Here is a 287146-nt window from a genome sequence, read left to right as displayed (position 1 = left end):
CCTAAGAGACTTGCCTTGATTAGAATTAAGCCGTTTAAATTAACTTGGGAGTTTATCTAAAGACCACTTAGGCTAAACTCAGCTTTTAAAAGAGAGTTCATGTTACAGTCCTTGACGCTGTCATCGCCTCTAACCTTGGAGAGGTTAGTCAGCATGTCGGGGACATGTCCAGGTTCCTGCAAGACCACACGTGCAGTTTGTGAACTTGAGATTTGCACAGTGCTCAGATAATCTGTGAACGTTGTTGGAACAGGTTTAGAAACACTCCCAAGTGTTCACCTTGGTTAGTTAACAAGTATACTAAGGCCTATGGGGCTAGGTCAACCCTATACCCATACATTAATCATATTCATTCCCATGTAGAGGTTGATTAGGTTGGGGAAGTAAACAGAAGGCCTTTGGGAGCTAGACTCCCCTCTGGACACAGTCAGCTCGAAGTGGGTGCAGGAAGGGAGCGTCAGCAGAGATGCCTGGACTGGGCTGTGGAGGGAATGGGACCGAGTACCTGCAAGCCCCTTCCCACGCCGGCTGGCTGGGTGGTGCCTCTTTAAAAAATAAACGCACCTTTCCTATTTATTTTTTTAATAAAATTCCAATCATGAAGACTCTCTAGTTTGCAAAACTCCCTCTTTCTAATTTTTTAAACTTTTGCTAAATGTTAAAGAAGAAATAGTATCTGTCCCATAGAAGCCTAAGCAACCGGAACGACCGGTCACTATGATGCACCCTGACCACCAGGGGGCAGCTCCTGTATGGTTAGCTCCTGTGTGGTCAGTGCGCTACCTCAGCCAACCTCCCCCAGCCGGCCAACCTCCCGTGGTTGCCGGGAGCTGGTCCATCCTTGCTGTTTCAAGGGACCTGGTGTATATGGCATACTGTTCTTGATATGTTTGCTCACCTTCTTGGCGCTGTGTGTTTTGACCAGGGTCACCTCTCTGAGAAAGGTTGTTTCCCCAGGTAGGGATTTTCCCCTGAAGTTAGGGAGGGAATAAAACCTGTTAACTAAGTGCCAGTCGGGTAATTAATCACTTTAACTATGAACAATCATGCTTAAGCTACATAATCCCTGGATTGGAGATAAGAAACGCCCTAACCTTTGGAATAGAGATTGATAGGATTGAATCAACTGGTATAAATACAGATGTAACAAGACAACAGGAGACAGAACTTAGAAGACAGAACCTACACAGAACCTAGAGACAGAAGAACTTCGCTGGAGAGAACATGGCAAAAGATCCTGGACAGAAACTGGCAACAGAACCTAGAGACAGAATTTAGTGAGAGAACATGGCAAAAGATCCTGGACAGAAACTGGCAACAGAAGTAAGAGACAGAACCTAGAGAGAACCTAACTGAAGAACCTAGAGACAGAACCTGGCTACAGAACCTGGATAGAACATGGCAAGAGAACCTGACTAGAACATGGCTACAGAACCTGGAGAACCTGGCTGGAGAACCTAGCAAGAGAACATGGACACAGAACCTGGCTGGAGATCCTAACCAGAACTTTGCTGGAGATCCTGACCACAACTTCGCTGGAGATCCTGGCTAGAGATCCTGGCTAGGCTGCTGATCAACTGAACGCTGTCTCCGTGTCATTCCTTCTTCACTGACTCCGTCCACACCTTTGGGGACCCCTGGACCTCCTGGGGTTGGACCCCAGCACGTGGTCCCTCTCCCCGCCTTCCCATTCCTCTCCCTGGCAGGCAGGCCCCGATCAGCCCTGATTGCCCGCCAGGCCTAGGGACCCCACCCTTGCATGATTTTTGTGCCCTGGGCCTCTAGTTGTATAGATAAAATAGAGTCTCAAAATATGCAGATTCTATTTCTAGTCTTGTTTCTATTTTAAAAACAATACAATGAATGCATATGATAGAAAAAAGTATAAGAGGTTTAATGTATGAAAAAAGTAAAATAGCCTATAACCCTAAATCTAAGCATTTTTTTATTTCAAAAAATATAGAAGAATTATTCTGTTTTCCATATAGAATGAAACATTGCAAAGAGAAAACTTTTTCATTTGAAACTAATACAATGTTATGTCATATGTATATGGGTCAAAATTAAAAATGTAGCTAGAAAAAAATGAGTAATATGTGTAAATGCTGGAAAGAAGTAGTAAAATTGTTCTCTTCAAAAAGAGAAAGAAACAGTAGAACTTTCTAAAGAGTGTCAGACAGTGCAGGGTGAGGGGGGCCTCGGGGTTCTGGAGTCACTCAGAGCTGGGCTTTCCTGGTTTTGCCCCTTCCTCACTGTGTTGCCTCGGGGCGCAGGCCTCTCTGATCTCTGCACAAATGGGGGAAAGGATGACTGTTTGTCCAGATTCGTATGGGGATCCATGGCAGAGACACAGAGTGAAGTAAGCGGTAGCTGTTACTGCGGACCTGGTGGTGCGGGCCTGGATCGCATTTGGCCAACCTGCTGTTCGTGCTGCAACATGTTTGGAAGACAGATTTCACAGGGTTCAGAGAGAAAGTCAGTGGACGGAGTTTCAGAAACGGAAGCTCCCGCAGAGAGGAGCTAAGGAACTCCACATGTCATCCTGCTAATGCGCGTAAAGTGAAAAACTGCGAGGCAGGGAGAGGCCCACTGCTTGGGCCTGTGGCGTTCTGCCCAACAGAGGGAGGGGAGCCTAGGAAAGTGAGGAGACGGTGAGAGGGCCGTGTTGTCCTCAGGGGGCCCTGGCCTTGAAAACTTACACCCCTGGGCACTGGAGGAACTTGCAGACACCTCAGAATCCAGGGCTGTGGGAGGAGGACAGATTCCTGTGCCTGATTTGCAAGCAAAGAAAAAAAGTCCACGGGACATGTAGACGGGCAGGAGACACCCATCAAGAAAGTGGCCCCTGAGTGCGCAGGAGGGCTGGGTCCTGGGACTTTTGTGTGGGGTCCAGGGCCTGTATTGTGGTGGCCCCTCATTTGACCTGATTCATCGGGAGTGCGTGACATCACTTTAGAACAAGCTTTCCAGACAAAAGTTGTGTAAGATCAGTGGCTTTCCAAATGTATCTCTGAGACGGTGGGGCGGGAGGGGGCGGGATCTCAGGCGGGACTGGGCAGACGGCCTCTGTCCCGAGCCTGGCAGCTTGGAGATGGGAAACGAATGGTCCTGGCTCTCACATCTGTGGCCCCAGCTCTTCCCAGCCGCCTCCAGCGTGTAATAGCCCGTCCTCAGCTGAGGCACGGAGGGGAATAGCAAGGCACGTGGGTGGCAGAGGGTCACCGGGCGGGCGAGTCACCCAGTGACGCTGTCCTCCACATCTCCACTGGGCCCATTGGTGCTGACCTGTTTTTAGGGGGAATTCCATGCTGTGATGGGGTTTGTCATTGGGGGTGGGGGGGTTGCTCACATCCGAGGTCTTCTGGGAAAGGGCCTGGGCCTCCCCACAGCTGACGGAATGCAGGTGTCAGGGCCCGGCGTCCTAAGGCAGGTCCGGGGTGTCCCAGGCCACCCCAGCTCCTGAGCACGTGAGGAAGCCGTGGGGGCACGGGTGTGCTGCACCCCCGCTCTCACACACTGCCAGCCAGGTTTCTTACCCCAGACCCTGGCCAACCGTGGCTGCCGAGGAATGCGATTGTAGAAAGCAGCCCATTGCAAGCAGTCACGCCCATTCTGTTCCGCCCGAGACACACGTTCCCCAGACGGCGCCGTGTTTGCAGAGGAGTGTCTATTGGTGCATTAACGTGGAGTTCTCCGTGACCTTGCTAAATAAGGCACCGGGCTTCCTGAAGACTGTCATTCTGTGAAAAGAGGAAAAAACACACAAAAGGCCTGCAGCTCGAGGACAGTGCTTGTCCAGACGCCAGGTTATCCCTCCGGGGACGCGGGGAAAGCACAGGCTGTGACAGGGCTGACTCAGCGGCAGGGCTCTCGCTGCTCTGGCTGTCAGTGTGAACGTGACCCTGGCTGCTGCATTCGCTAGTCCTGCACTGCGCCCGCCCTGGACGTGGGGCCAGCTCCCGTCCCGTCATTCAAGAGCACACGAGAGACAGCGCAGGCGGCTCCGATTGCGCATCAGAGCAGGCACTCCCACCAGACACATGAGGAGTAATAGTCTCTCTTTTCTTCTTGTAATTTCGCTCACTTACCTTCCTGGGGTTCTTTTAAGCGGGCAGTTCCCGATTTTAGATACTTCTAGGTAAGGAGAGGACGCAGATGTCTACGAAGTACAGACCCGATGGAGGCCTGAGTGCACCCTGAGGCCAGGCTGGGCCTGGAACCCTGTTCCGCTCTCTGTCCCCTCCGACTGGGGGCTCGCTGTCCCACAGGGGGTGTCTCCTGCCCCAGAGCTCTGCAGGTCAGCTTCCCTGGCTCTGTTTCCTGGCTTCCCAGGAAAGCAAGGGGCTTGTCCTCTCCTGACGCAGTCATGTCGGTCCTCTGCCACTGGGTCCCTTTACAGATGTGTTTCTGCTGCCAGTACTGAAGCATCTGCTCCCCGAGTGGCCTGTCGTCTCCTATTCAGTTGAGAAGACAGCTGAGGACACCAGACTGAATTAGCTCTGAGCAAGCTGGATGTATGACACTCGAAATTTTAAAAAACGGATGATTGATTGTTCAGTTTTCAAAAGGGTTTCTTTAAACACTGACTTCTTCCAATACTCTAAAAATAGCACATAATTAACATCCTGTGCTAGAGTATAATGCTTCATGCATAAGGTGCATGCCTATACAAATATTGGGAGTCTTTTAACGTGGATGTTTAAAATGATTAAAAATGCACTAGCCGATGATTTCTGTTTTACTAAACACAAGTTAAATGTCATAGTGTCTTTACTTGGAAACCTAGAATAGAACCTGTTAACCCAGCGGTTCTCAGCCTGTGGGTCGAGACCCCTTTGGGGGTTGAACGACCCTTTCACAGGGGTCGCCTAAGACCATCGGAGAACACATATATAATTACATACTGTTTTTGTGATTAATCACTATGCTTTAATTATGTTCAATTTGTAACAATGAAAATACATCCTGCATATCAGATATTTACATTACAATTCATAACAGTAGCAAAATTACAGTGATGAAGTAGCAACGAAAATAATTTTATGGCTGGGGGTCACCACACCGTGAGGAACTGAGTTAAAGGGTCGCGGCGTGAGGAAGGTTGAGAACCGCTGTGTTAACCTTTAAGCTGGGAGGGGAGGCTCTTGGGTAAAACTCATAGCATTAGCTCAGCCCCGGCTGGCTCCAGGCTCCCCGGCCGGCGAGGGGATCCCACGGCCCGAACCCCACTGCCCGACGATGAATGTCTCGGGGCTATTTTCATACAGATGGTCTGCAGTGATGAAGGTGTAGCAAGTGGACAGTTACACATCCAGGATGACTCTTGACTGTTGTTCCACTTTCATTCCTTCAGTGCCATGGAGCAGCCCCATGCCCAGGGGCGGGGATCTTATAACGACACAGACAGGCCCGGCGTTGCTCTCATGGAGCCTGTGGTCTGTTCTTCCATCCGTTAACATGGTCCGCCTGCTCTCTCCCTTTCTCTTTCTGCTTCTCGTCTCCCTCCCACCACCCATCCCAAGGTGCAGGTGTCAGCGTGCAGTCTTGTCAGGGCGTATGTGAGTTGTTAACAACAATTCTTTTTTTTTCTTCTTTCTTTTTCTAGTACCTCTCTTAAGCTTTCACTTATAAAAATACATAGATGCGTATATATATTTATAAACTACATAGATTCCTAGTTGCTTGTGAGGATTCTCTCCTGCGAATAGGAATGGCCTAGAGCAGCCGTGGGCAAACTACGGCCCGCGGGCCGGATCCGGCCCGTTTGAAATGAATAAAACTAAAAAAAAAAAAGACCGCACCCTTTTATGTAATGATGTTTACTTTGAATTTATATTAGTTCACACAAACACTCCATCCATGCTTTTGTTCCGGCCCTCCGGTCCAGTTTAAGAACCCATTGTGGCCCTCGAGTCAAAAAGTTTGCCCACCCCTGGCCTAGAGAGAGGAGGAGGAGGGAGGACAGGGTAGTTTGGTTGGGGGTGGGGTGCATGCCGAGAAGGGAGGGATCCTGACTCTGGGGTGGCCGGAGTGGAGTGCAGTGTGTGGTCAGCAGAATCACTGACCCCCTGATCCAGGAGGAGGTGAGGGCCATGCCCCTCGGTCACTCAGTCACTCAGTCATCTCAGGGGTCACAGGAAAGGGAGGAGGTGCCGGGACAGGCTGTGCCCGGGTGTGGGCTAAGGCAGGCTGGTGACTGGGCCTTCGCCACTTAGAAGGCAGCCATTGAGCAGAGGGTGTTCAGTGGCTGAGTAAGCAAGCGCGCTCAAGGTAGAGAGGAGAGGGAACAGCACGCGGGCAGAGGGAATGGCAAACTTCCGCCTTGTTCCTGTCCCCTAAGCATCGATGAGCATGCCCGCTTCCTCTGTGGTGGACGCTGCCCCCACTGCCCCTCCCTGAATGCCCACAGCTGGCCTCAGTGGTGGGTATGAATCGCCATTTTACAGTTGAGGAAACTCACAGTAAGCTTTCCCATGGACTGCACACCTAACAAAGAGCAAAACCAGAGGCGCCAGGCTCGGGGGCCTGACTGCGGGTTGCACGCTCTCACCGGGGTGCTGAACTGCCTCTCCACGGATGTGCTCGCTGGAGGGGTTCCCCAGACCTGGGCCTGCGCCTTCCTCCACCTGCTCGCATGGGATTCAGCGCCTTTGGAGCAGCTCAGTCCAGCGTGGTCCCGGGTCTGTTCTATTGGGACCATTCGTACCAAGTGGCACAATTTTCCAGGATTTAATATGTGAAATGTTTGAATTAAATGAAGGAGGGACATTAGAGGGCAAAGAGTATGTTGTAGGACAAGAGAGCAGATCGTCTAGATTTGTGACGAGTGTGAAACTGGGCGAGTGTGAAACTTCGGAGCTTTGATTTTCTAGTGTTTAAAATGAGACTTCTGTGCCCTCTACTTCCTAAGGTCTGTTTTAGCACTAATTCCTTCTTTCGATCCTGTTGGAATTAACTAGCTTTTCTAGGGAATCTCAAAGATTATCTGCACAACCCACGTGTGGTCCCGGAAGCAAAGCATGGTCTCCATCTCACAGAGGAAGCTGGGTCTCCCCGTCATAGAAGTAAACTTCCCCAATAGGAAGCAGTTGCCTCCATTTAATCATCCTCACGCTTGGTGCTTGGCGAGGCCTGGCTTCGCCGCGTTCTGATCCAGCGCGTTCTGATCCAGCGGGACGTCGCTAGCGCGCACCGGTCCACGCCGGTCTGCACAGCCTTCCTGCTCCCATCGCCGGCCGCGAGGGCCAGCGGGAGGCGCAGATGGGGCCTGGCACCGGGAGTCATCGGCTCCCCTCTGGCCTGGCAGGCAGGGGCCGAGGCTCGGCGCCGGGAGCGCGGGAGGCCCAGTGTTCCTGGTACAGCCGCCACCTCCTCCTGGGGCCACTGGTGACTAACCCCGTGGCTCTAGTGCTGGAACACACCACCCCGGGAGGTTTCCTCCCCGTCCTCCTCTTGCCACGAATCCCAGCCAGCAGCCTTGCTGATCGCCGGCAGCTCCGAGGAGAGGTTCACGGGGAAGGAAGGAAGGAAGGAGGTTAATCAATGACGAAGGGGCCCGAGCCTCCTAATTCCGCCCCTCCAGGTGTTCTCCGCGCTTTCTCCCTCCCCTGTGGTGTAGAGGTGGTTCTTGGGGCCGTGGGCAGCTGGTAGGTCATTTGGAGGTCAGAACACAGTCACTTAAGGAGGACAGTGTGCACCAGGCCACAGACGCCTTCAAGCTGTTAGCCTCGTTTCTGTTTCTCCCTGCAGCCGGCCGGGCTGTGGTCCTTCTCCCCCTCCTGTGACCGCACAGTTAATGTAGAAGCTGGGCCGCTACCTCCAGACCGGGGTTAGTGTGAGCAAGAAAGGCTGTGGCTCTTTGGAAGCAGTGCGCCTCCCCATGGTCCGGGTCAGCACCAGGGTCACCGCCAGGGTGGCCACGCACAGGGCTGGCAGTGCAGGAAGCTGGGGGGATCCCCGTGGCAGGGAAGGCAGAGAATTCGGGGGGTCAGGCACGCTTAGCTGGAAATCCAGTCGTGGCCACTCTCTGGCTGTGTCACCGTGGCCAGGCCATTGACTCTCCTGAACCCCCTTTTCTCCTTTGCAGTGTGGGACTCCCACTCTCTACCTGGCAGGGCTGTTTGTGTGGATGGGTGAGATGTGTGTGGAGCCCCCAGTGAGTTACAGCTGTGAGGAGTGCCTGCCTCGTGTTCCCTTAACTGTGCCCATTTTCTAAGAGGAACTACCCCCCCCCCCCCCCCCCCCCGCAGTGCCCAGTTAAAGACAGCTGCAGCGAATACGCCATCATGGCAATGGGAGCTGCAGAAACTGGTTCTGGGACTTTCATACTTTCCTCCAAGTGTTCCTTCCCCTTCCAGGCACTGCCAGGTCTCCGGTTTTTGTGTTTTTTAAGTCTTATTCTTTGTGCCACGTTCTCATTGGAAAGTGGGGCTGGGCCTCCTGCTTTTCCCTCGCAGGAAGTTAGAGCAGCGTTGCGGGCCCGGGAGGCACGCTGGTACCTGGTACCAAAGGCCGGCCCTCGGTGAGCCAGGAGCCGCTCTTTGCCACAGCGGCCGGCTGCTTCGGGAGCTCGGGCCGGCCGGTGTCTGGGGTGTCGCGGTGGCCGCGCTCTCTGGAGCGGTGGCGCTTCCTCTGTGGCGCCTCGGGGTGGGGGTGGGTCTCGCAGCATGTGGGACACTCCCGCAGGCTGTCGGTGGGAGGAGCAGGGTGCGAGTCCCCGCGCTGGCATTTGCCGTGGGCACTGGGCAGGGCACTCCTCCGAACCTCAGCTGCTTCGTGGAGCCCGTCCGTCTGTCTTGCAGGGTGTTCCTCAGAAGGCAATTACAGTAACCAAACGAGGCAGAAGAGACGAACCATAATAATAAATCATGAGTTCGTCCTTATCAGGGTCACTAGCCAGAGACAGCGTGTCGAGAAGCAAGAATCAGAGGCCAGGTCTCCCGCCCGCCTCCTGCCTCGGCAACTCAGTGCCATGTAACACGAGGCAGGCAGTGTAGCATGATGGTGAGAGCACCAGTTCCAGGGTCAGACTTCCTGGTCTAGACCCCACCTGTGCTTACCAGATGCATGTCTTGGTAAAGGTACTTGACATAATTGCTTAAGCTTGTTGAACTTCGTGGCTGTGTAGCATGCTCTTACATACGGCTTCCAGGTCATTGTACGGATATGTTTTTTAGGTATTCTAGAATTACTTCATAATTTACAAAACGAGCAAGTAGCAAAAAAATGACACACGTACGTCTTAAAACAGTAAAAGGTGTAGAAATGTGTATCTTCAGAATTGTGTGTCCATGTAACTCCATCACGGCATCGTTCGAGAAGATTTTAGTTGACTTCAGATGCTAACAGGTATTTTGAGACTTTCCTGGGAGTTCAGCTGGCTCTCCGCTCGAGGCTGAGCTGGGACCCTAGGGGCCCACGTGCGGGTTTTGTAAGCGGGACCATGGCTGGTCCTGCTCGCGAGGAGCTGTGAGGCCGGGACTGCAGGGGTCCGTTACTGTGGTCGGATTGGCCTCCCCTTTAAGACCTCGTCCATGGACGTCCTCTTAGCCTCTGTGTGAAGGAGCCCAGCGAGGCGACCTTAGTTACTGGTGGAATCGCATCTGGAGCCTGGGCGTCCTGGCGTCCGAAACAGGCATCTCTCCAAGCCATTCCAGCTGAGGGGACTCCCCTGGAAGAAGACGAGGCATTGCAGAGCGCAGCCCTCCATCAGACATGGAAACGTTTGCTGCTGTAGTGACACCATCTCTTCTGTAGGATTTATCTCGGGGAGGAAAAAACACACAACAACGCTAGGAAAAGTGATTCCATTGACCAGTGATGACCAGTTATTGTTCCTTTTGTCAACAGGCAAGATGAATGAAGTGCTGGCAGCTTCCCGTGCCCCAGGCCTTGTAGGAATAAGTGAGCCGCGCACCAGAGGGCTCATGTGCGCCACACCGGACCTGGTGCAAGGACCCTGTGCAAGGAAGCCTTAAGGAACCGCCGTTACCCACTGAGAAGGCTCTGTGCCCTCGGGCCTTGCTTCTGCTTGAATCCAGAGGTTGCGAGCATGCCTCCCTATATCACCTGTTGGAGCAGGTTTAATTTTATAAATTTGAAACACAAACTCTATGAGTTTCTAGTCCATCATTGTTCTTGTTGAGGATCCACGCAGATGAACAGGGCGGCGTCCGCAGGCGATGTGCACGTCCGCTGGACCAGAGTTGACTGCAGCATAAATGGCAGCAGGCTCCATCTGCATCTCCATCCAGGGCCACAACAGAAGGACAGTTAGCAAGGAAACCCCTCCAGGAGAGAAGGTCCCATTGTGTTGGAACCACAGATTCCTAGAGCGGCAGCTTCAGTGACCAAGACTGTTCTCTTGAACACAGCGTGCGTAGACTGCAGCTCTTGATGGTGGCTTTCATCCATTATCATTGGTCATCGTCTTGGACAGTCTCCAGCATTGGGCGTCTTAAGCATTCACTGAAAAAAAATGCAGCTCTGAGAGAACCCAGGGCTCGACACAGTGTTCTGGGTACTGCACCCAGCCTTCGTGTCGCAGTATTACTAATGGCAGGTGCCCAGGTGGTTGATGCCAAACCTAGTGGGAGAGGAAGCAAAGTGGCAACGATGGGCATATTACATTGTGTTGTAAACATACTTTATAAGTACATTTCTTATTAGCTTCTTATTCGGGCAGAGACGATAACATTTCTCTCTTGAGTTTCCAGACCAGGATTTGTGTTTTGGAAATTATCAGTGTTCACAATACCTGCAGGGGGGGAAATACAAAAACTCAAGTACGAGCACTCTTTATACCTGAAAGAATGTTTTTTATCATTCTTCTAATTGTTTTGGCTCTGTCACGGATTAAAGTGCTTGGAATGCCAGAGTCTGTGGTCTCTTGAAACCTAATCAGTGAGAACCTACCACCCTCACAGTATGCTGTCACTTTGGACATTCATGATAAAAACCGAAACTAATTTTGATTATTAGTCATTTGCTTTGCTTTGTAGCTTATTGTGTCTTTTGTGGTTCATCTTTGCTTAGCAACCAAGAAATTTGTATTGTCACATATATGGACACAGAGATGCATACATAGTTCAGGCCTTTCACAGTCTCCTGCATTGAATCACGGCAGATTTCTATGTTTAAACAAACACTCTGTTATCTGTTGAAAGGCTGAGATATTTTTGAATGCCATGGTGTTTTTCATTATGCATTCTACAACCTGGATAAAAGATAACCTATGAAGAGTTCACCTTAGCTATCTTTTTTTAAATCCTCACCCAAGAATATGTTTATTGATTTAGAGAGAGAGAGAGAGAGAGAGAGAGAGAGAGAGAGGTGGGTTACTTCCCATATGCACCCTGACTGGAGATCAAACCCAAAACCTAGGTATGTGCCCTGATTGGGAATCGAACCACAACCTTTTTTGTGTATGGGACGCAGGACAACACTCCAACTAAGCCACCTGGCCAGGGAGCAAGCTATCTTCAGTTTCTGAGTATACTGTATTTTCTGTTAAATTGATTACAATATAATTCTAATTCATTTTGATTATAATGTTTTCTATTAAATAAGTAGAAAATTGGAGAAGGTTGTGGGTGATATAGCCAGAGCTATAGGCTTTTCAGCGGCATCTTCTGCGTTTGACTCTGCCCAGTGAAACAGAGTGTGTTTTTATTGTAGTGAGAAATGAAAATTTAAAAAACTGCAAAGAAACCCAAGCACACACACCTATGGAGACCTGGCTTGGCACTTTTACCACATTCGATGTGGAAATAAGAAAAGATCCCCTTCTTTCTATTCTTTTGTAACTGAACTGAGTTGCCGCTCTAGCTCCCCCCTCCTCCCCCTGCTCCCATCCCACCTGCCACCCCCACCCTGAAAAGGACCTGCACGGACAGCCTGGTGCACATATGAGTAAATGGTTTTGGAACTCTTAAATTTGGAAAAACATGAACAGGAGGGGCGGGTTCTTCTCGGTGGGTGGGGCGGGAGGAGAGAGAGTAGGACAGCGAACACTTAGCAGGAGGGTCCCTCCTTCAGAACTGAGGCACGTGCAGGCTTCACATTCAGTGGGCGGAGCGTGTCTGACCACAGAGGACAGCAGGGCCCATCTGCCCGGAGAGTAACCCGTCTAGAAATCCCAGGGCGCCGCCTCTGTTCCCGGGTAATTCCCTTTTCCGAAGCCTCCACACCCCTCTGCCCAGCATCTGGACCGGTTCGGAGGCAGGGTGAGCATCTAACACCCACGCTCCTCGCTCCTGGCTCCTGGCCAAGGCAGAGGGAAGCTTGCAAAGTCCTCGGTCTGGGGGTGGGGGGGAGGCTTACCTCGAGCAGAGCTGGTGTTAGGCACAGTGTCAGGGACTGAAACACCGAAGCTTTGGGCACTCACACGAGTATAAAGGGTGCCGGCTGTGGGTGGTGTGGTTTGTAGTAAACGCTGGCCGCGCTCTCACTTTCTGATACCGAGATCTCATTCAAATGAGATGGGTGGTGGTAAGCAGTTTCTTTGTGGTTAATAAATTCTTTAGAGAGTTTAAAAAAAACAAACACACAAAAAAACCTGAAGCAACTGTTTCAGAATGGCCTCCCCATAGGAGTTGCACATAGGGGACGGCTTTCATCCGAGCAGTTAGGGAAGTGGTCCAGTTTGGTGCCTTGGGTGCAAGCCTCTTTCCCTCCTTACTAGTAATTCCTCTGAGTGCACCGTGTCTGGTCCCTTTCTGGAACGGGGGGACACCCCACCACCTGTGGCTGGCAGCGAAGCACCTCGTTTCTGTGGCTGGGCTTCCTCTGGGACTGCCCACCAGGAGCGGGGCCCGCACAGTGGGCAGACGGGGCTGTTTATTGTTTATGGGCATTCACTGCTCCTTAGGTCTGAGAAATGCTGTGCTTGCTTCTCTTGTGTCTCCTCAGGTGCACATCTCTTCCAAAACATTTCTTCAAGTAGCATAGAAAAAAGACTCTACCCGTGGGCTGCGAGGAAATAAAATGACGCTCGTTTTCACACGTTCTTGTGTTGTTGCAGAAAGAAATGCCTAACTTCAAAATAGACAAACAGATCAAGTGGCTATTAGTACAGACAGTTTAAGAAATATAGCCCAGCTGGTGTGGCTCAGTGGTTGAGCATCGACCCACGAACCAGGAGGTCACTGTTCAGTTCCTGGTCAGGGCACATGCCTGGGTTGCGGCCTCGATCCCCAGTCGGGGGCATGCAGAGGCAGCCCATCAATGATTCTCACTCATTGATGTCTCTATCTCTCCCTCTCTGAAATCAACAAAAAAAAATATATTTTTTTTAAAAGGAAAGATTATAAACTAGAAAACTATATGCACATTTAATTATCTAAATGTTTTATATACAAGTTCAAGTACTGTACTCAAATATATTTTCTAAAAAAAGATACCATTCATATGATTAACACAGATTTAAAAATCCGCCAGAGAATCCGTAGTACAGAAGTAAGCGTGGCCTTCAGTAACTGGACAAGAACCTGAACACACCTTTTATAATTTCGCCTGGATCGTCATGGGTTGGGAAGAGACTATTATATTTGAGTAGCAGCAGTTGCTATTAAAAAAAAATTTTTTTTTTAATTTTACTATATCATCTTCAAGGACCCTTCACGAAGAGTTGCACTGATTTAAAAATTCCCTCACCCGGTGTCAACAGGCTAAGTAAGGAGACACAGCAGAGAGACCTCCACGGGGCACCTCCCTCCCCCACGCATCGATCTCACCCTCATTACGACAGGAGAGGAGAAGTTTGCTGGAAGTGTCCACGCTATCTAGAGCTTATCCTGCCCGTGTAGACGTCAGCACCAGACATGCACACACTTGATGGGACTGGAGGTCATGGCAGGGAGCTTCCCAGGTCACAGAGCAGCAGGACCCCCGGAGGCAAGGCCTGGTGGAGACCCTGTCAGGGCGAGGCCCGCCCTGGCTCTGCAGTCAGTGCTGGGAGCTGCCTCCTCCCCGCGTGTTTCCCAGCCCCGCAGGTCCAGGCCCTCGCCTGCATGCTGTAGGCCTGGCCGCACTCACAGCCCCGTCTCCTTCACAGCATCGGACTCCAGTCCCGAGTCTGGCTGTTGAGAAGAACGTTGCACATTTGTCTCCAAATTCCAACACTCCTCCCTCCAACACCTGTTCATTGGCCTGAAAGATGCCTGTGCCCATCCCGGGATCTGCATCGGAAAGGAATTCAGGTGCGCGTTGCAGAATGAAAGAGGCTCACACCCAGGCAGTCATAAAGCAATCGTTTTCCTAAAAACAACTAGTGCTTTATCAGCTCAGCTTGCCACTGAGAGCAAAGGAAACTGTTCTTGCATAGTTTACCTTTCACTTTGTTCCATCCAGTGACAAGCTGATTGTGTATTTGGTTTTGAGAATCGGGGGGTTATATTTGCCTACATTAGTGAGCCATTCCTAATTCAGAAGTGCCCTACTTCTAAGACTTAGCCGGAGTTCAGTGGCCTCACAGCAAAGTTCACTGGAGCAAGGTCTCACACAGACCTCCTCCAGCGGGGCCTCTCCTACACAGGCCCCTCCGTCCCTAAGCCTCTGACCTTCAGCCAGGGGACAGGCGCCACCAGCCAGGACGCTGCGTTACGTTCTGCCTGAGCTGCCACAGGCTCAGCTGGATGTGGGTGGAAGGAGCAGCTCGCATGCTGCCCAGCCCAGCGGCTGTGGTCTCACCGCCGTTAGGAAACTAGAAATGGAACACGAGGAGCTATTTCTGCTATTAAACCACCAGGACTCAAAGTCTCTTGGGAGATCTCGTCTTTAGAAAGTATATTTAATGGGACAAGAATAGCTTACAACTTGAGAGCAGAGGGAATACAAAGAAAGTTCTCCTTCGCCCACATTTTTCTGAAGCAAGTTATTTAACCCCGTGGAGCCTGGGGTCCTGTCTGCTGGTGCCGGCGTTTGCTCATCCGTGGGGGGAAGACGCCGTTTACCCTACACGATCGGTGACAGCGGGTGGGATGCGCTCGGCACAGGGGGTGGTGGCCGCCGTTACTCATCTCTAGGTAGAACAAAGCCAGATCCGCCCCAAACACGGAAACTCACCTCAGATGACGGTGATGTCAGCTTCGTGAGCGTGAACGCAAGTCTGGCCACAGCCAGCTCCCGGCCACCTGGGACGCTTTTTATCTTCTCTCCGGCAGTTGCATTGTTCCTCTCCTGCTGGCCGGGGGAAGGTCTGAGACACCCTTCCACTCCCAGATAAGGCTATTGTGTCATCTGTTTTCCCAGGATGGGCTGGGTGGCCCGGCCTTTGTGGACGGGGTCTGCTTGGCACATCAATCTGAGAATATCTGGGAAGTGGACACTCGTGAAAGGCCTGCCTGACTCGGTGGTCTGCTGGGCACCTGGGCTGTGGGCACTGTCCCACCCCGGGCAGCTCCCAAAGGACGCCATCAGGGAAGGGCTGATGAGCTCCGGGTGCTCGCACATTAGACTGACAGCTGATTGTAGTTTTCATCTAATAAGTCTCTCCTCTGTTCCTCCCATCTTTTAAAATTTATCTGTTGTTTTGCATTCATCTCAAATAAACAAAAACTAACTTCATCAAGAAAAGAAAGCCCGGCCCCCGTGGCCCAGTGGTTGAGCGTCGACCTATGAACCAGGAGGCCATGGTTCAATTCCCAGTCAGGGCACATGCCCTGGTTGTGGGCTTGACCCCCAGTAGGGGGCGTGCAGGAGGCAGCCGATCAATGAGTCTCTCTGGTCATTGATGTTTCTCTCTCCCCCTCTCCTGTCCTTTCTGAAATAAAGATAGATAGATGATAGATAGATGAAAGGAAAGAACCAGAAGCACAGTGCCAATAGAGATGAAGGTGATTCCTGCAGGCCGACTTGGGCGAGAACAGGAAGTCTGTCTTGTTTTGTCCCCTGTAGCCCTGGGGCAGCGGCCTTTTGTGGAGGGGCAGTGGTGTGATGTCCTCCTGCTAGAATCCCAGAGGGCAGAGTGTCGGAGCTGAAGGGAGCCTGAAGGGTCACCTGACCCCAGGGCCCCCCTCGGCTGTGAGCTGCTGGAATTATAGGCCTCCTCCTAGCACTGGCAGTAGCTTTCCCTCAGATTTGCAAAGAGCTTGGTAACCCTCCAGCACTTAAGGACCCGCCTTATTCATGAGGAAACGACAACAAAGGGACCGTACAAAGCCGCGCAGGCAGCAGGAGCACCGCTCTGCGCTGACCACTGGGCCAGTCCACCCAGACACACCGTCATGAGAGCACAGCATTGGGGCGCAAGAAGCAAATGAGAACTGGGGGCCAATGTTTTGTTTCCTTTTTCTGTACCAAATTTTCTGTACCAAATTATACACCCAGTTTTTAAAAATTTGCTTTTTAAAACTTTTGACCTGGAACTCTTGAATTCACCCTTGAATTCAGTTTGCACCGACTTTAAGCAGGTGCCTGACCTGGGGAAGCTACACAGCGTCAGAGCTCACCGGGGAGAGCGATAATGTCAGTCGCCGGCAGTGCTGTCTGCTTATCAGAAGACGGGGGTCATTACATTGACCCACTTGGTGGGATGTGAGCTGTAATGACTGAAAGTCCATGTCGTTAAAACACAGGACCTGCGATCACCTGGTGTGTGTGTGTTGCTGGGGGGGGGGGGGGGGCCGGAACTGCCGAGCACACACACACTGTGGTCCCTTCTCCTGACACCACAGATGTCTCCACCGGCTTCGATGGTGGTCCCCCGGCTCACGGCGGCCCTGCTGTCACAGAGACAAAGGCCGGTGTTGCCAGCTTGCGTCCTGTGGGTTTCTGATTTAAAAGCTTCCCGCTTATCACCTTCCCTTTTAAGCTTCCCACCCAGGGCCTATCAAGATTGGAAAAGATGACGAGGTGTGGCCGCTGGGAGATGCGATGTGTGGCTTCTGTGTTCACCTTCGGGCCCTTCCCAGGCCTTCCTGGGTCCCCTGAGGAAGGTGGGAAAGTGCAGGCTGTCCCTGTCACAGCCCATCCTCCCAGGAAGCGAGGCCCAGCCTGTCCCTGGGTGCCCTCTTCACCCACTGCTTCCCCGACACACCGCACAGTCTCACCTCCAAAGGCTGGGAGCCAGGCTCTGCAGTAGTGGCTCCCCCACCGGGGCAACATCTAGATTCTAGACCCTTCCAGAAGGTTCTGCAGATCCTCCATGCGCACTGTGATTCCCAAGGAAGCTTGGGTGTCAGAGGCACTTTGAATGGTCAACAGGGTGAGCCTGAAGAGGTTCACAAAGCCATCCTGGGCGAAGGGGCATTTTCCTGACGTTCTCATGGCCGCACGTCACACCTTTCCATCCACACGTCCTTCATGGCAAAGGAGGGCACGGCCCGGGTCAGTCACGAGCACTGAAATGTCTTGTTTGATCACAAAACTCCTGATCGGTCATAAAAACTAGGGACTCTATTCCAACGTCTAGGCTTGATTAAATGCACAAGTCATGGTTTGTAGATCAGACTACCTAACTCTGTGACAACACCTCCTCCGTCTTCAAATAAATGAGGCTGCAGGGGATGCTCAGTGTTTGCCCTAAGGCTGTGGTCGGCAAACTGCGGCTCAGGAGCCACATGCGGCTCTTTGGCCCCTTGAGAGTGGCTCTTCCACAAAATACCACGTGCGGGCGCGCGTACAGTGCGATTGGAACCTCGTGGCCCATGCGCAGAAGTCGGTTTTCGGCCTGGGCGAGTCTCTTTTGAAGAAGTGCTGTTGGTATTTGGCTCTGTTGACTAATGAGTTTGCCGACCACTGCCCTAAGGCTCTGTGTGCCTGCTGTCCCCACCGTGGGCTTGTCGAGCCTGGCGCTGAGCCCTCTCAGGGGCTGGCGGGTCCTGTGGAAGCGCCAGGCTGCTTGCAAAGTGGTCCCCGCGCCGTACTGCCTGGCCTTCCAGGCCCCCCCCCCCCCCCCCCCCCGTGCCCCCGTGTCAGTCCTCCACCTCATCCTCTGGGAGGTCCCTGTGGGAGCTTCTGTGTTGGGTGTTTTCCCAGCACCCGCTGTTTAATCTCTTAGAAACGGGGAGATCATTATCTTCCTGCCCCTTTTTCCTTCCCATTTTCCAAAGCTCTTCAAATCTTCCCGCCTCTCCTGCCCGTCTCCCAGCGTGTGGGCAGAGATGGAGCGTGACACACAGTGGACACCCTGAAACGTGGGAGACGCCGAGCCACAGGGCGGCCCCAGCCGTGTCCCATCGCCCCTCCTGGTGCCAGGCAGGTTCAAGGGAGCGCAGTGCCATCACAGGCCGAGCCGGAAGTGCTCCCTCCACACCTGTAGCCTGGCGCGGGAAGGGGCCCGTGGGAATGGGGAGCGGGTAACTGACCGTGGCCCGCTGTGCTGCTCCAGGCGCCGCAGGCTCACCCCTCACAGAAGTTCGCGGTGGCTACTGTTTTCATTTAGCCGTCGATGCCTCAAACGGGAGTGGAAACCGGAGAAAAAGATACTTTTTTCTTAGCTAATGTGCAATGACGAGGACGCAAGAGGCATCCTGGTGATTTTTTTAAGCGACGTTTCACCCTTCGCTAAGGTCTTACAAATATCAATAGGAGGGGCCCTCACCTGCACGTCCTGTGGGCTGGGCCCTGCTGCCTCCCCTCTTAGTTCTCTTCACACCTCCCCAGGCGAACTCTCACATCCCCCTTTTGCAGGCGGCTTCGGGGGTCACTCAGCTGCGAAGGGGCAGAGCCAGCACCCAGGCCCTGTCCCTCTGACCCCTGACTCCGGCGTCTCCGTCCTGACCATGCCACACCCGCACCCGCACCCGCACCCACTCCCGCACCCGCACCCGCACCCGCAACCCCGCACCCGCACCCGCACCCGCACCCGCTCCCGACCCACACCCACTCCCGCACCCGCAACCCCGCACCCGCACCCGCACCCGCTCCTGCACCCGCACCCACTCCCGCACCCGCTCCCGCACCCGCACCCACTCCCGTACCCGCAACCCCGCACCCGCACCCGCTCCTGCACCCGCACCCGGCTCCCGCTCCTGCACCCGCACCCACTCCCGCACCCGCACCCGCACCCACTCCCGCACCCACACCCACACCCGCACCCGCTCCTGCACCCGCACCCGGCTCCCGCACCCGCACCCGCACCCACTCCCGCACCCGCACCCGCTCCTGCACCCGCACCCACTCCCGCACCCGCACCCACACCCGCACCCACACCTCTCCGTGGAGGAAGCGTGCCTTCCTTCCAGATAAGGAGCAGTATCTAAAACTAACAGCTCAAAGCAGAACTCTGGGCCCGCGTTTATGGCTCCGGGTGCTAGTGAATTTCCAGCCTTTGTCGGTCTGTATTTGGGGAACGTGCTTAGTGAGGCGCTGTGTTTCCTTCTCTGCTGGACGTCATCTTGTCTCTGAGGAGCTGGAGCTGTTCCTGAGGAGAAGATCTATTTCCATCCGTAATTTAGCCAGCAGGTCTTCTGGATTCGTTGTTTTTCTCTTAGCTCCTGAAGCTGGAGCTGCCGTACTAGTAACCAACTCATACAAACGCAGTTTCCAACGTCTTAATAGTAAAGGCTTCCCCCAGAGGGCGCTCCTTGCAAGCCTTAGATGCATTCAGTTCTCTCGGGCCTGAAATTTGGTTTTAAAACATAGTTTCGGAGAATGGATAGCAGTCCTGTATGAGTAGAGAGGAAATTCTTGGAGAAGGCATCAGGAAGCAAAATACAGTTCAGAAATGTGAATTCTTAGGATGGAGATGATGACAATTCAGGGATTTCGATTCTGTAAAAATTACTATAAAAAGAACTTAAAGAAAAACTTGCCTAATTCTTGTAGTATATAGAATCATAGTATTAGAAGCCTCTTAATACAGGGAGAATTGTCTTTTCCTGTTGGGAAGGACTTTAGGGGGGATTGTGTAACCTCCTCAGTAACTGATTCTGTAGTTTTATGTACTGGTACAGTGTCCTGAAATAGGGGATGTTAGGACTTTTGTTTCTGTTCTTTATAAAGTCATATTAGCTCTTCTGAAGAAAATGAAGAGAGACACAGTGAAAAGGGCAGAAGAGAAATGAGACTAGAATTCTAAAAAAAATATTTAATTATTCCAGAAAAAAGGAAAGAGAGAAGCAGAGAAATTAAAAAAAAAAAAAAGATTCAGATGGGACAAATAGAAACAAATCAGAGTTGCAGACTCATATCTAACCGCACCAATAATTAACATTAAATATAAATGGACTAAATACTTCAATTTAAAGGCAGAGATTGTTGGACCAGAGAAAAAGAAAGACCCCAATCATAGGCTGATTTTAAATATACATACAGGTAGGTCAGAGGTAAAAAGATGGAGTAAAGATGTCATGGGCACAGTATGCTTCAGGAAGCTGGAGTGGCCGTATTAACAGGAGATGAAATAGACTCAGGAGGATGAATATAACCAGGGATAAAGGGGCAGTTCTCCAGGAACACCTTCATAGCAATCGTAAATCCGTAGTATATGCTTAGTAATAGAGCGTAAAAGACATGAAGCAAATAGCAACAGAATTTAAGGGAGTGGTAGGCAAATCTACAGTCACAGTTGGAGATTTTAACATCCCTCTGTCAGCAATTGATAAAGCTAAACATACCCGGGTTGTGGGCTCCGTCCCCAGTAGGAGGCAGGAGGCAGTCAGTCAGTGATTCTCTCTCATCGTTGATGTTTCTATCCCTTTCTCTCTCTCCCTTCCTCTCTCTGAAATCAGTAAAAAATATATTTTAAAAAAAGGCATTTCCATTCATCCAGATTGGCCATCCACCAGGGACTGAGATGGTGTCAGCCAGCATGTACTCTGCTCACGACAGGTTTCTATTGGATTTTCTTGGCCAATGAGGAAGCCGCCGTCTCAGCATCCTTTGTCCCTGAGGACGCCCTGAGATGGACTATAATTGCTGTGCGAGGGAACCTGAGGTCTGTACCTTGGCACGGGAGCCACGGCGAAGTCCCTCTTCACCCACACACTTGAGATCGACCCTGCAGTCTAGACAGGATGAGTTCCTGGTGAGCAGACTAAATTGCTTCTACCAGATGAGGCGAGGCCCCTTTCCCCAAGGAGCCTTTTGTGAGGACTGGAACACCAGGCTGTCGGGGAACTGGGCTCCTTCAAGGGCCCTTGTGCTCAGAGTTTGATTATGCTGATGAGCCCTTGAGCTGGAGATGGGAGTCTTGCCTACCCAGCTAAGTGCCACTTAAAATCAAAGGCCCCTTTTTATCTTACAGCCACTCACTTCAAGACCAGATTGTGTTGTGCTAAGAGCTGCGTAATGGGATTATCATGTCTCCAGGGGCGGCCTTCCTCGCTGGGCCCCTCTCGCCCTGTCACTTACCAGTTCTCAGCCTGGCCGTCGTCTCCCGAGGAGGGAATTTTTCCACTTCAGTTTGTCCAGCCTGCAGAAATAATGGATTAGAAGACTGTGGCTGCTCTGTCCTGAGTAGTTGTTTTGGTTAAAGCATCTTAGGTTTCTGTATCAGCTGAGATGCCTGTGGTTGTGGAGACTGGGCCCTCTGGCTGGTCTGAAAGCCATTCTTATTTCTAAGGTAAGAGCGTGAAAGAGGAGCTTTGCAGTAAGAAGACTCTTGGGTCCACTTAAGCCTCCTTCCCTTATTTTCTAAACGAAGAGGAGCTGGAATGTAGAGCTATCATCCATCTCCCCGAAACAGGCGGCACAGGGCGTACAAGCTCAGCTAGAGCCGCAGAGTCAGTTTAAAGACGGGCACCTGGGCAGTGATGGGGAGGAAAGCTCCCAGGTGGACTGCCCATCTGTTGTTGGGCCAGGGGAAGACCTTCTACAACGTACAGCAGAAACTGGCAGCTGGTTTCCAATGAGCGGTTATCTGTAGACGGTGACACCCCAACCCCACCCGGAGCAGGGGAAAGTCAGGAAAACAGGAGGGGCTGCTCCGTGGAAAAGAGATAAGACTGACCCCTCAGCTGGCCTGTGAGTCACTCCGCCCCGAGGCGCTCCGCTCCCAAGTCAGGGCTTTTATTTTTAGAATCACGATTGTGAGAACGACCGTTTTTTGTTTCTTTTGTACAGTGCATTTTGCGTCTGTTGCTCTTTCCATCTGGCTTCCTCTGATAGGTTAGGGACTCTCCCTGATACCAAAGAAGGCCCCGGAGTGCCCCTCACCTCCTCGCTGGCAGGGCCCCTGGTGGAGTACGGCATTTTCCGTTTTCTTAGAACATGAAAGAAGGACTTATCCCTCCAGGCCCCTGGAAGGCCTGACCACTTCCCCCTGACTTTCATCACTGCTCAGACCAGGGGTCCTCAAACTACGGCCCTCGGGCCACATGCAAATACAAATATTGTATTTGTTCCCGTTTTGTTTTTTTACTTCAAAATAAGATATGTGCCGTGTGCATAGGAATTTGTTCATAGTTTTTTTTTTAAACTATAGTCCGGCCCTCCAACGGTCTGAGGGACAGTGAACTGGCCCCCTGTTTAAAAAGTTTGAGGACCCCTGGCTTAGACCATCTATGCAGGCAAGGGGGGAGTTATGGTATCGCTTCACAAATCATCCAATAAACCCTCCACATTAGATACTTCTCTTCTAATGATTGAATTATGTCCTTGGAGACCATTTATTTACATACAGGGGTGGGCAAAAGTAGGTTTACAGTTGTAGTACAAATAAATAATAATTAATAATAATCCAAGAATAAACTCTTTCGCTGGGGTAGCTCGGTTGGTTAGAGCGTTGTCCCCATATGCCAAGGTTGTGGGTTCGATCCCCGGTCAGGGCACTTACAAGAATCAACCAATGACTGCATAAATAAGTGGAACAACAAATCAATGTTTCTCTCTCTCTCTCTCTCTCTCTCTCTCAAAAAAAAAAATCATCTGTCAATAAAATTGGAAAAAATAAACTTTCGTGTACTCACAACTGTAAATCTACTTTTGCCCACCCCTATAGAATAGATGTAAGAAAGAGGGAAAAGGTGGACAACTTTTTTCTCCTCTTTCCCTCCAGTTGTCCAACAAGTCGGTAATCGTGGCGTTTAGTGGAAAGAGAGACGAGGACTTGAGTCCAGGAGGCCACTAGTTATTAATTCCGTGGCCTTGGCCTACGAGCGTCGTCTGAGACTGTCTCCTCGCCTGTGGCCCTGCTGAGGCTGTGTGAGGGGGACACTCGGGCAGGTGAGAGGCTGAGAAAGGGAAGGCTCCGCAGATGGCAGCATCCTGGCTCCCTCTTCTTAGCTACAACCCGGAGCTGTTCTTCCCACTCCGGGAGGCCTTCTCATCCCCTGCTTTTCTTCCCCCGATGGCAGGCGGTTGTTCCTACCTTCGCCTCTCCCTTCTTTTTTCACTGGACTGGCTAGCGATTATGGTTTCCATTATTTACCAGGCACACAAGCTTTAAATACGAAACTCTTTGTCTTCAAAACTGTCTGTAAACATTTCACAGTGCCTGCTTTCCAGGAGGAGTTCCTGGGCCCCCCCTGGCCGTTTTCTAACCTTCATGTTTCGGCTTCGCATTCGATATTGAGAACCAGGCGTTTTGCGTTTTCTGGGAACCGGATCTGATGGAGAGACTGAAGGTACCTCCTCCTCCGACTCCCTTTGCTGGGCGCTGGGGGCCTCCCCTTCCCCGCCCTCAGCCCCGCCTGCCGCCGCCTCCTGACACAAACTAATGCCCTGTGGATTTCAAAGCTCCTCTTTTTTTTCTTTTTTTTTTTTTTAGCTCCCAATGAAAGTCCCTTTGAATAGACTTTAGGAACTGACTTTAAGACACCAGGCTGGAGGGCAGGAGTGCCCCACAGCGCTCTCTACCCCGCGTCTGAGGCTGGGTGGCCCGATTCGCCTTTTGAGGATATGTCTCATTGATGTAATTCTAAAACAATTTGAAACCCACAGATTAAGAACATGTGTTTCTCCATGTCACATGTTGGGAGAGACTTCAGCTCATTCTGAAATCTATATTGAAGAATGTCTTAAAGCAAAATTGCAACTTCCCGGCTCTATCAACCACAGGTTATATGCGTCTGAGCACAGTGACCGGAGTCAGAGCAGAGGCCGGTCCCGCAGAATCCTCCCCTGACAAGGCCTCGGGGTCTCTGTGGTTGTGCAGGAAGGTGGGTTGTGGTGGCGGCGGAGGTGAGATAAGGTGGAGACATATGGCTCCTCTCAGACTCAGAATGTCTGCAGTGCTCCTCAGGGTGAGGCTGCCAGCATGCCCTCTGCTAGCTCCTTCCTTCCTTTACGCTTTATTATGCTTTATCTGCTACCTCTTGGGACATGCTTCGTATCTTCATTATCTACGGTAGCGCAGTACTTCCTCTTTTTGTCCTAAGATCGCCTCTTGCAAGCTTCAAGGAGTGCCCTCTGCCTTCGGGACTCGGACGCGAGGATTCCATTGGCATTTTCTCCTCTCGGTTCCACTTGATCCCGGGGCCTCGATGGTATCTGCTCAGCCTTTGTCTGTCAGGACTGAGAAAGCTCATTTGGGATCAGAAAAATGGAACTTGTTTACTTTTTTTTTTAGAAAATGGAAATTTCTCTAAGGCGCTTCCTCTGTGAGCCACATCCTGAGCCAGGGCGTGTTCACGGTGGAAATGCAGGGCCACGTTGTGGGCCTGTGGACAAAGGGTTAAGCGTCCAGACAGCGTGAGCAGAAGTGAAAAACAGAACCGATCCAAAACACATAACGTATCCTCCAAAGCAAGCCAGGCTCGCCCCTCGTAATGGGTCGCTGCAGACGCGCCAGATCCTGCAGCCAGTCAATGGTGTCCATATGGTAAAGCTTATCAGACCGCGCAGCGGCTGCGGCAATATGATTTTAATTACGTGCAGATCGGGTGCTGGCCGAACGCGCTGGGATTGAATAAAGTTAAACACAAGCCCTTTTATAACTGGGCCGGGCGGCGGTTGGCATGCATGCAGATGACTGCCTGGGCCGCGGGGGGAGTGTGTGGTGTGGGGGGTCTCTGGGGGCGGCCGGACCCATCTTCCCCAGGGGCGGGGGGGCGGCAGTTGTTTATCTGGAAGGGGAGAGTTTACAGAAACGGTGATTACGCTACTTTTGAAGCTGACACTCACGCTGATGCTCGCACCTTGCTCCTCGCATCCTCCCTGGCGCTGAGCAGGCTTGTCCCTGAAAGAGGAAATTGCTGCCCTCGCTGGTTTGGCTCAGTGGTTAGAGCGTCGTTTGCCGTTGTGTGCGGGAGGCAACCAATCGATGAGCCTCTCTCACATTGATATTTCTCCCTCTCCCTTCCACTCTCTCTAAAATGGAAAATTATCCTCAGGTGAGGATTAACAAAAAAAAAAAAAAAAAAAGAGGAGATTGCTCTTGGGGGACAAGGCCGCATTCGGTTTAGAAGGCTGGGGGTTGGTTGCCAGGGCGGACTGGTCGTTTTGAAACTTTTCTTCCTAACCAGACTGCGTTTGTCTATGCTCCTCGTTTCCCTGAAGCTTATTTGACAGAATGACTTCAAATGTGTGCTGCCTGCTTCACCCCAGAAAAGACACGGGCGCGCGTTTCTCCCGGGGCCCCGGCCTCATGGCTCCGGGGCATGCTCGTCTCAGTGTCAGCAGCACGGCTTTGGTTTTCTTCATAACTTCCAGACGCTTTCCTCACCGAGTGTCTTTCGGGGAAGCCACCCGGAATTCAGCTTCCTCTTCTGTGAAGTGAAGGTGGGCTCCCCAGAGCCCACTGGACGGAAGGTTGCCCGCAGGCGTCAGGACGGACGCCCTGGCCAGGTCGCAGGCCCTGCAAGCAGGCTGCTGTGACCTCCCAGGGCTCCTGTCCTACGGAGCTGCAAGGGCACCCGGTTGTCTGGAGCCTGTGCCGAGGTGGCGTCAGATCATTTCAGGGACCAGGCAAGCCCTAATCGGTGCCTTGGCCGGGGAGGGAGTGCCTGGGATTGAACTAAAGGGCAGGCTGCGGATGGATAGGCTGGATAGGCGTGGAAGGTTCTCCCCCCCGCCCCGGGGGAGTGACTGGGGTCCCCCAGGGTCGTGGGGGTGAGGGGTGAGCTGCAGGACCCCAGTGGGTGAGGAAGAAACACACTCCTGCCTCTGCTGCCTGTGGCTGCCTGAGCAGCAGCGATTTCCACCCGCCCCTCAGCCCCTGGGCTGACTGGGTGGCGGCCTCAGCCGTGGGAAGTGTCTGTCCACGCCAGTCCGTCCCTTTGTGACGGTTTGTGAAGATTCCCCGCACAGACACGAATCTGCAGAGATGCGTACACACTTTGGGCTTTTTGGCTCCATGATTTTCTGGGGAAAGTCGCCAATTTTAACCTAGAGGGAGTTCTGGGCTAGTTCATTAACTTGGTTAACTTTGTTACCTCCCTCTGGGGGCCTGGCTCTCCCTGGCTTTAGTTTCCAGCTGTGCGCCATGGCTCCTTACAATACAGGCTGCCCTCGCTCGATGGAGCAGAAAGCACAGACATTTACAGACACGATCGCTGTGCAATGTAAGAATGTGATTTGGCAGAGGCGCGCACCGAGAATATATTGGCAGCCCTAAGCCAGGGCAGATAACCATGCCAGGAGAAGAGGGAAGGCCTGTGGAAGGCAGACACTAGGCAAGGCTCTGAAGGATGAACAGGGGTTCGCTGGGCAGACACAAGGAGGGCGTCCCAAACGCCGGGGATGAAGACATGCAGGCATCAAATCCTGGCAGCGTCTTGGGTAGCACACATTCAGCGTGGTGGGAACACAGGAAATATGGGCGAGTGGGAATGCCCTGGCTATGAGACTGCTGCACCAGGTTGGGGCCACGTTGCAGTCCCCACGGTCCGTTATGGATTGACATGTCCGTATCGCCCGCCAAAGTGTCTGCACACCGAGATCCGGGAGTGGGTTTTACTTTCCTTCGAGTCCACCGTGGTTTTAAGAGGCCCAAACGGGTTTGCGCTGAACGTGGCCTGCGTGGGTGCAGGTTGGCAGGGGAAGTCGTTTGAGGCCACTGATGCGCCGAGTGGGCTGTGAACTGTCATGTGCCACAGAGATTTGCGTGGCCTTTCTCTCTCTCTGTGAGTACAGAGCCACGAACGGTGCTGAAACAGAGGCGGGGTCGGAGCTTACCTGTGTCTGAGGAAGTAGTTCTGGCTGCAGTGGGATAGACTGGCTGACGTGGAGGTTTGAAGGCTAGTTAGTAAGCGACTGTACTATCCAGAGAAGACACTGGAGGCCTGAGAGGGTGGAAGCTTGAGAGCTATCTATAAGGGAGAATAAGAATCCTGCCCCAATTCTTGGTGACCAATGGAAGGGTGCGGGTGGGGATCAAAGATTACTGTTGACTCGAGTGAAACTAAATCTGACTTTCGAGTAGGGTCATACTCAAAAGATTAAGAGGGAAAGAGATCCTAAGACGGGCACTGAATATAACTAGCTAATGGAGGCTGGCCTAGATTCTTAGTGTGTGTAGGAGTGAACTAGCCAGTGAGATTCACATGGGTATATGATAAAAGGAGCTGATTTATACAGAATATGCAACATACGCATTGCTCGTATAGCATCCGGAATATGCACCGACAAGAGGATATTCTGACGTTACAGATATAATCGGGGCTGCCGCTGTGGCTTCATAGGGGCAGCGTTACCCCCTACAACTCCTGCGTGTCCCTCTCACCCTTCAGCTCAATGTAGAAGGGACTGTTGCTTGTAACACCGATGAAGGTAGTTAGGGTGGGAATTCGATGGACTTGCGAGGTGAAGTCACATGACGGGAGTCTTTCTACGGCCAGGCCCTTAGTGTTGGGTGTGTGCCGGGTAGAAGGTGCCTTTCCGTGTTGAAAAGTGCTTCTTCCTCCTTTCGAAGGCCTTGAGAGCTGATGCTCTGATACGCGCCGGCAGCGGTGGGAGGATCCGGCTCTGGCAGTGGTGGTTTCAAGGCTTCCCCTGCCCTGGAAAGTGGCTCCTGCCGGGTGCTCCATGTGTTTCTCTTGCATTGATGTCTCTCTCTCTCTCTCTCTCTCTCTCTCTCTCTCTCTCTCTCTCCCCCTCTCCCTCTCCCTCCCTCCCTTTTCCTCTCCCTCCCCCTCGGTCTTGTTCAAAGTGAGTGGTATGTGGATTCAGCCATTAGAGGAAATGGACTCGGAGGAGCAGAGGAGAAATACAGTCCCTTATATTCTTTCACAACAATCGTGTTGCTTTAAAATTTGAGAATTTTGCTTCCATGCTTCAGGGGAAATAGCAGAATGCAGGCTTGGCTTGCTTCCAGCTGCGGCCCCATGTGGCTGGGGTTTCTCTGTGGCCTGAGACTCAGCTCGGAGGATGCGGATGCGGGGGAGGGGGCTCTCCAAAAAGCGACAGAGAAGAGCATCCCCTAGCGTGTCCCACCGCCCGGGGCCCACGGGAGGGAAAGGAGCCTGGTTGGTTCGAGCAGCTCAGACCACGGCTTCGCAGACAACCTCCAGCTCCCCGGGCCCTGGGGACCCAGTTGCTAACCTGCGGTCTGGAAGGGGCCCGGGCAGAGGGCGGGCCGTGCACCCAGCCAGGGCTTCTCCACACCATCCAGCCGGTGGAATCAGGTCCGGCCGCCTCCTCCGGGCCCCGCATTTATTTTAAAGAATGTCAGAAAGGAAATGTATCGCTTCCCACCTTCCTCCCTCTTTGGGTGTGTTTGTTGTGATTGGAAATCCTTCTCGTCCACGTGGCTGCGGCTTTCCCTTCCCTCTTTGTGCTGCTCGGCCGCACAGCCCTCTGTGCAAATAAACAGAGGCGGCCAGCACATGACTCCGCTGCGGGAGCAGGAGCGGCTGGGAGCTGGAGCACTGGGATCCTGTAACCAGGCTCCTGTCCTCTGGGGCCATTTCCCCTCGCCCGCCCGCCCGCCCGCCTGCCCGAGGCCAGGAGGGGCATGGAGGCCTTTAGTGCCTGCAAGCCCACCCCAGGGAGCCTGCAGTAAATGGTACCTCTGGCCCTGCTTCCTTTGGAGAAATCACCTGGGGTCTATCTTGACTATTCCTGTTTGGGGAGGAAATTTTGAGCTGCTCTGAACTTAATTAAAAGCTAAAAGCAAGAAATAAAGCTGGAGAATGTGTGCATCTTGGATAATCATACATTTAAAGATCTAGTTCCAAAGCTAATGAAACCTCCATCTGTTGGCACAACAGATGCATTTGCCTCCGGAACCGTTCACACTCACTCTCAGGCAGCAGGAGCCAGTGGCTGCGGAGACCACTGGGTGCCCGACGCCCACACAACCTCAGGTGCAGCCCCCCCGGGGGCCAGGGGAAGGGAAGGTGGCCTTTAGCTTTCATTCTTCCCGTCCTGCTAGACCTGGAAATAACAATTGGCCTTTGTACTGTCAGTTCTCTTTCAAAGAAATGATTTTGTAGAATGTAAATCCCTTTAGTTGAAAGGGAAAAAGAACTCTACAGCTACAGAAAGACACAAAAATCAAGTGTAAGGCTTAGTGAATGACTGTAAGCAGAACATCTCCACGTGGCCATCTGAGCCCACCCCCTCGATGGGCCCCCTCCAATCACAGACCCCCTCCCCCTTAAGTACCCCTCCTCTGCACTTCCACGGAATTCTCTCATGTTTAATTACTAACAGTTTTATCACCTAATTGTGTCTCTAGATTCAAAACTTTAATTTTGCTTATTTAAAAATATGTAATCTCTCTTTTAATGACTTTAACAGCTGTAGATACCTCCTCTGCCCTTTTATAATTTATCTATTGAACAACCTTTAGGTAGAACTGAAAGTATTTAAATTCTACCAGCAACACACTCACTATGCTTAATTTTTTTGCTAGCTATAGTTTTGAGACTTTCCCCCCCCCTAAAAACAAAACGATAACGCCGAATTTTAATTGAAGCCTGGCAAAACCTAAAAATAGACAGCATTTAAAAGGCTAAGAAAAAGGAACGTCTTTTGAATCTAGCCTGGCAATAGAAAAGAGCGTCGTTTTGCTGATATTCAGGGGTAGCTTTCATTCTGTGATACCACTGATTTTGTGATGTATGTGCTGGTAATATATATATATATATATATATATATATATATGTATGTGTATATATATATATATAATCATTATATTAATCATTATATTACATTTGATTATCTATGTTCTGGACAAAGAATAGAAAACAGCTTTATGGCTCTTTAAGAAAAAGCAAATTGCCGACCAGTGTTGCTCAATGTTCGCTTCCTGGTCAGGACACATGCCTGGGTTGCAGGCTCAATCCCCAGTAGGGGGCGTGCAGGAGGCAGCCAATCAATCTTTCTCTCGCATTGATGTTTCTCTCTCTCTCTCTCTCTCTCTCTCTCTCTGTGTCTCTGAAATCGATAAAAACAAAAGAAAAAGCAAACCCACAGCCAACTGCACAAGCCAGTTTGGAAGTAAAAATGCAGAGGTTCTGCTGTCCCAGGGCCTGTTTTCGGTTCTGGTTCCACCACTGCGTGATGCTGAGCACGTCATCAGCTTCTCTCCTGCTTCTTCATCTGGACCATGAATAGGACCTACTTGAATCCTGACTGAGAACCCGGAGAAAATGTCTCCACGCACAGTCTGGTGGATTGCCACAAGTCTAACCTGTGAGCGTGGCATCTCGGGTCTGTCTGAAGGAAGTTTTAGGAAAAGAACAGAACATTTCATCACAATTTCATCTTGGTCAGGGACATCGCAGTGGCCTGCCATCCCAAAGGAGGGCTGCTCTCAAGGTAAAGATCACTTACCGGGCTCCAGGCCTGGCTCCCTGCGGCCTGTCTTCCAGACCCCACAGGCTCTCCTGCAGTCTCACCAGTGGGATGGTGGGGATTCGTTCCAGACCTACCTGGTCTTTGTAGACCTAGATGGCGCTTGTAGACCTAACTAGCCAGCACTTGTAGACCTAGCCAGTGCTTGCAGGTCTGCCAGCACCTCCCACAATTCTAGCCAGTAGGGCTTGACTTGGGTCCCATCTTCTGGAGGTTTAATGCCCTCTTCTGGAATCTGGCTCCATTGTGCAGACACAGGACTGGTGTCATTGTGCCTCTCATGCTCCGTGGGTGCCCACTCTCTTTCCTAGGCTACAGGAGAAGGGACCCCCACTGCTTCCTTCTCTAGTCCCTGAAATTTCATACCCGTCCTTCTCAGGCTCTTCTTAGCTTTGAGCATTGGATGTAGGCATCTCATCGTTAAGAGACCTCTTGGTGGTGAGAAAACAGGATGGTTTCACTCTGGAGCTCAGTGCTAATGATGGGCGGACACTCACTCCTCTTTGCTCTCACCATCCCGTATCCACTTCTAATAGAGCACTTGTCACTTTGTTCCGTAACTCGAGAGCTTTCACACTCTTTCAGCCATGACCTATAAAAGAAAATATCCTTTACATTGCAAACCAGTACACCAGACATGTTTAGGATTGATACAGGCCTGCTGTTCTTTCCGTGGGAATTTCCTGGACTTTACTGCATGCACCCTGATGTTTTCCATCCCATGCCATTCTCTTCTACTTTCTGGGTTCATTCACTTACTTTTTAATGCTGATTAAGACCCAGGAAATTTAATGCCGTGACCTTCTATGGAGTCGCAAGCTGCTGTTTGAACAACACAGCACTAATGAATGTGCCTGACTCCCCCTCCCCCACCCCTAGCTGGACTGTGGTCTCACTGCGGGCAGGAAGCCAAGCGTGTCCACGTCTCCTTTGTATGCTCAGCGCTCTGAGTTGAACTGAGGAACTCAGCCAGGTCTCGTGCCCATGCTCGCCCTGTGAGCAGGTGAGAGAACACAATGAGGTCATGTGTTTGAAGCAGAGAACACGGGCCTCACACCAGCACATGCTCAGTGAACACATGTTTCTTGGGTTTTCCTGGGCCTGGCCCTCCCTCTAATTGACCATCCGCCTGCTCTGCAGTTTTTTTAAGCGTAATGAGTGGTTTGAACTCCATTAGCTTAAGGCCTCGCCCAGGCCGGCACCTTCTGACTTTCTAAGATGCCAGGCGCCAGGACACTGCCCCGCAGGGACAGGCTGAGCAGGGGCGGGACCTGGGGAGAGTCCTTTTGTCCTTTCCTGGTGGGACTCACCTCCAGGATGAGTAGAGACGTGAGCTGATTATTAGGGTTTCTTTGCAAAAATGAAAATTGCTTCCACGTTTGAAAAGATTATAGGATGCGTTTGAGGTCAACAGGAAACTTAAGCGTTCGGCAATCACAGGCCTTGTTGAAAGCTCTTATTTCAGAAAGAGCCCTGGTTAGAGGGCTTGCGGTTCCCCAGCGCCTGGCCGCTGGACGGTGGGCGGGTGCGCTCTCCGGGCACCTTCAGCATTTCCTCCGCGTAACCATTGTAACCATCGTTGGCCACTGGCGCGCAGTTGCTTGCGCTCCTGGCAGCCAAGGCGCACAGTCAGGTTATGGGGGAAAATAGGCTTCCACAGGCAGCTTTGGCGTCAGGCAGGCAGGAGTTTGTTTGATTTGTGCTCCTCTCCTCGGTGAAATGCGAGCTTTGGGTTTAACGAGGTGTGATCTGGCGAGTCCCATGGGAGTAATGTAACGAGCCCGTGTTTTCTTCTTCTAGGACCGAGTGACGTGGAAAAAGGGAGCCCCCAGGCCCAGCGGCTCCGGAAGCCTTTGCTCGCCAGCCGCCTGGGTTGGCTTTCAGGTCAGTAGCTCCGCTTGGTGCCCGCACGTTCTACCAGCGCTTCTCGCCAGGCAGCCGTCCTGGTTAGCAGGCGGGGAGGGAGCGGTGCCTGCAGCTGTCTGGGCGTCGGCCTCCGGTGTTTCCAGACCCGGGGAGGGGGAGCCCGTGGTGTGGAGGTGATTAGCTCAGCTTGCTGCCCCCGGCCCGGACAGGGAAGCTTCCATCTGCTCCTGGGCCCTGCCCCTGCCCAGAGTCTGATGGACAAGGAAACCAGGTAATGCGTGTTCTGCTCCAAAGGCTAAGCTCCCTCCACAAAATGAGAAAAAGGACTCCCCCACCGTTTTGTTTTCAAAGTGAACACATATTCAGCTGCCCTACCAGGCAGGCTGTCACAGGGGCTGCACATAGGGAAAAAGAAGTTAGTGTACTAACCGGTCTTTTTCTCACTCCCCTCTTCTCCGTGGCTCATCGTACTCATCGCATTAACCCCCTGGCCTGGTGTCACACCCTGCCGTGGTTCTACGTTTCCACATAAAAGAGGAGGAATGTCCAACCGTGTCACGCCCCTGGGAATAACCCCCCCGACCCCCCCCCCCTGCCCCCCCGCAAGGCTCCCATCTCCCTCGGGATTAAATCCAGCCTTCCACCCAACTTTCAAGGGCTCTGTGGCCCTTCCCACCCCTCTCATCAGCCTCACTGCTTGCCTCTCCCTCACCCGGGGCCCCATTATCTCTTAGGTCCCGCTCAGTCTTGGCTCTTGCTGATCTTTGTCTGGCATGATCTCTCAGCCCCTTCCTCCCTCTCTACGCTCCCACCATGTTTCAGCCCCACCAGGCAGCCTTTCGGGACCCGCTGCTCCGGGCTGCAGGCCTCCCCCATGTGCCCGTGGTCCCTGCAGAGACCTCTGCCCCTCACTCACCACATCCTGCCCGGATCACATTCTCACTTTCGCCTCCCTCCCTCCCTCCTGCAGGCCTGGCGCTGTGCGAGGTCAGGTCTTCCTTGTTCTCGGGGCCATCGGCACCGCAGGCAGGGCACAGACCTGGGAGCCTTACTCTCTGGTTCACGTCCCGGCTCTGTCACTTACCGACTGTGTGACCTTGGGCCCCGCCCCTCTTATCTTTGCTCTTCTGTAAAGTGGAGGGGACAAAACTACGCACATTGCAGGGCTTCGTGCATGTGGAGTTACAATGTGTGAAACGCTACGGATCGTGCCAGGCCCGTGGTAAGAGCTAAGTGTTGCCTGCTGTCAGTGCTCATCTCACTAACGGTGAAGTTCAAGGAGATGGTGCCTTTGCCCCTTGAAGATCAGAGGTATGCAAATTGCAACCCTGATTGTAAATAATAGATATTTTCTGTAAATTTTAGAACATTTGCTAAAGGAAGCTGAGTGTAAGCATAGGATGTCATGAGACCTCTGGGTTTCTGCAGCCGCCCTCGATTGAACAGAACCGGCAGGCCAGCGGGCATCACCGCTGTTTTGATCCCAGATGCGTCCAAACTCGTAGGCCTGCCAGAGACTTCCAAGGCTTTGGCCACATCGTTGGGTTCTCTGAGGCCTGCCCTAGTCCGTTCTGGCTGCTATAACAAAAATACCGTAAACTGAGTGGCTTATAAAGAGCAAAGGTATTTCTCACAGTCATGGAGGCTGAGAAGTCCGAGGTCATGGCACTGGCGGATTCAGTGTCCGGTGAAGCCACGTCCTCCTAGATGGCACCTTCTCGCTGGGCCCTCACCTGGTGGAAGAGGCAAGGGCGCTGGGGACTTTTTACAAGGACACTAGTCCCACTCGTGAGGGCTCCACCCTCCTCGCCCAGCACCTCCCACAGGCTTCGCCTTCGAAAGCCGTCACGTCAAGGGTTAGGTTTCAACATAGGAATTTGGGGGAGACGTGGCCATGCAGACTATGTCACCTCCCGTTCCCGCACCACCACCACCACCCCCAGCACCCCTGCCATGTGAAGACGTGGGGAGGGGCCCTGGGGCAGGTGCCCGTGGGCCTGAATGTCCTCTAGCTCAGGCCATGGCAGAGTCTGCGTCCCTTAGCCCACTCACCACTGTTCTCAACAGAAATGCTCAGATTCCACTGGACTCGGCTGTGACAGCCCAAAGGTGTGGTCCACTCGTGGGGAAGAGCGAGGACTCAGAACTGTTGCCCATCCTGGCGACGTGGTGGCTGTGTGCACTGCCCTAGGAGTCCGCAGGCCATCGGCTCTCTGCACACACCCCCACCAGAGCACACGCCTTCCCAGACCTACGACCCCTGCACGTGCCCTCCAGGCAGCAGGCACTGCCACCTTCCGCCACCTTCTCTGGGCTCAGCGGGGCTGTGGACATGGAGGAACCACGCATCCAGCAATCCGGGCCATTTCATTGAGTCATGTATGGACCTGCCCCCTGGAGAAGAGAGGTGAGTGTGTGTTTCACATCTGGAATTCGATGAACACGCTCAGGATGAAGGTCATCATAACCTTCCTTGACCCTGCTCCTTCCTGCGGCTCCAAAAGGCCTCCCCCGGTGAGGTCCACAGCCCTGCTGCGGGCCCTGCACCTTCTCTTTCTTCTTAATCCGCCTTCTGCCGCCGGCTCTGCCCCCACCGCTCTGTGACATGTTATCTCGCTGGCCACTAATGACCTCCTTTATTTATTCATTCATTGATTTTGTATTAAATCTGTTTAATATCTTTAATCATTCCACTATTTCTGCATCCTTCCACTAAAGGGCCTTACAGTTCTTCAGTTTATCGCAAGCACATCTTTGAAAAAGCCAGCCCTGGCGTTGAAGCTGTAATGCATGTTTACTTATTGGCACTCTACTGCGAAGCACCCTGGGGACCATCTGGTTGCAACGCGTGGCATCGTCTCGCTCAGGGTCCTGTTGTGCGGGGCCGTATGGCAGGTGCGCACTCGCCGAACCTCAGATGGCAGGACCCTGGGCCGCGGGTTTGCTACGGTCCCGCCAGCTGCTTCTCGTCGCCCTGGACAGCCTGGTGGCGGGTAACGTTGAGACCCCGCCTTGTCACCGCTGCTCTGCTCACAGGTGACTCCACAGTGGCAGAACACTCTGCTCCCTCGGAGGCAAGGCCCAGCGAAGGCCTCCCACACCCCCGGCCAGCACGGCGCTCTGCGGGACAAATTCTCTACCTCCTCAGTTGTGTTGATTTCAGGTGCTGCCTCATTGGCTCATTTCTTAATCTGTGCTCTTGCTTTGTTTGCACCTTTGTCATCTCTCCTCCCGTCACTCTGCGCATGGCCACTGTGACCAGCCACCAGCAGGCCCTCCACCCGTTACGGCCTGGTGGCTGCTGAGCGTTTTACACCGTGGGTCCAAAGCTGCACCCACAGCACGATGCGCTAGTGGGGTCTCCTTGCATGCACTCAGTTAAACCCAGCACCTCACAGAGTCATCGTCACTTTCCTCTTCTTGCGGGGGGGGGGGGGGGAGGTTCCGGGCCCATGAGTGGCCTCCTTACCAGTAAGAAAAGCCGCCGTGTCCTGCCTCAGCCTCCCAGGCTGTCACTGCTGCCACCCCACTACCCGGTCCCGCCACCCCCTCTGCAGGAAGCTCTCCCTCCGGCTCACCTGACAGAGCCTTGCCTCATTCCCTCGGCTCCTGGCCAGACCCTTGGCTGGACCCTCTCCCCCCAACCCCAACAAGCAGATTTGGGGGTGCCTTCAGGATCTCGATTCTGTTCTCTTAGTGATACATTGTCTCTTTTCAGAGAAGCCACTCAAGGGGGACTTCTAGATTCGATTCTCCATTCTGACTCCTCTTCTGCATAATTAATTGTCATCTAGATATTTCAGCTTGAGGATCTCTTCACAGTCAATGGAGTCATATCAAATTATTCAAAGTAATTTTTTGAGTAGAAAAAAATAAAACTACTTTCCCCCAAAACAGGTTGATTTGAGAAGGGTATGCCTCCTTTTCACTAATTTTGGAGGTGACACTTTAAGCTTCTTGTTATTGGTAAATATTCCATTGAACTTTTAAAAAATATGTTTTATTGATTTTTAGAGAGAGAGGAAGAGAGAGAGAAACACTGACGAGAGAGAAACATTGATTGGCTGCCTCCTGCAGCCAGGATTGAGCCCGTAACCCAGGCATGTACCCTGACCAGGAATCAAACCGGTGACCTCCTGGTTCATGGGTCAAAACTCAACCACTGAGCCACTCCGGCCAGACTCCATTTAATTTTTATATGAACATTAAAATTGAATACCTGGTTAATATGGAAATGGCCTTGGAGAGTTGGTTGCCTGGTTTCAGGCGAGGTGAGATGCAGTCAGTTCTGCACTTGGTGCGACGTGCCCCCATGTCAAGAGCTCCCCTCAGCTGGCTCCCGTGTGGCCCCCACAGATAACCTGAGGCAGAACCCTCTGTGCCCTGAGGCCCCCGTAGCAAGATCTCACATGGAGAGAATTCTGTTTCTGTGGAATTTCACAGCCTCGCCCCTGGCCTGGCCTCCCGGAGACTCTGTTGTGCTTGGACAAGAAGAAAAATTCTCTGTGAACTTGAAACTTTCATTTTGGTTGGTTTCTCCTCTTTCACTTCCTCCTGGTATTAATGGCTGCCCATGGATCCAAGGTAAACCATTTTCCCAAACATTTGATGTTTTACTGCCAGGTTATGAGGCCCAGCCTCCTAATTTGCCCCGTAAAGTTCTAGAAGGTAAACATCTGAGCATACAGTTTCATAGGTGTCAAACTCACCCTGTGGGCACATGCCCCTTTTGTTACCTCTTTGAACTCCGAAGGAGGTTTCAGGGGTGTGCGCCAACGGACACCGCCATTGCATTGGGTACATGCCTTACGCCTTACCTAAATGCCTGGGCCCAGGGAGAGGGAGCAAGCACCAGCCTCAGCCTACCTGACGGACAGCCCCACATGCACACACATGTGCACACAGACATGCACACAACCTGCCTGCCGGCTCCCCCGAGCCCAGCACACACGTAGTCTTTGTAAAAAATATATATTTTATTGATTTCAAAGAGGAAGAGAGGGGGAGAGAGAGAATCATTGATCAGCTGCCTCCTGCACGCCCCCTACTGGGGATTGAGCCCACAACCCGGGCATGTGCCCTTGACCGGAATTGACCCCGGGACCCTTCAGTTCGCAGGCCAACGCTCTATCCACTGAGCCAGACTGGCTAGGACCACACATATATTCTTCACGGTTTGCAAAAGACTTCCTCAAACACACACTGGATGTCACGTGGAGAGTCCAGTGTGGGTAGAGACTGGACACCTTGAACAATTTCCAAAAGTTCCTCTCCTTTCTCTTTACCCGTCAACCTCCCTCCCCTCCCTTAGCCAAGACAGGTTTCCACGGGGCCCTGTTTCTCCTGGCTCTTATGTTTCCCCTGTCATGGTCTTTCTCCCAGCAGGGCTCCAGCCTCAGGGGTCCCTCCTGGAGGAGCGACTGTGACCTGTGTATCCAGGACCCTGTGCAGTGGCTGTTCTGAGCCGTCCTCCCCGCCCTGGCCCTTCCTCTTGTGCCCAGTGGCCTTGGCAAGTCCATCGGACCCTGGGCAGGAGAGAGCTGAGGCCTGGGTGGGGGGCCAGCCCCGAGCCCTGTCATCACTCTGTTCTAACCAGCTGTGCTCACTGGCACGAGGAGTTCATTATGAGCCGAGTCAGGGACCGATATTGTGACCTCAGAGTCCATCGCCCTAACTCCCGGTGGCCACTGAGCTACGCTGAGAGGATGTGCGCCAGACGACCCTGCAGGCAGGTCAGGTTTGGTTTTCCATCATAAGCAAGTCCCTGTGCACACCAACCACCAGGTGAGTGGGCACCCACGTGCATACGTTGTAAGTTATTACTGCAGAAAATCTGGGGCCTTGCCAGTGGGATCCGATTTATAAAGGCTGCGCAAAAATACAGAATGAGAAGAACGAGGAACCAAGGGTGACTATGCCCGAGACTGGGCAGCAGAAGCCGGAGATGAGCCTTGGCTTGCAAAGAGGCAGAGACGGAGAAGAGGACTTGGGGCATTATCTTTAGACAGAAGATTCCTTTGGCGTCTCGTCTCCGTGATGCCGAGTGTCCGACGGCTGGGGGTGAGGCTGACACCGATGCCCAGGTGAATCCCAACCCCTCCTACCGTGGCTTTCTACTCGGACCTGCTTCTGACCTTAGACCAGCCATTACAGTGTGAAGTTTGGGAGAGATGTCTGGACTTCTAATCAGCGCAGGGATTTGAGAATTGTGTATCTTCCGGCTCTGCAGACCTAGACTGTCCTATATCCTGTCACACACAGAACGGGAGCTGTGGGGAAAATCCAGGTCAGGATGGAACACCTCATTACCTCGCCACCTCGCCCTGTCCCACCTCCCCGGCCCGTCAGCACCTGTCACTGCGGAACTGTTCGTAGGGAATCCCTCTGGGGTCACGATGAAGGGAAAGGCCTACACATCACACTTCCAGTCCAGACTTGGACACTGGCATTTGAACAGCCGGAATCGAAACGTAACCCGCTGCCTTCATTTCCTCTCCATCCCTCCCTTCTTAGCCTCCTACCATCCATGTCCCCCCCTCTTCCCTCCACTGTTTAAAAATCTCCCATGGGCTCCCCAGGGAATTCCAAGAGGCACTTCTCAGGGTCATAACACTTGACCTCCCTGATGGTGGCCCACCCCACCTTCCTCCAAAGTCTCTCTTCCCTTGACCTCTGTGGCCCTGAAACTCCCATGTCCTTTCGCTTCTCTGGCAACTTCTCTTTCTTGTTTGGAGGGCATTCCACAAGGGCTGTCCGTCCTCTGGGCCATGACGCTCTCTGACCTCCCGTGGGAGCAGCTCTTGCATCCATATCTCCCACGGAAATAGAGCTCCCTGCCCGTCTCCCAGGCTGAATGACAGAGATCAGTCCCCTCCTTCCCGCCCTTTGCCCACACCGGGGGTGCGCTGCATGTCTGCTTTTCCTCGGAAGTAGCTCTTAACACGCACAGCCATCTCACTTCCGGCCCCTCACGCCTGGAGCATTTACCCCAAAACCCGTTTGATCAAGCTCATCAACAAGGTAGGTTTGTATTATTCCTCAGTTTTTCAAAGTCTTTTTAAAAATTGAGATACAGTTCATTCTTCCAATTTTTGATTGTTTATGTATCATATACTGACTAGAGGCCCGGTGCACGACATTCATGTACTCGGGGGGTCCCTCAGGCTGGCCTGCGCCCTCTTGCATGCAGTCCAGGAGCCCTGGGGGGATATCCTTGTGGGGGGCGGGCCTAAGCCAGCAGTCAGACATCCTTAGTGCTGCCGTGGAGGCAGGAGAGGCTCCCGCCACCGCAGCTGCGCTGTGAGCCCGGCTCAGGGCTTCTGGCTGAGCGGTGCTCCCTCTGTGAGAGCCCACTGACCACCAGGGGGCAGCTCCTATGTTGAGTGTCTTCCCCCTGGTGGTCAGTGCACGTCATAGCGACTGGTTGTTCCACTGTTCAATGGGGACTTAAGGAACAGAAATGTATTTCCTTACCATTCTGGAGGCCAGGAGTGCAAGGTCAGGGTGCTGTCAGGCTTGGCTTCTGGTGGGCGCTCTCTTCCTGGCTTGTAGGTGGCCACCTTCTTGCTGTGCCCTCGCAGGGCATCTTCTCCGGGCATATGGAGGGACAGAGAGAGGTGGTGGTGGAGATATGGTTTTATAGGACAGGGAGAGGTATGTGTCTCTTCTTCTTATAAGGATAGCAGGTCTATCAAAATAAGGCCCCACCCTTCCCACCTCATTTATCCTTTGTTATGTCCGTCGGCTTCATCCTCATCCAATGCGCTCACATTAAGGGTTAGAATGTCACATATAAATTGGGCAGATGGCCACCTGCTGCTCAGAGCGTCACTTACATGTTGATGGCTGCCGTCTTATCCTTGCAACCAAATTACGATCTCCAAGAGTTCACAGCCAGCTTTCCTCTTCATTTTATCCCCGTCTCTGAGCACAGACTCCACACCTGCCCGCTCTACTGCCCGGTCCTCCCTCCTGCGCCCGTTCGGCCGTGCGGTTGGGCAGAGACCCGCGGAGGCCTGTGGACCGAATGTGAGGCAGGTGACCTGCGTGCTCGGTTCCTCAACCCACATGCCTCAGCCTCATGCACGCGGTATTTCCCCGAAGTGGGTGATCTATTCTCCCCAAGGTTTAATAGAAGGAAAGTTGGCTGCCGATTGGAAAGGACGCTTTTGGCTGCCAACTCAGGTCACCGTAAATGAAGGCGATGAATGCGACGTTTGTTAGCAAAGCATCCGTCTCCTTAGCGCGCGGTGGGGCTCAGGGTGGGCGCACGAATCACTCCGGCAACAATTTCCTGGACGCGCACTTGGCGTTGACCCTCGAGGTCAGTGCGCCCATTCACAGGCAGCAGAGCTGGCATCTGAGGAGGACTCGGGATGAGGGACACTCAGGACAGAGCGGCTTTGAGACACAGACAGGTCAGCACGCCTGCAGCTGTTTCCACAACTGGAATCCCCCTGTCCACGCACCAGCCAGTGCTGGCCTGGGAATCTGAGACCAGAGGACTGAGGAGGATGCCCACTCCCTCCCTGGGCTTGAACTAACGGCCCGTGCTGGCAGGCAGTCAGCCAGCTCTGGGTGCACCGGGGGAACCAGGCCGGATGGGCGAGCCCCTTCCAGACCCCTTCTCTGAAACACACGCTTCTGTGTGGAATACATGGTGCAGACTGAGAATTAGCTTCTTGGTCCACTTCAGGAGGGGGTTGTCCAAGAAATTGAATTGTTTAATATTTAACATGCATATTTTTCTTATTTACACAACAATGCTGGCAGACTCCGTGGATGTCATAATTGTGTTCTGAGCCCAGAAGGCAGCTCTAGCGTATATTTCAAGTAGACGGTGGCTCAGGGCCCGGACCAAGGTGACCTGCAGCCTCCTTGGTTATGCAGCGGCCAAGGACACGCCTGGCACTGGGTGACGCCCACACGACTTGCACAGGCTCTGCAGGCTGCCACCCGTGATGTTTTCCAGCTGCAGGGTCACGGCAGCTCCCTGCGAGGGTTAGTTAGTGTCGTTCTCTCTGTTTTTCACCATAACTAGGGGCTGAGCTGGAGAGAGTGACAGACTTGGGGAAAGGCCAGTGCTGTCCCCAGAAATCTCTGCTAATTGGATGTTTCTTTGAGATTTTTGATTCTTTTATTTTTACATGAGACAAAAAGGGAGGAAGGGAGGAACGAGGGAGAGGGAGAGAGGGAAGGTAAATGAGCCTGCTGTCAATCCCATCCAGTTCCATGGAGCCGCCAGGAGCAGAGTTTAGCTCAGGACACAGGTCTCCCCCCTCCGCCCGTGGCTGTTGGCAAGGCCCGAGGGACCGTTACACATGGCACAGGGCAGGGAACAGCGCTGGCCTTCATGTTCCCCTGCACTTGTGCTGGGGCCGGTGCGGGGAAGGGCCACGGGGCTGCCAAGGGAAGCATTTTCACAGCCTGAGTCACACGGACAGAGCTTTGCTTTGTGGACACGAGACAGGCGAATGCAGAACACAAATGCCCATCGTGGAGCTGGGAGCCGGTCCCTGCAGAGGCCGCCGGTGCCCACAGGGTCGCTCCTCTCACCGTCCTGCGGCTCTGCCTCGTGGGAGGGCGATGCGCGCTTCCAGTGCGTTGGTGACAGGACCCCCTCGGTGTTTCCTCTGAACCCTGCTTAGAGGCGTAATGGTACAGGCCAGGGGGGCATTTGGAAAGTCTGTTCGCCCTCGGCGTTTAATTAAAACACACGGAGCCGTGCAGAAACCCGTGGCCTGGAGTCACGGAACTGACTCCAGGGGACTCAGAAGCACCGACTGAGCCCAGGAAGAGGTCAGATTTCCTCCCAAGCGCCGGATTTCTTGTTGTTCGCACCCCCGCACCCCTGCCCCCCCCCCCCCAGACTTGTAGTTGATCATTCTTAAACCTTTGAGTTACTTTCCTAATCAAGGATTAATCAGTTTCATAGTTACAGGTATTTGGTGTTCACTTATGCAGAGGCATTATCCAATGTTCATACTATTTCATATTCCTTTGTGTTGGGTTCATTTGTAAACACGTATTACCACGCACTACTATGTGCAAAGGGAATGTGGGTGCTAGGGAGACAGCTGTGAGCAAAGCCAGACCCTCCTGGCCCCTCGGTCATGGAGCTGCTTAGCTCTTTGTGGTGCCCCTGCGTCTCCCCATCCCGTGAGGAGCAGGCCACTTAGCTTGTCTTCCAAAGTGAGCTTGACTCCCATCAAGTGTCGAATAGTTCAGGAAAACGAATGAGTGTGAGCACAGCGCTTGTCCCCGGCATGCAGTTCTGTAACTGAAGACTTATTTCCCGTAGTGATGGTCCGGCAGCACCCGCAAAGCGCCATGTGCACACCACCTCCACATGTCGAAGCTCGTTTCAGGGGCTCCGCGAACCAGTGGCGGGGGTCCCAGCTGCCCTGCCAGGAGGCGGGTCTGTGGGCTGAGCCGAGTGTTTATTTCTCGGCATAGTTTATGCATCCCAATCACCTGTTGATGTTTGTAAAAATTCGGATTCTTTTACCTCCAGATCGGGGGAGCTAGAATCTCAGGAGTTGAGGTAAAAAATATGCATTTCTTTCTCTTTTTTTTTTTTTAATTGTTTTTATTGATTTCAGAGAGGAAGGGAGAGGGAGAGAGAGAGAGAAACACCCATGATGAGAGAGACTCATCCATCGGCTGCCTCCTGCACGCCCCACAATGGGGATCAAGCCCATAACTGGGGCGTGTGCGGTGGCATAACACCATTGCCTGGGAACAAGGTCAGATGGCCGGAATGTTTTCCGTGTTTGAATTTCCTTCCGTGTTTGAATTTCCAGGGACAGAGATGCTCACGGTCACTTTATAACTCCCGCTACGCCCAGAGAGCCAGCAAGCACGGTTCATTTCCTGGTTTTGTGAGTGACTGTCAGAGGCTGGCAGGTGAAGAACCTTCCTTTCGAAAGAGTATGGAGACATCACTGATGAGGGAGAATCATCGATCGGATCGGCTGCCTCCTGCACGCCCCCCACTGGGGATGGAGCCCGCAACCCGCAACCCGGGCCTGTGCCCTGACCGGGAATCGAACGGTGATCTCCTGGCTCATAGGCCGACGCTCAACCGCTGAGCCAGGCCCGCCGGGCCCGAAGGATTGGGTGGTGAGCTGAGCCACAGCCGCGCCCGTGACTGTGAGGGGAGGCGGCTCCTGCCCACCCAGCAGCAGGGCACGTGGCCCAGCAGGTGGCAGAAATGCGAGCTAACAATTACTTCACAAGAGGAGGAAAGCCCGCCGGAACCGAAGGCAGCTTTCAGCCTCCCGGGCGCGGAGACCCTGGGCGGGGAGACCCCGGGCGGCCGCGCCAGAGCCGACTCAGGCGCCCTGGCTGGTTATCACTCAGATCCTGTTTCTGCTGCAGACCTTTCAGGGGATTCCTGTGACATGGAGACCTGACTGCTCCCTCGGGGGCCTTCTGACTACCTGGTAAATGGCTGGTTGCTTACGATGGAGGAAGCTTTGCCCAAAGACGCTAACACTGGCGGCCGGGAAAGTGTACACACGTGGGGGGACACGTGCTGCAGGTAAGGCAGAGTGGCCTGGAACGTATTTCAGTCCAGAGAGAAGAGAAGAAAAGGAACGGGGATGGGGGAGAATCCCGAATGAACAAAGTAAGTGTCCAAAAGGGACTAGAGCTGGAAACTGGAGGGAGCCGAGTGGCTTCGGTGGTGAGATTCCGTGTCCCGCTTCTGTCAGGGGTTGGACTGTGTCTTCTCAAAAGGTCGATTGAAGGCCTCATGCTGTAGCTGGGAGTACGGCCTTATTTGGAGACAGGGGCCTTGCAGGTGCAGCTGAGCTCACATGAGGTCATTAGGCAGCGCCCTCGTCCAGTGGGACTGATGTCCTTAGAAGAAGAGACACAGAGACGGCCATGTGCCCGCGGGGGCAGAGGTTGGAGTGATGCATCTACAGGCCAAGGATGCCCAGGACTGCTGGCCACTCCTGGGAGCCGAGAGAACGGATAGAACGTTCTCTCCCACAGCCTGAACGGCGATCAGGCCCCTTGACACTCTGATTTCAGACTTCCAGACCCCGCGACTGACTATGGGACAGTGAATGCCTGTTGTTGAAAGCCATCTTGCCATGTTCATTTGTCACGGCGGCCCCCCAAAAATGAACACAGCTACTGACCGGAAGGGGGCTGCCGCGCTGAGCTGAGTTCAGTTAGGAAAAAGGAAAGACAGAGTTCTGCACCGGTCCTCACGTTTCGTAGTACCCTCAGGTGCAAGCCTGTGTTTTCCTTGGATCCGGGTGCCCCTCTGTCCTCTGTGTGCGAAGGAGTCCCTGAGTTTGAATCTACACCAGCGTCACCGTGTTACCCACATCAGGTTAGCCAGTGGCAGGAGGCCTTTGCTTTGTCTGGTTCTTTCATGAAGCTAGAGTAGCAGGCTTGAGTCCGAATGTACATCCACCGAAGAATGGATGCAGTTTACAACCATGTGTACTTTGCAGTAAAAAAAGAAAAAAGAAAAAATTCACTCTGTCCAAGGCCTCATTAGGAAGGGAATTACCGAATTAGTGCAGTTAGAATATTTTCTCATATAACTGTACCACGCAGGACAATCTGCTGGGGTGATGGAAGGGCTCCGGGGCGTCCTCCTCAATTAAAGTGCCCTCATTGCTTATTCGAGTGTCTGAGACGCCATCATGTATCATTGCTCCTTTGCTTCTCCAAGGCGCCATCAGTTTTTCAATTAAAGCACAAATATCCCCTGAGAAAGTGCACGGCTGAAGCTCTGAGCAACAGCCAACAGTTGCTTATTGCAGGGCTTCTATCCTGGGACCTGGAGGAGGTACCGAGGATGTAATGGGGAAGGCCATGCTGGCTTCCCACCGTGGCCTAGAGCGTGGCCATCCTCATCGCCAGCCAATAGCTGATGAGCATCCATGGAGGAACAATAACGATTCACCTGGAAACCTGGAACTATATTTTCAAAATAGAAAGGCGTTCGTTAATAAAATGAAGAATCCCGTCTTCCCGTCCACTCCGGGCCAGCTGGTCCCTCGCTCTCAACCCGGGCAGGTGGCTTATCTTTCTAAGCCTCAGATTGCTCCTCGCCTGCGAGATGGGGCAGTGATGGTACCTCCCTCCTCAGGGCGTCACACGATACAAATGAAATGCATTGTCTCGTGCACGGACCGTGCTTGGCACAGAGTGAACACTCAGCCGTGAACGTCTCTCTGCGGTTAGCACGCAGCTGCGTTTCTGCAGGCAGGGCTGGTTTTGTGCTGAAATCATCTGTGTTGTTCAAGTGACTTCCGACATCGGTCCGTCATAGAGCGGTAAGGAGCGCCTGCACCTGGCCGAGCCCGCACGCTGCCCCCGGTTATAGTCTTCATGTTGCAGATGTGGGGAAGTGAGACAAAGCATCCGAATTCAAGAAAGCCTGCCATCATTTCTAAGCTCATGTAACATCAGATTGTGCCTGTTGCGTCCTTTGTCAATCCTAACTCACTTCGTCCCTATACAATTCCATCAGGTCAGTTGTATTGGCCCCATTTTACACATGAGGAAACTGAGGCATGAGGGCTTAAGTCACGTGGCCAGTGTACGAATTGGAGCCAGGATGTAGCCAGACATTCTGACTCCAGAGTAGGGGCTGTTAATTATTATCCTATGCTGTGAGTGCACCTCTCTCTCTCTCTTTCTCTCTCTCTCACACGCACACACGCACACGCACACGCTCACGCACACGCACACAGAGACTCACACACTATATTTACATACACTTCCCTGGAAAATGTATGATGGTCGGCGCTGTCAGACAGTTCCATGTGTAACCGCAGCTGGGATGGTGGAGCGTGGGGACCAGAACTGGGAAGGGGACTGGCTTTTGAATGAAGAGCCTCTGCCACAGGTGAGGTTTTCTGGAGGCTGAGCTGGGAAGGAAGGGCGGCCACCTGCAGAGTCCTACCAGCTCCTGCCTCAGCCTCCCAGCGGGAAGCGGCCCACAGGAGACAGCGAGAAGGGTTATCAGCGGCCAGCTCCCAGAGCAAAGAGCAACGGGAGATTTTGGAACCCAGTTCTGTTAAACCTGGTCACAGGGTTGCCTGAGGGAGAGTGGAAGGAAGGCGGACCGCCTGCCCTGGGGGCAAGGCATTCAGTTACCACATCAGGGGCGGGCTTTGCAAAGTGTGTGCTCAGCAAAGATGGAGGCAGCTGTGCCCAGGAGACAAGACCACTCGTGGCCAGCAGGTGCCTGTGCGCTCCAGGTCCTGCCCTGTGGCCCACTGACGACACGGGACAGCAGCGCAGACCCGGTTCCACCAGACAGACAGGAAGATCTTCGCAGACACTTGCCACTTCTGCCAGGTCCCGAGGGGTGAGAGGCTCCCAGGAGTTCGCCACCACTGTGGGGGCAGAACTGAGGGGAAGGTGGCGGAGATGAGAGAGGTTTGCAAACTGCAGGAGGCAGCAGGGAGAAGACTGCAGGCCAAATGGCGTGGGAGGGAAGGTCGGGAGAGGTCAGAGGAAATAGGTAAGGGCTTGGGAAATAGGCTCCTACTGACCCAGGAGGGAGCAGGAGAGAGGAGGGGAAGTCTGGGAGGCATCAGAATGGCAGGGTGCCTGTGGGGAGAGGTCAAGGTCACCCCTCCTGGGCGTGGGAGTCAGGGCGGTGGGAATCATTCTCTCTCGATTTATTTCTGGCCCTCCCCCCACTAGTAAGTATTTTCATACCGATGAGCTTGTGTTGGACTGGAAAGAAAATGGACGCAAAATGAGACTTTCACTGGGGGCAGCAGGTGGGGAAGAGGCTGTGTGTGGGGCCATGAGGCTGTGGACCAGTTGGGTGACTCTCAGACTTCTTGTTCATTCACTTATTTTTAGCAGGAGCTGGTAGATGGTTGGCCTAACAGCAGGTGTCCGCCTCCACCTGTCCATCGGGCCTCTGTCCACCAAGACTGGGGAGACACAAATACCGGAGAACTTTCTCGGAAGGCTTGTTTCTCATGACCTCACCGCAGTGCGGGAGGCTGGGTTTCTCAGCGCCTGCTCCCTGCTCCAGTTGGTGAACGGGGAGAGCCGCAGGTTTCTGTGGGAGCAGGTAGCGCCTGGAGCCGGCTGCTTGGGAATGATCACCGACGGGGCGCACGGCTTCGCTCCATCGCAGGGCCAGGGAGGACTGCACGCAGCTGAGTAACTCCCTCCTGTTACAGAAAGTAGTACTTGAACCAAAAAATGTTCTAACACATGCGACAAACTGGGTCAACCTATTTAATGAGCCCAGGTTGCTTTGTAAGTTGTTCCGCAGCACTGGGGCTGGGAGTGTGCGTGCAGACTGGGGAGGCTAGGTGGGAGCAAAGAAGTGCAGCAGCAACTGCAGGGGCTCCAGTCCTCTCCTGTCCTCCGGGCTGAGCGTCACAGGGCTGTTTTGTTAGGGAATTCCACGGGGACAGTGTGTTTGCAAGACACTCATTCCAACGAGGGAAGTTCCCGGCCCCTTCCTGGGAGACGGGGGGCGGGGGGCAAAGGCAGGAGGCTACGCTCCAGAGGCTTGAGGAGTAGCTCTCAACTCTGCTTTCTCCTTCTTTGTTTCCCTTTAAAAATGGAGAACATTTTAATGTCAAAATGATTTGAAATGTTTCTATGGAACCCTATATTACAGTGTAATGAGATAAAACTAACATCTTATAGAAAGGTGTTATATATAGTCCTGTAAGAAGCTTATCTAATTTAAAAGCCTAGAGTTCCAGTTATAAAGCCTGTGGCTGGTGTAAAGCTTATAATTAGAAAGTTTGTGTAAAAACTAACAATAACCACAAGTTCAAGGTGTTATTGCTGTAACTGGAGACAGTAAAGATCCATCAGCTCATGTATTTGTTAATTCAGGTAAGTATGTGTTAGACACAAAATTTAAAAAGCAGATTTTTTCCCTGCATGACATGATTCTACATTCTGTCAATCACTGAAGTTATAAATTCCTTTAAAAAATGTAACAGTACTTATACAGCTATTAAAAGAATCTGGTAAGTCCATGTTTTGACATTCACATATATTTATTCTATAGTAGAGGCCCCGTGCACGAAATTCTGCCTGGCGATCGGTGCAGTGATATGGGGAAGGGGGGGGCCCGCTGGCACGCACTTGGCCTGGGGCCTGCAGTCTGGGGACAGCTCCTTCATTGAGCGTCTGCCCCCTGGTGGTCAGTGTGCATTATAGCGACCGGTCGTTCCGCTGGTTGTTCCACCGTTCAGTCGATTTGCATATTAGGCTTTTATTATATAGGATGCACACATGTAAATATAGGAGGTAGACATATTTGATGAATATTTACTATAATTGTTAAAGGATACCCTACGACTTTGTTTTTCTTTCTTTTGAGATATACTGGATGAAGAAGAAATTGGCAATCATATACATCTGAGCTCAAGGTCAGGTTTTAGCTCATTTAATACCCCAGCTCTGAAATGGAAACCCCGGAGTTATATGTCTCCGAGTTACATCTTTTTGAGGATGTCCTTACAGTTCATGTGCCTCTATCTATTCAATTACGCCCAGTACACCTAAGTGAATTTCATGGCTGTCTCTGCTCAGAGAGAAAGCTGCTGGTTCTGACGGCCTGGCAGACATCCCTTCTCCACATAATTAAATTTCAAAAATCACTTCCCTTCTGCAGTCCTGTCTGTGCACCAGCTGGCTCCCTGCCAACAGCCCTCAACTTCGAACGTGGCCCGAGTTATCGTTGTCAGCAGGCAGACTTTCTCTGTTTTCTCTCCCTCTCCACCCACTGGGAACCGTGACATCCAAACCCAGACCTCACTACTTTCAATAACAATAAGCGGCAGCTCTTACAGCACAGAAAGCTCAGAGGGCCCTGCCCTTGAGGGCAGAGTGGGGTGACTGAGGGTCCTGAGTGGGGTTGGGAGGATGTGAAAGGAACTCAGGAGAAACTGTGACAAAGTCCAAGACCAGCTTAACGGGATGGGGATTGAAGAGGTGGAACTTAGGCCCATGAAGGGACTTTGTCGAGAAAGGGTGTGCTCGTATGTTGTAAACTTTGCATTTCACAGGAAGTTTATGGGCTCAGCAAGCACAGTTCCTATGCCGAGAGCTCCAGGGAAAATAAGGGCTCGCCCTCTAAGCACTGGCGAGCAAGAATTGGCTGGACATCGTGAAGGTATATTGTATTATAATCGATACTTTACTCTGATGCATAAAATACTAACTTTCCCATCTTCAGATATGTTAACCCGACCAACTTTATAAATTACGAAGAAAAAAATGAAAGGGACTTAAAACGACATGAGTTTTATCAACATAGAACAATCAATGTCACAGGTAGTTTTTTAAGGCTGTATCTTTTGAAGGTGAAGTCCAAGGTTGAAAGTGTATCCTGGAGGGTGTCTGCATAGGGTTACGTAGGAAACCGCAACCTGGGCTGCTGCACTCAAAACTCACTCTCACACTGAGGAGTGGCACTGAGGACCTGTCTCCTTCTTGGAGATGCTTCAGGATGGAGCAGTGACAGGACTGGCCCTGACCAAGGGAGGCTCTGTGGGATTGAGCAAGGTTTTTATTTTTTATTATTTTTTTTAAAAATATATTTCTTTATTGATTTCAGAGAGGAAGGGAGAGAGAGAGAAAAACATCAATGATGAGAGAGAATCATTGATCAGCTGCCTCCTGCATGCCCCCCAGTGGGGATTGAGCCCACAATTCGGTCATGTGCCCTTGGCTGGAATCGAAGCTGAGATCCTTCAGTCTGCAGGCTGACACTCTATCCACTGAGCCAAAGCAGCTAGGGCTTATTTTTATTGTTTAATATTTTTATTGATTGCAGAGAGGAAGGGAGAGGTAGAGAGAGAGAAACATCAAGGATGAGAGAGAATCATTGATTGGCTGCCTCCTGCACACTCCCCAATGGGGATTGAGCCCACCACCCCAGGCATGTGCTCTGACCGGGAATCGAACCGACTTCCTGGTTCATAGGCTCAGCCACTGAGCCATGCGAATTTTCTACCATTTAATGAGCCATGGCCATGGGGCCCCACAGGCTCTGGGGCTCAGCCTGGGGGAGAAGGAGGCTCACCCCTGGGGCTACAGCTCAGCACCAGGGGTAGTGGCTGCTCTTTTCACCCTCATATCTGTATTCCCATTTCCCTTTGAGTTCTCTTTACTTCTGACCAGTCAATCCCTCGTTGCTCCAATCCTGTTGTAGTTAATAATTCTTTATATTAAACGTCCACTGTTTAATTGCTGAGTGGTTTCTCTCTCCTGATTGGACCCTGGCAGATACACATGGGATGGGGGCTCCGGCTCTGACTACTTGGTACCAAGGGACCATGCATGCCCCAGAAGACTGGGGAGTTGGAGACATCTGGGCTATAAGTATTTTTACAAGTTTGTGCAATGAGCATATTGCCCGTATTATAATAAAAAAAATAATAAACATTTTAAAGGTGTGAGCTCTAGCCCGTTTGGCTCAGTGGATAGAGCGTTGGCTCGAGGACTGGAGGGTCCCGGGTTTGATTCCAGTCAAGGGCACATACCTCGGTTGCAGGCTCGATTCTCTGCCCTGGTTGGGGTGCATTTGGGAGGCAACCAATCTATGTGCTGCTCTCACATCTGTGTTTCTCTCTCTGTCTCTCCCTCTCCCTACCACTCTCTCCAAAACTCAATGGAAAAGTATCCTCAGGTGAGGATTAACAAAAAATAAATAAAATAAAGGTGTGAAAAAAAATGCAACACAAGAAACAGGGAAAACACATAAAAGCTCCAGTGTGGTAGGTCTGTCTGGTGCAGAAATAGGCGACATACCAAGGGGAGAGCTATGAGGAGGAGGCATTTCCCAGGCCGAGCCAGGTGTGCCCTGTGGAGGGGGACCAAGGGGAGGCCGCGGGGCAGGAAGGGCTGGGTCACCAGCTCTGTGCACAGCGCTGTGGCCCCGGCAGGTGGACAGCCGGGTCTGTCGCTCCCAGCACACCCTCGGGCCTTCATTGAAAAGCAGTGTGTGTGGGAAAGTCCATTCATGGGTCTCTTAGCAGCGGGAGGAATCTTCCTGGCGGATTCCCAGTCCTTGCAGCTCTGAGCTGCCCGGACCAGGGCCCGCGCTCTGAGATGCATCTCTGGGTGTGGCCCCCCACGCTTCCCACCAGCGGCTCCCAGCCCAGGACCGGCGGAGGCGGGATAGTGCACTTAGGGCAGGTGGTCCCCGGAGAACTGGGACCCCTGATGGGGACTGTGGGTGTGGGACTCATGATCTTCCTTGGATGAGTAGCAGGCGAGGCGGTGGCGCCCCTCCCTCCTTCCCGGGCCAGCCTTGCCCACGCCTGGCCCCGCCCCGGCCCCTCCGCTCCCGCCCCTTACTCCCCCAGCAGTTCCCGGAGAAGTCCCCGCTCCGGCCCGTCCAGGCGCCCGCTGCCGGGGCCACACTCACCGCATCCCCTTCCCTGCCCTCCGCCCCGGGGAGAGGGAGCCGGGTGAGAGCCGGGCACACGGCCCTGGTTCCCGCACGCCCCGCCCCGCTCAGGTGTCTCCACTCAGCCCGCGGTCTCCGCCGCAAGTCCGACTTCTCCGAACTCGGGCTGCACTCGAGTGTCCCCCGGCCTCCCGCCGCCTCTCCCGCCGGCGCTGCGCGGGCGGTGCGGGACCGGCTCCGGTGAGCCCGGGGGAGGGCCGGTCTGCTGCCCGCGTGGCGCCCGCGGCGGCAGCTGCGCACCCGCTCGGCCGGCGCTGGCTCGGGGCTCGCCGAGTGGAGCTGTCGCTTCTGTTGGTGGAGATGTGAGGTCCCGGGAAAACTCGGGGCGCGGCGGGAGGCGGCGGGGCCGGGAGGAGCGGGCGGGGAGGCGGCCGGGGGGCGGGGAGGGAGGCGGGCGGCGCGCCCGGAGCGAGGTGGGGCCACTCGCCGCCGGGACGCCGCGCGCAGGGAGAGGGCCCGGGTGGCCGCGGTGGCCGCAGACTGCCCGCCGGCCCGGAGGGGACTCAGTGGCCCCGGCAACTTCTCTGACGGCCCGGCGCCTCCCGCGTCCGTCGGGGCCCCGCGGGGGGGCGCGGCGGCGGGGCCGGAGCGGCCGTGTGGCCAAGGTAAGGGGCGCGGGGCTGGGGGCGCGGGGCGCGGCGCGGGTCCCAGGTCCCAGACCTGCCCGGAGCCGGGATGCTCCCTCGCGGCCTCCCCTGCGGGCGGGCCCGGCACCGTCCCGCCGTCCGCCTCCTTCGCTTTGTTCCCGATTCTCCCTTCCCCGGGGTGGGGGGTGGGGGGTGGCTGCGCGCGGCGCCGGGCCCCACGGAGGAGTCCCACGCGGTGTCCCGGCCCCACGCCCGCGAGTCACCCCTGCTCCGCCCCGGCCTCCCGTGTAGGTGGGTCCGCGCCCCAGGCCAGGCCGTCGTGGGTGCCGGGCGGGGGCGCCGCGCGCGGGGAAGGTGCTGGGGCGCCCGTCCCGGCCTGGCGGCGGCTCGGCTTCCAGAGCCCAGCCCGGGCCCTGCGGGCAGTGGGGGGAGTCCCCAAAGAGCCCTGCCGCTGGGGTGGGGTGGGGGTTGGTGGGGCGAGGTGCCAAGTTTCTGGGAAAGCCGACACGTTGTGTCCCAAATGGATCACATTTACCAAAAACAGTTGAGGAAGAAAAGAGCCCATTCTTCCCACCACTGACGCCGCCCGCCGCCGGCGAGGGGTGGGGTGAGGTTGCCCGGTACTTTATCTTCAGGAAACGGTGGAGCCTGGGATGGGTGGGCTTCCATGCCTCTTCTGAGTTTTTAAAAGAGCAAAATAGAGTGACTTGACTGAACCGGGGGAGAGGGGGAGGCGGCTTGGTTTTGAGGATAATTGCATTCGCTGGCAGTTTTTCCTGCATTTCCTCTGCGGTGGCCTGGTGACCCTTTGAAAGTTCCAGGTAGCCTTGCATCTGGTAGGACCTGTATCAGTGTTCACCACGTGGCGAGGATCTTGGGGTTCTGGTCTCCTGGTTATTCACCCTTCTCCTCCCTTCCTCAAATGCTGCTGACATAATTGTTTTAACGGTTTGCACCTGGCCATCTCCGGTTCCCTCTCCAACAGATTTAAGCCCGAGCGTGTCTAGAACAGTGTTTCACACAGTGAGTCTCCCAGGTTTCTTACAGGTGCAGGCCATATGCTAGCAGTCTTTCAGGCATGGCCTCTGCCTACAGTGTCAATGGCTGCGCCTATAATTGGTGCAGAACCTATAAGACTTGTGCATGCACACACTCAGGGATATTTCCTGGTATTCTTGGGGGTGTTTGCTTTCTAAAAATGCAGTATGGAGAGCGACATGGGTCTAAAGCAAAGCGCCGTCCATTGAAGTTTACCTGCTCAGCTTATGGGACAAGACCTGTTGCTTTCCGGCGTGAGAGACTTTCTGATTGTGTGAACGCCATGGCAAGGTACACTGGGAGAAGAGTTTGTTATTTACGAAAGAAGGCCCTAGAGCAGCGGTTCTCAACCTGTGGGTTGCGACCCCTTTGGGGGTCGAACGACCTTTTCACAGGCTTGCCTAAGACCATCGCATCGGAAAAACACATTTATAATTACATATTGTTTTTGTGATTAATCACTATGCTTTAATTATGTTCAATTTGTAACAATGAAATCGGGGGTCACCACAACATGAGGAACTGTATTAAAGGGTCGCGGCATTAGGAAGGTTGAGAACCACTGCCCTAGAGAGCTCAGCATCAGGTTTCAACACCTTAACATCCATAGAAGCTGCTGCTTGATCTGGCCTCCGCCTGCCTTTCCAGTCTCATTTCCTGACTGTTCCCAGGTCTCCCTCCCATCCCTCTCCCCCATATGCACACGCACACCCTGCCAGACCCGTCACACCACTTCCAAGCTGTCGTCTCCAGACCACTGTCTGGAATGAACGAACACCCTGCCTATATGTTCCTGCTTCACTTGTCCATCTGTTGATCCCCCACACATCCTTCATGTGTCAGTCAGATTCCTTCTCTACGAGACTTTCTTTCCCATTACCTCTAGGCCGTTAAGCCCTTTCTTCTCTAGTAGCCACTGCCTTTTCCGGAACATTTTTTTTTACACAGCTGGCCATGCCACCGTGTACAGTTGTGCAAGTTGCTCACTGACCAAGGTCAGCCTGTCCAGTGGAAAAGTGGAGGCTGACATCCAATTTGCATTTTGCTGGCCACGCCCCTGGTGCAGTCCTCTCCTCTCCCCTGAAGGGGGCGCCTTGAGTGATTCACCCAAAGGCACCGTGGAGAGAGGTGAGAGCAGGATCACCACCAGCCCACACTGAGGGACAGAGCAGAAACTCTTTTGAGGTTCCTTGATTGAGTGAGAAAAGAAAGGATTGTTGCTACAGTAGTTTGGAGGCAGAGTTCTCATATGTCAGTATATAGAAATGTGCTTCGCTTTACTCTATCGAACGTCTGGGGGATCAGGTGATGCTTGGATGTCTTCTTGGTTACAGGGGAGGATCCGGGCGTGTGAATTCACAGGTGGGCCCCCTCAGCTGATTACCACTCAGGGCACTAGGGTTTACACCTCTAATGTCTCATCATGATTTGCTGAGGGAGTGAAGGGTGCAAGAATCCCGGAAGAAGGCCATAAAGAGCTTTGCACACTACCATGTGCTATAAATGGGATTGAAGTGCCATGTCATACACAAGAATTTAAGGCGTCCTTAAGTGACTCAAACACGAGTTACACAAGAGAGTAAAAAAGGAAGGCTCGGAATCGCATTTATTTAGGTTCTCCAATGAGGTCCCATTTAAGATCACCAGTTGCACATGAGAAACACCGTCTTCACGTTGCAGCCATTTGCAAGTTCAACTGGCTGCAAGGTTCTTTCCAGTGCCCCACAGCTGTATGTAGTGCAACACATCCGACAACTTGTGGGGCAATCTGGAGATATCTTTTAAAGCTGCAATCAACATATGGATCATCTCACAAAGATGTATGAAAATTCGATGTAAGATAATATACTTGTAAATGTCAAGGAACTTGCCAGTTATAGGAAATCCTCGAATCTCCAGGATTTATGGCCTACACTAACTTTAGAGATCATTCCCATAGTCCCGTTTATGGCAAAGGAAGCGCAGGGCCAGAGGCTCATCAAGGGCCACAGAGGTTACGTAGGGGCACAGCCCAGACGAGCTCTCGGACATCCTGGCTCTTAATTCATTGCTGTGTATTCAAGGGCCTGTGAGAACAGTCCTCTGTGTCTTCCATAGTTGGCTTCAGTTCTAGAAGGTATAGACCAGCGGTTCTCAACTTGTGGGTCGAGACCCCTTTGGCGATCAAATGACCCTTTCACAGGGGTCGCCTAAGACCATCCTGCATATCAGATATTTACATTACGATTCATAACAGTAGCAACATGACAGTTATGAAGTAGCAACGACAATAATTTTATGGTTGGGTCACAACATGAGGAGCTGTATTTAAAGGGCCAGAAGGTTGAGAACCACTGGTATAGACTAATTCTAATATCTCAGGAAAAGGGAAAATTCTTAGCATCACACACTTCCCTGTGGGAAGGAGGCATGTGATAAATATTTGCTGAATGCAGGAATGCATGAATGAGCCAGTTGATAGCTTACTTATTTAAAGTAATTATTTGGTATAGCACAAGCCAAAGTCCTTTGGAGTCCATTATGGTGGAATTTGGCCTCTGTGTTTGTATTCCTTAAATGTCATAAAAAGTATTGGATAAACTTTATGGAAGAGACGGGTCGGAATTGGTTTCTACAGGAGAAGCCAGAACCCCTCACAGAAGGGCATCATAGGAAAACCCAGATTGGGAAACCATAGGTCTGCCCCACACTGGCCTCGATCCTGCAAGTCTTAAACATCACCAGCCTCCATGTCTTCGGGGAACCCCGTAAGTCTCAGAGTTGTCAGAAGGACCAGAGGAGCTCACGTGCGTGAGAGCAAACTTTGGGACATGAATAGTAACAAGATGCGAGTCAGAATGTGTGGCAGGAAGCCTCTGCCAGGCCCGAGGCGGGCTCCGTGTCCATCATCCCTGTATTCCTCGGAAGAGGGCAGCAGGCTTTGTGGAATGAGGAAGAAACTGAAGCCCACACAACTGTCCCCCAACACTGCCCAGGCGGTTGTGAGCCCCTCTCATGTCTTCAGTACCTTTCACCTCCAACTTCAGTAAGACAACTCTACTTCTAGGAGAGAAGCAAAGCAAGTGGCATCAAAGCAAATGAGTTCAGTTTTAGGCAGAGGAGCGATCTGCATTGTAGACCTGTCCCGTTTTAGGTTGTGGCGAGTGGACTTAAGAAAGCAAGACTGGCAGGAAGATAATCAGGGGTCACAGAGCAGGCGGCCAGAGGGTGCGCCAGTAGGGTGGTGGGACGGGCGAGGGGAAGGTTCCCGAACTGTAAAGGAGGCAGAACGCACGTGGCAGGTGAGAGAATGTGGAGGGCAGGAAGGGTTATATCCAGTTAAGGTTGTTTCCTGGTTCTGGCAACACAGAGGAAGGGTGGGGACCTGTGGGGACCACTCACCCAATTAAAAAAAACATATATATCTCAGAGAGAGGAAGGGAGAGAGAGAGAGAGAAACATCAATGATGAGAGAGAATCATTGATTGGCTGCCTCCTGCAAGCCCCCTTCTTGGGATCAAGCCCACTCCTGGGCATGTGCCCTTGACTGGAATCAAACCCGGGACCCTGCAGTCCACAGGCCATCGCTCTATCCACTGAGCCAAACTGGCCAGGGCTACTCACCCAATTCCACACAGTTATGAAGTCCCATAGCGGAGACTGGACCCAGGCCTGATTCCATGCTCCTTCCTCTCTCCCATCCCGTCTCAACTGTTAGCATGTCTGTAACTGCAAATGAAGCAAATCTAGAATTTGAAAGCTTTGACTTTGCTGAGTGAGTTAATAATTGTAAGAAAAAACAAGAAGTGCCCAGTCTGAAGCCCTCCCACAGAGCCAGGCCAGCAGGTGTAGGCCAGTGCCCGAGAAGGTTCCCACCAGCCCTGCGTGATGCAGTTCTTATCTTGGATCCCATCTGGCCCAGGACCCAGCGTGCTCCTCCCAGGCGGCCGATCCAGCTGGAAATCGGTCCGCTTTGTTTCCATTCATGAGGCTTGTAGATGGAGTAACCGAATCTGGCCTGCAGCTCTCATTGTATTTTCACGGTGTTGGATTACAAGGTTTCTTTGAAATTCCTGGTTTGATTTCTGAACATGCCTCTTGGACGTAGTTCTTCCCGAGTTACCGTTAGTAAGTGATTCCCGTGCGTCGGGAATAAGATTTCTTAATTTGTAACTTTGGTGGGCAGGGGCGTCACAGTGGACTGTCTTTTAGGGTTTCCTTCAGCTAAAAGCGCAATGATTCTATGTAGCGATAGGAGGATGAGAAAGCAGAAGAAAACTTATGAAAATGTAACAGCCATGCATTTGTAATGTGCTGTTGTGCTCGCTGGCATTTGAGCATGATGAGGTGACAGGTAACCAGCACCCAATGCCAGGAGGTCTGGTGAACTGTGTTGGGTCTTGATAAATCCAGACGGAGAAATTAGACGTCGCTAGGCAGTTATTTATCTGTGACCTTGAGGGCAGTGGACAATATGAAGGCCTCTGGAACTGGGTGTAAGAGAGTTCAGTGTTGAACTAGAAGAACGGTCAAGGAAGAACCTGAAAGAAGATCAATGGCTCAATGGAGGCGGTGAAGGTGGAGTTATGGAGCATAGGGCCGGTGTAAACCCAGCAGCCACTCAGACTGTATGTAAGCAAGGCAGGAGCGTAAATAAATGTAGACCAGGGTAACCACAGTAGGCCCAAGGGAAAGCTGTCAGGAGAATGTTGATGAAATGGTGGCATTGCGGAGTCTTAATGTGACAGACTGTGAAGAGGAGTCAGGAGAGAATTCATCTTCTTCCTGGTGAGAAACTGAAGCCAGAGATGGGAGTTCTCAACTGCGAGTTTGCATGAACCCACTTTGGAGCTGGTAATGCAGAGGCCGGGGCCTCAACGCCAGGTTGGTGACCTGGAGGTCTGGCTGCAGCTTACCCAGCACACCAGGTGCTGCTGCGGGCTCTTCGATTGCATTTAGAGAAAGTCTGCCTTTGGGTGAGACTTGCCTGTACAGGACTGCGGGGACTTAACCATGGTGGTTAATTTGCCGGAGAAGGGCAAGGGCTATCCACATATAAATACGGAATGATTTCCCTTCATTCAGATTAATCCATGATTTGTGGTCTGACAGGACTATTTTAGAAAGAAACATCTGGCCCTGGCCAGGTAGCTCAGTTGGTTAGAGTGTCTTCTCAAAACACCAAGGTTATGGGTTCCTTTCCCAGTCAGGCCACATACAAGAATCAACCAATGAATGCATAAATGAGTGGAACAGCAAGTTGATGTTTCTCTCTCTCTCTCCCCTCCTCACTCCCACGCTCCCTCATTCTCAAAAAAAAAAAAAAAAAAAAAATCAATTAAAAAAAGAAAACTTAAAAAAAAATCTCTCTAAAAAAAAAGATTTGTTACATATATAAATTATAAGCATATTAACAGTGAAAACTAGTAGGGAAAATTTCAATCAACTTAGAAATATCTATTTTGTAATAAACTATAATCAAGAAGTATTTCCATCTCTTCAGGAGAGTCCATTTCCTGAGAAATACTAACCGGCAGGGTTTTGTTCAGTTCTGTTATCGCTTTCCATGTAATTGGAATTTGAAAGGTTACCTGTCTTTAAACATGTAGGGATGTCACTAAATCCGATTGTACAGAGTTCCACCGTAGCCACTCATCTAACCGTGCGAGGAAATGGAGTCTGGAAGGGCGCTTGGCCGTTGCCGAAGCTCCTTGTGTCTGTGAGAAGAGCATGTCACCGCAGTGTGGCATTTCTGACGCGCTGTCTGTCGCAGAGCTAAGTCTGGATGGCTCGACAAATCTCATTAGTTAGAAAATTCACTAAAACCGGAATGGCGTAAACAGAGTCGGCAGCGAGCACTTGGAATTTTCAGCCAACCAACGAATGGGTGGTTCTGAAAATGGGTGAGCACGCACACAGTTTATTGTCGCCATTAAATGACACCGTGTATAACTTTCTTATTCTCGAAAGGACATCCTATAAACATCGGTAGGTTGCATTACACATTCTTGAATAATTTCCAAGTGTGGAAGACCAGTTAGGTTTCTGCGCGCAGTAGAAGACATGGCAAACTTTAGGAGGTATGTAAAGGATAGTGATGCAGACATGAGGATTGATAGTCACTGAAAATTCATAGTGAGTGCTGAACAGGGACTAGATTAAAATCTTTTACTTCGTGAAGGAAAATATGAGTAGCAGTTTGGATGCGTCCATTCTGACAGTGATGTCTCGTGGTGCTGGATGTACAAGCTACATGTTGAAATTTCTCACTGGGCATTCTTTTAGTTTTTGTTCACTTGGCATTCTTGAAATTTGTTCACCTAGCAGGAGACTGAGATGGGGCTCACCGCTAACAGTCTGCCTGCGGCCTCTTACATGTTTATTTTTGCAGGCGGTCAGCAGATTCACTTGTGTAGATGGCCGACTCGGACCTCAGACCTCACAAAGCATCTGGTGTGGTGACATTAACCAGCTCGGGCTGGGGTGAGAGACAGCTGTTCCTATGGATGTTTCAGTGACCAAATTCGGTTTCCCTGGAAGGAGCTGTCTCCTGGTTGAGTAAACTCCTGCACTTTATCTCGTGGTCTGTTTGGTGCTCTTTGCAGATATCATTGATCCTGGATTTCTGGAAATAAGTTTCAAGGCATGGCTCCTCATTTTGAGGTTTAATTCCGCCCGGCTGAATGATTCTTTGAAATCTTTGAAACTTCTGTTTGACCCTTTTGGAGGTGGGTGTTCTAACTGAGAGAAAAATGCATGGGCTGCCTTACAGCAGCGTTGGGATACTTTCCCATGAGCCCTTTCTGTTTCGGTGGGTGAGTTTAGGGTCAGTGTTTTGCGGGCAGTTTCCTGTGCAGTGCAGTAGTGATGTGGGGTTAGAAGAGGAAGAGGAAGAGGAAGAGGATGAGAACAATGGGAAAATAATGGGGGTTGTTCCAAAGCAAAGATTCTTAGAATTTAGGGTATCAGACTATCCTGGAGGGCTTGTTAAAGCCCAAGTCACTGAGCCCCACCCTTGCAGGTTCTGCCTGGACTCTGGGGTCGCCCAGGAACTTGCATTTCTCAGACATCTTTGGGGATGCTGCTACTGTTGATCCGGGACCACATTCGGACAACTGCTGCCCTGCAGGCTCCATGCTGGTCTATACTGAATGGGGATCTAGATGCATGGGTACCATTCAGTTTGTCAGGGTTTGTTTTCCTGTCTCTGAAATGGTACAATAATATTGTTTTCCAAACCTTGGAAATGAGAGGCATTTTTTTTCCAAACTACATGTTGTGTGCAACTCCAAATTCAAAAGAGATAAGAGCCCAGCCGGTGTTGCTCAGTGGTTGAGCATTGACCTAGGAACCAGGAAGTCACAGTTCGATTCCTGGTCAGGGCACATGCCCGGGTTGCGGGCTCAATCCCCAGTAAGGGGTGTGCACGACGCAGCCGCTCAAGGATTCTTTCTCATCATTGATGCTTTTTTCTCTCTCACTCCCTCTCCCTTCCTCTCTCTGAAATCAATAAAAAAATATTTTTCTTTAAAAAAGGATAATAATAAACTGCAACTACGCTTGCTAAAGCAGAGGTAGAGGACAGAAGGTTCATATGTCCTGTCCTTCTTACTCCCCTGGGGTAGGGGAGGGAGTGGTCCCTGGGGTCCCCCTGAAGAACCTAATACAGGAATGAACCCAATGATAGAGATAATTGCTAAGGACCCTAGCATTTGTAGCTTCCTCTTTGATTCCGTATACTTTTGAAACTGCTGAAAGAATCTGACCAAAAGACAACTTTTTAACATAAGAAATTGTGTTTAGGATGGATAAGTATACTTACTTAGTAGGTATACTACTCCATAAGTTTGAGACGTTCATGGTAACATAAAAGAATTACAGCATTTCAGGTAGAAATAGGGAAAGTCTCAGAAGAAAGGAAATGGGGGTATGACTTGGGTACCAGGCATGTGTTGTCTTGCCTTGCACTCAGCAGGTGTGTGTAACTGAATTGAAATAATTTAACCTGTTCTTGGGAGTCTGGTGGTTACACCTGAAATTGACTGTCCTAATCTTTACGGGATTCTTTGCTGGAAAGATTCTCCTGATAAGAGGGAGAGCAGGAGTACCAGTGCTTCAATAAAAAGAATGAAAGATTTCCTAAGTCACACGTGTCCAAAGAAATGTCTGCCTGCTGCTCTTGGCTCTTTCTGTTCAACCGCGTTAAGAAGCCCTAAAATTAGGGAAATGTAGTTTAATTGACTTTGGTACTCAAAGATTCTCTGTTCTGGGTTTTTGGAAACTTATTTTTGCTCGTCTTTCTTAGCTCACTGTCCTTATAAGACAAGATCTAAATAGAAACAAACTAAATACCCGTAAATACGGAACACTCTCTGTGCTGTATTAAGTGGAGAGGGCCAGGTGAGGAACATGGTATACTGTATGCAGCCTTTTGAATAAAATAGTGGTTTTCAAATTGTGAGTCATGGGTAGTGACATCAATTTAGTGGGTCAGATTTTAAAAAATAATTTTTTAAATTCTAGGAACAGACTTAAAAAAAATTTCAGTGGCTTTCAACTATTTTTTTTGCCAAAGACCATACTAAGACACATCCAAGGTAGAATAACAAAGCATGGCATGGATTAGAAAGTAAGTACATATATCGCTTGTTATTGTTTTTTGAAACCTTTTAGTTTAATGCATATATTTATATACATATATCTGTTTATCGGTGTGTGTGTGTGTGTGTGTGTGCTTTATATGGCATATTAGTCAGGGTTCTCCAGAGAAACAGAACCAGTTGGGTGTGTATATGTACAGAAAAAGTGTTATTATAAGAAGCCGGCTCACATGATCATGGAGGCGGTAAAGCCCAAACTGACCGCCTGGAGACCCAGGAGGGCTGATGGTATGGACGAAAGCTGGGGCCAGTCGCCTGAGAATTCCCTCTCACTCCTCAGGCAGGTCTTTTTTGTTCTAATTAGGCCTTCAACTGATTAGATGAGGCCCACCTGTATCATGGAGGGCAACTTGTTTTACTCAAAGTTCACTGATTTAAATGTTAATCTCATCCCCAAACACCTTCAGGTTGACAAATAAAATTAACCATCACATGCAAGCATGCTAAGTGACAAGGCAATATGTCTTACACATATATGTGTATATATCTATGTGGATCTCCATCTGTATATTCCTATGATGGATGGATGGATGGATGGATGGATGGATGGATGGATGGGTGGATGGATAGATGGATGGGTGGATGGATGGATGGATGGATGGGTGGATGGATAGATGGATGGGTGGATGGATGGATGGATGGATGGATGGATGGATGGGTGGATGGATAGATGGATGGGTGGATGGATGGATAGATGGATGGGTGGATGGGTGGATGGATGGATGGATGGATGGATGGGTGGGTGGAGTATCTCAGGAGGGCACACACAATGCAGGTCAGAGCCTTGGCTGAAGCAGAGCTTCTCAGTCTGGGGAGAGGGTCACCCAAAGAGCTTTCCCAAAGTCCGCACGTCTGTGGTCTGTGCTTCTGTCCTTCCTTACTCTTTCCTGCTTCTCCTTCAAGAATGAAGTTTACCGTTGGGGGTGGAGGGCGATACAAAGCAAAGCAGTTCTTGACAAAGTTGGGTGGACTGAAGCAAGAAAAGACTGGAGCTCTGAGGATGGAATTTGAGGCGATAAGCACTCGGGCCCAGGCTCTTCTGAGCTCCTGCGGGGGGGATGTAGTACCTGGTGGTTGGCTTTGCTCTTTGCTGTATGAAAACCAATGCTGCCCTAACCAGTTTGGCTCAGTGGATAGAGCGTCGGCCTGCAGACTCAAGGGTCCCAGGTTCGATTCCGGTCAAGGGCATGTACCTTGGTTGCGGACACATCCCCAGTAGGGGGTCTGCAGGAGGCAGCTGATTGATGTTTCTCTCTCACTGATGTTTCTAACTCTATTTCTCCCTTCCTCTCTGTAAAAAATCAATAAAATATATTAAAAAAAGAAAAAAAAGAAAACCAATGCTGCTTCGCCTACGCCCCAAGTTTTACCCAGATGCGAACGTTCACGCTGCGTGGTGAACATCTCCGTGCTGGTAGCGCCCACGGCCCATAGAGCCTGTGGCAGGTGCTCCCGGAATTCCCGTGACCCTCTCCCTGCTTTACAAATGTGTTGTTATAACGGGTTCTTAAAAATATTGCAGACAGACCCGCTGAGTCACAGGTGACCAGCTCTGCTCTGGGTGACGTTTTCCTAGGGGCGAGGGACGGCGAGGTACGTAGCTCAACAGGTCGATCGTTTTCTGAAGTCTGGGAAGGAGGTCAAAACATAATTAACTTTTTATTTTAAAATTTAATATATTTTACGTGAAAAAATGCCAGTCCCTGTTCATGCTGGGTGAGCCCCCTACGACATGGTGTGACGTAAAAGATGATTCCTTAGATGGTTCAGGTAGCCGCTGCCTCCTGGGTAAGGCATAGGTGTCATTAGGAGGCGGGGGCCTTGTGCTGGAATCGACATGAGTGGGAAACTTCTGGACACGTGCTCATTCCATACGGGCCTTACCTTTGAATTAGAAGCCGTCTGCCTCGGGCCTGACCACAGAGCTGTTGCATCCCAAGAGTGACTCCACTTATAAGGCAGACACATCGAGATCGTGTGGCTTCTCAGATTCGGGCCATATGAAAATAATGGGGTGTGAAATGACTCATTTTGAACAGCGAAGGCAGCTACTTCCGTCACTGCCAGGGCCGACCTGAGCCACGCGTGTCTCGGTGTTCATGCCTCTTGCCCGGCTCTGCAACTCGGGTGTGCCAGACAGTCGTTTGCCTGATGACTAGGGTACAATTGAAACATGTGCTCAGCATAATTTCAGCTCCTCTGGGATAGCCCTCAGTTTTATACCTTATCTGGCTCTGAGAAACCCACTTAATTGCAGCTCTTTGTACGCTTGACCAAGTCACGAAGGCCAGGCACCTCTCCCTGGGGAGAGAGTCAACTTCTGATGGGCATCCCCACAAAAATGGCCTTCTTCTGCACATGGACGCCCGTTCGGGGTGCTAGTTGGCAGCCTTTTCGGAGGGTCCTGGTGGGCACCCAATGGCACAGCGCTGCCACGTGCGCGGGGCATGTTGCGGGGCTCGGTTCCGGCCCGGCCTGTGTGCTTGGCGTGCTGAGCTGCTCCCAGGCAGGAAGAGCCTCCCTTCAGAACCAAATGCAGACCCTGGCCTTCCGCCAGGAGAGGTTTGTAAATATATCAAAGCGGATCCTGGGCCGAAGTTCTTTCTAGAAAGAAAAAAAGGAGTGGTTAATAAATAACATTCCGTGTTTGAGCAGAGCCCGCACATTCAAGGAGATCATCTTTCCTTCTGGCCAGTTTGTCACAAACAGTTTATGTCCAAGTCCTGCTTCTCTCTACTCCCCCTCCACCCCCCCCCCCACATACACACACACACACACACACACACACACACACACTCACACTCACTGTTCAATTCCGTTTTATACTGTAGCACAAGTCTGTGCAACTCTTCACCTTGGGGCTGAATTTCTCATTCTGTTCTTTACTGTGAGGTCACTGAGAAAAACGAAGTTCATAGAGCAGGAAGAGAAACAGAATCCTTACATATTTTGGTGTGTTTTTATCCCCCTTTTGAGCTTTGGATGGGATATGATCTTATAAAAAACATACTTTTTCTACCTTTGTGCTGGGTGGGTGAGAGTGTTGAAACAAAAGCATGTTTTTATAATATACATAATGATATTTTGCAGAATTAACCACAGGACAATTTGTGATGCTATTGTAGAAATAGTTCTCTCTTCCTCTCCCTCCTTCCCTCCCTCCCTCCCTCCCTCCCTCCCCTTTCTCCTTCCTGCCTAGTGTGGACATCACACTGGGGCTTCTGCAGGTCCTCTCACTTCCCTTCATGCTCCGCACACCTTGCTGCTGCCCCGTCCTGGGCCGGAGGCCCCCTGTCTGAGCATCTGCTGCTTCTCAGGCACCTGCTGGGCTTGGGCAGCAGCCAGCTGGGAGGCCTGTGCTGGGAAGCTGTGTGCGGTTAGGTAACCCAGGAAGCAGGTGAGAAAATACCTCTGTGCTTCTTTCCGTTTGATAGTCTCCAAATTTCCCATTTGGCGTTGGGTGTTGTCTCTTTTACACTGAAGTTTTCGCTTCAGAGAACTCTGGTTGGGGGGCCGCAGGGAAGAGAGGAGGGCGTGGCTGCGGCACAGACTGCTGCCCCCCCCCCCCCCCCCCCCCGCCGCCTTGCACACAGCGCCCTAAGTCGATGCCCCTCCACGGCATGAACGGGACTTGGGAACCCGCACTGTGGCCCAGGCTAGTGAGGCCGAGAGCTGGGATTGGGTCCCGGTCTGTCTGACTTCACATCCTCCCTCCGTTCCTTCTGGAGATGGGGTGGGAGCAGCGCCCACGTGCGTCTTACCAGCCAGATGGGACCGCGGAGAGCCCTCAGCGCTGGCAGCTGGTTAGATTGTCTGTGACTCCCGTCCCGCCATCAGCATGGATGACAGACTGTCGACACTTCCCATCCGAAGAGGCTGGGGCCCCGTCTGGAGCAGCGCCCCATCTCCCCCAAGTGCTAAGGACGCTTGAACTTGGACCCGACCGTTCCTGCGGGGCCAGAGCTCGGTAGATACTGTCAGCCCAGCTCTTTTCTTCTTTAAACAACTCAGTGGAGCAGGGTGTTACTCTGGTTGCTTTGACGCAAAGAATGTGGGCGCCTTTTCCACGTGCCCCATTTCAGAAGTCTCTTCCGACTACTCTCAGCTAGTCATGCTCATACTCCACTTGTTTTGACTTTTTGCCCTTGAAAACATCTTTCCTCACCCCTTATCTCGTTTCCTCGGCGTGGGCTTTCTCTCTCCAGCTGGTATTGCGCCTCTTTGAGGTCACTGAGCTTATCCGTTTATTACCTCCATTAGGACAAAGTTTAATCCTAGGCATCAACTCCGTGTTTATGAAGTTGTCACTTGCGGTGTTTCTTTTTCCCAGTTACTACTCTAAAGAGGAAGCATTGCACCAAGGAGTTTTCGACTTTTGTCTCTTCCAGTTTTACTCACTGAGTTTTGGCTCACCCTGGTGATTTTTTATTATTATAATGTAACCAGGTTCTCTTGCTGCGCGTTAAAGCCAGCCACTGAGGAATATCCGGTTCAGGAAACTGTCTCATGGAGCAGATGTGACTGTGTGTGCACATGGAGGGTGCTCTTGGCTGTGGTGGACGGCTTTCCTGGTCTTCTGTGTAGTTCTTGGTCATTTTGGAATATCCGCGAACATTCTGTTGTAGTTTCTTAGAAGTTTATATTAAATGATTCATTCACGTGTCCTGTTACTTCTACCAAACAGTTTTCTTCTTCAAGCTAAGACACAAAGGCATTCTTCTGGCCAGTGTTTTTCCTCTTAAAGCTGCGAAAGAAAGGCATTCCTGTGCCCATCCCTTCACCTCTGTTACTTCTCCGCACATCCTTCCCATCAGAGGAGCATTTCCTTGTCGAGAAGCAGCCAGCCTCTTTCCTGCTGAGCTTGGAGGGTGAGGGGGTTGTGGCTGAAAGGCTGGAAAGGAGGCTGGAACAGAACTGGGAAGGTCTTGAAAGTGTGGTTACGATGTTTGCACCCCACTGGGCCTGTACCCGAGGAGGTGATGGTGGGTTGGGCTGCAGGGTCGGGGTGTGTGCTGGGCTGCGGCTGCGCAGGGCACTGCCGGTGTCCTGGGTGCCCTGGTCATCAGTGGGGAGCCTGCACCCAAGGGGTCAGAGTGTGGCGAGGTAGCTGATGTGGAGGATGAACTGCCCAGGCTGGCAGCTGGCTGGATGTGGGGGTGAAGTGTAGGGAAGAGGAGAGTATGGCCCGGCCTGGCCAGCGTGGCTCAGTGGTTGAGCGTCGAACTAGGAACCAGGAGGTCACGGTTCGATTCCCAGTCAGGGCACATGCCTGGCTTGTGGGCTCAGTCCCCAATGTGGAGTGTGCGGGAGGCATCTGACCAGTGATTCTCTCTCATCGTTGATGTTTCTGTCTCTCTGTCCCTCTCCCTTCCTCTCTGAAATAAAAAATATATATATATATATTAAAAAAAAAAAGTCCTCTGAGGAGTCAGAGGTCTGGAGCTCGAGAGAGAGGTCTCGGCTGGGTGTGTGGAGGCTTCAGGCCCGGGAGGGGCGGACTAACCCTGTGGGAGAATGACACCGTCAAAGAGGAGGATTCGATGAGAGGGGAGAAAGGGACAGGGACCTAGCTTGGTCGTCTGCTTAACTTTGGAAGTAAAACATGAAAGACAAGGAGACAGAGGTGGTGGCTCATGAAAGCCTGCAGGAGAAGGGAATTGATTTCCCGAGAGCCACCAAAGGTGGGAGGTGAGGGACAGGTTTCAGAAGGCAGCCTTGCCCGTGGCTGGAGGCGGAGCCACTGTGGAAAGACGGGCAGAGTCTGTTAGGATGTGAAAGGCACACCGCCGTTGGCCCCAACACCTGTCCCCGGGCCTCTACCCGGGAAGTACAGGCAGCTGTGCGAGGTGTCTGTGCAGGAATATTGATGGCAGCATTGTTTGCAGTGGCAAAGAGCTGCGAGCGAAGTGGATGTTCCCAATGGGCCTGGTCGGAGAAAACGGGCGCATCGTGCCTTGGATGGCTGTTCTGCTTGACTTGGAAGGATTCCCACGAGAAAAGAGGAGGCAGAGAGCCCTGTATGCCAGGATCTGGTTTTTGTAGAATATAAAGTGATGAAAACAATCTCTGTGAATGCTGCCATGGGGAGGTGGGAGACATTGGTGCTGAGGGAGGAGGCAGGTGACAGGTAAATAAAGAACAAATCTGCTTACAAAATGTCTAAGGTAGGCCACACACACAGGGGAGGGTGGTCCCTAGAATGTTCCAGGTCAGCATGTCAGAATGAGGCGATGTAGCTGATTCTATTTTCTTCCTTATAACTTTTCTGCGTTGGTTGCAGGTGAAGGAGAAGGGTCCATTGGATTGGAAACCGTTAGGAGAGCAACTGGGAGGGGAAGCCCGATGTCTCGTTGTCAGGCATGGTGACAAAGTAGGGATCAGGAGGGGCTGCTTTTTCAAAGGACACCTTGAGGGAAGACCTTTGGGGGCCAAAAAGGAAAATGAACTTGTGGCTGGAGAGAGGAGGCGGTTTGGAGGCAGAGGAGGGAAGAGCTGCGTTGGAGATGCCAAGGAAGATGCCCCAGGGTGGGGAGTGGACACGTGGTCCTGCTGCGTCTCCTGGGGCACAAGGATGGCCTGGCCAGTGGGAACATCGGAGGCTGGCTGGCAGGAAGGCCTGGTGAAGAGAGAGAATGATTTTGAGGTTTGGAGGAAGGACATTGAGGGACAGTGATTTAAAAATAATCTGGCCCAGCCGGCGTGGCTCAGTGGTTGAGCATTGACCTATGAACCAAGAGGTCACGGTTCCATTCCCGGTCAGGGCACATGCCCAGGTTGCAGGCTCAGTCCCCCATGTGGGGCGTGCAGGAGGCATCCAATAGATGATTCTCTTTCATCATTGATGTTTCTATCTCTCCCTCTCTGAAATCAATCAAAATATATTTATTGAAAAAATAGTAATTTGGGAGCAGGACTGTTGGCTGACAGGGGCTGTAGGGTGGCTTTGCAGACTTGGGTCCCTGTGAGAAGTTGGGAACATCCTCTGGAAGGGGTGGTAGAGAAGAACACCTCAGTGGACTCTGGGAAAGGTAGAGAACTGGAATTCCTGGTCCCCTCCCCCAGTAGTAACAGGTAAAGGTCATCTGTAGAGGGACTGGCCAGTCCAGGAGCAGGGATGCAGAGAGGGACTTTGGAATTGACTTCTGGTGGGGACCAAGGGACATCCTTGAAAATTAAGGGGCAAGAGGCTTTCGGTTGGAAATGAGGTCATGGTGGGAATGACTGGGCGTAGTAGTGTCCAGCTGATAGAGGGACACAGGTGGGTCAGAGGGTCGCTCAGAGAAGGGCTGAGGGGCTGGGGCCCGAGGGAGGCAGCGGGATGGAATGGAATTAGGGGGTCTCATCCTGGGAGTCTGAGCTCTTGGAGCGGCAGCTTCACTGTTTGATGCACGACCTCACCTTACCTCATGCTCTCTGTGTTACAGCATCCCAGGCTTCCTCTGTCCTCGCACAGGTGATGTCCAAACCCAGTCTGACTGTCTAAACCAGCCGTGGGCAAAATACGGCCGGTTCGGCTGTTCTATCCGGCCCGGCGGAGCCGAAAGAGCGGAGGGTTCTCTTGCTCTCCCCTCCGCTCCTTCACCAGCAGCAGTGTTAACATGTATTAGTTCACACAAACACTCCATCCATGCTTTTGTTCCGGCCCTCCGGTCCAGTTTAAGAACCCATTGTGGCCCTCGAGTCAAAAAGTTTGCCCACCCCTGGCCTAAACCCTCTCTTCGGGATTCCTCCTGAAGTCTCTGCTTTGGCCTAACTGGTTTAGTCGCTGCCCTCAAAACCCCACTCTGAGCCATGTGCCTCCAGACCCGGGTGTCCACATCGGGAGCCCCGGGCACACGTGGCCGGTGCAGCTCAGGTGTGCTGATGGTGCAGCACACACCAGGCCCGAGGCACGCAGAGGACATGAAACACGCTTCTCAATCATCTTTATGTTGTTTGTGTGTTAAAATGATAGTAACTTTGGTATATTGGATTGAAATATATTGTTAAAACCAATTTCACTTGCTTCTTTTTAGTATTCTCAACGTATTTTGTTTCTGTTGGTAGCACTGTCCTTGGCTTTGCTGGGGCAGTTTTCTCTGCTGGATATTTCTCAGTCTCCGTTCACTTACCCACTCTTATCTGTTTGTAAACTCTTCTCCTGTCTGCGACACTTATTCTTATTCTTATTCTTATTCTTATTCTTATTCTTATTCTTATTCTTATTCTTATTCTTATTCTTATTTCAGAGAGGAAGGGAGAGAGAGAGAGAGAGAAACATCAATGATGAGAGAGAATTGATCAGCTGCCTCCTGCACGCCCCACACTGGTGATCAAGCCCACAGGGCATGTGCCCTGACTAGGAATCGAACTGTGATCTCCTGGTTCATAGGTCGATGCTCATCTACTGAGCCACGCCTGCTGGTTTGTGACACTGATTGTCTTGACTCTTATCATGTACTCTTAGCTTTTGTGGGGAATGTCACAGGTTTTCTGTCCCTATCTGTGCTTGAAATCTGCTTGCAAGCCTTTCTGATCTCCCTCCTGCAAGATTCGAAGGCATTGCCTTCACTCAATTGTAACCCCTTGGACCCAGAACTGGAAGAATGGCTTTTCCTTGGCCTCTGGTGATGTCTGCATGCTGGGCTCTGTCCCCGAGAGGAGCTCACACGTTTGTCCAGTGAATGGATAGATGATCTATTTGCATTTCCACTGGTCTTAACAGAATGTACTTTAAAATCTAAATTGGTCATATAATACTACCTGAGTATTTTCCCTGTCTTAGGCATCCCCTGAATTAGGAGAAGTAAAAGCTTACTGTAGTTGAGATGGCTACAAAGTAATTACAGGCTCCGGGCAGTGAATGTTAGAACTGACGATGGTTGTTAGTAAGGCTTATGAGGACATACTGCGTGATGTCCTGGGTTTGGCTTTGGCTGTGCGGCTGTGGATATGTAGAAAGTGAGTTCGTTTTCATACCCATCTTAGGTTTCCTCTTTTATGGCTTCTGTTTTGAAGAAGTGGTTTTCAAACTAGGGCATTGAGAGGGAAGGAGGGACCCAGCGTGCCTCCTCCTGCTTTTTCCTGGCAAATGCATTTACTTTGAAATCTGCAATCCTTTCCTCTTTGTTCACGATGCCCGATTGTGACTTGGACCTACTTACAACCACTTCGGGGAATGGACTTTGGAGCAAAATCTGGGCCGAGGGGAATCGCAGCTGGAGGTGCCGCCTGGCCTGGCACCTGGCTCTGTCTGAGCCGAGTAGCAGCCACGAAGGAAAATCCGAGGTGCCAGCTCCTGCCGAGGCGCAGTGCTGCAGGGGCCAGGCGAGGGGCCTGTGTGTTTAGCCGCAAAAACAAGTCTTAGGAACATTTGCAGCTTGACAGCTGAGAGTTTGCCTTTCCATAACGTACCTCCGTCATTTCCAGATGCTTCTGTCCAAGTGGGCACGCTCGGCGGCCGGGATCCCGTGCCTGCGGGCATGGAGCTGCGTCTCGTGTTCCCTGCTGCTTTCGCCGCCCTGAGCTGCTGGGTGGCACCCTGGCCTGGGACCAGCTCTGAGTGAATGGTCTTAAGTGGCCGAGCAAAGACGAAGAGGCATTGGAGCTGGATAAAGGCGGGTGTTCCCATCACCCTTTGGAAGCCTCTTGTGGCCAAGTTCCGATTTGTGCCCACACTCAGCAGTAACGAGGGCTTGCGGCTTCCTTGGGGGCCGAGTCCCTTCTGAACGTGAACAGTTTTGTGCTTTTGTCCATCAGACATCCTCGCTGAAGCCCTAGGTCGCTCTCCCTGCTCCGTGAGCCACTTGCTGAGCTGCGGGTTGTTGGCACATTCATTTCCCTGGAGCAAGTGTTTCCAGCCTCTGCCTCCGCGTCAGCCATATGGGCATCTTGCTGGCCTTGCAGGAGCTGCCAGTGCCAGGCCTCTCTCCCCCTGGCACTTTCTCAACATCTCACGTAACCACATTTCTCCAGAACGGGTCGCCTCCCGACCCGCAGGGAGGGACGCAGGGCCAGGGGGAGTGAGGAGGTCAGCAGCAGAGCCGGTTTGGACCCAGTCTGATTCCCAGGCACTCCTCTGCGGACTGCCCTGTGCTGTCACCGACAGCTCCGTGATCCTGGGGAAGGACTCGTTGGCACAGTGCTCTGGTGAGAGACAAGTGCCAGGTGTACTCGTTACTAATGCGGCTTTTTCCCAATAGCTGGAGTTACACACATGTAGATATACATGCGATTTGATATGTATGCTATTTTGTTGTTTTGACAGCGAGCTTCAAAACTTCATATGTCAAATTTGCTGAAGGTGTTAACATCAAGATATTTTTACGCTTAGAAATGTCGAATTTCGTGCCAAAAAAAGAGCATTTGCGGGAAGTTTTAATTCATTACTTTATTTTGAAGAAAAGTGCTGCTGAAAGTTACCGTACACTTCGGGAAGCTTATGGTGAACATGCTCCACCTCAAGATCCTTGTGAGCGCTGGTTCAAACGCTTTAGAAGTGGTGCTTTTAATGTGAAAGACAAAGGACGTCCAGGTCAACCGGAAAAGTCTGAAGACCAACAATTACAAGCATTGGATGAAGATGCATGTCAGACTCAAAAACAACTTGCAGAAAGATTAAACGTTGCTCAGCAAACAATTTCCGATCGTTTACAAGCAATGGGGAAGGTTTTAAAGGAAGGAAAATGGGTGCCACATCAACTGAACGAAAGACAAATGGAAAACCGAAAAGTCATCAGTAAAATGTTGCTTCACCGGCACAAAAGAAAGTCTTTTTTGCATCGAATTGTGACTGGCGATGAAAAGTGGATTTATTTTGAGAATCCCAAATGCACAAAATCATGGGTTGATCCAGGTCAACCAACAACATCAACTGCAAGGCCAAATCGCTTGGGGCAGAAGACAATGCTCTGCGTTTGGTGGGATCAGGAAGGTGTGGTGTATTATGAGCTTTTAAAACCAGGTGAAACCATGAATACTGATCGCTACCGACAAAAAATAATCAATTTGAACCACGCTTTGATCGTGAAACGACCAGAATGGGCCAGAAGACAGGGCAAGGTAATTTTGCTTCATGATGATGCACCATCACACAATTCAAAACCAGTTAAAGACACATTAAAAGATCTTGCGTGGGAAGTATTAACCCACCCGCGGTATTCACCAGACCTTGCTCCTTCAGATTACCACTTGTTCCGATCGATGGCACACGCGCTTTCTGAGCAGCACTTCAAAACGTACGAAGAAGTGGAAAATTGGGTCTCTGAATGGTTTGCCTCAAAACAAGAAAAGTTCTATTGGGACGGTATCCACAAATTACCTGAAAGATGGGAGAAATGTATAGCTAGCGATGGACATTACTTTGAATAAAGCACTTTTGATGTTTCTCTTGAAATTATCATGTTTTCTTTGATTACAAAATCCGCATTATTAACCAGTACACCTGGCAATTGGAGAGTAGAATGAATTTCACATCTGCTTCCTGAGAATTGAGAGCAGTCTAGGGGATCTGATTTTCTACCTAAGCACCAATATCTGAACCAGCAACTATAAGAGCGAAGAGATTTTAAGAGAAATGAAACAACATGATATAATTTTACTTAATCTCATGGAATTTTCAGACCCCCAAATTTCCTGGAGAAAATTGTGTTGTTTTTTTCCTGAGAGTACCATGAAACTGGAGTTAGGCATTGTCTTTGGTGGCTGCTGGACAAGTTATCTTTGATGACTTCAGTATTTTTGCTTTAAAGGAGAAGATTCTATTTCTAAATTGCTGTTCCATTTAGGTCTTCAGGGGTGGGATCCTATGAATTTGCTATTATCGTAGACCAAGACCTATATATAGAGACACTCAAATTAAATGTGGTGTAAATCCATGTCTTTAAAAAAAAAAAAGAAGAAAGCAATTACTATGTTTGAAAGCCAAGCTATAAAAAGAAAGTGAACTCATAGGGGAGCCAAGACAGGATTTCATTTTCCTAAGCAAATGGCTCGAACTTTCCTTCCCTTTTGTGTCCTGCAGCGGCCACGTGGGGAATGCGGATGTTTCAAAATCAGCACCATGGGCATCAATAGGAGGCTGGCATTGGAGAGCTGCCCTGTGAGCGCTCATCGATGGCTTGAGAGATGGACCAGGAAGGGCGCAGGGCTCCGAAACGCAGCCTGTGTTTTGTTCAATGCCATTCCAGTCACTGAGCATCCCCTGGAGCCTGTTTTGTTGTTTACAGGACGTTAGTTGTGATTTAATATGGACTCATACGCATTGCCCTAGTTTTCCTTTAAAGTTAAAATTCAGGTTCTTGAGACTATGCATGTCTTTGGCCACCAAAGCTAGACGAGTACCTGCCAACTGTGCCAATCACATCTAAAAGCTGATTTCAATACACAGAGCAAATCGCTCCCCTCTCCCACCCACTTCCCCAAAGAAAAAGAGGAAGGACAGAAACATGTGGAGCCTTTGGGGAAGTCCTGGACCTTCGCTGGGAGCGGCTGGGCGTCGGCCTCCCCCGGGCAGCTCCGAGAGCGAGAACACCCAGCCTTAACTGGTCTGCATGTTTCTCCACCCCAGGAACAGGCCAGGCTGCCCTCACCGCGCTCTCCTGCCCACAGGGGCTGGCAGCCTGCGGGCCCTCCCGTGATCACAGGCTGGGTTTCTGCGTGGAAACTGGAAACGGAGAACAGCTCACATCCAGGCGGCAGCTGGGTCTTCTGCAGATGCGACATGGCTTTGGCTCAGGCACTAGGTGAACAAGACCCTCCGAGGAGAGGGACATTGCAGACCGGGGTGAGCTGCCGCGTCACAACCGGCTAGACGGTGTCCCCCGTGGGGGCATGCTCAGAATTTCAAATGACAAAGGTCCCTCAGCAAATACAGACGGTCTGGCCATTAGTTCTGACTCGCTTACCCCAAGTTCTTCCTCAGGTTTCCATGAGGAAGCATCCTTTTGCGGTGGGAGTTGTTTCTCACTTGTTTTTCTCGCCGTGGGGGTGGAATGTTTTAAGGCCAAACAGTGACTTTTCTGTGCAAACTTCCCTGTGGCTAACCGGCATGTTCTGAGGGGAACAGGCCTCCTTGGCAACGCCCGTGTCGCGGAGCTGCGGGCCGTGGTGCGCATCGTGCGGGCTCCCAGGGCTGACTCCCCCGGACTCAGGTGGCAGCCTCCGGGCCTGGCTCTCCGTGAGAACTGGAAGTGAAGGTGGACGGCAGTGGCTGTGCCCGGTTCAGGTGTGGGCTCACCGCTGGCCGGGGACTTGGTGAGAGGCTGTAAGCAGCTCACACACACCTTTTGGCTTTGGCAACGTCTGAGATTTAGGAGAGATGGGAACCGCTGGCTGTACCATCCGGAAACTCCCCCAGAGCAAGGGCTGGGAAGAAAAAGCGCTCAGCGGTTCCAGCATCAGTTGTTACAGCGTCTGTCCTCTCCCTACTCGCTGCACACCCCACCTGTAAGCTATCCTGTCTCCATGTAACTGTTATCTGCGTCTGGACTTTAAATATTTCTGGGCTTTTAATAGGAGCAGACTATTAAAATGGGAATTTTATAGAGTATTTTGCCATCTGATAGGGAAACTACTCTGTGTTTTAAATAGTTTTCCCCTTATTCTATATTTTATCTCCAGCTTTTTATTTTTTTATTAGTGGTTTCCAATTACAAACGAGTTTGTTTTTGAAACTGAAGAGGTGGTTCATCTGGAAGCGGTTGTGCCTCTCTGGCCTTTTAGAAGGAAATAAACAGCAGAGTTGCCTGTAAAACAAGGGGAACTAACTACACTCGGGGAGATTTCTGGGTCATAGAATTAAGGGCTAAAGTGTAACATTATCAATTTCAATGATCTCACTTGCTTTTCTTGTATGTTTAATTTGAGGGATCTATGAAAAGTTAATTTAATGTGTATTTTGAAGGGGTGGAGTGAGACCAGGGGCTAGTAATAGAGGTGGAAAATTCACAGCCCCTGAAAATACTGGAGAAGACAGAGAGCTTCTCAAAATATAGAATGTCCATTATAGAACGTAGAATATGCTGTGTGACGGAGAGAGCAGAAGGTCTGAGAGGGGAAAACTGTGACTCAGTAGAGAGGCTGTGCTCATGTCGAAGGGAAATGATGTTTAAGTTGAACAGTCTAAGTCCTTTTGCCAAAATGTTTTCCTCAATGTTTCTGTGTGTTTTCTCCTTGTCCATGCCCGCGCCTCGTGCCTGTGCGAACCTGTTTGTGAATAGGAGTTAAAGTTTGGAAGATGACGTTATAACCCTCCCTCACCTCCCCCTTGCCATGTCGGGCATGGAATGGGCCGCTCAGTGGGCTTACGTTTGAAAAATACAGATGCTGATAGTGATCTGCACCATTAACCATTAAACCCTTGTTCCTACAAGCAAAATCAAATGGAGAGTGGAGGCAGCTGCCAGAAGAGCTCTGGGAGGGTCCTGTGCGGATGATTAGGGCTTGTTTTCTTTATCTCTGCTCTCCGCCTCTTCTGTATGCAGGAGACTTTTAAATTAAACACTGGGGCTGTCTATAGACCAGAGGAATTTTTGGCAAATAAAAGAATTATTTCCCCTCATATTTTATGTCTGTACGTTGAAGACAGCCACGTATGAGGCTGTTGTAGTCGGACATTCCGGGACCACAGCTCACGTAGGCTTCCTGTGTTGGCCGCCTCGGTGCTCTCGCACGTGTGGCAGTTATATGTTGGATCCTGAGCTCACATCTGGCCAAACTGGTTTTGATTTTCCTTGTTCTCAGGTCTCCTGGTTCCCGTCCTGGATGTGGGGAGTGGGCCGATGCGGGCGGAGAGTGGGCCGATGCAGGCGGGGAGTGGGCTAATGTAGGCGTGTCCCATTTAGACCACATGTGTATTTGCTGCTACAACCATGGTCTCGGAGCCTCGGTAGCCCTGCCCACGCCCCACGTGAATGCAGCCACAGAGACCAGGTTTTGTGTTGTTACCACGGGGCCACGTCTGTTGTCTTTCAGGAACCATGGCTAAGTGGTGTGGGACGCTTAACTCCCATAGGGCGGCTGGCTTCTTTCTATAAGGCAGCAGTTAACAAGATGAAAGATAGCCCTGTGCTTTTGAGGCACATTATCTGTGGTCTGTGATATCTATGGCTTAGGACACACATTTTATATTATGATACAGTATTCTGTAATCGTATATTTGGTATAGCCCTTTGGTTCTGAAGTCCAGAGCAGAAGCACAGCACGTGTTTCAGGTTTGAGGATAACCAGGAAGTTTAAAAATGGAAAGGCTTAGCTTTTTACTTCCCAGTCAGAGCTGTGCCAGATATGAATTATACTCTGGAAAAGCGATGTTGCTGGAGAGGTAGTCGTCACGTGCATCTTCCTCAGAGCGGCCCTGTCCGCCTCCTTGAGCACCGCTGTCTCTTGTCTCCTCCTTGAGGCATCTTCTGCCACTGGCTTCTGGGCCAGCCCCTTTCTCAGAGCTCATTTCTTTCTTTGCTCACCATTCTTTCCTGCTCCCCTTTGGGTCCTCCTCCCTCCTCCCACTGTCAAATGATGACATCCCCTGTAGGTATCATCCCAGGTCCTCTTCTATGGAGAATTTTCTCTGTGCTCCTGCCTTCAACTACCTTTGAGACATGCCCATTACTGCCCAGTTAATATACTTCTAGTTGGGCCCTCTCTTCTGGGTCCAGTGTAAGATAAATTTTAAAAGTGTGACGGTGTTATCTACTGCTGTGTAACAAATTACCCCAACACTCGGAGTCTTAAAACAGCAGTTTATTCTCTCTCAGGTTCTGTGGGTCAGGAATGTGGGTCCGGCTCAGCGGGGTGCCTCTGGCTCTCGGTGTGACACTCAGTTACGGCCAGCCTGTTGGCCAAGGCTGCTGTCATCTCAGGCTTCAAGTGGGGGGTGGGGGTGGGGAGGACCTGACGTGGTTGCCAGCTATTAGAATCATATTTCAGTTGTGTAGGAGATCCGTCTGTATCCAGCAATCCTGATGTAAAGAGGGTGCTGGTTTGTAATTTTATTTAAATCTGGGGTTTGACAGGGATTTGCTTAAAGGTGGATATACTTTTAAAAAATACCGTTATTGCAGTATATGGGTATACCTTTTTTTTTTTTTAAGATTTTTTTCCTTCTCTTTGGCTTCGATAAGATTAAAATTAAAATCTATGTTCCCAACCTCTTACTGTCTTGTGATTATAGCCTTCATTTTTTATACCATTATACCATTTTTTAGCCTAATACTGGTAAGTTATCTCTTAACTTGATTGCTGAGCACTTTATATTTGTCATGTTAAGTATTTGAAAAAGTGACTAACTTTGATGGACAGTTTGGAGCATGGATTATCAGATGTGCGTCTCTGGCGAGCTGGTGCCGATGGAGCCAGAGCAGGTTGCTTCTCTCCCTTTTCCTCACATGCTCACCACACATGTCACACCATTTCACACACTGTCACATTATACATTTACACATTTCATTTACAAAGCTATATATAAAACCTCCTATTATAATAATGTATATAATCTATTACATAAAATATATGTGATCTTTGTTATATATACCATATATAATTCTCTAGTATCTATCTAGAATATATAATGTATTAATATAAATGTCAATCATATATGTAATCTTATTAATATAATCTATTCCATATAATTTAACATCTATAATAGTAAAAGCATAACATGCTAATTAGACCAAACAGCTGAACGACCTTCTGGGCGACATTCCAGACGTCCCTTCCAGGTGAAGCCGCAGCGGCAGGAGCCGAGGCAGAGGCGGTTAGTGATCAGGCAGGCAGGCGAGCAGTTAGGGGCAATCAGGCAGGCAGAGTGGTTAGGGGCAATCAGGCAGGCAGGCAGGCAGGCGAGTGGTTAGGGGCGATCAGGCAGGCAGAGTGGTTAGGGGCAATCAGGCAGGCAGGCAGGCGAGCAGTTAGGGGCAATCAGGCAGGCAGAGTGGTTAGGGGCCATCAGGCAGGCAGGCAGGCGAGCAGTTAGGGGCAATCAGGCAGGCAGAGTGGTTAGGGGCAATCAGGCAGGCAGGCAGGCAGAGTGGTTAGGGGCCATCAGGCAGGCAGGCAGGCGAGTGGTTAGGGGCGATCAGGCAGGCAGGCAGGCGAGCAGTTAGGGGCAATCAGGCAGGCAGAGTGGTTAGGGGCCATCAGGCAGGCAGGCAGGCAAGCAGTTAGAGACGATCAGGCAGGCAGTCAAATGGTTAGAGGTGATGAGGCAGGGAGGCAGAGTGGTTAGGGGCAATCAGGCAGGCAGGCAAGTGGTTAGGGGCGATGAGGTAGGCAGGCAGGGTGGTTAGGGGTGATCAGGCAGGCAGGCCAGAGGTTAGGAGCCAGCGGCAGGCAGGCCAGTGGTTAGGCCAGTGGTCCCAGATTGCGAGAGGGATGTCCAACTGCCGGTTTAGGCCCGATCCCACAGGGGTCCTGGATTGCGAGAGGGTGCAGGCTGGGCTGAGGAACCTCACCCCCCTGCCCCACCCCACCTTGCATGAATTTCATTCACCACGCCTCTAGTGTATAATATAATCCATTATGTAAATACCGTATCTTCTAGTTTACATACTAGTATGTTATATAACCTATTATATAATATACATAAACTATTTTACATAATCTGCAATATATGTACTATACGTATTATCTTCCAGTCAGAAATATAAGCTTCTTCAGAGCAGATGGCATAAGTCACTGTCGTATTCTAAAGTACCTAGCACAGGAAGTTAACGGGCTCATGGCATGCACTCAGCAAATATGTAGAGATTTGATTCAGAGAATTTGTGGTCGATTAGTTTGGTGAGCATCGTATTTGTAACGGGACCACACGTGCAGGCCCTCCGGCAGGCTCCCCTGGGCTGGGCGCTGCTCAGGAGTCACGGTGCTGCACATGTCACCACGTCCGTGAACTCTTCCCAGGGCTTTAGAAGGAGCGCGAAGCGTCAGCTTCACTCATTTACTGTAACGTGTCTGTTCCAACACGAGGAGCCGCAGGGAGTCGGGGCCTCCTGTGGTGGGCTGCCGACCCTCCTCGCTCGTCTCAGAAGCAGAGCTTTGGAAAAGTGTGTTACGGTCTGAAGACTGACAGGAGCTCGGAAGCCCCGAGGCATGGAAAACGGTTTGTGCAGGTCAAACGCACTCTCATCCATGTTGTATGTAGCCATTTTTTCAAGCTCCAATTTGACAATAATGTGTGCTGTAAGGTAGCAGTACGAAATGGCCTTTGACCAAAATCAATTAGCTTTGAATTTCTCGCCTAGACTGTTGCATTATAAAATTTTAGAGGCATTTTTTGGAGGAATTGTGTAACATTTCCATGATAATTATGACCTTGAGGTGTTTCTTGTGTCAAAGAAAATGCATAACCTTACTTCTTTGTCTGGTGATCACTTTCTCGTCTCCCCCTCTTGGCCCTCTCTGATTAGTCTTCATATTTGTTTCCCTGCTTAGATAAATCCCTCATCAATCAGAGGTTAGAATACTCTCATTACCTAGGGAATTCCTCGGTGCCACGCAGGCCTGTAACGGAGCGGTTAGGGAGCCCTTGTCCTCAGAAGGCTGAGTGACCAGATGGACTCACTGGAAGCAACTTGCTGAATGTCAGGCAAGAAGACATTTAATGAGGCGTAACACACGCAGAGGAAGCCACGGCGGGATCTGGTTCTTGTTTTATTTTACCTTCAATCATAGCATAATTTATTCTTTTTATTCTTTTTTTTTTTTTTTTTTTTGTAGGAGAAATGGAGCTTTCAGAAGTAAAAAAAAAAGTATTTACTGCATATCATGAAAATGAAGGCAAAAAAAAAAAACCAAACCAGAGTGTGCCACATGTCTGTTGGTGTTTTTTGCAGTGGGGTTCATTGTAACTAGGGAGCTGGCTAGCACTTGCCCTGCCTGGGGTGGTCAGGGCCCGGTCATTCAGACTTTTCCCTCGGCAGACCCCTTCCTTCCAGATGTACATTTCAGTGTCCACATTGTTCATTGTTGAACGCCAAGTGGGCACTGGGATGTATTTGCTGAATTCATTGTCACTTCTTGGGCAAAGCAAAGACAGAATTTGAGTCCCAAATGAAAGGCGAAAGACAAGGTCCCTTACCAGTTAAACCTCGTTATCCGTCAAGTGGGGCTTTTATACTATTTCTGGGCAGCTGCATAAGAGAAAATGACTGGAAAAAATTCAGGTGTTTTGTTGGTTTTGTGGTTTTTTTAAAATTGATTTTTATTGATGTCAGAGAGAAAGGAAGAGGGAGAGAGAGAAACATCAATGATGAGAGAGAATCGTTGATTGGCTGCCTCCTGCACACCCCCCACTGGGAATCGAACCTGCAACCCCACAACCCGGGCATGTGCCCTGACCGGAAATCAAGCTGTGGCCTCTTAGTTCACAGGTTGACACTCAACCACTGAGCCACGCCAGCCGGGCGTTTTGTTGCAGTTTTTTCCAGAGATTTAAGGGAAACTTTATAAAACTTGTGCATGTTTGTGGTGCAGTGAGGGCTCCTCTGCTTATTTAGACGCTGGAAAGATGAAATGAGCATGAGTTCTAAATCGGCTCCTTGACGTGTGGCGGGCATTTCCATAGGTTTGAGTTTAGCCAAATTATTCTGCGCGTGGTCCGTCTACAAGGAAGAGGGGTGTGGTGGGAAGACATGATGTAGGTAGAGAAGGAGTAACCCAGGGAGGAATTATTTATCGTTCCGACTTTCTGAGAGTGTTTAGTAAAAGAAGGAAGAGTTTTTGAAAAGAATAATGCCAGATAAGCACTAGTTTGCACGTTCATGTGACAGCATTGATTTGCTCATCACTGTTTTCCAACGAGTGCCCAAAATTCATAAACTTCATTTCTGGCGGATACTTGGTAGATAAACACTCTTTAGTCTAAATTCTTAAACCACTTCAGTTAAAATGTGAACAATTAGGTTTGTTTTAAAATGTGCTTCTCCGTACTCCTTCCTTCGCCATCCGAGGCATTCACATTGCCAGGGCGATGCTAGTCCCAATTAGATCATTTTGGAGAGTTTTATTTTTAGCATGAAAGGAAAGTCAGGGGCCTGCTGGCACCAGCCTGCTTCCAAACAAATGAACAAATAAATGGACTGTCGCGGTTGAAATGGTTTTGTATTGGAATTTGTTTCCTCGCCCTGGCAGATTGGCCAGACGCCAGCGTTAGCAGCTTTAGTCTCCTTCCCCCAGACATTTTATCTACAGCTTGTTCATGTGGGGAGAGGAAAGCCTTTCCCTGCGGCCTCCTGGTGGGCGTGGGTACTGGCCCTACTGTAGGCAGGTTGCCCTCCCCCCACCTCGGCCCCCAGGCCTGTTTCAGCCGCCTGCCCTCCCCTGCCCGCCCTTCCAGGGCTGGCACATTGTGTGCGTGATACCCCAGCTCAGCCCTTAGCAGCTGCCTCCTTAGCGGGATCCCATTGGCTGACCAGCCTGTTTTAGCAGGGACCTTAAGGCTCTCACTGCCCTTTTGAGCTCACTTCTTTAGTTACTTGAATTAGAGGACTGTAATAGTAACAAATGCATTTGTGATCACCCACTAGGTGCCTGTTGCGGTATCCAGGTTCCTCACTGGCATCGTTTTATTTCTGCCTGGTAACAAACACTGTGGGGGGAAGCATTATTATCTCTATTTACAAGCGAGGAAGGCCAGACTCAGGAGAAGAGACTTACTCCGAGTCACATGGATGAGAAGGGGCAGGGGAGTGGATTTAAAATCCATTTCTGCCGAAACCGGAGCGTCGGCCTGCGGACTGAAAGGTCCCAGGTTCGATTCCGGTCAAGGGCATGTACCTGGGTTGCGGGCACATCCCCAGTAGGAGATGTGCAGGAGGCAGCTGATCGATGTTTCTCTCTCATCGATGTTTCTAACTTTCTATCTCTCTCCCTTCCTCTCTGTAAAAAATCAATAAAATATATTTAAAATAATAATAAAATCCGTTTCTGCTGACTGCCCTTCCTGCCCTCTGCGGCCTTCCATGGAGCTCGAGGGGCTTTTAGAGAGAATGTCATCCAGTGGTTCTCAGCCCTGGCTCCACATGGAGTCGTCTGGGGAGTTCAGCATGAGTTTCCCTGAGTCTCATCCCAGGCCAGCCAGTCAGCGCCGCTGGGGGTGGGGCCAGGCCCGCTTGGGTTTAGGAACCCCCAGGCGATTCTGCCCTGCAGCCAGGGGCTCCCACGGGCCTAGTCCATCTCCCGCAGTTTCCAGGAGAATCTGAAGCCCAGCGTTTCTTCCAGGCCAGTCAGCTGGTTAGTGCCAAGCAGGCAGTTGGCCCGAGGTCATCTGACAGCCTTTGGTCTCTCGTTATTGTTCTCATTCCAAACCCTGACAGCTGAGTCTAGATACGGGAAACATTGGATGAGATGCTTAGCCTACAGCAGGGGTGGGGAACGTCCGGCCGGAGGGACATGTAAGGCCCGCAAAATCATTGGTGTGGCCCTGCCCAGGCATGAGGGGTGAGTTAATTGTTTGACCAAACATAGCAGGGTAACTTTTAAGTTGATAATTTTGTATGGCCCTTGAGTGAAGTTATAAATATCCAAATGGCCCTTGGCAGGAAAAAGGTTCCCCACCCCTGGCCCGGGGGACGCATGCCTTGTGTACTCAGGGGCCCGGCCTGGTTTTGGAGGATTATAAGAAATCGATGGTTGTGATACGGTCCAGTGACTATCGGCTGAAATACTAATATGTAGCAATAAGTATGAAGCATACTTTAAATTATATCTCTGTCTTAATCAGTTTGGGCTGCTATCCCAGAATGCCATAGATTGGGTAGCTTAGCAATAAACGTTTATTTCTCACAGTTCTGGAAGCTGGAAGTCCAGGGTCAAGGTGCCAGCAGATGGAGTGTCTGATGGGAGCTCACTGCCTGGTTCATAGCTGTGGCCCCACTTAGTGGGGAGAGCCGGCAGACAGCCCGGTGTCGGGGTGACGGGGTGGGACGAGGGGGCGGGAGCTGGTGGGGACACTCGGAAGGCCCGGCCGTCTTTGGGAAGGCAGCATAGGGACTGTGGGAGAGTTTTGGCTGAAACGTTCTGGAATATTTTTATAGCGCGGTAAATGGCGCAACAAACAAATAAACTCGGGGCATGCTTGAACAGAGAGATCGCGAAATCCCCCATCCACTCCCGAGGGAACGTGGCTCCTCGTTGGAGCGCAGACGCAGCCGCTGCCTCTTGCTCTGACCTGGCCGCGAACTCACCTGTGGTCACCTGGACCCGCAGAGATTCCGCGCGGAGAGTGGTGAGTCCCCTTCCCCTGGGAGGGCTCGGGGCCTGGGGTGTGCGCTCACAGGTCTCCTTCTGCAGCTGGTTCACTTTGTGCCTGGACATTGCTGAGTCTTTAAAAAAAAAATTAGATAATGGAATATGGTTTTGTTTAGTCTCGGTGTTTTCCTAATTTTTGCCTGTTTAGCTGCCAAGCTTGCTCATTAGCGATGGGTCATTAGTGCTGTAATAATTGTTAGCTTTGGCGGGGGCTGGAAAGTTCGTCTGGCTTTACCTGCAGCGAAGTCTTGGCATGTCTGTTGCATGAGCAGCTAACTTTCCTGGGAGTGTACGTTTTACCAGCCTAAGCCCACTTTTACAATCGGCGTACTTATCAGAATAGCTCCAATTTGAAATAATAGTAGTCATTTAAAAAGAGCATTCATTTTTAAAAAATGGTATAGATGTTTGGTTGGAAAGGAAATTAGAATAACTTCAGGGCAAGTAAGATGCTGTTCTTTAAATTTTATTTTGTAAATTATAAAATAAAACCTGGTGTGTTAGAAAAGGAATGTGGTAGTTATAGGGGAAAACGTGTTTTAAATATACACAGCGTGCGGCAGAAGGAGGCTTACAGTGGTGAGTATGTGAAACAGAGTTTATTGTATTATTGTTTATTAATTATTGTATTATTTTCCGTATGAACAGCCGTAAAGCTCCCTTTGCCCCGCCCTCTATATCATAAGAGGAAACACACCAGGACGAGTGTTTTCTTTGGGGAAAAGCTGAGTGGCGTATGATAGTTTTAGCAGCAATACCTCTTCAGCTCACTGCTTACCCTCTGCAACGGAAGCAAATGGTCTCCAGTTGAGAATAAGGTGACTGGAGAGTCTGGATGCCAGAGACAAAGTCTGGCCAGAAGTCCCCAACAAAGGTCAGGTGGCGGGGGCTGGGGGAGGGGGGGGCAGGCGCTGCAGATGGCCCGTCCCAGGAAGTAGAGCCCACGGAGGCGTCTCCCCATGGTGCCAGTGACCTTGCTGTGTGCTCGTTTGTTGTTTTCAATCCTTTGAACAATTCGAGCTGGGTCATATTCTCCGCATTTGCTTTCCTTAGGGAAGGAAATAACCTGGGTGACTTGCTCAAGGGCAGAAAGGCGCTGTGAGTAATGAGGAGGCCAGAATGCACACCCAGTCCACCTGGTCCAGAGCACATTCTTCCTACGAAAGCCGTGTGTTCTACTGGCCACATGGCTCTGGCCTAACATGCTCTCTTGTCATCAAGGGTTCTTTTCTAGCAAGTGAGTTCTGAAACCTCACCTCTTTCAGCCACCTTAGCAAGCATTGAGGTGGAGGTGACAATGTCTCCCATCCTGTTCTGTTTGAAGGTGCAGCTTGCACAGCTCACTCAGCAGTTGCCACCGTGGGAAGTAGAGTTACTTTGAAAAATGTTACCCGTGGTCTGTGTGGGGAGGGAGTGTGTTGGGGAGAGGGCAGGAGGGGATGGGAGAAGAATGTGCTTGACTATTTAGCGCTCCTGTACACAATGAATTAAAATGCAAAGAAATCCAGAATATAATTTAACCCCCTATGGTGATTTTACTTTTACTTGTACCATTAAATTAATAATACCAGTGATTGATTTATATTTCAGGCACAAAATAATACTTAATATTACCATGCTATTTGAAATGATATACAAGTTACTTGAGCTATTGATTATTCATAGAAATTGTTAATATTCTAATTATCTCCTGATTATGCTTAACAAATACTGAATTTTGAAAGATTCAGAAATTGATAATATGATATGCACCATAGGAATATTTTTATTCCCCATGATTTTATTACCTATGAATTTTATGATAGAATTAAATCTTAGAAAAATATTCTATAAATTCCATAATTGCTTAGACCATGTTTATTTTGTTGACTATCCACTTAACATCTACTAGAATCATGTTTATTAGCATTTGTTGATTTATTAAGTATTTGTTGAATGAATATGTATATAAATGAATGAAATTTACTTCTAAAAACAAAACCCAGAACATATCCTAATTTTACTGCAGGTTTATCCCAATCTTCTATTCCTTTTATGGTATAATAGAATAAAAATGTGTTATTATAACATTGGACATACAAAGTACTGAAACATTATTTAAATTTAGAACATTCAGATGATAAGAATACAGTATTGTAATCAAGATATGACTCTGAAGCACTTATATGAAGAGAGAAAGAGAGAGGAAGCAAGTGTGCTAATGTGATGGCGTTTGGAGACACTGGACCTCCAGATGAGGGGCATGGAGGAGTTCTTTATTTTATTAATTAATTTTTTAAAAATATATTTTATTGATTTAAGAGAGGAAGGGAGAGGGAGAGAGAGATAGAAACATCAATGATGAGAGAGAATCATCCATTGCCCTGCCCAGGAATCGAACTGTGACTTTCTGACTCATTGGTCGACACTCAACCACTGAGCCACACTGGCTGGGCTGGAGTTCTTTAAGCTATACTTGCAGTTTTTTAAAAAATATATTTTATTGATTTTTTTACAGAGAGGAAGGGAGAGGGATAGAGAGTTAGAAACATCGATGAGAGATAAACAGTGATCAGCTGCCTCCTGCACGCCCCCTACTTGGGATTTGCCCGCTATCCAGGTACATGCCCTTGACCAGAATCGAACCTGGGACCCTTGAGTCTGCAGGCCGATGCTCTATCCACTGAGCCAAACCGGTCAGGGCTATACTTGCAATTTTTATGTAGGCTTGAAACTATTTCAAAGTATTTCCTACAAAAACATACTATATATTTTGTCATTAGTAAAGCACTAACAAGTTTGACAGCATTTAAAGATGAAAATTTATTCTCATCTTTCTCAATGACTTAGAAACAAAGGACATTCATTGCTCATTGAAAATATGGAGGAAGCAGTTCATAATAAACTTAAAAACTGGCCTTGGGCAGGTGAAATCATAGGGACAACCAGCAGAAACAATGTGAGTTTTATACAGAAAAACAATTTTCTCTGAAGATGAGCTCACGGTCATAAATTAAAAACAACATGAAGTAAAAACTACTCTGAAAAGGCAGAAAAAAACCCAGTAATACTCTAAGAAATTAATATAAAAAGTCAGAGAGAAATTATGAAATAAGTGTTTAGAACTAATTCAGGTTAGAAATAAAATCAATAGCACACTATGAAATGAGAATAGGAAAATTTGAAAAGGAGCCAAATAAAACTTGTAGAAATACATTGTACTCAATGCAACTGAAAACACAGTAGACAGTTAAGAGCAGATTAGGTAAAGCTATGTTGTCACTTGGTGCTAAATAATGCTTAGAGACAATCTCAGAAATAGAAGTTAGATGAAGGAGAAAAAAGGAAATTGGGAAATGTTTTGGTAGTGGCCTACTAGAAGTATGATAGGTGTATAAGGGATTTCTATTCAATGTAAGAACAGTATTGATAAAATACTAGGTGCCCAGTGCACGAATTCATGCACGGGCGGTGTCTGGCCGGCTCACCCCGATTGGGGTGGATCGGGGCTGGGCCAGCCAGGAAGAGGGGCTGCAGGAGGTTGGCTGGCCAGCCTCGCCCCCAATCGAGCTGGTTGGTCAGCTGCAGTGTGCATCATAGTGATCAGTCATTCCGGTCGTTCCGGTCACTTGGCTTTTATAAATATAGACTAGAGGCCCAAAGTATGAATTCGTGCACCAGTGGGGTCCCTCTGCCTGGCCTACGGGATCGGGCTGAAACAAGCTCTTTGACATCCCCCGGGGGTCCCGGATTGCGAGAGAGCACGGGCCAGGCCGAGGGACCCCACTAGTGCAGGCTTAGGGCTGAGGAGGGACCGCGGGATGGCTCCAAGGTGTGTCTAGCCGGTCTCGCTTAGTCCCAATTGGCCGGACCCCAGCAGCAAGCTAACCTACCGGTTAGAGCCTCTACCCCCTGGTGGTCAGTGCACATGATAGCGAGTGGTTGAGTGACCTTAGCATATCATTAGCATATTACACTTTGATTCGTTGAATGACTGACGAGTCAACTGGACACTTAGCATATTAGGCTTTTATTATCCTATATAATAAAAGCGTAATATTCAAATGGCCACCCAGACAACCATCTGGATGACCATCCAGGACCATGCTATGATACCCACTGGTGCCAGGCCAGCCAAGGCGGGTGTGATGTGATTGGTCGGGGGCCCGGCCATCGCCCCATGATTGCCTCACAGAGGGAGGCCCATGCCACCGACTGGCAGGCTGCAGCAGGTGGGTGGGGCCTCCCTCTGCAAGGGAAGCCTGGGTCCCGGGTGCCAGAGGGAAGCTGGTGCCAGCAGCCTGGGGAAGGAAGGCCTACTCTTGCACAAATTTCGTGCATTGGGCCACTTGTATAGGATAATATTGGAATTGTGACATAAAGGATCTGTTGTGGTATTAGCCAACAACATAGTTAAGATTGTGTATTTGTTGTAAAATGCCTTTTCGGAAAACTTCAGAAAACCTCCGGGTGTTCCTGTAAGCCGTCAGGACATTTGCAGAGGAGAAGGCAGGGTGTCCGTCTTGACGTCTGTAATTTATTTACAGACATGGGTTTAATTGCTGTGGTCTCTGCACACACTGAGGAAATACTTTTGAGTGTTATTTTTCGTAGTTGTATGTGTGAGGCGGAGGAGAACATTTTGTAACTGCAGGAAGCTCTGGAACGGGGTTGTTGGCTGTGGGATTGCAGTGGGGGCCGCTTCCTTCACTTGGGGAGTCATTGTTTGGGTGTGTTTCCCATTAGAAGAGATTCGTCTGGAACACTGGCCACCCCAGAACATATTTTATTCGAACGAGGGAGCAGTGTGCCTTTCCGGGCTGTGCGTATTTTCCAAACTTTGGCTTTTTCCTTTTGTGGCTCATGATAAAGTCAAACTCTCATACTTTAACTGCAGCGTCACAATTCCAAGTTCTCTCATGCATCAGAAATATTAGCATATTTCCGTGCAAAAATTTTCCAAAGAAAACTAGCAAGGACATGCTGCTTACCCATGAAGTCCCTGAGAGATCAGTTTTTGGAAGCAAGGTTATATAGGATTGAATGAATATATTTGAATAACATGTTATACGTATCTCCAGTGATAAAAACAAAATCACCACTGACTTCTTGTCGCGAGGTTGGGGGGTCTATCTTCTGAGATCTGAAACAGCTTTTTATTTATTTTTAAAAAATATGTTTTCATTGATTTCAAAGAGAGGAAGAGAGAGGGAACGAGATAGAAACATCAGTGATGAGATAGAATCATTGATTGGCGGCCTCCTTCATGCTCCCTACTCGGGATCAAGCAGTAATCCGGGCATGTGCTCTGACCGGGAATTGAAACCATGACCTCCTGGTTCATGGGTTGATGCTCAACCGCTGGGTTATACCAGCTGGGCAGCTTTTGATTTTTATATATGAGATTTTTCTTGCCCATTCTCCCTTAATACACATATTTAACTTGAAAAGATCTTTTGCATATGGAGACGGAAAATTTGGGGATGTTAAAGAATGAACATGTTAGAGAGAGAAGTGTTTGCTAAAGAATTCAGCATCGGTAGCCAGCAAAATCCATTCTAAATTAACTCTTTTCTTCCAGTGTCTTTTTATTTCACAGTTTGTTCAGACTGTCTTTTCACCATTTTTTTCTGTATGCTCTATGCTTGCTCCTGTCTAACTGGTACTAATGGGTCTCCTTGTTCCTTCCTTGGGTCTTGGGAATCAGTCTTTGTTAACACCTTCCTGTTTCCCAAACCCAAGTCCTGTTCTTTTCTGAAATTTTTCATGACGCTTCATCGATTTCTTTACACTCTGACTGATGACAAGGCAATGGTCCATTCTGTCTGTTGGCCGACTTTCTTTTTCATTTAACACATTTCTTATTGAGTAGTTTTAGGTATATAGAATTATTGCACAGGCAGAATAAGGTTCCCGTGTAACCCACACCAGATTTCCCATCTTATAAAACTTTTGTTACAACTAATGAGTCAGTACTGATATGTGAGCATTCACTGTAGCCCTGACTCTACTCAGATTGCCGCTGTTTTTCCTGAATGTCCTTTTTCTGTTCTAGGATCCCACCCGTGACACCACAATACACTCACATCACGTCTCCTTAGCCCCCTTTGAGCTCTGACCGTTTTTCACAATTTTCTTGTTTTTGATGACCTTGACAGCTGTGAGGAGTACTGCTCTGACATTTTGTACAGTGTCCCTCAGTCTTTTTTATTGTTGCTAATCCTCACCCAAGGATATTTTTTCCATTGGTTTTTAGAGAGAGTGGAGGGGAGGGGGAGAGACAGAGAGAAACATCAATGTGAGAGAGACATGTCGATTCATTGCCTCCTGTATCGATGACCCTGCAACTGAGGTATGTGCCCTTGAGCAGAATCAAACCCGTGACCCTTCAGTCCTAGGGCTGACACTCTAACCACTGAGCAAAACTGGCTGGGGGCCTCAGTTTTGATAAGGTTGAGCTACTGAGTGTTTGGGAGGAGCATCACAGAGGTAAAGTGCCATTGTTCTCATGGTATCAAGGGTATGTACTCTCAGTCTGAGGGATCACTGCTGAAGTGTACCTTGACCACCTACCTGGCTTGAGGTCGTGCGTGTCAGCTCTCCCCACCATAAAGTTACTCTTTTTGTCCTTCTCTTTCCATACTAGACTCTTTGGAAGAAAGTCACTTAAGGGGTGGGAGTCAGGCTCTACCTCTTTGAAGAAGAAGAATCTACATTCATTATTTATAATTCTGCATGGGAGATTTGCCTATTCTCCCATATTTACTTATTCAATAATTTACTTATGTCAATATAGATTCATGGGTGTTTATTTTATACTTAGGTTATAATCCAACACTATTTTGTCATCCAAATGATTCCAGCTCTGGCCACTGGGAGCCCTTTCATTGGCTCTTATATTCCTTTGGCATACCCCCCCACCCCCCCACCCCAGCCTGGTGGGTTCTTCCTGCCTCCTTCCTGGAATCGGCCATTTCTCCAAGGAGCCCTGATTCCTTGATATTAGAAACCAAGATCTGGGTGCTAGGTGTCCTTATTGCTACTGGGATGTTGTTACTTCTACGTACATATATTTTAATGCATCTTTTCTGTTCCTAAGTAGATTATGGCTAACTTGCCATATTACACACCAATTATATCAGAATTTCTGAGGTGGGGGCTTGGGCATTAGAATATTGTTAAAGTTACCTTAGAAGCAGGTATTGCCTGTAAAACCTTTTAGGATAAAAGCTGATAATACGTGAGTAGCTATTGGGTAACTGTCGATGTTAATGATTAATTAATTCATTTATTTAGCAAACATTTACGGAGCCCTAATCACCTGCCAGGAGCTATGGAGAGCCTTGGAGTAAAAGGCTCATTAGCCCTTGGCATGAATAAAAAAGGACGGGCATTCTGTCGCTACAAGATGGGCCCGGTTCAGCTTCTGTGTTCCCCTGGCCCAGCTCCAGAATCAGCCATTCCTCCAAGGAGCCCTGGTTTCTTTTGGTTGAAAATGGTATTTAGAAGCCAAGATCTGGGTGCTGGGTGTGTTCATTGCTATGGAGTGTGCGGCCTCTCCGGGCACTCCCAGAAAACAGAGCGAGGAAACATTTGTGTATGTACTAATCCATGTATGCACACATCTGTATACGTGGATGTGCTCTTCTTTCTCTCTCTCTCTCTCTGCCTTAAAATAAACGTGCGTTCATACTGATGTCTCAGACTCTATAGACATATCTGTATTTCTGAGCTTATTACCTGGGTATATATTCTCCAGCACCTCTGGGTTCACTCCTGCTTCCCTTTCTATTTGTAGCTTCTTTTTCTGACAGTGAAATCTTGGCTCCCATCATCTGCAATTTATTTACAAGTTTGTTCAATCCTAGTGTATTTGTGAAGTGGTTTCAGAATTGCCAGCTTGTACTAATGAGAGCAATAGATTTGCAACCACAGTACAGTTTTTATGTACTTTTTTTGGTCATTAGCTTATAGTTAGAGTACTGGGTTTTAAAGTTATTTAGATCAGCTCTTGTTTCCACCCATCCATGTGTAATGTAGTGACATGTCTTTCTTACAGTCTGTGTTCCAACCTGAGATCACTTCACACCTGGTTGATTAAAAAAAAAAAAATTGCATAACAATTAAATTCACTCTTTGTGTTGTTCAGTTCTGTAGGTTTTGACAAATGCATAGAGTCGGGTACCCACCACCACAGTGCCATACTGAACAGTTCTGTCATCCCAAAATGTTCTGTGTGGTCCCCCACCCCTGGCAATTTTGCCTTTTCCAGAATGTCATATAAATGGGGTTATAAAATCTATAGCCTTCTTTTTTTGAGTGGGGGGGGTGGGGGTGGGGGTGGGGGGGGGGGGTCTGGCTTCTTTCACTTGGAAAAATGCATGTAAGATTCATCTGGTTTCTTGGGTGAATCATAGATTTTTTTTTTTTATTGTTGAGGAGTATTTCTTTGTATGGATATAGCACTGTTTTGTTAATCATGTGATCATTGAAGGACATCTTGATTGTTTCCAATTTTTGGTGATTGTGAATAAACCTCTGCATACAGGTTTTTCTGTGAGCATAAGTGATTGGATAGATACCTAACAGTAGGAGTGTTGGGTTGTATGGTAAGTGTATGTTTAACTTTATAAGAGACTGTGAAACTGTTTTCTAAAGTGGCTGAATCGTTTTCCATCCCCACCTGTTACTCATCTCCTCACCATCCTCATCAGCTTTTGGTATTATCAGCTTATGTTTTTAACGTAGCCATTCTAATAGTGTACAGTGATATCGCCTCCTGGTTTTAATTTGCATTTCCCTAATGACTAATAATGTTGAGTCTCTTTTCATGCGCTTGTTGGCCATCCATATATCTTCTTTGAAGTTTCTGTTCAGATCTTTGGCCCATTTGAGAAGCCAGGTCGTTTATTTTCTCATTGTTGAGTTTCAACAATTTTTACATATACTTTGGATATATCAAAGCCCTTTATTGGGTATGTGATTTGCAAATATTTTCTTCCAGTCCGTGCCTTGCACCATTTTCTAAGAGAAAATAACTGGTTCAGATTTAGTGGCCAGGCAACATGACTTAATAAAAGGGATAGTGACTCAAGACCTAGAAATGCAGTAACAAGATCTCTGCGTCAAATCATAAATGGTACTTTAAAAACTTCACTTTGTCCACAATCAACTAAAATGCAGCATTTTAGCAGTTGATCATATTGTGGCCGACCTCTTTCCTGTTTGTTTATGCTGCAGCTTTCATGTGACCCTGAGGATGAAGTGTGTGTGTGTGTGTGTGAGGGTGCGGTGCACATGTGCACGGACACCAGAAATTCTGTGTATATTTCCTGCAATATGTCTTGATCTGGGTGATAGCTCCGTGAGTACATGCTATGTAGAAAGTTATGGAATTGTGTAGTTATGACTTGTGTACTTTATTGCATGCATGTTATAATTGAATTAAAATAGCTGTGTGTGTGTGTGTGTGTGTGTGTGTGTGTGTGGATGTGGATGTGTGTGCGTGCATGCACGTGGAAGATGGGGCACCTTGGGTAAAGTAATACATAGAAAGACCAGGAATTATGTAGAAGCTAGAGGCCCGATGCCCGAAAGAGTAGGCCTTCCTCCCCCCAGCTGCTGGCACGGGCTTCCCTCACAGCCCCGGCTTCCTCCGGAAGGTCATCTGGTCTAATTAGCATGTTACGCTTTCATTATTATAGCTAATGGATGAATTAATATGGCCAAGCATTCATCTCAAATCCTGCCACAGAAGACTGTAGAGAGAATCTTAGGACGGATGGTAGAGATGATAGCCCGGCAGATGCTTGTGCACACGGGCTAGATACCCTGCGGCTTCGGTCACTGGCACGTTAGTCTTGGTCAGTGTGAGTGAGCAGTAGCCTACCGTCTTGTTGCAGGGTTTTATTAACAGTCCACCAGTTTCCCGTAAACTCCTCTTAGCTCCTTTGCCTGTGTGCCGGTTAGTAGTTACCCCGATTTCCTCTCGAATGCGGTAGGAATGTGGGTGCTGCTGGTGTTAGAAGAAAAGAATGGGAGCCACTGGACCGTACTTCGAGGAGCGAGGCCTGAAGCGTGTGGTCTAGCTTTGGCAGCGCCAGGACCTGAAACAACTTTACAACTTGTAGGAGAGCATACGGTCTCATCAACGTTGCTAAAAACCTGAAGTCCTGATGCGCTGATGTGTCTGGCTTGCCTGTGTCTTCACTGTGAGCTGTGACTGTATCTTGGGCCGGAGCTTGACTCCCTGACCTCCTCAGAAGCCCTGGGTTGGCCCAGGACCGAAGGCCGCATAAGAGCTGGCAGGCGTGGCCGGGAAGCCCTCCCCGGAATTTATTCCTGCGGCCCAGTCCTTGCTTCTCAATGGGGCGACATGCTTTTGAGTAACTCCAGGTGGCGGCTTGACAGGCTTGGAACATTAACACCGATTTACATAATCCCATCCACGGCTGGTGCGATGAATAACTCGTGTGCGAGCACTGAAATGAGCATCCTTCTCGCGGGGCATCTCTCTCTCCCCAGCTCCAGTTGCTGCTGTTGTGGAAGTCATCCTCTCATTTCATCTTCCCTCCCTTCCCTTCCCTCCCCTCACCCCATCTTCCTCTCCTCTCTTCCCTTTCATCCCCTCCCCCTTCTCTCTCTCTCCCTTCTCCTCTGCCCTCCCCTCTCCTCTCTGCAGTAGGGTACCGGCAAAGTTATTATTTTTCATATACACACACTATGGAAGCGTTTCTTTCTAGTTCTGTTTACATCCAAGCAATGCAAGTTCTACTACAAACAAGCCTGTGGAAATCTGGCCCTTTCCTTTCTTCTTGTCCCCAGTGACCGTATTTTTAAATGAAAAGACCCCCGCCCCCCCCTTTTTTAAAGCATAATTTCCTTTTATGCTTTCAAGTGTGAGTTTATATTCGAATCCAAATCAGGGCGCAGTGCGAAGGAGAAACTTTCTGCAGCTTCTTTTTGGCAGGGCGACTGGTGCGAAGTCTGGGCGGGATCCTGTCCTGCTCCCAGCGGGTGGCTCAGCCCCGGTGGCTGCATCCCGGTGGGAACCCGCCCCTGTTGGTAAATCGGAGGCGAGGTTTAGCTGCGGGTCTGGAAGGCCCGAGGCTGTCCTTGGACTGGGCAGCACGGAACTTTGGAAACCCCAGCTGCACCCAATAGCTGCTCGCCCTGGCGTCGCCCCCAGTCACCTGGGCCCCTCTCCCTGTGCGGCCACTCTCGTCCTCTCGGTCCTCCCCCGCCCTGAGCGTCACCAGGAAGGCTCTCACTGTCGCTGGTTTTGCGTCTCTGTCAGATTCTTATTTGTTCAGGTCGTGCTCTGCTGATCCCTGTGGCCTGTTTACATCGTGTTACACGTGAGACGTGGGCAGCACTGAGCTCTGTGCGGTCCTGTGCGCGCAGGCGGTTCAGACACCGCCAGCCGGGGAGTTAAGCAGGGAAATGATAAATAACCATGGACAAGGGCCTTAAAAACATGGGCAAATAGGCCGTCTCATTCTCTAAAAGGAAAATTTATGTCCAGATGGTAGTGCCTTGAGAGGGAGGTGGAGACTCAGTTCCCAAGAAAGTGCCTTTATTTATGTGTCTTCACTACTGGGCTTCGTATGTACAAGAAATAATTTTTTAAGGGGAGCTTATGCATTAGAGAGATGGAGTAGGTGTGTACTGGCTTTCCAGACATCTGTGGGGCCTGTCTCTGTGGAATCTTCATCAAGAAATGGAGGCACTGGAACCTGAAATAACTCTGGACTATGGATGATAGGAAGAGAGTGGGAGAGCATTTTAGAATGGGTTTATTCAGCATTTGGACTGCTATATTCCAGAATTGTGTTTGCTTACGAAGTCACTCACTGCCCAAGCACTCATTGCTCAGATAGTCTTGACCGTGCCCTGCGTTAGGAATGCTGAAGACAGACTCAGAGAACAGAGTTTGTGTCCCAGGGAGGCAGGTGGGCATGTGAGCAAAGAATTTCTACTCAGTGTGGTAAGTACCCTACAGATTTATTTGTTTTTGTTTGTTTTGTTTTAAAATATTATTTTTATTGATTTCAGAGAGGAAGAGAGAGAGAGAGAGAGAGAGAGAGAGAGAGAGAGAGAGAGAGAAGAGAGAAAGAGAAAGAGGGAAACATCAGTGGTAAGAATGCCCCTCCTGGGGATGGAGCCCACAACCTGGGCATGTGTCCTGACTGGGAATTGAACCCTGATCTCCTAGTTCATAAGTTGATGCTCAAACACTGAGCCACGCCTGCCAGGTCCCTACAGATTTCTTTGTACAAGGTACAGTGATGTATCTGTAATTAAGATTTATTATCCCTCTAATGGGGCTTTAGGGAAGACATCTCAGAAGAACTAAGCGCATTGGTTTTGAGAACGAGGAGAAAGTTGAAAGCTGTCAAAGCTGAGAGGAGGCGAGGGTGCATGGGAGGGCACGGTGCGCTGTGGGTGGCAAAGAATTTGCATTGGTGGCTGGAGGGCCCGGAGCTGGAAGGGTCAGTGGAGGTGTGTATGCCATGAAAAGATGTTTGAGATTTTTAGTTCTAAGGGACAGGTAATAGGAAAGGTTTCAAACTGGATCTGCTTGGCGTTTCACATTTTCCTCGGGCTGTGTGCGCAGAGGAGATTTGTGGGTGGAGAAGGACTGGAAATACTCCAGGAGGGAACACGAGGCAGAAGTCGGCTCAGCGCTTGGGGTCAGACAGGGCAGGGCAGGGAAGGAGAGTGAGGCGCATGGGAAGCAGGTGCTGAGCGAATAGGACCCGGAGGACTCACTGGATGAAACCTGTGTGTCAAGGAGAGGGGAAGGCGAGACGAGCGTGGGATAATTGGCAGGTTTCCATCTCGCGAGAGCGGCCAGAAGGAAAGGCCATCATCCCAGGCTGGGTACCCAGCCCAGGTTATTTGGGGGCAGAGTGGGCTTGGAAATAGCTTCGGTCGGGGGCATCTCGATTTTGAAGTGGCTCATTCAGTACGTTGGTGAGTGGGTCTGGAGCTGAGAAGATCCATGTAAGCTGGAGATGGAGGCTTGGTGGCCATAGGCGACAGTGAAGGGCAGGAAGTCCCCCGGGAGGAGCATGTCAAAGGTGAAGCGATGAGGACTGAGCCTGGAGCGGAGGAGTGCTCAGGGGGCGGTGGGCAGTGCGGGAGCCCAGGGGAGGACAGCGGGCCAGGAAGTTGCACAGGGAGTCTTTCTTATTTTAGGTTTTATGGGGAAAGAAGAATGTTCCTGGAGGAACAATGGTCTACAGTCAGCGTGATTAAAATTCATATTTCCTGTAAGGAACCAAAGCAGTCTTATTTTCGGTTCCACTTATAAGTTGCTCTTTCTCATGCCGAAAACCCGCTGTTAACACGTGGGAATCCGAGGACCGAAGCCTGCGTGGTAGATGGTGCTGTCACTCATCTCTCCTGGTCCCGGGTACGCTTCCTGTTTCCGATGGACCAGGTGCGTTTAGAGAAGGGCCGAGACGGTGGCCAAGTCCTGCTTTCTACAATTGTGATATTGTACAAACATTTCCACTTCAGTTTGATTTCCTCTGATTGGGGGCCCTGCTTCTTCTCACAGGGGCTCTGTGGGCTCCACTTGGATTTGCAGAGCCAGAGAGGGAGGTCCAAGGTCACGCCCGCCAGGGCCTGTGAGGAGAAATGAGAATCGCAGGGCTCTGTTCTCTGCTCAGCAGGGAGCTGCCCGGCTCCCCATAATTACGAGTCTAATTCCCACTTCAAACGCCACGGTTTCCTACCTGCAGTGGACAGGAAAGGGCTCAGCCGAGGCTGAGTGGGAGGGCTGCCCCCACACCTACTCATTAGCACCTTTCATCCCCCGAGATAAAAGGCCTCTCAGACACCAGGGATCCCCACAAAATCCCTTTGAGGCTGGGAGGTGGAAAGTGCAGACGGAGGAGGAGACCCGAGGGTGCCTTTCCCAGAGCAGCTTGTTGGTAGATCCAAACCAAAAGCAGGGTATGATGTTGTGATCTGAACAAAGACTCGCCGCAGGCACAGTTCTGTGCTGATGGCGCCATGTGCTCCCAGGGCCTACATAGTCATTCCTGCCAGATGAGTAGCTGCTATCAGCATTGACTTGCTGATCTGGATACAAGGATTCTACCCACGGGACAAACTTACTCACGGGCGCCTCTCCATATCAGTTAATTTACTTCAAAATTAGTCCTTTGCCAGAAAGTTAGGGTGCTGTGACTTAAAAATATCCGTTTAAGGTTTAAGCATAATAATCTCATCTAATGGATTGAATGTAATGATAAGCTTATTTAACATATTTTTCAAATTATTATTATCAAGAAGTCTTTTTGTTGAATCTTTATTAAGATCTTCTTGAGGGACTAGGAGGCTTAGTTCCTCAACTGTGATTGATGTACTTTCTGTGTTCAGAACTAATCCCAGTGCTATTTAACATGCAGGGTGGGGCCCGGCCTGCATGTCTCAGTGGTTGAGCGTAGACCCATGAACCAGGAGATCAAAGTTCGATTCCTGGTCAGGGCACATGCCGGGATTGCAGGCTTAATCCCCAGTAGGGGGCGTGCAGGAGGCAGCCAAACAACGACCTCTCTCATCATTGGTGTTGCTCTCTCTCTTTCCCTTCCTCTCTGAAACCAATAAAAATATATTTTAAAAAATAAAAATAAAATAAAAACAATTCAGAGTTTGTATTAGTGCTGCTCACTGTGGAAGAAAACCTGCATTTCAGAAGCCAGCACAAGAAGAGAGAACTAACGTTTATTATTTAACATTTATTAAGTTGGCCCTGGCCCTGTGCCAGGTAATTCCAAGATATATCCTTGTTTTATTTTCACAGCAGTTGGGAGGTAGGAATGGTCATGTCCATTTGGCATGGAGGGAAATGGGTTTAGGGAGGTGGATAAATGATCCAGAGTGTGGGATCCCCAAGGGGTAGAGCCAAGGTGGGTCTTGACGCCTCACGAGGTGCCTCGACATTCTCATGAAAGAGCAATTTTCTGTTTTGTGAAGACAGTTTAGGATTTCCAGTTACTTTTCATCATTAAAAACGACTTTACAATGAACCCTCATTCAGTGGTGATGGATGGTGCCAAGCTGGTGCTGGTGGGAGGGGCTCATTGACTGCTGGCTTATGACTTCTGCTTTCAAGGTCATCTTCTAATGACCAAGATACAAGTGACAGGCTCGACTTGGGGGGCCTCAGTCGGGGGGTGTCCTGATCGGCTTCTCTCTTTACACTCGCTGCACACTGTGACCTTCACACTTGATGTTTCTCCATGTCGTCTGTGGGTCTCAGGCTCCCTGGTTTCTCTGTCCTTACAAGAATGCACAGCCTCCCTGGTTCCTCACTTCCCAATGGGATCATCCCTCCAGGCCTGGTCCACCAGCCAGGCCGTCCTGCTCTGCCCAGCCTGATGGCATGCCATCATTGTCTGAACTCACCCGGGTGGGGCTGCTCCCCGACCCCCAGGGATGCTCTGGGGGGTGTCATTTCTGGGCCATCTTTCTCGATCCCAGTCTGCTCTTGTGTGACGATGGGATGGTTATGCTGTCGTTATAAACGAATCCCCTGGAAAACCCCCACACTTTCTTTTCCATAGCACGCCACTTTTCAGCAGTTAGCCTTGGAGTTGTATGCTGCGGCCCTGCTCCCTTCAATCCCTTCCTCCCAGCTCCAGGCATCTTGTGATGTTTGCTTACGAGTCTTCTTCCTTTCTTCCCCCTCCTCTTCCCTCTTGGAACAGATGCTGGGTGTGAGGATGGGAGGAGTGTTGATGGGGCTGGAAGCGGAAGTGGAGGTGGCAGGACAATGTCTCCTGGCCCCGCACGGTTTCGAGTTTCTCATGCGGGAGGTGCTTGCGTGGCTCACCTGGGTTCTGTGGGCCTAGTACCGTGTTGTGAGGGGTGCGACCTCCCCTGATGCTGAACGCAGGTGATTCTCGGTGCACGGGTGCGGTGGCTTTGGACGTGGTAAGGAACTATTATATTGCAGATTCTCTAATGAAGAAAGTTGCCCCTCCCCCCCTCCGCCCACCTCCAGCCACTCAGTGAGTTCTGTCAATCAACTGGAGGCGGGTCATCCCTCAGCGTGGCAGCCACAGTTCCGTGGAGGCTTTAAGACACCGATGCTGCATGATTGCTTTTGTCTTGGGAGGGATGGGATGGGATTGTTAGTGTCTTCTCATGTACTGGGAGGGATGGCGACAGGTGTCAGGTAGACATAGGGATCAAGGACACCCATGTGATGCCTCATGTGAGCTGCCTCGGGGCTCCAGGTCAAGGGCCCCAAGAATGACGTGTGAATTCGCGGCCTTCTCTGACCTGGCGGCGGACATCCTGTAGGGTCACGGGAAGCAGGTTCACGGGGGAGGGAGCGTCGACGGCCCACTCTCCTCCACAGGAGCATGTAAAGGACATGTAGACATGCTTAAAACATCCCTAGGATCCTAGTGGAGGAGGATCCACCTGCTCTACCTGGGACACCGAATAGAAGGGAATTTTGAGATGTGCACGTTACGCTCACTGTGCTGGGTCTTACTTGAAGACTGGGCTCCGGGCCACTCCTGTGAGCATCCTACCCGCTGGCCCACATCCGCTCCACAGGGCGTTGTGACCGACGGCTTTACAGCCTGTGTGAGGCCGTTAGCGGGTTCTCGGCCACTGTCCTATTCCCAACACTTAGCATCGTGCCTTGAACACAGTAGATGTCCAACAGACACTTCTTGCCTTGCATGTAGTTAACTGAGTGAATGTGCTCGCAGGCTATCCTTGCGCTGACGTTTGCATCTTGAGTGTTGCCCCCGGATACATGAACTTGGTGGGAAGACGTACTCTAGACAGAAGCCAGCCTGGGGAATACAGGGGCCCAGAGGGATGCCCCTGTCCTGTTCCGCTGCCCGTTGGCTGTTTGTGGGTGCGTTTCCCACGCCGTCTCAGAGACAACAAGGGCCTCGCTGTGCCCGGTGCGCAGGGAGCAGTGAGCCCCGCGCTGCGTGTACACACGGCTGCCGTTCGGGGAGGACAGACTGAAACTTCCTATTATCATTGTAATTAGTCCTCCTATCGCGACTGTCTCACGTTCTATAGTCTCCTTTGTTGCGGCAGCATCTGGTTCCATGAGCTCTTTGTGCGGGAACCGGGTGCTGGTGCCTCATGAGAGGCGGGAGAGCCGTGCTGAACAGCAGGTAGGGAGCAGCCTTCCCTGGAGCCCCGGGTGGATCGCAGAGCGGCTTGTCCATTGTGTCTGCATCCCCCGGGCGAGAGGCTGAGCTCATGAACGTCCCCCGTGAGCGGGCCCTGGGTGCTCAGCCCGATGGCGCAGACCCGGTCACACGAGGGTTAAAGGAGGCAGCATCGCATTTCTGCTGGTCCCTTCTGGCTCCTGGGACACTTCCCACCGACTGTATTGTTTTCCCACAGACACGGAGCCGAGCTGTGCAGCTGATAGCAAGGCTAAAGGAAACCCAGAAACTTTACAACGTGGTTTTATTCGGGGAGATGGGGCGACAAAGGGGTTTAAATGGAAGAAAGCGTGACTGTGGGAGAGAAATTTCTCAGTGAGAGATGCACGCATTTCCCTGGTTGGGGCAGGGGAGCATATTAGAAGGCCTGGGGTCAGTTAAGCTGCGCTCTCTTCCCCAGCAGCTTCTCCTTGACTTTGTTGGTGCTGCGCTGGGTGCTGCCGGCTCTGACCGTCACCCGGCGGTGTAAGCACTGAGCCCTGTGAACCTGGCCCAGGGCTGGACAGCAGGCTTCTGGATCGATCGATGCAGCGTCCCCTGGGCGTGGCCTTCCTGTGAGCTGAGAGGTAGCTGGAGGTCCGATTACATTCAGCTCTTAGGGAAGGCGTGGGGGCAGAACCTTTAGCATCGGAAAATCGAACAGCTTTTCATCCTGAAACCCAGGGGAGAAAACGTCAGACAGGTTCATCCTAAATGAGAATGACGTCACGGTGGCAGCAGGCTCAGAGGCACCGGGACCGGCTGGTTTTCAGGCTGAGCAGGAGAGAAGCCGCCGATGAGGACTGTGTGCACACGTGGTACCTAGGCGCTGTTACGGATACGAGCACACTCTATAGCTACAGAGTCTCGAGGGCTTTGTCATGGATGTGGACCTAGCACTGCCCGGAATCTCATAGGCTTAAATGTGCAGCAGGCCCTGTCAGAGCCTTCTGTAGTATTACTAAAAAATATTTTTATTGATTTCAGGGAGGAAAGAAGGGAGAAAGAGATAGAAACATCAATGATGAGAGGGAATCATTGATCGGCTGCCTCCTGCACGCCCCACACTGGGGACTGAACCCGCAACCGGGCATGTGCCCTGACCAGGAATTGAACCATGACCTCCTGGTCGACCCTCAACCACTGAGCCATGCCGGCCAGGCGACCCTTCTGTGGTCTTAGCTAATGCCTCGCAGTAAGAGAATATCTTGCTAGTAACACAGTTGAGAGACTGTCCACTTGCTGAAGGTGGTTATGTTTCGTCCAACCCGATGAGACTCGTTCATGCGGCCCTGGGATGCTCACAAGCATGGACAAGGTCGTGGAGAGGACATTGGGACTAAGGAAGATCCACTGACTTGTCCCTGGGACAAAGCCATCTGTCCTGGCACACAGCTGATGGAGCTGTTGGGCGATCTGAGTTCTAGCCCTAGTTTTTCCCACCGCCGATGGGGCAGGTCTCATGGTCCTTTCTGGGCCTCGCTTTCTTCAGCTGTAAAATGAGCAGGTTTGAATCAGTGTCCTCTAAACTGAAACATCCTGGAATCCTGCCTGAGAGGGTTTCAATCCAAAATGATGAATAGTTACTGTTATCAGGATTCTCCTAAGGAACAGAGCCAGCAGGGCCTGTCTGTCGGTCTGGCAGTGGAGATATTTTTAAGGAATTGTTTCACACTGTTGTGGGAGCCAGAGAGGCTGGGGGCAGACTGGAAGACTGGACATTCAGGCAGAAGTTGTTGCAGTCTTGAGTTTGAATTCTGCACAGCAGGAGGTGGGAAAGTCAGGGAGGGTTTCTGTGTTGGGATCTGTAGGCAGAATTCCTCCTTCAGACCTCGGTGCTTGCTATTAGGGTCTTCAACGGATTGGATGAGGCCCACCCATGTAGAGAGGATGATCAGCTCTCGTCAGGGTCTACTGACTTAAATGCTGTAAACACTGAGCCCTGTGAACCTGGCCCAGGGCTGGACAGCAGGCTTCTAGATTGATCGATGCAACGTCCCCTGGGCTTGGCCTTCCTGTGAGCTGAGAGGTAGCTGGAGGTCCAATTACATCCAGCTCTTAGGGAAGGCATGGGGGCAGAACCTTTAGCATCGTAAACTTATCTTCACAGCAGCATCTAGACTGGTATTTGACCAATTAAGCACCATAGCCTAGCCAGGTTGGCACATCACATTAACTGTCCCAGAGTTAGGCTGTAACTTCCCCTTTTTCTGTGCTATAAGTTGTGGGGTTACTCGTAATATGTCTCGTGATGGAAAAGCAGACTAGTCTAAAATTAAATCATGTCGTGTTAGCAATCTGATGCATCAGTCCTTCCGTCAGTCCGTTCATTATACATCGATTAAGCACCCATGTGTAAGGCGAGACATCAGGAAACCAAAGATTAGTCAGATGAGCCCGAGACTTTCACAGTCGTTAACGTCTATTAAGGAGACAGGGGAAAAAGAAATCGCTCCAGTGCAGTTGCCTCTAGTCTAGGACAACAGTTCTCAACCTGTGGGCCGCGACCCCTTTGGCGGTCGAACAGCCCTTTCACAGGGGTCGCCTAAGACCATTAGATATTTACATTACGATTCATAACAGCAAAATTACAGCTTTGAAGTAGCAATGAAAATAATTTTATGGTTGGGTCACAACATGAGGAGCTGTATTTAAAGGGCCAGAAGATTGAGAACCACTGCTCTAGGAGGTAGCGTGGTGGGGTGAAAGAGAGGTTAACACTTCATGTGTTGGCGGGAGGAAGGTAGGGGATCAGGGAAGACTTTACAGGAGAGGAGACACGTAAGCTGGGTGTGGAGGGGTCATTAGGAGTTCTTCAGGGAGGCATTCCTAGCAGGGAACAGCATGTTCAAAGGCACGGGGAATAAGAAGCTGTCACACTCATGAACTGGCAGAGATTCAGAATTAACGTATAGAAAGTTCTGTTGTGTCACAGGTGCAGGAGCTGCAATATCTGTTATTCTCATTGGAAAAATTAAAATGTGGCAGATCTGATATTTCATAGCTTCTTGGTCAGTAAAATACCATTAGCAAAATATGACAATCTTGGCTTTTAAAAATGGTCTGTATAAAGTATTTAGGGAGGGTCCACTGAAACTTGTTCCAGTTTCCATTTTTACCATTTAAACATATTTTCTTGTCTGTGATGGTTTAATTACAAAGTGAATTCAAAATTTTTGCCTGTATAGGATTTCCCTTATAAGGCAAACATTTTTGACCAACTATATATTTTAAAATGTTCTCTGAACCAATTATATCGCCTTGGGCAAATCAGTTTTCCTCTTTAAGCTTTAAATTCTCACCTGTAGTGACAAGGACTTGGGTTGGTTTTTAAAGGTTAGTCTGTGATCCTATAAATGAAATTATCTCTACTGTGCCTACTTTTATAGGTGTATTTCTATAGCATGAGTCATTGTGATAAACATTTCCCAATAGTGGCTATTTACAATGAAAGTAATATATTGCTACTTTGAACATTTCATGAACACTTCATTACTTTATGTGCATTAACTACTAAATACTTGAGAATGAGCAAGAAAAGTAGCCAAGATCCGTCCCATTTTATAGTTGAAGAAACCGGAGGCTCAGACAGTTTAAACCACCAGGCTGGGCTCACTCAGGTGCTAATGGGGAAACTGGGGGTTGAACCTCGATCTTGTGGCTCCAAAGTCTGCATTCTTTACCAAGGACTGTGACCCACAGCACACGATTGTTGCCATGGTGTAGTATCTTGTGTACATAGCAGAGGGGAAAGAATGTCTTACAGCAGTGGTTCTCAACCTTGGCTGCACATTGGAATCACCTGGGAATCTCTTTAAAATCCTGATTTCTGGGCCTCATCCTCCGGAAATTCTGTTTCTTTGTTATGGGGTGGGGCCACAACATTAGTCACAAAGAAACAGAATTTCCTGAGGATGAGGCCCAGAAATCAGGATTTTAAAAAGATTCCCAGGTGATTCTAATGTGCAGCCAAGGTTGAGAACCACTGTCTTACAGAAAGGCAAGCCTTACTCCCTGAAAGCAATCTAATATTTGGAACAATTCTGGTGTGCTGGCTAATGGGGCCATGAATGTTAACGTATCACTAGACATGTCAAACAGAGGAGGAGGTACTGCTCTCCACAATCAGAGAGGACCCAGAAACCTCCTGCTTAATAAGTAACAAAACTCTGACACTTGACCTCACCTACTTGCATTTGAACTCTGCCCCACAGTCCATGGAAACTATCCATGAACTCCGGCTCTTATTAGGGTTCTGGCTGGTCCCTCTGCCAAGGGATCAGTGGTCCATGTGTTAGGGACCATGACCCCAACTTCGAAAGAGCAGCCAGATCTCAGCCTAGTGGTCACCTCGAGAATATTTCCTGAGCTTCCCATTTAACTTGGCCACTTGTCACTGTCTCATCTTCCTGACCCTGCATCACAGGTATCACTGTAGGATGTTTTTCTTATTTGTTTATTTACCTACTAGAGATCTGGTGCATGAAATTCATGCACAGGAGGGGAGGGGGTGTCTCTCAGCCCGGCATGCACCCTCTCGCAATCTGGGACCACTGGCTCCTAACCGCTCGCTGCCTGCCTGCCTCATCGCCCCTAACCACTCTGCCTGCCTGCCTCATCACCCCTAACCACTCACCTGCCTGCCTGATCACCCCTAACCACTCTACCTGCCTGCCTCATCGCCCCTAACCACCTCTGCCTCTGCCCCCACCGCAGTGGCTTCGTCCAGAATGATGTCCGGAATGACATCCAGAAGGTTGTTCGGCTGTCCAGTCTAATTAGCATATTATGCTTTTATTATTATAGATTTGTTGCCACTGCTTTCTCCCATTTGAATGAAGCTCAGTGAGAGCAGAGATTTTCTTATTCACTGCTCTACCCCACCTCTGGACTAGTGGATTGATCAGAGTAGGATGTCTGTCTGTCTGTCTGTCCATCCATCTCCTGTCCTTCTTCTTCCTTCCTCCCTCCCTCCATGTATCTATCTACAAAATGGCTTGGTCATATGAAGTTATTGGATGAAGCAGTAAATCTACTGGCCGGTTAGGATGTGGGAAGGCCCTCAGATTTCCTCTAGCCGGCAGTGGATCTTAACCTTCTGGCCCTTTAAATACAGTTCCTCATGTTGTGACCCAACCATATAATTGTTTTCGTTGCTACTTCATAACTGTCATGTTGCTACTGTGATGAATCGTAATGTAAATATCTGATATGCAGGATGGTCTTAGGCAACCCCTGTGAAAGGGTCATTTGACCGCCAAAGGGGTCGCGACCCACAGGTTGAGAACCGCTGCTAGCGCTAATGACTTAACCCTTGATTTTTCTTTCTGATGCTCCCTTTTTGTATCAAACACAAGACATGGCAGAATGCCGAGAAATTGAACTTTCATTACAAAATTCTAATTCTGAGACACTGTTTCTCACCCCATCTGTGTTTTTGTTTTCTGTTGCCAGGGCTTTGAGTCACGAAGACACCTCTTCAGCCAGCGCATTCTGGGTGAATGAAGCTGGGTGAATGAATGGGTCCATAGTGTCACCCACACGCCTCCAGGGGTAAGTTCCAGCACTTGGGCATCTCCAAGGCCTTAACACATGTCAGTCTGTGCGTCCTCTGTGTCTGCTTCCCATGCACCTCTGCTCACTGCTCTTTGTATGAGGGGGCAAGCGCAGTGCGCTGCTCAGGTGCCAGTAGCTGAGGCAGGGAAGGGGCTGCCGCGTCTCAGTGGCTTATTCCAAATGCACTTCAATGGGACGGGGCTGGCGATCCTCCCTGTGCGGAAGGCTGCATGCCCTCCCCTCTGGGAGCCGTGGCCGGAAGTCCTCACTTCTGTCTCCCTACGTACCCAGTACCGACAGAGCCCGCACTTGAACTCCAAACCCACTAGCAGCGCCTGCCGAAGAGCACACCCGAGAGAGTGTCATTCTGGCTGGAGCCGTAGGCTCAGGGACGCTCAGGAGACGCGGATGCTAGGCACCCACCGAGGAAAAGCAGGTGCCCCGAGGCTGTTGAGGCTGCTTGGGGCTGGCTGGGCCGTGTTGGGAGTGGACCTGCTGGTGATGCAGGTTCAGTGCTGAAGCAGGAACGACGACCAGTTTGCAAGGCAGTGATCGGACCGGTTGCAGGTGCCGGCCTGGCAGTGTGTGCGGTGTCTGCAGTTCACGCTGCCTTTGCCGACACGGAGACTCGCACAAGCTCCCCAGGCAGCCGCGCGGCCGCCCTTCCCGGCTGCTTCCTGTCCTTGCCCTCGGCTCCAGGGACTGCCTCCGAGGACCGTCTCCACAGCCACCTGCCTCCACGCCACTGGATCCGCATTCTCCGCCGCGTGCCTGCCCCTGCCTGATGGGCCCTCCCTTGTGTATTGCTCTGCCTGTCGCCTTCCCTGGAGCAGACGTCCCACAATCGCGGGCCACTGGTCCGCCGTGTGCTCGCGTAGCTCCACAGCCCACCCGCGTCTGGTCCCGCGGGCATTTTGTGTCTAAATATGTAATGAGTTTAACCGCTAAATGAAGCAGTGTCACACGGTGAGAAACTTGCTCACACCGGAGGAGATACTCAAGATTCGTGATTTCTTTTAAAATGTTTTTCAGGATTTAAAACTTTCCTGCGTTATTGTTGGCATCAGAAGTTGTGCAAGCTGGTGGGCTTCTGGATGGCTCTGGGATAATTTAAATATCCTTAAAACAAGTCTGCCTTTAATAATGGCAAGTTTTACATAAAAGCGCTATTTTCAGGGTTTCTTAAAAATTCTGCATTCCCAGGGAGAGCCGGGGGGCTGCCGGCCCCTGTGGATGGTCACGCAGAGCCCCCAACACCGAGTTTTTTCATTTACCTAATTTGTTTTCCTTACAGGAGAATTAGGAGAAAACCGAAAAAGTTGCCTCTACTTCTGTATTAGTCGTGGAAAAACTAAAGATATTTTTGCAGAGTCTCATATTTCAAGAAAAACGGAACAGAGAGTGTGTTGTGTGCGGAAGAATGCGTGCGCACATTTAATTGGCAAGCAAATGGGTTCTGTTTCTTAAGACTACAGCCCTCAGGCCTGCGCGCTCACGCTTCCAGCAGCCCGGAGCTGTGTGACTGGCCCCCTCTGCACAGTAAAATTTTCTCTCCATGTTCAGACACAGTTCTTTTGCTTTTATTTTAGGCCATTTTCTTTCAGCAGCAAAATCCCTCTCCTTCCCTAAGATCAATTGTTGGGTCTCCTGGCTCCGTGGCCTGGGGGCAGTGTGTGATTTGCACACGCATGTGCACTCTGGAACGAGGCTGCACTCCACCTTCTCCAAGGGACCCCAAAGCTCCCCAGACTTTCTGGCACCAAGCAGATGAGGGTGTGTCACCTCATGCACTCCAGGTGGGATTTGCCGGAGAGCGTGCTTTTCGCCTGCAGAGGCACAGACTCAAGTCTTGGGACTCTCTCGTGTGCATTTGACTTAAGATTTAAAACGTTCTTAATAAAAGTTTTCCTTTAAAGGAACTTTTATTCAGTCGGTCATTATATCCCAGGTAAGTACATTTTGACAATTTACAATTACTGACAGTGTATAAAATCCTAAATTCTGAAATTACATAGAGTGGTTTCTAATAAGTAAAGGTAATGTTTTCTACAAATGATAAAATTCATATTACAAATATAATGTGCTTTTGTTTGTTTATTCTGTTTTACAAGGGTCCTGCCTTCATGGTAAAGATAAACTGGGAGGGGGGGAGGCAGGGAGGGAGAGATGGAGGGAGGTGGGAGGAACCAGGAAAGCTGACTTCCGCTGTTCGTAGGGTGATTGGCTGGAGGAGAGGAGAGGGGTGTGTGTTGATAATGATGGAAACACTGGACCTAATTAGTTGAGCGATTTTAGGATGGCTCATTGGAAGTCCCTGATTTGAAGGAGTTCTCATCTATCAGTTGGCTAACAGCGGAATGCGCTCCCTAATGCGGCCCTGAGCTTCCCATCACCCCGTGTCTTTAGTGGACCAGAGCGGCCCATCTGTCAGGCTGCTGTGGGAGGGCCTCAAATTAGAAGCAAGATTGGGCCAGATAGATGACCTCCCCCGTCTCTTTCGAAATCTCAGATCTAATTATTCTAGGAATTAAACTGATTAGGAACCTTTCAGCTTAAGCAGTTTCACTTCAGTCTATAAAAAGAAAATGTTGTGAGTGGACTGAGAGGCTGACTATAACCCTTTTTAATTACATTTTGCTCTGGGCAGGTGACTTGGACTTCCTTAAACGTTCATATAACCCTTCCAACATGCTCGAAACAGATGTGCCTCGTGGCTAGTATTTATAAGCCAGAATTTTATAAGCATATTCCCTAAATGATATTTTTCTACTGCAAATTTTCATTTTACCTTAGCTGAAGCTCATTTTGTAGTTTTATTTTTGGTAGCATGATTTTTAATATGAATTTTATTGTTTATATAAAACATTACCTTTACTTATTATAAACCATTCTATTTAATTTCAGAATTTAGGATTTTATACACTGTCAATAATTGTAAATTGTCAAAATGTACTTAATTGGGATATAATGACCTCCTGAATAAAAGTTCCTTTAAAGGAAAACTTTTAAATCTTAATTTTTATGTCATTTAATATTTGCTCATTCTTGCAAAAGGAATGAACTGGTCATTTGGTTAAATTATTGGGGGCTGCTTGTTATGTAATGTAAGGTACCACTCGGACTTTATAAATATTTATGCCATAGAATCCCTCATTTTCATTAAAAGTTTTTGTACATTTGATGACTTTGAGATGCTTAGGAAAAGTGTGATGAAATTTAGATTTTCTGTGGCTTTAAAGCAGTGCATACCATGCTAGGGTTGCATTTTGAATTCTGTTAAAGTTGCTGTTGATATTCAAGATGCTTGGCCATGGGCTGTTCCGGCATTTTCTAGAGGCCAAGCAGCTTGGATGCGAGAACAACTGGAATTTTAAGCAGAAACTGAAAGTTTTGCTCAGTCGGCATAGATAACACGTGGAGGCTTGTTGTAAACAAAGGGGATGAAGAGGCTCTGTCACTAGATATCGACCACAACAGGCGCTGTCCTTCCTTTCACGGCACCACCTCCGCCAGCGTCACTGCCACCTCTCACTCACCCACTCTCACCCACCCACCCACCTACCCACTCACCCACCCACCCACTCACCCACCCACTCACTCACCCACTCCCCACCCACTCACCCACCCACCCACTCACTCACCCACTCACCCACCCACCCACTCACCCACCCACCCACCCACTCACCCACTCACCCACCCACCCACTCACCCAACCACCCACTCACCCACCCACCCACTCACCCACCCACCCACCCACCCACTCACTCACTCACCCACCCACCCACTCACTCACCCACTCACTCACCACCCACGGGGTATTTATTGGGCATTCGCCATGTGCCAGGTACTGCTTAAAGTAGAAGGCTTACCAGTAAATACTTTAAACAAGATCCCTGCTTTATGGAGTTTACATTTGCAGGCAGGCCTTGTGTTAAACAATCTACATGTGTTACTTTACTTAATTCTTACAGCAACCCTGTGAGGCAGGTAGATTATTCCTATTTTACAGATTAAGAACCCAAGAAGTTAAGTGACTTGTCCAACGCCACATGGCAGGGTTTGAGGTCAGGGCAGAGGGGCTCTAACGCCTGGGCCCTGAGCTGATGTGCTGGCCCCTGGGAACATGACTGGGGCACATGAATTGCATGTGTCAGTTGCACATGTGTGCGGGTTTCAGACATGCACTCTGGAGGTAAAACCCCCAAACCCGGGCAGTTTGAGGTGCGGAGGCCAGCCATGCGCTCTCACTGTGTTCTCTGGGCTGGTTTGGAAGCATTTGGTTTCAGAAACAGACTTGCCAGGTCTGTGCCTTCTGTTGAAATGGGAGAAAAGTTATCCCCCAAGTCGTATCTCTGTGGATTTTAGGAATTTCACAGGAATATTTCTCTTGCTTCATTTTCTTCTAGCATTGCCTTCATCTAGATTCTAGAACATTTTTCAATGGCAGAGCTCTCAGGTTCCATGTTTCTTGCGCCTACGTTAAGGCATTGCTTTTCCAACAGAAAGAGACTGAAGTCCTCCCCCCAGGCGTGTATTGCAGGGTCTTTGCTCAGTTGTGTAATTTCATCAAAGTGATGTTTATATTTGTGAGCGTATTTAATCTTTTGGAATCCTGTTGGGATAAATGTAATTTATATTTTAACCTTTATTTGTTATTGCTATTTTATATTCATTTATTTTTACCAAATGAAGTCCTTAGAATTGACTTAATAAAGAATTAGGTTTCATGGGACTTTTTTTTTTTTTCTTTAAGTTTGTGTGTTTGACTTAAAAAGTGAAGAATATGGGAAGGAGTCAAGTTTCTTGAATTTTAAGCAAAGCCGTTATTTCTGACTACTCGTATTACTTCAGCGATTGTATTTTTAATGTCAGTTTTTCTTATAACTGTTTATAAATTGGTACATCTTTATATTTTTATTTGAAATGGACGTGATTGTTAACCCCATTTTACGGTGAAGGGGTTCGGGTTCAGAAGGCGTCTAAGTTACTGGGAGACGCAGTGCTAAGCTAGGTCGGCTGGTTCTGAAGCCTGCGGTATTCCCACTATGCCCTGTGCCTATTTTTTTTTTTTTATTTGTGATAGCGGAGTGCGAGACACTCATGTCCCTGATTACAACTAGGCTAGCCACAGGTTTTGCTTAGTCTTGACTAGGCATGTAGTAAACATGATGTTTTGAAAGGTTTTTAGCTTTATTAAGTATAATTGACATATAAAATTGTAAGACATTTAAGTGTACATCATGGAGCTTTTATATTTCTCAATGTATGTTATACACACACACACACACACACACACACACACACGAGAACAGTAAAGTTCTACTTTCTTAGCAGATTTTAATTATGTAATGCAGTTTGTCAGCTGTAGCCACCATGTTTCACACTGGAGCCTCAGAATGTATTAATCTCGTAGCTGAAAGTTTATACCCTTTACCAACCTGTCCCTGTGTTGCCCACCCTCCAGCCCCTGGCAACCACTTTTCTACACTTCGTTTCTATCAGGTTGCCTGTGTGTGTGTGTGTTACATATGTCTTTCCCCCCAAACCCTTTATTAAGAAAATTTGCAAAAATATAAAAAGGTTGAGAAACTTGTACCGTGAGCAATAAACTTGCCACTTGAATTCTATAATTGCTAACATTTTGCTCTATTTGCTTTTACACGTGCCATTTTGCATTGTGTGTTTGAGGACAGGATATTTCTTAAGTAGTAATTTACATAATTCTCGGAGGTCTCTGCCCAGGAACTTAATTTTAGATGTTAACACATATGACCTGTATTATTATTTCGGAATGAAGCATTAGATAAAGTCTAGTTTTGTGATTTGGAAGTACGCTGGTTTTTGTAATTTTAGGATGGAGTACTAAATTGAGAGTAGTTGGGCAAAGTCTAAAGAACTTGAAAAATCTTACATAGTTGGAAACCTCTAGTGACTTTATGGACTCATAGAACTTAAGTTATTTGGGTGGCCTCGGTGATATAAAATGGAACGAGACAATGCAAACCCATTGGTAGTGTCTGAGGAATGCTAGAGATAATTCAAATCACAGGCCGTTCTGGCCTACAGCGGTGGGTGAATAACATGTATCAAAAGGTCAGAATTGTCTTAAATCTAGAAGCAGGAATAGAACAGGGGCCTGCAAATATGTCCATGCAGTGAATTGTTCTTCTGATAACTTTTTTTAACCTTAGAAGCATATCTCTTTAAATTTCCTTCTTCCTTCGGACATAAATCCTCTCCTCCCTTCATATCAAGGAGTAGTTCTTGTCTCAAGGTTCTATGGAAGAGAGATGTTTGTTACATGCTGGCTGATAGTTCATTTTACTTTTTTTTTTTGTTAATAACAGAAGTGATGTTGCTAGATCTAAAGGAACAGGAGCTCCAATGACTCAAGCATTCTTGCTTCTTCTGTGTTTACCCAGAGTATATTTTAGACACACACACACACACACACACACACACACACCCCAAGTGAACATATTGGGAATTCCCATGTTTTCTGTTATGTGACTTGGCTTCCGTGGCAACCTTCTGACTTCAGTCCCGGGGCTTGTGGTTGCTTGGGTGGCATGTCCTGGCTCTGCTGCCTGCTGCTGACCAGCTGTGTGACCTTGAGCAAGTCACTTAAGGTCTCTGGTTACTTATCCATAAAGAAGTGAGAGGGTTGGGTTAGGCAGTGTCTTGCAAGTCTACTCCACCAGGACTAAAAATTCCTTGGTTCTGTGCTCACACTAAATTTTTTGTGGAGCTCAGATTAATTTTTATAACTAGTAGACGATGGTCTTACTATTTGCCAATTAAGATTAGAAAACATAGCTTCAAGCATATATTAACTATATACAAACTGGATGAGAAAACATTGTGTGTGTGTGTGTAATGATTCATTTTCATGAAGATAAGGAATTAAAAGCTTATATGTCTAAAGTAGAATCTGATCATTAATATTAAGCAGAAATCTTGTCTGTTGCATATGCAGATCCATTCACAATTTACAGATAATGAAAATATTACCTTAAAACGTTGTCACATGTTTATCCAGGACAACTTGAAAACTTCTGCTTACACGGTTTTCTTCCATAGAATATAATTTCAAAACTTTAACAACTATGGAGATAGAATTCTTTTTTTCCATTCAGCACCCTCTCCCCAATAATTAATATAAAATGATCTTTCATGTCTACGTGACATTGAAAGTCTTTCATCAAAAAATGCAGCAGAACTTAAAGACCACTTGCCCCTCTGGCCTGTCACCTTGTAAAAGGCCGCTCAGTGCCTGTCTGTGATAAACCAGAGCCCTGTTGGGAGAACGAGGACATCAGAGCCGGCCGGGCACCGCGGCTCCGCCAGCCCACAGATGAAAGGACCCCGCACGCACGGAGCCTGGAGTAAGCGCACGCTCGATATTGTGCAAATCACAAATGACTTGGAAGGGCTGCTGTGGAGGCAGGGTTTTATGACCCTCGCATTCCGGCTGTGGTTTTGGAGACTGAATGTTTATTCCCGTTTTTAAACACAAGGATGGTAGGTGTGCCTTCTTCCTGCTAAAGAGGCTTAAAAAAAAAAAAAAAAAGCTTCCTCCGAGAGAGTGACCCTTTATTCTTCAGCCCCGGGCGCGCGCTCCTCTGGGACGTCGGTGGTCCTTCTGGAATGCGCCTCCAACAGCAGCCCAGTCATGGGCCAGCCAGGCGGCAGCGAGGGCCGCTCCAGGCTGTGCTGGCCACGCGCTCCGGGCAGCCCATGGAAAACCACTTTCTGGTTAAGGCTGCATCATACTCTCCCACCAATGGAAAAAACTGAGCACGGTGAGGGCGTGGAGCTGGCAGACAGAAATGCAGGCAGCCTCGCACAGGATCCGCTTTTAGCTGTAACGGCTGCGCGTTGGATGTCAGACGGCTTCCTGCCTGGCCATGGGCAGGCGGGGGAGAGGGCTCGGGCTGTGGACGGGGCCCCCGACTCCGCAGCTCGCGCTTCTCACTGACAGAGCCTGACAAGCGCTGGCTGCAGCCACCCCTTTTGAAGAAGGTAAGGCTACAGGGTTTATTTCCCCGCTTTTTGGAGTCGAGGCGGACTTTTACATGTTCCTTGACATGTTCTTTTGGGCGGTAGCTCATCGTGCGCTCACTTTCCTGTGTTTTGCATGATTTTGTTCGTCGGCTGCACACGCTGCTGTGCCTGGGGGAATGGCACCTTGAAAGTGGGGTGTCTGTATGACGCCTAAAGTGGTGCATTGCCGTTGCCCACCTCATTCTACTAATGAACTCCCCCAGAGCGGGTGGTACATGTTGTGTGGATGTGTTTTTGCTGAGATCTCGAGAAGGGGCCAGCTCTCAGAATGATCAGGTGAAGGCATTAATGACTGTTACCTTATCTTTACCGGACACACAAGGAAGTTAAGATGTGGCAGGGTTTGTGTTTTGGCGTTTCCTGGATGTTGGATAGTCTTCGTTTTGAGTTGAGAGAGCTCCTCGACGAGTTACTTTTCAGACTTGTAATTTGAGGTTCACTGTTTCTTCAAGTTTGTCCTTAACTTTTGTCTTGAACTTTGTGAAAAAAGAAGTGGAATCCCCTGCGATCCGGGTGTGTGTGTGTGTGTGTGTGTGTGTGTGTGTGTGTGTCGGGGGTGGGGGTACCTGTGTAAGCAGAGTGACTGAGTCACCCCCATCCCTCCCAGGCGGCTCATTCATTAGGCGTCTGTCCCAGCACGGAGCCTCCCGGCCAGGACCCAGGAAGCCGGCCCCCATGTGGCTGCCTCAGCTTTACGTTCATTTGGCCAAGCATGTAATTCTCCGAAAATTGGTAGGTGGAGAGACAGAAATAGGAAGCTCTATTGAAGTCGTTGTAGCTTGGAGGATTATTTATAGAATTTCTGGAAAGTAAGGGCCCAGCTGCACAGCTGCTGGAGTTTCTCCTACCAAGTGAGAGCGTTTCCCTGCGGCCCGGCGTCCTCAGCTCGCTCATGGCGCGATGGGGCTGTGAGTCAGCTCAGGGGGGCGGCGGGCTCCCGGCCGTGTCCCCTGCGTGGGGACATTGTGCACCACTGGTTCCTTCATTTCCTTTACAGAAGTGTCAGCTAGGGGTGGAGGAATGGCCAGTGCTGTCCAGGGAGCTTAGAATGAACAGACACATTGGTAACATTTTATTTAGTACTTTAAAAATATATATACATATACACACACACACACTCACAATCAGTACAATGAAGTGAATTAGTTATGCAAATAATAATAATAATAATAATAATAATAAAACCTTGAGAGTATTTGCTTAGGAAGTTTTCAATAGTCACTTTTGGAAGTGTCAATGAAGTACTGATGGGGTGGTCATAATAATCTGGCCACTCAGTGTATATTGATTTCAGAGAGGAAGGGAGAGGGAGAGAAAGATAGAAACATCAATGATGAGAGAGAATCATTGATCGGCTGCCTCCTGCACGCCCCACACTGGGTGGGGATTGAGCCCGCAACCTGGGCATGTGCCCTGACGGGGAATCGAATGTTACCTCCTGGTTCATAGGTTGATGCTCAACCACTAAGCCACGCCCATTGGGCTTATTTAGTGCTTTTGTTGGATCTAGAATGTTCTGCTGAGACACAGCCTGCAACCGTCTAGAGCAGGTTCAGAGCAAGCGTCACCAGCCTTCTTCTCGAGCCACATTGATGCCTGTCACCGGCTTTGATTTTGACCAGAGTTCCTGGGCAGAGCCTGAGGTCTGGGGAAGAGCCCATGACTCCAATCCGCACGGACCGGACTGTGAAGAGTGTTGTGAATGCAAATAGATAACACCTGTCTGATAGTTCAGGGTGGCGGGAGTGACTTGGAAAGCCCCCTCCATAGCCCAGGCCTGTCCGAGGGCGCCTGGGTGTGCGAGATAAGGGCCGGGCTCCTTGCCAAGAGATTGCGCCTACAAAGTGGCCCCCACTTAACCACTAAGTAAAACAGATGGTTCTGTCCTGGTGGTCCAAGATTGTGTTTGAGAAGAGCCATATTCCCTTTGCAGAGATTGAAGGTTAGTCGGGGTCTCCACCACCTCCTCTACCGAAGACAGCGAGTGGGCGTGGGAGGAGCGCAGGGGGAGCTGGAAAGGGAAGCCCGCAGGCCTTCACTGTCTGAGACGCGGGGCTCGGTCCCCATGTGCCTGCGGGTCTGCCCCACTTTGTGAGACTCAGAGACAATAAACCACGTTCGTGAGATTGCTTAGCTCAACTGTTCAATAAAAAAAAAACTATGTCCTTTTTATGGAACCTTTAAAATAAGTCTTTTGGACATTCAGGATAATTTCAGTGATAATGGATATTTTTCATTTGATATTAAGTGTATGCTAATAAGAGCCAAGGTAAAAATGGCTTATAAAAGAGATTAAGGTATGGGTTTGAAAAAAAATATTAGAGACAGGAAAAAGTAATAAAACAGAGGCAGATAAACCTGAATTTCTGACTGTTGACACACAAAAGTACTAAGCATTGTGTTGTAACAGTTTGAGTTTCTAATAATGGTGGGTGAGTGTCTTTCGATTGCTCAGTCGTATCTAAAATGGAGGCTTTACTGTTGGCGTCCCAGGAACATAACTATACCCGATTTCAGCTACGTATCGGCCTTAGTATGGTAGAACGAAAAGAGGCCTTAGACAGTTTCTCAAATGGGAAAACTGAAGAAGGACAGAACGGAAGCTGCTTGCCCAACGTTCCGGAGATGGTCGGTTGCGGATCTGGAACGAGATCCCAGGTTTCCTGTTAGTCCTTCCCTAACACCCCCTGTTTCTTTCGTTGCAAATACTTTGGCACATCCTCAGATATCTTCGTAAATTACCATAGACGGGTATGTGTGTACATATGTCTGTCTGTGTGTGCATATGTACCTATATCTGTACGTACACATGTATCTCTCCATTTTGTCGTTCCTTCCCCCCCACCTCCCCTTCTTCCCTCCCTCCTTTCTTGCCTCTGCTTACCTGCCTACTTACCAAGCCAGACAGAAGTAAACCTCCAATCAGAGACAACACAAAGGCTTTTGTTTTTCTGGGATCCTAGTGAAGTTCAAAGCTGTGCACTCGGTTGGTGGCCCTCACTCCCCTTGACTGAGGACTCCAGCCGCTGGTGATGAGCAGCCTTGATGAGACCTCACCTGCCAATCAGTTCTGGTTTCAGCCTTAGCGGAGGCGGTTTTCTCAGGATCCCATTCCAGTCGAAGGTTGTTAGTGTCTGGCAGTTCCCAGCCTCCTGATGAGACATAGGCTATGGGAGGGAACAACAGCAGCAATAACAACACAGCAGGTGGGCTTTAGCTTTCAGGGCCAAGGTCATGGAAGGAGCTTTTGGAACAATAAACTTTACAGGTACAGGAGTTCTCTGCCTCTAGGAAAGGGATGCAGTAGGAGCTACAGATAGTGTCAGGAGGACGTGGAGCCAGGGCGTTCCTAGGACTTAAATAAAGGCTTCAGAATCCCGGGTATCTTTAGGACAGCATGGGAAAGTGAAAATGATCCCTGTGCTGTGTGGGACTTGACCGTGGCATGTCTCCATGGCTGCAGAATTGGTAGAGCGGGGTTTCTAAAACAGATGTGAAGAGGGCTGAAGAGGTATGGAGTGTGCAGCTGCGAAAGCGAAAAATCCATACGATGAAAGCCAGGGAAAGGAAACTCTGAATGGCGAGAATGAAAATAGATTTGCTTTCAAGTCTTCTGTAGCCACTCCCGGAAAGCAGAAAAAGGCATCTGAGAGATAAGTGAGAGGAACATTATACAGCAACAGCCACGAACCAGGGAACCCGGGATCTGAAGAGGTAGCAGAGGGGAAAGAACTTCATGACAAGTGGATGTAAATTCATGGAACGCACACACACACTCACATATGTGTCTATGCATAATTTATTGAAAATTGATAGGATGGGCCACCAACAGGTCAAAAACAACCACCCAAATTAAATACAAAACAACAATTACAGGACCCCAGAGATAACTGGAACCTAGCAAAAACCTTCACTTACGTTTTTATTTTCACATGTGACTTACAGGGGGAAAAATGGAAATTCTAAGAAGACACAGGGATAAGCAATTTACCAAAGACTTCCTCACTGGAGCTGACACTCTCTAGTGCCCTACCACAGGTGTATACTAGTATAGTTAGCTCTTCTCAGATGTCCTTCTCACGTTCCTCTAACGTACAGGCGACTGCTCCTGGATGAGTCCTCCTTGTGGGCATGAGAGTCATTCCCTTTGGCTACTTAAGGACAACACCAGCAGTTGCCCCTGTCCCCACTGTCACATCACAGTTTATTTCCAAGCGACCCACTCTCATGCAGGGATTTTTCCTAAAGGTTCACATACATGACAACAACAACCAACATCAAAGAAACACACGTTTCTTTATCCTTCTAGCTATCCTCTGATTCTGTCGTTCCCCTTTACAGCATAACTCTTGAGCATATTGTCTTTGCCAGTCTCTTCGGTTCCATGGACCTCATCCTCAAACTCACTCCAACCCGGCTGTCTCCACCCCACTCTGCTCTGGTCAAGTTCACGGCTCACCTCCCTCTGGGGCTCTCTTCTCAGTCCTTGCTCTTTGAACCAAACCGCAGAGGGTGACTGCTCTTGGAGGAGTCCTCCTCATGCCCTCGTCCAAGAGCAGTCACCCTCTGCGATTTGACTCTTGTTGACGATTTTCTCCCTAAAATGACTCCCCCTCCCCCCCAATTGGCTTTGAGGACAACGTGTTCTCTTGGTTTCCTTTTAATTTGATTTGCCGCCTGCTCCTCCTGTTTCCCCGTCTGTTTCTCATTATTTCCTTGGCCTCTACATGTTGGGGTGCTGCAGGGCCTCTTTGCACCTCTTCTCTTTCCTGTGTTTACTATTCCCTTGGGGAGCTCATCTGTGTATGTTTAAATACCATCTTCACAAGCATGTTAGCAAGTCTGTACCTAAGACCCACCTCTTCCTGGAACTCTAGGCTCTTATATCCGACTTTCCACTCAGCGTGGCCACCTTAACGTCCAACAGACATATGCAGAAACCAACTCTGACATATGCAGAAACGAACTCCTTGCCTCCCTCCCAAGCCTGCTCTACTTTGCCTTCCCCATTCGCACATGGCTTACACTCAAAATCTTACCATCTCCCTGGCTCGTCACCCCTTCCTCCCATCCATCCAATCCCATTGGCTCTCTCTTCAACTCTGCCCAACTCAGACCATTTCCTATGCTCCCCACCTGACTCCAACCCACATCATCTCTCACCTGAATTAGCCTAGCAGGCCTCAGGGCTCCCACTTTGCTGCCCACAGCCCAGATCCGCAGGGCAGCCACAGAATATGCCCCATGATCAGCCTTCTCGAAGCAAAGCCCTCTAATCATGACTTTCAGTCTCATTGTGAAAGCCAAAGTCCCTAAAATGTCCCTTTGCGCTGTATTCTCTGGCTCCCTGTCCCCTCTCTGACCCCTGCTGCTCCAACCACACTGGTCTTCTGCCTGTCCCACCTCTCTGGGCACTTGTACTTTCTCTCGTCAGTTTCCAATGCTCTTTCCCCAACATCTACAGGGTCTTCCCTCCTGCAAGTTCCTGCTTAAAAGTCACCATTCAGGGAGGCCTTCCTGTATTTTCCTTTCTAAATGACAGCACACTCCCCTCATATTACTTACCAGCGGCCCGATGCATGAAATTCGTGCAAGAGTAGGCCTTCCGCCCTGACCGGTTTGGCTCAGTGAATAGAGCGTCGGCCTGCGGACTGAAGGGTCTCGGGTTCGATTCCGGCCAAGGGCATGTACCTTGGTTGCGGGCATATCCCCAGTCAGGGGTATGCAAGAGGCAGCTGATTGATGTTTCTCTCTCATCGATGTTTCTAGCTCTCTATCCCTCTCCCTTCCTCTCTGTAAAAAATCAATAAAATATATTAAAAAAAAAAAAAAGTAGGCCTTCCCCCTAGCTGCCGGCACCAGCTTCCCTCTGGCACCCGAGACCCAGGCTTCCCTTGCAGCCCCGGCTTTGTCGGGAAGATCGTCTGAAAGGACGTCCGGACTAATTAGCATATTATGCTTTTATTATTATAGATTTCCCCCTTTCCTTCTCTGCTCTGTTGCTAAAGTACTTATCCCTCTAATATATATAACATACTTATGTTCCTTTTTTATTTGTCATCTCTCCCCACTATAATATAAGCTCCATGAGATCAGGGATTTTTTGGGGGGGTCTATTTATTGCTGTCTCCCCAGGCCTGGAACAGTGAGTAGCACAGAGTAGTTGGTCACTAAAGCATGTATTGCATTAATTAGTGCAAGTGTACTACCCAGGACACCTGATGATGCTGCCAAAGCGACCTATTATACATGCTCAATATCATTGAACTCCTATATTTTACCTTTAAAAAGGTAAATTATATAATTTATGATAGATATGTATTTATTAGGGAAGCGATTTTTAAATTACTTAGCATTAAATGAAATTGAAGCTTCAGAAAGATGCTCCTTGGTTATTCTGTGATCTGAGCTTCCTCACCTACATGACCTTGGTCCCCCTGGCCTACCCCCACAGTCTTTAGGAGGTGTATTCTAAGTTATCATTGATATTTGGGATAATGGCCTGAAGCTTAAACTATCAAGAAAACAAAACTCTCATTTGTGCAATGTTCTTTGTAAAGCAATAGAAAAAAATACATTTTAATTTTTATGCTCCTCAGTTCACTTAAGATTTCGGGTGATTTCATTCTCATCTCTCCACCCTAGGGATACCTCTAGGAAAAGACTTTATTTCAATGCTTTTTATGTGAAAGGGGCATAGATCACATCCATTCTAAAGAGGAGCCTGAAAGTTGTTAGACTTTTAAAAAGCATATGGAGTAATTTCAGGTTAAAAAGCACAGAAAACTGTAAAACTATTTTGATGTAATGCATATGTAAAAGTCATACTAAAAAAATCCAGGTATGACTCTGACCTTTGCCCCTAGTGATCTTGGTTCAAGTTTTCTTTCCCATAAAACAGAGATGACTATGGGAGCTGCTGGAGTACTTGTGCCCGGGCAGCCCTGGCCCTTAGCAGCAGCTCAGAATTATTAGGTTTCAATTTTTTTTTAAATTCCTGTAAATTATGGAATTTAAACTATACCTACTAATATTTTTCATTTTTTTCTGAAAGTTTCTGTAAAGTTTCTAGCTAAAATCTTACCAGGTTTGTTGTGAATAATATAATTTAGAAAAAAACTCAGCAGTAATTGGCTTGCTTTTAAACGCAGGCCCAAGACAACTTCTAGTGTAGCCTGAAGACATACACATATAGAACTGAACTCTCAGATCGGACTACCAGCCAAGCCGAAAAGTACACGTGTGCGGGGGTGAAGAAAGCGCCTATTTAAAATGAGGGGCGATATGTGCGGTGCAAGCCTGTTCATTTTGTAACTTAAACGGAACAGTGTATAATGAAGAGACATTTTGCCAAGAATAACTTGGTACAATTACCGTGGCGCATTCTGGTCACAGAATGTGACTGAGGTTTAGGAGTGCGGAGCCTGCTTCGGAAGCACGTGGCTGACGGGTGGACAGGCCTCTGAGCGGAGGAGAAGGCCTGTGGCTACAGCCTGTGATCCTTCGCGATGGCACCCCAAGTGTCCCTGGGAGATGTTTCCCACTGTGAGCGTTTTGGGGGGGGGGTCCCTCGGGAAGTGCCACCCCATCCATGCCTAGACTCACTTTTTGTAGAATGGCTCATGTTCACAAACATGAAAAACAGGGAGGTTGTTTAAAAGTCATGCTAACCATTTTGAATCTCGTGTCCATAAAAGTTACCCAAAAAGCTTATTAAAAAGTCATGCCAGTCACTTTAAATCCAGCAGTTTGTTGGTTCTGGCAGTCAAAGCAGTTCATGGTTGGTAGAGACCAGGACACGGACCACACTGTGGATGAGCCTGGAAGGAGACTTGGGAGAAAAGGCAGAGTGGGACTGACCATGGGATATATTTCAAAAACGCTGGAAAGAGGGTGGATATCATGTGTGAAATGAAGGCCCTTTGATCATTTCTAAAAGAAAAACGTTTTATCTTTACCAGGGTTTAAAAATCCTAGCCTATATTAACTCTGTAATTTTGATTGAAATGGAGGTTTTTTTTAAAAAAATCCCCCAAATATTTTTAGTTTCTCTGACAGCTCAGTTTAGCTGGGCCTCTCCACTCACTGACATTCCAAAAACATACCAGCAATATTTGTGGGATCGCTGTCTCACCGCTCTCCCATAAACCCCGTCCCAGTGAAGTTGTCCTAAACGGCCTGTTGATTCTACAAATGCTTTCCGCTCCTAGGCGCTCCCTGCCTGCACACGGGACCCGCCCTGTAGGGACGGGTCCGGTCTCCAGCCCTGTTGCTTTCTCCTAGTGCCCAGCACCCAGGTAGATGGTAGAGGAGCGTTTCCAAAAACTCATGTTGAGCTTGTGAGTGGAACTGTTACTAGTATTTCACTTCACTTTCCCAAGTTTCTGCCAACACCAAGAACATTTTCCTCCTTTGCCAACGCGGCTCCCACACTGATCTTTGAGCTGGTGCCCACTGTGCATTCCTTCCCGCATGGCATCCCAGAGGGTCCCTAGGGCACGGTGTCCACTGTGGTGCTTCTGAGGATAGTAGGGTAGGGGAGGGGGGAGGGGACACGGGCAACTGACTGTCCAGGTCTCCCCAGCCTTCTCTCCCTCACTCCCCTTCCCCTCATCTCTCTAAACTTTGTCCCTGACCCCTGAGCTCAGGCCCCGCTGCCCTTATCACATTCCTGAATAGAGGGGTGCTGGGGCTGGGGGGGACTCTCCCCATTTAGTTCACTTGCTGACTCAGTCATTTGTGGACTCAGCAAGCGGTCATGGGGTGCTGTGTCTTCAGGCGTGCCCTTCCCTGTTCCCTGGAGTGCCCTTTCCTTTCTTCATCCAGCGGAATCCCACACATCCTTCGCCACTCAGTTGTTCCGTTAGCTTCTTGGGGGGGGGCGGGCAGGGGAGGGTCATGTTTAACTTTCCTAGGAATAATGTGACTGTCCAGGGAAAGCCTCTCTTCAGCGGTAGAATGCGAAGGGTGAGGACCTCGGGCCTAACCTGAGGGGCCGGAACTGACCTCCATGATGGCCGTTCTTCCGTGTCCGGCTCAAGTGTTTGCCTTGGGCAGTGATTTTTCAAATGTTTCCGGACTCTCTAGACTTTGGTTGTCCTTGGGCCTTATTGGACGGGGTGCGCCATTCTGGCAAAACCGCCACTTGTGATTGTAAGTCATTGTCTTTCAAACTCTGCTTAGGACCCTCACTCAAGATACGCACTTCTACTTCACAGCCAGTATACAGGCAAATGCCACACACACGTAAGAATTTAGTGTCATAGAACAATTTAGTCTCATTTACTAGAATTTTCCATTTTATTGTATTCTCTGCTCTTCTGTTTTTATTCTGTTCTGTTCACTTAAGAAATGCTGGCATCAAGTCATTACGTGAATTTCATGGCCCAGAGTGTGAGGAGCACTTCTGTAAGCCATGCTGCAGCTGTCAGCACTCCTTCTGAACCAGGTGTGAGGCTGAGCCCCTGCCTGTGATGAGGTGGCTCCCGGAGGTGGTGACTGTGCAGAAAGCGGGGCTGTTGTCTCCGTGGAATTTATGACTTCCCCCTGAATACCAGCCATGCCTGCCTCGCTCCTGCCCCTGGGCATTCCTTGCTGCTCATTGTCTTATCCACTCATCTGTGAACAAGCACTTGGGAGGGGTCCTGCTGAACTGCAGTAGAGCCAGTGGCCTCCACGCTGTGTGCCCGCTGTGCAGGCCTGGGCAGCAGCTAGCGCCCTGCCCACTTTATGTATAAGGATCACCCGCCCTAAGCACCTTCCTGTGGGGCACAGATGTTCCTTTCACCTGCCTCTTCATACAAATTGGCCTCCAGTCTCCTTAGGCGTAGAAATGAGCTCCTTCAAGTCTTGGTATTCAGTTTGTGATTCTGGGTGCAGTTCATTGAGGCATTTGAGGAAAGCAGGCATGGGTAGTATTTACAGAGGTAGAAGTTGGATCCTTGACTTGAATGCTTTTGTTTTAGAGTTTTCGGCATATTTGCTCTGTACTTTAGTGTTTTTAATGAGACAGGCAATATAACCGGAAGGCAGGGTTCTCAGCCTTGATAGTATGGACGTATGGGACCAAAGGATTATTTGTTGTGGAGGTTGTCCTATGGGTTACAGCATCCCTGAACTCTCCCCATGAGATGCCAGTAGCATGATCCTAGTGTGACAACCGAAAATGTCCACAGATAATGCCAGTTACCCCTGGGGGCCAAGATCGCCAGCACTGAGAATGACTGCGTTAAGGTAATGCCAGTTGTTCCTTGAGCATGTAGATGATTTTTTTACATTTTATAGCATGAGAATCTAATAATACAGGTACATGGCTGTGTCATTGTTTTTGTTGGCATGTGACAGATGTCAGAGAAGTTAGCTAGTTTTATCTGGCTGTAATAATTTGGGGGAATTGATCAAAATCAGACAGATGCTAACACTGGAACTTGGAAAGTCCCAAACACACACACACACACACACACACATACAGTGGGGCAAAAGTAGGTTATATATGTTATATATAAACATATGTAATAATTAGTGTAATAATTAATAAAATATCTGAAACAGCAGACTATTATAAGGTCTGTATGTACTATTATAGTACATATAGTGAAATTTGTAGTTAAAAATGTATAACACTACTGCAAATTTGTGTTGCATTTCACAGATTGTTTTTTTTTTGTTTTGTTTTGTTTTGTTATTCTCACAGTTGATTCTCAATCCGCAAGGTAGGTAGGGCAGATATTTTTATCCTCAAATTGCAAATATAGACAATGAGATTCAGAAAGTAGAAGTAATTTCCCCAAGCTCTCACATGCTATCTAAGACCTGGAAGCAGGTCTGAAGCCCAAGTTCTCTGACACAAACCAGGCGAGGCTTCTGAGACTTGTCTCCTTAATGATTGAAGGCCCCCCACCCCAACCTCCCACCCGACAGTGAGGGGAGCCTGGTAGATATTGTTATGGTTGACGATGGTCCGCCCTGTTCTTATCTCCTCCTTAGCGCTTATCGCTATCTGAAATGTTTGCCTTGGACAATGATCAGGCTCCTACTTCAGTATAAACTCGCTCTGGAGTGAGGTTAGAAGCTTTGTTGGTGTCTCAGGATGTACATCTCGAGCTTCCCTAGCTGCCTCGCTCGGTCGTAGGTCTGCTTTTGTGCAGTGTCCCCAGGCCTCTGCTCTGCTGTCCCCAGTGAGTCCTGGCCCTCCCCGGCCGCACCATCTGGCCCAGCAGGGGTTCCTCTTGTTCCCCTGTAGTTGCTCCATCTGCACAGCTGGCCCAGGGCTTGGGACAAGGCAGGACTGGAGGACTTTAGTTTCCTTTGTTCTAAACTCAATGCTCCCCGGAAGTGGAGACTGGGAACCTGGTGCATCAGCTCAAGGCGAGCTAAAGGACATGAAGAAAAGGTAAATCTTGAATGTCTTCCTGAAAGGTGATTTGCTGTGGGACCCAGTAAGTCACAGCTGCTAGTGGGGTTGTGAGGATGTATTTGCGAAATTCCTCCCTTTTGCTGCATGTTTCCTGGGTGGGTAACTGGTCACATTTTAAAAAAAAGAAAAAAAAGTCTTCCATTCTTGTTTAGGATTTTAGCTTAAAAAGCTGCACAACACAGTCCCATGAATGGGGGTTGGAAGGGAATTCAGAAAATGAAAGACAGGGATTTCTTTTTAGGCTCACGAGATTTGTGGTCAGTTTTTAAATATCTGAATATTTTATAATTATTCAGTAACTTAAAAATAATTATAAAAAGTGTGTAAACAGCATACAGTTTTTGCCAAGTACGCACAGTCTTAGCGCCATGTAATTATTTATTCCAGAGTGGCTTTACTTAAACTATCATGGGCCTCATGGCATGTTAGGTATACCTGATCTGTACTATTGTTGCAGGTTGGTGTACCTAATGTGTATATATTTTTTCTATTTAAAGACATGGGGGGCTGTTAAGTATTTCTTAAAAAAAAAAAAAAAGTTCATAGGAAGTCAATTGTTTCAATCTTTTCAGCCCCCTATCAACAAAAAGAATTTTAACTTGAATACCATCAAATTCCCTGTCAGGGGTGCTGAAATCTGACCTATTCATGGTCTTGCTTCTAGACAGAAATCACAGCTGAAGCATGACAGATAGTATGTGTCCCACTTGCCAAACTCCTCAGGGACAACAATCCTGTAGTTTCCCTGGGAGATCACCCTTCCTGTCAGTACATTCCTCACGAATATTGGAGGCATCCTTCTTGCCACAATTAGAGGCTGTTTTCCTTCTGCAGGGTTGAGGGGAGACAGGGAACAGCTGGTCAGCATTACTGGTACCTAACATGCACATGCTCTTGTCCTCCGTCACCCCCTTTTCCTGTTCTCCAGGCAGCACTGTGTTAATCACCGAGACATTTCCCTGTGGGTCTGAACACTGATCTTTCAGGCAGACCCACTTGGGAGTGGTTCCTGCTTAGTCTGTACCCAAATCGACCTTCTAACATGCAAGGTTCCTGATCTTAGAGGAAACGCTTTCAACTGGTCAGTGTTGAGTATGACGCTAGCCGCGGGCTTATCGTCATATACGGCCTTTATTATGTTGAGGTATATTCCTTCTATGCCTAATTAATTAAGAGTTTTTTATCATGAATGGATGTTGAATTTTGTCAAATGCCTTCTCTGTGTCTATTGAGGTGATTAGAAGATTCTTTTCTTTCATTCTTATAATGCAATGTAGTACATTGATTGATTTGTGTACATTGAACCATCCTTGCATCCCAGGGATAAATTCCACTTGGTTATGGTGTACGATCCTTTCAATGTGCTGTTGAGTTTGGTTTGCTAGTGTTTTATTGAGAATTTTTGCATCTATATTCATCAGGGATATTGGCCTCTAGTTTTCCTTTATAGGAGTGCCCTTTTCTGGTTTTGATCATGGGGTAATGTTGGCCTTGTAAAATGAGTTTGGGAATATTCTCTTCTTTTTGATTTTTTTGGGAAGAGTTTGGAAAGGATTGGTGTTCATTCTTTTTCAGTGTTTGGTAAAATTCATTAGTGAAGCCATCTGGTCCTGGGCTTGTATTTGTTGGAAGATTTTTTTTTTATTACTGATTCAATCTCCTTTCTAGTAATTGGTCTATTCAGATTTTCCATTTCTTCCAGATTAGGTCTTGGTAAGTTGTATGTTTGTTTCTAAGAATTTTTCCATTTCTTTCAGATTGTCCAGTTTGTTGATGTATAGGGTTGTTCATACTTTTTTTTTCTTTAAAGAAAAACAATTCACTGTTGAAATATCATAGCAATGCTTTCTATGTCTGCAGAGAAAATAAAGGCTTTGTGCCCCAGCAGTGATCACTGCCAGATGGCAGCACCCCTGGCCTGTCTCTCCCCCCCCCCCCCCCACCCTCCCAAGGCGGGCCGCCTGCCCCTTGTGCAGTGAGGCCCAAACATGTGCTTGAGGAAAACCGTTCATCTCATTCATGAGGTCAACTTCTGTAACTTCAGTTACTCTAGCCAAGGGCTGCTTCGCTGTGTTTCGGCACTCTGGGTTGTTTTTACTACTTGGTCCAATAGAGAACAATGAACTTTCTTGTCACTTCAGGATGATGCTCCTGCAATGTTGTTGGTGTGGTGAGTCTGAGAGTTGTTTTCCTAGTGGTGGTGACAGATGAGCCATGACTCACTTCAGCACTTTCACCTGCTCACCCCTGAAACAAAGGCCTGCATTTGACTTCAGGCTGTGTGTTGAGTTAATGGCCTTTACAAGGCTGGATGGGCCGTCCTGGCTTCCTTTACATCTCCCAAACAGCCCGATGAGTCAGGCAGTTCACAGACGCTTCATTTATTATTTTGACAGTGATTTTGGACCCAGCAGTTGTTTCTCCGGATAAGTTACATGAAATCCTTGTTTTTATTTTTTTGGGGCACTTGATGTAAAATGCTTGACAGAGCTTCTCATATTGTCTGTTTTTCAGGGTCATTTCGTGGACTCACTTCTTAACCATGCTGCCTTGCTCCCAGGACCTCATAAAGCCAACTGACCATTGATCTCTCCCAGAGCACAAACTAGACTTCAGGTAAATCCAGCTCACCTGACTTGTGGGTCATGGCAAAGTTGCATGACTGTGACTAAGGTATAGAAGTGAAGGTTTCATTATTTGGTCAGTCCGTGTGACTTTGATTTTGTGGCTGTACCTTTTAGATATAAAAGAATTAAAATCCTACTAAATGTGTTTGGAAACATAACTGGAAGCCTCAACTCCAGCTTTACTAACACTGAGTGGGGAAAGTTTGGGTCAAATTTCACTTTGAGCTGGCGACACTAGTAGACTCATTGAGGGTTTTGAGGTTTTAAAGGGAATTGAAAGAATCTAACAATTTTTTGAGATACAAGCCATATTCAAACTTTTTTCTCTCCTCGTGTTCTAAAGCGAGGACTCTTAAAGACTTTATAAAAGCTCTAGAGATTCATTTTACTAAAACGTTTTTCTGCCCCAAAGGAGAACTTTTATCCCCCCCCCCCGCCCCTTTTTCATCTCAGCCTAGCTGTTGAGGAATTCTAGTCCTTCCTTGTGACACTTCTATTGTGTGACATATGAAAGCTGGAGTTATGCTATAAATGTGGTAGTTTTTTTAGCAGTGCTCTCTTATATTGGTAAGCAATGTTATGTAGAATGAAAATATATCTCTCTGGCCATTAAAAATCACTGTATTTGGACTGATAGAGGAAAGATACTTTTCCCTATTTTTTTTTCTTTAAGAATTATTGATTCAAAACCTTGTAATAGCCAGCCTAAAGGTAGCTCTGCCTTAAACTAATTTTTATGCCAGTTCAATTTCTGAATTGACCTCATAGGACACATTATGTGTTTCAAGTAACCAGCACACAAAAATGCTGTATCATCCACCTGGCTAATGGCTTGCTTGCACGGTGTGGAGAACCGATTCCGGTAGGCAAGTCTCGTCCCTGCTTCTCGGCGTTGTGTCGGGCAGAGAGAAGTTGCTTGGTTCCTTTGCAACATGAAGATCATTTTCCTTATGTTAGAGAGCTCCGTCGTACGGAATGCGATTTAGGTCCTGGCTCTTACTGATGCCCCTGTTCTTCATCCAGGTGAAAATGGGGAACTCCGAGAGCCAGTACACATTTCAAGGATCTAAAAACCATAGCCATGCGATCACTGGTGCTAAGCAGAAGCCTTGCTCTCTGAAAATCCGTAGCATCCACGCCAAAGACGACAAGTCCTTGCACGGATGGGCCCACGCAGGCAGCGCGGGGTACAAGTCCAGGTCCCTGGCCCGAAGCTGCCTTTCTCACTTCAAGAGTAACCAGCCTTACGCCTCCAGGCTCGGGGGGCCGGCCTCCGGCAAAGCCTCCAAAGGCGGCGCCCACTCCAAGCCCCGGGCCATCGGCCCCGGGGGCGACTTCCTGGGCGCCCAGGCCGCCTTCGCCGCCGAGAACGGGTTCCACTACGCGGGGCAGGAGCCGGCGGAGAGCCGCGCGGCCTCCAAGGACCGCCATGGCCACCTGCTCAACTGCTACGCGGGCAACGACAGCCTGGCCTCCACGCCGCCCGGCGAGGACCAGCGCAGCCCCCGGGTGCTCATCAGGACGCTGGGGAAGCTGGACGGGTGCCTGCGGGTGGAGTTCCACAGCGGGGCCGGCCGCCCCCCGGCGCCCCCCGAGGCCGAGGCCGAGGCGGCGGGCGGGCCGGTGCGGCTGCTGCGCTACTCGCCCAGCCCGGGCCCCCGCGCGCCCTCGCCGCCCAGCCCGCGCCCCTCGCCCGCCCACTCCCACTCGCGCCCGCGCTCCAGCAAGGGCAGCTCCCTGAGCTCCGAGTCGTCCTGGTACGACTCCCCCTGGGGCCACGCGGAGGGCAGCAGCGAGGCCGAGGGCCCCTTCGCCGCCGCCTCGCCCGCCCCCAGCCTCCACGCGGGCTTCGCGCCCGGGGACACGCCGCAGCCTTTCCACCCGAGCGCGTCCCTGTCCTCGCTGCGGGAGCTCTACCCGGGGGCCGCCCTGGGCAGCCCGTGCGGGGCCCGCCTCTCCGATGAGGACTTCGGCGCCCCCGCCAGCCTCAGCCATCGCGTGTCCTTCGCCTCCGACATGGACGTGCTGTCCCGCGTGGGGCGCGGGGACCCCGGCCAGTACGCGTCCTTCACGCTGCCCTGCAGGAAGTCCAAGGCCCTGGCGGAGGAGGACGCGGGGAAGAAGGACACCCTGAAGGCCAGGATGCGCCGCATCAGCGACTGGACAGGGAGCCTCTCCAGGAAGAAACGGAAACTGCAGGTGAGTGAGGTCCCCGTGCAGCACCGCGGAGGAGGCCTCTGCTTTCCTCTCTGGGAAATGGGTGTGTTTGCAGAAGGCGCCGCACCGCTGGTCCTGAGGCCTCAGGGAGCAGGGAGCCCAAGACCTGCCATCTTGTTTGCAGGTGTGGGTTTTCCCCCCCTTTGCTTCAGATTTGCATTTTCTTTTATTTTTTTAAAAAATATTTTTTTTTATTGATTTCAGAGAGGAAGGGGGTGGGGGAGAGAGAAAGAAACATGAATGATGAGAGAGAATCATTGATCAGCTGCCTCTTGCCCGCCCCCTGCTGGGGATGGAGCCCGCAACCCCCGGGCATGATCCTTGACAGGGAATCCAAGGGCGACCTCCTGGTTCATAGGTCCACGCTCAACCACTGGGCCACGCCTGCCGACTTATGTTCAGTTGTCATCTGCTGTGACCCTAATTGACACTGGCATTGAGCCAGCGAGCCCACGTCTCTGATTTGCGTAGAGCGTGTCTCTCCTCGACACTGTTCACATTTACTGGCTAAAGCATGTCAGGTGGCCGTGCCTAAGTTGGAGGGAGGGCGGCCGGGAGTAGGAAATGGTCCTTCCATGTGCCCTGGGGAGGACCAGCGTCTGTGTGGGCCGCATGACTGCAGAGCCCCCAGGAGCTTCTGTAGAGGACTGGCGGTCCGTACCCGCAATGAAGGAAAGTGCGCGCACACCATGACAAGGTGACGTTGGCACTCTTTCCTAGAAAGTGAGGAGTGGTGACCGGAGTTTTCCCTTAGCTCCCAGGGCACCAAGAGACATCTGGAGTCTCTATTCTCTGTTGGAGTGCTCTGGTTGTCAAGCTACAGTGTCCTCGTTTATGATGATCTGGTTGGGGGAAGGGAAATCAGTCTGCTTAGTGCACCTGTGTCACGTGGCATGTTAGCGTCACACCCAAAACACAACCAGAGAGCCAGCCTATTTAGGGACATTCATGCATTCATTCCTATTTGCTGAACACTACTAATCACTGGCTATTAGGATTCTAGATGGATAGATTTAGAAATTTATTAGAGACTGGGGAAGTTCATGTCTGTGTATAAGAATCAGTTACACATATTAAAATGTCATCTTTTCCCATTTCTCAGGGAGAAACTTTTGTCTTTGCTACCTTTGAACATTTCAAAGTTAGCACCACCGCTTGAAGTCTCTCATTAGAAAAATGCCAAGAGTGTTTGTAGGTCGTGTTGAAGTTTGGCGTGAAAGTGCCTTTCTGACGGGGTTTTGCTTCTTCTGAACACCCCATTGTGGTTCTTGCTGGGTATCTGAGGCAGCCCCGTGTTTGGGGCTCTGAGTCAGAGTCCCGCTCATTGCTGAAATCGTGTTAATGCTACATGCGAAGCATTGCTTCACTTCCTAAGAGTTTTTGAAGAATAACAAGTGACAGTTTTTTGTTTTTTTTTAAATCAAACTATTTTGAAAGTTTCCTAAATGACTCACCGCAGCTGGCTTATTTGCTCTGTTCTTGCATAAGTATTCATGTATAAATAAATGTGGCTTTGGGACACTGTGTAAACACACACGGAAAACAGTATTTTCATTAGTAATAGCCGTGTTCGGGGTCAGCTGTTTATTGTCCCTGGGTATTTGGAAGCACTCTTCGGAGCTGATGATTTTCCTACAAAAGATAGCAAGGAATTGCTACTTTGCCACTTGCTTTCTGGGTGGAATTCCGGAAAATAAAACCCCTTCTCACATTGCAGTATTCAAAATAAGGCCAACAGCGCATGGCCCTTGACGCAATTTTCTTTCATTTTTATTCTAATGGATAAGGAAGCAACATTGAAAGGCCCCTAGCAGCCGAGTCGGTGAGTGTGGTTAGCATCTCTCAGCAGAGCGACCTTAACCAAGCTCCCAGTTTGGAATGTCAGTATCTTTTGAGTCATAATTTAAGCTCACCTCCCTGCTATTTACCAATGAATGGGCTGTATGGAAGGTATTTTTCCTGAATGACTAGACTTGTAATCTAGATGTAAGAGGAAATCTTCATGGTTTCAGTTCTGTGCTCGGCCTGTTCAGTATCCAGTGCACAGAGTCCTCGTAGGGGTAGCAGTTATTATAAAAATTTTAATTTTAGTTAGAGTTGCCTGCCTCTGATTTTGTGTTGAAATAAATATGAAGGCCAAGAATCATGTCTTCGGCATGCCCAGTGCCTAGAACAGGGGTGGGGAACGTCGGGCTGGAGGGGCATGTAAGGCCCGCGGAATCATTTGGCGTGGCCCTGCCCAGGCATGAGGGGTGAGTTAATTAAATGTTTGACCAAATACAGCAGGCTAACTTTTAAGTTGATAATTCTGTATGGCCTGAGAATGATGTTATAAATATCCAAGTGGCTCTTGGCAGGACAAAGGTTCCCCACCCCTGGCCTCAAATAAAACAGATGTTCAAGTAATCAGATGAGAATGAATGCATAGTATTTCATGAAAGAAATTCCCAAATTCCCAAATTAAGTGCACAATATTAATTATGAAGGAAGGGGGCATGGCTCCGCTGTATACCTTTTGTGGATCAGGAATCTCAGGAGCATGGTTTCAGTGGGAAAATAAGATGCCAGAGACCCCAAGTCTAGACCGGGACAGGTGGCCGGAAGCTGGAGGCCGTGTTTACCTTGCGGACAGGTTTGTGCCTAGAAGACACAGTCCCGTGTCCCGCCCCCTTGACCCTGGAACTAGGATTTTCTAATTTACCTTTAAAAGGATCCAGGAAAAAAACAAATAGACTGCAAGGACATGAATTTTTGCCTCTGAGACTCCGATTCACAGTTAGCAAAGAAGCATCAGGCTAGAAATCTTCAGTCATGTGTTTTAAATACAGTCATTAATTTCTTGATGCTAAGTGTAGGTTACATGGAGGAGATTCAGTGGTATTTCTGTTTCCCTGTTGAAGCATTGACTCCACCGGCTATAAACTGGGCTGGGCAGCACTATTCCCACAGTTCTTTCTGGTTTAGAGACGTGATTAATGATGCACTTTTGCGAAAAGCATCTTGCTCAGTGGCAACACCACCAGCGACCCACAGTATCCCACGTGTGCCGTGCGGTGGGGGGACTCTTTGGAGGGACGTAACTTCTGATCGGGGTCGTCTGGTTGCTCCCAGGAACCGAGGTCCAAGGAGGGCAGCGACTTCTTCGACAGCCGCTCGGACGGCCTGCATGCAGAGGCCCCGGGGCCTTTCCAGGCGCCCGCCTCGCTGTGGGCAGGGGGCTCGGTGCAGCGCCTGTCCCAGAGAAGCGAGTCTGCTCACGCGATTGGCAGCGACCCCCTCCGGCAGAACATTTATGAAAATTTCATGCGAGAGTTGGAAATCAGCAGGACCAACACGGAGAACGTAGACACGTCCACGGAGACGGCCGAGTCCAGCAGCGAGTCCCTGAGCTCCTTGGAGCAGCTGGACCTGCTCTTCGAGAAGGAGCAGGGGGTGGTCCGCAAAGCCGGCTGGCTCTTCTTCAAGCCCCTGGTCACCCTGCAGAAGGAGAAGAAGCTGGAGCTGGTGGCCCGGAGGAAGTGGAAGCAGTACTGGGTGACACTGAAAGGTGAGTGTGCCCTGGGCCGCGGGCTCTGGGATCCTCCCTCCGCTCTGCGCTTTCCTGGGGGTGCCAGGAGCCCCCACGCCCACCTGAGTTCATGCGAAGGGAATTGACATAGGATCTCCCTGCATGCTTTACTACAGTGTCTGTCTCTCTCTCTCTCTCTCTCTCTCTCTCTCTCTCTTTAAAATTTTTAAAATTGATTTTGAGAGAGAGAGAGAGAGAGAGAGAGAGAGAGAGAGAGAGAGAGAGAGAGAGAAACATTGATGTGAAGGGGAACATGGATGCTCTGCCTGCTGCAAGTCCCCTACCAGGGATCGAGCCCAAAACCTGGGCATATGTCCTGACTGGGAATCGAACTGGCCCTTTGCCGCACAGGACAATGCCCAACCAACTGAACCACACTGGCCCAGGCTACAAACACTTTTGCAAACCTGTGAGATATGGCTTACTGAATATTCACATTTGTGATTCCACCTAACACATGATTGAATTTAATAGTTTTTGCTTATTATTTTGTAGGCATTTCTGTACCTTTTTAAAATACCTTTCCTGCATCTGGAGGAAAGAAAATACCCCAAATAAGTAAGCAAACTTAGTTTAGTTGTTTGGAGTGCAGATCCTGATTTTCCTATTGGGCACGTGTTCAGAACCCCAAAGAGGTGTGCGGCTTGTAGAACTAGGATTTCATCTGGGTTATTGGATTTGTGTCCTCCCACCTTTCTGAAGGAAGAGAGTCGCATTGATACTGTAGAAAACCAAATGCTTTGTTCTTACTGTACGGGGTCAGGAGTAAGAATCTGGGAGAAGTTTCTCCCAAGCATTGCTGTTTGGACCTTAGGGTCGCCTTGCTTGGCGTGGGAACGTGGATGGCGCATGGACTTGAAGGGAGGTAGATGCCCGGGAGGAGCGAGGCTCTCAGGGGCGCAGTGCTGACTTACACAGATGGGAGCAGGAAGAGCAGCCGCGCAGCCCCTGGCGTTTCTGCACGGTTGTCCTGTGACTTCTTCAGAGGAACGGAGTGTAGTGTTCAGAGTCCAACCTCACCACTGGGCTGACGCCCTTCCTCATCTCGGGAGAAAGCAGAACTGGGGATCACATCCCAGACAGTGTGTGTGAAAGGCTGGAGCCCCCACTGTGCCCCTTGCTAGCTTTCTGCTTTGTTTGCTCCTATTTAGAAACGCTGAGCCCCCCGGCCCCCAGCCTTGGGGTGCTGACGTGATTGCATCATGACCCATACGCGCCTCTGGGACAGGTGCACCGGGAGGGCGTTCCCTTTTTAAATAAGTCTTCCCCAGCAAACGGGAAGTTGATCAAACCCAAGCCCAGCACCCTACAGATGGCTGTCCTCTGCGCTCCGGGTTCGGGTCCCGGGACAGCGTGCGGCTGAGGGAGGCACAGGCCTCTCCTGGGTTTGGCATCCGGGGAAGCAGGCTCTCACCCGAATGACGGACGGGATTTGGAAAGTTAGAATAATGGGTTGAATCCGGCAAGAAAAAATGCTGCAGGGAGAAGCTATGCTTTAAGGTTTAATAACCAAATAACTCCCCGAGGACACGATAGGGAGATGTGGCCGCTAAGCGTGACAAGTGAAGGCGATTTGGGGTTTGATGTGCAGACCGTCCATGGCATGAGTGTCTGTTGGGGAATGAACCCGCAACCCGGGCATGGGCCCTGTCATGGAATCGAACCATGACCTCCCGGTTCATAGGTTGATGCTCAATCTCTGAGCCACACCAGTGGCCGCCTGGCTGTACCTATTTTTTTTGTTAATGTAAAATTTGTTGATTAAAATGGATGCTTTGGGAAGTTGTTCCCTGGCATCTTATAGCTTTCACACCCACCCCCTGTATGACCTAGGGCGGTGGTGGCTGCGGCGGCGTGTGACGGCATGATGGTGTGTGTGTGTGTGTGTGTGTGTGTGTGTGTGTGTGTATGTGATGGTGTGTGTATGTAAATGTGTGTCAGTGTGATGGTATGATGGCGTGATGGCGTGATGGTGTGATGGTGTGTGTGTGTGTGTGTGATGGTAGGATGGTGTGATGGCGTGATGGTGTGATGGTGTGTGTGTGTGTGTGTGTGATGGGGGGTATGTGTGGGGTGTGTGTGTGAGATGGTGTGTGTGGTGTGTGTGTGATGGTGTGAGTGTGATGGGGCTGTGTGTGGGGTGTGTGTGTGTGTGTGTGAGTGTGATGGGGGGTATGTGTGGGGTGTGTGTGTGGGGGGTGTGTGTGTGATGGTGTGAGTGTGATGGGGCTGTGTGTGGGGTGTGTGTGTGTGTGTGTGAGTGTGATGGGGTGTGTGTGTGTGTGTGTGTACATATTCTGTGAGAAGCAGGGCCATAGGTGACATCAAGGGGATGGAGAGCCATGCCTTAGGGAGGGTGACGTAAGGATCCGGGACTCTTTAGCCGGAAGGAAATAAGAAGTGAGCTGAGAGTGAACAGCAGTCTTGTGGGGGAGACATGGAATTTAACCTGGTTCACCAGAGGTCAGGACAGGTCTAATAGATGGAAGACAAGTTGGTTCTGAATTTCACGTAAAAAGAAAGAAACAAAACACAAAAGTGAAAAACTCCTGCCTTCCTGCGTACCTGCTCTGGCACCTGCACGGAGCCAGCCGTTGGAGGGTCCGGGGGCGCCCAGGCCCTCATCCCTGGAGGATGGAAGAGTGCGTCTCAGGGTTCTTGTTTTCCATTCTGTAAGCCACACCGGGACCCCCGGCTGCCGACTCCAGGGGTGGGACGGTCCCCAGTCATCTCGGATGATTATGAACGAGATCTGCAGTCAGCCTGGGCCCTGCCGTCTCGTGCTTCTTTTAAAACACGTCAAGGCCCAGGGCGAAGGGTGCTCTGTCAGTAAATGTTACCAAGCTTCCTTCCCGCTGCAGCCAAGGAGAGGCATGCGATAGAGATGTTTCCCCCGCACAGCCCTCCCCACTGGCTTTCCACACCTCTCTCCCCTGGGAACTCAGTGTGTTGACTTTAGCGTTCTTGGCTTAGAATCCAAGTTGTAATGTTTGGACTTAGCCGTTTGGTTTAATCTTGGTTAAAAACATATATATGTGTCTATACGCACATGTGTCCATTGAGGCAGAATTTTAAAATTATCCTGGAAGTATCCGTGTAAATAAATTGGAAACAGCATTCTGGAGAGAGAACCTGTTAGCAAACTGCCTGGTTACCTACCTGCATCGAATGATAGGGATGCTAAGGGCACAGCTGTGTTTTAGGGCTCGCAGGGTGTGACACATTCTTAACAAAGATAATCCTGTCTTTTCCAATGAGTGGATTTTCATGGGGTTCACGGGGCTTCCTGGGAGGAATAGTTGCCAAGGTCACTAAAGCGACCCTCGGGATGCACAACAGCGGGCCGATGTCAGCAGGGGGTCCCAAAGGGATTTTAGGGTGCCGGCAGCTCTGCCCCTCGACAGGACAAGGAATGGAGGGATGAGTGTGGGTTCAAAGGACGTCAACAAAAAGGTGGGTTTGGCGGAGAACAGAGACTAATGGCTCTCCTTCGCTGGTGATCGTTCTACTAATAGGACATCTCTTGTCCGTCCGCTGCTGTTCCAGTCTGTTTTCTCTTTGTGCTACTGTGGCGGGCACTTCCACTGTCCACTCCCCAGGTCACCACCAGCTCCTGGCAGGGACTGGGCGGGGCCTGACAGCCACGACCCTGGGGGTGCCAGGCCTGATAGGCTGCAGCCCCTTCCGTCAGCCGAGGCCCCGGCATCAGAGACCCAGGCTGGGTCAACCCGATGTAACAGACCTGCGATTGCTTTCCTGGGCTTTTAATTCCGCAGCAGCAGCGCTCCGCATACTGGTTTACACCCAGCCTGGCTCTGAAGCGAAACATCCAGTTTTGGTCCCGCGCTGCCACGTGAGAGCTGCATTCTGTCGGCCATGGGGCGGGAGGTTGGGCAACACCCTGGCATCTGCCCAGGGTTGTGTTCATTTCCTCTGGACCCACTGACTCAGACCACGGCCGCCGGGAGCACAATGCGAGGGAAGCGGGCAAGTCCAGCCTTAACCTTTGGAAAGAATTTGGGCCTGGGGACGGCTGGTGTTGCTCTGTCGCCTTTGCCCCGATTCCTGGTCCCCAGGTCATGCATGGTGCTAGCGGCAGTACCGGTCCCTGGTGGAAAGACTCCACGTGATTCGGTGGCTGGAGGGAGAGACGCTCAGCCCCGCAGAAGCAGCTCTACCTCGTGCTGCCTCCCCTCGCTCTGAGGGCCTCGCTCAGAGTTTTGTTTGTGGGGAGAGAGTTGCTCGGTGCTTCTAGAACCCATAAAGCACAGGGAGGGAGAAAGTGCGCTGTTTCTGAGGGCAGAGCGAGGGGCCGGCGTCTTTCTCTCCTGCCTTCTGTGCCGCATTATATAAACGTTAAGATTTGTGTTTTTGGTTTTTTAATTTATCTTTATTGTTGAAAGTATTACAGATGCCCTCTTCTCCCCCCACCTCCACACACTCCCCCATTGATCCCCTCCACTCCCCGCCACCCTTCCCCCAGGCCTTCACTAAACTATTGCCTTGTCCATGGGCTGTGCACATATACCTATAAATTCCCTCTGAGACTTGTTTTTAAAGGAAGACATGAAACTGGGAAGAGTGAAATTGTTTTTAAATGATAATTATAATAATTATAGGACATTCTATCTAATTATCAAAACAGACCTCTAACAACCTCTGCCTACAGCACTTTGTGAGCCTGTTGGGGGAAGCGCTATACTTGCAGGCTTATGCGGCAGCATTTTTGGAGTAATCTTTGAAAATTCAGGGGGTAAATACTTTCTCTTTTCTCTCAATCTAAACTAATAAGATGATAGTAAGAGTTCCTATCGCTGTGAGATAAAAGAATACACTAATTTTGTTTTACGTGGCATTGGAGAATAAACTGGTATGTTCACATAAGTGGTCGGGTTCCCAGGCTCACTGGGTTTCACGTGACCGCATACTGTAAGTGTGGGAGCTCCCGAAGTTAACGAATATGGGAGTTTCTCTGGCCTCCTGCATTGAGCTCTCTCTAATGCGATGTTGTGGGTAAGAGTGAGGCCTCTGGGGCCAGAGGGTGTGGGTCCAGCTGTGGAACCTGCACGGGCGGTGTCGTCTCAGCTGTCCCATCTGTGAAATGGGCTAATGAGCGCGCCTGCCCTCCGGGCCGCTGTGGGGCCCGGTGAGCCAGTACGTGTGGATTCCGAGAGGCGTTCCTGGCGGGAGTAAGCAGCAGCAAATGGCAATTCATGCGTAGGATCGCTCTTACCAGCATGGCACGAACAGACACCCCTCATTTTCACCAGTTCATGCTAATGCACCCGGGCACACTTTGGAGAGCAGCCTTTTCTTTTGCATGGCACAGTGGCTGCATGCAGGTTTGCTTGTTTTTAGGTACATGCCTTCTCCTGGCTTCGCTGGGTCCTCGGACCGTGTGACAGGCCCGGGTTGCTTCTCCCCACAGGCTGCACGCTGCTGTTCTACGAGGCCTACGGGAAGAACTCCCTGGACCAGAGCAGCGCGCCCGGCTGCGCCCTGTTCGCGGAGGACAGCGTCGTGCAGGCCGTCCCCGAGCACCCCAAGAAGGAGAACGTGTTCTGCCTCAGCAACTCCTTCGGAGACGTCTACCTGTTCCAGGTACCGCCGAGCTTCCTGCGCGCAGGCCCCAGACGATGCGCGGAGCCTGAGGGCGTGAGGGTCAGAACCGAGAGGACAGCTCAGCTAGGCTTTGGGTTGGGGCTTAGCCCGAGCGTCAGCCCCAGGGCCGGTCAGTCACTCGCACAGCGAGCATTTCCTGGTGCCCACGGGGTGTTCTTCATCCAAAGCAAGGTCTCCATCCCTGTCCGGGAACAGCCGGTGATCTAAGGGGTGTGAGGTCCGAAATTCCCAGAGTGGAGGCTTTAAAAAAAAATCATTCATATATTTTATTGATTTCAGAGAGGAAGGGAGAGGGAGAGAGAGATACGAACAACAATGCTGAGAGGGAGTCATGGATTGGCTGCCTCCTGCATGCCCCACGCTGGGGATGGAGCTCACAACCCAGGCATGTGCCCCGACCGGGATTCGAACCATAACCTCCTGGTTCACAGGTCAACGCTTAACCACTGAGCCACGCCGGGCCGGGCGAGTGGAGGCTTCTTAGATGAAGTCGAGGGAGAGCACACAGGAGAGGCTGAGGTTCTTGCTAAGGACCCAGTGGAAGTGGGAGAAGCAGCTGTTCAGGACTTGCTCCCCGCCAGATGCTCTGAGGTCTCATCTCCCGGGGGGAGTGGTGGTAGGAACATCAAGGTTCAGGTGATCTGCTGCTGGGACTTTTGGCAACTTTCTAGCAAATGAGAAGTCGCAGAGCATGGTGGCACCACACCCCGGGACTGGGGGCTTAAGTGTGAGTCCTGGCTCGGTCGCTGGGGCACTTACCCAACTTCTGTGAGCTCTGGACCCTCCCACCGGTAGAATAATCATAGCTGCTAGGGTTGCCTTAGGGGTAACTGATATAATGTATGTGTGTGTAAGTACTAAGGACTAGTGTTGTTAGCTAACTGTGATTGCTGCTGTTGTTAGTGAACTCACAAAAGGTGGGGTGATAGCGAGAAGGGAAGCGCATTTCTCCAGTGCCTCCCAGCCCACCCCCGGCGATGCCTGTCCACACCGTGCAGGCTGTGGGTTACCTCTGGCCGGAGGGTCATGGAGAACTCACAGGTTCAGGTCTCTGCTGAACTCGGTCCTGGGCCTCAGGAGCCCTGCAGGACAACAAACAGCGTTCTCTCGCTGGCTGTGGGCGTCTAGGATTTTGTGAAGGGTTCTCTGAAACAGAATTTCCCAGCACCTGTGCCAGGTAAATGCCTTGGTCTCTGAACTGGCCAGCGTCAGGGCCCCGAGATTTGATTTCCCTCCTCTTATCAGAAAAGTCGCTTAAACCTTCTATGACAGCGGTTCTCAACCTGTGGGTCACGACCCCTTTGGGGGTCGCACGACCCTTTCACAGGGGTCGCCTAAGACCGTCGGAAAACACATATATAATTACATATTGTTTTTGTGATTAATCACTATGCTTTAATTATGTTCAATTTGTAACAATGAAATTGGGGGTCACCACAACATGAACTGTATGAAAGGGTCGTGGCATTAGGAAGGTTGAGAACCACTGTTCTATGATCTTTAAAGCAAAGTAATGAATTGATGTTGATCTAAATGGCCAGGAAGGTAAATACATCAGATTAAGTCTACATGGACTCCTTAGGGGCAAGTGTGAAATGGGTATTTCATTTTGTGATTCAGGCAAAATGAGGAATTAAGAAATTGTCGCAGCAGGTCCAAGTGTATGAGCTGGAGGTCACTAGGGATCTTCCCTGGAGCTGGGATGCGTGTGGCTATTTCCGCACGTCGGGAACTGAAAGTGCCCTCCGCCTGCTTAGAGCCACGCGCCTCCACCCATCCTGCTCTATTCAGACTTTCTTTATTGCTTTTGAGTGAAATATAACCCTCATGTGACAGCATCATTGTCTTTGTGTCCGAAGGTTCTGAGAGTAGAGGAAAGAAAACATTCTTTCACTGACATTTTTCATAATTGAGTCCATACTGTAGACATGAAATTTCATATCCTGGTTTCAAATTTTAATATTTTAGTCCTACTATTTTCTCATTCTATTAAAATTATGAGCATAAGCCATCTTGAGAGAGCAGCACAATGCAACACTGAGTGGCCATACCTGGCTTTCTTATTACTCCCCTGCCCTAGGCTTACAGCTTGATTCTAGCTCATCTTCCCACATGTTGGGGCTGCAGGATCATATATATATGTTTTTAAATCGATTTCAGAGAGAAGAAGGGAGAGGGAGAGAGAGAGAGAAACATCAATGATGAGAATCACTGATCAGCTGCCTCTTGCGTGCCCCACATTGCGGATGGAGCCTGCAACCCAGGCATGTGCCCTGACCGGGAATCGAACTGTGACCTCCAGGTTCATGACTGATGCTCAGCCAACGGAGCCACATGGGCCGGGCAGGATTATTTCTGCTCTGCTCCCCATGTTCTCCCAGGCCCCCTGGAATCAGGGGAGCTGTGAACCCGAGTTGAGCGGTTGTGTGTGTTTTCGAAATTAGACAGTTTTAGGGAGTGAAGGTACCCCTTAGGGGTTACACATCAAAGCCCAGCCTGCCACTGTGGAGAGCACTTTGCGCTAAAACAATTCTAAAGAGGGTTTATTTTTATTTTACTTATTTACCCTCCTGCGTGTAGGCCACTAGCCAGACCGATCTGGAAAACTGGGTCACCGCCATCCACTCGGCGTGCGCATCCCTCTTTGCAAAGAAGCGCGGCAAGGAGGACACGGTGCGGCTGCTGAAGAACCAGACCAGAAACCTGGCGCAGAAGATAGACATGGACAGCAAGATGAAGAAGATGGCCGAGCTACAGCTGTCCGTGGTCAGCGACCCCAAGAACAGGAAAGCCATAGAGAACCAGGTACGGCTGCTGCCCCGGGTGGCCCTCCCCTGGTCCTCCCCTGGGCCACGCACAGCACACTTGGCGGGCGGCGGCCTTTCCCTGTCTCCCGGGAGCAGCTGTCCAGGCTTCTCATCCCAGCACCTGGTGGCTGCGTGTCTGTGGCGTGGGTGGTGGGATGTGCTTTCCAGCCTTTGGCTGCTGTGCACACCTCATGCGATATTTTGTGCCAAAATCTTTTTTCCTAATATTGAGCAGCTCCCCCTTGCCTCGCTGAGTCTCTCAGATACTGTCACTTTCAGAACAGACTCTGTAGAATAAAACCCTAGAGCAGTGGTTCTCAACCTTCCTAACGCCGCGACCCTTTAATACAGTTCCTCATGTTGTGGTGACCCCCAACCATAAAATTATTTTCATTGCCACTTCATAACTGTAATATTGCTGCTGTTATGAATCGTCATGTAAATATCTGATATGCAGGATGTATTTTCATTGTTACAAATGGAACATAATGAAAGCCTCGTGATTAACCACAAAAACAATATGTAATTCTATATGTGTTTTCCGATGGTCTTAGGCGACCCCTGTGAAAGGGTCGTTCGACCCCCAAAGGGGTCGCGACCCACAGGTTGAGAACCGCTGCCCTAGCGGCTGAGAGGTAAGATTCCCGCATCTGTGGGTTCCAGAAACCAGCGTTGTTTCCATTGCAGATGACGTGCTAAGGAAAATGCCTTCGCTGGTCTGATTTCATACTCATGTAACAATGAAACAGGTGGAGTTTGTGCTCTTTGCCTTTCGGAGGAGGAGAAGCAGCTTCTTAGCGTTTGTTTTTGCTTGCTCAGACAACCTAACACGCGGACGAGTGTCAGTGACAGCTCTGTGCTCCGTGGTCCTGTGCCTCAGACGGCTCAGGGCGCCCACTCAGAGCCCTCGCGGCGACTGGAGTGTGTGTGTGGGGTGGGGAAGTGTGGCTTTAACTCTTACAGGCTCTCCACCCCTGAACCTTGAAGCCACACGGGAGTCCTCTGGTGGGATGCCCAGCCTGGAGTTTTCGAGACTTTGTGTATCGTCACAGGTTTAGGTCTAGGGAGAGAAAGGGAAATTTAGTGCCATGGAATGGCTCCTGGCTCGTCTCCTCCCTCCTCCTCCGATTTTCCTCTTTATGGCCCTATGAAGTCCAAGCCAGCATTTTTAGAAATTTAATATTTTCATTAAGTGGAACTTTATTCCCTTGCCCACAGTTGGTAAATACTTATTTTGTGATGTTACCGTTGGTGTCATTCTCTGAGTGGGATGTGAGGGGTGACTCTCACATGAATGCCCACGCAGACCCAAGGTCTGGGTGGTTGGGTGCCCGAGGACAAACTGTTTTAAAGAGTTAGGACAATTCTTACTTGTGGCCCGTTCTACATCCTCTGGCAGAATCGTCCCTCCCATGGTTTTAAGCGCAAATACTACTAGTTTTTCATTTCAGTTCTCCCCTCCCCCGCCCTGTTTTCCTCGCCCCTCCCACGCACACTCCCATCTCATGCTAGTGAGGCTTGTGAATTTTGGGGAGAAATCATTGGGATTGACCTTCAGAAATCCCACCTGAAATCTCCTCCTCACCGGAGTGGCAGTGTTTCAGGGTGTTTTCCCAGAGGGCTTTGCAGTGGGCAACATGAACTCCCTTTTCTGCACCCACTGGCCTTGCCTCGTGTGCCAGATGCTCTGTGCTCTGGACTTGCAGACACGAGGTGTATGAAATGTTAGGGGGGCCAGCAGTGCTTACAGTTACTTTTATGAGATGGTCTGTGGAGAACGTTCTGTGAAGCTACAAAGGCAAAGGTATTTACAAATCAAGGCCAATAAAAACGTGATCTCTCACATATCCCATAAGTGTCGTTTTCTTGAAACTACCTTTGGAAAACGTCTTTACAAGAGCCGTGCTTTATCCACTGATTATAAAATCTGAACTTTATTCTACATGAAAGAAAATATTGTTTTATTCATGTAGAGCTTTCCCCCAGAGACCTCAAGAATCTCAGAAGAAAAAAAAGTCACTCATAGCTTAATAATAGCTGAACCTACAAGGCACATTACATCATGCAAGATGAAGTCTCTGCGACAGGTCTGGTTGGAAGAACGGGTGGACAAGATCACGGCCAGTGGCTTGTCCAAATAAAAAGACACGGACAACAATAGCGGCTGCACTTCGTCCCGTTGTGTGCCGGATGCTGTGCTTTAAGACACCCATCTTATGGTCTGGCCCGGGGCCTCTGGGGTCTGGGTGGGGCAGAGGGACGCAACTTTCATTTGAGCGTATCCCGTGTGGAGCCGGCCACGCGGCCAGGCCACATGTCGGCTTCCTTTTGAAGTTGGGAGGCAGGAAGAGCTGTAAATTAAGTCCAGTTAGAACTTTTTTTCCCCCTTCTGTTTATTATTTTCAACAAGTAAACAGGGACAAAACCTCACCACCCTTAGGCGGTCGTGGCTTCCTCCCAGGCGGCTTCCCCCATCCTCCCCCCACCCCTGATTAGCTCTGCGCCTTTCTCACTCCCCGTGGGTCACTGGACCGAGAGCGAGGGGCGGTTAGAACGGGGGCAGTGCAGGGGGGCGCACACTCTTGGTTGGTGGGCTTGGGAGGGCTCTGGGTTTGTGAAACGTGGGCTTCATCTCAGATGTTTACTTCAGGTTTTAAAATGACAGAGGATGGATTGAATTTGGACAATTGGAAGCTGGGGAAGGGAACAGAGCCGGAGGGAAATACAATACATAATGGTGTGTGGTGGGGGCAAGCAACTTGGAGAGTAAGTGACGGAGAGACTGTGAAGGGTTGTGAGGGAGACAGGCCAGACGATGGAGGTGCCGGGCCAAAGCGTGGGCCTCATTCAGGAGGCAGCGTGGAGGTGGCGGAAGGATTTGGGGCAGGAGATTAGCATTCAGCTTAGTTCTGTGAGTGCAAGTCTGGGCCAGGCAAATGCGCACAGACTAGGGACTCAGAGGAGATGCTGCCTTAACCCTCAAGGTGCTCTCAGGTGAGCAGGGTGATAGAGAGCTGAGCATGGAAGTTCAACATCATGTAATGAATTCAGGGCAAATGATATTCCAGAGTGTTCGGAAGACAAACTGGAAGTGTAGCCTCCTGTGTAGTCATGGAGGACTTCCTGGTGGAGGCATGCTTGAATTGCTTCTTAAAGAATGAGACGGAGTTCATCAGAAGAGGAATGGAGACGGGCATTCCAGGCCAAGGGCGAGCACGAGCGCAGGCAGGGCGCTCTGAAACCATGCGGTGCCCCTGGCCTGTGACTGTTCAGGTACATGATGTGCGGGGGTTGCAGGGGGAGAGATGGAGGGTGACTAGGCCCGCCTCCCGTCTGTCTTCTCTGTACCACCGCTGACGCTGCCAGGATTGCCCTTCCTCTGATGCATCCTACACACAAGGCCAGAGTGCTTTTTGCACCTAAAAGCGAATCTGATGATGGGATGACCATGTTTAAAAATCTTTTAGTGGCTCCCCATTGCTTACAAAATACAGTCCCTGGTAACCTCTCCCCACCTCCACCTTCATCTTACAATCACCAAACTTCCACTTCTTCTTTGGGTTTTGCCCCAGGCAGAGAAGACCCACGTGAGCCACACCCCTGCATACAGACTGTCCCCCACCCCTGACCCCTTGCCGTCAGAGGGACGGGCTACAAGGAGCTGCCCTTGCCTCCCCTCCCACCCTCTCCATCAGGGCCCCTTTCTGCTCTCCCGTAAGTCTTGGCGTCTCTATCACTGCTCAGCACACTGTTCTATAATTACCTCCTTGTGCATAAGGTTGCTCCTCGTATGAAGTATGACCGCCTAAAGCAGGGGTGGGGAACCTTTTTTCTGCCAAGGGCCATTTGGATAATTATAACACCATTCGAGGGCCATACAAAATTAGCAACTTAAAAATTAGCCTGCTATTTATTTGGTCAAACATTTACTTACTGTAACTCACCCCAGTGCCTTGGCAGGGCCAGACCAAATGCTTTTGCAGGCCTTACGTGGCCTGAGGGCCGGACATCCCCCAGCCCTGAAGGATCTTTCGCTTTCTAAGCCTGTCCCCCTGGTACTTCACTCGAGTTCATCAGCGAATGCACCTGTGTCTTCCTTCCTCTTCTGCCCACTTGGAGTCCTTCTCTGCCATGGTCCCCTCCCTCCTCCCCACCCTGCTCCTCTCCAGCTCTCAGCCTCTTTCCCCCAGGCCGGCCTGCCTTCCTTCCTTCCTTCCTTCCTTCCTTCATTCCTTCCTTCCTTCCTTCCTTCCTTCCCCAGCTAACATCTCCTTGGGCCATGATCATGTATGTTTTCACAGAAACTCCATGGGGTCAAGTTTGTGTGCATCACCCATTTGAAGGATGAGTAATAGACCCTGAGAGAGGTTAAGTACATTTCCTAATGTCACACAGCTGCTAAGTGGCAGAGCTGGGATTCGAACACAGGTCTGCGCTTCTAACCAAAGGGCTCTCTTGCCTCTCTCAGAAAGACTTTTGTGAGTCAGATTATGTTTCACTTGCTAATTAACCAGGCGATGGCTGGTTGTATATAAAAGAGAAATTAATCCTTAATTTACTTGTTTTCGTAACTTGGAATATTCAGCTCAACTTGATGGGAAGTATATTTATCATAAAACTGAATTCCTGGCATGTGAATTATACCTGAAAGGCAAAACAAAACAACCCAGCTGGTTGTTCTAACACTAGTTAGCCTCAGTGTGGTCTGCGTTACTGCGTGGGTTTCTCTGTGAAGGTAGGTTTTGGTGCTTGGAACGTGGAGCTTTTCAGCTTCTTCTGTCAAAAGGGAAGAACACTTGTCTTTCAGGACAAGCCTGGTGGTGGACGAATGACCAAGCACTGCGATCAGATGACTAAGTGGTAGGAAATACTGTGTGAGGAGTGCTGGGCGTGGCCTGCCTGTGCTGGTCAACTTTTTCTGTGTCATTATTCATCTGCTGTGTTCGGCCTTGGACTCCATCTCCTCCCCCTCCCACTTTCCAGCGCTCAGTAAATGAATACAGCTATGTTAGCAATAAAGAGGAAATTTTTACATTGTGTGTGTGAAAGTGCTCAAAAATGGGGGTTTTCCTCCTTAATATTGTTAATTTTTCCATTTAAAGTGAAAGACAATGGAAACCTCCTTAGAGCAAGTTTTCTTCATTCTTGTCATTTTTTTGTTTTGTTTTGTGCATGGATGATTAAAAGAAATGAAAGCTTGCCAGGCTGGTGTGGGTGAGTGGTTGAGCGTTGACCTATGAACCAGGAGGTCGTGCTTCAATTCCCGGTCAGAGCACATAGCCGGGTTGTGGGCTCTAACCCCAGTGTGGGGCGTGCAGGAGGCGGCTGATCGATGATTCTCTCTCCTCATTGATGTTTCTCTCTCTCCCCCCCTCTTCCTTCCTCTCTGAAATCAATAAAAATTTATTTTTTTTAAAAAAAGGAAGAAATGGAAGCTTACTCTTCAAAAAAGTTGAGTTTTTATTCTCATGTCCTGAGATTTATTTTAAAAATGAAGAACTATCTAGGGGCAATTATCAGTTTTTTAGGAATTTTGAAAAATGGAAAAAATAACAGCCTTTGTATAGGAGACTTGATTTGGGGCATTTTAATTTTAGATGATGTTAGAAAAAAAAAAAAACTACAGAACTTCTCTGAAAAATGTGATGTCAGATAACATTACTATTTTAGTGATGATGATTGCATTTTCCTAAGGTAGTATATGTTTAGGTAGCTACAAAATTGTCTTCTATTTCTCCCTTTACTTTTAAAAAATATATCTCTATCTCCTCCTTTACCTCATCTTTTGAGGCATAATTATAAAACATAACATTACTTTAAATTTGGGCTGAACTTGCACGTGGCTGGTAGGAAATTGAAATGCAAAATGTTCGCTATGAATAGGGCCCCCACGTGAGAGCGTAGATGGTCTTACATCCTGTATGTACAACACTCGGGGGGCTGTGGGGAGGAAAACAGTTGGTAATTGGATGGAAATTTAAATACAAGTTGCTGAAATAGTTCTTGGATAGGACACAGATAGCTGCCTTGGGAGTGAGAAGACCTGGGACCCAGCTGTGTTGTGAATACACGGTAGAGGCTTGTCCCCACCTGTTGTTCACTGGGCAGCAGCTGTGAGCCTTGCTGGTCTGGAAGGGCAGCTTATAATGTGATCCTGGGCAAGTCACTTCCCTCCTGGGCCTCGGCCTCCTGTGCTGAGATAAAAAGGTGGGGTAATCCTACTCCCCCAGCAGCCTCATTGCCTATGTTGCCAGACTTTCTCAGTGTTACAAGATCTGTTCTGAGCTTGTGCGTCCAGTCTGTCTCTCTTTTTTCCTTTGTTTAATCTTTTTTTCTCTCTTCATGTAAACTTTATTTATTTAAATTCTTTATTGTTTAAAGTATTACGTGAGTCACCTCTCCCCCCATGAGTCCAGTCTTTCTACTGTCCTCTTCCCTCCATGTAACCCCAGCCTCTGACTCCATGTCCGCACTGTACTTCCACCTGCATATTCCCCCAAGTCCTTCCCTACCACTTTGGTGACTCTGTGGGAAAAAAAGTCAAATATTTCATTGTTCTTATCCAACCACAAATCCTCATTTAACCTCCATGACTGATTCTCTCTATAAAAAGCCATGGCCTTAAAACAACCAGGTAATTACTGTCTTGAGATATGGACTAGATGTGTGACTAATGATGGCTTACTTTGCCTCAGAGATCTATGGGGATAAAGGATGCATTAGTCAGGGTTCTCCAGAGAAATGGAACCAATAGGACATATGGAAAAATATAAAGAGACTTATTAGAAAGGATAGACCCATGTGATTATGGAGGTGGGCAAGTCCCAAGATCTGCAGAGCGAGTCAGCAACCGGAGACCCCGGAGAGCTGGCTCCAGCCCAAGACCGCAGGCCCAAGGGGCAGGAAGAGCCAGTGATTCAGTTCAAGTCCAAAGGCAGAAAAAACTAACATCTCAGTTGGAAGGCCTTTAGGCAGGAGGAATTCTCCCTTACGGGGGTTGGGGGGGAGTATAGGGGGGTCGGGTGGAGGAGAGGGGTTCAGCCTTTTTGTTCTATTCGGGCCTTCACCTGATTCGATGAGGCCCACCCACATTAGAAAGGGCAGTCTGCTTTTCAGTCTACCCATTTAAAGTTAATCTCATCCACGCGCATCCTCAAAGAAGCACCCAGAATAGTGTTTGACCCCACAGCCGGACACTCCTTGGCCCAGTCAGATTGACCCACAGAATGAGCCATCGCAACGGCCCAGTCAGGAGAAGGACAGGAAGCATTGTTGAACAGAGCGGTCCTCAGGTCCTCAGGTCCCATCTCACTTGTATTTTCTAATTTCAATTTAAAAGTCGCCTCTGCAATGTACAGTAGTGACTGGGATACCCATGTTTTGAACTTCGGCACTTCTTGAGCTTTGTAAGATCTGCTTTAAGCGGTTGGGGTCTGCCAGCCCTGTCTTCCCTCCAACAAACCCAAGCCTCTGAATCATGTTCTTCCCGTGAATTCACCTCCATTTTGTCCCACGTTTTGGGTGGAGATTATCACAGCGTTTCTGACAAAACGTTATGATTCCCTGTTTAAGATGGCACTGTCTTCACCTCCCAGTTGCACTTTGATGTGCAGTCACATAAGTACATTAAGTGATGCCTTTAAAAACACCTTGTAAAGTGCAGAATTCAGTGACAGGGTGAGAGATTGTCATCGTCCTTGATCTATAGTGATTGGCATAGACCTGGATTTTATTTTATTTTACGTATCTATTTCTTTTCACCCACTGTGGATGGCATGGGCTTCTTTATCTCCTGGTATCCAGGGGCTCATTGGTTTTCCTTCTCTCATGCCTGCACCCCCAACAGAAGCCCTAGAAAGTATCTCCGAAACTGGTTCACATGGAATTGTATGAATAAGGGAGAAGCTTTAATAAACAGCGGCATTTTATTAGAAGACAGAATAATGCGCTTATAATTGTGGATTTTCAGGAATTAGCTCGAGAAGACAGGTGTGAGACAGGCTGGGAATATCTTTTCCCTGTGCCTGATCGCTTTACTAGTCCTGATCCCAACTAAAGTGCATTTGCTTCTTACTATCTTGAGTTACTTACTCAGAATGTGCAGAAATGTAAAGCCACGCCCCCTCCCCCCCTCCCCCGCCACACACACACACACACACACACACACACACGCGCGTCCAGCATCCGTGTGTGTGCCATCAGCTCATCTGTAAACGTGAGGGAATGGCACACAGTGGGAAAGCTGACTTCCTGTTGTGCCTCTGCCTACGTCAGGTCTCTCCAGAGGTCGTGCCCCTCGGGCAAGGCACCATGGGGACCCCCGATGCAGTGCTGTGCCATCTGACCCGCTGGCTGTGTTTCGGTGGGAGGGGTGAACCAGGGGGAGGGGGGAGGGCTCGTTTCAGCCAGGCCACAGTGTGTGACCCGTGAACACTCATGTTTCTTTAAATCGCCCTGTTCTTGCCCCCCAGATTCAGCAGTGGGAGCAGAACCTGGAGAGGTTCCACATGGATCTGTTCCGGATGCGCTGCTACCTGGCCAGCCTGCAAGGCGGGGAGCTGCCCAACCCCAAGAGCCTGCTGGCCGCCGCCAGCCGCCCCTCCAAGCTGGCCCTGGGCCGGCTGGGCATCCTGTCCGTCTCCTCTTTCCACGCGCTGGTGAGTGCCCGGGGGACGGAGGACGCTCCCCTTTCCCGGCTCCTGGCCCTCAGCTCCGCTGGGACCACGCCCAGTGACCCAGCAGGGCCCGGGGCGAGCGCTGGGGGTGGAGGGTGGGCAGCATCCTGGCTCTGCTGCTGCTCCTGGGACCCAGCTCCCAGCTCCTGGGAGACGGTCGCTGAGCGTTCACATCCGCATCTGCCTTTCCCCTGTCCCTCCGGGATGGTCAGGAGGGCGCGCGCCCAGGGGTGGCCGCACTGGGTGAATTAAAGGGCTGGTTGAAGGTTACATTCCAGGGCTTCCTGAAGCCGCGCCTGTGGGTGGGGTCTGTGGGTCCTCGCTCAGCCTGGGGAGGGGTCTGTGGCTGTTCTGCCCCCCCTGCTGCCCCCGTGGAGGGATCTGAAGGTGGTCAGGGCCGTCTAACCAGTAGGTGATGCTCTGTGGTGGGTGCCCATCGGCCACGCCAGCCGCGCCACAGCTTCTGAAGGGGCGGTCAGAGCCTGTAGAGCAGGCAGCGGGCGCTGTCAGGCCGGGCTTGGTTCCATCACCCCGATACCACCCTCCAGGCTCTAAACTGTTCTGAATCAGGTGTGTTCTCGAGACGACTCGGCTTTCCGCAAGCGGACGCTCTCGCTGACCCAGCGAGGGAGAAGCAAGAAGGGCCTGTTTTCTTCTCTGAAAGGGCTGGACACTCTGGCAAGAAGAGGCAAGGAGAAGAGGCCCTCCCTAACGCAGGCAAGTGCCTCCACTCCCAGTGACCACAGGACTCCTGGGACATCCTGGTCCTCCCCGCCCCCCCCCCCACACACACACTGCTGCAAACCCTGGGTCCCCCCTCATGTCTGCAAATCATAAAAGCTCACTGTCCGTTAACAATAGGATCAGAGTTAGTTCAAAGGAATGCAGCCTTAGCCTGGACTTTCCCCCCAAATGAAACACACAAGTTGCTCACTTTCCTTTTGGCGCCCCTTGCTCACTCCTGGGGTGCTTGGTAACACAAGAAGAAGAATCAGAAAAGAACCCCCACTTTCCATTGCCTTTCGTACTAATATTTATGTTTCCTATAGATTTTATATTAAAATAGATGTGTGTGATTAGTGATCAGAGTAACTGCAGCTACTGTTCGATGGATCGTGCAGACACCTGGCTTCCTTGTTACCCGGACGAAGTAGGCCAGTGACGGCGAACCTTCTGAGCTCGGCGTGTCAGCATTTTGAAAAACCCTAACTTAACTCTGGTGCCGTGTCACCTATAGAATTTTTTTGATCTTTGCAACCATAGTCAAACAAAGACTTATATTTTTGATATTTATTTTATATATTTAAATGCCATTTAGCAAAGAAAAATCAACCAAAAAAAAAATGAGTTCGCGTATCGCCTCTGACACGCGTGTCATAGGTTCGCCATCACTGAAGTAGGCCCTTTGCCATTACATTTCTCAGACGAGGAGCCTGAGGCCTGGGCGGGCTAGGGGCTTCCTTCCCCCTGTTCACCCAGCAGCCGCAGGGCCGGGACGTGGCCATCCTGCATCCAAAGCCCTGACACGGCGGCCTGTTGCTGCCACTGAATTTCCTTGAGGAAGGGCGGCTGTTTGCACATCTTGTCAAGTAACAAATAGCCTGAGCACTCAGTGTTGAGATGCGGCCACGTGCAGTGAATTGTTTTCAGGACATTCTGAGAGCTCATCGCTGAAGCTTTTTCTAACACTGAACACGGTGCACGACCTTGAGCTTTATGCTGCTGACTGACATGTTTCTCCAGAGACTCTCGGACAGATGAGTTATCCTATGATGACCTAAGGCAGTGGTTGACAAACTGTGGCTCGCGAGCCACACGCGGCTCTTTGGCCCCTTGAGTGTGGCTCTTCCACAAAATACCATGTGCGGGCGCGCATGTACAGTGCGATTGAAACTTCGTGGCCCATGCGCAGAAGTCGGTATTTTGTGGAAGAGCCACACTCAAGGGGCCAAAGAGCTGCATGTGGCTCGCGAGCCGCAGTTTGCCGACCACTGATCTAAGGGAACAGGGAAAGGGCAAGATGACGTCTGAAGAGGGTCTTGTTTTGATGTTTGACAGGTTGTTATTACTCTGACTCCGCTTTCCATATCATGTGGAAGCGAGGGTCACATTTTATGGAGCTTTATTTTCTGACTTTTTTTTTTTAATATATTTTATTGATTTTTTACAGAGAGGAAGGGAGAGGGAGAGAGAGCCAGAAACATCGATGAGAGAGAAACATCGATTCAGCTGCTTCCTGCACACCCCCTACTGGGGAGGTGCCTACAACCAAGGTACATGCCCTTGACCAGAATCGAACCCGGGACCCTTCAGTCCGCAGGCCGACGCTCTATCCACTGAGCCAAACTGGTTAGGGCAATTTTCTGACTTTTATAGAGCTATTTATTTGATGATGCTTAACAGGTTTGTGAACATTAGGAAGTTGAATCATCAAAGCACTTCCTATGAGCAGGACTTATGTTGGACCTAAAAATAAATTTTGCCAACATAGCCATTAATGATTAGAATCAATTGTTTAAATTGGGCTCAGATTACCAAGAAACCTTCTGTGATTTCCTTGGCCAGTCCCACGGTGCTCTAATGGGCAAGAGGGAGGTATTATTGCATCTGTTTTACAAAGCATATGTATTTAAACAGCTACCCCCATTTATTTTAACCAAGCATTGCTTCCGGTATAGGGACGCTGAAGAAATTCCTTTGACTTAGAGGGCTGTTTTCATGGCGTATTTCTGCTTCGGCACTGCAGACTCCGATAACCAGGTTTAATCGAGTTGCAGGTTGAATTAAGGGCATTTGTTCTTACAGATCCCTGGGACTTAGAAATCTGCCTGCAGCTGGTTGAATAATGAATATTACACCTCAGGAGTTTTCCTCCGCTGGCCACTCTTGGAGGATGTTTATAACTTTCCCAAACCAGCTATTTGTATACAGTCGGCATATTGTGCTCGTTAGTGTAACAGAAAGGCAGTCATTCCTGAGCAGTGGGAGGAGGGGCCGGGGCGTTTTTAGATATTCCACTCTCGGTGGTGCCCGTGTCACAGTTCAGCGGTGAGTCACCCTGACTTGAAATCTGTTTAGGTTGGAGTCTAGCCAGTCAGTCCTAGCTGAGCCTTTTTTAGGGGCCAGCCTGGCCAGCCCCAAGTGAAACCTTATAGGTGCTTCCTGGTGAGTAATAGTGAGCCTCAGGGTTTGCAGGGAGGAGTTTGTTATGGAGATGGTGACAACAGTCCCCCAAGAGGCTCAGGACGGGCAGCCTGTACAGGAGTTTCTCGGCGCGCTCCTGGAAAACTGGCTCTGGGCGTCCCAACGGTCTGTGGCAGCGAGTGAATGAAGTATTGTCACATTAGTCATTAGCTCCAAACGGGGGAAATGCTACTGTGGGTCTTTAACATGGAAAATATGAACGAAACCATGTACTCTGAACTATAACCTAGTATTTGTTTAAGTAGAATATTAGTATGGAACCCTACAATACATACATATATATACAGATGGATGGAAGGGTGGAAGGAAGGAAAGAAAGAGAAGAAAGAGAGAAAGAGAAACAGACATTGGTGGTTTTCCTTCATATTAGCTGCCTAAGAAGGAATGAACACTTTCTCCTGTGACATTTTGCTGCTGTTGAGAACACCCAGAGCTGTGAGGCCCCGCCCCTGACGCCCCCCCATCTCACTTGCTAATGGACGTCCCTTTATCAGCAGCCCTGGTGGCGTGGGCCCATTTGTGACAGGCAGGCTCTGATTTGCTACTCACTTCCCTTCAGTGAGCCAAGTGGTAATTACGGGCCATTTGATCAGGGAGCATCTGCTGTGAGAACATGCGGAGCTTCCGTTCCCCTCCTCCAGGCTCACTGAGCAGACGTGAGCTTCCCGGCACATCCCTGGAAAAAGCACAGTAAATACTTTCGTGGGAGCTGCCCTACCAGGGGGAGCTGAGTGGTTTGTCAACCTTAACCAGCTCGTCTGCAGAGCCAGAGGGCAGCTCAGCCGTGTGGCTCCGGGTTCGTGGCCGGCCGGCCAGAGCTGGACCGCACAGTGGGTGGTCTGAGCTTCAGTGCTCACCACGGCTCCCAGGCAGGCTCTCACCCAGATCTTCGTAGTGACCATCACAGAGTCACGGTGGTTAAATCTATTTCAATGTAATGCCACCATCCAGACTGGACTTTAAAAAGTTCTTTCACAAGGTTGGACCCTTCGGCCTTGCCTGTGTGGCTCAGTTGGTTGAGCATCAACCAGGAACCCAGAGGTCACCGGTTCGATTCCCGGTCAGGGCACATGCTGAGGTTGCTGGCTTGATCCCCGGTAAGGGGCATGCAGGAGGCAGCCAGTCAGTGAAGTTTCTCTCTCATTGATGTTTCTGTCTCTCTATCCCTCTCCCTTCCTCTCTCTCTAAAATAAATAAAAACATATTTTTTTAAAAAAAGAGGTACAGTCGATGTACCTTCAAATGCCATTCCTCACACCAGCCCCCCACCTCCCACGCGGCTGGCATTTTAGCATCCTTTACAGGGGAAGATACTGAAGCCGGAGACAGATCACCAGCCCAGGCAAGGCTGGGATTTGACCGAGGCTGTCTGTATGTTTTCACCGTCTCCGTCTGCCTTCTGCGGGAGCCGGAACCTGGGATGGGCTAATTGGAAGTTAATTCGGAGGGGGAGGGGGAGGGAGAGGAGGAGGCAGGCTGGGTTTGCACCAGCCTTGACATGGGAGCCAATCATGGGCTGGGGTGCGGGTGAGGATTAAACCGGGAGGAGGGTTTTCCAGATGGCTCCGTTTGAGGCGCTGCGCTTCAAGATCTCCTGTTCCTTTCAAAGAATGTGGGAGAATGTTCTCTCCGGCTGGTTGAAAATAAAGCGTGTGTATTCCCAGCCTGGATGGCATTGTCCCTTGAGGGAATCAATCTAGTTTTCTGTCCAAATGGGCAAAACTTGTCACAGCCTAGGTGAGCTTAAATCAAACAGCCTTTTCTTTTTCTAGTTCAAATGAATGAATCGGCGCCACAGTCTCGATGCTTCCCTTGCATAAGCAGGTTTTACCTCTGTAATTGCGTACACTCTGGGATGTGTGTGTGTGTGTGTTATACACAGAAAAAATTCTACGTCAGTTTTCATGGAGGTGTCTCTTGAGAGGGTCTGAGTCCCTCCTGGCCTTGTGGGGTGCCTTCTCTTCTGCCGTCCACGCCACCTTAGGTCGAGGGTGGACTCAGGAGGAGATTCCTCAGAGCTGCTGTGGGCACAGAGCCCTGATTCATTGAGTATAAAACGCATATTTCTTTTGTCCTCCCTTCCATCTCTGCATCTCCCTGCACACTGTTCTCTTGTCCAGGGCTTCTTCCCCGGCAATAATCTGTTAATTTCTCCTCTTGACTTTGTTAGGGAAGATTAAGAAGTTGACACTGTAGGAACAGATTTGAATAAGATACGGGAAATGGACAAGCCTGTGTGTGACTGAAGTTCTGGGTGTTTCCAAGTCAGCACCCACGTGTTGGGTGCGTCCTGGGTGCAGGACGCACTGTGTTAGGGCGGAAGGAGACCGGAGGCTCTGCTGTTATGTCAGTCATCCTAGCACCTGGGGACGCCCGAGCAGCTGTGGCCAGCGACACAGGCCAGAAGTTCATCGAACTGGTGGCCTTGGGGGAGGGGATGGGTAGCATTTGAAACGAGGGTGAAGGCTATACATGGTGTCAGCAATGCAGCTGTGGGAAATGGGCCTGAACAAGAATCCGGAGGCGAACGTGGCTTCACTACTGGGTGGGGAATGAATGGCGGGCGTGTGTCCTGCATAACAGAAAGGGGCTGGGGCAGGCAAGTGGCATCCTTTCTGAGGGGAGGTGACTGCCCAGCTGATATTTCCGTCTAGTGTCGTGGTGGTGCGCACACACTGAAGCCAGGTTCTCAGGTTCAGATCCCCACAGTCCCACAGTCATAGCTCCTGTGTGCGCTTGGGCAAGGTTCTAGAGTTTTCCCAGCCTCATTTTCCTCACCTGTTAAATAGAGGGCTCTGAATCGTGAGTGACTGACAGCAGGTCAACGCTGATTGCATCCGCCCTGAGTGCCGGCCTCTCTGATGGACAGCGGGGGGTGGGGCCAGGAGGGATAGTTGTGGGTTTGCATTTCTTATGTCCTCTCCCACCGTCTGTCCTCAGTCACATTTTTCCTGTTCTGTCCCCAAAGTGCCAGATGAAACAGCTTTGCGGCAGGAATCAGGACTGATCTCCGTAGTGTGGTTTCTTACTCCACAGTGACCCCTGCTGGGGTTTTGGTTGGATTCTGCGTAAGCCTGGTCTGCGAGGTTGGGTCTGCACCTTTAAGCAGTACCTGCTGGTTGCTGCCTCACCTGGGTGAAACCACAGCTCACTGCTCAGATGACAAGAAGGAGCTGGGAGGTTTTCCCAGAGGAGAGGACGCGGTCCTGTGAGATAGGGACCCTTCAGGAGATCGTGGTGTCCGTGCTGCTTCTCCCGCCCTTGGCTCCTGGCATCTGCTCCTCTGTCTCTTTTTTCCTTTTGTTTTGCCACGTGAGGTTCATATTGATCCTGGGCTGTCGTCATCTGTCCGGGAAAATGTACAGAAAGTGGCAGATCCGTGGCAGGTCCAGAAATGCCTCTCAGCGATGATCAGCACATTTAAAAGGCACAACCCTTGCCGGTTTGGCTCAGTGGATAGAGTGTGAGCCTGTGGACTGAAAAGGTCCCGGGTTCGATTCCGGTCAAGGATCCGATGCCTGGGTTGTGGGCTCAATCTTCAGTGGCGGGTGTGCAGGAGGCAGCTGATCAGTGATTCTCTCTCATCATTGATGTTTTTCTCTCTCTTTTTCCCTTCTTCTCTGAAATCAATAAAAATCTTTAAAATAAATAAATAAAAATAAAAACGATGGCACAGGAAGATAGGTCTTCCCTTGCTTGCCTGAACCTGTTTTTTGTTTTTTTTTTTAATTTCTTTAATATATCTATTTTTGTTTTTAACTCCTACCTAGGAGGATCTTTGATTTTTTTTTTTTTTTAAATGCATGGAATTCAAAGTCAAATCATCCATCGATAAGAACTTGATGTGTGATGAGGGGGATAGAGTTCTGTGTAGCATTGAATCCATATGTCAGGTTCCTGCTGTGTAAGGTGTTTTTACACAGATGGTCTCCTTTGCTCACACATCTGTATTGTTAGTTAATAACCTGCTGCAACTATATGAATAACACCTGCTTTCACGGCGTCGGACACAGGCCCAGCCAGGGGAGTGTCCTGTCCCGGGTCCCCGCGTGCTGGTTGGGCGTTTGTGGCTGGAGAGTCGGGTCTCTCCAGTCCTCAGGTCTCTGCTTCACCACCAGACCCATGCAACCTGGTCAGAGGAAAGCATTTCTGACTTACTTGCTAAGTGTTCACTAGTTTTCTTTATAAACGTTGGGAGTGCAGGTTAGCACGAGGTCATTGAGTGGCTGTGGTGACGAAGTTTAGGAAACTCAGCGTGTTCGGAAAAGGCCGATGTTGGGGGCTGATTTCTGAAAGGACATGCGGATGTGGAGCAGCTGAAGGACAGAAAAACGTTCCCCAGGCTGGAGGGCTGATTGGCTTAAGTGCAGCTCAGGGGCAGGATGCAGGCGGGCACCTGAGGCCGCGGGTGAGAGTGCACGAAATTCACGAGGATCGTGGCTTAGAGGCAGTTAAGAGGCAGAGCGTGTAGTGGCCAGAACACGGGCCAAGGAGTCAGTTGACTTCCATTGGCCTCTATCAGTTCCATGTGGGTTAAACGAAGAAGGAAGAACAGCTTGTCTGACAGCCCCAGAGGGTCAAGAGAAGCCAGAGGTGGAAGGAGTGTGAAAGGTTTATGATAAAATAATGCCGTAAATGAAGGGGATATGATTTCAGTAGTTTCCCTCATTTTAAAAAATCAAGTCGGAAACAGTCGAGATCCATTTCCAAGATTCCGTGACATCAGATCCCTGGCCTTGTTGTTTGCACCTTTCGTAGGTTTATGAAGACGGGGAGTGTGTCTGACTTTGGTGAGCATATTAATTTAAAAAATCAGTAATCAGTAATCATTTCCTTTTGGAATCTGAAAACAGGTCGATGAACTTCTGCACATGTGCAGCTCAGCAGTGGATGGTGCTCCCCGCGACCCATGGGAAGTCCAGACCTACATTCACTTCCAGGACAGTCCAGGCGTTACCGTGGTGATCAAGCCGGACCACAGGGTGGAAGACATTTTGATGTTGGCATGCAAGGTAATGGGCTTCGCTGCAGAGATGTAATTCTGAAGAAAAAGAATCATTAATGCCACATCCCTATGCCTTCTGAGTCTGTGTGGTTTTCAGGCCTCCCTTTCTACACCAGGGAAATAGTAACTTATTAATGGACGTATTTATTAGCATTCTCCTGTCCATCAGAAGTCAGGATTGCTAGGGCAGGGCCCCTCATCTTCGTGAAGAACCCAAGCTAGTCACTGAGATTCTCTAAGTCCCTTTCTGTAGAGAGTACATCTGAAGGCTGTTGTTATTTAAGTTACTTGGAGATGGTGCCCTAATCTTGGAAGTAGTTTGATTTGATCCTAAGTAGTTTTACCGGATTAAACAAGTAACTTGATACCATTCGCACTGGTTTCATGCAGACTGTTATGAGATGTTTTATTCATTATTCAAATCGGGCTTTATTACTGAAAAGGTAGCTTATGATCAGTCACTGAGTCAAAAACAGACTCAGCACCATCAGGTTAGATGTTTTTAGACCACCAGGTGGCAGAGGAGAGCTTAAATATTTTTAAGTTTTCAGAGAAAGTACAATCAACTATATGAAAAGGTAAAAAAGGCATGCAGAGCTTGGTAACTCTTTACCATGCACACTTAATAGATGTAGATGATCCTTAATTTCAGCCCTCCCTTGTCACTTTGATTGAAGCCTTAGTATACCAGACATTTACATATGTTACTCATGAATATGAATTTTCTTTTCCTCCATTATGTAAGGTTTTTTAGTCAGTCAACAATGTTGTTTTATAGCAATGATGCCACCAATGTGTGTGTGGGTACATATTTTCCTTTTAAAAAAATTTTAGAGTAAGAAATTCCTAATTCTGAAGTCTGTAGAATATGAGATTTTTCACATTTCACTAATTTCTCTGCTTTAGTAGTGGGAAACAACTTAAAGTTAGGTACAACCAATATGTAAAGATATAGCATGTGCTGAAATAGTACGTTGCAGGACTGGGCAAAAGTAGGTTTATAGCTGTAGTACAAATATATAATAAATAAATAGCAAATAATAAATAAGAATAAGCCCAATGTTTCACATACTCACAACTATAGCCCTACTTTTCCCATCCCTGTATATTCTATTGTCAGACATCTGGGACTAGAACCTCTTAAAAATATATCTCCTGCTTTTAGTGGTAAACAGTATCATTTAGAGAAAACTTTGAAAATAATTGTCTGTTCTTGCCATTTTTAAATTCAAGCTCTTATATGGTTTAAACTCAGCAACTTCCATATGGCATTTCATTTTTTAGACATTTCCACTTGGATTTTTAATGAGCAGGGGTGAATTTAGAAAGAATATTTACAACCTGAGTAATTGTCCTTTTCCTTACAGTTGAGGCAGGTGGAACCCAGCCACTATGGCCTACAGCTTCGCAAACTGGTAGATGAAAACATCGAGTACTGCATTCCTGCCCCCTCTGAATACCTGCAAGAACAGGTGAGCGGGAGTCAGCCGTAGGACCAGAGTCGGAGCCACATCCATGGCCTCTTAATTTAAAAAATCAGTAATTTGGAGGGGGGCGGGGGTGGTGGTTCCTGTTTAAATTTGGCGTCTAGTTCGGAAACAGTCGAGATCCATTTCCAAGATTCCGTGACATCAGATCCCTGGCCTTGTTGTTTGCACCTTTCGTAGGTTTATGATGAAATAGAAGTCTTTCCGCTGAATGTTTATGACGTGCAGCTCACGAAGACGGGGAGTGTGTCTGACTTCGGTGAGCATAGCGACGCCCTTACTATTCTGTCCTAGTTTGCCATGGTACCTTAAGACCTAATTTTTTTTTTCCTTAAATTGTCATTTTCAGAAACTATGATAGTAGTTTCTGAACTTGCTTTATCTTCTTCATTTGTATTTATATTAGCAGGCTAAAAAGATAGGTATTGATACTAGGGTAAGAGGCCAAAGTAATTGAAAGGACTAAATGGAAAGTTGATGGGAAATTGGAAATGGTGGCGATAGCACTTTAATGAATTTGTGTGCCAGGTGCTGTTCTAGGCTGATGAGCTCAGGATCAGGTGGCAGCTCTTTTCATCCCAGCGTCTTCTCCCAGCCCACTTTCACCGCCCGGAGCGCAGCCCTTCCTGCCCCTCCCCTCCCCATGCCTCCCTGGGGCGTAAATCAGACCTGTCCTTCAAGAACTAACGCAAGGTCTGTTTCCTGAAGAAGCCTATTGGCTTGCTTTAGCCTCAGTTTAACAACTCAGGGTCAATACTCCCCAGATCACTTTGAAATGTGTAATTCTTGCCTTTCTGTTTATCTGTATTTAAGCTGGTTTTGAGCTCTCTATAGACTATGCTCATGTATAAAGTTCATTTCTGTCTTTCGTTCTGTCTTTTATCATAGGAACTCAATAGTTAGTTAATCATCAATAGAAAGACTATTTCTTATTTTGTTAAATGTATTATCAATATACCCATCTTTCTTAAAATGACTCAAGCTGATCAAATTCTACTCACTGTTTATTACGTTAAAATTTCCTTTTTATGATTTGGTCTTTGTTTCTTATTTTCCGTAATCTGTTGGACCAAATGTTACGTTGGTGTTTCCTTGAAAGCCCTCGTAACGCTTCGTCTATGCTTGTGTTGGCCTTCACTCTACTCCCCACGTCACTCTTTGTGACTCCTTTGTACTTGAATGACTGAAGGACTGAATGAGGAGCAAACGGGAACCTCAGAGACTCCCAGTGCTAGGGGACCGGACACGCCAACAAGTGCTCCCATCCGTGGAGTCAGAGAGCAGGGCAGTCTCCACGGCCAAGGCTTGTTTACAGGTTTCCACATTGAGGGCCAGCACTCTATCCATCCAGTATTCTACCTCCTTAAGATGCCTAGCCTCATATACTAGTATATACAGTTATTTCTTAACAAGTATTTTTTTCATTGAACTTAATTGGGCTTGTTTCAATTAAGAGTAGTTTTTGTTCTTAACATTAAAAAATTAAAATTGTGGTGAAGTACACATAACGTTTGCCATCTTAATCATTTCTTAGTATGGTTAACAATGACAGTTCAGTGTCCATTCACATTGTTGTGCAACCATCACCACCATCCATCTGCAGGACTGTTTTCATCCTGCAAAACCGGAACCCTCTGTACCGATTAAAGAGTAACTCCCCTTCTTCCTCCCCCAGCCCCTGGCAGCCGCCATCATACTTTCTGTCTCTTCACATTTGACCACTTTGGGTACCTCCGACAGTTATTCGTTCCTTTGAGCCTGGCTTATTTTCACAGTATAATGTCCTCCAGGTGTGTCCCTGTTATAGCACGTATCAGAGTGTCCTTCCTTTTGGAAGTGTGAGTCAGGTCCCATGGCATGGACATACCACAGTGTGTCCATTCGTCTGTGGATGGACACACGGGTTCCTTTGGCTTTTTGCCTGGTGTCAGTCACGCTTCTGTGAACATGCGTGTATGGATGGCCCCTGTTTTCAATAAGCTTGTATTTGTGTTCATTAAACCTTTAGATCTGACATGGTCCTCTTTTTCTGATCCTGCTAGCTATCTGCGCTTTCACAGTAGTTGTGACTTAGACACCCCCTGCATGCTGTGCTAGTGAGAATAGACGCTGGCGAAGACGCTGCTGAGCTGGGAAGTCGATCGGGGAGATGAGCTGAGGCTTGTGTTTCCCTTCCGTGTTTGTCCGCAGGGTTTGCCGTGACCGCCCAGGTGGACGAGCACCAGCATCTCAGCCGGATCTTCATCAGCGACGTCCTCCCCGACGGCCTGGCCTATGGAGAAGGTCCGTGCGGCACCTTCCAACCCACTCTGACCCGTGCAATGCAGTCTCGATAGTGCAAGTTCCTTCTTACAGTTGTGCCAGAAAGTGGTTTTCCCTAGAATTTTAAAGAAAGTACACTTAATAGTTTCATTGCAAATACATAGGCATATGTGTAGGTACACTTTGGCAGTGTGTATTAAAATACCTTTCATTTTGAAAATGTCATAGAATCAGCTGTTAAACCGTGTATACATTTTTGGGGGACAGACACCCTGTACATACACAGAGAGCACATACATGCGTATCTCACCGACGGACAGAGGAAAATGTGAGAGCCAGACAGGCAGGCAGACACAGATAACACAAGTGTAATTTCCCGGGCACTTCACAGCAGAGAAATAAGGAGGACGGTTCATTTAAATGGCTCTCGGATCCTTTCCCTTTCAAACTACTCCGTCTGATCCCAGCCGTGAGAGAGCGGGGATTTGTTATCAGTGGCATCCAAATACATTTTGGCACTTTCTTTGAAGGTAGCAACTGAACAACAGCCCCTGGAGCACACAGTCAGTGTTTGCAGCTTTCTTTCATCTTGAAATCTTTCCTCTGAGTAATCTCGCTCTCTCCTCTTCCCCTGTTTCCCCGTCCTCCCAGGGCTGAGGAAGGGCAACGAGATCATGACCTTGAATGGGGAAGCTGTGTCCGACCTTGACCTGAAGCAGATGGAGGCCCTGTTCTCTGAGAAGAGCGTGGGGCTCACGCTGATCGCTCGGCCGCCAGGCACCAAGGGAACCCTGTGCACTTCCTGGTCGGACAGTGACCTCTTCTCCAGGGACCAGAAGGGCCTGCTCCCCCCTCCTAACCAGTCCCAGCTTCTGGAGGAGTTCCTGGACAACTTTAAAAAGGACACGGCCAATGGTGAGCGTTGGCCTCTCCTCCGCTTAACCGCCGGTATCCACAGCTAAACTTTGTAGGCTGTTCCTTTTGCTGCAAACTTAGATGATTTAAGCTGTTCAAAAAGTGTTTTCTCATGGTATTAGGAAAAGAACACAAATGCCAACCAAGTAGATTTGGTCAAAATTCCATGCATATCAGTAATCATAACACTTGTCATGAAAATAGAATATAATTTTGCACAAAGCAGCATTCTTTAAAATTGCAGCATCGTTTAACAGTCACGCGTGACACTTAGCATTGTAATTGCTTTGTGATTGAGGCAGACAAAAGCCAACAGAAATACCAAGGTTGATTTTTCTATTCAGCTGAATCAAAGGCAAAACCATTTCGCGGTGATCTATTGGGTTCTTAGAAGAGTCGATGCAGTTCAGTTCTTTACCTCTTTTGTTAAGTACTACTTTCTCAGTAAACTGCACGCCTGTAATGGAGGCCATGAACGAAAAAGTTTGTTTAGGCCTAAAAGTGACACACTGTTTGCCAGTTTATTTTTCTAAAGGTAAAATTTCCATATGAGGCAATCGTGGGAAGGTTTGAACTTCTGAGCTTGTCCTCATGCAGGTCTCACACAGCGCAGTCAGCGAATGAGGGGCTGCAGCTGACCCTGCAGACCGTGGTTCCCGCTGTGCTCCCGGAGGGTCTGAGCGTCTTTATCCAGGAGGCACAGGATGTAATTTTTATACTTGATAACAACGATAGAGGATTTCCCATTGAAATCATTGCATGGTTACCAAAAATGAATGAAAACCACAAACGAGACGTTGTTAGGCTAGCATTGGTTATAAAGCAAGTTCATTAGGCCAGTTTTGGAATAAAAAAGTCAGATTGTGAGATTTGGGATTCAATGGGGGTATACAGTGCTTTCTGCTCCTCTCGAGGCTTCACTCCAATTTCAGTGCCAACTATGGGCATATAAAAGCAAGTGTCATAGACAGAAATTATGCCGGAACTCATTCATTGCTTGGCTCCGTGAGGGCCGTCCTTCAGCTTCCCTGGCTGCGTGATAGGCCCCGTGTCCCCCGTAGCACACACGCATGTCCCCTCTCTGGACTCATTATTCTTGAGGGATGCATTCCCTGCCTGTTATTTCTCTATGTGTTTTATCATCATAAAGATTCACTGCCATCATTGCACTTTGGTGCTTGCAGGAATGGGTTTCTATAGAGAGCAGCAAAACCAGTAAATTTACCCGTTTTTAAATAGTAAGGACCAAGTAAGTCCATTAAGCTTGTTGTTTCCCCCCCAAGGCAGCAGAATAAAGCAGGTAGGTAGGATGGCATGACGCATCCTCGGGAGCCATCTGATGTCCTCAACCTTGATGGCTTGCCTGAGGTGCGCGTGTCTGTGGGTGCACACGGCCTAGCTGCTCCGAGCGTGGCGGTGCTGGTCCACGCTGCTCTTGCCGCAGGTCCCCACGCAGCTGCAGTGCTGCACCCTCGCGGCCCTCCCTCCCTCCCCGGGCGGGGCTTCCCCGCAGCCTGGGCAGAGCCGCTGACCGCTCCTGGCCCCGGCCAGACTGGTGCTCCGTGGGGTGACTCATCCTCCCCAGAGCGCTCGCCGCCCCTCCTGCCCGGCGGAGACTGTCTGGCCCCTACTGGTCCGTGGCAATGGGCTTGGGCGGAAGCCAGGCAGCCACGGCGACTGCTTCCCCAGACCCTCCGCACACACGGATGGCTTGCTTTCTTTCTGAAGCAGTTGCATAGCTCCTGAAGGAAGTGAAATACGGCGAGTGAACATCTCAGAGGGAAGTCTGTGCATTTTGAATGTTAGGGGAAAGGGAAGTCAGGGGTAAGTAGATGGGAAAATGGAAGACAAACAGGGACATAAGGGCGAGTCTCTCATTTGTGCCTAATACCGCGATTACATGAGAGGCCTGTCGACACCAAGAGGGGGGGTGTGGTGACGAGCAGGCAGTCCGACCTGGGTTCGGGTCCTGGCTTGACCTTTCCAGGTTGTGAGAGTTTGGGGGCAGCCCTCAAGCAGAGAGGCCTGAGCGTGGGTGAGTGCACCCCAGCAGCCTGTCCCCTCCTGGGACAGTTCTTCAGGTGGCCCCTGGAACTGAGCCCCATTTGATGTTAAGCAGCGCGCGCTCGCACTGGTCTGAACCGGGGCCTTTTCTGAACACGTCTGTGCCAAGGCGGTGAGGATTAAATGAGATGACACGTGTCAGGTTTTCGGTAAAGCACAGCTGTTGCGCTTATGTGTTGCTCTTCTCTGAACCAGGAGTGATTTGCCCCAGACTTCCAATGCTGCCCTCCTGCGTGTGCTCGGGAGGCAGCCACTTGACTTGTTAGCTCACATCTTGTTCATCAGGACGCAGTCTCCCATCGGCATGTTGAGGGCACGGAGGAGCAAAGACCTTTCGGCAGTCACCGGCCTTGCTGTGATGCTCCCATGATGCTCTGTGAAGAGCGGAACAGACAAGAAATATATAGGGAATTGACGAGAGTTCAATATTAGGTTCCTTTGTTTCCTTGGACATGAATGGCCCTTTGATTCTCGTGGTCCAGGGTTTGAATTTCTGTCTTCGTGATCCACCGTAGAAAGAGAGGAAATGTCCATGGGCTGTCTTTGACTTGAGCGGAAATATCATCTGTAAAGACTTTTTATAGAGAGAATTAATTTTACCACTGGAATTCCCCCAAGAGCCCGGTGTTATTTTTAAGCCAACAAAGCCACCATTGAAGGGATTGGCCGCGCCAGCCCTGTTTATACTGGGTTCCTATTAATGATGTTTTTGTGATTTAAGTAGGAAAATCCCTTCTGTAATATATGCCATCGTTAGAAAAATTCCAACAGCTTTTAAGACTTTCATCGGGCATGCAGTTCCTGAACAAAGTCCTTATGTAAGCACTGAACTTGCTGTGGCATTAATGTATTTTCCATCTATCAACAGCTATTAATCCTGCATTGTTAAGGGCGGGGATTTATTTAACAGGAGACAAACTAGAAAAGGCCTCTATGTTCCTTCTGCCATTTAGACACCATCAACTCAGCAGATGCTTACCAGATGAGGAGATAATTGCAGCCTGGGGTTCTTTTTTTAATCCCTCACCCCACTTTGAATCACTCCCTTTCCAAATTGAGGTATGAGTAGTGTGGAGTCTCCAGCTACCAGAAGCCACTTAGATGCAAATTTGCTCTTTGGAATGAATTGCTGCTGCGAATGTATGTGTCCATTATACACCTTTGCACCAGGGGAAGAATTATAGAGCCGGCTCTGATGTGGCCAACCCCCTTATTTCCTGTTTATGAGAGCGAGGGCATTTTGCCGCCCATCGCCGGGTGTAGGATGACTAACAGCCCTGAGCTCAGAGAATGCGCTGCTTGAGCATAAAGCTGCTCTGACTGGGTCTGTCTGGCTGACACCCCAGAGGCCCAGATGTAAAAACATAATTAGAGTTCCTAAAGATGGCTGGTGTATTTAAAAATCTTTTAAAAAATCCGATTGGTATATACTAGTTTTACCAGAACACAGAGATCTTGGGCCTCAGAATTCTGAGTTTCTTATAGTTTTCACTCTCCTCCATGGACATGAGCATGTGGTCTTCTGTTAGCAGTGGAGGGAATGACGGTCCTTGGACCCCAATTCCCTTAGTAAAATTTAGCATTGTTGAGGCATTTGGTTTCCTTTTTCTCATTCTCATTCATTTATTTATTCACTTGATTAATTTAACAAAGCACACAATTGCATGTTGTTAAATGTTGCAGGCACATGAAGGTGAAGTAGATATCATTTTCTCGATGTTTATAGTGAGTGGGAACAGTGAAACGCTTGTAAATAATAATTCATGATTTGCAAACAATACTTTCCAATACAAAGAAGAAAAGATCCAGCTTGGAGGTAGCATTCCACTGATTTTCCTGTTGATTTAGAGCAACAGGGGCCAGCAGGGAGCTGTGAGAATCAGAGAGACGTTTCTGGAAGAAACAAGTCAGAGCCAGAGCATTTGACCTGAGCTGCAGGTGCACAGGGGATAGATCACGCAGAGTAGAGACGGGCAGCTTGCCGCTGTGGAAGGGGCACCAGTGGTTGCCAGTGAGGATGAGGCAGCGAAGGAGGTGAGGATGGGCCATGTGGACATGGAAGCAAAGCTTCCCAGGCAGAGGGCACTGTGACAAGTGCCCTGAGACAGAGACATAAGTGGCAAGTTTAAGGTTCAGCAAATGGTACAGGTACCTGGAGAGGAGACCCGAGAGGACCGGTGAGGGACGAGTAGGGAGGGCTTTAGAGGTGAAAAGTCTGACGTTTCCTCTGAGGACAAGCAGGACCCTCCCGTGCATTGAGCAGAGCAGTGGCAGGAGCTGACCAGTGTTTTGAACGCGTCACGGTTGAGAAGAGACTGCAGGAGGCCAGGGGTGGGACAGGCGTTTGCAGCGGGGATCCGGGCGAGAGGCGATGCTGGCTTTGCTCTCGGTGGAGGCAGCGCTTCAGGACTTGCTCAGAGGTCAGTGTGGGTATGAGGAGACCGGAGGCAAGGACGGCTCCCTGGTTTGGCTGAGTAACCGGAGGATGGAGTTGCCTTCTACAAGGGGAGGCTGTACGGGGGCAGCTCTGCGGGGGACCCGGAGTTCGTTCTGGAACACCGTGTTAAGCTCCTAGCTGTATAATGAATATTCCACCTGCTTCCAAAATGGTTTTAAAAAGGCTTATGCAAAAATCCATCAAAATTAACAACGTAAAGGGAAAGAGAGGGGATCTGAATGACAAATCGCCTATTCTAAAGATTTCCACTAAGCGTAAGGCCGAAACATGTTTGTTTATAGAAGAAATCAATCATGTTTAAAACACTAGTACAGCAAATCAATTGCTCTCATCTCAGACCTTTCAGTTATGATTTGTGGCATCTTATACATTTATTTCTGATCCCTCAGGGCTCAGCTCTGATTAGCCATTTATAAAGTGTCCATTCCCACATAAAGCCTTTGATCTGTTATCCCTTTTTTGCTTTTGGGCCATTAACGTCTTTCACATGTTATGGGAGAAGATGACAAAGTTCAAATGACCCAATTTTGTTACTTGTCAGTAGCTCTGGGCAAACGTACTAGTATTTGGAAAGAGACATTGGAAATTGCTAGTGAAATTATTTTGTGTCTTCCTCAAGGAGCCCTGACGGCTGCCCCTGGAGGGCGGGTGACACTGGACCATGTGGCACCGTTTACAGAATGCCCTTCCTTCTCAAGTCTCCCAGCGGGCTCCCTCCGGAACCTGGAATTCCCAGGGAAGCACTGGGAAGTGTCTAAACAGAAAGACATGCTATTCTCAACTTCTCTACACTCGCCTTTCCAATTCTGGTTATTGTGGATCTAATTCCGACTCATGTTTAGTTGACAAATTGGCACATCACGCTTCTGAGAAGTTTGGGCATCTTTGCATGGTGGTATTGGCAAAATTACGGTTATTTTATAAAAAAGACTGAGGAAGAAAAGGGGGCTGGCGATGTTGATAAGAGGCCTAGGTTTCATAAGCTTAATACCTGTGACCTGTAAATGCCTGGGGTCAGGTGCGCCCAGCCAGCTCCGTGAGAATGGTCACCGTGTGGATGGTCTCTGATCTTCAACAGGTCAACATGTGCTCACTGCGGAGGAGGAGGAGACGATTCAGAGGTGTCAGGGTGTTTAAAAGATGAGGTGCAAGTAGAAATTTTATAATTTGCTTAGATCTCTGGGAATAGAAGTCTTTTTTTTTTAATTAAATCTTTATTGTTCAGATTATTACATTTGTTCCTCTTTTTTCCCCCCATAACTCCCCTCCTCCCAGTTCCCACCCCACCCTCTGCCCTCACTCCCCACCCACTGTCCTCATCCATAGGTGCACGATTTTTGTCCAGTCTCTTCCCGCATCCCCCACACCCCTTTCCCCCACAAGAATAGTCAGTCCATTCCCTTTCTATGTCCCTGATTCTATTATAATCACCAGTTCATTCTGTTCATCAGATTATTTACTCACTTGATTCTTAGATTCACTTGTTGATAGATTCGTATTTGTTGTTCATAATTTGTATCTTTACCTTTTTCTTCTTCTTCCTCTTCTTAAAGGATACCTTTCAGCATTTCATATAATACTGGTTTGGTGGTGATGAACTCCTTTAGCTTTTCCTTATCTGTGAAGCTCTTTATCTGACCTTCAGTTCTGAATGATAGCTTTTCTGGATAAAGTAATCTTGGTTGTAGGTTCTTGGTATTCACCACTTTGAATATTTCTTGCCACTCCCTTCTGGCTTGCAAAGTTTCTGTTGAGAAATCAGCTGACAGTCGTATGGGTATTCCTTTGTAGGTAACTGAGTTTCTTTCTCTTGCTGCTTTTAAGATTCTCTCTTTGTCTTTTGCTCTTGGCATTTTAATTATGATGTGTCTTGGTGTGGTCCTCTTTGGATTCCTTTTGTTTGGGGTTCTCTGCGCTTCCTGGACTTGTAAGTCTATTTCTTTCACCAGGTAGGAGAAGTTTTCTGTCATTATTTCTTCAAATAGGTTTTCAATATCTTGCTCTCTCTCATCTTCTGGCACCCCTATAATTCGGATGTTGGTACGCTTGAAGCTGTCCCAGAGGTTCCTTACACTACCTTCGTATTTTCGGATTCTTTTTTCATTTTGCTTTTCCGGTTGGGTGTTTTTTGCTTCTTCGCATTTCAAATCTTTGACTTGATTCTTGCGCTCCTCTGGTCTGCTGTTGGGAGTCTGTATAATATTCTTTATTTCAGTCCGTGTATGCTTAATTTCTAGTTGGTTCTTTATCACAACATCGAGGGTCTCATTAGATTTCTTGAGGATCTCACTATATTTATCGACGGTCTCACCAGTCTTTTCGAAGGCCTTACTAAGTTTATTGGTGGCTTCTAGACAGTTCTTGAGAGACCTTAAAAGTGTGGTTTTGAACTCTATATCCAGCAGTTTGCTTTCCTCCATTTCTGTCATTTTTGTCCTGTTTCTTTGTCTCCGGTTTTTTTATGCTTTCTTGGTGCACCCCTTGTGGTCTTTGTGTGCAGTCTTGTTGTAGTTAAGCCTTGATTGTTGTAGGTAATACTGGGGGGGATTTGACCTCCAGGCCAACTGGCTGTGAGCATCTGGGAATAGAAGTCTTCACAGAACCTATAAACTCAATTTCCATATCTCTCTGTTAGGGCTGCATTCCAGAAGTAGGGCTGCCTGCATGTCACCTTGGGGTGATCTTGAGTTCTTCCTCTTTTGAACTCAAAACCTTTTGTTTGTGTACCGGATACAGAAGCTAGGACTCAGTGCCTGGGAGTATCACTCTGTGTGTTTGTCATAATTGATCTACTAGGTTGAAAACCCCTTGAAAAGCAGGGACTTGAAGAATACAAAGGTGCATAAGACACAGCAGCTGACACAGCTCTTGGCGAATTGCAGGCAAGTCACTCAAATACCAACTGAATGGAGGGAAGGTTGTTAGGCGTCTCTTAACTGGATGTTAAGGGGATGTTCCTGAAAGGGGGCTGGGGGCGCGGGGGGTTAAAAGAATCCTTGGAGCTTCCCAGATCCCTTCTTTATAACTCTGGCCGCAAGGGAATTGTGCTGGGACTTGCACGCCTGTGGGGACGCTGGGTGGCCCCTGACACTGCTGGGCTGAAACCATAGACCCAGCCCCAGCGTCTGGCTGTGTCCTGGGAGAACACGGAGCCCAGTTCACATCCCTCATCCGTGCTGCTCTGCAGCCTTCATGGCTGATCAGTGCCCATGGCACGGGGTATTGTGGCCGGCAAACCCAAACGACAGCTAAAAAAGAGCAGTAATTTCTGCATCACCAGCGTAGGGCAGCGCTGATGTGAGATGGGTGTTGAGTTCTGTTTGCTGCGTTGTGACATAATGAACGTCTGTGGATCTGGAGGAAGGCGACCTGGATTCCGGGCCTCATGCTTGACCTTGAACAAGTTCCTCGAACTTCTTTTTCCTTAACTCTTAAAATGAAGGATTGGGCAAGACAGTTAAGCATTTTTCCTTTCTCTCAAGTTTAGTTATTTAATATGATTAAAGCAACAATTTGATGACTATAGGGATGTGTATTTCTTACAATAGTCTGTGAAGGGAAACAGCAATGGAGGGAGCTTTCTGTTTTGTGACAAATCTCCTGGCCCCTTTAAATAGAACCAGGTCTTGACTGCCCTGCAGAGAGTTAGTTAAGGCTTCGTAATAATAGCAGGCTGTGTCAAACCTAAAGATCACAGCGAGCCTTAAAACCACGAATTACCCCTACACCACCCTGGCAGGCCGGAGGTGTTATTATCATTTGACTTTCACAGCTGGGTAAACCAAGGCATGTGGACAGGTCATGGTGACTTTCACAGCTGGGTAAACCAAGGCACGTGAAGTTGCTCGTCACTTGGACAAGGTCGTGGTGATTGTAGAGAGGGCGAGAACTGTTGTCTTCTTGATTTTCCCTTTGCGTAGGGGAACATGTCTGCATTTTAACCACTTTATTTTTTTTTTCTTTTAAAAAGTTCAGTATTAACACACTGAGAGTAAAATCCAATGATGATGTTCTCTGCAGTGAAACAGATTCAGGCGTAACTAGATGGATGAAGGCCCAGTCTTATCCGGGTTCCCATCGAGGGCTGGGGCGCAAGCAGAAACCGCGGCCTCGTGATCAAGTGGAGTTTTCTCCGTTCAGGGAAAGGTCGGAGTTTAGTAGTAGTTTCACTATCTTTGTTCAAGTGCCTTTTTAATATCATTCACACAGACTTTCATTAACCTTAAGGTCACGTGACCATATATTGTGTGTCACTTGGTCCTTTGGAATCCACTGGTGGTAGAGTTTCACTGTAACTCTCATTTCTCTCCTGTAAAATCTACATTAACATTCTTATCTTTAAAAAACACCTGAGGATAATTCACATGCCGTTACATTCATTAAAGTGTACAATTCAGTGGGTTTTAGTATATTCACAAAGGTGCGACACCATCGCCGCTCTCTAATTGCAGAACATTTCATCACCTCAGTACTCATCAGCGGTCACCCCGAGTCCCCCCAGCCCCCGGGCTCTGACAGCCGCTACTCTCCTGTCTGTTCCTGTGGATGCACCTAATCTGGATATTTCATATGTGGATAGGGAACCACACCATATAGTCTTTTGCGTCTGGCTTCTTTTTTTCTGTTAAGTATATATATTATATATCTAATATATATATTATTGATTTCAGAGAGGAAGGGAGAGTGGAGGGAGAGCGAAACATCCATGATGAGAGAATCATTGATTGGCTGCCTACTGGGGATCCAGTTTGCAACCCAGGCATGTGCCCTGACCCGGAATCGAACCAGTGACCGTCTGGTTCATGGGTTGACACTCGGCCACTGAGCTACACCGGCCGGGATGGCTTCTTTCATTTAGCTTAATGTTTTCTGGGTTCATCAGTGTGGTAGCATGAGCCAGTACCTCATTCCTCCTCATGGCTGAATATTCTATTTGACCTTTTAAAATCCCACAGGACAATGGCACTTCCTGAAAGGGGGTGTTACTCAAGTTTTCTTTCTCCTACGGCATAGAAATCTCGTGTACTTTTTTTTTAGGTCTTTTCTAGGCTTGAATAGAACTCCAACTCCAAGAAGTTTGTAAGGGTTTGGAACTTAAACTTGACTTGATTAACGTTCTTTATGTGTCTGAAATATCGTGGTGTCTGTCACGTGCCCCTGATTGTAATTAAGTGTGGCGTCTGGGGGGTCCTCCCAGCTGTGGCGGGAATCAGCTCTGGCAGAATCGAAACTTTGGCTGGAGATCCCTTTTACCATTGACCTTGTAGGTTTCATCAAGACCCCGATGACACCCTCTTTCTGTGGGCTAAGCGCGTGCCTCTGTCACAGGCATAGCCCGGCCAGACAAGGAGAATGGGGGCTCAGCCATCTCCCTGTTCCCCACTTCTGAGAAGGCCTCTTCCTCCCCGAGGTGGCAGTTAACTTGGAGGTGGCCTGCAGCATGTTCCGACCCTGAATTTGCCTGCCATATTCCTGTGCCTCTGCGTATCCTTGCAGACTCTGAGGGTGTTTAGCGCAAGATAATTGAATCAAATCGTGGCAGCCTGCTATTAAGAAACATTTACTATGGTATTTACTTCTCTCTATTCATCATCAGAGATACTGCCTTGTCAAGAACATCACCGATTGGCTGTGACCGCAGGTTCAGTGGACATGGGAGATTTATGAAATTTACATTTTCCTGGCATGGTATTTATCCTATGATGGAATTTAGTTCTCTGCAAGCTTTGACAATGACATTCAAGCTGCCGCCTTGAATTTCTTTGACACAAGAGTAATGTAACAATAAGGAAATGTCGATCCCAGTTTTCTTCAGAAATGTAGGTTAACGTTTATGTCAGTAGCACCTAATAATTAGGGTGGTCTCTTTGTGAATGGGATAGTTTTGGAATTGACTAGCTTTCGCATGTAGTCAACTCCAAGTTATTTTTTTTCCTCTTGCCCAATAGTCCATCTGTTTCTATTATTTTCTTTAATTGGTTGTATTTTCATTTTGTCTCGCTGACTGGTGAAGAGTAGTATTTGCCTGGATGACAGAGCACAGCAAGTGTGATTAATGAAAACCTCACAAACCACTGCGTGTTTTTTAAGTAAAAGCATGAGAAAAATCCAGGGCAATCTGAGTTAATTAAAACTAATTATTGTTATACAAAGTTTGCAAATTTTAATTTAAAAGTCGGGCCATTTTAAGCTCTTCTGTGAAAATGAATTCATTGCTCAGTGTGCTCTTGGGGCCATGATAAACTGCCTTGTGAGGATTTTATAATAGTGGGTGAAGCTTGGAGAATGGAAAAAATCACCATTTTGCACCTACAAAATGCTGAATCCTTACACTGGCGACTTCGATTTATCCAAATCACAATTGTTGAAATTATTCTTCATTCATTTTTCTTTTTGTGTTGCTATTATTGCTTTTAGTGAAGGTGTGCATGGAGGGGGATTATATTAAGATGAATTCTACTTCAGGACAATAGAGTATTATCAAAGAGGGGGCTTTGGATCCCACTGGGAATGACCGTGCTGCGTGCACGCTCTGAAGCACAAAAAGCATCGCTTAAACGTCATCTCCATCCTCGCTGCCGTCTTTTTACTTCAAAGGAATCCTCAGTCCCAAGCTGACGCAGTTTCCCTGACGCTCTGACTACCATCATTGATTCCCCACAAAGAGTCTTATTGGACCGCAGCGGGGAAAACAGATGTTCTTTCGGCTTCTTGTTTTGGGTCTTCTTGAGATTTCAGCTTCGTTCCTCCTATCGTTGCTGTCTGTGCGTCCCCAGGAGCCATTCTGGGACGTTACTAGGGGTTCCCAACCTTCTTTTCAGGGGACCAGCTGCCTGTGCTTCTCAGGTCGGCTCCCTCCTTGTGACCAAGCTGCCTGGTGTCCTCCCAGCAGCCACCTGGGTGGTGTCTGGGGCCTGGGAAGAGCTTGCTTCTCCCTGGCTACCTGGTGTGTAGGCAGAGGCAGCCAAAGAGACTGGGATCGAAGGGTCGCATCAGCAGGAGGAGGCAAACAGTGGCACTGCCTGCGGAGTGGAGTGAGGGCCCAGGAGTGAGCAGCAGGCAGGAGGCCAGCAGACACCTCCATGGCCGAGCCCTCTCCCAGGCCCTCCATCCAGTGCCCCCCTGTCCCAAAGACTTCCCCCTTGTGCACATCCCAGTGGCCCCTCCAGCTGGTGCTCCCGTGCCCATGCCATGGGGTGTGGTGGGAGGGGTGAGTGGCAGAGCCCCCCACTCCCGTGTGCTCACGGGGCGAGGCTGGCTTTGGAAGAGATGGAGATGTAAACTTTGAATTCACATTATGCGCGGTGTGGGCGAGGCAACCTTAGCGGCAGCATTTCTCGGTGTTTCTGTTTTTAAGTTGAAACCCAGGATGTTACTTGAACACAGGTTTTGCCCTTTAATTGTAAAGGAATTGGGGTTGCAGGCTGCCTGGCCGCGAGGGACACGCGTGGGCGCTGTAGTGGCAAAGAGCAGGAAGGCGCTGCATTGTGAGGCGTCTCATACCCGAAGCCTCCTGTTTCCCGGGGCGCTGCAGGGTGAGTAGGAGTGCGGGAGACAGCCACCCTCCCGGGCAGCCACCTGGCGTGTCGTCATTCTCCAAAATGTGGTTTTTGGTTAAAGGAGAAAGATGTCAGCGCCTGGTTTCACCTGGCCTTGGGGGGGGGGGGGGGGGGGCGGGGTGCTCAGTACCCTCTGAGGAGGGAATAAGTAATTGAACGAGTTGGTCCACATGGAGGCACCGAGCTGCTGAGCAGAAGCTCTTGCTGAACCCCAAATTGTTCACTTCCCCAGGAATAAGATGAGAAAGACAAAAAAGGGCGTATTTTCTGGATAGAAATAGATGCCTTGACTTGATTTTACAGTTTTTTTCATTATTTACAATCAGGCTGGCTGCAGACTCCCAGAGCCAGCCTGGAGCGTGACCTTGGGGCGGGTGGGAAGCACGTGCTTATTGTGACCTGCGGATCAAGCGCCCTAACCGGTGTCCTGGGGAACCCGCGCTCCAGAGGCTCCCCCAGGGGAAGCCGGTGTTTGGCTGGGAGGGAGGCTGTTTCCCCGCCGGCCCAGCTGGCGCCTGGATGTGGGTGGAGCGGAGTGGGGGCTGCACACAGGACAGGAGGTCGTGCCTGTCTAAAGCAGCTTGCCACATGAGCATTCCACGGTTACCGGCCCCCCGATTCTTAAAGACACTTGCTGTTCTCCCAGAACTTACTTTGTTCTCATTTCTCCCCTGGAAAGTGCTGAGGACACATCCTCCTCGAGGGGTAGAGGTCCCGGTGAACTAGGAGGCTCCGGGAGCTGGGACCCACAGCCCTGGGCACCTCAGGCTCAGCTTCTTGGCCTCGGTCATTGCTGGCGGGCTGGGAAAGGAGTCGGTCACCACGGAGACGGGTTATGCCCAGATGCCCTCAGCCTCCGTGGCAGTGGGTGGTGGAACCACCTCGCGCTGCCGCCTCCTCTTGGGTCCCAGAGCCTCCAGCCTCACGGGGAGGTGGTTCCCGTGATGCATCCTGTCAAGCTGAGCCTCAGAGAGGGCCCACGGGGGAGCCCCAGTGTTTCCCAGTGAAGCCCTTCTTCCTGGCTGGGCCGGGTTTTGACAGGAAGGGCATCAGATGTCTGTTACCTGGTAAACATCCTGCCTTTGTCAGAGGTAAAAAGGGGGTTTTCAGCACTTAGGTTCCAAAGACTCAGAATTCACAGGGCACCTGCTTTCTACATCACCATGTTATTTCCCAGCATCATCCGGTTTGTGCAGGCTCCCAGCTCCTGCCCGAGGCACTGGTGAGGCCTTCAGGTCTCCGTGGTCTTTGGCCACCTCCTAGCACACACCTGACATGTGGCAGGTGCTGTGGAAATCCCCACACGTCAGTGCACCCGTGTGCGGCCTGCGTCCCGCACTGGGTATTGGACATGCTGGAGCGTTTCGCCCGCAAGGCGCAGGCAGCAGCACGGCAGGTTCGATTCTGCCACACTTGGTCCTGTGCTCGGCGTGTGTGGACCGTCTCTCTACCCGTGAGTTCCATCAACCTCCTCGGGCTCCCACAGCTTCTGAAGTTCTCCCACGGGCCATGGTCCCTGCCCTCGCCAGGCTGAAGAGTTGGCCAATGTCTGTCCCTGGCTTTTCAGCCTCGATCAACTCAGACAGGCCTGATCACTTCCTGTTGTGGCCGACTGCGATCCAAAACCACCTTGCTTCACCTACTTGAGGGGACAGTCTCCCAAATACCAGAGTTAGAATGGAAATCTGTGTTATATTCTGATAGAGCCATGCCTTTCCGTCTGTCTTGAATGTGTCATTTTGAGAACCACTGGGGAGAACTGTTGAGGTGGCATGTATGTAATGGTAGAGTTGTAGGTTGGAAAAACACATGCTCTCTACTTAACCTTTTATGCTATGTCGTAATCCTTCCCCTGGAAGTTAACAAAGCTTCCTCTTCCTCTTGGGACTTTCAATTTAGGATGAAATTGTGTTGATGCCAGAAAAAGAAGAATTATACTTGCAAATGAGCACGTTGTGGGTTGTAATAAGAATCTATGATATTGCATCCTTGGTGTTCCAAGACATCCCTGGTGATTTGCCCTCAGCCAAAAATAGGCAAGTGCCAACAGTGGCCACTGCTTTTGATTTTTGGTCCAAATAAATTACGTAGGATCAGAGTTCAGTGAAGTACAGTTTGCACAAATGATGAGAGTGACAAGGTGATTAAGCCATAGTTTGGATTGGTCATTGATCTCCTTTGACCAAAACAGACAAATGTTGCTTCTTCAGTTAGTGCTGTTGCAGACCGGCTATGTGTGAATTGTAACTTCAGCGTCATAAGGAGCGCTGTGGTCTGCCTTCTAGGTTGTTAGTTGTTTTTTCTTTCCTTCTTTCGCTATCTGAGCCTTTAGGCCAGTCATGGCTATTCCGTGCGGGTGGCCAAACTCACAGATGTGTTTGTCACTTTCCGACAGATTTCAGCAATGTCCCCGACATCACCACTGGCCTGAAGAGGAGTCAGACAGATGGCACACTGGACCAGGCTTCCCACAGGGAGAAGATGGAACAGACGTTCAGGGTAAGATGCTGTCCCAAATCTCACACAAGGACCCCGAGGTGGGAAAAAGAAGATGGAGTTACCCCACCCTTAGGTCAGCAGTTGTTACAAACATTCTCCTTAAAGAAGATAGTTCCCATATATATTTGAAATGAAGTACTGACAGGAAGCATCGCCTGCAGCCAGACCTACCTTCAAGCTTCTGGGAGGGTCCCACAGAGCCCCAGCATGGCCATCGCCACATGAGGGCAGTTTTGACAGGAAACATAAGCTTGGGTGTTCTGAAAGTCATGTTAAATTACTATTCTTTCCTACCTTTTGTTTTCGGGGGGCAGGGGGCAGCATGGGCAGCAAAGATCAATTATATGTTGTCATTTTGTTGTGGTAAAATATATGACGTAAAATGAACCACGTCTAGTATGGTCAGCGGTGAACCTGAGGGTGGGCGGTAAAGGATTAAAGAAAACAGACAAGAGAATATAGCTGGGGCCAGGTGGGACACTGTTCTCAGATGGAGAGACAGGGACACAGCCTGCAAACTGAGTCTTTATTTTATAGTCCGATCCCACGAGGCAAAGCAAGGGTGTGGTCAAGATGTTTACAATGTTCTCGAGAGTTTCGAATCTACTTAATTACAGGCACTTGAGAACTCTATCAAGCTTTGTTTTGACAGCACTTGCTGCACCTCCCGCAGCCCGTATCACTCAGCCACCTGGGACCACAGGCTCGGACCATAAGCTCAAGCTTACAACCATAACCTTTGGCTATAATTGTACTGGGAGGGCTCTGCCCTCCAAGCTGGGACCTGCACGTGGCTTTGCCGCTAGAGGACCATGCCCTCTTACTAGTCTGAGGCTTGAACCTGTCCAAACGCGGTAGCCGCTCTCCACAGTAAAATTTGCCATCTTAACAATTTGTAAAGTGTTCACTACAGTGGTGTTAGTAAATTCACAATATTGTGCAAGTGTTACCATTTCCATAACTTGTTCATCATGACAAACAAACTTTTTACCCATTAGACAATGCCTCCGCATTCAACCCAGCCCCCCAGCCCCTGGGAACCTCTGTATCCTTTCTGTCCCATTTGCAAATTCTAGGTGCCTCGTTTTTGAGTAATCATATGATATTTGTCCTTTTGTTTCGGGATTATTTCCCTTAGCATAATGCTTTCAAGGTTCATCCATGTTGTAGTGTCAGAACTTCCCTCCTTTTTATGGCTGAATAATATTCCATTGTGTGACTATACCGCATTTGTTCATCCATTCACCTGTTGGTGGGCATCTGGGTTGTTTCCACCATTTGGCTATTGTGAGTAATGCTTTGATGAACATTGGCATACAAATATCTGTTTGAATTTGTGTATTCAGTTCTTCTGGGTATGCTTCTAGGAGCGGAATTGCAGGTCATATGGTAATTCCATCTTCAGCCTTTTCAGGATTAGCCCCACAGTTTTCCCCAGTGCCACACTATTTTCCATTCCCACCAGCAAAGTCCCAGCATCCAGGTTCTCTGCACCCACACTTGTTAGAGTCCATGTTTTTCCTACATTTTTTAACTGTTCTTAGCTTTCCTTTCAGAAATGGTCTGACACGGTCACTTTTAATGCACAGTCTAGTTTTAACTGAATTTGAAATTATACCTGCATTTACATTCCTTTTGTCTTAAATGCAAAATAAGAATGGAGGGAATATAAGCAATGGCCGCTATTTAAATAAAACTTCTAGTAGGACCACAACCCTGATGGGTTTAGACTAGCACTATCAGGAGCCCGCCCCTGGGTGAGTGGCCATGTGGCACACTCTGGTGACTGGTGACAGTCACTGTAAGAAGGTGGGCCAGGTTAGAGCCTGGCAGCCTCTCCTCTGACCAGCCAGTCCCTTTCTTTTCACCTGTACGCATCCCCCATTTCCCTGTCCACCTCCAAACCCCCCTTCTCTTCCCAATTCCTCATACAAAGCAAATACTCAGCTGCCTTCCCTGGTCTGGTCATACCCCCAGGACGCAGTCTCTCTTGCTAAGCTGAAGTCATCAGCATTTTTAGTCTTACTACTCTGTTCTATCTTTGGTGAGTTACTTACTTTTGGAAATCCAGTATTGTAGCTTGTCTTCATCTCTTTTCTGTTTTGAGATAATAGACACTAGAGTAGGGGTGGGCAAACTTTTTGACTCGAGGGCCACAATGGGTTCTTAAACTGGACTGGAGGGCCGGAACAAAAGCATGGATGGAGTGTTTGTGTGAACTACTATAAATTCAAAGTAAACATCATTACATAAAAGGGTACGGTCTTTTTTTTTTTAGTTTTATTCATTTCAAACAGACCGGATCTGGCCCGCGGGCCGTAGTTTGCCCACGGCTGCACTAGAGCATCAAACAAACGTGTTTTGATTGCTTTGTCTTAAATATTTTATAAAAAGCAAATACTTCTGAAACACTCAGAAGCTGGTCTGTCTCTTTAAGGTCAGTGTGCCTGTGGGCCCGCCCAATGGGGCAACCTGGGGAAATCACATAACACTGTAGGGACAATGACCTCCTCTCTGTTTTAATTGGTGCAAGTTATGTGAAATTCTCTCCAGATTTTATTTGAAGAGTCAATAAAATAAATATGCCAATTACCATGTTAAGGCCGTTTCCAGCTCTTCTTCACAATATCTATCATAACAAAACAAAACTGTTACAAAATGAACATTGGAGCATCCCTTAGAAATTGAGGAGTGAAAGCTGCGGTTGAGCTGGAAACCGGGGCGATCTGAGCTTTAATTTTCATTGTTAAAATGGCTCAAGGAGGGAGCAAGTAAAACCAAAGAACATCCTGAAAAACAGTGAGAGAGAATGTTAGCATGTTAGGCTTTCACTGTCAAATCCCTCTCACGTCTAGAGGAGTTACCTCACCTTTTTCAAATTTGAAGATACCTGTCAGTCTAAGCCAGTGCATTTCAGTGCGTTAGACAAATCCTAGTGACATGCCAGGCAGCCATGTCACTTAGGAAAAAAGGAAAAAAGAGTGAGTGGTCATCCTAAGTAGCAAGTGTGATGGATAATAGGGAAAAGACCATTTTGAATTGAATTGAATTCTCTGATATTATTATTAGCATGCTGTAATGTCAGGTTATATCTGAAAGCAGTCCTTTTCTGTTTCCCAAATGGTGATTTGGGAGCTTTGTCTTGCGTGCCCGGTGTGTGCCGGGCGTGGGTCTTTCTGGGTCGCCCCGGCGCTGCCTGGTGATGGTCTCACGATGCCCACAGGAGGTGGTCACCCCGCAGGAAGACCTGCCTCCGTGTCCCCGGCTTCCCGCTCTGGCCCTTCAGACCTACTCAGGGGTCATGACCTTCTTTTCCTATTAGGCCCTGCTTGACCCAGGCTGTTTGGGGTATTTCCCTCACAGAAATGTAGACTTGAGAATAAGGAAGCATTTCCCTTGAAAATCCCAGGCAGCCTGGCCGGATGGGTACAGCTGGGAGCGGGGCTTTGACAGCCCCACAATGTCGGCAAATGGTTCTTAATTGATTGCCTGCTCTCTCCGAGGGCACCCATTACTGCCACGCTCTTTGTGCTCCCCGTCAGCCTCTCCCGGTGGGGGAGGTGGTTTTCTCCCAGTGTTGTTAGCAATTAGCTCGCACTGCTGTTTGGAGTCTGAAAGGAATAAGCAATTTCTTTTCGGGCGAGGGGGTTGAGGGAGTTTCTGGTTCGTTTCTGAAAACTTGGGGCGTGTGCAGCAGTCCCCACAGACACGCTGTCCTCTGCTCTCCGAGCTGGCTGCCGAGATGTGGCCCTGGCTTCTGTCCCCGCCACCTGTGCCCTCACCTGGGGCCCTCCCGGAGCCGGCAGGCTCCCGGCATTAGGGGGGGACCCGGAGGCGGGGGTGCGCCTCCCACAGCCCCGGCGCTGCCTGGGAGGAAGAGCGTGGTGGCGCTAGGACGTCCTCGCGACGGTGACTTGGAAGCACATTTGGGTTTTTTTTCATTGCCTGGGGATGAGAGTGAGCGAGGACGGGTGGAGAACCGTGTCTTACTCACTGCCCAGCAGCCGCCTGGAGAGGGAACCATTTCTCCCCGAGGGAGCAGGTGTCTGAACTCTCCCTGTGGGTGCCCAGCGGGTAAGTGAACGAGGGTGCGTGCGGACCCCGGGGGGCGTGCTTGCATGGTGTTCTTTTCTGCATCTGGAAAGTTGATTCACGCTGCAATGTCTGAAGGCTGTGATGCAGCTGAGAAGGTGAGCCTTTCTTTCCAGAAGGGTGTCTGGCAGTGGCCCATAGGCTCTGTAGGTACCTAAGGAGGAGAGAGTTTCTTTGGCTACTAGTTACTCTGTGGGGCCGTCACCGTCTCTTTCCTCCTTCCAAGGAGGCACAGCTCTTTAAATTGATCTCGGAAATCTCTCTGTCTGCTTAAAATATGAAGATAGCAGGAAATCCCGGGGACATGTCAAATGCTGACTCTGTAGAATGCGTTGGACAGGAGAGAGGAGTCATCTGGGGGCTGGAAACGATGCTAGGCTTTTTGTGAAATTTCCTGGGAGCGCAGCGCACAGTCGCATTGGGCTTGATGCTGTGGAAGAAAAGCCACAAACCTGAGCCGTTTTCCACAAGGTAAGCAGCCTTTCCACCGAGCTACGCCCGATGGAACATTCTTCAGCTTTTTAGAGGGGTTTTATGTAAGCACCTCGTGTGGCTCTGGCAGTGATTATTTTCGTAGTTTGTGGGCGTGTGTTGATGGAACAGAGAGCATCGGAGGCTGGAGATGCTCAGTGTGATCACTGCGTGTTGTGCTCTTTGCTACTGAACCAGGTTGAAGATGCATTTTGTCCCGATGACTTTTTCAAGTAGAATAAAGGGACCTGCCCTCATGGTTATGCTTTAGTGCAAAGCACAAGCATCACTTGCATTTAAGAGTTAATGCCTGCTCACCCCCTTAGCTTAACCTTTGGCGTGTTTCTGTTTCCCGTGAATGGCTCTTAAGAGCTCACATAGCTAAGAAGCTAAAGAGAAAGAAAAAGATTATTGGGCATTGTTCCCTGCAACATTCTGGAGCTATACACCTTTCTTTGAGTCTCCTGCATTATTTCAAGCTCTGTTCGGCTGTAAGATGTTTTTGTTAAGATATAATTTACTTGTAAGTATTGGCCTTTCTATGTGGCTGCTACACTAAACATGGCATCTTTAAACGCACGTTCTCTGACACAATCCCCAGGTGAATGGACCGAGAGAGCACCCTCAGAGCAAACCCATTGTCCCTGGAAAACGACCTGGGGTCTGACACCCTCCGGCCGTGAGAACCGTTTCCTCAGGTTGAGTTGCAGGCAGCTTTTGCTTGTAGGCACGGGTGTTATGGAAAGAACTCTTGACCTGCTGGTTGGAAACCTGAATCCATGTCCTGGTCCACCAGGTGTTCCCCGTGTGACTTGGGACAAGGTCCCCAACTCCTCTAAGCTTCTGCATCCTCAGCGATAAGTAAAAATAGCAATACCACCACCAGCCCCGTGTTGGTCAGAGGATCAGGTATGACTAGAAGCACAAAAAGATGGGCTTATGAGGCTAAAAGTCCCCCCTTCCCCATGTGCCTCACACAGACACGTGTCTGAACGCTTCCCCTCTGCACATCGGGGCCTGCCTCCACCCTCTCAGCTGCCTGCTAGTCTTGTGATTGTTAATCCTCACCTGACTATATTTTAACATTGATTTTTAAAGAGAGTGGAAGGGAGGGGGAGAGACAGAGAAACATCGGTTGGGCACACGCCCCAGCTGGGGCCAGGGATCTAGCCTGCAACTGAGGTATGTGCACTTGACGGGAATCAAACCCAGGACCCTTCAGTTCACAGGCCGATGCTCTAGCCACTGAGCCAAACCGGCCAGGGCACCTCCTAATCTCCTTGAGGTTAGTGTCCGTGGGCAGACCCTGTGAGCTGTCCTGAGAGATGAAAATGACTGGAAACCTTGGCCATTGAGTCCTCTTGCTCGGTGTCGTCTGCACGAAGACAAAGCCTGCCCGCCTTCTAGCGTGGGTTCCCAGCCCTGCGCTGTGAATCGCTGACCTCGTGCAGGGCTGCTCTTAGGGACTGAGTGAAGCTAGTGTGCATTAGGTGTGCGTTCCCCTGTGGCAGGAGAGGGCTGGGGAGGCTGAGGTGCTGGGGCAGCTGAGACACGTTGCGGGGCTTGCAGACTTCCTGCCTTTGGACCTCGGCAGGCGCCAAGGACACAGGCTGGATCCCAGCTGAGCTGTTGCCCCCAGCTCCCGAGTGCGTTGTTCTCCTTTTCTGGCCCCGCGGTTCCCTTTGGAGGGACTGGGTGCAGGGCTTGGGTGCAGGGCTGGGACGCGGTCAGTGCCCGGCTTAGTTTGCATTGGTGTCTGAAAGGCCATCTGATCTTTGTGGTCAGTGGATTTGTTCTTAATTTCCCATTTTCTGAGCTTCGGGGTGCTAGTCCTGCTCTTCCTGGTCTGTCCTGGATCCTCAGGGCTGACGCGTGGGGAGATGCCAGCTCTGCTGGGTGTGGCCGGAGGGAACATCGCTACAGTGGGGCACACAGAGTCCTGTCTCTCTCCGTTGCTAAGGACCACTGACTAGCCGGTGGAATGAGAAATGATTAGAAGCACAAATATAAGGGCTTATTAGGCTAAAAGTCGCCCCTTCCCCATGTGCCTCACATAGACACACGTATCTGGACACTTTCCCCTCTGCTCACCGGGGCCTGCCTCCACCCCCAGTGCCAGTGAGAACCAGAAGGAAGCAGAGAAAACCAGCTCCCAGTGCAGGTGTGGGGAGGCCCAACTGTGAGCCCAGCAGTAGCTTGGGGTGAACCCAGAGGTGAGCGCCCTGCGCCATGGCTTCCCTGGGCCGTGGCTTCCCTGGGCCGTGGCTGCCCTGCGCCGTGGCTGCCCTGCGCCGTGGCTGCCCTGCGCCGTGGCTGCCCTGCACCATGGCCGCGTGGCCAGCAGCGTGGGAAGGGAGAGCGCTCTGTGTCCGGGGGAAGGAGGATGGACAGTGGGAGGGACTCTTAGGGGATCTTGCTGGTGGTGACCTCTCCCCGCTTCCTCCCAACCGTGGCTGCAGGGCAGGGTCCTCGGGGTTTAGGTTAGGCCAGGTGTGTCCCTGGACAGAGCACACTGACCAGTGGGAGGGGCTGTGGCCACTGGCAGCGTGCGGGCTGACTGGGCCCACACACAGACACCGGTGAGGGCTCAGGCGCCGGGACCACAAGATCTGTGATGTTACACAGATGGTGGCGCAGGCTTGCGTGTTCTGTGCTAACATCCAATACACGTGTGTTCAGGCAGTGGCGGCAGGGAGCCTGGGGACTGGTGTGGAAGGCGGGCTGCAGGGTCTCTGCTGTGGAGGCCGGGGCAGCCGCACCCCTCCCCCGTCCTCTTCGGAGTGGGGACGGTCCCCCTGACTCACAGTGAAGCGGGAAGGATTCGGTCACTGAGTCCCTTTCTTCCTTTTCGCCTGGGTAACTGGCTTTCCCGTTCACGGTGCTGGTGCCCTTCTAGCTCTTTCTTCCCTCCTTCCTTTTCCACCTCCCCCTTCCTTCCTGCCTTCCTCTGGCCCCTGCTTCTCACTCTCCTCCACACTTTCCCTTTTCATCCTGTTCTTCTGGGGAAAAAAATAGTTATCGAGTGTCATCTTCGGGGAATCCCAGCAGGAAGAAGAAAGGAGGAAGTCATGTGGAGACGGAACCGCCCGGCTGGGCTGGGGATCAGGCTGGGGGTTGGCTATTAATGCTTTACTAATATGCGTTTTTTCTTTAACGTGCTGAGACATGGAGGAGTGTTAAATAAATAGCAACTCCCCCCCCCCCCCTTAAGTGGCAAATAAATATTAGGTTGAGACCAGAAGGAACAGTATTAATGATGGTGGTTGGACATCCCTGGATTGTTGAGCACCAATCATAACATTGGTATTTTAGCATTGTGAAAAATTTTATTTTCTGTAATTAGTAAAAAGAAAAAAAGTGATTTGGGAGGGGGTGGGACATGAATTTAAATTTTTACTGCAAAGAAAATGTTTTAGAGCTCCCTTAGGTCAAATTGACAGCTGTCGGGCAGCCAGGGGCTGGCTTAGACCTCAGTCCAGGGCCCTCACCTGGCCACCGCCCATCAGCGAACGTTGCCCCTTGTGGCTGCTCACTGCTGTCTGTCTTGAAGGAACAGTAGGCACAGCCACATTCTGGTTGTGGTTGGCCACTGTTGGGCGCCATGAATCTTTTATCTTTGCTATTTTACCAAGACCGGGGGCTGGTGCAGCTCGTGTTCCGCTGCTTGTTCATTCATTTTCACTCAGCCCATCTCACAAAGGCACCCTCAGGGCTCACCCTGGCCACGCGGCTGACACTGTCATGTGAGGCCTTCACGGATTTTGTGCACTTAGAGACCGTCGTCAGAGGGAAACTGGGTACATGAAGGTGTATTCAAGTCTCAGTGTTTTGTGTTTTATGCCTTTCATTACTCAGAGCGGAGTCTCACTTCTTAAAAAATGCATTTTTTTAAAAATTGATTTCAGAGAGGAAGGGAGAGGAGGAGAGAGATAGAAACATCGATGATGAGAGAATCATTGATCGGCTGCCTCCTGCACACCCCCCACTGGGGATGGAGCCCGCAACCCGGGCATGTGCCCTGACTGGGAATCGAACCCTAACCTCCTGGTTCATAGGTCAATGCTCAACCACTGAGCCACACCGGCTGGGCTGGAGTCTCACTTTTTAATACAGTCCCAGCCCCACAGTGTGGCTGCTTTGACTTTAAAAAAAAAAGTTGTGGAGGATTGTTCTGCGTCATATTGCAATTTCCTCTCTGGTCTCGGCTCAGAGTAGACCTGCGTGCCACTCTGTGCAGGGGCGAGGCGGCCGAGGGAGGACAGGCCGTGGGGAAGCTGCCCACGAGCCGTCACACGGGCACACGTGGGCGCGCGCACGGCCTCAGATCCCAGCCTCTACCTGCTGAGAGGAGAGGCTGGAGGTTAGTTTTGCAGCATGGTCTCCTGCTGTCCTTGGTAACAGCATGAAGAACAGGGCCACCAGGAATGTGTTTGTCACTCACATGGGAGGCAGGAGAAGACGGAAGGTATGTGCTTCAAGCCCCCTCCCCGAATTCTGTTTTTTTTTTCTCCTTTTCATTCTTTTGTCACTGCCTCTCCTCCTCCTCCTCCCTCAGTTTGCTTGTTCCGTTTCCCGCGCGTCCCTTCTCCTCTGTGGTTCACCTTCCTTCGCACTCTAACTCTGTGCTGCCACCTGAATTCTCCTGGGTTTGCAGAACACAGATGTCAGAGGAGGAAGTGCTGTGATGTGCAATTGCTTCCACTTCTAGCTGGGCTTTGCTGAGAAACCACAGCATTGCTTCACGTAGGGGTCCTCTTCCTACGCCTCAGGCTGCTTTGAGCTGGCCTTGGAATTCTCTAGATTCCACCCCCTTCATTCAGTCACAGGATAAAGGTTAAGCAGATGCATAGGGACTGAGGCATCGGGATGGGGCAGGCTGTGTCCGGCCCTCCTCTGGCCCTCCTCTCTGTGGCCCACGGAGGCCTTGATAAGGTGGCTTTATATAGATGCGTTTCCAAGATAGAGAGCCAGTAATCTCAGGTGAGATTTGAAAGTACTTTGTTATGTCTGATGTTTTATTTTTTTAAAGATTTTTTTTTTCCAAGATAGGCTTCCCCACTGGAGCTCCATTCTTGCAGAATTACATTTACAAAGACCCCAAATAATAAAAATGACCCCCTCCCCAAGGGGGTGAAAGTGTCTTCCTAAGTGAACTTTTCGTACTCTTGCTTTGCTATTCTTTGCTGCTTTCCCTGCTCTCTCTCTTTTTGGGAGGAACATTGCAAGAAAAAATGCACCATTCAACATCAGAAATATTGGGTTAAAAAACAAGTCCAGCAGTAAGTGTCCTAATAGTGTCTGTCTTGCTATTTCCCAATATTTCCAAAATATTTGTATATATTTCTAATCTATCCAAAAGCATCTCCTAAGAGAAAGCTATTATATGGCAACAGTACGTCAGTGGTGACCCAATAAAAAGACTGCTTGGACAATGGCAGAGTTACATTAAGAGCAAAGACAGACAGACGGCATCAGTCTGTGTCCCAGTGGAGCCCATCTGTGAGGGTTGGGAGACCCAAGGCTTAAGATCCAAAGGAAGACGGCCCAAGCCAACCAGACGGAGCCAGCTGGGGACACAGCTCTACTACAACCCAGAAGCTGATGATCTAAGACGCCAAGTAATGTTAACAAGGAGCTGGAATGGTTTCCTGAGCCTCTTAGATCTGCTCTGGGAGCTGAGTCCTTGGTCTGCCCTGCCCTGAACGAGGTGTTGCCCTGCTGTTGGTTTTCTAGGTTAGGGACCCGGGAGCCCACCTGTTACCACCACACAGGAAAGGAAGGAGGAGTCAGCCGGGGGCAGTCTGGGCGCAGGTAGTTGAGCAGACAGGTCCGGTCAACAGTGGACACAGCCTGAGCTGTTAGCACGGGTTCCCCTCTCAGGGTTCAGCTGTAATGTCCTCAGTCTTCTGTGTATAGCATAGTCTTGCCCAGAAAGTTGGTGGCTAACAAATTTATCCAAGCTCTAGTCTGTCAAGAATTTGATTAGAATTGGTGTTATTGACACATTTTCTCTTCAAATAAAGTAGTGATTTTCAACCTTTTTCATCTCATGGCTTATACAAACTAATTACTAAAATTATGTGGCACACCAAAAATATGTGCTTTGCCGATCTGACCAAAAAAATAGGTGTAATTTTGATTCATTCACATTGGATGGCTATTGTTGTATTGGTTGTCATTTTTTTATTTGACAGTTTAAGGCAGGGGTCCTCAAACTTTTTAAACAGGGGGCCAGTTCACTGTCCCTCAGACCGTTGGAGGGCCAGACTATAGTTTAAAAAAAAACTATGAACAAATTCCTATGCACACTGCACATATCTTACTTTGAAGTAAAAAAACAAAACGGGAACAAATACAATATTTGTATGTGCATGTGGCCCGCGGGCCGTCGTTTGCGGACCCCTGGTCTAAGGGAAAAGAGGTCAGTGCCCCTGATGAAATAGTCAGATATTACATGTTTTAAAAATACTTATGGCACACCGGTTGAAAATTGCTGAAATACAGTGACAAAGACAGAAAAATAATCTCAACTCCTAGAACATTCTAAGACCATGTAACATTAAAGACCTTTCCTGAAAAAACAAACAAACAAACCAAACAGTTCAATAATATGGCATCAGTGGCCAAGAATCAAGTCAAAGACATAACTATTGAATAGAAATGCTGTGTGTAAGAAAACCGGCAGTAAGCATGGAAACCAACCAGGACGCTCGTGTTAAATGGAAACGTTCACCATTAAAGGGAGCGTAATTGTCAACACACAAGTTCAAACGAAGTGATGTGATTCTCAGAAGAAAAGCTGGTTAGAATAAATGGAAGGAAGAGAATAACAACGAAGCTGAGACCCGACATAAATGCCTGTGGATGGAAAGTGGGTGGAGGGGAGTGAGGTAGATAAGAAGCATCGTAGCTACATATGCTTTCCACAAACAGCGAGCCGGAAGACGCTGGTTTAGAGGCGTCCTTATCCAGATGAACATTGAGGATGAATGTGCAACGATATAGGTAATCACAGAAAGAATTTAAATATAGGTCTCCGTGCCCACGTCACAGGAAAAGCAAACGGAATCATCCAAAAGCAACACAAGTGAAAACTGTTAGAGAATGTAAAGTCGTTTTTCTGAGGCCTGGATCCGAGCCCGGTGAGCCGCAGGTGTGTTTGCTTTGTTGTTGGCACAGCTGAAAGCGTGCTACACCAAAGGGCTGATGCCTTATGTGAAGTCAGATGTCATCTGTAGTCTTTGGGAAAAGATACAAAAGTCATTTTTAAATTTATATTTTACTCACGGAAAAAATTTCAGAATAAGGTTGTATAGATTATTCTGAATTTTAATTCAGACTTCATTTCAAAAGGAGAACCTTTTTTGTTCTGGGTACATCTCTGTCAGGGGTTGGTGAACTTTTCCTGTAAATACATGAGGCTCTGGCAGCCACTCAGCTCTGCATTTCAATGTGGAGGCAGCGTGGACAGCTGGCGGGTGAATGAGCGCGGCCGAGTGCTAATAAAACTTTATCTGCATCAACACGTGGCAGCCTGGCTTTGGCCCTGCTCTCAGGCTCCACCCTTACCTGACCTGTGTGTGGCAGGTGGGGTCATTGGTCTCTATGCCATGCTTTTGCATTCAGAAGTCGGGAAGATTCTGGCCCATGCCCATCTTCCTGGATGGGCAGGTAAGCCGTGTCTTTTTCTCTGGGTGAAAAATGGAAGAGAAAATGCAGGCCCTGGCACTGGATACGTAGACAGGACGAGCTGTTTTGTGTAAATTACATAAGAATGACATGGAAACATCCAACATTGTATGGGAAAGATGCCTGGGTATGTGGAACGCTGTCCTGGCCCTGACACATCCTTGGCAGGGAGAGCATGTCTCATTCATTCCCGAATTCTCACCAAACTCGAGTTAAATAAAGAACCGAGCAGAAGGCAGGCAGCAGGCCTCGTCCACGCTGGCTCCGGCTCAGCGGCTTCCTCCGAAGAGGGGCCTGTGGTCTGGGAGCCACAGTCACAGGTCCCCCCTCCCGGCACACAGCTCTGCCCAACCTTCTCGGGCTGTGCCACTGGCACACAGGATTGCCAGCTCGGCACACGCCTGCCACAGCAGTGCCCTCTGCCTGCCGAGGCTGCCTTCCCTCTAGATGTCCCCTGGCCACCGCCGCCCTCCCGCGGCCTTTGCACAGGGTTCGCCTTCTCCTCTGCCCCCCATTCAGCTGCAGCCCAGCCTGCTGGCCCTCCACCCCCCCTCCGCCCCCTTTGTTCCTCCCTGGAGCCCTGACACGTGTGGCTGAGATACTGCGCGCTCCACTTCCTGTCCTCTGTCCTTGTCACCTCTCTGCCCGTGTGAGGTTGGGGTCTCCATCTTTTGCTTCTTAGCACCGAGCACCGAGCCTGGCCTAGAGCAGGCGCCGAATTAAAAAACTGCTGAATAGTCTACGGCCATACCACCCTGAACGCGCCCGATCTCCTCATAAAAAACTGCTGAATAAATGAAATTGGATGGTTCTGGCCTCTCCTTTAGGGAACTTGGAGGAGATGTATTCTTCTGCACTTCTAAAAATAACAGAACTTGGAAAACTGAACTCCCTGTGCAAATTACAACTGTCACGCCGGGCCTGGCGCCGTGCGGAGGCTCTGCACGCGTTGCTCCCTGATCCTCTCCAGGCCCCTGGTCGGTTGGTCGGGTGAGCCCTGCTTCACAGGGGAGCGGCCCGAGCCCGGGAGGAGCGGGCCCAGGCTGCTGATGGCACTGGTGTTTCATGGGGAGGCCACGGACCTCGGGCAGCGTCCCGAAATGGATGATGCATGTGTTAGGGTCGCCGAAGGAGGTACGCGCGAGGCCGAAAGTGGTAAAGAATTATAAATGCATTACGTCATCTGGAACCCAGATGGGCCGAACCCCTAAATGACTCCAGCCCCCAGGGATGGGGAGCCGGAGGTTTTAAAGGACTCCAGGAGGGCTTTTTCAGCAGGGAACTCTCTGGGCGGGTCCAGATCCTGGGAAAGGAGAGGGGAGAGATAATGGTCTTAGCCAGTTGAGGGGAAAGAGGGGAGACAGGCTGTCTTTGCCCCATGTTCTGCCAGATCCTGGCAGGGGTCGGCCCTGCAGAGAGCTAGATGGGTCCTGTACCATCAGGGTCCTGCCGATGCCTCCTCGCCCCTCATCTGTACAGAATGGGCAGGGATTAAATGTCAGCCCCCCTCCCACCTGTCCGGCTGAAAGCAGGCACTCAACAAATGCGCACTCCCTTTCCTCCTGCACCAGGTGGTGACTGAGGGGTGACTTCTTGGAATAAGCCCTACTGCTTTTTCATCAAGGAAACTGACTCAGAAATGAGTCCGTGAAGGGCCAGAACTCGGGGCTTCTGCATCATGTCTGTGCTTTTCACCCCATCCGCAAACATACGTGTAAAAATATCTCAGCCGAGAGTCACTATTCCTAGCAATTGCTTATCAGAGACACCCCGAATTCCACCTTCAGCAGGCCAGTGTTTGTAGCCGTCACTGAGAACGGAGGACCTGACACATAGCCAGGTGAGCCTTTCAGGCGCCATCTCAAACCACATTGACAGCCACTCCTTTTAGGGCCCAGCCTCCTTTTGACCCCAAATAATCCTCACTGCGCCTGTGGGCAACAGCCCACCTGTTTGGGGCGAGGAGGCTGGGTCGCACCTGAGCACTTCACTGTGGTACCTTAGAAAGAACACTGGCCATGAAAATCTCGCCTAAACATTCTCTCTTCAAGTTCATCTTACCAGAAGTGTTCGAAAAATGAATTCTGATTTTCTAAAACGGCAAGAGACTTTATTTTTAAGATCTCGTTATTTTAACACTGCATTGTTAGGTGTGAATTTTGACATCCCAGCAAGGCAAAGCTGTCATCTCACCAGCTGCCATTTAACTTATGGTGCATTTTGTCAGATCTTATTTTATACAATATATGTGAGTTTAATATAGATTCTATAGAACTGGAAACTTTTTCAGGACTGCAGAATTATGTTGTCTGAGATTGTGGTGCAGAAATGCCAGTACAGAGATTTCAAATAAGTGAGTTTTAGAGTCTGAGTATCATTATCTTGGATTGTTTGGCTCAGTTAGTAGAGCACCAGACCCGAACTCCAGGGTCACAGGTATGGTTCTGTCTGCTTCTGCCTGTCTCATGAGCTCAGTCCACACACCTTTACCTGGCCATCCTTCCGTGCAGACCCTGGGACAGGGTGATCTGGCTGGAGGCAGCACCACGCTGGCGAAACCAGTGTTCGCCATGGTGATGGGTATACCAGTTGTTCTCACTTGGCTACATGTGATCATCACTTGGGGAACTTCTTTCAAATGCCCATACCTGGGGCCCTAGAGATTCTGGTTCAGTTGGTTTGGGCAGGTGTATTTTTTAAGCTCCCAAACAAAGCCAATATGTGGCGGCCAGGGTTGACAGCCACTGGAGAGGAGGAGGACAGGATTGGGGCGGGGGGGGGGGGGTGTTGTTACATTCCCCTGGTGCTCCGTTAGGATGCTCATGTCCCGGGAGAGAAGGAAGCCCCTTTGGGCTGCTCTGCCCTCTTTGGCGTTTGCTCTGTGTCACTCAGCTCTCAGGGCACAATTGAAGTGTCGGCGTTTCTTCAATAATGAATCAGAAGATTTCATTGTTTTACACGAGACATTTTGATAGATCAAGTTGCCTTGATTGGGGCCTTACCACCCACATCTGTTTTCTTGTCCTTGGACAGTTTACCCAGAATGAATGTGTTCTTACAGGTGTTAGCAGAAATGTGCTTGTGTTCACAGCCGAGGACAAAACTTAGTGGATCATGTGTGTACCAATGAGAATCATTTGTACTTACACGTGGAGCTTTTGGAGAATAAATTCTATTATATGTGTTTATTTGTCTAGCTGGAGGCTAAGTGCCTGTTTTTGGTTGGTCTGACTTTTGTACCAAGACTAGTATGAAAACAAGAGAAGCAGTTCTATTTAAAGAGCCCCAGGGCCTGGGAGTTCTCATCGCTGACACCTGCGGGGGCCTCACTCCCACTGCACCCGTGGCTTATCCTGTGGTCCTTCCTTGGAACATGCTCCTTCCATGACCAAGTTACAACCCACTTCCCCACTGGAGCCTTCCCAGGCGGCTCCTTCCAGAGTGACGCTTCCGTTCGTTGAGGTGTGTGACCTTTCTCAGCTGTTCCACACAAGCTTGTGTTCGTTTCCCGCTGCCTCGGCAAGCCTCTTGCAGAAACAGCCTTCTGTTTCTTTGGAGACTGAGCAAGCCCGCAACCCGTACCCGTGAAATTGACTGAAAGACTAGCCCGGATCAGTGTTGAGTTTTATTGCTGAGGCAGATTTCCATCCGTTGAAGACACTGTGTTGGGGGAGGGTAGGTCAGAGGGAGAGAAGGGAGGGCAGGAGCACCCTGCTTTCTCTTCGAGGCCCTGTAGCTTCTCGGGGGCAGCTCGGATAACAAGCACTCCCCGCCCACTGGGGGTGACCAGCGTGCTTGTGGCGGATATTCATGCTCTGAAATATCCAAGCAAAGAGGATGAATTCAGTGCGTATTAGGAGATGCTGGACATGTTCAGCTTCTTGCCCTAGACCAGTGGTTGGCAAACCGCGGCTCGCGAGCCACAGGCGGCTCTTTGGCCCCTTGAGTGTGGCTCTTGCACAAAATACCGACTTCTGCGCATGGGCCACGAAGTTTCAATCGCACTGTACGTGCGCGCCCCACGTGGTATTTTGTGGAAGAGCCACACTCAAGGGGCCAAAGAGCCGCCTGTGGCTCGCGAGCGGCGGTTTAGACAGAGTGACAGAGATCAGGCGCGAAGCCATTGAAACCAGAGGGTTTTAGTTGAGGGACAGAAAGTTGCCGCGATAGATGGATATTAGTTATTTACATTGGGACTCAGCTGCTTTGTTAGTCAATAATATTTTCAGGGCAACAGAGGTGACAGAACGCTTACTGTCAACCAGCCTCTGAGCTGGGCTCTGGGGGGGGGCAATGACAGAGAATGGCGTGGCCTGCCCTTGCCGGCTCACAGCCTGGCGGGTGCTAAGCTGGGCCGGGTAGAATGGAAAGATAAATAGGCATTTTAAATGTAATCTGATGGTGCTCCAGGCTCTGTGGAGGCAGGTAGGAGACCTTTGGGAATTTTATACCGCCCGCTGAGGGCAGGAGCATACAGTGGGTTCTCCCGGGGAAGGCCTGATTGCACTGTGTGAGTCTAACTAGGACCGTGCATGGAAGGTTGTTAGTCCCCGGACATCCCTGCTCCTTCCTGCCTCTCAATCTGAGATTCTGTTCCCGCTACTTGGAATGAGACTTTGGCTTCCCCAGCCCCTGGGTCTGGCTCTTGGCCCCTCTGAGGTTTCCCAGAGCCCGTTCACCCAGGTCTCCCAGGCCTGCCTGTCACCTGCTCCCTGTCTGTGCCCCGGGGGTTCTGACCCTTTCAGGGTAGGGACCTTACCTTCCTGTAAGTCTGTCTCTACTCTCCTTTCTAGCTTCTACAACAGCTCAACTTTTACACTTTGCAACTTGGTGCAAGACTGCAGAGTTAATGGTTAGGTTTGAGGGCAAAACCCAAGTCCATCGAAGCATCCTAAATGTACTAAGTCTAAATCTAACGCGCCACAATTAGATTCTTGGCTCATTCCCATGTTTTAGATGGGAGACTGAGCTGTGTCAGGCCAGCCATTGAGGGGACAGAGTGGACCAAATGGGGCTCTTATTGTGCCCGTAGTGAGCCGGGACATGATCTTAGAGCAGTGGTTGTCAACCTTCCTAATGCCGCGACCCTTTAATACAGTTCCTCATGGTGTGGTGACCCCCAATTTCATTGTTAAAAATTGAACATAATTAAAGCATAGTGATTAACCACAAAAACAATATGTAATTATATATGTGTTTTCCGATGGTCTTAGGCGACCCCTGTGAAAGGGTCATTCGACCACCAAAGGGGTCGGGACCCACAGGTTGAGAACCGCTGATCTTAGAGCAACCTCAATAGTATTGCAGAGAGTGAGCCTATGCCTCCTTCTCTAGCTTTCGTACTAAAGATGCACCTACACACCAGCCCGCGACAATGACAAAGCATTAGGTGGAGATACTGAACGGTGCCAGCTCAGACCTTCCCTGCCGGCATCTTAAGTGATAGAGTGGTTTGCGGCGGACACAACCATCTGCCCATGAGCTTCCCAGACGGGGATGGAGACACTGGCTATGTCCTTGGTGGGCAGTGGATAGTAACGGACAGTCTCCTGTACATTTCCCACTCTTGTCCCCTCGCAGAGTGCCGAACAGATCGCTGCGCTGTGTAGGAGTTTTAACGCCACTCAGGCCACCAGCATGGAAGGACCGCGGGAGGGTCAGGACCCACCTCCGAGGCCCCTGGCCCGCCACCTGTCGGACGCGGATCGCCTCCGAAAAGTCATCCAGGAGCTGATGGACACAGAGAAGTCCTATGTGAAGGTAAAGGCGGGGCAGAGCATGCCGTCCTCTCTCTTCCGGTCTGTGGTGACCAATGGTATGGCGGCAGGGGTCCCCGGGTGACGCCATCAGGACCCCACCATGCACTGGAAGTAGTGAATTGCTACAGAGGAGGGAGGGAAGGGGGAGAGGGTGAAAATGCTTTGAGAACTCGGAAAAAATTAGATCTCGGCTCATTTGTTACCAAGGTAGCTTTCACTATGGAAACAGATGTTCCAGTTTGTGCGATCTGTGGAAAGGAGTCTGCCGGCTTAGTACCAGGGGATGGAGATCACTTTAGGTCAGCAGTTCTCAACCTGTGGGTGGTGACCCCTTTGGGGGTCGAACGACCCTTTCTCAGGGGTCGCCTAAGACCATTGGAAAACACATCTATAATTATATTGTTTTTGTGATTAATCACTATGCTTTAATTATGTTCAATTTATAACAATGAAATTGGGGGTCACCACAACATGAGGAACTGTTTTAAAGGGTCGCAGCATCAGGGAGGTTGAGAACCACTGCTTCAGGTGATGAGGAATGAGGCACAACTGGTTTACAGGCGACCTCTGAGACGGGCCGCCGCCGCCTGACAGGTCCCACCACAGATGTCCCCTCATCACGGGCGTTCCCACACGGCCGAGGGGGCTTTGCTGAGCCTCTTCAGAGCCCAGAGAACTCGCTTGTTTGCCTCGGAAGCCCCTAGTTAGTGTTGGAGAAACATGAAGGATACAGGGGCCGGGGAAGGCAGTTCTTTTGCTTGAAGTATTTGCTGAAGCTTTGTAACTATATTGCGCTCACTTGGTTGGCTGATTGCTGAGGGCAGCATGGCACAGGCGGCGGGCAGAGCATGCAGGCCTGGCCCAGCCCAGTCCACCGGAATGGCCTGGCTGAGCCCTCCTTCTCCCTCCTCTGGGCTCTGAGACAGGTGTGCCCTTGTGGCAGCTTTGACGTGCAAGCCCTGAGTTACACCTTGGTATGCACACACACGGCTGTCACCTTTCTCCTGATGAACTGAGCTTTGCCTTTCACCAATGTCACTGTCGTTTTGTCTGGACTTTACCAAAGGCCCTATTCAGACAGCTCAGGAGAATGACCCAAACCCCTTCCGTTGGTCCCATAGGGGAGAAAGGAAAGCTATAGAGATGACGTTTTCATTTCATTTCCCGTTACGTCTTGCCCCACATCTGAGGGGGGGAGTGAGGTGAAAATCCAGGAAGTCCCGACAAGATTCTGCATCCTCCTGGGAGCCATGGTGACCCTCCCCGCGGCCCCGGGCACCGTGTTTGAGGCCGCAGAGCCCTCTGACAGCTCGAGGCTGGTCATGAGCTCTCACCAGGAGCCCAAGGCCCTTTTTATCGCCGCTGTTGCTTTTTACTGTCAGGCCATGCGCACTGGGAGGGCCGTTGCTTCCTGATGCCGGGAGAGCGGAGATGAATGTGATGGGTGAACTGCACTTTGTCCTCTCTGGGCCTGGGTGTTGCAGTCTTTGGCCCCGCGGTCAGCGCAGACCTGCCCTCGTGTGGCAGTCCCCTGGGCAGCACCAGCTGGCACGGGGCATGACAACAGCCGGTCACTCTGACCAAATAACCAGCACCCGCAGTCTCTTGTGATTCACACACATCTTCATGTTTTAATTTCTTTTTGCTGCTGATATTTAACATGGAGTTTTACTCGTTCTTTCATCTAACCTGGATCTCTGCATGCGACTTGGAAATTTCAACCTGTGTGTGTTCCCTGGGCTGTGATTCAGTAACTGCTCACGTCTCCAGCTGCTGAATGGGTTGTGGTTTTAACCTCTGAACCCAGTGAGCAGCAATGACCACTTTTAGGGTCAAGATGAGCAGTAAATGGCCCACTTTTAGGGTCGAGAATTTCAACAAGACACAAACGTCATCGTTCCTAATGGGAGTCGGGAGCTGTGGCCGGGTTGCTGGAACTCGTGGGTATTTTAGAGACGTAAGTGCCAAAGACTCTTCTGTCTTTTAGGATCTGAGCTGCCTCTTTGAATTATACTTGGAGCCACTTCAAAATGAGACTTTTCTTACCCAAGATGAGGTAAATAATCACCTTCCCTCTGTTCCTTAACCGCTGACTAGTCTCTCTGCCCTTCAGTGGATCTCCGAGGACAGTGATGGCGAACCTATGACACGCATGTCAGAGGTGCCACGCGAACTCATTTTTTTGGTTGATTTTTCTTTGTTAAATGGCACTTAAATATATAAAATAAATATCGAAAATATAAGTCTTTGTTTTACTGTGGTTGCAAATATCAAAAAATTTCTATATGTGACACGGCACCAGAATTAAGTTAGGGTTTTACAAAATGCTGACACGCCGAGCTCAAAAGGTTCACCATCACTGTCCTAGGAGATTCTATCTACTGGTCCCCAAACGTCCAAGACTTCAGAGTCTTCAGAGAAACCCCAGCGTGGCCTCCTCCAAAGCTGTGGCCGTGGCCTCTGGCGTGAAGCAAAGTGTATTGCACAAATGCAGGACCGTCCTTTGTGTAGAGAAGTTGTGGCCAAAAATTACTTTTCCATGTATGACATTTTAAGGTTAAATCACACGAATTCCTTCCTTCCTACTTTCTTTCATTTCCCCCCCCAATTTGAATTCTGAAAATTTTACATCCACTTACAAACTTATTTTAGAATTATGGGGACAAGCGCTGTACATTCTCTGTGTAAAAAGTGCCCCCATAATGAAGGTGCCATATTCCATAAAGGATGTACTTCTGCCTGCTGTTGGCGAGTGACTGGCCTGTCGGGCCGCGCAGCGTCAGAGGGTCTAGACCTGTTGCTAACACCCTCTTCCACTCCCGTCTTCACATAGATGGAGTCGCTCTTCGGAAGTTTGCCCGAGATGCTTGAATTTCAGAAGGTGTTTCTGGAGACGCTGGAGGATGGCATTTCAGCGTCGTCTGACTTTAACGTACTTGAAACCCCCTCGCAGTTTAGAGTAAGTGTTTTGGACGGCAGTTTAAAGCAGAGAGTGGTGGGACAGCGCGGAATCCCCCTTGAGGAAGGATCTGCTGGGCTGGACCATCGATGGGATAAACTTAGTGCCTTCATCGCAGTTTCCCCCGGGCACATGGTGACAGTAGATACAGCTTTGTCCTGGAGTCGGTGCTCAGGTGGTTGGAAATCTGCACAGCAGGATTTCTGTGCCAGGCGCCTGGATGCAGACCACATCCACACCTTCACTCAAGCCACCTAAAGGGTGTGCAGGTGATGGCCTCTGACCCCGGAGCACTCGCTGCCCGATTCTTCATCCACGTGGTAAAGTGTTCTGACACTTCTCTCCTACGGAGGGAGCCCCATTTCCAACATGAGCGCCGGCGGCTGGCAAGAAGCCACTGCAGGGAAGGCGCAGGCGGCATCATGCCTCTGGGTAGAACCGGCTTCATTAACGCGCCTCTCAGCCCATTTGCTGGTACATCCCCCTTTGTCAGAGGCGTTTTTGTAGAACTTTCTCGTGTCCTTCGAATGCACACCCTGCCAATGGGCTCCTCCACCGGAAAGTTTTCAAACTGCAGCTCTGCTAGGGGAGCGCCTGGCTGTGCTGCGCTCGGGGCAGTCCCGGCTTATTCCAGTCCAGCGGGCGCCTGCTCAAAGCCTGAGTGTGTTAGTATCTGAAAGACAGGGCCCCGGAGACACCAAAGCAGTCAGATGCCACAGACACCCACTAACCCATGTCTGACGGACTTCTCCATCCCTTTCTAGAAATTACTGTTTTCCCTGGGAGGCTCTTTCCTTTACTACGCCGACCACTTCAAGCTGTACAGTGGATTCTGTGCTAATCACATTAAAGTGCAGAAGGTTCTAGAGCGAGGTAAGTTACTCCTAACTTTTGAAGCTGTGTTTTTTATATTTTTGGTTGTTAACAAAGAATAAAGTTGTACCTAACAAGGAGGAATAAGTGCAATTTTAAGGGATCATGTTCCATTCTTGATCTTGAAACTGGTAACATTTTTTTTCCCAATCTATTGGTTAAAGTCCTGAGAGCAGAGATGTTGCTTTGCTACGTGTCACTTTGCTGTGAAATTACATCTAAATTATTTTTCACCAAATTCCTTGGAAACATAAGCCCCTGGATGGGGGTAGAAAACGTACAGCATTTTCTTCCTTCTTGTTAATCTTATTCTTAAGCCCAAGAAATCACTGTGAAACACCACCATCAAGCTCACAAGAGGTGAGCTGAGTAAAATGAATGCTTCTTTGGTAGAACTGGGGGAAAACTCACATGGTTACAGCTCACATCCTGCCAATGAAGTACCTTTCATCTCTCCACACTTTTATCATCTCACTTGATCTTATTGGCTTCAACTGAAGACTTTTACTTTTTTAAGTCCAAGTAGACTGGGTAGTTAACCCTCATCGCTCTTTCCTTTAGCCAACAACAACCATTACTCTGTGGGGCTGACAGATGCCTGAGCTCTGGGTTCTGAACTGCAATGGGTCAGCTGGTGGGCACACGGCCAGCACATAGAGTGGGCAGGCCAGTCTGTCCAGCTGGGAAAGTGTATTCACACATTTGATGATGACAGTGACCTTCTTTGGTGTGGAGGTGTTGGAGGGCGTCTTTGTGCTGCACTCACTGTCTTGTATCATAAACTTGAAGTTCAACTTAGTCCTGTAATGCCTAAACCAGGGATGCTGAACCGAGGCTCTTCTACTACCGAGGGCTTCTTTCAGTCACCGCAGACCTCTCTAGGTGTGAGGTTAGAGTCTCTCAGATGTCTCCCTCCCCCATTCTTTGGAATCCTCATTGCTGGGAGCAGAGACAAGAGGAGAAACCATCAGTGATGCAGACACAGGACTTCAAGCTCAAGGCTGTGAGCAGTAGTAACGCAGTCCTCGAGGAGAACACTGAACAAATGCAGGTCCTCAGGAGTCTGCTGTGCTCAGCTCCTGCAGTGGAGAACAGCTTATAGAAACACATGTAATCTTATTTAGGTTCATCTGAACTGTCTCCAGTAAAGGTCACCAGGCTTTCAAGTGTACTTGGAATATGTACCTCCTGAAGCTTGAACTGTGATAATGTCATAAATTTTCAGGATGAAAATGGCTCCCCCAGCATTTGAATGCCTTCTCTAGAATTAAGGATGGCCTCCTGTGACCGTTCTCATTGTGATTTGCCACCTCTAGAAGCCAGTGAATCAGAGTGCCCCTCCATGATGGAGGCCTATGTTTGAGGAGGGCTCTATATTTGAACTCTGTTAATTGTGTCAACAGGGTATTGGCAGCCAAGCTAAGTTCCAAGCCTTTCCTCTCTGTCATCAAATGCTTCTTAATGGCATTGTCTGAGAGGACCCAGAGTTTGCTGGTCAATGCTTCTTTCTCGAAACCTTTAGGGATTTTCCTAACACTGAGTGTTTAACCAGCTCCATGACTCAGCTCGGCCACTTGGTGTAGATCCAGAACTTCAACCTGTCCTGGAACAGGCTCAGGTTTAAAAGGGAGGCTGGAGTGCTTCACATTAACCAGATCCAGCCAAGATCTGTCTTCACTGGTTCTTCACACAAAGACCTGACTCCACTGGGATTTCCTCCCAGCGCACCAATGGTCTGCTCGATTCCTCCATCATGAAGAAGGGCCATCTCACCATCCACTGCATCTGACAGTCTCATTCAAAATGGCACTGCATCTCCTAAAAGGTGTAGACTTTGCCTTTGTAACAAAACTCCAGAGAAGGGTAGATCTTCATTCAAATTGGCTGAATTCCAAATAGCTGGTCAACCAGTGCTTGCAGGTGGGATCCAAAGCAGTAGTCGGTGTATCCACTGATGCTATCGAAACTAAATGCCCTCGGATTCTCGAGCGCACCCTTCACGACACTGGATACACAACAGAAAGGCAGTTCTCACCGCACCTCTGGTGGGAGGTTTAGATTGCTCAGAGCTGGAGAGGTGAAGGCTGCAGGGCATATCAACTTATTTTAAAGGAAAAAAAGATACTGCGTTATGAATAATGCAATAGGTAACCATTTGTGCTAGGACTGGAAAAAGTACTGGTTTATTTTGCTGTATGAATCTTTGGGGGAGTATGGATAACATTGTGTTGTGGCTTTAGGATTGTTTGACCTCACTCGTTAGGTTCCTATGACAGTCTCTCATGGGCCAGTGTACCCTTTGGTGTGTGGACTGTGCTATGCTGATAGTGAGTAAGCTCCCTTTGCCCGCGGGAGCGGTCAGGCTGTGATGCTGAGTCCAGGCTGACAGCTGGGTGCCTGACCCTGATGCACTGGGGGCTTACTCAGGAGTGGCTTTGGGACTGTAGATGTGCATGATCTGTAACTGCATAAAAACTGAACGAAGTAGAAGTGCACCATCCCGCTGTGCTAAGAGTCTTCCATCCATGTGCTTGCAGCCAAAACGGACAACGCCTTCAAGGCCTTCCTGGATGCCCGGAACCCCACCAAGCAGCACTCGTCCACGCTGGAATCCTACCTCATCAAGCCCGTGCAGAGGGTGCTCAAGTACCCCCTGCTGCTCAGGGAGCTGGTGTCCCTGACGGACCACGACAGTGAGGAGCACTACCACCTGACAGGTGAGGACAGCAGCTGGCTGGGCCGGCCAGTGCCCCCCTGTGTGTTAGAAGACATTTCTCAGCACTATGACTGGTAACCTTAGTTTTACAATGTGGGAAAAGTTAGATATGTGACCATCCCTTCAGATGGACAAAACATTTTGGCAAAATGATCTCATTGGAGTAGCCCCAAGCTCATCTGGAGGGATGATTCCATTTTCATTTTTTTAAAAAGGTATAAGTCCAGTGGTGTGAAATGGGTTAATTCAGGTCACTGGGCTAGCAAACAACTATGAGAACTGAAAACCAGGCCTCCTTTCCATCTCAGTGAAGTTCTGTGGCGGCTGCCGCTCACAGTGCTGCTGATGGAATACGCTGGATGAGGCGCCACCTTGTGGAAATCTCTGAGCAGAGCCTGACTCAGAAACCAAACGCCTAAGGACAGATTATGCTTCAATGTGGATGCCGATGTGTCTTCTATTGTCACCCTGCAAATCATCGGCCTGAGATACAGTCTGTCCAGTATACAGAGCCCCTCAGTTTGATAGCAAGCAGAGAATCCCGAGGAGACTGTGCTGGATTAGAGAGAAACAGGGGTCATTCTCCGCATATCAGAACCAGGAGGACAGCTAAGCTGCATGTAATAAACCCGTGGAGATGGAAAAACTTACTACATATTACTATCACTGAATAATAAACACTGAAAAGAGTGTAAATTAAACTGGCTCTTTTACTATGACAAGCATACTTTTATATCATAAGTACCAAGGACAAAATATTTTTGTATGAAAATTAAATTGTACAAGTAAATGATACAAGTTACGATTAGTGTTCCAAATACTGTATGTTAAGTTCATTTCACATCAAGATCTTTAAAAGGATTGCTAAGAATACTGCCTTCCACAACTCCCTCCACGCTGTATGAGGTGACCTGAAATTTTGCTTTTGAACTTTGGCAAAAACATCTTGTCCCTCCACAGGCCGGTGTAAGAAGTTACAAATAAACACCATGCACAAGTGCTGACAATTTCTCTGGCAATTAAGCATTTACAGAGACATTAAGTCCTTGTTAAAAACTGTTATGGATCACATTCCAGTAACTGATGTAGGAGAGGCAGAATCTTCAGGTGCCCTGTGGAAGTCTGGCTGTATACTTAACCCTTCTTTCTGCACTGCAGTTTTCTCATCTGCAAAGTGGGACAGATTACAGTTCCTAGAGTCATCAAGTTATTGTAGAAATTAAATGAAATGATTCACATCAATTGCCTATCAGAGTGCATGACAAATAGCAAGTGATCCATAAAGCACTTTTATTATTGTTGATGCTTTTTACTTCCTTACTTTTTTACTTCCTGCCTCATTTCAAAGAGAATTTGAGTTGGAAGATGATTCTGTTCATTATAATCACTAGATTATAATGGGCTGTTTGAGTCAAACCTGATAGTACTTCTGTGAGAACTGGCTTCGAATCCTGGCATGAATCTTGCTGTCGGATAGGATTGGAGACAAACATTATAAAATAAATATGATTCCTTGTTTTGCAGAAGCACTGAAAGCCATGGAGAAGGTAGCGAGCCACATCAATGAGATGCAGAAGATTTATGAGGATTACGGGACCGTGTTTGACCAGCTGGTAGCGGAGCAGAGCGGAACAGAGAGGGAGGTCAGTGGGATTTCTGCGTTCCGAGGCTTCATGCACCTGCCCCCTGGGTCTACGGGTGACCTTCACACTAGGCCCCCCTGTTAGGGCTTTCTTGGAGGAGAAAATGCCTCAGGTTCTCATTTTGATCTTAATGCTCATAATAACCCAGCCACACAATTTAGGTATAAATGTAACAAATTAATTACATTGGTTTAAAAATGCAACCTTATGTTATGTACCAAAGACAACAAGAGAGGTCCCTGAGCTCTTCCTAACTTGTGGGCATGAGGTCAGGACACCCCAGAGGTGGTGCCGACATGCAGAGCGAGAGCTGGATGGACAGAGGAAGTGGGAGCCAGCACGTGGAGAGAATAGGGCCTGTTCTCTTTTATTTTTTTAGCATGAAATATTGGGGGCTACCTCCTTTCTTATAAAGGTAGTTTAAGTAGAATTTGACAATTCCTATATATTTTTTCCAGCTGATTACTAAATTTAGAATCTTGAGCTTCTCAAGTCTATATATAAGGAGCAATGTATTTTAAGTAGAAAAGGACAGGAAGAGAGAACAGCTGGAGGCTTAATTGTTCATTACAGCCCGTTTCAACAGGTGCTTTCTACTAGCGGGCCTAGTGTCCTCGATGGCTTAGAGACGGTAGCTCTGCTAGGCCCGCGGGCAAGGCGAACACAGGCGCTGTGGAGGAGCCTTGTCACTGTGGTCAGAGGCATCTCAGCCACAGGGAGTATGTGCATTGGAGTGAATGCCTTCACATGTGTCACTTTCAAACAGTTTGATGTAGGCATGCCTCAATTGTGTGGCTGCTCCTGTTATCAACACTTCCACTATTTAAGGCCCCAAGTGTACAGGGATCTTAAAAATCAAACAGAATGTACTTGCATGTTAGCCATGACGACACCTATGTGATTCACTCTCCAACATGCACCTACGGTGGTTTCCACCCCTGCCCCTGTTTTCCAGGTAACGGAACTTTCCATGGGGGAGCTTCTGCTGCACTCGCCCGTGGCCTGGCTGAATCCGTTTCTGTCTCTGGGAAAAGCCAGAAAGGACCTTGAGCTCACAGTATTTGGTAAGTAAACTAGGAGGCTGGCAATAATGAAGAACTCGCTAAACCCTCCAATTTCCAGTGAGTTTTTGACTTTACTACTTAAAACTCCATCGCTCTGCATACCCATGATCTTGTCCCGCCTGCTGCTCGGCTGAGTGTCACAGGAACAGAGCTCCGAGGCTGTTCTGAACCCTGCCATCTTAATGGTTCGCTGCACTTCACAATGTCTTATTCTCACTGAGCGCCGGCACAGTGAGCGTAGACGTGCGTTCTCCCTGAGATGAGCCCCATGTCCTCAGGCTTCAATAAAACAAAATGAGATTTTTTTTTTTTAAATGACAGCATCTACTTCAGACAATAGCTCTTAAATAAGCAGGCATATCTGCACAACTTAAACATGACAGGAGGAAGTGCCATGCAGTCACTCACGGGCTGGCATCCTGAGATCCCGGAGCTTCTGAGTCTGAAGAGCTTTTTGTTCATTTGAAACACTCAGCTCTAGTCCAACCTTGAAGTTTGTAGAAAATAATGGAAGACTTTCTCTTTTCTTTTCTTTAGTTTTTAAGAGAGCTGTCATATTGGTTTATAAAGAAAACTGCAAACTGAAAAAGAAATTGGTAAGACAAGAATGAGTTTTAATTAAAGCTACCATTTCATGGCTGTATTTTCCTATTAATGTTGCACTGAGAAGCCAGCTAAGAACCCAGGCATCACCAACTGCCATTACTTATTCCCTGGTAATGACTGAGTCCGATACTCAAGGTATTTCTTCTTCTCAAAATGATTCTGTTTTAAAAGACAAATACCCATGCTGGGCCTACACAGAAAATCAGCTTGTATGTCCCTGAAAATGGCCCAGGTTTCCTCCATACACATGAGAGTCTTTGGTTTGTTTTCAGATGACCCTTACCTTGACTTAAACAAAACTAGCTGTGGATACTATAAGCCATCAGCTCCCCATCAGTGATAATGTGAAGACACTGAAGGCTTGATTGTCATTCTTGCTTGGAAACCTAGAACTCTCTGCCCCCCAAACCATGACGCTGCCCTATCCCCGCCAGCTGTGAGCCCTTGAGCACTGGGAGCAGTCTGAGCTGACTCATCCCTGCAGCCTGAGCACTCACACTGCAAGGAGCCTGGCACCGGGGTGGGGGGAGGCTACGGCGACCACACCGTGCACGCGTGCCCCTGGGCGAGAGCGGGCTCTGACACTTTACTGGGGACTTTCCTATTACAGCCCTCGAACTCCCGGCCTGCACACAGCTCTGCTGACTTGGACCCGTTTAAATTTCGCTGGTTGATCCCCATATCCGCACTTCAAGTCAGACTGGGGAACGCAGCAGGTAACTGTCTCCTGTAGCACAAATGCCAAAACACATTAGGAGGCTGACTTGGATTGTGGGGTAGAATATAGGTAAGATTTGATGTTTTATAGCAGGAAAATGAGGATGTTTCCTCAGAGCCTTCTGAAGGAAGGAAGGACTGATGGGTAGCTTTTCTCAGCCAATCACCTTTCTCCACCATTTCCTTATTTTCACTATCAACACTTTTGAACCTAATATCCTTGATACACCCACATTTGTTAAAGGAACAAAGGTCCCCCAACTTAAATTTTTACAAGTTTCGATACACCAGAAAATTCTTTAAGATTAAGCAGCAGCACAGATGATGTAAAAACAAGAAAAACCTTCCACCTGTAAAACACGGAGGGATCCTTCCAGAATAACCGTGTTCTGCTGACATGGCCCCTGGTGACGAAAGGACTCGCGGGGTCAGGCGTGCAGGCCGCTCAGGTCCCTGTGTCATGTCTGTCGGAGTGCTGACGCTTCCCAGCACGTGACTGAACCCCTGGCCAGCCTCTCACCTCCAGCACCTGAGCGCCTCCTCCTCACTGTCCTTCCACAGAAGGGGGTGGAAAACAGGACCCGTGTAACCTCTTCCCCAGAGAAATGGAATCCAGGGATAGGGAGGGAGCACTAAAATGGACTGAAAACTTCAGCAGGAAATGTAAAAAGTAACGAAAAAGTATTTCACTTTTTGTAAGTACTGGTGAAAGTCAGACATAGAATGAATCATGAGAGTCAGGTCGGGAACAGTTGACATTTTGAGACGTGACTACATGATGAGTGTTATGAGCTCACAGGTGTTCTGAACAGGCTCTCTGGCAGGTGTAGATTCAACTCTCTGCCCTTTACTCAGGGACGGAAAACACTTCCATCTGGGAGCTGATCCACACCAAGTCAGAAACAGAGGGGCGGCCGGAAACCATCTTCCAGCTGTGCTGCAGGTAGGACTCACCCCCCAAATGAGGCCGTGGCAATGAGATGGAGTGGGGAGCTCTTAACAAGGAGGGTTACTTTTAATGCCCCCTGAATTTTGGTGGCTTCAGGATCACAGCCCACACCACACTTCCCACAGGGCAGCAGTGGCCCTGGTATAGAACACACTAAATAAAAACCTACCCAAATCCGCTCTAGCTAGTTTGGCTCAGTGGACAGAGTGTCCACCTAAGGACCAAAGGGTTCCGGGTTCCATTCTGGTTAAGGGCACATGCCTTGGTTGCAGGCTTGGGCTCCAGTCTGGGCTCGGGCAGGAGGCAACCAATCGATGTGAAAACACATCAGTGCTTCCCTGTCTTTCCCTCACTCTTCCATTCTCCCTAAAAATCAATGGAAAAATATCTTTGGGTGAGGATTAACAAAAAACAAAACAAACAAACGAAAAATACCCAAATCCTAGTGCCTCACAAACTTCTGTTCTCACTCCTTTGTGAGGAGACCAAGGCACAAGGAGGTTGGCGAGTGCTGTCAGTCTGTCCCGAGAGCGGTAACGTGCCACATCAGGACGAGGGGACCGGGACCGGAAGCACAATGACACTGGACACTAACGCTCTTGCTTCTCTCCATCCCCACCCCCCAGTGACAGTGAAAGCAAAACCAACATCGTCAAGGTGATTCGCTCGATCCTGAGGGAGAACTTCAGGCGGCACATAAAGAGTGAGTTCCCCCTGGAGAAAGCCTGCAAGGATCGCCTGGTACCCCTCAAGAACCGCATTCCCGTTTCAGCCAAATTAGGTGAGAACTTTGCTAGCCTCCTGTGTATTGATGAAACCCCTGAGCTTCTCTAAAAGGAGACATGCTCCTGTAATACAGGGGTATTTCATCACTCTGTAAATTACCAGACACCCAAATACATGGGGGAGGTGGGGTGGGGAGATGGCAGTGGCAACTTTGTTTCCTCTTAAGAAACCTGAACCCGCCTGTTGCTCCCACGCCTCCTTTTATAAAATACTAGTGGCCCGGTGCACGGATTCGTGAACACTGAAAGTAATTAGAATATTTTAATATCGCTATTCACCCTTTCTCTAAAATAGAAGTGTCAGAGATGAAAGAAAATTAGTAAAATGTATATGAAAATATATAAATTAATAAACAACATGATATAACAGCAAAGACATGATATAAAAACAACTGATAAAGAGATTAAACTTATTCTAATATCTCCCTGTACATCACATTAAGAGTAAAAACCCTCCCAGAGTGCTTGACTAATTTCCCTTGTGATGAAGTATTTACAACTTGAACGTCACACACTCTTGTAACTGGAGAGAAAGCAACATATAACTGACCATGTGTGAAAACGGGTTCAGGTAGGAATATTCCCACTCTGTCTAGAGTTTGTCCTTGTGACTTATTAATAGTCATCGCAAATGCCGGCATCACCGGAAACTGTCTTCGAATTAATGTAAATGGGGGCCAGTGTCAGACGGGGACAAATCATTTCTTGGAATCAGAATGACCACTCCTTCCGAAGATCCTGTTAATACCTCAGCTTCGATTATGGCGCCAGTGAGAGCTTTATATGTATCGCACATGGGCGAGTCAACGTTTATCTTTAAATAGTGTGCGTCATATGTACTGGCTGTTGGTCAGATGGACGGTCACTTCGCCTCTTATATATATAGATAACCACCCCAACCCCAAACGCCCTCTTACCACCACTGACACGGCTACACTTACCATCTTATCTGCTTCTTCTACGGAGAGGTACAGGAGTCCAGGGACTGAACTGCTCACCGCAGTATTTCTGGTGCTCAGAACACTGCAGGCATCTAGAACGTCAGTACTTAATCCCTTAAGATCAGAAACCTAAGTCCTTATTCTTACCCTGTTAGAGCAGCAGGTAAATCATACTGCTCTCAACTTTCTGCCTGTTTTTAAAATTTCAGCTGAAACTTGTAGAGTATTCTTTCTATAGTAACTATTTTGTTTTGATCTTTGATCTTGTTTTACTCTTATAAAATGTATGTCTCTTTCCTTTTGGGTCACAGTGTGACTTCTTCAAATTTACTGTATATTTCCCATTTTTTTTCTTACCAAAATGAGCCATGGCCATCAAAAATATGCTGTTGTCTGCGGAAACACAACTAGAGCTCCCTTCCTCCTCCAGCCTGAGAAATGAAATACACACACACGAATAATTATTCACATGAAATCTCCAAAAGTTGGTTAGAAATTCCAGCAGAGACAGTTCTCATGAGAGAACATTTGTCTACTTTTAGTGAAGCAGCAAGGGAAATAAGGTGAGATGGTAGACATAGAAATACGGGGTAATCTTGGTTATCAAATGACAAAGTAAGTTAGTGAAGAAAAGGAACCTACGTATTGTAACTAACATTTCAATGTACCCACTGGAAAAGTAGGAATCCTAGCACTTACAGTAGTTTGTAGCTTATTTTTCTTTCTAAATAATTGAGCTCTGATAACTGGTCATCCAAAAATACTAAATCCCGCCCCCCCCCCCCCCTCCCGTCAAGTTTCAGATAAAATTTCCATACCTGCAGTATCTACGTGGATTTTTGCCCAAGTCCCAGGATGCTTGGTAACTGAAGTGAGATGATCAGATCTTCAGTAATTAAGATGTTAAATCGTGTAGCTTACATGCAAAAACCCCATCTGGTACCTGTTTCTCTGTAACAAGGGGATGTGTGCTCTTGTCCTCCCAGCTTCATGCAGGTCCCTGAAAGTCCTCAGGAATTCCTCCAGCAGCGAGTGGCCGGGCGAGCCGGGCAAGAGCAGCTCGCTGGACTCCGACGACTGCAGCCTGAGCAGCAGCACGCAGAGCAGTGGCTGCCACCCTGCGGGGGGCGGGCAGGACACCCCGAAACACCCCCACATGGGCCTGACAGATTTTCCAGACAATCTCATCAAAGAGAGTGACATTCTGAGCGACGAGGATGAGGACTACCATCAGACCCTGAGGCAGGGCAGCCCCACCAAAGACATAGAGATTCAGTTCCAGAGACTGAGGATCTCTGAGGACCCGGAGGCTCCCCCCGCGGAGCAGCCGCCGGGCTCGGCTGGCCAGCCACGAGGGGAGCAGCCCAAACTGGTCCGGGGACACTTCTGTGCCATTAAACGCAAAGCCAACAGCACCAAAAGGGAGAGGGGAACTCTGCTAAAGGCGCAGGCGCGTCACCAGTCCCTTGACAGCCAACCTGCAAATGCCAGCCTCGACCTCAACTCCGTGCTCGAGCGAGAATTCAGCGTCCAGAGCTTGACGTCGGTGGTCAACGAGCAGTGCTTTTATGAGACGGAGAGCCACGGCGACTCCTAGTACAGCCTCAATCGGATGCGGACTAAAGTGCTCGTTTTGCTTTTAAACTGGCGGGAAAGTGGAAACTGCAGAAACACTAAACTATTCCTTATTGGGTTTTGGGCAGTATACATTTTCCCACAGAATAGTTGTAAAGATTTAAGTTATTTTAATTTATTGTGAACCAGAAAACTAGATTAAACTGGTCAGAATCTGTAAAATACTTAGTTTATATCCCTTTTGAGCAGGTGTCAAAATGACAGAATCCTTAAAACTGCAGTCTAATTATTTTAATTTATGTGGGAAAAGGAGGGGAAGTTGTGATTAATAGCTTTTAAAAAAGGTCTTTTTTCTCCATCCTCTGGGCATTTACTTTGAGCTGTTAGTTTTTGCTTTATTTAAAGCAGATTTAAGTTATTTTAATGTGGGTTAGGGGCACAATGTGCAGAAATTTCATTTTTGTAAGGTTGTAATAATAGATGCTGTTTATACTAAACATGTCATATCTATGCATATATATATATATATATTAAAAGAAAGCTTGTACTGTAACTTGATTATATTTATTTTTTTCTACCAACCTGTACAGTAAACGGGAAGAAAGTCACATCTGGCAATTGGTATTTTTGTCATTCTGTAGAAGTCAGAGTACACGCGTGAGACGCTCGACCTGGTGAAAGTCCACGCCGGGTAAGCTGCTAGCCCCCGAAGTGCAGCTATAGACTGCGACTCTCCCTGTCAGCCTCTCTTTCCTGACCGGCGCGTTTGTTTTTCTTGAGCTCTTCTCTGAAATTATAAGCGAAGAGGTGTGGGTCTTCATCACACATTCTCCGGTACACGTCACAGAGGCTCCGAAAATGGGAGACAGAGAGCTGGCAGGGGCGGAGAGTCGGGTCCACATCTGCCAACTGTAACAGCCGCCCAGTGCGTTCCAAGCGCTGGGCTTCCGGGAATAACATTCTGAGAGAGAGGAAATCGGAGTTTTACTTCAGCAATTCTGCAGATCACATGCTTCCTTCTGCCCTCCTTTGATCGTGCCCTGCTTCTGAGAGGGGAAGAGAGGGCGGAGCGTTAGTGGCGCCGCAGGGAACGTCAGCTCTCCCTCCAGGCGGCAGGACCACCGGAAGGCAGAGGTAGCCCGACCTGCAAGGTGTGCCCTCAGGGGAACATGTTTTCGAAGCTCAATCAATAGCTGCATCTTTAAGGTGAGTTTAAAGTAACATCTGTTCAGCTGCATTCTTAGAGAGGAACGTAAGTTTCATTTGCCTCAATTTTTAATATGCAAGTTGTTTATTGTTGTGGGATACATCATTAGTTCTGATTCTCTATCATTTGAACATAGTTTTTGGGACATTCACCCCAAAAGAATGAACTTTCTTGGTAAAGTTAGAAAACAGTTGATGTGAAAATGCAAACTGTTATGTCCCCTCTTTAAGATATGTTGAAGCATCTTTAAAACTGATGTGAGGTACACAGTTTATATTTCATCTAACCAAGATCACGGTTTTAAAATGCGTAACAAAACTGACGCTGAAATACTGTGAAGCTTCCCCTGGATTTTACTTTCTTTCCTCGAGTCTGAGGGCTCTGCAGGGCTCATCTCAAAGGGCTTGGGAGAGAGGTCTGAGCCCGCATGCAGGGCGGGTAAGCACGGCGGGACAAAGGCAGAGGCTCTGCGCTAAATAGAAATGGGCTTGCGTGCAGACTTCATGATACCATTCTGGCTTGATATCACGAGTCATTAGGGAAATGCCAACTAAAACCACAATATCGTCTCACAACGGACAGAATGGCTATTATCCACAAGTCACACCACCAGTATTGGCGCGGCTGCAGAAAAAGGAAGCCTTGTGCGCTGTTTGTAGTATTGCAACTTGGTGCAGCCACGACGGAAAACAGTATGGAGGTTCCTCAAAAAAATTAAAAAGAAAACTGTTCAAGCAATTCTACTTCTGGGTAATTAGCCAAATAAAACAACAACATTAATTTGAAAAGATATATGCACCCCCATCCCTGTTCACTTCAGCATTATTTACAATAGCCAAGATTTGGAAACAACTTAGGTGTCCATTGATAGGTGAATAGATGAAAAAGATATATAATGAAATATTACTCAGCCATAAAAAAGAATGACATCTTACTGCTTGCACCAGCCTGGATGGCCCTAGAGGGTATTATGCTAAGTGAAATAAGTCAGTCCGAAAAAGACAAATACCATTTGATATCACTAATATGTGGAATCTAACAAAACAAAAACAGACACAGATAAACTGGTGGCTGCCAGAGGGGAAGGTGGTGGGAGGATGGGTAAAAGGTGAAGGAGAATAAGAGATGCAGAGTTGCAGATCTGAGGTAAATAAGCCACAGGGAAGCAGTGTGCAGCACAGCAAATACCATCAATAGTATAGTAACAACTGTGCCTGGTAACAGATGGCTACTAGACTTACTGTGTGATCACAGTGTAAGGTAATATAATGTCCAGCCATTATGTTGTTCACCTGAAACTAACATAATATTGAATGCCAACTATACTTAAAAAACAAAAACACCCACACATTTAGTGTCAGAAATGTTGAGTCGATAGCTCCGGTGGCCTAAGTGCTGATAGAGAGATCATGACCTTCCCAGTACAGGGTCATTATAAACAACGTGACTGTCAGTTTTAGGTTGTACTTAAGATCAAACTAAACCAAACCTGTCAGTGGCATCTGAGGCTGAATCAAGGTTTCTGTTTTCCTCAGCGGCAAAGGTCTGTGCATCATAGGATTTGAATTGAGAGTACTATTTACAGACAGCTTGAAGAATTATAAAAACCCAGTTCTGAATCTTGAAACAGTGACGGAGGATTTTATAAGGTGTGCTAATGAAGGGAAGAGAAAGGGCTCTTACCCAAGCCCTCGATGGCAGTATTTCCTCCGGAACTGAAACACGTGCTGAACGACTTTTTCCACCAGCTTGAAGGGCTGCTCTATCTTGGGCTGCGTCAGGGGCGTGAAGTGCACCACGCCCACCTCCACCTTCAAGGTAATAAGCGAACACGCATCACTTTGCTGCACATGTAACATTACAAGCAGCTGATCTTTGTAAAATGCAGGAGAAAGGCGTTCCTACATGGACCTCAGTTGCATCTTCTCTAGGCAGGCAGGATGCTACATTTGCATTTGAGCTGAAATCAGGTGGTTGCATCAGTTCTGTAATGACACCCATTAGACCTGTGCTTGGTAATTACTTAATTCTGAAATGCAGTTTTACAGAGGCCTTTAGGGTCAATCCAAATCACCACCAAAGCCTGTGGGCAGAGAACAGGCGGCACTGCAGGACTTCCCTTAGCTTCCGAATGAGTGAAGCACACGCCGCAGCAGCCGTCCCGACCATAAGATGGGGCCCCCCGAGGACCACTCAGCATCAAACTCCCCAGAAAGGGAATCCACTCTGACGCCACTTACTCGGCACAGACACCGTGAATCAGCTGGACGGAAGTCATGAGTGTCGTCTGCACAGCCGCATGGCTTTCTGATACCAACTCTAATGCCCCTGGAGGCAGAGGCAGGGTCCAAACAAAAAAGGGAACCACCAAAAATGTCGCTGCTTCTGTGTCCAGCTGCAACCAGCTGTAGAGATTATTTATCAGAAAATGAAACTTTTCAGGCATATCTGATAAGACTTACAGCGTGACTTATTCTACAAATGGACTCACTGTGATTCACACAAATACATTCAAAATAACAAAGGAAAAATATAGAAAGTACAAAGGGAGAAATGTGAGCCACGCACAAAAATGCTGACAAGAGACCATGACCTAGGAAATGGGAATTCTGTTCATAATCTGTGGCAGTGTTATCGCTAAGGACTTGTTAAATTTGCTACCTAGGGGGTAACGTGGGGATAAGGACACATATGTAATATCTTAATAAAAAGTATATTAAAAAAAAAAAAAAGAAAACTGCCAGAGAAGGTCTCCACACTGAAGGTGTCCCCTAAATGTCCGCCAGCCTGCGGACTTTTTAGTGACGAGCGTGCCCCTTCGGTGGAACAGCAGTCACTCCACTCCACAGGGACATCAGCAGACAATGTTACATGTTCTTACTAAATTTAATACTTTTCAAGCTGGGTTCTCTATGTAGCTTATTCCATTTCACTACTTCTAGTAACAGGTACGTCCTGCAGGAAACCAAGTGCTCTGAGGAAAAGGTCAAGACTCTCCTTAGACCTTCACACAAATACCACAGCACAGCATCCAGGGGTCTCAGAGAGGTTTGCGATCAATACGGAAGGGGGCGGGGGCTGAAGAGGACAAGGCATTGTGGAGGTGGCAGGTGGCTTTAGGGTTTTGAGCAGGGGTGGGGAACGTCTGGCCCGAGGGCCGTATGAGGCCCAAGAAATCATTAGCTCTGCCCTGCCAAGGCAACTGTTGGTAGGACTCCACATTCAATAAATCTAGGAGCTTTTCCCTTAGCAACGTAAGTTTATATTAAGTGAATTATATTAAGCAAATGATGTTATAAATTTCCAAATGGCAGATTTCTAACCTTGGCAGAAAAAAGGTTCCCCACCCCTGATTACGTAAACAGGAGTGCTACCGCAGGTTGGGGAGAAAAGAGAGCATTTCTGTGGGAGGGAAAAGCAGACTCTCCGGCCGGGAGAGTGGAAGCAGCAGCCCAAGCCACACTATGATCTGGAAATGTCACACCCTGCTCTTCTGCTCTTTCCTCCCGCTCCTCGGGCAGGGAAGTGAGCCCAACTGCTTGGGAAGGTTCTAGATCATTCTCTAGACCAGCCATGGGCAAACTACGGCCCGCAGACCGGATCCCGCCCGTTTGAAATGAATAAAACTATTGGGAAAAAAAAAGACCGTACCCTTTTATGTAATGATGTTTACTTTGAATTGATATTAGTTCACACAAACACTCCATCCATGCTTTTGTTCCGGCCCTCCGGTCCAGTTTAAGAACCCATTGTGGCCCTCGAGTCAAAAAGTTTGCCCACCCCTGCTCTAGACTTTCCCCACCCCATCACTCTAACTCTCCATGCCGCTCCCTGGCACTCGGTCCTACCTTTCCTTAGGCCGCCCTCCGGGACTCAACTCCCTCCCTCCTCTCAATCCAATTCTTCCTAGTTACCCACAGGCCCTTCTGAAAGGAAACCTAGTCACCAGGTGTCATCCCGAGCCTGCCAGTTTCCAGAGAAAAGACTCTTTCAGCAAAATAGGCGGTAAATGTAAGCCCCACCTAACCTACACCACGAACTATTAAAACGCTAATGTTCAGATACTATGAAGACAAACACACAAGTACAGGGATAGATGTGTTCTCCTTCCAGTACAGATCCCACCACTCCCAGCTCCCCTGGGTTTAGACACTTGGCCTCATCTTTATTTGCCTGATTTTGTTCCTCTGAGATACAGTTGATACTTGCAAATACAGAAAATGCCTAACATTTTAAAATCCTGTGCAAATATAGCAAGCACCCCATGTAAACTAGCAGATTTTCAAAGTTTGAATTTGGTACCCAATTGGCTAACAGTATATTGTAACTTTAAAAAAAAAAGCCATTCATAATCAAATATAGTTACACTTAGTGGGGGACCCTGTAAGACTCACTGTGCAAAGGGCTCTCCCAGTAATTCGTCCCGCTGCTGTGGGAAATCACTACCACTCTGGCCACCTCTCCTCTAGCCCCGCCCCCACAGCAAGCATCAGAATTACTTTAATGAAGGAGCCCATTTTCTCTGAAACTACAGGAAAGCCACTTGGTAACTATGGTAACAGACACAAAAATGCTTTTTACTTATAATTGGATTCTTATTTAAAATGACAACTGGATTTTTTTCTTCCTGGATTTTAAGTCTATTAAAGGATTTGATCGCAAAAAGGAAGTCAGTACACAGGGAACAGATGCACTTATAAATTGCTGTTTAATGTTGCCAGCCCTTTTCCAAACTCAGTCTCTCAGTGCACCAGTCTAGGTATGGCCTGGTTCCTGACTTAATAAAATTAAGGAATTCACTAAGGAATTTAGAGTGAATTTAAATATCTGCCTCTCAGATCCACTACAATGGTTCGGGTGGACCACCTATGACTCTGGAGTGGCCTGGGCCAAGAGGCAGGAACCAGGCTGGGTAAAGAGAGAGGGTCCCAGGGAAGGAGGAAGTGGAGGAGGGGCAGTGACTGAAAGCCGGACCCAAACTAGACGCATTCAGCCCACCATCTCAGATACTGCCAATAAATGACCATGTTTTTTAAAAAAAATGTCCTGTTCTTCAAAATAATGTACAAAGAGAATACAATGGTAAGGCCGCAACTAATACATACTTATGAGATTAGATTGATCTGCCAATGTCACCACAATCCAAAGACAGTCTCATTATTCTAAAACAGTGTGATGAAGACTTAGGAAACAAGCCCTCAAATCCTTCTCATGAAGGCGAACAGGAGTAAAATGTTGTAAAAAGAAGGTAATCGATAATAGAGCAAATGGAAGTACAACCTATAAGCAGAAACCTGTATGCGACTTGCTACAGACATCATCAGAAACTAGACGGCCTTGTTAGACATTTGAGGACACACAAAAACCCAAGATGATTCATCTTTATTTTCACTATTATCACCTTATCTAAAAACTGCTGATTTTAAGTTAAGAAGTCTTCACACTGATCTAAAACATTATATTAAAACTAAAATGACCATAAAGATAGGGGAAACAATGGACTAACTGTGTTCATCACTGATACTGTTCATTTCCTAAGACTGGGTCAGAAGACAAGACAAACATTACTTTAAGATTAAGTCAATCACTTTACATTTGTGGGGCTGTAACAGGAAAATTTTAAACTTATGCTGAACTATCATCTTTTCAAGGTTGAACAGAAACTACAAAAAGGACTGGTTGTTTTGAAATCTGAACCCCAACTTTTCACTGGGATTAAGTGGGCAGCATTTTAAATGTACAATGACTGGGCATCATCTCAGACCAGTGGGATCAGAGCCACGGGCCAGGGGCTGGCCTCCGGCTCTTCTACAGGTAGCTGAGGCTCAGGTGGGCTGGTGAGCAGCACAGGGCATTCTCTCTCAAATATTCAGGTAAATTACCGATTCTTTCAGAAAGCAAAGCAAAGCTTTTCTCAATATCCAGATTATCACTAAGAGAAGCAAGCACTACGGCAAGCACTTGTAATTTTTTCTTAAAAACAGAAAACTGCAAACATTTTAAAGGAGAAAACAGACTGCCGCGCCACTGGCCAGCTACTCTGCAGCCACTCGCAGGGGTGAGAGGTGAACTTTCCATGTCCGCTGCAGAGATGGCCGGGCTCATGTGTCCCACAGCACAATGCCGACCACCCCAGAAAGAAGCAACTCCTTATATTTACCAAGACGTGGAAGTACATTCTGTTCCAAGTGGAGGCAGGGCAATGGCATGAGTGCAGAAGGACTTCAAATTTCACAATATTCTGGGCCTGACTCCCACCTGCCATGTGTCACCTGCCATTCACTCATTTTACAACCTTGGTTGTCACTAACTTCTCTGGAGCTTACTTTTCTCACCTGTAAAGTGAGGACTCTTGTCATCTCACAGGCTTGTCTTGAAAATTAAATAACCTGGTGCCTCAAACAGTACCCAGCAGACAGGAAGCTGCTTATCTGAATGACAGATACGATTATATCAAGATTATAAAACAAGAGAGCTGCAAAATCACTGAAAATTAGTCTCATTTGGAAAGGACAGAATTATACTTTTGTTTATGCAAAGGTAGTGTACGGTTCAGTTGATGTTATTTTATACACTCAAAATCAGTTTCTGGAACCTTTCCTTCGGTACTTATTGTACCCCTTCTCTAAGCCAGCACCTTCCTGGCCCACGCGGAACAGCAGCGAGGGAGGCAGACACAGAGCCTCGCCCTGTGAGGTTTCCCTCTGGAGGTCTTCAACCAGGAGAGGGGCTCGGAGGTGGTAGGGTGCTTGATGAATCTGAAAACTTAGAAACAACCATTTTTTGGTTGAGTGGCAGCTGGATATGGAAGCAAGGTTGGTTTTAAGATCCAGGAAGTGCCACATGGAAGGATGAATTTGCCACTAACGGACGTGGAGAAACTGAGGACCTGGTGCGGGAAGGTCAGGAGCTCGGTCTTGTCTGTGGCTGGTCGGAGATGTCATCAGTGATGTCACACCCACAACTGGATGTACAACTTGGAGAGGCCGGGGAAGAGACATAAACTGAAGAGAAGACACACTTGATTCACCTAGGGAAGTATCTGGACTTAGAGTTTCATTCTCTTTAATTCTGTCCACATTAGAAAGAGATAATGATGCCGATGAACTATATTTCTCCATATACCTCGACTTCCCAGATCCTTTCTTATATAAGAAATTCTGCCTGATTAAAGGTCTACAGTTAATAAAAGATATCTGCATTCCAGAAGTTCACCATTTTAAAACAGGCAGTTCATATTGGATAAGTATCAAGGCAGAAGCATAATAAAAATGTTTGAAAATAGTAAGGTACATGAAAGCATGCTGAGGCCATTTATCCCCAGCTGCATTACGCTGGAGGGCAGCGACAAGGGCAGGGGGTCCCTCCACCCGCCCTGTGTCAGCCTCAGCACAGGCGGGTGCGCCAACAATGACGGCAGGGGGCCGAACTAGCCAAGGCCCTGACGGGAACAGGGGACTGCTCCCGATGCAGCAGGAACAGCATGCTGTTCCTGTGAGCAGAATTAGATATCGCTATTTTAAAACTGTCTTTTGAAAGTTACTAATTTTGTGAAACCTGATTTCAGACAAGTCACAAGCACCAGAATAAAAAGATAGTCTCTGCTATCATTTGTAAAGCACAATCTAGTTAAAAATATTTCAGACCATATTCTTTAATATAATTGGGGACATCAAATAATAAACTGTATCTCCCAACATAGACAAAAATTCAAAAATAAATTATAACTGTGGACTAAAACATAACATTAAAGAAAAGTCTTTGTGTGAGCACCCAAATAATTCCTCCTCTGTAGCCAGTGACACAAAAGCATTTTTAGCTTTCAGGTTTCGAAAAAACCCTGTTGGAACAACAACTCCCTCCCTTCCCCGCCTCTCCTTTCTTAATTCTCCCACAGCTCAAAAAATGAGATGGAGAACCTGGTATTTATCTTCCGGCACCATCAGCAGTTTCCCCCCTCAGGTTTCTATGTTGCTCTTTATTTGCTGTTTGCAAGTTAGCTTGTTGGAGCTTTAGCACTAATATTCAGAAGCAGTAAAGCGAGCCTCTTGTAAGTGGTGTCTCTCCATCAAACCTCACCGGGGTTCATTTGAAGACAACGACCGAAGGGAATTAAAACACTGAAGGCTACGGACAAAAGGTATGGAAAAGGGAAGCTTTTAAAAGCTTAGCGGCCTAAATATAGCTCTTTAAGTACCACTTAGTTTGAATTTTAAGTTGCAAATCTGTTCTTAAATATTACTTTTGATATAAGTAAATCTTGTTAAAACTCATTTTACTCTTTAGTCACATCTACTCCAGACATTCTTTTGGCGGATGGTTCAAATAGAACATCCCCCGGTTCCGCTCTGTACGCACTGTGCTTGGAACCAGGAGAGTTAGCTCCGTCCTTGGAGCCTTTGCTTACTGTCACAGTATTTCTCCTCCACCACCACCATGGAAACAAAGTATGCCTTTCTTCTCCGCCCGACAGAAATCTGAGAGAACAGGCCACAGACTGCATCGTGCTTGTGGCCGGAAAGGAAAAAAACACACGGTTTCATGGTGCTCTAGCAAAGATGCCAGTGGACTGTTACAAAAGCAGCAGAACAGCGACCTGCTTTTCGGAGAACACATCCTGTTTGCATACATTCTGTAGGCAGAAGCAGCATTCAAAGTCCAGTACTCACCAGTAGCGCGCGCTGTGCTCACTGCACGCGCGTCATATGTTTATGCGGATTCTGCTGTCTGTAATTTATCACTGCCAGTGCTTGCTAACGAAGACGAACAAGCTGTCTGCGAGTCTGAAGGACACTGAGATTCATAAATGTACTGGCTAATGAGAAAAAAAGGGCTATAATTGGGGAGCTGAGCATAGACTGATCAACACACACAGGTTGCTCAACCAAAGTAAAAAGACAGAAAAGAGACGCTCAGAGAATGTCAGCAGCAGTCTTGCTCTTCAGAGTCCCAGCTGAACATGGCCCGGACAAGGCAGTAATTTCGTGAGCTGGCTGGCGCTCCAAGCCCAAACCTGAAAACAGCTATTATAAACTAAACATGGGCTTCAGTGTTGTCTTAGGAACTTTTACTTGTGTCCTATTTTGGTCTCAGTATTAAAGAAAGAAACTGGATGATCGCAGGCAAGCCTAGGCACTCTGATCCCTACAGTAAGTCTGATTCTTAAGAATTCAAAATCTAGGGGAAATCCTCTCCTAAACTGTACATTTCACATTTTAACATTATGAACAGAGAAAAGGATTCAGCTAGCTCTGGATTTAACTCCTTAGAGAATCAATGTTACAACGACAGAGAAGTCCAGACTTGGTCTCCAAAGCTAAGCCATTTGCCCAACTGATGCCTCTGGAGTCTTTTTTTGTTTGCTTTTTTAGGTTTGGTGGGAGAGGGAGTGAAGGTGATGTTTAAAGGTGCGCGTGCCTTCAGATGTAGCAGTTTTCCCAGCTTCCCACAGGAAGCTCCGGGGTGGATTTCACAGAGGTACTGGGGTAGTGGGAAAAACGTCCAGGCTGCGGGGAGGTGGGAAGAGGGGAAGATCTGGATATTGACCACCTGCGGCTGAGACCTGGGTGGCACTGGGTGATTTACCTCCTAAATAGGCTAATCTGAAAAAATGATGATGTACAAGATTATATCTACAGTTTCTTTCAGCTCTAAGATTCTATGCCAGTGAATACAATCAGCTTAAGGAAGGACGAGAGAAAAGAAACTGCCATGATATAAAATAAATATCATGACATTTACCTGTCAGATAGAAACAAAAATAAAAATACTAATAACACTGACAATTATAATTTATTGTGTACTTGCCATGGGGGTAGATATTGCTCTAAGTCCTTAAAATGCACTGACATGTTTAACTCCATGACATAGGTCCTACGTACAATCCTCCCATTTTCCAGAAGAGGAGACTGAGGCTCAGAGAGGTTCTGGAAAGCCAAGATTTGACCCATACATACTGCCTTTTGTCAAACATATATGACTCATGATAGAACACACTGTTCAGAATGTAATTGCTGTATTTCAGAAGCCATTACATTTCTCAAAGAAGGCAGTAGTGCTGCCAGATTGAAACAGCCAAGCCACGAAGTGCTAGCTTTTCCCTTGGAAAGAATGAAGTGCTACATTATTTTTGGTATCCTGTCACAGACCAGTAACGACGTGGTTATTTCTGCTGAGTACTTTCGAGACTCGATGTCCCTACTGGGGAGCGGTTGGAAGAACCGGTTTTGCAGCAGACTGCTGCATGTGGGTCAGGAAAGGATTCTGGTCCCAACTAGCACGGGTCTCACGTTCTCGCAGCAAGCACAGTAGCTTAATTGTGCCGGTAGTAGCGTCACTGGTCCGCTTCTGAGTACCTTGTACCTGAAGTGGAAGAAGTGCCACCCTCGGTAAGGATTTTGCAAATGTTTATTAACTGGAGCTCAGGGATAATCGTGCAGGTGACGGACTTCTTTCCACTACTTTCCTCTCCTCCTTCCACAACTCCCCTGGGTCATGTGGAGGTACTTGGTGGGCGCTTAATAAATACTTGTTTAAAAAGCCATCTTTTGCATACTTAAAACTTTTCTAAAATATCCATTAGTATACATTAAGGGGTTAGTTTAAACTATTCTTTTCTTATTATCTATAGAATATTTTAACTTAAAATAAGTTTTAAAAACCTAAAATGCAATTAAAATTCCTTGCCAGATCTTACAGCTGGAATGTGGTATACCTACCTCTTGGAACCAGGTGCATGCCCACCTGGCAGACTTCAGCACAGCTAAAGTTTTTGTTTTGTTTTTTTTAATATATTGATTTTTTACAGACAGGAGGGGAGAGGGATAGAGAGTTAGAAACATCGATCAGCTGTCTCATGCACGCCCCCTACTGGGGATGTGCCCCCAACCAAGGTACATGCCCTTGACTGGAATCGAACCTGGGACCCTTGAGTCCCTAGGCCGACGCCCTATCCGCTGAGCCAAACCGGTTAGGGCAGCACAGCTGAAGTTTTAAAAAGAACCAAGTGGACAGCTCTTTGCTTCCCGCCATACACCCAGCACAGCCACCGGGTCACCCAGGAGGTGGAGCCTCTGAAGGCCCGGGGAGCCTTTCCCAAGCAGCCGCCTCCACGTCCACTGCGGGGCCCGGGCACTCGGCTCCACTGCACACAGAGCCTTTCTCTTCGCTCTTTCTCTCCCTCAACCTCGATTTGCCTTCTTTCCCCAGCCTTTGCACTTGCTCCTCCGCTGCACAGAATCTTCAATTTGACCGAGAGCCATCATAATTAAGCACCAGGATTTTCTAGGTGGACAGCTGACGCTAACGTCATGGCCTCAATGTGTCTCCAGCTCCTTGCTTTCGTCCTGGCCTTCTGTGGGGTCTCTGGAGTGCTGGCTGCCACCCTGCTGCCCAACTGGATGGTGACGATGGACACGGGCTCCAACGTCATCATGGCCATCGTCCAGCTCCAAGGGCTGTGGATGGACTGCACGTGCTACAGCACCGGCATGTTCAGCTGCACCCTCAAGTTCTCCGTTCTGATGCTCCCCACCCACGTGCAGGCTGCGCGCGCCACCATGATCCTGGCCTGCGTCCTGGCTGTTTCGGGGATCTGCACTTCCACGGCGGGGATGCAATGCATTCGCTTAGGAGGGGACAGAGAAAGCAAGAGCCACGCTTCCCTTGCTGGAGGCCTCTGCCTCATGTCTGCGGGGATCTCCGGTTTAATACCCACAGTGTGGTACACAAAGGAGATAGTCGCCAACTTTCTGGATCTGACAGTTCCAGAGAGCAATAAGCACGAGCCTGGAGGAGCCGTCTACATCGGATTCATCGCGGCCTTGCTGCTGTTGATCTCTGGCACGATCTTCTGCCTGAAAAGGGACCCAGAGGCGTGGCTCCCGCCACCCAAGCAGCAGCACACCCCCACTGCCAAGCCGGAGGGCAGCTCAGCTTACAACCTGAAGGACTATGTGTAAAGCAATGTGTAACTCACATGGAATTTTAGATGCCTGCTGGGACTTTTGTCTTTATTTTAGATATTTATATATACATATACATACACACACACACACACACACACACACACACACCAGGATTATGCTTAACTTTCTCCACAAAGATTTTAAATACTTTAAAATTGGCAAGGTTATTTAAAATGCCAACAAACTCTCATGTACAACTATACCTGTTTAAGATTGTTCTTCACCTGTTTTCATGGGTTATCTAAAACTTTATAATTTGAAGAGAGACTGATTATATTAATAAGGTAATTAATTGATAGCTTTTCTTCCTTTTTAAGATAACCTGTTGATACATTTTCTGAATTGGTACTTAACTGGGTTTTATAGAAGAATTAAATTGCCAAGCGTGAGAAGCACCTGGCCCTGGTGTGAATCCAGGGACAGTCTGCGTTTACTGTCTGGGTGGCGACTCACAGGAACTTGCTTCTGTTTCCCAGTGGCACGGCACGGCGGCACATTAGGGACAGAAGAGCTGTCCACCTCTTTCAGACGTCGCCCAACCAGCCACCCCAACTCTCCATCTATTGGGAACTCCCTGTCCCTTTTTTCATTTTAGAAAAGTATCTACATACATCTGTGAGAACCGACAAGGTGACATTCAAAGATGAGGCGGAACTAAAGGAAGAACACTGGGAAAGACCACCACAGCAAAGCAAAACCAGACCAAACTCCACCCTCTGGGGCTTTGGACAGTAAGTAAAGCGAGTGATGACAGTAGTTTGTCTGAACAGGCTCCAGAAGGCCCTTGCCTGCTGCAGCTAGAGGCTTCTCCAGATGAAGTCATCCAGCCACAACTCACCCCATCTCCTCTACTCTCTCACTGGTTAGTATTTGGATGACAAAGGCTATTTTTAAGTTGTTATTTCATTCTCAAGCTTGACCCACATTAACAAAAACATCGTTGTTCTCTCATCATTGAGCTGCTTCAATGAGTTAATGCGATGTGCAAGTAATTTTTAAAGTATAAAGAATGCTTTTAAAAGTATAAGTTAAATTATCTTGAGTATTTCAAATATTTTAACAAGAAAATAAAAACTGAATTTTTGATATGCAAAAAAAAAACATTGCAATGGTTGTTCCTTAATAACTTGTTAATTCAAGCTCAGTCACTGCTCACAAGATAATGGTAAATGGGGAAAAAGAACATTTCTTCGCATATAAATAATTCAGGGATGGGAAGAATACCTTTTATGTGAGTAAAAAATGTTCATTTGTTCATACAGAAGTAGAGACTAAAATATTTTATGCCTATTTTACTCGGTAGATCATCATTCTCTTCTCCAACAATGTCATCAGCTATTAATGGAACAGATCAATGAAAAGGCACTCCTTCATGTATGGATTAGAAAGGTAATCATTGAAATAGAAGTTTAAATGACTTTAAAGTATGCATTCCTTCTGAATGGTCAACATATTTTCTAAACAAATGTTTTAAAAATACTCCTAATAAAAAGAATATTTTAATGCAGATTAATGGGATAGGATTGCTTTGACACCTATATGGTTCTTTCATTTTGCTTAATGGCTTTATATGCAGTCTACATATCCAATAGTCCTATACTAAAAGTTTACTTTATATTCTATATAATAAAGAGCTCATATGCTAACTAGACCAAACAATAGAACGACTGTCTGGATGACCTTCCGGACAACTGTCCGGACAACCTCCTGGATGAAGCTGGGGCTGTGAGGTCCGGCCAAGGCTGTGAGGGGCTGTGAGGGCCGGCCGAGGCTGTGAGGGGCTGCAAGGGCCTGCCGAGGCTTTAAGGGCCGGCCAAAGCTATGAGGGCAGAGCTCCTTGCACGAATTTCGTGCATCGGGCCTCTAGTACTCTATATAAGTGTATAAATACTTCAAAAATAATTTCTATTTATTTTTGGAATATTTTCTTCCTAAATACATACAGGAGTGTTTTGAACTCTCATAAAATAAGCCTTTTCATGCAAGTAATATTACCACACTAAGGTCTCTCCAAAAAGTGGAAAAAACATTCACGGTAAGTAAGGTTGATGCAACTTTAGCTAGTATTCTCTAATAGAAATCACACAAAAATACTGATTTCTTTTTTTGAGGATTGGATGACCATATACCTTACCTTCCATACTGAAATAATTTAAAGTGTAAAAAAGGATAACAATAATAATACCACCATGACCAGGGCAACATGGATAAAAGTGGGCATTTGGTCATTCTAAATAAGGGGAGAGAAACTGGAGTGAAAATTGTGATTTCGATTCACATTGTGGTTTTTATGGTTCTGATTCAGGAGAGGTAAAGGAAAACTTCTGGCACAGTTTGCACATAGATGAGATCCTAGAGATCATTTCCTCTGACACATCTTCAGAAGAGCAATGGATACAATTTAAATCCTAGTTCTGGTATAGTATGGAAATCAACAGAAACTCACTTCCGGTTTGGGAACAAACGCCCGGCCTGGAATTGTGAAGACGTGCTGAACGTGGCAGAGGTACTGGGCCATCACAGACAGGCGACTGCGCTGCTTGCTCCCCGTATTGGCTGCAAGTCTCTGGGAAAGACAAAAACGGAACTTAAGCAAATAACTAACCCAGTCTGATCATAATCAAAACATAAACACTAACAGAAAATGTAACTAACTCAAAGGACCCGTGAACTATGCTCAACCACATAGCACATTAGGAACGTGCACAGGAAAGCTACAATGAGATAAAATTTCATATCCACAAAATGAACAAAATTTAAATGACACAAAAGAGAACCCGGGAGAATTTAGTGCCGGCGAGTATCTGGAGCAACAGGAACTCTCACACTGCCTGTGGGAGGGAAATTGGTAATATGCATATTAAAGCTGAAGTCAAGTCAACCCCCATGATCCTTTAGGTTTACTGTCAGGACTTTATCCTAGAGAACAGTGTATACAGTTACACAGGAGATGTGTGTAAGAATGAATGTTCACTGCAGCATTATAGGTAATAGTAAAAAAAGTGGAAAGACAAAGGGCCATCGCAGGTGACTGTGTAAGTACATTGTGGTAATTTCGACAACAGTAAACTATTAAATAACAGTTACAATGAACAGCAATGATTACCAAGATAGCTCCCAAAATAGAGTAAAAAATAATTAAGTAAAGAAAATATGTATATAAAAACTTCAAAAGATTACTTCTGAGTGTGTGTGTGTGTGTGTGTGTGTGTGTATCTGCAGTGCAAGAAAAAAACATGCACAGGAATGATGAATAGAAATTTTAACAAAGTATAACTCATGAAAGGAAAAGAAAGGAAATAGAAGAAGGCTCTAAACATATCTACATTATTTCTTAGAAAAAAAATAGGAAAAATGGTGATATGTTATGACTGGACAAAGCTGAGTCTTGGGAAAAAAATATTAGCCACAGGTGGCTCAGCTGTTGAAGCGTCGTCCTGTGCACCGAAGGGCTGGGGGTTCGAGTCCCAGTCAGGGCACATACCTAGACTGGATTGATCCCCAGTTGAGGCGTGTTTGGGAGGCAAGTGATCAATGTTTGTCTCTCACATCGATGCTTCTCTCTCTCTCCCTCCTTCCTCTCTCTAAAATTAATTAATAAAAACATGTCTTCGGGTGAGGATTAAAAAAAAATTAGGTATACTTCTCTTTCTAAAATGCATCCTGCTTCTCTGGGCTCTGAGAGCTCACTAGACCAGTGATGGCGAACCTATGACATGCGTACTCATTTTTTTGGTTGATTTTTCTTTGTTAAATGGCATTTAAATACATAAAATAAATATCAAAAATATAAACCTTTGTTTTACTATGGTTGCAAATATCAAAAATTTCTCTATGTGACATGGCACCAGAGTTAAGTTAGGGTTTTTCAAAATGCTGGCACACCGAGCTCAGAAGGTTCGCCATCACTGGCCCAGCCATGCTCCAGCTCTCCTGAGACACGGGTCACGTAAGGGAGTCCTGGGCCAGGGGGCGAGGGCGGGAGCCTCACTGCGGAACAGCCGTGCTCGTAGAGTTGTGTTCACTGCGGGGCTTTCCCTTTCCTGCTTCACTGTCACGTGCCGACTCTAACAGACCCCTTTACTTCGCCGCTTCTAACCTGCTGTGCGCATGAAAACAGCACAATTTGGCTTGTAAGATATTTTGCCTTAAGCAAGAATAAAAAATAGGTTTCAATCTGAGATGCTGAGAAAACTTCCTATGGGCTAAGTTAACTGTAGGCTTTGTAGCATCTGTTTTGTTATTCAGAAGCCACTCCTCATCTCATCCCTTTTTATTTTAAAATTTCTGGCTCTTGTCTGTATTTAGACAGTTGAGATTACTGGGAAGTTGAGTTTATGGCAAGTGATGACATGCTACAGTATATCTGACAAAATAAACTCTTCCTGACTAAAATGTGAAACCAGAAAGTATACATATATTCTCAGCCAATATAAAAAACTATAGAGACAAAAAATGGAAGTACAGATTTAAGTCAAAAAGTAAGCTCAAATGGTCAAAAAAAAAGAGCGAGCTTAATTTTTACCTCTGGTAAAAAATTCATTGAAAATACACTGTGCGAACTGGCACAATTCAAAGCAGTTGTATAAAACTAAAATCTACCATGAACATAATCACCAAATTAGAATATACGTAAGCCAAAAGAAATGCCCAGACTTTAAAAAGTATTATTTCATCCTGGATTTTCCTCCAATTTGTCATTTTACATCTGAAATGTATGTTTCCACAGATGAATTCAGAGATTTAAAAGTCACTTTAACCAAAAAGCAACCAGTGAGGCACAGAGGGGAAGCTATCTGGATATGGAGACACATTTGAGTGCCCTGTGTCCTCTCCTGCCAGGAGAGGGGCTGTCCTGACCCATAACGTGACCCACCCAACCTTTGCAGCCAATGCAGCCGTGGTGTGGAGACGAAACCTTAGGAACAACGTGGCTCAATTTAGAAGAAAGCAGCACACGTACAGGAAAAATTCAAGCCACTGACCAAAGAGCTCGGCAAAGGGCTTCATTAAAAGCTAGCGCAAGAGTTAAATGGTCAATCAACTGCTGGAACACGATTTGGTATTTCTGTGGTGTATATATTACAGGTAAAGCTATGAAAATCCAAACTCCATTAGAAGACAGATGATTGCAACAGCAAAAGGCCAGGAAATCAAACCAGCTAATTTTTCACTAAAAGGAAATACCTAACCTTTGAGCTTTTAAAAGCATTCTGAGTCTAAGAAAAAAAAAAGGGTCAAAGAATTCACAAGGACAGTATTATTTTTTTCCCTTATTCATCTAAAAAAATTTTAAGTACAAGGAGAAAAAATTGGCTTATACTTGAGAAGTGAAACTACCACACATCGGGGACAGAGAGAACGACGTAACTAATGAAGAGGTGACTCCCTCCTGCTGCGGATGTGGCCATTAACCAGCCAGGGTCCCCTGGAAATGGGAGGAGATGAAGAGGCGGATGCTGGACCCGGAAGGAAAGGATCAGAGGTCCAGCCACGTGGAAAAGTTGAACATCATGACTTCAGCAGGAAACAGGTGACCGGTGTTCAAGTTCAGCTTTCCCTGTAATGGGCTCATGACCTTTCGGAAAACATTAAATTGCTTGGAGCTTTGGTTTCATCATCTATAAAACGAGGTTAGGTGAGATTTGTTAAGGTATCATTTATTGCTACAGAGTCTGATTCTATTTTACGAGCTGTAGCTTTATAGTGTCTAAATGTCCCTTAATGTGTGTGGGCTGAATTCATACATTCAGACCTTGCAGTCTTAAAGAGAAAGAAGAGGACATGCTCATTTGTTTTGTAACTCACCAAGCCAAGGCAAGCAAATGTTTAAAAGTGCTTTCTGGGGTAAAATACAAATTTTCAAAATACAAATTTGTCAAGAGCAAAGAGAGGGCATATAAGAAAATGATGCTATTATATTCTCCCACTGAAACTCTGACTTGCAGAATGTCAAAATCAGTCAGAGGACCAGCGTTGCCTGTACTTCTAAAGCATTTCTTAAATTACAGACTCACTATAAAGGCTTTTCAATATTCATACTAAAATTTAACCAAAATCAACTTTCTTTGTTAAAAAAAATAATTGCATATGAAGTTGGAGCAGCACTATTACTAATAACCACAACTGACACTGAGTCACTGAAAACATCACTCCACCTCTTATGCCTCTGTTCCTTTGCTCTTTCTCCCCAAAGAATTAAAGTACATGGTATTTTGCATCTCAACTGTGTTATTCAAGAGCAAGCAGAAATACCATAATAATCATGTCAGCTGAGAAAAAATATCCAAGGACAAATCCAAAGGTTGAGAAAACCAACACAGAAAACTATTAGCATGGCCTCAATTCAAACCAACCAACAGAAGAGACTTAACAGCTTTAAGAGCAGGAAGTGATGAAGACCTTAGGAAGTGGGGACGTCACCTTGGAGCTCCTAACAAACACACAAAGGTCTTATGTACATCTTTGTGATGGATTTTATGGCCAAATGCTCTAAGGCAAAGTCTCTCAGTCTCGGCCATTCTCGGGCTGCAGCATGGGGAGGAGGAACACACAGAGCCCAGAGATCTCCATGACAGGAGCAGACAGAGGCTGGAGATCCGGGAACACACACAGGGTGGAGACTAGGAGAGAGAGAGGAAGGAAGTGAGGGAGAGCGCCTGAGATAATGCTCTTCAAGTCTTAGGCTGAGCACAGATCTGTGAATGCTTGAGGGTAACTAACTCCTCAAGGTGGAAGTCTGGAGAAAATACCATCGGAAAGCAGGACTAAAGGAATTCACAAAGCACTGGAAATAGTTTGCATCCCCAACAGCTGAAGAGGAGAGGCCTTGAATCCGCAGGGCACTGGGCAGATTTCTCAGAAAGGTCCTGACTTAGTTAGCCTCAGATTAATGGCTGCTGTGTGGTGAATTTGAAGGCACAGCAATTGGAATTAATTTTTTACATATGGCAAATTACTAATATTTTTCCTAAGAGTTAACCAAATACACATGCATTTGCTAAATTATATCATTCTCTGCTGATGTATAATCTGATTGTTATCCTATACTAAGCTGCCTGATTCTGGGCCCTCTAACCTCGCCTTGGTCTGTCTCATGCTGGTGCTTTGATTATTATGATTATCAGAGTCTCACAGACATTGTGACACTCCATAGGCAAGTCTCTCAGCACTCTTCTTTTCCAAAATGCCTTACCCATTCTTACAGGTCAATTTCTCCACGTGATCCCTGGAACTTAACTACGTTTTGAGATGTTATATAAACAACAATATATTTCTAAATATTTTTTACTTCTCTTTCCAATAATGATATATTTTATTTGCTTCAATCTCTACTGTATTTAGTGTCTTGTTTATTCATCACTAATTCAATCCTAAAGTCTCCCCAATGTTCATTATATGCAAACATGATAGATACTTTATGAAATTTCTGATCTGCTGTGATGTGGACTGAAGATTCCCTCCTCTCTAGTAGTGGACCTTCCGTCCCGAGATTTCACACCACCTTTCTTCTGTGGCTCCAATCAGACCAGTGCTTACACAGGCTTCTGTCATTATGCCACAGGTTAAAGGTCAGTGAGGGCGACTTTTCAGTAAACGGTGCGAGGTTCACTGGGCTAATAGGATAACAGAACTAAAATTACTTTCTACTTCAACCATCCACAACAATCAACCCCAAAGCTTCTAGAAGGTAACATAGACAAATATCTTCATGACTTCAGGCTATAAAATGATTTCTTCAACAAGACACAAACAGCACTAACCATAAATTTAAAGTTATGAATGTCAGTTCTTCAAGACACTGTAAAAAGAAAATAACATGCCACAGCGAAGAAGATCTGCAACACATTTAACTAATAAAGGACTAGTAAGGGGAATATGTTAGAACTCCTCCAAATCAATGAGAAAAAGACAAGCAACCCGACAGGAAACTCAGTAAAAGGCATGTACTTCACAAAAAGAGCTTACCCAGAAGGCCAATAAACATGTAAAAATCATTAAAAACCAGCAAAGACAGAATAAACCACAATGACACACCATTCCCCCAGATAACCAAAGAAGTTCAAATTAGGCAAAAGCATGTACTGGCAAGGATATAGATCAAATGAACCAGTGGGAATATAAACAGGCTCAGTGACTTTTGAGAACAATTTAGCATTATCTAGCAAGCGTGAGAATTTGCAGACCTTCCAATCCAGCATTTCTATGTGCTATGTGCTCTGCCTGACATATATATATAGGGATGCTCATGACAGTTTTGCTTGTAATAACAAAATACTGAAACTATACAGGGTCTCCAAACAGGAGAATGGACAGGTAAATTACGACACAGTCGTAGTAGTATATATAATACCAGAAGCCCGTTGCACGAAGATTCGTGCAATAGGCCTTCCTTCCCCTGGCTGCCAGCACCGGGTTTCCTCCGGCACCCGGGACCCAGGTCTTTGGTCCGGCCACAGCAGAGAAGCCAAGCCTCTTCAGTCTTCAGTCTGGCTGGAGCCTTCCGTCTTTGATCCATGCTTGCATATGCAAATTAACCACCATCTTTGTTGGGTTAATTTGCATACTCATCTGATTGGCTGGTGGGCGTAGCAGAGTGACACCAATTTGCATGTTTCTCTTTTATTAGTGTAGATACTATATAACAGTAATATGAATGAATCAGGGTAAAGAGGATACATGGGATAAACTTGCAGAGAATAATAAGTCCCAAATCCACAGTATTGACTACCTTTGCAGTAGGTGAAAGATAGGAGGTAAAGTCAGAATGAGGCATCCAAGAGAGTGTCAAAGATGATGGCAACTTCATTACTAAGCTGACTTGGGCGATGGGGACTCCGGTGTTCTTTTTGTTAAGCCATACATATACATTAAATACTCTTTTGTATTTATATGTCAGAAGACAGCTTTTTAAAAACACGGACAGTCTAGAGATCCCCTCACCTACCCTGTAGGTTTACTTTCTAGAGGGTGAACTTGGAACACAACTGCTGTGGGCATGCAGGCATGGCCAAGGCAGGGAGTTAAGTGAAAGTCTACATACTGAGTAGTGAGCCACCGACCCTCTTCCCTTTCTCAGCTCCACGTTGATTATAACCTTCTTCAGCTGTCATCCTATTCAGGTCAGCAAATCAATAACACATCACATGCCAACCCCTATGTGTTAGTGCATCACCGCATCACACAGGTCCCGCCTTTCTTTAGCTGAGCGGGGGCTGTTTCCTGTACTCACCACATGGCCTTCTCAGCAGCCAGCATGTCATTCCTACTCTGCACGGAGAGCTGACAGCGGTGACATCTGCCGCCACCACATGCTGAACTTTTGGTTGCGCTATTGTAGGGTTTTTCTGTGTGTGTGTGTGTAATGGAATATCAGCTTTAGAAAACACAGCCTGACATACAAATGCAGTACTATTTTGTCTTGGAATTTGATCATGTGGTAAAATAGCCAGAAAAAAATTAAAACTTACCTCCGCCACTTCCTTTTGGAAAGTCAACGTCATCTGGGTTCTGCCGTAAGCAAAAGGCCCCTCTCTCTGAGAAACATTTTCAAGCCACTTGATTATGAGTGGAGTTGACACATTAAAAGGCAGATTTCCAATAATATGTACATTTGGAGGATCTGGTTGGCAGGAGAAAAACCAACTTGAAATGATTTCATCAATATAGTTTGAATATAATTTTAATTAAGCGTAAAAGTCAAACTAAATACTAATAGCATCAAATAAAAATATATGAAAAATTATGGTTGAGTATATTCCATACCATTTATTCTTCAAAAGCAATGTTTTTTTGTTTTTTGCCCCCACAATCAGCTTTGAATTATTAAGGAAAAAAATTCTACCTAATTCGCATTCAGTCAGTCAGTGAAAGTCCTCAGATTTTTGGCTTCAGAAAAAGATACAATAAGAACTGCTGTGAGGAAAAAGAATTTGCTTTGGACATGAAGAGGTCAAGGTGCCTGTGGGCCCGAGGAACCTGCAGAGGGTCGGGTGCCCGAGAAGCGGACACAGCCTGCAAGTGCCTGCGACAAGCAGGTGTCCGCCAGGGAGGGGTCATCCGGACGGATCTGTAGCAGGAGACGCCCGAGGAGAAAGAGCTCAGAAACAGGTGAGAGGAGGGAGAAAAAATAACCACCAGCAAAGGAGGCAGAGACAGCTCACAGCGATGCAAAGGGGAATCAGAGGGCATGGCCTCAGGGAAGGCAGGAGCAGCCACCTTCCAGAAGAGTCAGTAACAGTCAGAGGAACCAGGAGAACTGTCACAGGCGGGGGACACTGGGGAGGTCACTGTGGTGGGGCAGGCGCTGAGAAGAGCAGGGGGCGTCGGAAGGCGGAGAGGGCCAGCACCAACCACTGCAGGAGCCTGGCCGTGGAGGCCAGACACATGGTGGCCGCTAGATGGGGGGGGGGGGGGGGGGGGCAACAAAATCGACCCTTCCTGTGTTCTACGGGGTTTTAAAGGCAAAAACCAGAAGCGCTGGAGCACAGAGGTTCTCAATAAACAGTGCCGTCAACGAGGAGTGCCTTGGTTGGTCACTGAGTGTGAACACAATCGAAACGAAGGTAAAAGAAAGGCTGGGTGTGGCTTGGTTCACTAAAACCCTTCCTTTTTTACCATTTGGAAAAAGTAACACCTTATGGTTCATCTCATGTGCTATCATAAATATGACACGTTCATTTAAATAGAACCCAAAACATTTGAAAAATGGGGCAAATAAATAAGAATTAAGAAAGTAATAGATTTTATATTTTGGAAGAAAGTAGAAAAGCAGAATAAATTACAATACATATTACCTATTAATTCTGTTTGGATAATTTTTAATATAAATATATAAGAACATTTGTAATATATAATAATGTAAGTATTTCTACCATAAATAACAACAAGAACAACAATCCAAAGTCACTTACCATCCTCCCACTGTCGTTTAAGACTTTCTGGAAAAGCCCTTTCGACCTTAAATGTCAACACATCTCCATGGACAATCCTCAGTTTCCCCGGTGCTGCATCAGAAAGCATCTAGTTCAGAAAGGTCAATAAAAGGAGCTCATACACTTTGTCAAATACTGGAACTATTTTTTTACTTCAAATCTATGCATTATTAAATCGATCTGAAAGCCAAAGACTAAGCGTGACTGTTAATGAACTCAAGTTCCTAGTATCAACCGCAATAAACTACAGTGGCATTTCACTTTTAACATATGAATGACGGGACAGCAACAGATTAGAGTATAAAAACAGCTTACCATTTAACATATAGTAACGAAATTTTGACCCTCAGAATGACTTGTATTTCTGTATAGATTTAGCAAAAACTCAACTCCTATCTGTAAGTTTTTAAGTTAGAAAGCATTTGTAATATATTTTTAAAAAATCTTCATTGTTGCAAGTATTACATATGTCCCTTTTACTCCCCCACTGACCACCTCTAGCCCAGCCCCACCTCTCACCCCAGGCCTTCACCACCCTATTGCCTGTGTCCATGGGTTATGCATAATGCATACAAGTTCTTTGGTTGATCTCTTTCCATTCACCCACCCTCCCCTGCCTTCTCTCTGAAATTTGACAGTCTGTTCCATGCTTCTATGTCTCTTGATCTATTTTGTTCACTAGATTCTACATATGAGTGAGATCATGTGATACTTGTCTTTCTCTGACTAGCTTATTTCACTTAGCATAAAATTCCCCAGGTCCCTCCAGGCTGTTGCAAATGGCAAGAGTTCTTTCTTTTTTATAGCTGCATAGTATTCCACTGTGTAGATCAGTGATGGCGAACCTTTTGAGCTCGGCGTGACAGCATTTTGAAAAACCCTAACTTAACTCTGGTGCCATGTCACATATAGAAATTTTTTGATATTTGCAACCATAGTAAAACAAAGGTTTATATTTTTGATATTTATTTTATATATTTAAATGCCATTTAACAAAAAATCAACCAAAAAAATGAGTTCGCCTGTCACCTCTGACACACGTGTCATAGGTTCGCCATCACTGGTGTAGATGTACCACAGCTTTTGTATCCACTCATTTGCTCATGGACACTTGAGCTGTTTCCAAATCTTAGCTGTTGTAAATTGTGCTGCTATGAACATAGGGGTGTATATATCCTTTCTGATTGGTGTTTCTGATTTCTTATGATATATTCCTAAAAGTGTGATCACTGGGTCAAATGGGAGTTCCATTTTTAATTTTTTGAGGAAACTCTATACTGTTTTCCACAGTGGCTGCACCAGTCTGCATTCCCACTAGCAGCTTATAACACATCCTTGCCAGCACTTGTTGATTTGTTGTTGGTAGCCATTCTGACAGGTATGAGGTGGTACTTCATTGTCATTTTGATTTGCATCTCTTGGCTGATTAGTGACTTAGAGCATGTTTTCATATGTTTCTTGGCTTTCTGTATGTCCATTTTGGAGAAATGTCTATTTAGGTCCTTTGCCCAGTTTTTTATTGAATTTTTGTCTTTTTTTGTTAAGTTGTATGAGTTCCCTGTAAATTTTGGAGGGTAACCCCTTATTGGATGTATCATTGGCAAATATGTTCTCCCATGCAGTGGGCTCTCTTGTTATTCTGTTGATGGTTTCTTTTGCTGTGCAGAAGCTTTTTATTTTAATACAGTCCTATTTGTTTATTTCCCCCTTAGTTTCCTTTGTCCTAGAAAATACATTGGTAAATTATTGCTATGAGAGACGTCTGAGATTTTGCTGCCTTACAGCTAAGCCATCTGTAAGTTCGTATCACGTTAAGTGCCTCTGTATCCAACACAAAACTTGATTCTTAAAGTTCTTGGTAAATAAAACCAGATGCAGCCCCTGATCTTACAAAGTTTAAAATGCAGGAATGAACATAGTCAATGAGAACAAACATCGCTGAAGTGGATTACGAAGGAAGAGGTGACCCTCTTCCACATTAAGTCTCAGCTCAGGGAGCTCAGAGAACCTCAGCCCCAATTCAGGGAACTCTGGCCTTGAGCACCCCTTTGTCTTGCTTCTCTAGCTCAAGCCAAGCTAATTTTCTCCTAACTCTCTCCTTGCCTAACCCAGGCAACCGACAGGAAGGATGAAAGAAGAATCACCAAAGCCAGTGAGAAGGCGTGGACCACCTCTGGGCCAACACTGTGCCTTGCACATGCTTCTCTGTACCACAATTGTGTGTCTGCAGGTTCTTCCCCTGTAACAATGCATGCTCCGGAAGGGCAGCACCTGTTTCTTTCTTTCCTTTTTTTTTTTTTTTAAATATATTTTTATTGATTTCAGAGAGGAAGGGAGAGAGCAAGACAGAAACATCAATGATGACAGAGAATCACTGATCGGCTGCCTCCTGCACGCCCCCGAATAGAGATCATGTGCCCTTGACTGGAATGGAGCCCGGGAACCTCCAGTGCAAAGGCGGATGCTCTATCCACTGAGCCAAACCAGCTAGGGCGCACCTGTTTCTTATCTCCCGCAAGGTCCCCGGCAGCTACAACAGCACAGTGAGTACTTCTGAGGCACTTGATAAGTGGGTGACCAGATGGCATTCCGTTTTTTGTGACACTGGAAACTTCCTTGCCTAGCCTGCGAGATTTGGGGTTCCATAAAATTGTAAGGTCAATTCGCTGGCAAAGACTTATTTCACTGATAACAGACAGAATTACACAAGTAATGTTTCAGAAATACAGAGTTGAGTTGCCTATATTGGTAAGAAGCTAAACATTTAAAGTTTGGGAATCAACTAGTTTAATATATTTAGCCATGCACTTCAGCAAAAATGATGTGCACCTCTGATATTAAAATATATATGGATTATTTTAAATCACCACAATTTGTTAAAATTTAATTTGATGATTACCAGACACTAAATCTTAGAAAACGTAATAACCTCAATATACTATAAATAAAAAAGGAGATAGCTCTCTATGGAACAGGCTCTTACTGACAATAACTGTGTATTTAATGATAGCATTTACTGTCAGTGAAGAACATTAGAATTTTTCTATAATTGTGCTTCACATAATTAAAACAAAACAAATTAGCATACCAAAAACAAAGAGGCAGAACTAAAAGCCTACGTTTCACAACGTCAATATATAGAAAGTAGTTAAGTAATTAGTAATTAAGACTCAGACAAAACAAAACAATGCAAACTAGGCTCCTTGGCATTAATTTACATGCTCTGATAACTCAACCATGTTTCAAATGTTCATTTTTCCACACTGACACACTCAGCTGCATACCAGAAGCTGACGTAACACATTTACCTTCCTTTCCTAGGTTCAATGTTGCATTCTATCAGGTATGTTTTGATTTCCCTTCAGGCTGAAGTCTCCTTCAATGACAAACCAAACCCTTCCATTCTTCACAAGGTCTACCTCCCCCATGACTACTTGGTAGCTCGATCTTCCTCTTTCTCTCTCCCTATTGCAGAAGGGATGAATGCTGGCGTTCACAGCTTTATGTGAAGGGTCTATGGGGGAGAAAGCTCACAAACTGAAAGGTATGACTCTAGACCAGTGGTCGGCAAACTGCGGCTCGCGAGCCACATGCGGCTCTTTGGTCCCTTGAGTGTGGCCACGAAGTTTCAATTGCACTGTACATGCGCACCCGCACGTGGTATTTTGTGGAAGAGCCACACCCAAGGGGCCGCAGTTTGCCAACCACTGATCTAGACAATAGCCTGGCACACACCTGATGACAGTCAACATTGACAGACTTTCTAACTAACCACTTAGAGAGAAGACTGTTTCATTATCATAATATTTGGAAATGATGGAGGAGTGGGAAAGATCAGTCATAGCCCCTCAATGGTGCCTTACATTTCAGAACTCCAGAGGTATTACCTCTGCATACGCTCCAGGCACAGCGGACTATGAGAGCAGGCACTTGCTTACAGCCAAGTGCGTACCTTTACAGACATCCTCAAATTGTTCCATCTAGTTTTCAATCCTAAATTCTTCCAATGAGAAGTAAGCTTGGAGCAAGCATGTCATACTCAAAGCTAACACGGGCCAAATAAGCGAGGTTTAAGTTTATGTGGGCCGCAAAAAAAACCCCAAAAGCTTCAATTTTCATAGAAACGTGTAGGTTTATTTCAATAGAGACAATGCTGAATATAAAGGGCTGAAATAAATGAGGAATCGTTAACATAAAATAACAGAACATTTTAATAAAAATCAGTATTTTTTTCTTGAACATTAACTTACCAGACACTGAACAACTGCACAAATTAATAAGCATAACACAAGTAAACCTATTTTTCTTGTTCTCAGAAAGTGAAACATTTCCTGTTGGGCACACCAAACAAGTCAGTCCAAGACTAATAACATGGCATTCGGCTGCTAAAATATTTGCTGCTAGTATTAGTGGAGAGTAATGGTGCGCCTGCGCATAAGGCATGTAAGGGAAATGAATGCAGCACAATTATAATAATCAGTCATTAGGGAACGTTGTAGTTCGTTATTAATAATGCTATATAATAAAAGTGTACTATGCAAATTGAACTGTGGAATGACCACTAGGCGGGGGCTGGGGGGTGGGGGGGGTCGGGCTGGCAATCAGGCAGCGCTAGGCCAGCCAAGTAGTGTGCCCGGGGGGGCAGAGGGAGGGAATGGCGATGGGGGTTGGAGGGGCAGCAACCAGCGGCACAGGAAGGGCGATGGGAGGGGCCAGCACCGGCCCCTGATCGCCCGACCAGTTGCCTCCTGCAGAGGGAGGCCAGATCAGATAGCGGCTTAGGCCATCAGTAGGACATCCCCAACTCTCGGACTGTGAGAGGGTGCAGGCCGGGCTGAGGGACCCTCCCCTCCCACCCCCCTCCCCACCAATGCACCGACCTCTAGTTATGTAAAACAGGATATTGTAAAAATTAAGTTACAACTTTTATTAAAACATTTCTTACATACCGTTATATTGGCTGGGCCGCAAAAATATTTGTTGTGGGCTGCACAACAGGGTGCAAATTTGACATGCTTGGCTTAGAGTGAAAGGACTCTTTAAATCCTAGAGATGTTAGCTCTCATGACCAACTTACTGAATTACAGAATTCTGACTCTCTAGGGAAGTAATTATACCAAGTCTCCAAGAGAGAAAATGGTTTTCCTGGTGTTAGGTTTTGTAAGGGGGACATGGCACACATAATGGAGAGCGCCTTTTCTAAAAGGAGGAAACAAAGGCAGAAGTATTCTGCGTGTGGCCACTAAAAACCTCTCCTCTAACGAGCCAAGGTCTTGTGCACACTTCCTGGAGGGAGTGGCTATGGCCCACTGAGGTACTTAGTTGGTGATCTAATTTGATGATGAAAGAATTTATGTAATTCTTGGAACTTGCGTACAATGATAAATTCCTTGAGAATAAAAAACTGTATCAAATAGCCATCTTGCACGTTTTATGCCACCCTCTCTTGGTGAGGGGCCTCTGGCAGCCAACACTGCCCGGTGGGCTAAGCACTGGTCACAGCTCAGCACCATGGCCTTCTTCCTGACACAGTGAGAATCCCCATGCTGTGAAACAGGGCTGGGCTAACTGTTAGGCAAACTATATGAGAATTAAAAAAAAACTATAATAGAGGATATGACAGGAGAAAATACCATTTTTATTCTTATATAGAATACATAGAAAAGACAAATGACATTTAAAAAAAATTCAAGACACTACAATAGACTTTTTGAGGGTGAAGATTACAGCATGATTTCCAAAGGTCAGTTTGCTTTGCTTTTTAAACAGGACCAGAATACATATAGAAGCTCATTTACTCAGCCTCATGAAGGAATTAGATGTTTGACTTCCTACGTTTTCTTTTCAACGAGCGTTTACTCCTTTAAGTGTTAATATTTCTTAAAAAGACATATATGGAAATCTTTATAAACTATATGGCACAATTCTCTTCTTTAAGGCAAGTACAATGAACCCAATTTCACCCTTTTCTTGATGGCTTCTTCATTTCTGCCTGTAGAGTAATGGCCTCAATGGTTATGACCCTTATGACTGTGCTTTTCCCCCCAGTTTTTATATTTGCTTTTTATAGCTGTTCTGCCACAGTAATAACTGTTACTTCTTGCTGTTGTCAGAGGGTCTGCTTCGAGCACTGACCTCTATACCTTTAACCTGAGGCGCAGTGGACCAGGAAATCACTCTGCTGTAAGCTATCTTTTGTTTACTTGTTGTTTTTGTCTACGTTATGATTAATATGGCTATAGCTACATCAAGTAAGTTACATGTACAAAATATATAATCATCTCATAGCAGAACGTCAAGCAGTCTTCCCTTTTAAAAGTTTGGTAGAGATGAAAGAATTTCAACATTTTATCATCTCTGATTAAAAACAGCTCCTTCTGCCAGGATGACTATATTATATTTTATGTCCCTGTACAGGATGACGAGAAGGGGAGTAATTATAACAGCAACCACTGATTGGCTACTGCAATATATACCAGGCTCTTTACATAAATTCCTGTCTATTTTTGCAATAACCACCCAAGGTAACTATTATTCCCAGATGAAAAAGCTGAAGCTAAAAAAGGTTCAACAATAAGCTCGAGGTCACAAAGCTAGTGATACACCTGAGATTTGAACACCAGCCTATTTGAGTCTCCATTTTGTGAACTTTCCACTTTGTCAAGTAGAAATAATCACTCTGTTTACCTGTTATAAAACCCAGAGATAATACTAACAATAACCACTGCCTTCCTATTTCCAAAATTCCACAAAATAAGCCTTTAATTTAAAGGAACTGCTTACCCTGGACAAGATGGACTGTAAGGGATCAAATACACTCTTTTGCCTTAAATAAACCAAAACAGTTGAAACAACAATATGCAGACATTGGACATCAGAGAACACAGGAAAACCTGCAGATCCAAGAAGCTCAACGATCCCCATGAACAAGAAACATGAAGAAAATGACACCAAGGCACATCATGATGAAACTGCTCAAAACAGATAAAGAGAAAAATATAAAGGCCAGAGGAAAAAAGACAGAGGAGCAAAGATAAGGATGACAGATTTCTTGTTAGAAGCAACATATGAAGACAGGGGAACAAAACCTTACGAGTAGTGAAAGGATGCTGCCAGGATGTGTTTCAAAAAATGAAGACAAAACAAAACACTTTTCAGACATATAAATGCCGATAGATATATTACAAACAGATTTACACTACATGAAATGCTAAAGAAAATCTTTCAGGTAATAGGAAAATGATACTAGATGGAAATACACACAGAATAGTAATCTCTTTAACACAGAATTGACTTTTAAAAGAAAAATCACATTGTATGGTGAACTGTGTAACATATGGGGAAGTATGACAATGAGCATTCAAAGGAGAGAAGCAAGTAGACTACTGTAGGTTTGTATGCTAACACTTAAAGATACACTGGGATATGTCAAGACATATACCACACACCTTCAATAAAGCACTAAAATACCAAACAAAGCGCTATAGCTATATAATAACCTGGAAGAAAATGTAGGAGAAATTCTAAGCCCCACTGTTTACACAGCACTGAGGATTTTTTTAGTCCAAAGAAATAACATGACTTTTCTCTCCTATACCTCTTTCCAGATCAGCACCTCCTGATCAATCCTTAATTAACAGGGGTGTATAAAGCATGAGGTTAATCATTTAATTGATTAATTATATAAAAATTTGCACTAATTGCTTACTAAATAGGAAGTATTCATTTAATTCTCACAACAGTCCTATGGGCAAAGTGACGGAGAGATGGGTACCCGCCAAGGTCACACAACTAGTACATGGTAGAGCCTGAGGTTGAACCCAGAGAGTCTGACACTCGAGTCCGAGTTCTTCACCATACAACGGTCTATAGTGCTTTCACAGACTAGAGATGTTCCTCCTTTACTACATGTGGGTACTGAGACCTCCATCATCACCGTGTTCTTTCCTCTAAGCTGCCTCTTGATAACAGTATAAGAATTGAATTAAGCTACAAATGACATACTTTCAACTAGAAGACATTTCATAAATTATTACAATTTCTTTAAAAAGTAATTCTATTAGCTTAGAAGTCACTAAAATGGAACCCTTAAAATAGGTCGCTCTCCTCCTGCCCGTACTCGGTTTTATGATTAATTTAGTACTTCGAAAGGAAAGTGGTTTTACATATTGAAACATTCTTTACAGGAAAAAGAAGTCTATTTGATATTTTAGTATCCAGCATTTCTTTTTAAGGCAGACTCCCTTCCTGCACACAAGGCACCAAGAATCATGCTTCTTCTACAGCAACATCTAAGTCAAATATACATTTTTTGCAAAGTAATTTACCTGGAAATTAACCTACTTATATTTAGAAAAAGGGCACAAAACTTTTTGATAATGAATGCTACACAATTATTCACTTTCACTGTTAAACGACACACTTAGTCAGTTAATCGGATATATACACAGAGAGTCAACCTTCTTATTTCCTGAGTGAGGCTTTACTGAGCACCCGCTATGTGCCGGGCACTCACTCACACATGGTAGAGATGCAGCAAGAAACAGCAAACACCTAAGAACACAGAGACAGTGTCAGATGACGGCAAAGCTAATGAGACAATAAAGCAAGGTGGGTTAGGAGTGCGGGGACTTGTGGGGAGCACAGCTGAGATAAAAAGGGTGCAGTTGTTTTTTTAAAGCCTGTCTTCGCAGATCTTTAGTTGAAATCAGAGAGAATATGTGAATTAAGATGGGGACGGACAGAAATGTGATTCACCTCCCTGCCCAATGAGAAAGAACTGCAGGTCATATTGGGTGAGATTGAGGGTTAAGAAGTCTCTTTAAGAGCCAAATATCAGAGGAGTAGTCCCTAGGTCCACAAAGGGCTGGATGACTAAGCCTGAGAGATTATGTAGTGCCGTTCAGTTTCTTTTTCTCATCTTATGATCTCACCCAAAATAATATCCCCACTTCCACTTCCAATTGAGATACAGTTCTTAAAATAAGAAAGCAGCTCAAAGCAAAAATTCAATATTAAAGTCCACATGTGATCAGGGAACATGTACCACATAATATCCACAAATAAACTTATAAGTCTGAAAACAATTCTGTCAATAAAGACTGGCAAAATTAGATCCAAGTAAATATCGGGATATAGCAAAATAGTAAGAAAAAAAATCACTGTTTCTTTTAAAAATCAGATGTATGCACATACAGCCCTAGATTTTCAAATAAATTTTCTCAGAGTGTTCTGACAGAAATTAAATATTTTCCCACTGATACACATACACGTAAGTATTAGAGTGCGCTAATTTAAAACCAACTGTTCCTCTGGTATGAAAATAATCATGCAGATAATTTGACTATTCTATTGGACTCACCTTTAATAAATTGCTAAAGGCTCTTTAAAGTTTTAGTTTGGGGGAATCAAAGGCCCTTCAATCATTAAGTGTCCCGATCACTGGCCCTAACAGGATTGGCTCAGTGGATAGAGCGTCAGCCTGCGGACTGAAGGGTCCCAGGTTCCATTCCATGTACCTTGGTTTCGGGCACATCCCCAGTTGGGGTGTGCAGGAGGCAGCTGATCGATGTTTCTCTCTCATCGATGTTTCTAACTCTCTATCCCTCTCCCTTCCTCTCTGTAAAATATATTTTTTTAAAAAAGATCACTGTTTGCCAACGTTTTTAAAATGTATGTCCCTTCTTCTTACTATTTTTTTTAATCCTCACCTGAGAATATGTCTCTACTGATTTTTAGAGAGATAGGAAGGGACAGAGAGATGCAGGAGGGGGCCAGGGAGAGGGAGAGAGAAAATACCTGAGCAGGGATGGAATATACAACCTAGGTATGTGCCCTGAGCAGGAATTAAACCTGCGACCTTTTTTGGTACATGGGACAATGCTCCAACCGAGCTATCTGGCCCGGGCTGTCCCTTTTAATTTTAAATCTGCACCTGCTTTCTTCACTTCCCACCTATTTGTTTTAATTCTTTCCTTGAAAAGATCAAAACAAGTTTATCCTCTCCCCGCCAACCTTGATAGGCGGCTTTGAATTCCCTCACTCAAGGCTTCTCTTGTCTAGCTGAAAAGTGCCCAGTTCCTTCAAGTAATTCTCATGCAATAACAGTACCTACTGTTTTGAAGACTGTTTTGAAGATGCACGTATCACTTCATTCACACCTCATCTTGAATCTATGCACAAAGTGGTACTACTCCATCCCTTCACTTTAAAAATGCTCTTCTATGAATGCCTAAGAGCTTAACTATTAGTCTCGCAGTTAAGCCAATGTCTTCTCCATCTTCTGCTTGTAGAAATAATTTTCTGAACTAAATGAAGCTCTCAGAAGTCATGCTGAGTCATTTTTACCATTACTTATCCTTATTTATTTTTCCAGGGATGGGCCATAACGCCCGCAGATATTAGATTTTTAGAAAGGTGACACAGAACAGTGAGTTTGTTTCGTGTTTTTACAATAGCAGGTTCATTCGATCCTGGTCAACGGACCACGTGAGGATGCGTTAGATACGCAGCCTTCTAGGCCTCCGGACAACGAATCAAATCTCTGGGATGGAGCCTGGGGACCGTAACCGATCGAATCCTCAGGGATGGTGGGGCTTAAGTCTTGGCCTAAAGATTTCAACTGGGTTTTTAAAAAGACACTAAGCATCTCACCTGCAGTCCAGGAAGGAAGCGACTGTCCTTCTCCACCACCAGAAGCTCAGCAACGCCGGCATTGAGAATGGATCTGGTGATTCCCCCTGGCCCGGGGCCTACTTCGTACACATACGCATTCGTCAGATTGCCAGCTTTCCTCACAATTTTATCTGGAGAAAAGAAAGTCTCAGTTATCTTGATTATCTTGGCAAATTTTAATGCATGGCATTAAAAAAATAATCAATACAAATTCTTATCAGCCACTACTTCATCAACTAATCCTTTTTATACAATATTAATGCCAATTATTTAACTCTCAACCTCAACCCATACATAGTGGCCATTCATCATTCTATCTCATCACAGTTGAGAAGTACCAGTCCTTTAACAAAGAATAGGATTACTGTGTTCCTCCTCCAAACCAATCATTTCCTAGAAGAATGGGCTGGTTAAGCATGTACCACTTAACACCTGTTGAGCATCGGACATTGGAATGGACAAGACTAGTTTCACATTAGAATTTTCAATGTTGCTGTTTTAAGATCCAGAAGCAAAAAGTGCGGGCAGTCTCCATTTTCACCTCCAGATCTCTGGTTGCTGGACAATAGGGCACTGGCAACAAGTTCCTAGATCCTAAGACTTGCAGAAATTGGGGTTCTTGGTCGTTTTCAGTTAGAAGTTAAATTTAGCAGTGGAGGTTTTTAAGCTTTGCCAACATTCGAGTTGATATGGAAAAGTTAACATTTTAAAATATTAATCTACTTCTTTAAGTTAGCCGACCTTAAGAAATCATGGAAAAGCAGATTACTGGGGATTCAATGCAACCAATTATCACTCTGAAACACAACCGGCTGGTCTTACTGACTGAGCTACTAAAACCCAAGCAAGTGGGCCGCCTGGCAGTGTCGGCAATGTAGTCACTGAAAACAAACAGCACTTCCTGGCAGTGTTCCGGGACACCGTCTAGTCCCATTTTTGCGTCTGTTATTGAGAACTGACCTCTGTAGGCTTAGAGCGAGAAAGGCTCTCATCCATCGCAAAACAGCTTTGTCTATTACAGGTGCAGGCGGGGCTCAGCACCCTCGGGCCGTCTGTCTGGCACAGGTGCTTCCTATGCTTTCTCACCACAAATCCTCACTGTCCCACTTCAACTCCTCTGCGCTTTTCATCTCCCTCGCCTGTTGTATCTGAACAAGGTCATCTAGAAACCAAGGGGAAGAGCAGGGGGCTCCAGCTCAGGTGTAAATTCCAAAGCCGATCCTGGCTCCGGTTCGGACCACTGCCTCCCAGAGGGAACAGAGGCGATCCACTGAGCACAGGCATGATGGAGTGAATTAATATTCTCTCTCTTAAAAGTGGAGAGCAGCGACAGCAGGCAGGGCAGTGCCTTCTTCAAGTACAAATGCCATCACAGAGGCACAGGTGAGTCACTAGGCCTGGGTTCAGTCTTCTCTGCTCCCACTGAGCTTCTCACCTCAGACAAGTACCTTAATGTCCCTTCATTTTGGTTCCCATAGAAGAGAGGAGAGTATCTAGATTCTGGAATTTACTCCCAGGGGAGAATAAAAGGCTCAATGAGAAAAGACAAATGAAGAAATCTTTTAAAAATAATAAAGACCTACACTTTCGGTCCTGAGAAGGGTGCTTTATACCTAGAATGTGGCTAATGACTGGCAAAAAAGGCTGATGCTGGTTACTGCCAGAGCCAAATAACTGTAGCGGTGGGTCTTATTTATTGTAGGACCTTCCTTCAATCAACGGATTAAAAAACTGAAGCAGAATTAAGGTATTTTACCCCAAGTCCTATTTACTTGTGGCAGAATAAAGGCTCCAAGCCCAAGAAATAGAACTTCTTAGTTGTGCTTTGTGGACGGTACTTGATTGAACTGAAAAAGAACTTTTTGGGTGGGATGCACTGATCTGAAGAGGGGCCAAAGAGAGTATCAAAACCTCAAAAACGGAATGTGCTCCGACACTGACATCAGCGGACACGTGTCATCGGTTCCTGCAGCCTCGTCCTTTGGAAGGGAACATCCCTAGGAAATGGTGGTGGTTAAACGAATGTGCACACGTGCAAAACGCATGCAACTGTGCGCCGCACGGGTGACTTGCATTGTGCAGCCGGAGCGGGACATAAACTTACTAAAACCTCAGCCCCTTGCGGGCAGACCTGGCCCTTTTCACTCCGACTTCCGGCTCCAGCACCTGCAGGATTTGTTCGAGATGCATCCCCCAAGGAGTCCTTGCGCCCTCGGGGACTTCTTAGATGCAACAAGTAAACGTTTGACACTCTTTTGCGACAAGTTACTGATAAAAAAAAATTTTTAAAAAGCCCCACAAAAAAACTAACCCTGCACAAATCTAAACTCGGGTAACCGCGCGGAAAGGTAACCTAGCCGGCACGTGCAGCCCCATTTCAGTGTCAACGCAGCCGATTTCCACCGCCCACACCCGCCTGCCCCGGCACCGCCCCTGCTCCCCTCGGGGCTGCGTCGCCCGCCCGCCCGCAGAGCCCGCAAACGCCCGAGCGCGGGGGTCCGAGGCCACAACGCGTTGCTCGCGTCTGCGGGGCGCGGGGTCTTTTAGCAGCAAGTGGAGGAAGGGCCTGACTGCGGGCCGCGTGTACGCCTGGGCCTGACCCCGGACACCCGCGCCCCGCGCCCCCACGGCGGGGGCAGCCATCCACCTGTCAGCCTCAAGTCCAGGAGGAAGTTCTGGGAGAGCTGCTTCGCCGCTTGCAGTTTGAACAACTTAATGATTTCTCGAATCGTGGGCAACGGCGGGAGACGGAAAGTGCCGAGCGCCCCGGAGGCCGCCATGCGCCTCCGCGGGGCCGTCAGAGCCTCACGCGGACCTTCCCCCGCGGCTCCGGACGCTCCCGGCGGGGGAGGAGCCTGCAGGGCTGTGGCCCGCCTCCGGGCTCACCTCATTGGTCGACAGTATCCGGGAGGAACTGGAGCGCGGACAGGAAATCCGGGCGCTCTCAGCGCGCAGGCGCAGTGTGCAGCTAAAGGCGGTGCAGGTAGGGGTCCGCTGTTTTCCGCCTCTCCGGCTTGGGCGGGGCGTTGGCAGGGTCGCGGAGGGGATGCGCGGATTCGTTCAGCTCAGCAAGCCGCCTGGGCTGACTGGACGTAGATGGACGTTCCTAATAGTTGCGGGGAAGCTGGTGATTAGAGATAAACAGTTTTATCTCTGTTGGTTGCTAACAACTCTCTAGCCGGTTTGGCTCAGTGGGTAGCGTGTCGGTCCCGCGTTGGATTCTGGTCAAGGGCACGGGGTTGTGGACTTGATCCCCAGGACCCCAGTAGGGGGGCGTGTAGGAGGCAGCCAATGGATGATTCTCATCATTGATGTTTTTCTCTCTCCCCCTCTTTCTCTCTGAAATCAATAAAAAATATATTAAAAGACAACAACTCTGCTTTATGGTTAGATGTTTATAGGACCTCTGCACCACAGGGCGGATGGCAGGTTTCTAACTTGTCTCAGCCTTAGTTTTTCCATCTGTTAAGTGGACAGAATGTCTGCCTTAAAATTGTGAGCACTAAACGAAAGAGGTCGCTCAGAACCTCGTGCAATACGTGGCATATGGTAAACCTGCAATCCAGGGCGGCTGTTGCTTCTATAATCACCCAGAAGGTGCATGTGCCCAGAGGGTTTAAAAAACTGTCAGCACGGTTTGCTAGGTGAGAAGTAGAATTAGCTCTTCCCCCCCATATGTAATACCTTAAATCAATTTAAAAAAAAAAAAAAGAAGAGCTATATACCAGGAAAAAAAATGTATACATCAAAGAGAAAAACTTCCTTGTTCAGTACATGAGACTTTAGGAAGTGTTTTTGTGTATAGTGAATATTTGTTTCTGAACTTTTACACTGAAGTAAGTAGAATAAGAATTACTAGCCTGAGTTTAGAGCAGAGGAAACAAAAACTCAGGTCATAACTTAGTGAAATGTACAAAGCCAGAAAATTGTGGGACCCAGATCCAATCTAAGCTTCCCGACTTGCATGATATGGCTGCTCTTGCTATTAGTCTGCTTTGCATCGAGTCTTGGTTGCCACTCCTCGTTTACTTTCCCCAGTTTTCTTATTGCCCCTTCACGCTTCCAGTATTCAGCCTCTGCTTCCAGAACCGGAAAGCCAAGGATGAAAGGGAAGGGACATAATAATACTAATAATAGCCAACATTCACTGAGCTTTTCCCAAAGTCCCAGACTGAGCGCTTTACAACTATTACTTCAGTAAGTGTCACAAAACATAACGTTTTGCCCTAGGCTGCTGCACAGCTAACAAGTGGTGGACTCAGGATTTGAATCCACAAGTCTGTGTCCAGAGCCTGCTTTGTAAGCAGTGCAGGCAGTGTAGAGAGGTCATTTGATTTGCCTACGATGCTACATCCAAGTACAGAAAGAAGGCTCAAATATGAGTTCTGTCTCCATTATACCGGAGAAAACAACAAAGCAAAGAAATATCAAATCTGTCTGATAGATAGGGTAATTTAGCTTTTCTAATCCTTTTTGCAAATTGCTGCATCGATCACAAGTGAATTTTAATTTTTTTATTTTACTTTTCAGAGTAGTAAGTTTAAAATAAAGCTAATGGACAACCAAGTAACTATGGGTATGACATGGAAAACCCAACCACCCTCTGTTATAGCTATTTTAGGAGGAACTGTGAGATAATCTGACACACCTCCTAGCTTTAGGAAATTGGGATATGACTCCCATAGAGGTAAGATGATTTGCTCAAGGTGGCATAGAAATGTAGGCCAAAAGCCTAAACTCTTGATTCAGAGCCCTTATTGTAACCAAAGCATACTATACCCAAGAAGGCATTCACTAGCAGTGATAATCATTGTTTCCTTCAGTCCTCACAATGGTCCTCTGAAGATCGGATGATCATCCTTATTTGACTGTGAAGAGATAGAGCTGAGGGCATTTGACTTTCCACGATGCACAGCAAAATACAGAGAGAAGATTTAACCTGTTTTTTTTTTTTTTTTTTCTTTTCTGAGTTCTGATTTCATGGGCCACACACCTCAAGTATTAAATTTTTATGTTAATTATTTAACCAATATGTGTTAATTTTATAATGTTATGCAAATCTATACAATATAAATCTGAGTAAACTGTAAGTTTACAGTTTCCATGGGACTAACTTAAATACAATTAAAATAAGTATATGCAAAGCTACAAACCAACACAAATGATACACAACGTTAAATCACTGCTCTTTATGCTGATTGGCAGGATTCTTTTGTAAAAAAGTTCAGTACTGTCCAGCCGGTGTTGCTCAGTGGTTGAGCGTAGACCTATGAACCAGGAGGTGATGGTTCGATTCCCCGTCATGCCTGGGTTTCAGGCTTGATCCCCAGTGTGGGGCATGCAGGAGACAGTCGATCTATGAGTCCCTTGCCGGGAGCCGGTCCATGCTTGCTGTTTCAAGGGACCTGGCATATATGGCATACTGTTCTTAATATGTTTGCTCACCTTCTTGGCACTATGTGTTTTAACCAAGGTCTCTGAGAAAGGTTGTTTCCCCAGGTAGGGATTTTCCCCTGAAGTTAGGGAGGGAATAAAACCTCTTAACTATGTGCCACGCGGGTAATTAATCACTTTAACTATGAACAATCATGCTTAAGCTACATAATTTTTACTCCCTGGAATGGAGATAAGAAACGCCCTAACCTTTGGAATAGAGATTGATAGGATTGAACCAACTGGTATAAATACAGATGTAACAAGACAGCAACCCACAGAACTTAGAAGACAGAACTTAGAAGACAGAACTTAGAAGACAGAACCTACACAGAACCTAGAGACAGAAGAACTTCGCTGGAGAGAACATTGCAAAAGATCCTGGACAGAAACTGGCAACAGATCCTAGAGACAGAATCTAGCGAGAGAACATGGCAAAAGATCCTGGACAGAAACTGGCAACAGAACTAAGAGACAGAACCTAGAGAGAACCTGGCTACAGAACCTGGATAGAACAATGCAAGAGAACCTGACTAGAACATGGCTACAGAACCTGGCTGTAGAACCTGGAGAATCTAGCAAGAGAACATGGACACAGAACCTGGCTGGAGATCCTAACCAGAACTTTGCTGGAGATCCTGACCAGAACTCCGCTGGAGATCCTGACCACAACTTCGCTGGAGATCCTGGCTAGGCTGCTGATCAACTGAACGCTGTCTCCATGTCATTCCTTCTTCGCTGACTCCGTCCACACCTTTGGGGACCTCTGGACCTGCTGGGGTTGGACCCCGGTAGTCCCTCTCATCATCAATGTTTCTATCTCTTTTTCCCTCTCCCTTCCTCTCTGAAATTAAAAAAAAAAAAAAGTTCAGTACCAATGTGCCATGTAATGATTGAATTTTCTTATCAGTTTTCTGGATCCAAACTAACACCAAATCTTTGTGCAGAATGCTTGCCATTGTCTCTTGCTTTTCTCTTAAAGGAACATAGAAGCCACATAATAAGTCTGCTTGGGTCTATTTTCATTAGGGTGGAAACAACTGAAGTGGAATTACTTGGCACGAATGTCATCTTTAATACACAGGTTGCATAGCAACAATCAGGAGAAAGTTCAGATGGCTCAGAATGTGCCCACATGAACTCCTTAAAAGATTAACACCAGCGTAAAAACCAAACAAAATTTTAAAAAGAACAAAAACACATTTCCATGGAGAATGTGGATTCCTAAGAACGTGCCCCCAGGTCTAAATATGAGAATTATTGTCTTATACCATGCCATCTTAAATAGTCAACATTTGTGAGGTTATGACCTATTGACAAAGCAGTTTCCCATGTTACTTCCCTTTGTTCTCATTTGAATCCCTCATGGAGGTTTACAGAGATATTCAGTGAGCACTGCTACAGGGCCAGTGAGGGTGCAGTCGAGTCTCAAACTCAGATCTTCTGACTATATTGTACCTCTGGTATGTGTTAAATAATTGTTGAACTGAATAAAAAAAATTCCATCTTAGGAGAATCTTCCAAGTTTTTATAGTTCTTGAGATCTAATTTTTATCATCATAAATATCTGATTCTCAGTCTTTTCATTTTCAGAAAATTATGCATTACTCCCTACAAAGCACATGCAATCAGCAGGGGGTGTGTTAATAGTGTATTTCACATATTAATGCAAATGGTTTTATCCCTGAAAAGAGAAGTATGCAGTTTCATCAGTTTTGAAGCTTTGAAGTGTCTGCTTCATCTAGATATAGATTTTAATATGCTAAAATATTGTAATTAATACAGAAATTACTAGCTCCACCTATCAGTGAAGATGAAGAATTACAAGTGATTCTAAGTGATACTAAGGTAGAATGCACAATTCTAATTTGCACAAATCCCAGAATGGTTATATAGGAAAATTACTTATTATTATTTTAGCATTTATTTTAATGTAAATGAATATGTGGCTTCATTTGGTATAAGTAATTTAGTGCCTACTTATAGAGGAAGTGCTACTTCTAAAAGGTTGTCATTTCACCCGTTCCCTGAAAGAGACAGGAAAGCCACAAAGAGCAATATTTTCCTGCCACCTGGGAATTTTCGGAGAAAATTAAATGTGGCTTAGAATTGCCAAATTGAACTTTACAAAATGACTATTATGATATGTAAAGTGCCCCTTTCTGATAGTATTTTATAATTCTGTATAATATGACTCAATGCTCCAGAGAAATATTAAGAGCTGCATTTTACACACGTGTAGTCCTTTTTAATGGCTGTTTGATGCCCACCGTTCACAAAGGAGTGGCCTACTTGGAGGGAAGAAGAAAGTGCACGCTAATTCCGAGCAGACAGACCAAATACTTACTCTGTGGGGACAGAAGCCGGGCAATTTATGGCCAGCAGCACAGGTTAATTGCCTGAGGGAACCATGGAACAGTTATAACGATTCTTTAAATATAGTGTTTCTCACTGGCCCAGGCGGTATTTGAAAGCCTACTGATTATCCCTGGAGATCGGTGAATTATTGTCAGGATCCTAATGGGGTGGTGAGGATGGGCAGCCCTTTCTACTCAGGATGAGTCAACTTGGGTTTTTCCTACAGAGCAAAGCAAATCGTTTGTGAATGGAGAAAAAGTCAGCGCCTTCAAAGGGCATTGTAAAAATAAATTAGCCTTTTTATGTTAATAGTGTATAAGTTTGTCTCAACATTTAATTGGAAAAAAAGGTTAAGAATAAATAAAACTATGAACACACTTGCGTTTAAGGCTTTTCCGTGCGTTTAAATCTGTGAATGGGAGGCTCTGGGTTCAACAAGTAGATGGGTCTCCTTTGACATCGTGGTGACAGCCCCCCACCCCGCCCTAGCAGAAGGATCATGGGCGGACTGCTAGATAAGGCCACATCTATCCCTCTTTCTCTGTTCTAGGTCCCCGATCTTTGCTCCTCTCTACCTCAGTCCCTGCAGGGCTCCTGTGTACACAGTTTTGCAGACAAGTCAGTGAGTTGATGTTAATACGTAGCAACTGGCTGCCTATTCTTCCAACTGAGAAGGGGCCGGTGAAGGAGGATAGGGCAGCTTCCGCGACCTTGAGGAGGAGGTTGTTGGCACCCTCTCAGTTCCCTTTTGCCCCACCTGGAGCCCTGGGCCTTCAGACTGCTGCACGTACCCTATTCCTCTACCCTATTAGACTCCCACTTCCCTGAGTCATCCCAAATCATCACTCTCCTCGCTGTTCTCCACCGTTCAGTTCAAACCAGCATTCAGCCCCCATGAATTCCAGTGACTGGGTTCAGTGACCTGGAACCAGCATGCTTATTATTTCCCAGACAGAGCGATGTCACTCCGGTTTGGGGTCTAGGACCAGACCGACATCCTGGTCAAAAGTTTAGGTTGGCAGCTTCCTTCCTTCACCTAAGATGAGAGTCTAGGCTTAGTGTCGGCTTCAGGGATCAGAGTGGACGCTCATAGGGGAGGGGAAGGCCAAGCTACCGTGAACCCTCCCACTACAGCTTTTGAAGAAAAGGAAGCGATCTTGGGAGGAGTGAGGAAAAAAAGAGAGCACCTACATGTGTCATTGGCATCAACAGGCCTCTACAGCTCCTGCCCCATTTCCAGCCCCTCTGTAGAGTCAACCCTGTCCAAAGTCCGGTAAACCTGCCGTTCTGACAGTCTCACTTCCTTCGGCTCACTCCACCCTCACTTCTAAAACTGCTGTCGTCAAACGCCCCAAGGATCTCCATGTTCCCAAATCCAGGGGACACCTCTATTCTCTCCTTATTTAACGTGAGCGATTATAGTAGCATGCTGAATTCTAGGAGACCAGCCCATGCTAACTTGTACATCTGCACACATTGCCTCCTTTACTCACGAAGACACTGAAGTGCTGAGAAGTTGATGCCCAGGTTTCACACAACTCGACTCACACAACTCGACTCACAGAGAAGGAGCCCGAACCCCAGGTAGTCTGACTGCAGCATCTCCCACCGCAGCTCCGGGCTGTGTGGACTGGCAGTTAACCTCTTTTTCAAGTCCTGTTCTTTCAACCTTGACCGTAGCCCATGGCTTTCTCTTTCTCATACGCCGACTTCTCTTCCCCCACCCAAACTCTCAAGGGTGTGATTTCTCAAGGTTCAATCCAAGCTCCTCTTCTCTCGTTCCCCTGTTTCTTCCTAAGCGGTCTCATTAATTTTCAAGGACTTAATGCCACCTTTATATTGACGCGTCTTAAACGTACATTTCCAGCTCCAAACCTGCGTATGTAACTGCCTGTTTTGAGCCACTGGGATACCTCACAATCTCTAAAACTTAGCACGTTCGAATAGAATGCTTACTCTTCTTCATGAAACGTTGTCTCCCCACAAACTTTCCCATAAGGCGACTCCAGAAACCTAGTCAGTCTCTCCTTCCCCTCCATATCCACAGCCAATTGACATCATCAACTCTTTTTTTTTTTTAATCCTCACCCGAGGATATTTTTTTATTGATTTTTAGAGAGAGGGAAAGACAGAAACATTGATGTGAGAGAAACACTGATTGGTTGCCTCCTGCAGAAGCCCCGACCAGGGCCCAGGGAGAAGCCTGCAACCGAGGTACATGCCCATGACCAGACCCTTCGGTCCTCAGGCCGATGCTCTATCCTCAGAGCCAAGCCAGCCAGGGCCACCATCAACTCCTGATGTCCCAACTTGACTTCCAATCCCCACCAGCATCTTTCACATACATTCCTACAACAGCCTTTAAACGTCTCGCTCTACAATCCATTTATCCTCAGCAGAAAAGTGATCTTAAAAACGTAAATTCAATCACTTTACTCGTCTGCCTACAACCCTCCAGGGCCTCCCACTGCAGTTGAAATAAAAATCCAATTCCTTGCTATGGCCTTAAAGCCTAATCTGACCCCTGCCCGTCTCCAGCCTCATTTAGGTCCCCCTTCCCAGGGAACCACAGCCACGCTGGGCTTCTTTGTTCCTCAAACATGCCAAGTTCTTCTTGCTTCCTCTCTTCCTTGCACATGTAGTTTTTGCTGCCTAAAAGCACCCCTCCCGTTCTTCCGCTGGCTAACGTGAGCATGTGAGGTTACATGGCAAAGGGAACTGAGCTCGCAGATGGACGTTCGCTGCATTTAAGACAGGGAGATGATCCTGGAATACCCGAGTGAGCCCAGCGTCATGACAAGGGGCCTTCAAAGTGGAAGAAGGAACTGGAAGAGAGACTCAGAGGGAGGGCAGCATGAGAAGGATGCCGCCCTTTGCTGCTGGCTTTGAAGATAGAGAAGAGGGGGGTCAAGAGCCCCGAGCGTCAAACCTCCACAGTGTGCAGAGCCTCGAAGATGGAAAAGGCGAGAAAATGGGTCCTCCCCGAAAGCCTCCAGGAGACACACAGCTGGGCTGACTCCAGCACAGTGAGACCTACTTCCGACTTCTGAACAACAGGGCCGTCAGATAAATTGGTATTATTTTGAGCCAACCTGTTTGTGGCAGTTCGTTACAGCAGCCACAGAAAACTAATACAGTGTTGTTGTTTTTTAAACTGTAACGTGACTGATGAATAACTTACAGCATCACAAAACGTGTGCAATATGAACATGTGACAAAACATTCTGTATCATTATACCACAGGAGGTAGTGCCCAGAATGGATCATAATGAATCACATATAGTGGCCAACACATTGCGAGTATTTTGTCAGTGTTTGTTCTCTTACGCTTCTCCTTTCCCGTCAGAACACACTTGTCCAGCAGATAGATATCTAGTTCTATAGAATCAACATATGAATTGTTAATACCCCGATGCCGCTGAAATGAAATAACTGTTAGGATGTAGCTCCCCTAATGTTGTTGTGACATATGACAAAGTGAGCTCAGAGGACTGCCTGCCAATTTGTTATTCTGTGGCTCTGATGAAAGATGACTTTTCCTTCTGCAGATTTTTATTGAGCGTGGCTGTTGCATATTAACTCTGTTCTTTCGCTTCATTATTTAGAGGCCTTGACAATTTGAACACCAGAGAATTATCCTAAGGATAGCACCACAAGTGTTGCACCTTAAAACAAATGTGTGATTTGATCTTAGTGTTACCCATTTTAAAAGCTGTGTTTATTTTAGCCTATTCAACACCTCCCCTTTTTTAAAAAAATATATTTTATTGATTTTTTTTTACAGAGAAGAAGGGAGAGGGATAGAGAGTTAGAAACATCGATGAGAGAGAAACATCGATCAGCTGCCTCCTGCACACTCCCTACTGGGGATGTGCCCACAACCAAGGTACATGCCCTTGACCGGAATGGAACCTGGGACCCTTGAGTCCGCAGGCTGAGGCTCTATCCACTGAGCCAAACCGGTTAGGGCTCAACACCTCCCTTGTTCTTTTTGGGGAGGAGGGTGAGGAAGGGTGGGTGATTCTAATGAATAATTCTAGTAAGCTATAACTATTTATACCAAATTCAGTGTCAGTACAAAACATAAACCATTAAATGGTTATTATAGAATGTGACATTGTGCAGTGAAATGTATACACAGGATGTTATGACTGAAATCCTATAATTTTAGACTGTCTTTAAAACAGTTTGCTAAGGGGGTCTTATGACTGGGAGGGATTATGAGAGGGGAATGGGAGTGCTGGCTTAGGGCTACAATAGCTACACTTGTTAATTTATATAGTATTATGTTCATGATATCACATAACCTCATTATATTAATCATAGATCTTGTTCCCTTTACTGTTAGTGGAATTCTTAGGAAGAGATGGCTCAGAAGCCCAGAAGCTCTTTAACAAAAGGAATACAAATTATGATACATAGATATGAAAGTCAATATTTATTTGGAATAAGGAAAAAAATCACAAGATGTGACAAACATCACAACATACAGAAAAGTAACATAACATTTTTACTGATTAACTATTTTTAGACTTCTTTGATAATTTCCCCTACATTTCAGGGAAGCAAACTCTTTGGTTGCCTCTTCATGTGATAATATTTATAAATTTTTCCACAGCGACAATAGAAAGATAGTTTAGTTTTCACACTTCCATGATTGATTAGAATTTGGCTTTTATTTTTGATAGTTTAGAAATATCCCTTGCATCTTCCCTAATCATTTTTGTTTATGTCATATTCATTGTTAGGCTTGTTGTCAGATTTAGAAAACCTGTATTAATTGTTTTTTTTTTCTTTTTGGGCATTCCAAGTTTCTTGTGCAGTGTTTAATTTTGAATTGATGACACTTATTAACCAGTTTGTCATAGGTGTCCTTTTTGTAGTGATGCATTATGAGTTTATATTATATTAATTGATGTCAGTATTTGGTGTCACATAATAAAGACATTTAATTTTTCCCAAAGTATTCTTATGATTCACTCCTCTTTATGAATTGCATTATCAAACAATCCATAAGCCTATTCATTACTTCTACTCAATTTATTTATTCTTCTTTATAAATTACTGCATTTGATATGATGAATTTTTTAGTTGCAATTCACATCTTGGTATAGAAATAAATTTCTATTGATTTTATTGCTCTATATATCCTTCTATTGCTTTTGTTTCTTACCCCATTACTTTTTTAATCTAATATTTTCCTCTCAGTTCTTTAAATACATAAAATTTAAAGACAGCATAAAGGACACTCCATATTTACACAGATCTGGAGTCTAATTCTGGAGTGTTCTAAAACATCCTTCCAAATTTCAATTAAATTTTTCTAACTCCATTTCCCCTTCACCAGATTCCCAAAATGTTCTGTACCACTAGAATACCACCTGGAAAAAGACCATGGTTTTAACTGTGGCGAACGTGTCTGACTTTAGCAAATTTTACAAAAACTTACAACCGTTTGAGTACATTTCCGGGCTCCTCCCAGGGCCGTGAAAGAGGCTTGTTGGAGGGAAGGGTCTGAAGCTCCAATGGTCAGTCTGCCATGGACAGCAATAAGGGCCAGACTGAGCACCCTGGGTGGGAGACACTGTGATCAGAGGACTGGTCACACCACCACGGCCAGGCAAGGGCTTCTTCACAATGTGCGCCTTGTAGCTTACGTCACCTCAGACTCGTCCCTAGAGGGATGTAGATGGTGATTTACGTGGGAGGCGATCCCAGGAAGTACAAATGAGGAAATGGGAAAAGGAAGAGAGCCAATTAAATGTGGTTCAAGAGTAATGTAACGTTAGGGTTCTGGGACAACTACGCCTCAATCCCATTGAGGACCCTTTGAAAAACTTTGTGGAACTCAACTCAGAGTTTTCCCGCCAGAAGCTGGGGACCTCCCAAGGCCCTCGGAACGGGAGACGGCAGGGGAGGCCGGAGGCTGCCCAGATGCCAGGAACCAGGGCTGCAGGTGAACTCGGGAGGACTCAGGATACAGGTGGGCAAGAACGTGTACCTGCTGCTCTGTGACCCCGCTCCACCTGGGAATTTAGAAACTCAAAGTTATTCAGAATGATGATGAGGGATCTTCAATGTGACAGACCTTTCTCACTTTAAGATGACCTTGTAGTTAGAGGACAGGGGTTGAAATACAGCGTGGCATCATCCCCACGTGCCAGGGAAAGTCCTAGACATCTTGAGCTGGAGATAAGTATTTAAGCTGAACGAGAGCACAGTTAGAATGTCTAATTCCCTTTACTTAAATTCATTTCCTCCTAAGTATAGAAAAAGGGGGGAAACATTTTTGTGTATGCCAACAAGCAGCAGTTCAGTCATGAGAATGCATTTTGCCTTTCTGAGGGCTCGTATGCGGTGGACCTAGTGTGAGGAAGGAAACACTGGACCCCTTTATTCTCAGACACTGTGGTCACCTGTTCAAGACGGGAATTCTGATCATTTAAGGGAGAGACAGAAACCATTTAAATGAGATTGGTCTAGTAGGAAAATACATGCCGGGCTAAGCCATGCTATGCCAATCAACTATGTGAGCCTTGAGAAGCCATTTCCATTTTTTTGTGCCCCAGTTTCCTCATTTTTTGATAGAAGCCTTGGATTGATTGACCTTGAACGCCATTTCCAGCTCTGAGGTACTGTGATTGAAAAAAATTAAGGTTGTAGCATGTCATGAGGCATGGGTCTTACTGTAGCATTATGGGCTTGACCAAAGAAGTTAACCTTTTTGACCTTCGGTTTTCTCATCTGAAAAATGTTAAATGTTCTTTAAGGACATCTCTGCTGGATATAATCCAATGGGAAAATGTGTGTGTGTGTGTGTGTGTGTGTGTGTGTGTGTGTGTGTGAGAGAGAGAGAGAGAGAGAGAGAGAGAGAGAGAGAGAGAGAAATCTGGGAGGATGCACAGAAGTAAAGCCCAGCGTGGCCACTGGGTGGCGATCTTGTTCCATGTTAAGAGTTTATAGCGTCTACCAGTAGTGCCAATGTTTGAATTAACTAAGCCTAGTGAGGAAAGATTTTTCGAAAGGATACTGAAATAAAATCAGGTCAGCAAAACCCCCAGATTTATGGAGGAATGACAATGAACAGCAATGCCAAATAAGAGACATAAAATCCCTATCATCACGGCAGTAAAACATGGAGGGATAGATGAGAATTGTGTCTGGGTATTATTTAAAGGAATATAGGGAGAGGAGCACATGGTAAATTTATATAGTTTTTGAAACACATGGTTTAAAAGTTAACGCAGACATTTAAAGATTTAACTTGTAGAATAACCGAATACCTAAAAACTGTACTCAGGCATAACGGCCTAAACCTGCAAAATCTAAACCAAATCGATGCGTTACTTCTTTTGTCAAATCTAAAAGAAACACGTAAGGGAACTGTGTTCCTGCTCCAATATTTTAATGTTAAGGAAACGGAACCAATCAACAAGTTTTGCACGTTTTTATAGGAGAATGTGGTCTCCATCAGGCTCCGTAGCTTACCTTTAGGATTCTAGAATGATGGCTCCTGGAGTTAATGGCCTGCCTTGGTGTCTGCAGGGCTTTGAGTGGAGGTCCGTTTCTATGGAGATAAAGGGGCATCAGTAGGAATGAGGAGGAGGATAAAGGCTCCCTGATCACAGCGCTGCCAGCCCCTATCTCTAGAAAAGGTTACATTCCAAAGGAAAACATAGTCTCCCCGATAAAGCACGAGTGAGCATGAAGGGGACACCCAGGGGCTGGAGGAAGACGGTAAGGATGGAGAAAGGACGCACATTCCCAACTATGAGGGCGCAGGGGCCGAGGCCTGGCATTGCCTTCCCCGCCCTTTTCTCCCAGCTCCTCCTCACCCTCCCTCCCAGGTGGACACATGTGCCTCCTGGAGGCCAAGCGTGGGCCTGCTGGCTCTGGTTGCCATGGCTGCTGCTTTTCTCCCCTTTCCTTTGAGACATTAGCCATTAGTTTACATAATCCTCTCACAGGAGGATGTCCCCATTCAAAGGGGGAAGAAAAGGTAAATTGCTGTGTAACCTTTCACAAGGAATAGCATTCATTATGCATTTGCTTAATGACACGGAGGCATTGTTTGCTCTAGTTCAGGTGATAACAGCAAATCAAAGGCACCGAGGCCAGACTGTACTTTATAGGAGCCAGCAGAGCCTGTATGGAAATAATACTTAGCATTTATGTCGCACTTTATACTCTCAATGGATTCCGCGATTATTAATTATCCCCCACAATAGCTCTAGGAGGAAGGTCAGTGTCATTAGCTCTATTTTGCAGATGAAAAGTCAGACAGCCGTTCCGTGATCTTCCTCCCTCCCCCCCAAACATTTAAAGGTCTCATGTCAAAGCAGACTCAGGGGTGAGGGCTGCAGGTAAATGATGAAGTGGGGAAGGGCAAACAGACCAGAGGTGCCCCTGGCGGAGGCTCCATTTCCTCTGGTCTGTCTTTCAAAAACCCTCTTCTCAGAATCATGTTCTGGACGTGGGTACTACCTCCCCCTGCAGCCTGGCTCCTCTTACATATACCTGTCTTTCCTACATATCCACTGTTTTGTGTAGGATTTTATTCCTCATTCATTCATTCATTCATTCATTCATTCATTCTATCTTAATTGAGTACTTAATATGGTTGAATGGGATATAGAAATAAAAAACAATTGATTTTTCAAATAATTCTTGCCTTCAGGAACTTTATTTCCTAACACACACACACACACACACACACACACACACACACACACACACACGGGAGTGGAGGAGGAAGGAGTAGTCACCCTTGGGGAGTTAGGAAGGACTGCACTGAGAGGGTGCCCAGCAGTCCTCCGCATGATGTCATTTGTTCAAGCAGCAGGGCTCCTAGAGGCCTCTGGGAGAGAAGGTGTAAATAAGGTGTCCTGAATGTTGGCTACTCACATTTTTGCCTTAGGCCAGGCCTTCTATGGGCTAAGCTGGTAAACTCATGTTTTAATTATTTGTGAATATCTTCCCTTTTTATAGGACGATAAGCAATTTGAAAATGCTAACTAATTCCCATAGCCCATGGCCTTTGTAGGAAATAATAGTGTGAAGGGCCGCCGTGCATCGAATGTCCACTCTGTTTAGTGCTGCACAATGCTGACCTTAGTTATGCCTCACAAGGACCTTTGAGGCAGGTCTTGTCAATAGCCTTTTATTTTTATAGTTGAAGAAAGAGAGATTCAGAAAGTTTCAGTAATTTGCTAAAGCCACATAGTTCTTTTTTTAAGTATATATTTTATTGATTTTTTCCAGAGAGGAAGGGAGAGGGATAGAGAGTTAGAAACATCGATGAGAGAGAAACATCGATCAGCTGCCTCCTGCACACACCCCACTGGGGATGTACCCGCAACCAAGGTACATGTACATGCCCTTGACTGGAATCGAACCTGGGACCCTGAGTCCACAAGCTGAGGCTCTATCCACTGAGCCAAGCCGGTTAGGGCAAGCCACATAGTTCTTTTGGCCATTAAAAGGAATTTAGTGACCTCCGCTTTGTGCTAAGTATAGAGATCCAAATGGTGAGCAAAACAGACATGCTCTCTTCCTATTTTTACCTACAGTCTACTGGGGAAGACAGACATTAATCAAGTAATAACTATATGTCAACATATAATTACAACCTGTGATGAAGTCTATGAAAGAAGTGCAAAGGTACAATGTGGGAGCAGCTAGCACTCTGTGACCTGATCTGATCCCAGGCCAGCAGGGATGGGGCAGATATGGGGGAAGGCCAAGGTCAGGAAGCTTGACCTCACCTAGACACTCTGATGTTTAAGCTGAGTTTTAAAAGATTAATGGATGTTAAGTAGGCTAACGTGAGCATCACAGGAAAAGGCCTTCGTGTAGGAGGGAGCTGGGAGTATTTGAGAATCTGAAAGCAGGTCTACTATGCAGAAGAGGAGAGGGGAGTGAAGGGGAGAAGACGACTGGAGAAGGAGGTGGGGCCTGATCTTGTAGGACCTTATAAGCCAGGGTAGAATTTAATACTTAGGAACAATAGGTGAGCAAGGGTTTTAAGTAAATGCATGCCTTGATCTGGTGCAAAGTCAGTCTGGATGAAGTGAGGGGAAGAGCAAGAGTGTAAAAAGGAACCTGGGTAAGCGGGTGGCAAACGATTCTTGTGTGAGACGGTGGAGACACCAGGTGAGCATGGCAGAGATGGAGAGGAAAACACATTGGTGGTGACGTATTGGAAAGTCAAGCGCACAGTTCTTGGTGATGGGTGGGCAGAGGAGAGGGAAAGGCAGGCGTGAAGGCTGATTCCACGGCTGCTGGCTTGGACAAGTGAATGACTAGAAGTGTAGACTGGAGGGGATCAAGGGTTTGGGGGAAGTGGCAAAGGCAGATATTGAATCTAAATCTGCTTAAATCGAACCTGGGACCCTTGAGTCCACAAGCTGAGGCTCTATCCACTGAGCCAAACCAGTTAGGGCCCAAATATGCCTTTTTAAAGGTAGTGATTATTTTAAGCTGGTTATTAAAAAATAATAATAATAATAATAATAAACACAGCACATTTGAACTTCCTCCTAAGGACCTAAAAGAATTTTAGAGACCTGCTCAGAGAGGGAGCCATTATCGTTAATACTGTAGTCTAATGTGAACCAGTGTGATGAACAGGGAGGAACCTAGCAAGGCCTGTTTGATTTAAGTTCTCTCTGTCCTGCTTGCTTACCAAACATTTGCTTTTCCATTTCAACATGAAGTGCCTTACTGTTTGTATCAGACACAACCCCAGCCACCTTCTCCTTCGCTCAAGATGGCATATAAGCCTTAACTGCTGCATATTCTTAGGGAACCCCTGTCCGTACACCCATGATACACGTGGTTATTTTCTCCTGTTAATCTGCCTCCCATTAATGGGACGATTAGACCAGCCAGAAGAAACCAGAGGGTAGAAGGAAAATTGTTTTTCCTGCCCACCACAAGCACCTGGGTTTGGAAGTCCACTGCTGGAACTGCACTGCTAGCTTGCTAATGCTCCCATTGCGATTGATCGATCGATTGCTGTGATCATCACCTTTGTTTTCTAATGAGTTAGTGACATCAGCAGGAGACGTGTCCAGCGGCAGGAATGCAAGGGAGATCTTTTGGGGGGAGGGGTACCTAGAATTACACAAATCTCGCTGTTCAGCAGTCAAGCAGGAAGGCTTTGGCTCAAAGCATTAGGGTTTAACATTCACCAGAATCAGGCAAATTGTTTAACATTTCTAAGCCTCCCTTTCCTCTCTGTAAAGAGGAAGCCGTGACAGTATCTTCTCCATCCTGAGGTTGTTGGAAGAATGAGGGCTGCTGCTGGCATATAGGACACCTTCGCATGAATTAGAGAAAGGTTGCCATTCTCAAGTAAAAAAAATCTCTTTGAAGTTAGTGTATTATCTATTTCTCTTCAAGTACAATTATACAAACATAAAATCAGTCTAAATAAACAATATAAATCAAAGTATTCAACATAATATAATATACAATTTGAATTTTTAATCACACTAATTAGAAAATCAAATTTAAAAATAATAGATATGTAACAAGTCAATAATTTTAATAACAGTTAATTATGAAATTTCCATAGCAACAAATAAACAAGCCCTCTAATGCAATTACCAGGCTGTTATGTAGTAATCTCTAATTTATGTCAACTTAATATTTACTTTGTATATTGTTAATGCTAAATTAACATTAGTTATTATCAGTTATTTTTATCAATGAAATTGCCTGTATTTTACAGTAGGAATCTGCAGTCCCACTCAGCACAGAGCACAAGTGGCAGAGTATATAACCTGCAGTATATTGACGCTGATAGGCATGGTTTTTTTTAAAAAAAAAGTCAAGATGCTAATTAACCAGTACTTTAGTGAAAAAAGAAAAACCCCCAACTTATTTAGGAACACAGGTTATTTCGAAGGTTGTGAGAGCATCAAGATCTTTTCATTGAACATATTCTTCTTTGTAAATCTGATCTGGAAGTGACACATACAGCAATCCTATTGAGCAGATAAGCTCTGAGAGAAGGCCTGAGGGCTTGCCGACGGAAGGGCGCCAGTGCTTGAGCCATATCTACGGTGACTGTATGTTCCGGTTCACCTGGGATCCTGCCACTTCACGTCTGTTGTCCTGGCATCATTCATAGTGCCCCAATCATTGTCTTGATGCAGATGAAATTTAATATGGTAATCCTGAAAAATGGGGGAACTATTCCAACCCTTTCTTTCTTCTAATGTTGTTAAGAGGACCAAATGAGATTATGTTTATAAAAGTGTTTAAAAATGACTTAAAGGAAACCTGCCCTGACTGCATGAGTTGGTGGCATTATTCCTTGTTGTTCTTATCTATTTTGGCTCTCATGCACTCGTTGGTTCAATTTCATTTGCTTGGGTGTGTTTTAGATTGTTGAGGTCATGAAACAAGTTATCTCCAGATTAGAGAGGTGTCAGTTTATATATGGCTCTATTAGCAGTAAAAAATCTCATTTTTTCAAGTTAACACTTCATTTAAAAATGGAATTGATTTTTACGAAATAGAAACATTACCACCATAATTTTCCCCACTATTCAGTCTGGACTTCTAAATTATAAAAAAGGAAAAAGATATACAAATAGAATTTTAAGCAAAGAATAAGTAATAAAGCACCACTATAGCAATAGCACAAAAGAAAAGAAAACAAAACACAGAAAGCCTAACCCTGTATGTATGATGTGTGTGCACATGCATGTGTGTGTGTGCGTGTGCATGTGTTCGCGTGCACACGCACACAAGCACACGCATGGGGAGTTGTAATTCAATTTAAAACATATCAACTTGATAAGTGTACATTTTCCTGTATCTAATATTGAAATGGATAAATATTCTAAGCAAGAAAGGAAAGCAATTGGGGTTGGGTATCCAATAAGATGATGAATCAGTTCTTTAATAACTGAGTTGACTGTCTTTTAAGCAGTGACATTTCTTCTGTTAGCAAAACAGACAAACAATCCCGTCTGTAATTAAACTCTGATCTGATTGTGTTGCTATATCAAGTGCTGCCTCTGGTGTAAAATAATGTGCTTTCTCACATGGGATTGCTTTTCTATTGCTCTCCATTCCCGAATGACCCGATCTTTCCTGCACAGGGAGAAAATGTGCTTATCTGGATGAAATAATCATTTCTTTCAAGGTCTGACACCATTATTTGGTAAATTGTCTATTTCCGGGCCACTGATGGTGCCTCCAGGCAATGAATGAGTTAATTTCCCGTAAATGGACAGTGTGGGTTCCTTAAAAGGCAGGAAAGCTTTTGTGGATTTCGCAGGAAGATTCTTGGGGCTTTCCTAGAGCTGCTCCCCCAATCATTGTACTTTTCCTTAACAAGGTGGAATGTGACCTGTATTGGAATACCTCTGAGGTTGAAAACTGGTAGCCTATCTGTTCTGGTTGACCCGTGGCACTAAAAATATTAAAAATTATATAGGAATATAGATTTTTGGCTTCTCCAAAACAAACACACATCAACCCCCCCCCCCCACACACACACACAAACACACACACACAACAATAACAACAACAACAACAGGAATATTTTATGTGGCCAAGTTGGCTGGAAGCTGAGCGGTGAGTCTATCCCTTTGAGGCCTGGGGCATTTGCCAGCCCGCTCTTATCTAAGAGACTTGGTGTTAGAGTTTGCAACGCTTCCTCTCAGTGGTTCTCAACCTTCCTAATGCCGCAGCCCTTTAATACAGTTCCTCATGTTGTGGTGACCCCCAACCATAAAATTATTTTCGTTGCTACTTCATCACTGTAATGTTGCTACTGTTATGAATCGCAATGTAAATATCTGCTATGCAGGGTGTATTTTCATTGTTCGCGACCCACAGGTTGAGAACCGCTGCATATCTTCATTCACTGAACAAATTATAAAGACCTTTCTATGCAAAACCCTGTTGGAGGAGCTCAGCCAATATGTACGCAGCTCCTTCACCCAAAGGATCTATGGAAGGCGGGTCCCCTGAGGTGCTCTGTGGAAAGCATCCCATGGACACATAGGGAGGGGCTACATCTGCCTCTCTGGAAATTTAGAATGCATTTCATCACATCAAAGTCTCCCAAAGCCCTACTAAGGAAGCTTGTTGACTATTGCTTAACCATTCTTTCTTTGCTAAAAGTTATTTTTAAAGTGACATCTATTACCTTCACAAGGGCTAGTTCTAGAGAAAATAGTTTAGTCACCTGTAGTTTGGGGTTAAATGGAAGGCTATGAACATGTACCTATGAATATAAGTAAGAAGTAAATTAGAAATTCTTGCACCGATATTTAGAGAAAAAAAATAACTGAATTAAAGGCTGTTTAGTGAACCTGAAATAAGGTCCATAAGATATAAGAGCTCATTTCTTTCTTTCTTTTTTTATTTTGGAAAACATTAATATTGGGTGGAGCTTTGTAAATTCTCTTCTTTAAATTACCATTTGTATAAAGAATTTTTCTAAAATTTAGTTAGTACAGTAAGTGGGAAGAATAAATAAATGCTGTTTTGAGGACGAATACACTCATGTGCTCATTTAACAAAGCCATGGCCTGTGGATTTGCCTCCTCAATGGTCCTAGAACAGCCGTGGGCAAACTACGGCCTGCGGGCCGGATCCGGCCCGTTTGAAATGAATAAAACTAAAAAAAAAAAGACCGTACCCTTTTATGTAATGATGTTTACTTTGAACTTATATTAGTTCACACAAACACTCCATCCATGCTTTTGTCCGGCCCTCTGGTCCAGTTTAAGAACCCATTGTGGCCCTCGAGTCAACAGGTATCCCTACAGTAGGCACGACCGTCATCTACCGCAGGTCGACTACAAGGCCTCCTCACCCTAGCACATTTCTTACCCTGTACCCAGGGGGAACTTTTTAAAATGTGACTCTGGAAACCTTTGACTGGCTTCAGATAGATCTTGAAGATCAAGCTCCACATGAGGTCTGCAAAGCCTCACATGTTTTGGGCCCAGCTCCCCCAGCCTCATCTCACTCAACCTGGCCACTCTTCTGTGATACATTCTCTTTAGCCTTTCAGTTCTCGAATGAGAAGTCTCTCTCTCGCCCCAGGGCCTTTGCACATGTTTTTCTTTTTCTTTGTCTGCAACTTTCTCCTTTCCATCTTTTTAAAAAATATATATTTTTATTGATTTCAGAGAGGAAGGGAGAGGGAGAGAGAGACAGAAACATCAATGATGAGAGAGAATCATTGATCAGCTGCTTCCTGTATGCCCCACACTGGGGATCGAGCCTGCAAGCCGGGTATGTGCCCTGACTGGGAATCAAACTGTGACCTCCTGGTTCATAGGTTGACACTCAACCACTGAGCCACGCCTGCCAGGCTCTCCTCTCCATCTTGATCCTTCCTTGGCAGCCTCTGCTGGATTCATGTCTATTTATTCAAATGTCAGCTAAAATATTGCTTCTTTCTTGACCCACCACCACCACATTCCGGCAACTATGTCAGCTTCTCCTGTTTTATCCTTTCACGCTGCACTCTGCATAGTCACTGTGATTTGTAATTACACACTCTTTATAATTAGTTAATCAGCATTTGTTTTCTCCTTTTGTTTACTAGTTTCTGAGCACCTGGCACAGTAAGGAACAGTCAATAAATAGAAATGAAGATCTGTGTGACAGAAGATAAAATTTTTATGCATATTGGCAAAAGAAGTGACAGAAGTAACCTTTTGGGAGATTTAAAAATAAGCCAATATTGCTTATAAGCTGGGATCTTGATCTATATAGTTAGGCATAAACTTCGCTGGTGAAGGGAGGCGAATGAGATACAGGATGCATCTAATCTAGCAGCAATGGAAAACAAAATTTCTTCTGGTGAAATAAGTAATGGTTTTCAGGTTGGCTAATTCTAGACACAGAAGATGATTGATTAAAGCTTCCTGCAAGCTTGGGCTATGCAAATCTAGCAGGTGTCTCTGTATATGCAAGGCTTGAGCACAGTCTTCAATTATTTTTTGGGAAAGTTGCCCCCAGTTGAGTCTTGAATCATGCTTCCACATCTGTCAGTACGTTCCAATCACTACGTGGCCAACGAGGCCAAAAAATAACATAACATTAAAAAAAAAAAAAAAAAAAAAAGCTGGGCTGCCCAGTATGGAATGAATGTTCCAACTTACTTATTTCTGTTCTAATGAGAAAAAAAAAGAGGATAGGATGCTCACGAAGGCTTCAGTATTGCCTAACAAATTCACTCGAGTGTCCATAACCGCATGCTACATTGGCTGAATGAATGAGCAAGTGAGCTAGGCAGGAAAGAACTCAGAGGTTCTGGGGCAAGCTTCACTTGACCCCATGGTGGTCCAATATAACCCAGATCTCTTTTGACAAATCCTTTCTATGTGACATTACATGATGCTCTTAAAATTTGATGAGAAAAGAGCCACTTTGTTCAGGGACCTTTCGGGATGGTCAGTAGGTCAGTGTGTCTGGTCCATGTCAGCCTAATGTATGCCATTTGCAGTATCACTTTTTTATGGTCATCCTCTAATCGTTTTTCCTCCGAGGCCTCATTAAGAGGCTCCTCAAGGAGCCCATGGCCATTCAAAAGTGATTTCTGGCAATGAATTCAACAGCAAACGTTTATTCTGACTCATGATCCTGTTATTGCTCAGTTCCTCTTTGTCTTGTATGTGCTGAAAAAGAACAAAAACAAAAACAAAAAACTGAACATCTATGAACAAAATTGATCCAGAGACATGGAAGTATGGAACAGACCGGTGAATCTCAGAGGGAAGGGGTGGGGTGATGGGAAGAGATTAACCAAAGAGTTTATATGCATGTATACATAACCCATGGACACAGACAATAGTGTGGTGAAGGCCTGGGGGTAGGGAGGTGGGAGCTGGGTGGAGGGGGTCAATGGGGTAACAAAAGGGGACAGCTGTAATACTTTCAACGATAAAGATAAATTTTGAAATATATATATATATATATGTATATATATATATATATATACGTATATATATATATATATATATAAAATTATCATCCCCCCGCAAAAAAAAAGAATATAATGGTGGAGGTGTTAGCTCCCACTATAGTAGCAATCATGTTGCAACAGATAAGTGAATCAAATCAATATGTTATATACCTTAAGTTACACAATTTTATGCCATTTACATCTCAATAAAGCTGGGTTTAAGAGAAGGAAAAAAATAGAAATTAATAGCCAGTGATTAGGAAGGATTCACATATAACTGGGACTGTTTTTTTCAAAATCCAGTTATTTTATTATTGGTAAAATTTTCAAATTGACATGTATTTATTAAGTGCTTCTGATGATTCAAGGTTCCTTCTAATTCCATCTTAATTTCTGATTCTGTGACCTTGATTTATATTAGTCTGTGTTTAAACTCTGCTCAATTGAAGAGAATAATAATATCTATTTCTAGCAGCAAAAGCTAAGAAAATAATGAGTTACATTACATAAATTAAATAATTGTATTCACTTTAGAAACTGATATTAATATTTTGAATTTTTAAAGTTAAGCGTAGTAATAATATCTCACAAGCTCTCTCAACACCTGATTACTTCAAATCTGAAGGAAGCAGACATGAAAGAAAATCCAGTTATTCTCAAATAGAGAAGAAATGTGACAATATTCATGGCAGCCTTCGATAATTAATTCCACTAATATAAGTGACTCCTTAAATTCCTACTTAAAATATGTTTCCAAGTTAAATATTATAAGTTTAAAATGGACAAATCTACATTAATCTAATGGGTTTCTTGACAATTTGAAATGAAACATGGCTTACTATGACATAATTTTAAATGCATTTATTTAAATGTGTCATACTTAATATGCAACTTTGAAAGTCCCTGGGTTGACATCAAAATATATTCATCTATCTCTGATTTGCTCTTCTGAAGTTTGGCCATACTTCTTAGCCTCTCAGGAAACTGATGGAAAATTCCCCAGGCCTTAGTATCATTTTCTATAATGCAAACTCTATTCTGAAATGACTTTTTGTAGTTATCTATCTTCAAGTCTGAAATTGATAGACATTTAATTATTTTAAATCATTGCTTAGTGTCTCCTTAGGCTTGTCACAGTATTTGTCTTAAAAAAGTGGTACCCTTTAAAGAAAAAAATGCCTTAAATTTACTAATGAGGTTTAATAGGTAGGAAGTCGATTCTATTACAAAAACAATTGAAGGAAATGGAGGGAGTTTTGAGGTCCTTGTTCCGGGCCATTTAAATGCCACTGGAATTCTCAGTGTTGGTTTTGGCTCTTCCAAGTGTAGTGTATTTTGTGTGTGTGTGTGTGTCTGTGTGTGTGTGTGTGTGTATGCACGCGCGTATTCCATTCCCTAGACTGAGATCCTGAAGCTCTATTTTTTCCAAATTTTAAAACCCAGCTAATATCTCACTTCTTCAAAGGCACCCTGAATGAAGCTAAATTGTTCCCATCCATAGTAGTTCTTAATCAGGTGCCAGGGGACCTTACTCTTTAGCCATCCTTACCCCCATGACCTCTATTGTTCTCTTTTTTCTGGGGTCATTAACATGACCTCTAGACTTCTTAATGTTGATTTCAATTAAAGGTGATGCTGTGCCTCACTCAGCTTGCCCTAGGTAAAGCAAGGTATTTTAAAATATGCTTTGAAAGTGGAAAACCCATTATTTCCCTTCTTCACTACTAACGGGAAAAGGGGCTGGGATGACTCCTGGTGTGTAGAATACAATCACAGGGATTTTAGTATTTTTTCTGGCATAACAAGAGGAGGAAGGGGAGTTTCTACAATGGAGTTGGGTATAACATTGGGCAATAGAGAATGTTTTCATGTCATTAGGCTCCATAGACATATAGGAGGCTCCTGGAGCGCCATAGATTTATTTATTCACTAGAGGCTTGGTGAATGAATTCGTGAAAGGATAGGGTCCCTAGGCCCGGCTGGGGCCTTCTGGCTGCTAGTCGGGGCCTCCCTTCCATGGCTGCTGGGCTGGGGCCTTCCTTCCTTCCTTCCCCGCCGCCCCTGGTGGTCAGTGCACGTTATAGCGAGCGATAGAACTCCCCATCTCACAGTCAAACTCCTATGGGGACACTTTGCATATTAGCCTTTTATATATATAGATTCATCCATTCATTCATTCATTCCACAAATATTTTTAGAAAGAATGCCTTCTCTGTGTCATGTGGCAGGACAAAAGGCTGATTTTTGTGCCCTGGAGTTTTGTTTTGTTTTTTACTCTAGGTTAACTAGTTTTGTTTTTGATTTGTCTTAGTTTCTCTTTAAAGGGACTCTGTGTTCTCCCTACCTGTGTTCAAAGTGAGTTCAGTAAATCATTTTTTATTGACAATGATGTTTCCAACAAGGCTTTTAACCTAATTTATTACTGAAAATGTCTTATATGAGAGTTTTTCCTTTGCCAAAATAATTTGTCTCCTTTTTTCCATGTTCTCTTCTTTAGTATCAATTAATTTCTTATATGACTATTTGTCATTCCCTTTCTTATCTCCCTATCCTCTTGTATTCTTCCCTGACTAACTAAATAGAAAGGCTTGGAGGATTTTTTTACCCCAGTTTTAAAAATCTCTTTCATCTCTACATGACATTTTTCTCTTTCTAATAGCTCTTTCATTTTGGTGCTTTTTTCTTTTGCCTTTTATTTGACATTGCTTTTTATTCCCATGCTCAGTGAAGTCAGTTTTTTTTTTTAACACATTCTACCACTTCTTTTCAAGTTGGCCTGTATCTGCTCCCAGCTTCTCTCTCTTTTCTTCTTCTCGATAAATCTTTTTCTCTCTGATCTTTTCCTCTTTCCACTTCTTATCCTCTTTCCTCATTCTTCAAATTGTCCAATATGCCTTCATCTTTGTGTGTGTGTGTGTGTGTGTGAGAGAGAGAGAGAGAGATTTCCTTCTTCCTTTTTTTCAGTTCTTTTATTTCTACCTAGTACTTTAAGGGGAAGAACAATTTGGAACCTTTTACTTTTTTTTTTTTTTTTAGCTATTGTTAGGAAAGGCCAGACATTGCAGGATAATAGCCACATGGCGGGTGTTGGGTTGGAGAAACTGCCCTGCTTCCCTCAGCCCAGGAATCAGAGCATCGTTGAGGCTGACGTGCAGCCATGAGCCCCACTCAGCCTTCATGTGATAGTACCCCTTCACCCCAGATGCACAGAGTGGTTTATCTTTTTCTTAAAAACACTCAAGACAACTCTATAGTTTTATCACTTTTCCACTTTTCAAAGTACCTGCACCTCATTTTGTCCCCAGCACATTGAATGAGGCAGGGTGGTCATCTCCACTGGGGGAATGAGGCAGCGGAGGCAGAGCGAAGATTAGTGTGTGTCCTGGGGCCTGGGAACCACACAGAGTGCCCTGGTCCTAGACCGCCCCCTCTGGGCTCCAGAGGGACATGGTTAGTACTTCCTCAGGGCTCCCCCCAGGAAGGCAGTGTTTGTCGCCCAACCTCCCTCCCCCTTTTCCCTTTCATTCCTCATTCTTGGAGAACACGGTTAATAATTCATAGCACCCCCATCTGTCCAGCCTTTGGATTGGAAGGCATTGCGCTAAGTCTACCTGAATAGTCAACCCCAGGTCTCTCAGGGCTCCTTTGCCTCTTACATTTATTTCCCAAGTGTCCTCATCTGACTTCAGTTTTTATCTCCCTCCTCCGGTGCAGCTCACCCCAGACACAACTCTGAGATATTTCACTTGGATGGTTTCCGTCATCTCAAACTCCACAGGACAAGACTGAGTTTGTCCTCCTCAGTCCTGGCCTCCCTCCCTCTCCTAGAAACATCTCTCTTGTTCCTATTCACGGCAGGAGCACGTTCCCAGCCACAAAGGCTCAAAGTCAACTTGGAGTCATTCTTGCTCATTCTCATATCTAGTCGATTTCCAAGTTCTGTGAAAAGCTTCTTTTCTCCTTTTTCTCTTTCAATTTCTACTGCCAATACCCCTGCAATTGGGTTACACTTTTCCCTTTTAACGGTTCCTTTTACAATCTCACCCACTCCATTTTGTCTGACATACTGATGCCCATACTATTTTTTAAACTTCCAGACTTTGTTTTGCCAATGGAATAAAGATTGCACAAGACTGCACAGTTCTTTGGGGACAGAGTTATGGCTAGAGCCCAGGATTTGTAAACTTTAGTTTCTATACTTTTTTCTACTAAACTATACTGTGTCTTATGAATTCCAGCATGGGAATCCTTTATCTGTCCTACTTATCTCTAAGTTCTTTAGTTTTTCTGTGCTTTGTTTTAATCTATAAGCTTCCTCAGTCCTTTTGGAAGTAGGAAGAACCTTAAAATTTAATCAAATCAAAACAAATGCTGGCCCAAATAAAAATGCTGTATAGACACGTAAAACTATATCAAACAGGTGGAACAAATATTTTTTTCTTTCAGAGACAAATCCTACTGAAAGAGTTTGGTTTCAGATGCTACTGCCTACTGAGTCTGGACGATTTCTGATTCGAGAGTCTCCCTTCACTGACTCTTCCTCCAGGGAGCGTATCTGTTCTGATTGCACAAGAGAGCGGTAGCCCTTGGTACTGAGCTCTGGTTCTTGTCATGCTGGGTTTCAAGAATATTTGGATAGCTCACTATTTTAACATCATTAAACTATAATCTACCCATGGGGTAGGGCTAAAGCCCCATTTCAACAAAATCTAAGTTAAGGTTGGAATTAGCTAACAAGGCTATTTATGAAGTCTTCAGTTGGTCCTAAGAGGAACCCTATAAGGGACCTAACCGTAGCGGACTTCAAGCCCAAGAGGGTGGGAGGAATTGGCAAACAGAAGCAGAGGACGTTAGCGTTGTGGTCCCGCAGCTGTAAGCTCACAGACACTCGGGAAGCACGCTCTACGGAAACCCTAGGGAAGGGCTCCGCTGGACTCAGCCTCCCCGGGGCCCTCTATAGCCTCTTGGCCATGCCCGTTGTCTCAGTTATTTGTGGACCTGTCTCTCATGCCACCCCATTATAACAAGTGAGAAACTGGTTCACTATACAAAGACCTTATTTGGCAATTTTCATCTTCAGTGCACTTTCCAAATGTTAACTAATTAATCTGCTTGACAGTATTCCATTTAACAGTGGTACATGTTTTATGTTCATAAACTCTTATAAGCTTTTTATTGCTTTGATATTTTATTTTTAGGTTGTTTTTTTTTCCCCCCTGTGTCCCTCCAAGGCCAAATTAGCATAATTCTTTGCTGGCATGGCGCATGTTCTCCACAATCTGGATGCCTTCAAAGTGGTAGATGGCCAAGCAAGAAAATCAGATGAGGATGTGGAAGGCAGAGGAGGAAACAGCCTCACCCTTGTGAATATCAGAAATGCCACTAGAGACGGACCTGGCATTCAAGCAGCCACTGCCTCTGCTCATGCCACCCAAACCCATCCAGCCCCTGAGTGCACAACAAGTATTTACTGAGTGCCTACTAATGTGCCAGGTCTGTTCCAAGCACTGGGGATAGAAGAGTGAACAAAGCAGACATCAGTCTTTGTCCCAAGGAACCCCAATATCATACATAAGCGTAGAGAGCTTCCTCAAATATTCCCTAAAAATGTCTCCTTATTCTATAGCGCTTCCCAGGGGAAGGAGCTCCACATACTTGTTTTCCGTGGGTAAATACAACTTAATTTGTCTTAACACTTTCTCTTTCAAGTTTCAAAGTCTGCTCCCAAAAATTAGTGTCCAAATCCACAATCTTCGCATCTAGACAACTAGTTCTTGAACTTTTGGGGCTATGAATCCTGTAAGTATATGATGATAACTATGCATTTGCTCAACAGAATCAACAGAAGAAATATATGTATTACAAACATATAGTTTTATTTATACATCTATTTATATGCAGATATGGAAAAACATGCATGCCATTTTGAGGGGTTTATAGACCTTCCAAAGACTGTGTATCCCTTGTTAAGTAACCTCATCGAACCTAGAAATACCACTCAATTACATAGACTTCATCTCATTTAGATTTCAGCTATCACATTTAGAGTTTACAGATTGGAGAATGCGGTTATTAACACGGATTCTAATAGGCACATGTGTTTACTTCTTTGACCTCTTTGATCTTTTCTTTGAATTATTTGGGCCCTTATTAAGGCAGACTTGTCAAAGCACAGAGCTGTGGATATAAGATTATTTTAGAGAATAGAATGAGAATATTGGCTTCCGCATCATTTAAGGACATTGTCTTTAAGGTGTAGCTATAATGATGGCATGCTCCATGATCAGTGATGGCGAACCTATGACACGCGTGTCAGAGGTGACACATGAACTCATTTTTTTGGTTGATTTTTCTTTGTTAAATGGCATTTAAATATATAAAATAAATATCAAAAATAGAAGTCTTTGTTTTACTATGGTTGCAAATATCAAAAAATTTCTATATGTGACACGGCACCAGAGTTAAGTTAGGGTTTTTCAAAATGCTGACATGCCGAGCTCAAAAGGCTCGCCATCACTGGCCTAGATGGTGACTGAAACCCCGGGTTCCATCACTTTTTCCAGAATAATTGGTCTTACGGTCCCTGAATGTGTTCTCTTACACTTGCCTATGAGGAATTTCATCTGCCAGTTTTCTGCTCCCATATGCAGACTTGTGAAATTTTCACAGTTTCCTCTGCATAATGGCATGATATTTCATTATTAAAAAGAACTTAGTGTCATGGGCAAACCTGAGGATTTTATTGTAAACAGTCTCTTGTTACATCTTAGCATCCATTTGTGAGTTGGAACCATTTTAAAAAATATTTATCCTTCTCTCTCTCTCTCTCTCTCTCTCTCTCTCTCTCTCTCTCTCATTTTTTTTGAGCCAGCGTCAGTTCTTTTCCAAGATAAAATAGTTAATTAACTTCTGTGTTTGATCCCAAATGATATTCAGCAAAATATTAGCAGTGAACATCTCTGTGATCTAGATTGTGGATGATTTTAATTTTATTCATTTGCTTCTCTGTTTTCCACATTTCATATAAGAATAGATACTGCTTTTGTAGTTACACATGTTATTAAATGCACATAGTTTTTAAAAATGGAATCTTTCCCAAGTGTCACTGAGTATTGAAAGGGAGGACATCAAGTGGATTCTCTTTCCCAGTATTAGGGAGGTGCACAAGCTCTCTTGCCTTTCTGACAAGAGATTATTCTATTTAGAAACATATAGGCAATCATATCCTCTGGTCCTTCCTCCTCGGTGCCTGTCACATTAGCAGTGTGACAGGCACTTCGGAGGCCTCCATTGAATTGATCTGTCTACACAAATTTCAGTGGATCCAAAATTCCCACTGGCATTTCTTCTAACCTCTTGGGGAGAGCCCATTTATTCCTAGTGATCATTCAAGTTTGGGAAAGAAAATCATGACAAAAATGCATTCTTGCCCTGACCGGTTTGGCTCAGTGGATGGAGTGTTGGCCTGCGGACTCGAGGGTCCCGGGTTCGATTCCAATCAAGGGCATGTGCCTTGGTTGCGGGCACATCCTCAGTGGGGAGTGTGCAGGAGGCGGCTGATCGATGCTTCCCTCTCATCGATGTTTCTAACTATCCCTCTCCCTTCCTCTCTGTAAAAAAAATCAATAAAAAATATATTTTAAAAAAATTCATTCTTGATCCAGCCAAGAACATATTGTTTATTTATTGCTATTTGATTTTATACCTGTGACTGATCTGCTTCAAAAGTTAATTTAGGAGTGAGATTGTTGGTAATGCCTTCCTTTATAAACTGATTCATTCCGCAACCTCCTTTTCAGACCTGCCTGCACTTTTCATATTGTGATCATCAATCAGTTGGCCTCATCGATTCTCTCGCCGTCTTTCTGCCTCCCATGATTCTAACACGGATTTTAATATTAGGATTAGTCCCTCAGAAATGTTCCCCAATTTTTTTAGGCTTACAATTTTTTTTAAAATTAGCATCTAAATCATTTAAATTTGCATTTGTTCTGCTATGTATGATATTCCTTATATTTTTCTACTTGGGCACATTGATTTTTAATATGGTGTCTTTTCAAATAGTATCATTTTTTTGTTTTTTAAAACTTCACTTTGCTTGCAGGTTATACTGAAATAGGCTAACCGCTTATCTTGATATTTAAGTACAGGAGTCCTCCCATGTCCATGGTTTTACTTTCAGTTTCAGTTACCCACTGTCAACTGTGGTCCGAAAATATTAAATGAAGTATTCCAAAAATAAACATTTCATAAGTAGTAGCGTTATGAAATCTCCCACGACCCACCCCATTGGGGCAGGACGTGCACCAGCACTTTGGCCAGTGGCTCCACGTGTGTATCCTACCCACCCTTAGTCAGTTATCAGATATTTTGACAGAGAGAGACCACATTTACCTAACTTTCATTACAGTATATTGTTAAAATGGTTCTATTTTATTGTTGTTGTTGTTAATCTTGTGCTGTGCCTAATTCATAGATTACACTGTATCATAGGTATGTGTATGCAGGAAAAAAACACAGTAGACATAGGGTTGGGTACAATCCCTGGTGTCGGGCCTCCACTGCAGGTTTTGGCACGTATCCCCCACTGGTAGAGAGAACTGGCCTATGGCATTTCTACCCCCCAGTGATTCTATTGTATTTTCTTTTCCCCATAGAGTTCCTCAATTTCTTTCCATCCCCTCCTGTGCGCCTGCACCATATCCTTCCTATACAGAGTTTTTGCTTGGCAGCAAGTCTCTCTGGTCCATTCCATGTTAATTATATCACAGTCCTCACGATTGCCAAGTGTTCCCATCTGGCCACTGGGTCTGTAAGTCTTTAATGTTTATTTGAAGCGGTTATGCATGCTGGATTGGGCCTTCATCCTTCTCCCCTCCATTTGTTCTTAGATGAGGGCATCCTATTTCATTATCCTCAATTTCTTCAGATGTATTCTCCACTTCCTCCCTGATTGCTTTATTTGAATCTTGGATACCTCAAACACCGTGTTTGTATCTATCTTCCTCCCCATTCCCTGATTTAAAATCTTCTGAAACTTGAAAACTATCCTTAACTGGCTGGTGCTATTTTACCTCAAACTACATTTTCCTATATAGACTCCACTTACCAAAAAATAACTTGGTTCTTGGTAATCTGTGAATGTCTTCCTTATACCGTTATCTTGTCTACATATTCAGGCCCTGGAAATCTGTTCATCCTTAAAATTCTTTATAGACTCTACCTTACTTTGGGAGGTTGTACTGAGGTTTCTTGCCTTGCAATTGAAATTTGACCCAGACATGATTCAAATGGAGTCCCTGTAATTGTTAATCATTTATCCTCCTCAACACCAGCAGCCTATTTCATAAAGGTCACTATAGGTGTTTTGAAAGGCCATTCAGGACACGGATCATGGCCACCACTGTCTCTTTGTGAGTCAGTTACCCAATCTACTAATAAACCCGATTTCTCTGCCTTTAGTAGCATCCCTCATCTTAGAGAAGTTTGGTTAGGGCAAGTGACTGGGTATCTCTTAGCAGTTGGATTCCAAATGGAGATCTATTTATGTTCTCATTATTTAGATATTTTTATTTGGTGTGATGAAAATAACATTGAAGTAAGATTTTAAAAATGTGAATTTTCATTCTAGTTACATACCTTAACTGAGTTAAGCCAGTCTGGACCTCTTCAACTGAAAACAAAGGATTTGATGTAGTTGGCCGCCAGGACTCTCCTTGTCTTTGACTTTCTGACGCTCTATAGCGGATTGTATATTGGGAACAATGATGCGCCCCAGTAGCATGACAATTGGCAGACAGAGATGCGATTTCCAGGGCCATGAACTTTCATGTGAAGTAACGTTGTAGGTTATAATCGCTTAATTATTTAATGTCTTTCTTTCCAGTGATGATGAAACGATGTTGTCTGCCAGGACCTCGAAGAGCTGAGAATGACTGCCTTGACTCTGTGCATGAAGGATCGGAGGCCCAGAAAGGCAGACTTCCCAAAGGGGAAAAGGGGTAGGTCCCAGAATTAACCACAACGCTGTATGTATAGAAGTTTCAGTTGGAGAATTATATCATCCTGGGTTCCTGGACACCGTTTCCAGTGATGGTTTTATGAGAGTCAGTGGATGCTGTTTCAGGTCCTATGTTCAAAATGGATTTGACTTCTTATTTCCAAAACCATTTTCATCAGAGTAACCACTATTCAAGGAGAGCAATCCCACTTTCTTCTGGGTTTTCAGACCAAGGGTCTGTTGATTGTTGTTCTTTTTCCAAAGAAAAAGAAATCTAGGCATTTATGTAGAATTCTCATGAGATTTCACTCAGATTTTGGATTGGGTATTGCTGTTGATAGAGATGAGATGGTTGCGTTAAGAAATCTGATTTAAATAGTTTATCTTAATATTAAACAGTATGTCACATAGAGCAGATCCATTTTGCTGGTGGAGGTCAACATCTGCCACATGTGGCAGTTGCTGGACACCAGTGGTTCTACTGAAAACGCACAGTGGTCCTTCCTTCAGTTTCGACCTCTTTGTCTATGACGTTGCCTACTGACATTCATCTTTTCCCTGGCCTCCCCTATAGACACCTGCCTGCGTATTTGTTTATATTCTTTTGCTTAGGTTATGTTGAGCTGGAAAAACATGGTTAGACAAAACCAAGTGTGTCAGTTGTTCCTTTCCTTCCCCTTGGTGATGTGGATGCGGGAGTGAGCGGGGCAGGGGCCGCAGCCAGAGACAGGAGACGGGGTGCTGGATGGGGTGAGCGTAAGGAGGGCTCGGGAGGGTCAGATGCTCCAGTGCTCACTGCGCCCATCCTCTTTGCTTTTAATCGCACCCCCCTTGGGCTGTTAGCGCTTGTCTCTTCATGCTCAGCACCGTTTCCCTGTTGGTCGCTAAGCCCTTTGAGGGCAGGCGTGGGCCGCCTCCTCTGCCTTTCAGAAACAATTTAATGTGGGAAGAACCTGGTCTTGGAAGTTAGACCTCATTAGTTTAGAATACAGGTGACTCTGTATTTGTTGTGTGACCATGTGCATCTAGTTCAGTCCGCAGGTCTAAGGGCCCCATCAGTACGATGGGGTGATGATAATAACATGCGTCACAGATTTGCTGTACAGATTCGCTCATTCACAAATTCGTTCAACAGATATTGACTGAGCAGGTCTGCTAGTATCTGTTCTATCTGTCCAGCCCTCTGGGTGGGAGGATACAATGTTGATGACAAGACAAGAGCCCTGCTGTTGTTGAACTTCCCATGAATCAGATGTGAGAAGAGGTGAAACCTTGGGCATTGTCCTAGCACAGAGTCCAGCTCGGACCTGACTGTTTTCTCGGATCTCCTTTACACTGTGCTCAGCGTCCGACACTAACAGTCCGCACCATGCACTGAGGAGTCCATGACACCTGGAATCCACAGCGGAACCACTCGGGGCGCATCCACACAGTGGGCGGGATGTGAAGACAAATGCTTCCGTTCAGTTTTGTGGTCCACAATGTAGCTTTGACATGGAGAAAATCATAGAAATAAGGAAATGGAGACTTCCTAACTGTGTTAGGGGAAAAAAGTAAACATTTTTTATCATGTACATAAAATATATACATATAATTATAAATTTAAATTTTGGAGAGTGGCTCAATTCTTCCAATATTGTCCTTAGCATCTAAATCATTTCAGCAACTCATGTGAATGTCCTGCCTTGCATGTTTAATGATGTGTGTGTGTGTGTGTGTTGTTGCCCAACTGAACTATAAGCTCCTTGCAGACAGCCCCGCTGTCTTATGCAGCATTCACCCAACAGGGCAGCTGTGGGCATAACTCGTGTTCAAGGAGCAGGAAAGCAGGATCGCAGTTCGGGCCCCGGCAGGCACTGTGCTGAGGTTGCCAGGGTTTGGTGAGTCTTTCCCGGCTGCAGCTGCATCTGTGACTCCAACACAAGCCCGCGCGGCTCTTTCGTTCTCTCTGTTTGCGCCACTGTTACTGTTCCATACCTCCAGGCGTTTTCAGCTAAAGAGGCCGACCGAGCAAACCAGCGAAGACGCTTTGCATCCCCTCCGGCGGAGCATCCTGCCCTCGTGCATAAACACAGTAACATAGTCCCCGCGGCCGCCCGCCGTTCTCCGCAGCTCTCCCGGCCGGCCAGGAGCCCGAGTTCTGCGGCCCGTTCTCATCTAAACGATGCTCATCATAGAAGAGTTTTCAATCCAGGTAAATATCATCCCCTCCCAGCGTCACATCCACACGCCTGCGCTCGCTCCCTCTTTCTTCCTTTCCTTAGATTCCTCACGCCCACTCGCGGGAGATGCTCCTGGTGGGGATCGCAGCTTTGCTCCTCAGTGAACGATAACAGCGCCCAACGCCTCTCCTGCAAAGCCCTCCGCGACTTGCAAAGGTGGGAATAAATCAGAGCAGGGAAGAGACGCTGCAGGAAGCCAGAAGCTAAATGCTACATCTTGTCGCAGGAGGCCAGGGGGAGCGGGAGCCTGCCTTTCCTGGCAGCCAATTTCTTCCTGCTCGTTACCTCTGCCGGCCGCAGCCCGTTAGAACAGTCATTCCGGATCTGCTGGAAGCTGTCACCCCTCTCCTTCCTGCCGTGGCAGCTGGTGTGGGAGGCCGCAGACTGCCCAGTCCCTTCCAGAGTCTTCACACACACACACACACACACACACACACAATGAAGCTTAATTTGTTACAAAAGAAAAAAAATAAAGTGGCAGCTTACCCTCAGGCTCAGAGCATGCATGGGGTGGGAGTGGGGGAGGGGGGGGGAGCAAAGATAGATGCCTGCAGGTAGCCTACCGCAGACACGGATTCCGCTCCCTCTGCCGCACCCCCCCCTCCCCCCGACACACACACCGCATGTACCACATTCATCATGCCGGATGGGGAGACAGTTCAAAAACTTCAGCAGTTTTCCAACAAAGATGCACCGTTTAAAAAAGACAATAACACAACTTCATTTTGTGTCGCTTTCTTTGTACCAGCAGTGAATCTGAAAAATGTGCTATGGATGTGAGTGTAAATAATTAACGCCCGGGTAGGGACAGGAGGGAGAGTCGGGAATAGACACGGGAATAGACACGCATAAGCAGAGGGGGATCCTCTTTCCCTCCCTGTGACCTTCCCCAGATCGCAGGGCCTGGGCCAGGCCTCCCCATTCATCACAGGCTCAGTTAGCTCTGCCCTGGCTCCTGGACCAATTCAGACAGCAGATGGGCGGCCCTGAAATAGCTCGGTCCTTTCACCCCGTGGGATGTAATATGCAGGCTTCCCAGACCCAAGAGTCCCGTGATGTCCCTGGGCCCCTGGGCCCTCTGTCTTGGTTCTCACTGCCCGGCTATCCTCAAATGAGTCCGGGGATCTCTGCCTCTGACACCCAGGCCTGCAGCTTGTACCCTGATACCCTGATTCTTGAAGCTTCCTGTTGATGACACTGGCCACTCTCAATCCAACATGCTGCCCACCCCGGATTTCCCGGGTCCGCTTTCCTTCCTGGGATGTGCCTGTCCTTCTTGGAAGCCCTAATGTCCACTCTTGCCTGACCAGGTCCTCTTCTTTGTCTCGCATGCCCAGCTGCTGTGTGCCCTAGCCCCATCCTGGCCCTCAACCTGCTGTAGTTTAGAATGTCTGTGCCAGACCCCTTCTCCTGTTTTCTGTCTATACTGGATTCCTACCATACCCCAAAGTTTGAAGCAATAAATGAGTAAAAGGGGAGAGGAGATTCCTAGAACTCAGTGGAGTAGGGGTGTGGCCAAAGGTACCGAGCACTAGAAAAGGACATGATGGCGGACTGCAGGGTCTTGGTGCATAGTCCTAAAAGCCTGAACCCCAAAGTGACTGAGACAGGGGATGGTGCGTTGAGGGGTGGCAGGGGTGGCCATAAACTTCTGAAAAACCTCTAGTCATTGGGAGACAAGCCAGGCTTCCTAGTCACAGACACAATGACAAATTGGACCTGCTCTTCCTGGTTCCAGAAAACCAGGTGTCCAAAATGTATGGGGTGGGTATAGAGAGCCCTCTGCTAGGATGAACTTGGAAAGCACCACCCACTGAGGAAGATCTCTTTGTCCCATGCTAACTTGAGGAACCGTCCCTTGCCTCTCAGAGCAAAAATCTACCAAGAATGGTTTCATATTGTGAACTATGTCAGGTGCATACAAAATTGCAGCATCTGTAATACAATTTAAAAATTCAGTTTAAGAAATAAATATCACTGAGAGCACCTGTGTCCTTACTCTCATTCCTCTTATCAGAAATAACCAGTGTTCTGAATTTGGGGCTTGTAATTTAATCCCTGAACATTTCTGTATACTTGTATGCATGTGATTATATGTGTGTGTATGAGTAAATAGTATTTTGCATATTTCATAGTCTTATTTGAGTAGTTCCACACTACATGTATTCATCTATAACTTTTTTTTTTCCTTAGTGTGATTGTGAGGCTTATTCATGTTTCAATTCTGAGATTGGCAAACTATGGCTCATGGGCCAAATCTATCGGTAGTCTGTTTTAATACACCCCTTGAGCTAAGAATGACTTTTTATGTTTCTAAATAATTGAATAATAAACAAAATCAAAGCAATAGTCATGACAGAGGCCATATGTTTATGGAAAAAGTATGACAGTTCTTGTTCTTTTATTTTGCCTTGGTTATTTTTTATCTCTACATTCTTCTAAATACACTTTTAAAAATAGCCTGTCAAGTTTCATAAAAAACCTTTTCAGAATCTGATTGAAATGATTTAAAATATATATATATATATATATTTGTATTTGTATTGACTTCAGAGTGGAAAGGAGAGGGAGAGAGAGACAGGAACTTCATTGATGAGAATCATTGATTGGTTGCCTCCTGCATGCCCCACACTGGGGATAGAGCCCACAACCTGGGCATGTGCCCTGACTGGGAATCAAACCCTGACCTCCTGGTTCATATGTTGATGTTCAACCACTGAGCCACGCCAGCTGGGCTGAATTGATTTTGAATCTATGGATTCTTTTGAAGAGAATTGATATGGTATCTGTATTAGTTATTCATTACTGCTCTAACAAATTACTAAAAATTTTGCAGCTTGAAACAACACAAATTTTGCCATATGTATTTTTAAGTCAAACTCCAAGATGAATATCACTGGACTAAAGCTCAGGTGTTGGCAGGACTGGGTTCCCTTTTGAAGAGTTTAGGGCAGAATCCATTTCCTTGCCCTT

At 47.6% G+C, this 287146-nt stretch overlaps 3 protein-coding genes and 1 long non-coding RNA gene across 23 annotated transcripts; 3 read left to right on the top strand and 1 right to left on the bottom strand.

The window, feature by feature from the left end:
- The first annotated feature begins 26637 nt into the window (after positions 1–26637).
- LOC118660144 lies at positions 26638–35405 on the top strand. Its single transcript, XM_036317247.1, has 4 exons — positions 26638–26768; positions 30465–30585; positions 32422–32505; positions 34555–35405. Exons 1-4 carry the CDS (start codon positions 26638–26640, stop codon positions 35089–35091), a joined length of 873 nt encoding a protein of 290 aa, XP_036173140.1. The 3' UTR covers positions 35092–35405.
- Positions 35406–52361: 16956 nt separating this feature from the next.
- Positions 52362–212987, top strand: TIAM2 (TIAM Rac1 associated GEF 2). Of its 9 annotated transcripts, none has more exons than XM_036316122.1 (27): positions 52362–52530; positions 107045–107143; positions 129141–129242; positions 130277–131452; positions 134582–135017; positions 140467–140639; positions 143241–143465; positions 151939–152124; positions 152713–152859; positions 160200–160358; positions 161719–161823; positions 162019–162097; positions 164029–164121; positions 164752–165015; positions 179492–179595; positions 197428–197607; positions 199594–199662; positions 200440–200565; positions 201330–201438; positions 203976–204155; positions 205679–205797; positions 206753–206861; positions 207399–207457; positions 208078–208183; positions 209040–209127; positions 209760–209836; positions 211846–212987. In XM_036316122.1, the coding sequence occupies exons 4-27, from the start codon at positions 130283–130285 to the stop codon at positions 212454–212456; spliced, it is 4974 nt and encodes a 1657-aa protein (XP_036172015.1). In that variant the 5' UTR covers positions 52362–52530; positions 107045–107143; positions 129141–129242; positions 130277–130282; the 3' UTR covers positions 212457–212987. The 9 variants fall into 9 exon arrangements, 8 of the variants coding, with proteins under 8 accessions (XP_036172015.1, XP_036172012.1, XP_036172016.1 ...); XM_036316119.1 differs by having other exon boundaries at positions 209760–209914; XM_036316123.1 differs by lacking the exon at positions 197428–197607 and having other exon boundaries at positions 209760–209914.
- TFB1M (transcription factor B1, mitochondrial) lies at positions 212983–250032 on the bottom strand. 11 transcript variants are annotated; one of them, XM_036316142.1, is made up of 8 exons: positions 249863–250032; positions 247195–247346; positions 236521–236629; positions 235078–235229; positions 234840–234954; positions 228054–228173; positions 215325–215452; positions 213133–213395 (listed from the first exon to the last, which is right to left on the bottom strand). In XM_036316142.1, the coding sequence occupies exons 1-8, from the start codon at positions 249993–249995 to the stop codon at positions 213276–213278; spliced, it is 1029 nt and encodes a 342-aa protein (XP_036172035.1). In that variant the 5' UTR covers positions 249996–250032; the 3' UTR covers positions 213133–213275. The 11 variants fall into 11 exon arrangements, with proteins under 11 accessions (XP_036172033.1, XP_036172034.1, XP_036172035.1 ...); XM_036316145.1 differs by having other exon boundaries at positions 213274–213480; XM_036316146.1 differs by having other exon boundaries at positions 213274–213477.
- A 28-nt stretch (positions 250033–250060) lies between these two features.
- LOC118659775 lies at positions 250061–286407 on the top strand. Of its 2 annotated transcripts, XR_004968700.1 has the most exons (5): positions 250061–250198; positions 281838–281952; positions 283739–283831; positions 283935–284145; positions 284216–286407. It is a non-coding gene; the product is annotated as an uncharacterized LOC118659775 (long non-coding RNA). The 2 variants fall into 2 exon arrangements; XR_004968699.1 differs by lacking the exon at positions 250061–250198 and adding an exon at positions 280613–280763 and having other exon boundaries at positions 283935–286407.
- Positions 286408–287146: the final 739 nt, after the last annotated feature.

This window comes from Myotis myotis, unplaced genomic scaffold (assembly GCF_014108235.1).
Source record: "Myotis myotis isolate mMyoMyo1 unplaced genomic scaffold, mMyoMyo1.p scaffold_m19_p_7, whole genome shotgun sequence".
Classification (NCBI taxonomy): Eukaryota; Metazoa; Chordata; class Mammalia; order Chiroptera; family Vespertilionidae; genus Myotis; species Myotis myotis.
Note: the sequence above shows the minus strand (reverse complement) of the source record. Positions and strands in the feature narration are given on the sequence as shown.

Excerpts from the sequence above, each read along its gene's own strand:
- TFB1M (XM_036316140.1), bottom strand. The coding sequence starts at position 249,995 with ATGGCGGCCTCCGGGGCGCTCGGCACTTTCCGTCTCCCGCCGTTGCCC. Across the intron at positions 236,630-247,194 it reads GCTTCCTTCCTGGACTGCAG|ATGCTTTCTGATGCAGCACC; the intron begins GTGAGATGCTTA and ends TTTCTGAACTAG. Across the intron at positions 234,955-235,077 it reads TCCAAAAGGAAGTGGCGGAG|AAAAACCCTACAATAGCGCA; the intron begins GTAAGTTTTAAT and ends ACACACACACAG.
- LOC118660144 (XM_036317247.1), top strand. The coding sequence starts at position 26,638 with ATGGGCGAGTGGGAATGCCCTGGCTATGAGACTGCTGCACCAGGTTGG. Across the intron at positions 30,586-32,421 it reads AAAGGAGGGCTGCTCTCAAG|GACCGAGTGACGTGGAAAAA; the intron begins GTAAAGATCACT and ends TTCTTCTTCTAG. Across the intron at positions 32,506-34,554 it reads CCGCCTGGGTTGGCTTTCAG|AAATGCTCAGATTCCACTGG; the intron begins GTCAGTAGCTCC and ends TGTTCTCAACAG.
- TIAM2 (XM_036316119.1), top strand. The coding sequence starts at position 130,283 with ATGGGGAACTCCGAGAGCCAGTACACATTTCAAGGATCTAAAAACCAT. Across the intron at positions 143,466-151,938 it reads GGAAAGCCATAGAGAACCAG|ATTCAGCAGTGGGAGCAGAA; the intron begins GTACGGCTGCTG and ends CTTGCCCCCCAG. Across the intron at positions 152,860-160,199 it reads AGAGGCCCTCCCTAACGCAG|GTCGATGAACTTCTGCACAT; the intron begins GCAAGTGCCTCC and ends ATCTGAAAACAG.